Source organism: Crassostrea angulata, chromosome 3 (genome assembly GCF_025612915.1).
Source record: "Crassostrea angulata isolate pt1a10 chromosome 3, ASM2561291v2, whole genome shotgun sequence".
NCBI lineage: Eukaryota > Metazoa > Mollusca > Bivalvia > Ostreida > Ostreidae > Magallana > Magallana angulata.
In genome coordinates, this window is record NC_069113.1 from 54,719,235 (window position 1) to 54,969,076 (window position 249,842).

At 34.4% G+C, this 249,842-nt stretch overlaps 13 protein-coding genes across 22 annotated transcripts; 8 read left to right on the forward strand and 5 right to left on the reverse strand.

Annotated features, from left to right (window-relative positions):
• Nucleotides 1–6,799: 6,799 nt before the first annotated feature.
• Nucleotides 6,800–21,426, forward strand: LOC128178946 (uncharacterized). 4 transcript variants are annotated; one of them, XM_052846382.1, is made up of 6 exons: nt 6,800–6,887; nt 7,087–7,174; nt 13,422–13,598; nt 17,807–17,968; nt 18,114–18,282; nt 18,658–21,426. In XM_052846382.1, exons 4-6 carry the CDS (start codon nt 17,873–17,875, stop codon nt 19,842–19,844), a joined length of 1,452 nt encoding a protein of 483 aa, XP_052702342.1. In that variant the 5' UTR covers nt 6,800–6,887; nt 7,087–7,174; nt 13,422–13,598; nt 17,807–17,872; the 3' UTR covers nt 19,845–21,426. The 4 variants fall into 4 exon arrangements, 2 of the variants coding, with proteins under 2 accessions (XP_052702342.1, XP_052702343.1); XM_052846383.1 differs by lacking the exon at nt 13,422–13,598; XR_008243024.1 differs by lacking the exons at nt 13,422–13,598; nt 17,807–17,968; nt 18,114–18,282; nt 18,658–21,426 and adding an exon at nt 8,254–9,042.
• Nucleotides 21,427–36,163: 14,737 nt separating this feature from the next.
• Nucleotides 36,164–57,452, forward strand: LOC128177038 (protein mono-ADP-ribosyltransferase PARP6-like). Its single transcript, XM_052843552.1, has 23 exons — nt 36,164–36,301; nt 36,984–37,102; nt 37,291–37,383; nt 37,509–37,598; nt 39,302–39,450; nt 39,969–40,054; nt 42,541–42,604; nt 43,964–44,054; nt 45,944–46,004; nt 46,356–46,472; nt 46,767–46,925; nt 48,164–48,431; nt 48,806–48,901; nt 49,037–49,129; nt 49,583–49,708; nt 49,815–49,948; nt 50,682–50,730; nt 50,901–51,013; nt 51,650–51,722; nt 51,903–52,004; nt 52,262–52,319; nt 54,891–54,975; nt 55,220–57,452. The coding sequence occupies exons 2-23, from the start codon at nt 37,021–37,023 to the stop codon at nt 55,308–55,310; spliced, it is 2,280 nt and encodes a 759-aa protein (XP_052699512.1). The 5' UTR covers nt 36,164–36,301; nt 36,984–37,020; the 3' UTR covers nt 55,311–57,452.
• Nucleotides 46,938–183,871, reverse strand: LOC128177037 (focadhesin-like). Of its 3 annotated transcripts, none has more exons than XM_052843550.1 (41): nt 183,787–183,871; nt 183,450–183,524; nt 159,283–159,357; nt 158,220–158,374; nt 155,563–155,664; nt 149,649–149,750; nt 147,585–147,777; nt 147,252–147,458; nt 146,548–146,635; nt 143,859–144,058; nt 138,479–138,739; nt 133,601–133,705; nt 133,027–133,253; nt 128,312–128,438; nt 128,146–128,204; nt 126,460–126,535; nt 125,925–126,059; nt 118,733–118,877; nt 118,085–118,273; nt 116,806–116,927; nt 114,720–114,812; nt 111,274–111,362; nt 107,896–107,937; nt 93,561–93,786; nt 92,619–92,876; nt 89,934–90,001; nt 89,239–89,383; nt 87,368–87,487; nt 85,936–86,058; nt 82,786–82,863; nt 82,164–82,335; nt 81,819–81,899; nt 77,775–77,894; nt 77,551–77,666; nt 75,764–76,003; nt 74,205–74,401; nt 72,232–72,409; nt 69,298–69,525; nt 69,121–69,181; nt 68,945–69,014; nt 46,938–47,032 (listed from the first exon to the last, which is right to left on the reverse strand). In XM_052843550.1, exons 2-41 carry the CDS (start codon nt 183,501–183,503, stop codon nt 46,993–46,995), a joined length of 5,367 nt encoding a protein of 1,788 aa, XP_052699510.1. In that variant the 5' UTR covers nt 183,504–183,524; nt 183,787–183,871; the 3' UTR covers nt 46,938–46,992. The 3 variants fall into 3 exon arrangements, with proteins under 3 accessions (XP_052699510.1, XP_052699509.1, XP_052699511.1); XM_052843549.1 differs by lacking the exon at nt 46,938–47,032 and adding an exon at nt 66,646–67,104; XM_052843551.1 differs by lacking the exons at nt 46,938–47,032; nt 82,786–82,863 and adding an exon at nt 66,646–67,104.
• On the forward strand, nt 58,388–67,038 carry LOC128177040 (probable serine/threonine-protein kinase DDB_G0280133). Of its 2 annotated transcripts, none has more exons than XM_052843555.1 (8): nt 58,388–58,862; nt 60,307–60,361; nt 60,749–60,809; nt 61,623–61,748; nt 61,977–62,185; nt 62,688–63,070; nt 63,828–63,881; nt 64,473–67,038. In XM_052843555.1, the coding sequence occupies exons 1-8, from the start codon at nt 58,530–58,532 to the stop codon at nt 64,527–64,529; spliced, it is 1,278 nt and encodes a 425-aa protein (XP_052699515.1). In that variant the 5' UTR covers nt 58,388–58,529; the 3' UTR covers nt 64,530–67,038. The 2 variants fall into 2 exon arrangements, with proteins under 2 accessions (XP_052699515.1, XP_052699514.1); XM_052843554.1 differs by having other exon boundaries at nt 58,391–58,862; nt 61,977–62,374.
• Nucleotides 104,834–107,572, forward strand: LOC128177039 (uncharacterized). Its single transcript, XM_052843553.1, has 4 exons — nt 104,834–106,146; nt 106,248–106,353; nt 106,512–106,702; nt 106,874–107,572. The coding sequence occupies exons 1-4, from the start codon at nt 104,845–104,847 to the stop codon at nt 107,093–107,095; spliced, it is 1,821 nt and encodes a 606-aa protein (XP_052699513.1). The 5' UTR covers nt 104,834–104,844; the 3' UTR covers nt 107,096–107,572.
• On the forward strand, nt 167,627–174,751 carry LOC128177041 (FMRFamide receptor-like). Its single transcript, XM_052843556.1, has 2 exons — nt 167,627–167,784; nt 172,045–174,751. Exon 2 carries the CDS (start codon nt 172,157–172,159, stop codon nt 173,543–173,545), a length of 1,389 nt encoding a protein of 462 aa, XP_052699516.1. The 5' UTR covers nt 167,627–167,784; nt 172,045–172,156; the 3' UTR covers nt 173,546–174,751.
• Nucleotides 183,872–184,955: 1,084 nt separating the features above from the next.
• On the reverse strand, nt 184,956–185,573 carry LOC128176975 (uncharacterized). Its single transcript, XM_052843482.1, has one exon. It carries the CDS (start codon nt 185,571–185,573, stop codon nt 184,956–184,958), a length of 618 nt encoding a protein of 205 aa, XP_052699442.1.
• Nucleotides 185,574–202,752: 17,179 nt separating this feature from the next.
• LOC128175505 (uncharacterized) lies at nt 202,753–203,281 on the reverse strand. The gene has a single exon (XM_052841163.1). It carries the CDS (start codon nt 203,278–203,280, stop codon nt 202,753–202,755), a length of 528 nt encoding a protein of 175 aa, XP_052697123.1. The 5' UTR covers nt 203,281.
• Nucleotides 203,282–205,071: 1,790 nt separating this feature from the next.
• LOC128178440 (coiled-coil domain-containing protein 124-like) lies at nt 205,072–208,604 on the forward strand. 2 transcript variants are annotated; one of them, XM_052845604.1, is made up of 6 exons: nt 205,072–205,162; nt 206,040–206,084; nt 206,648–206,788; nt 207,007–207,175; nt 207,385–207,502; nt 207,818–208,604. In XM_052845604.1, the coding sequence occupies exons 2-6, from the start codon at nt 206,067–206,069 to the stop codon at nt 208,011–208,013; spliced, it is 642 nt and encodes a 213-aa protein (XP_052701564.1). In that variant the 5' UTR covers nt 205,072–205,162; nt 206,040–206,066; the 3' UTR covers nt 208,014–208,604. The 2 variants fall into 2 exon arrangements, with proteins under 2 accessions (XP_052701564.1, XP_052701562.1); XM_052845602.1 differs by lacking the exon at nt 205,072–205,162 and adding an exon at nt 205,766–205,787.
• Nucleotides 208,605–209,318: 714 nt separating this feature from the next.
• LOC128178438 (46 kDa FK506-binding nuclear protein-like) lies at nt 209,319–219,421 on the reverse strand. Of its 2 annotated transcripts, XM_052845599.1 has the most exons (12): nt 219,273–219,419; nt 218,812–218,904; nt 217,820–217,951; nt 217,590–217,679; nt 217,345–217,413; nt 217,024–217,200; nt 216,542–216,837; nt 216,220–216,312; nt 215,851–215,964; nt 215,116–215,245; nt 214,981–215,029; nt 213,986–214,639 (listed from the first exon to the last, which is right to left on the reverse strand). In XM_052845599.1, the coding sequence occupies exons 1-12, from the start codon at nt 219,313–219,315 to the stop codon at nt 214,561–214,563; spliced, it is 1,365 nt and encodes a 454-aa protein (XP_052701559.1). In that variant the 5' UTR covers nt 219,316–219,419; the 3' UTR covers nt 213,986–214,560. The 2 variants fall into 2 exon arrangements, with proteins under 2 accessions (XP_052701560.1, XP_052701559.1); XM_052845600.1 differs by lacking the exons at nt 213,986–214,639; nt 214,981–215,029; nt 215,116–215,245 and adding exons at nt 209,319–209,851; nt 212,870–212,950 and having other exon boundaries at nt 219,273–219,421.
• Nucleotides 219,422–219,478: 57 nt separating this feature from the next.
• On the forward strand, nt 219,479–224,719 carry LOC128178435 (U3 small nucleolar ribonucleoprotein protein MPP10-like). Its single transcript, XM_052845593.1, has 9 exons — nt 219,479–219,614; nt 219,798–220,554; nt 221,343–221,446; nt 221,538–221,778; nt 222,016–222,157; nt 222,539–222,741; nt 223,392–223,613; nt 223,954–224,184; nt 224,558–224,719. Exons 1-9 carry the CDS (start codon nt 219,532–219,534, stop codon nt 224,708–224,710), a joined length of 2,136 nt encoding a protein of 711 aa, XP_052701553.1. The 5' UTR covers nt 219,479–219,531; the 3' UTR covers nt 224,711–224,719.
• Nucleotides 224,720–227,450: 2,731 nt separating this feature from the next.
• On the reverse strand, nt 227,451–234,691 carry LOC128178437 (TNF receptor-associated factor 3-like). 2 transcript variants are annotated; one of them, XM_052845598.1, is made up of 10 exons: nt 234,590–234,691; nt 233,503–233,780; nt 232,988–233,092; nt 232,469–232,636; nt 231,998–232,078; nt 231,808–231,882; nt 231,031–231,150; nt 230,714–230,827; nt 230,014–230,221; nt 227,451–229,717 (listed from the first exon to the last, which is right to left on the reverse strand). In XM_052845598.1, exons 2-10 carry the CDS (start codon nt 233,746–233,748, stop codon nt 229,146–229,148), a joined length of 1,689 nt encoding a protein of 562 aa, XP_052701558.1. In that variant the 5' UTR covers nt 233,749–233,780; nt 234,590–234,691; the 3' UTR covers nt 227,451–229,145. The 2 variants fall into 2 exon arrangements, with proteins under 2 accessions (XP_052701558.1, XP_052701557.1); XM_052845597.1 differs by lacking the exon at nt 234,590–234,691 and having other exon boundaries at nt 233,503–233,805.
• A 6,879-nt stretch (nt 234,692–241,570) lies between these two features.
• On the forward strand, nt 241,571–246,964 carry LOC128178436 (F-box/WD repeat-containing protein 5-like). Its single transcript, XM_052845596.1, has 7 exons — nt 241,571–241,836; nt 242,242–242,484; nt 242,718–242,895; nt 244,176–244,306; nt 244,714–245,414; nt 245,738–245,926; nt 246,491–246,964. The coding sequence occupies exons 1-7, from the start codon at nt 241,729–241,731 to the stop codon at nt 246,867–246,869; spliced, it is 1,929 nt and encodes a 642-aa protein (XP_052701556.1). The 5' UTR covers nt 241,571–241,728; the 3' UTR covers nt 246,870–246,964.
• Nucleotides 246,965–249,842: the final 2,878 nt, after the last annotated feature.

Below are 249,842 nucleotides of genomic sequence, written 5' to 3' on the forward strand. Positions count from 1 at the left end.
CTTAGGATGATTCCGTTTAAGTTACAGATTTTCTGGCCAATTGGTTTATGAAAAGAAATATTAAAGAATTTTCTATATATTTCTTTGTAGTTATATGTAAAAATTTGACACCTCTAACTTGAATCAACACTGTCTGACAATGCTTCTTGCGAAATTTCAGCTTTTCTGGCCATTTGGTTTTTAAGAGGATTTTTAAAGCTTCTTCTCATTATATTTTTGGTAATAATTTGACACCCCCTCCCCACTGATGATTTAAACGAACGAATCTACACTACCTGAGAATTCTTTCAGCGAAATAACAACTTTTCTGACCAGGGATGGGGTCAATTACAATGCAAAGTAATTAATTTAATTACAATTACTTTCTTAAATTCTTCAATTAAATTACAATTACCATTACAAGAGTTTTTAAATGTAATCAATTAAATTACAATTACTTTGCAGATGTAATTGATTAAATTACAGTTCAGTTCAGTTCTTTATTAACTTTAAGCTATACAGTTTATCAGTACAATAAATATAAACAATATACACGTACAGGTAGGTTAACAGGAGAATGTGGCAGGAGTGTACATATGATATCAACATCTAATTTGCATTAAGTAAATCTTGTCTTTTTTTCAAACTAAAATGAATAAATTTACCCAGATTACATAATTCCTTTACATTTTCAACATTAAAAAGTTGCAAAAGTTTACAATTTGAAGGTTTTTTCCAGTTATAAGGCTTAATGTATTTTTTGCAATAGCCTTCGTATATGGGACATATTAAAATAAAATGAAATTCATCTTCAATAGAATTTGAACATAAAAAACATTTTCTATTGTGTCTTTCAATATTATAAATTTACTAAAACCAGGATTTAACTACAACACATGAACATTAAGGAGGTACCGGTATGTCCATAATGTGTATAAAAAGTTGTCATATTCAAAATACTTTCAGTGGTTTAAAATTTGCTAACTACTCTGATATGTAACAATTTTCAGAAAGAAAAAATATTTATTTGGTTTTATTGCTTATTCTTAAACGAAGGAAGTCACAATATGGAGGTGTCCCATATCACCTTGATATTCAATAAACATTTAAAATTCATATCCCCTATCCCACTCCTATCATTTTTTAGTTAAAGTATTTCCTGCATGCAAAATATGATTTGAAAATGTTCTCCTTTGCATTCATATCCACTTTTTTTTCTTTATGAACACAATACCCAAATACAGGTTAATCTCAGGTAGATTGGAGACTATAATTGTTATCAAAACACAATTCACACCTGTTGTTCTGTACCTAATTATTTAACATGTCAAATGTTTGCAATTAGGGAACACAGCCAGTGGCCATGTTTGGCATCCAAAATGAAGCCATATATATTTAACTTAACTTTAGGTATATTAGACTACTGATTCTGTTTGAAAATTAAACAGTTATTTTTTCAACTTTTAATAAAATAACACTTGGAGAAGAGAAAATTTGACGTAGTGAATTTTCTGTCGTCAGAATTGTACCCATTATTCCTTTTAAATTGCATATGGCTACCAATGTATTCTAAAGGGACCTAGACTTGATTTGAGTTGAAAATTTTATTTTAATTTTTATGAATACAATGGAATGATTCACCAAAATGTGAATGTCAGAAGTCAAGTTACATGCGAGATACAGAGGAAAGGTGCCGTTGTTATGTAAACAAAGTTCAAGTCCTATATTTGTTATAGTCTGTCTAAAGATATTTCTGCCGCATATTTTCTTAAATTATTCGATATTTATAAAAGCTCTTGATTCAGACGATGTTCATTCAATAGTACGAAAAAATCCAAAGATTTCCCTTTTGAAACGCCACCTCTAGCTAGTCAGGTTTGAATACACAGCTAAAAATAGAAAGTCTACGGGGATTTTGCATTGCATCCGCCATAATTAAACCTGAATGATAACGTTGAAAAATCGTGCGAGGTATTCTGTGTGACTTCCGAAATGGAGAAAAGATGTTAACATTCCCCCTTATAAATCTCCGTTGGAAATCTGTTTCCGTTCCTGTGAATTTTTACCAGGGTAAAAAGATAATGGAAATTTTCCTTTTCAACGATTTCAATTGCACTTCTTTCACACGTATGTGTATTTTTATTAAAAATCGTCAAAATGTGCAGCAAAAATATCTCGGGACAGACTATAACAAATAATGTAAAGTAAAGAAATCACAATTTCTTTGACTTAATAACCTTTTACAAAAAAGATAAACAGATCCAATGTGTTCAAAAATGATATTATCAACAACAAAAGCAACTTTAAATTGAAACGTATACAAATACAACACATATGTAAACAATACCAAGATCCAAGCTTTGTTTACAAAACAAAGATTTTTAACCTCTGTAACTCGCTTGTAACTCGATATTTGACTTTCAAATTTTGACAAAGCATTAAAAACATCAATATTGACCATTCTAGACACATTTAAGAGTATTTTAAGAATGTAATGCATTAAAAAGATAAACATTCTGCTAATTCTAAAAAAAATTCTGCATCGATAATAGTAAAATTAAGTATATTTAGATAATTATTCAATAGATATTAACATAAAAAGAACAGTATTTATGAAGTTACTTAATAAGGCCGTAACAAAGTCTTTTTAAAGCGACTGTACAGTTGTTTAACCTACTGGTAATATAGCCCTTACCGAAATATAAGGCCTCTGACAAACGCAAATACGCGGAGAGTTTGCTGCAAATTTGCAGCAAACAGCTGCCCCAAATTTGTGGCAATTTCAGAATTAGTATGCAAATTAGCATCTGGCAAAAGGTTGCCGCAATATCAGAATTCGTATGCAAATTAGCTATTGACAAAGTGCCTCTAATTTGCCGCAAGCTCAGAATTTGTATGCAAATTAGCTTCTGACAAATTGTTTGCCGCAAATTTGCCGCAAGCTTACAGTTAAACATAGCAACTTTAAGATATCACAGCATAAGAACAAGAGGCCAATAGGCCTTAACGGTCACCTGAGTACCATAGCCCACACAAAAACTTGTCGAGGAGTCTAATTTATGCATTTAATTCAGTTTCATTCTGGTGTAGAAAAATTATTTTATTGTAACGATGATCACTTCCCTGCCTGAAATCTTTCAAGAAGGATTATGAAACCTCTAATTCTAATAAAATGATGTATATTAGAGTGCATGCAATGTTATTGAAAAGGTACAAGGCTCTGATAGAAATAAGTTCCCCCATATATGTCTACTGTCGAGCTGGTTTTGTGTGTATATGTTTTCATGGATAAACTAATATATGGTGGCGAGTAAACATGTTTTACCTAATCCCTCACCCAGACAGAAACTCTCCCTATAGGCATTTATACAAAACACGTTAGAATCAAAGCCATCAGATTTATACTCTTCTCCTACTTTTGTATATACACATTTCATAAACAAGACATCACCATCTAGTATTGATACCAAAATCATTTTACATGTACTCATTATCAGTGATGATGGTTAGCCAACTATTAAACGAGTATATTTGTTTATATAAAAAGCTCAGAAACTGTTTTTGTTTCAAACGATAAAAATACATTACTCTTTTGATTATACAACTTCTAAATTACATTTTTTTTAAACATTTTATTGAAACTCTTTTACAAGTTTACAAGGTACAAGAAAAATTAACATATACCATAATATTGTGCAAAAGAGTTATGTACGATAGAGAAAGAAAAAAGAAGAAAAAAGACAGACAGGCAATCACATCATATACATCAAACATAAATCAGCTATGTATATTTTACTTATAGTAATAATTGTAATAGATATTGGTTTCCTAAGTTCTATATAATAGCTAATATATATGCTACCTACAGCAAATCACAAATTGTTTTCCATTCTCTTTCATATTCTAAATACTTGCAGTTTTTTTAATAACATAAATTTCTGAATAAGGAATCGCTCGGCAATTATGATACTTAAACTAAAAATTACATTATACTTAATGTTTAATAACTGAATTATGATGAAGCAAGGGAATATAACTCCTTTATGGATTATGGAATTATAAAGAAGTAAGGGAAAATAACTCCATTAACTTTCACAATTTTGGAGTTATAAAGAAGCAAGGGAAAACAACTCCATTACTTTCACATTTTTTTTTTAACCTTAATAGCTTCATTCTGTCTTTTTTCTAAATATGTGAAGAAACTCATTTCTTTCTTTGAAATTCCTGAGCAGAATGGAATAAAAAGACAAATATATACCCCCTCCCAGCCTTATCCCTTGCCTTACAAGTAGGTGACATTAAATATTAAAGATAACAGCTCAATGTTTTTTTTTCTTCTAAATATGCAGTCAGTGGACGTTTTTTAAACAGTCTATATATTTTAACACTAAATGACCATTTTAGCCACATCCTGCAGTAAGAATCCCTACCCTATACACTATATGAGTGTTTTGGCCTCACCTTAGATTCGAATCCCTACATTGGGAGACATGAAATTTTAAACTTTGATAGATTGCTTCGTTTTCTCTCTTTGTATGCAGTCAGTTTTTATTCAGTGTCAGCAGAAGTGAAGAAGACAATTTTTAAAAACATTAATTGCATTAAATCTATATGACCATTTTGGCCCCGCCCTAGAGTCAGAACCTCTACCTTGGGGGACATGAAATTCATAATTTGGGTAGAGGGCGTCCTGCGTCTACAGAATTATGAATTTAGTTTTCCCTACAGGTGTAAGGGAGTAGAGAAGATAATTTTTAAACATTATATGCATTAACACTATACATCCAATTTGGTCCTGCCCTAGAGTCAAAACCAATACTCCATGGGACATGACATTTACAATTTTAGTAGAAATCTTCATGGTTAACATAATTATGGCTTTTATTCTTACAAATGTGAACGAGTGAAGAAGAAGATTTATAAATATAATATGCATCAACACTATATGGCCATATTTGCCCCCCGCCCCCCCCCCCCCCCCCCCCTTCAGCCTGAACCCCTAACCGAGGGGCAATGGATTTCACAATTTAGGTAGAGGAGTTCGTGGACATCATAACCATGCATTTAGTTTATTCCCACATCTGTGGGAGTAAAGAAGATTTTCTGAAATTTAATACATTTTTACCCTATGGCTATATTGACCCCACCCTAGGGTGGGGTCACAATTCAGATTCTTCTTACCATAGAGATGCTTCATACCAAAAATGGTAACAATTTGCCTTGTAGTTTTCAAGAAGAAGTTAAAAATGTAAAACTGTTAAAGCACAACGCACGTTGACGGACGAAGACCGATTGCATTACTTTACCTAAGAGAGTCAGGTGACCTAAAACAATTAATAAACACCCTGATTTATTATGGTTACTAAAAGATGTACTATGCTTTTAAATCAATTTACAAATAAATTCTACTGGTGATTAATAAACTGGAGATTCAACACTACTAGATTAATTGTTCTCGAACCAATAAGAGGTCTTTTCACTTAATTTTTCTAAAACTGACAATACTGCTTAATAAGGTATACAAAAAACTTGTCTTTTTTGTATACAAAATTATCACTATGGGTGCAGGCAGCAATATCTTTAATTCAGTGAGATACAGAGAAAGACACGATATGGTATAATCTTTGGGTTGCATTATTTACAGACCTTGTAATCTTTCACTGTTGTACGTTTTAGTTTGTAGATTATGTTACTATTAGACATATTCAGGAAACATATATAACATTTCACCATGAAACGCAATAATGTGTAGTTTATTTATACGTAGACATGCGAAGCCTTTCCTTTACGACCTGGTAAAATTTGCAGTTTGTATCATACGATTCTGATGTAACCAATAACTGTGGTAAGGTAAAGAGTCTAGTATTCGGGGCTTCTTATGGATCTTTTAGTTACATTTTCAAACAATGTTTCATACATATATAATTTGGTTTAGATTATATTGAACAAACTCCGATAGACGTATGTGACTTCCTCCATACGACAGATATAAACATGCACATTTCGGGTTTACAATGATTTATTCATTATCATTATGCAACACACATGCTTTAGATGTATTAATTACCATGAACTATAGATTAAAGTCGTAACACATCATGCCATCATCAAATAATTTAATTTTGGTTGTAACACAGCATTTGATTGGATAGAAAAATAAAACGCACTTAATTTGTACAGTAAATTATTAAAAATTTAATTATAAGGAATGAATTTCTACCCACGTTGTAACCTTGGCTTTTTTGGTAATACGCTTCGTGGATTACAAAAGCGTAAACTGCCCCAATCTATGTTAGACATTGAGTTCATTTCTTAAATATAAATAAAAGAATCTAAACCAAGCACATCAGCATAAAACTATGAAGCTATCTGAATAGGAGAAAAACAAAATACATTTAAAAAGAGTTTATTTTTTTTATTAATTAGGCATTGACAATTATCAAAAAGCATGATATATAACACAATACAAATAAAACATTACATCATTATGATACCAATTTAATAAAATAAATAAAAATAGTAATAATTAACAAATGCAGCGCACAATATTTGTTTAATTGCACTCCTAATCTGACAAAGTTGTGAATTATTTGATTCAACTCTGTCCGCGTCTGCCATCTTCTTTTGAAAACTGTAGAGTGTGTCCAATTCATGTGTAGCTTTTATTGTTACCTTTTTAGTTTAAAATTATCTCATTTCTTATTAAAAATGAAGTACACCGAAACCGATGGGAATTTTTTTTCTGACTCATCGACCAGTCTCCTGTAACCTTCAAACAATCTCTGAAATGTTCAAGTCATTTGAGGAAGGCTGATATTGTGTTACATTGTTCAAGCCTGAAGAGACTGCATATGTTTATGACTTTCTAAATGCATTTTCTAAGAAGATTTTGAATTTTACGGAAAGAGGTACCAGTAGAAAAAATATACACGAAATGAATGTACTTTGTTGTATGCAATAGCTCCAAATGAATTTAAAAATTTTGTAATTGCTATGTACATAGGCGGAAAATACATGGATCAACATTTAAGCCGTCACACCCAATGAACATTAAACTAGCCAATCAGGTCTCAGTTCGGTCTTTGATCTAGTTCATTTAAATTGCAGGGAAACATTATGCAGACCATCGTTTACATCTGAATGGAAGTGTCATGCAGGGAATACATTTAAGTGTTAAAACAGCATAAAGTGAAGAGTATGTAGTAAACAGAATCAGTTTTCTTTAAAATACGTTTTTGATGTTTAATGTATTAATGTTTAGATGAATAAGCAATTTTATACATGAAATATATGAAATAACGATAGCAAAAAATTCTGGATTTAATTTCTGTGTATTAGATATTTTGTGATTGAAAAGTTATTGCGAAAAAGGCAAATATAAGATAATTGCAAAAATTACGAGATATAATGTATATATGAAATCTTATGTTCGGAGTTATGAACCTCTTACCGTGGTTTCGAGCAACCTTATTAATGAATGTGTTTCATGTACAAGTAGTTGTTTGGCCAATAGTGTACTTATATAATCTTAATTGAAAAACGGACAGTGTAAACCTTGACATATAAAAATATATAGATTTTTATTTTAAAAGATAAGTTGGTTACATGTAAAATGCAGGGTTTTTTTTTTTTGTTTATAAGTAATAAATGATAAATATAAAATGCAGTCTGAAAACACGCATTACCTTTCTAAATTTTCTTTACTTTACTTTTATTTTTTTTTTCGTTTACCAAATTGCGAGTCGACTGAGATGTTGGTAAATTGCTTTTTAACCAACAGATATATTTCTGCACTCCTGATCTGACGTGATTCTTCTTTATTAAACTTCGTCCGCGCCCGCAAAGTTTCTTGAACCATTTATCTAGAAATGAAGTCATAAGTTATTAAAATGATTTACAGCAAAATCGATTATAAATTTTTACTCATCGACCATCAACCTCCTGTTAACTTTAACCAATCCCTGAAATGTTTACATGCTATTATTCAAGTCATATGAGGTCGGCTGGTATAGTGTTACAATATTAAAGCCTGACGGGAGCTGGTGCAGGTCTGGTATTTAGGCCAAGTATTCTTGAAAGAAATGTTCACAAACTAAATAAACTTTCATGATGAGTTAGCAATGTGAAAACTTTCTTCTGAAGCATTTTTCGATAAATTTTGAATTTTAAAATGACAAAGACGGGAAAAGAACATCATGCGTTCCGATACATTGACATGAAATTTTAAATTCAATTTTATATATCTTTCTTAAACGATTTTATTTGTTTTAACAGAATGGCTGTTTGGAAAATGTCTGAGGCGTTGTATGTGGTAACATGTCAAAAGATAGGAACCCCAGAACTGGTGGCTTCTAGGAGAGATATAGTGGATATCAAGGAACTGTTGGAAAATAAAAAAAATATTTGGGCGAGAACAATGTTCCGTGGAAGTCACAGAGAAGGACTTAGATTATTGGCATATGGATCAGACGAGGACATTATGATATGGCGAACTAAACACCGAGTGATCTGGGACCTTTCTCAGTCTGAGTATTACAACACTGATAGACATACAATAATTCTCGGTAACAGTTCAGAGAGTCCACCAGGATTTACTTTACTTTGGTTATCAGTGCAATGCAACGATAATTTAGTTTGGCCTGCATGTGTAGAAATGAATGGAAGACTCTATTTGTCAAGTTCTAAATGCAGAGAGTTTAGACGTAATTCATTTACTCCTGGCTGTAGAGAACATGGGCCGTGTAGCACTGACACATGCACATTTGGTACAACAAAACTCCCCACAGCTAATTTCAATATTGCTCATTGTTTTGTCAGTGATTTTTGGCCTCCTCTTGAATCCTCGTGGAGAGACCGGCCCCCACTTCATGTTGTCAATGACATTGTCAGAAATGGATGCCATTTTGTAGCAAAGGGACACAAACTAGGAAACCTGGAAGACAAGGAATAGATGATTTCTTTTTATCGGGCAGAATGCAAACTTGTGTACTCAATGAATCACACACAATTCTTAACTTATGGTTTGTAGAAATTTTTCTTAAAGGAAATTTTTACAATGGATTAAGACATGAAGATCAACTAGGAAAAAACGAAATCAAAACAAAATAATGGGGCTTATGCCAAGGTAGGTGAAAAATTAGGATGATGTTTTTAGAATTCCAGTTTAGATTGGAGGGTATAAATACATTTAATGGGTATTGTTTACAATTCTAACCAGAAGAGAAATCTTTTACTTTTTTATTTAGTCATTTTATACTAATCTATGACTAAGTTACGTTTGTCATTAGTAAAACATACTAATTTTTATCTAATATTCTTGTAAGCATCCAAATTTGGAAATGAGTATTTTATGGTTTATGTTTACAGCCTTAATTTTTGTTATCCATGTATAGAGTGAGTAAAATTTGTGAAATTTTTATAAGTTTAGTTGGCAACGATGCAAAGAAGGCAATATTTCATATTTGTAAAATAATACTATCTAGAAGTCTGATTTCAGTATGAAGTCAGTCCGAACATTCTATAAAGATTATTACTGAACAACCACTATTAAACAACCCACGCACGCATATTCAACCTCCAAATTAAAAATCAAGTCATCGTTTAAGACTTGGAACATTCATTTTATGACATGAATAAACATTCTCGTTAAATGCACTAAAATGATTTCCTTAAAAGGAAATGTTAAGAATTTCAAGAAATGTCTTTAAGCCAGTATATTAAACAAGAGGTCCATGGGGCCACATCGATCACCTGAGCAACAATGGGCGTTCAAAAGATATTGTGCCATATGGTCCCTCGGTAGAATAACAAAAAATAAATATTGTCAAGTATTCGAATTTTACACTTAATTTAGCATACACGTAATCTTTGACATTGTACCTTCATGAGATACTATTTTTTACCAGAATAAGAAAATCCTACGCAAGATATAAAACTAAACATTTGGTAGGTATACACTGTTAAGTTGTTAACTTCCAATTCCCTATATATATTCGTTCTGCCCCCCCCCCCCCCTCTTGTAAAGCGATCAAAATATATGAGAGCATATAGGTACATTTTTTTCATCAACTACTTACTAGTTATTGTATTTTTTAAAAAAATATAATAGTTATTGTATTTTATTTAAAAAATACTACAGGTATAGATGTGAAGAAGAAAATTGTACTTCAATGTTCTCAATTCCTCAAATTTAAACATTCAAAATTTTAATTTGTCTTCTCCATTATAATTAAATGACTGTTATTTACCTCGCGTACAAACCAGGATAATTTTCCGCTGTGATATTTTCTTAGGAATAGCATTAATTACTTATCCCCGCAACAGAAATGTGTCAGAACTATGGAAACTGTTTTAAAGATGTCGTTTTTTATTTACTCGTGTCTGAAGACTATCAAAATTGATGTAAATTTCACATTATTTATTGTATAAATAGGGGGCTCCAGAGAGTAGGTATATACAGAATGCCATTCTTTTATTTTGTTTTTACAAGTATTTAACATACTCTAATCCATATAGAATTTCTTATGTTCAACCAAAATTTCAGCGTCAATCGTAGAATTATAAGCAAGATACAGAGCTCACAGTTCGCCTAAGTTTGAGTCATATTTTGTTCACATGAGTTCATTACATTCAGCTTAAGATTTTTAACTTGGTATTTCCTATTCAGCATTTAAAATGGAAAAAAAAGAATTGTCTAAGATTTTCAATTTTTTTATTCACTCAAGACCAGTTTACTGGTATTTGAGGTTCAAAATCAGTTTATACAAATGTACATAAACACAGTCCAGGATCACATGTACAGTAGGAGTAATAATGACGAAAAAAGGTTAAGTTTACAATACGATTAGTTGTTAAAGTTGGTTTCTGGAAGAACAGAGTATGAAGATGTTCTTAATAAATATTGACAAACTTTTTACTTTTTTAATCTTTAGTTTTTAAGATCTGTGTACAAACATAGAATTGTGAGCAAATCTCTGTATCTTGCTTATAATTCGAAGCTTAACACTCAAATATGGTTAGTAAATAGAAATTGTAAACAATTAAACACAAGAAACATGCAATATAACAAATAAGGAACACAATTTATTTTTTCGAAATGAATTATATGTACATGTATACATGTATATACCTACATATTTCCGTCAGCGATATCAAACTCTATTTAAACTGAATAAACTCGAGAAAATGCCGAGCATCTCAACAAAACCTATTGCATTAATCTACCATTACGCAAAAGATACTGCCGAATTACCGATAGAATAAATTGTATTTCAGTATTTTTTTTTATACATAAGATTTTTCTTAATTTGCGCAGGTAAACAGTTAACTGTTTGATTTACCGAAGTCTCTGTTTGATTCGTAAAAATCACGGAATACAGACGATAGTTCCCAGGTTACAAAGCATAAATAATGAAAACGAAACGAAAATCAGAACAAGCTAACACCAACGTCATGTGTGAAAACTGTCAACGCATTGAAATATTTAGCCTCAATTTACTTCACAAAATCGGCACCAATATATTTTGCATGTTTCAAAAATTTCCCTTCGTACGCAAACTGTTGCACAACAAGCAAATTCATTAGTCAGATCGACCCTTTTTCGTATAATGTAATGGCTGCTTTAAACAAAGAACCTCGTTTTAGAAGTATGGGATACGAGTCTTGGTAAAATGAGTATGCAAACACGGGCCGTGGCAAAATAAAAGCCGGGGCAGATCGACAATCGTCAATTCCAAATACGCATTATTTTGCACAATATTTACAGCGAATACAAATATACTGGTCCATCAAATATCCTGAAATTTTAATGAGATTGGCAGATTAATAACTGCCAATCTTTTGTTTTGCCCAGACCAAGTCTTGCCCACCCATTTTACCGGATGCCGAACGCGAAGCTGAAACACGCCTTTCCTTTATTATTATTTTCGTAATAACTCAGATTTGAAACAGAATTAGCACTTAATTTTTGCAATTTATATTTTCCTTCCCATAAGGATAATTTATGCTAAACTACGTTGAATTTGCCTCGGTTGTTCTTGAGAAGAAGATTTTTAAAAATGCACCCCCTTTTTCTACAGTTTTTAAGGTTTTCTCCGATTTGAATACAGATCGGACTTTTATTTCTGCAATTTATATTCACCCTCCCATAAGGATGCTTTGTGCCAAATTTGGTTGAAATTGGATAAGCGGTTTTAGAGAAGAAGTTCAAAATGTAAAAAGTTGACAGACGGACGGACGGACGGACGACGGACAAAATGTGATCAGAATAGCTCACTTGAGCTTTCAGCTCAGGTGAGTTAAAAAGTACGCCTGGGTTCAATTTTCATAATGTTCTTTGTAATTAAATTTTCCTTATTTATAAACGTTCAGTCGGCCTCTCCATTTTCTGCATCGATAATATTTTAAGTTTATTCATAAAAATGAATAAAGGCCTCAATGGATAAAAATATAGAAAAGAACGATATTTAATTTCTTACCACTTTTCAGGGGTGCGTTCAAGGTTATAGCTTTTACGAACGCAGCCCTGTTGAACGACGAGTTTGCCTATCCGCTTCGTATATATTTATAGCCAATTTTTTCATGATAAGTACCAAATTTCAAGATAGCAACCTCAGTAATCACTTTATAATAAACATAAACTCTATCTTTTTTAGTGTTATTTTTTTCATTTTGTAAGTTATTATAAATTTTAACATGTATATTTCCACTTAAAATTACCAAATTATGTCGATGCAATTATCTAAGTTGAATGTTTTAAATTAACTTCAAATCAGAAACATAGCAGCTTACCTAGCGGTCCGTTAAACACACCTATTTATACGACATAGCAGCTAGGCTAGCTGATACGATCTTAGTCTCGTTCAACCAGACGCTCGGCTGTCTCCGTATATCATCGACGAGCAGTGAAATCTGCCGAGCGTCTGGTTGAACGAGACTAATACGATCTTGAACGCAGCTCTTGAAGTCATACGAGGAGTTCCGACTGAGCGTTTGGAATCAAGGTTCACCGATAGACTGGATAGCCTGCCCTTGATTCCAAACGCTGCCGCTATAAGGACACAGACCACAATTATTTTTCCCTTTTATTCCTTTATGCAACAATAAATCATATAAAAAAAAATTCCACCAGCTCAACTGAGTTCAAATACAGCATACCTATAGAATGACACTAGTCCAACAACATATCAAAACTACAGGAAAATAAATTGAGGGGGATTGAGAAATGGCCCCTAAAATAACCCCTACCATGAAAAATCCACTTTCACTTTGGAATATGTGTAAACATTGGCCTCTTTACACCCTTTCTACTGCGCCTTTAAAGATAATTTTTCTGAATTTTTTCCTGCCTGTATTTTTTTCTAACCTTCTTCTTTCCATCCATGCTTTAAAATTTGCCCATTTACCACCCCTGGGCATTTTTGAAATAATACATACATTTTAAGAATGGAACTACTTGCGTAAAATAGTGGTATGTGACCAGGAAATTAAAGTTGATTATACGAGGCGCGCTCGTAATCAGTAACAGCGAACCAGGTTCACCGAGGGGTGTGGTGTGGCTGAGAACATCGATGGTCTGCAATATAACAATTTTCCTAAATCCTGAAAGAATTATAACAGCTGTGAGTTTTTCATTATTTTGTATATTTCTTTTCTAGCATAACTGATCGAATGTGCCTGGTGTCCAGTTTTGATGTTGCATATGTTGCAAATATAATTTATAGTTTGACAAATGAATGAAGACATTTCAGGCAATCATTACTCACAACTGAATTAATAATTTATGGTGTGTACCGGTAAGATTCCGTTGGATTTTATGTAGGGTATTGTCCTTTAAATACTTTTTGGAAAACCCCTGCTAAAAATAGTTTAATGCACTTTCTCTATATTTTTTAGGAGAGCGTACTCTGGCCTCGCCTTGAACTTGTTTAAAATAGGTTTTATTCTTAATAGTGTATGTTACTACATTCTGTTGTTAAAGTGTTCAATGTTTAACGACCACAGTTTTGTATCCAATGACAGCAATGTTCCTTAATGTTTAACCATGGTAGCATTTTGAAGGTGTTATTAATAAAAATATTCAATCAGAGGAATTTTCAAAATTTTGAATGTTGTCTAATTGCACCTTAAATTTTACATTGACATCTAGTGTGTACCGATATCAATACCAATAATGTGGTTTGGCGTTTTTTATTTTTGCATGTTGTATTGAAAACTTGGACAAATTTGAAGTTAAAAAAATAAAAAATAAAAAATTAACATACAAAAAAAGGCCTTAAAATATTGTGTGTATAAGGTAACTCGACCTTACCTTTTAAAATGCACCGGTTATTTTAATTGTTCCCATAAACAAAAGGCCCATGGGCCACATTGCTCACCTGAGGAACAATAGGTATGATAAAATCAGCTTAATGGAGTCATAATAATGTTACAAATTATCTTGACAATGTACAATAATACATGTAGATCCTGTACAAATAAAACCCATTTATCCCCTGGATATTCTTGTGTTTATAATCATTAGTCCCTTTTCTAACAGGATGATTTTACAGCCATTTCACATATTGAGTATTCTAGTTCTCAAAAAGATCCTAAACACTTTTTTATATATGGGATATAACCTTACATCAAACTTTGAACCCCTTGTGAGGCCATCTACCGAAGAATCATCCAGGGGCCAAAGTATAAACAATTGTAAAGAACCATCTGGCCGATTAGTTTCTTAAAAGATTTCTTTTAAAGATTTACTCTATATATTCCTATGTTAAACCTTGACCCTCCTCCCCATTTTGCCCCCCCCCCCCCCTCCTCCCCCAGGCATAGTGATTTTCACAACTTTGAATCTAAACTACCTGATGATGCTTCTACACAAGTTTCAGCTGTCCTGGCTGATTAGTTTCTTAGCAGAAGATTTTTCAAAGATTTACTTTGTATATTCTTATGTAAAATTTTGACCCCCATATTGGCTCCACACTACCCCCGTAGGTCATGATTGAATCTAAACTACCAGAGGATGCTGCCTCTACTCAAGATTTGGCTTTCCTGGCTGATTAGTTTCTGAGAAGAGGATATTTTAAACATTTACTTTATATATTCCTATGTCAAACTTCGACTTCCCATTGTGGCCCAACCCTACACTTAAGGGTCATGTTTTTCACAACTTTCAATCTACACTACCTGACTTCCACACAAGTTTCAGCTTTCCTGGCTGATTAGTTCCAGAGATGTTTTCTAAAACATTTACTCAATATATTACCATGTATTCCTTAGGTAGTGTAGATTTAGATTTGTTATAATCATGAACCCGGGGGTAGAATGGGGCCACAATGGGCTGTCAAATTTTTATATAAGAATATACAAAGTTAATCTTTAAAAATTTCTCAAATTTCTCAAAACCATTATGACAGGAAAGCTGAAACTTGTGTAGAAGCATCCTCAGGTAGTGTATATTCAAGGGTGTGAAAATCATAACCCTTGGGGGTAGGGTGGGGTCACAATGGGGGCGGGCGAATTTTTACATGAGAATATATAGAGTAAATCTTTAAAAATTTCCTTCTCAGAAACCATTACGTTAGGAAAACTGAAACTTGTAAGGAAGCATCTTCGGGTAGTGAAAATTCAAAGTTGTGAAAATCAGTTCGGTGGGGCCACAATGGGGGGTCGACTTTTTACATAGGAATATATAGAGTAAATCTTAAAAAATCTTCTCAAGAACCATTTGGGCAGGGAAGCTGAAACTTGTATGAAGCCATTGTCTTGTAGTGAGATTTCAAGTTTATTGAAATCATGATTCCCGAGGGGGATAGGATGGAGTCACAAGAAGGGGGGGGGAGACAATTTTTTACATAGGAATATATAGAAAAATATCTAAAAAATCTTTTTTCTAAAAAAACATTTGCCTAGAAAAGCTGTAACTTTAGTGAAAGCAACTTCAGATAGTGTAGACCCCCCATCGGGCCCACCCTACCCCCGGGGATCATGATTTTCACAACTTTGAATCTACACTACCTTAAAATGCTTCCACACAAGTTTCAGCTTTCCTGGCTGATTAGATTTTGAAAAGAAGCTTTTTGAAACATTTACTCAATATATTCCAGATTAAAAATTTGACTCCCCATTGTGGTCTTACTCTACCACCGGGGGTCATGATTTTCGCAACTTTGAATCTGCACTACCAGAGGATGCTTCCACAAAAGTTTAAGCTTTTTTCAGAAAGCAATCAGCCAGGAAAGCTGAAACTTGTATGGAAGCATCCTCGGGTAGTGTAGCTTCAAAGTTGTGAAACGTTGGTTTATTTTTTTCTGAATCGATTTATTATTAAAAGGATAGCACAGCGGTGCACTAAAATTGTGTTGGAGTAGGGTAGAGGTCTATTTTTATAGAATTGTGAATCTAAAGTGAGCTTCTCATCGGCGATGGTGTAGCTCATTAACTGTAATTTAATCATTCTGTATTTACCGTAACTTCATTTTTGAGGTAAATATTTTCAAGATCAGTAGAACATTGGTACTGTTTTGTAGCAATGGTATCTTCTCGGGCCTTTCCTGCAAGCTCGGAAAACATATCCGAAATTGTTTTCCGAGGTTGAAGGTAGCTAAGTTAAAGCTGGCTATTTATATTATTTTTAAAAGAACTTAACATTATAAAACTTTAGCTACAGTTACTTCAGAATAATTAAGATGATTAAACGAAATTCACATGGTACAATTTATCTACAGCAGTCCAGTATTCCCAGAATGCCCTACCATGAAAGTCGAACATGCGTATTCCAGCAAAGAAGACTAACGAAGTTGCTAGCGCCCGAGAAGGCTAGCAAAAAAAAAAAAAAACTAACGTAGTTGCTAGCGCTCAAAAGCGTTAGCAATTATTCCTTGATTTGATTTGAACATATTTCATTAAGCAAATATACATTTACATAAATGGATTAGGCAGCAGGCAATGCCTATGTATGCATTCTCCTTATTAGCAATTATTCCTTATTTTAAGATGAAGCGTTTTAAAGACGTTGTTGAGTATAGACGGATTTTAAGCACACCTGGACTGAAAGCGCGAGTGAGCTTTTTCTGTCGTCTGTCCGTCCGTCTGTCCGTAAACTTTTCACATTTTTAACATCTTCTCAAGAACTACTGGATCAATTTCAACCAATCTTGGCACAAAGCACCCTTAGGCCAAGGGGACTCAAATGTCCACGTCCTTTTTCAAAGGAATTATTAAAAAGTTTTGAAAAACGCATAAAAAATCTTCGAAATTGTTGCCTATGCATACATTTTGCAGTATTTTCAAAAAACTATATTAGTTCTTTTCCGATCTATTGATGCTTAGCATGCAAGATTTAACGTCCGAAAAAACTAAAATGAGGCGAACGAAAATGTGAGGAAGCACTTACCAATACCAAATATATTTGAGTAACGTACCGCTATGGGGTGGGGGCATGTTGTTGAGATATTGTAAAGTAATTTAATCTTTCTAGAAATAGTTTGACGAATATTTTTTTTTTTAAATTTTCTTTATTAAAATATATTATGCAATAAAATTAATCATTTGCCACTGATATTTAGGAAAAACTACTTCTTCTCCTCAAGATAAATAACTTTTCAATAAAGTTTAAGGTGCAAAATGATCACCTTCTTACAAGTGATCAGTCATGTACCGTTGGTTTATGTCATTTTCCTTTTTACCTAGCAATACAAATTTTACTAGTTTATTGACTGCAACTTTAATCTAATCGAAATCAGACTTTAAAATCGTTCAGTGTTCATTCATTATACACTGATTGTCTTAAATAAGATAAGCTTTTGTCTATCTAAATTCTGAACGTCTTTTGGAGCAGGGTTAAACAAAGAAAATACCTGAACTGGAAAAAGATTATAGAAGCCTACCGCTTTCCGTTGAAATTATGGAGCATGGAAACAATGAAAAGCAAGAACAGACAGACAAATCAGAAAGGAAATTAGGAAATAAGAGGAAGAGAAAGAGGGTCGAATCATTAAAGGTTCATTTATCTTTTTTACTTTATTTATTTTTCCTTTTCAGTACAAAAATACCTTTAATATTAACAAATACAGGCACTTCTATTCAAGAAATTTGGATTAAGTGTTACATATGTGCAATTAATATTGGTTTTCTTTTCATTACAGAATCAATTCGACTCATCTTTAAGACGTGATAAGGACATAGAGAATAAACTACAGAATCTGAAAAGAAATCAACAGTTAATTCTGGAAAAACTAGATTTGCTTACAAATTCGAATGAAAACAAGAAGCCATCTTTACCAAATCCTTGTCAACTGAAACCCACACTGCCAGGTGTGTAAAATCAATTGAACTGTCCTTATTGTTTCCTATGTGGAGAATAAAACAGCATTAAACAACCCATGCTGCCTGGGTTCATAATAATTAATCATGTAAAGTAAATTTCATCAATTAGTGGTCTATATTTTGAAATTGAATAACCTTTAAACAACTCTATGTGTATTTTATTAAATTAATGGTTTAAATCTTTAATCAGAAAAAGATTGAGCTTTTTATGAATATTTTTCATTCTTAAACAAGAATGTATATTGATTAAATTATGTACAAATCATAGGTTTAAATGCAATTATTTATTGCATATTGTGTCATTGCAAGATTGGTTATCCATATTTGCCATTTAATCAGAGTGCATGCATATTTGATATGTAGGTTCTTCTGTTGACGAATGCATCCATGGAGAGGTTTTACAGGAAAATTTGAAAATGTTGGTTCGAGATATGGACCTGTCCAATGGATTGATCCTTGATGAGATGCTACAAAATGGTTCATTGACGGACAATGAGGCCCAGGAAATAAGGGACCTGCCTAGACCAGACAAATCAAGAAAACTTGCAACGGTGTTAGGCCGAAGCAACAAAACTAAATTTAAGGATTTTCTGAGATTGATTGAAGAGGACGAATTTTATCCTCACATTGCAAACAGTCTAAGTCAATCGTACGAGAAAAAACTGCGAGCACAAGGAAATCACCCTAAATGTATTAAGTGTTTTATAATCAAAACTGTCAAAGTTAAACATATATTGGATCATCTATGCGAAAACCATGTGATAGATTTAGACGAGGTCAGTTATTTGATAAAAGAAGACAGCAGAGATGTTGATAAATTCTGGCGTGATATCTTTAAAAAGATGGAACACCCGGTATTCGGAGAAAGCTGTGTCTCTGTTTTTGCAGACTCCCTTACAGAGCATTATTCTCATATTGCTAAGAGAATTAGAGGCCAACACCACCTGAAGTGTTTTTGTGCGTCCACCATCTTGTCGTACCCCAGCGAGAGCGGTGGAAAAGCGTCCGAAATCAGTACGACATCCTCAATAATTCCAGAATCAATAGAACAGCTGAACAGTCACAAATCAAATGGGAGTGTAGGAAACTCCTCCGACATCAGCACTTCCACTGTGATCCCAGAACCCAAACCAGAGACGCGGGAATGGGTACAGAGACATCAAAGGTTGACTGCAATCGCAGAAACCGAAAAATTAAAATACTATACTTCTATTTCAGACCACATTATCAAATATGATTCGTTTATGACAATCTCTGATAACTATTGGACTTTCGAGAATTTGGACACGTCAAAAAGTTTCATGCCTAGCAAAATTCCGAAAAATACGCATTTTCAAAATAATAATCCATTCAAACATATAATTGTAAACCGAGAGAACACATCACTAGTTGAAAGTTCTTTAATGCCACTAAGTGAACGTCTCCAAGAAGTTCCCAAGATTTTTAACTCACCTGAGCCAAAGGCTCAAGTGAGCTTTTCTGAACACAATGTGGCCGTTGTCTCTCGTCGTCGTCGTCGTTTTAAATCTCCCCGAATTTTTTGGGCTTAAGAAGCACCGCTAGGCAGATTTCAACCAAATTTTGCACAAAGCACAACTAGGTAAAGCAGATTCAAGTTTGTTCAAATGAAGGGCCACGCCCTCTTTAAAGGGGAGATGATTGAGAATTATTGAAAATTTGTTGGTATTTTTCAAAAATATTCTCAAAAACTATTCGGCCTGAAACGCTTAAACTTTTGTGCAGGCATTCAGGTAGTTTAGATTCAAGTTTGTTCAATTCATGGTCCCCGGGGGTAGGGAGGGGCCACAAGAGGAGGATCAAGTTTTACATAGGAATATATAGAGAAAATCTTTAAAGATCTTCTAAAAAAACTATCAGGCCAGAAAAGCTCAAATTAAAATGGGAGCATCCTCAGATAGTGTAGATTCAAGTTTGTTCAAACCATGGTCCCCGGGGGTAGAGTGGGGCCACAATTGGGGGATCAAGTTTTACATAGGAATATATAGAGAAAATCTTTAAAAATCTTCTTCTCAAAAACTATTAGGCCAGGAAAGCTCAAATTAAAGTGGAAGCATCCTCAGGTAGCATAGATTCAAGTTTGTTCAAATCATAGTCCCTGGTGGTATGGTTGGGCCACAATGGGGGAATGGATTTTTACATAGGAATTCATAGAGGAAATCTTTAAAAATCTTCTTCTCAAAAACTATTAAACCAGAAAAGCTCAAATTAAAATAGAAGCATCCTCAGTTAGTGTTGATTCAATTTTGTTCAAATCATGGTCCCCAGGGGTAGGGAGGGGCCACAAGAGGGGGATAAATTTTTACATAGGAATATATAGAGAAAATCTTTACAAATCTTCTACTCAAAAACTATTAGGCCAGGAAAGCTCAAATTAACATCTAAGCATCTTCAGGTAGTGTAGATTCAAGTTTGTTCAATTCATGGTCCCCGGGGGTAGGGAGGGGCCACAAGTGGGGGGATAGATTTTTATACAGGAATATATAGAGAAAATCTTTAAAAATCTTCTTCTCAAAAACTATTGGGCCAAGAAAGCTCAAATTGGCGTGTAACAATCTTCAGATAATGTAGATTCAAGTTTGTTCAAATCATGGTTCCTGGGGGTAGGGCGGGGCCACAATGGGGCATAATTTTTTTATAAATAGAGAAAATCTTTAAAAATCTTCTCAAAACTATTAGGCCAGGAAAGCCCAAATTTGGGTGGAAGCATCCCCAGACGGTATAGATTTAAGTTTGTTTAAATAATAGTCATGGGGTAGGGTGAGGCCACAATGGGGGATGAATTTTTACATAGATATATAGAGGAAATCTTTAAAAATCTTCTTTTTAAAGATTATTTGGCTAGAAAAGCTTAAACTTGTGTAGAAGCATCCTCGGGTATTGTAAATTCAAGTTTGCAAAATCACAGCCCCTAGTGGTAGGACGGGGCCGTGATGGCGGATTGATTTTTTACATAGGAATTTATAGAGAAAATCTTTAAAAATATTCTGGGAAAGTTTTTGGTCCAAAACTCAGTATTTAGTGTGAAAGCACATGTTATGCAGATTTAAGTTTGATGAAACCATGATTCCCTAGAAAAAAGTGGGGCCACGAAATGGGGGGGGGGGGGGTACATAGGAATAGAGAAAAATCTTCTTACAGGTACAACAACAAAAGGGGCTTGGTATTTACAAAAAAAAAGAAGTGGATAAAAATTGGCAGATTTTCAAAATTTTTTTAGCAAGATCTACTATACTTAGTTGTCAATGTGATATTTTGATACTGTAATGCTAATTTGATCAAAAGTAAGGCAGTTGTTGCTCAGGTGAGCGATGTGGCCCCTGGGCCTCTTGTTTTAAAAGGTACAAGAAGACTTGGAACTTTCAAAAGGCCGCGCAGTATGACCTGAGTGCCTGTCAATATTGATGTCGACTTAAGTCATTTATAATCGAAATACTTTCACTGTTTTAAAAAATTTTGATAGTTGATAAAAATAATGTTGAAAAGTAAACAATTATTTAAGGCCAGCGATATTCGATTTAGTACGTTGAGGTTCAGGGTGATAAGTTGGTTTATGCATCTTAGGATATGATGTCCAAAATAGTGGACCTCTATGTATGTATTGTATAATGTATTGCTTAATGTATTGGTAAATCTTGGAATGTATTTTTCATGGAGTATTTTGAAAGAGTTTCATATTTAAACATTTTGTAATACACGAGCTATAATCTAGTAAATGCACTTTGGAAAAAGAGTATTCAAGTTCAATAAGCTACATAAAATGAAGTAAGTATAGCCCTTCAGATCAAATGTTACAAAAAATCAAACCTTTAACTGTAAGGTTTATCAGACGCAGAGTTTAAGATCCCGCATTTTATAAGATTTATATTATAGCAAATTAATTACAGTTCAAAATATTACTTTATAACTTTTCATTTTGATCCTTTCAAAACTGTGTCAACAACATGTGTGTCCTTTTTAGCTGCTGTTGGCTTTGAAAGTTTATGTTAATGTACTTTCACTTCGATGGATTTACCTTGACCGAAAATGGGGTTATGTCTTTTATAATCATGTAATTCTATAAATTAGTGTACTTTAATTTAAGTTTTTTAATGATACGTTACAATGGATAACAATCTTTTTTATATGTTAGTTGTCACTGTAATAAGATAAATCTTCCTAACTACAAAGGAAAGAACATTTTTACGGTTTATTCTGGTATTAGTGATTGTAAAGTAATCGCAAAATTATGAACCTATGTCAAAAACTGCGGATTAAATAGGCAGTATTCAAATACCTGTTATATAATTTACCATTAACTATTTTCACTCAAAAAATATATGAATAAGGATGTATCATAAAATCATCAGTATGTTTCATTCAAATTTAATTCTAGGAGCTTATATTTGTAGCAAGGTCGGCTTAAGACATAGTGTTTTCTGTCAACATAAAATAAAAAATAAAAAAAGGAAAATTACACACTCTTGTGATATCTACACACATCTTAAAATATTGGGTTATTTTTAAATAAAAGATAAATAAATCGTAGTGTAATTAAGATAATTCTGCCAAATTGATTTTTATATTGAATATGAAAAATATAAAACATTAAAAGAATATTAATAAAATGTTGATAATAAACTAAATAAAGACAATAAAAAAAAAAAAATATATATATATATATATATATATATATATATATATATATATATATATATATATATATATATATAAGTAGGGTTCAATAGACGATGACATAGTTAAGGGTTAGAATTAAAATCCTTCAAGCTGTCATTATGAAGTATAGTGTTTCTTTTAAGAAAAATCTATAGGGTTCTTTTACCTACGACCTACCTGGCATATGTCTTGTTTTCAACTTTTACCACGAATTTGTAACTCATAAATTATATCATTATGATCCTAATATTCAGAAGCAAATAGAGGAGTTCTGATAACATAATTTTTATAACAATCTGTCAACCATCCTAAAAATCCATGTAGGGAAAAACAATTTTAAACAGAGCAACAAAGACCTTTACAAAGGTAGAGATGGGATCAGGTGCCTAGGAGGAGTAAACATCCCTAGCTGACCTGTCGCAACCGCCGCGTGGTTATTGTCAAGTTCATGAAAGTTCATGAAAAACGAAACCGTGGTCAGTTCGGTGTTTAAATAATGGCCTAACAAGTATCAAAAACGTCAGTAAGCATGTGTCTTAATGAAACATGGTACTATCTGACAATGTCTTTATAAGACCATAGAACATTATAATCGACGTTCTTGATATTCTTGTTCCAACAACTTGTTTGTTAGTAGCATGCATCGTTCAGAAATTAATGCTCTTTTTGAGAGGCATAAACCCCATAAGCAGGTGGTGATTGTTAATTACGACATAAGTAAGGGAAGTCCAAAATATTCAATAGCGGTGAAATACAGAGGAAAGAAGTCTTTGTTATGTAAATACAACTCGAGTCTTATATTTGTTGTAAGAAATTTTTATTTGTTGTAAGAAATTTCTTTGACAAAATCGTATATAGCAAACACAAGATTCAATGTCTTCATAAATGATTTTATCATCAGAATAAGCAAACATTATATTGATACGTATACCAATACATCAGATATATGTAAACAATATCAGGAATCGAATGTTTTTTACAAAACAAAGAATTCCATTAATTTATCTTGCTTGAACTCAATATTTGACTTTCAAATTTTGTCAAAGCATTAAAAACATCCCCAATACCATTCTAGACATTAACAATGAAATACTACATTTTGAAAAATTAACCTCAAGTCGTGCCCAATAATCTTAAAGTTTCTAAAAATAACCAAATATAAACGAATTTTACATGTATATTGATATGTATTTCTATAAAAAAAATGTTTAGCCACAACATTTATTATTAATGTTACTGATAAATTTAAACATATGATTACTAACAAACTTATTTTTTTTGTAGTACGAAAGGAGGAATAAAAAGGTATATATCTATATCTATATATAAAATAAAAATATATAGCTAGATAGGGATTCGAACCCGGTACCCCTGCAACTCTAGTCCGGAGCTCTACCACTGAGCTACCCAGGCCGATATCCACGGTCCATATAGCCCAAAATACTACATTCCTTCCTCCTTAAATAGTCTTCGATCCCGAAGACTCAACACATGTGCACCTTGTCAGGATTTATGAATAACATTTATGTTGCCTGTACAAGGATGGCCACGGCATCGTCTGTAGTAGGAAAGGAGGAATGAGTATATAAATACAATGAAAACTTATGACTGGACGGACCGGGAATTAAACCTGAGACCCCTTCAACCCTAGTCAGGAGCTCTAGCATTTAGCTACCCAGGCCGATATCCACGGTTCATATAACCCCAACTACTACACTATATTCATATGAAGCAGAATTTATTCAAAGACTTTTTCAGGAGAAAAGAAATTACTTATTCACCCTTCAACTTAACATTTAGGTATATCGACGACGTATCGATATCATCAATTTACAATTGTTAATTCAATTCTTACGTCGACTCGATATATTCCAGTGAACTTAAAATAAAAGATACCACAGAGTTGAAGTCATCTGTTTCATATTTAGATATTTTAGAAGAAAGAGACAATAATGGTAACCTTACAACAAAACTTTATGATAGACGTGATTACTTCAATTTTTCTATCGTCAATTTTTCTCACTTATGTAGCAATATCCTTCATCACCTCGAGTTTGTGTCTCTCAGGTGATTGAATTCGCAATGAACAATTTCTAAAACGAGGCAAGCCATTGAAAAAAAAGTTGATAAAACAAGATCATCAATGAAAAAAGTGAAATAACAAATCGTCATCCATCTCAAAAATCCATAAAACGAAATACAAATTCAAAGCAGAGCAACACGGACCTTCAAAAAGATAGAGGTAGGATCAGGTGCCATGGAGGAGTGAGAATCCTCTGCTGACCGGTCACACCCGCCGTGTGCTCTTTGTCGTAATCAGGAAAAAATCGGAAAAGTCCGTAGACAGTTAGGTGATTAATTATCGTCTAACAATTAGTATGAAAAACTTCAGTCAGCATGCGACCGAGTGTAAGACTGTATTTGTGACAAGGTCGTTGTATCGACCTTAGAACTTACGAAAAGATTACTTCAAACGAGACTGTTGATAGTCTTGTTTTATCAACTTGTTTGTCAGTAGATAGCCTCGCCTTAGAAACTGTTCATACGAAGAGCATGCCCTTGCGTATCGAATTAACTGAGAGACAAAAACACCATATGCAGGTGATGGTATATTGCTAAATAAGAATGGAAAGTTGACTATAGAAAATTGAAGTCATCGCGTTTATCATAAAGTTTGTTGTTGGGTTACCATCAATGTTCATTTCCAGTAAAATATCCAAATATGAAACAGATGACGCAGACTGTGTGGTATCTTTTATTTCAAGTTCACTGGGATATATCGAGTCGACGTAAGAATGGAAATAACAATTGTTAATCGATAATGCGCCGTCGATATAGGGAATGGTTGTATAAAACGTTCAAAAATCGTACGTTTTGATGCTATTTGTTTTGGTAAGATTCTGTGACCTCAAGGTTTCTAATAATTCTTTAGAGTTTTTTAGTATCCACATATGATTCACACCACTTCTGAAGTATATTGGTGTACAGTACTCTCAAAGTTTCTCCTTCACTACTGCGATAATTTTAGTAAGGAGTAAAGAGAGCGGTTTTGTAGAACATCTACTGGAAAATGCTTCATGTATATATCTCTGTTTGTAGGGACTTTTGTTAAGCTTTGGAATCCAGTACAAATAAGGTAAATCAAAGTCATTTTGTGTATTGGGGATATTAAAGATATCCAATACAGATTTATGATTTTGAACTATATCCTGCTTGGAAAGGCTATGGGTGTAAGTAGGATTACCATGTGTACAATCAAAACCTAGTTATTTGAAAATACACTTAATATAATGTGCCTAACAAACAAAGACAATGTTGTTACTAGCCCTATCAGCAGGAACCAGTACATACTGATCGTGCAATCTGTCTAGTTCTTTTCTCACTTCTGCTTTATTGAAAGCAGAAGAATAGATGATTTTCATTTGACCTCTCAGTCGTTTAATACGAGATTTCAATATACATCTGATGCTTTTAACCCCTTCTGACAAGGTATCAATGTTTTTTTTCAGATTTTGCCCATCGCTTGGCGCAATCTTCAACAGAATTCTTGATATGTATAAAATTGCGACGCCATGTGAAGGATCTAGGCTCTCTAAATGTTGGTCCTTTCATAATAAGTGATTTCAGGTCTTCGTTGTTAACTATCATCAGCAATGACGTGTCTGGCAGGACTATAGTTGTAGGATGAAGAAGAACAAGAACACGTTGGAGGATTATCTTTCAGATGTTCGATATTAAGGTTTAATTTGTAGAGTTTGTTTGTAGTTGAAGAGTTTGGAAGCAATGGTGGAAGTATAATTGAATGAAATACAAGGGGTTGACTTTATCTTGAAATATGGTGGAATGCAGGACTGAACTTTTTTGTGATTAAGAATATTGCTTATATTAACGACATCGATTTCGTTGTTGGCATACTACAGTCACAGGGACCAAGCCCGTTTTACTAAAAAGTGTCAGAAAAATTCAAAAAACACTCATGACAAATTCCTTTACCAAGGAATATCTTCAAGGACAGTCACTAAAAGTAAGTTGAATTTAAAAATTAAGGTTATTTACAAGTATAAACATGTTCAGCAAGAATGATGTAAACTCAATGACTTGTTATTCTCTTTAAATTCTTAATTGAAAGCTTAAACATCTACGATGTACTTATGAATTTAATCGTAATGTATGTTTACTCTTAACTGAGAAAAGTAACAAATTATTGAAATACCAAATCCCACAAATTTAGAGAGTGTTCGTAAAAACAGAGCATTAAGAACAATACCAATGGGAAAGGTATACCAAAGAGAGGGTGAAGGAAGTAACGGGCAGAGAAGAAAAGGAGGGAGGAGGAGTCTCTGGAGTTTTTTTTTTTTTATAAATGTTTTCTTCCTGAACTGCATGATCAATAAAATATGTTAACAATTCAATTATATGTATACTCTTTTCTTTTTGCTCAGGTATTTTTTGTCTTATGTTGAAAGAATACAGTGGCCCAACAAAGGACCAATATTGTTCGCTACATTGGCTCAACAATAAGCCAACAAGTTGGTCCGATTAAGGGCCGTTGAGCAAATTACCGTTGGCCCAATGTTAACTGTTTGCAATAGTCCAACCGAACAAAAGTGACGTTTGCCCAATATTAAAAGAATACAGTGGCCAAACAATGGCCCACTATTGTCTGTTACATTGGCCCAACAATAAGTTGGTCCGACTGAGGGCTGATGAGCAAATTGCAGTTGGCCCAATGTTAAATGCATACAGTGGCCCAACATAAGGAACATTGTTGGCCCAACAAAGGTCTAACGACGTCCTGTTATCTGGGCTGATCCTACCTATCCTAATTTTTAGAGGTTCGTGTTTGTTCTGCTCCTGTTTTGTGTTTTACCTTTGGACACTTGATTTTGAATTTGTTCGTTATTACCATATTTAATTGTTTAATACATTCATAATCAGGGATGGGGTCAATTACTCTCAAAAGTAATCGATTAAATAATAATTACTTTGGATTTTAAAAGTAATCGATTACAAACTGATTACATCAATTTTTAGACGTAATCGATTACATAAGATTACTTTTCCTTCTTGTGATGATGATTACTTTTGATTATCTTAGATTACATGTCGGAGTTTTTCCTCATGTTTTGTTAGTTTAAATATTTAATGTGTAATAGAAAAGAAACAAATTTTTTTTAGACAGGAGTATTAAATTGATATCAAGTTATCAACTTTACCAGCTTTTTCATTATCTTTTATCATTATTAGTTTTTTGATGAAGTTTTTGTGTCCATTACTATTTGAGATGTTTATTGTAGTTGCATGATTATCCGTGTTTTAATTCTTAAAAGAAAGGACATTAATGTATTCATCAAATAAGTCACAATTTTTAATAATATAGATGAAGCAAAACACTATTTACATGTATTTGACTGTTTTGATATGTGGAACTAATGGACTACCAATTGGTGTATATTTTTACTACAATTAACACAATGGTTGACCAGGCATGCTTTGATATATTACTGTTGTTATAACAGTACAAAAGCCGACTAAAACACACCTGTTTTATCTATTATACATTAATGATACCTATTCCTTACTGAAACTTTATCTAAGGTAAAAGCTAATTCACCTAAAATATCAAATGAATTTTGATTTTATGGATTTTAATTTTAATATTGTAATCATAAAAGTAATCAAAAAATTAATCATGTTTACAGGTTGTTTTTTGGGAGTTGATTTTAATCAACTCTCCTATGCAGTTACTCTGGCAAACCGAAAGTGAAACAGTGTTTGGACCTAAGCACAAATCATCACCGCTGACAAGACTTAGATCTTGAAAATAACAGATAAATTCGGTGTACTGTATGCTGAACCATTAATTTTCAAGGAAACGTATTTACAAATACCTTGAAATTATTCAGATTTTAAATAGTACGAATAATTTAGTTATTATTTGTAGTCGTATGATAATTGTTTTCCTACGCCAGAGGTCAATTTAGTCTCGTTCAACCAGACGCTCAGCTGTATCCGTAAATCTCAGACGAACAGAGAGTCTCTCTTGGTAGTCGGAGATTAACAGAGACAGCCGAGCGTCTGGTTGAACGAGACTAGAGTTCAATATTGCTTGGATCCAGACATGTGTACAATTTTTAGAAATATTTCGATTACTGATACATAGTTTGATGGAATTAATTCTATCTTAAAATATTACACAACATGATTCATATGTGGTTTTCTCGAAATTCTTGTCGGTAAAGTTCGAGAATTCATATTATAAAAATGTGCGTAATTCAAATACAGATTAGAAACTACTTGCCATGCAAAATAACATATCGTTGATTTTGAAATTAATAATAATCGATAAAATCAACTCCCGTCAGTACTTCAGTACTTTGATTTTTAAAGTAATCGATTAAATTACGATTACTTGCAATCAAAAAATGGATGATTACTGATTAGTCATGATAACATGCAAACTGCAATCACAGCTGATTACGATTACTGATTACGATTACCCCCGCCCCCCGTTCATACTATAGTTTACTCAGTAAACAATCATAGAAAGAATGATTTTCGCGCCTACTTAAATTACATTTTGCCGTACAATTTTCCAATTTTTATAAACACCCTAAAGATATATGAAATTATTATTTAGGTTCTCATAATGATTTGCTAAAATTCGGGGCGGGTGGGTTGATTTTATTTTTTATATTTTTAGGCATCTTTATTTCAGAGTTTCGTTCTTAAAATAACTGCTTTATTTTTTTTATTGTTGATGCAAACACACAACCAATTTGTAACCTTTGAATTCCTTTTTATTTAAACTTAACTGTTAAAATATGTAGACATTTATATTCTAATAATAACAAACTTGATTGGAATCAAAGAATAATCTACATTTCAAGCAGCCATTTATTGTTCTGACTTTTTTGTATATCGATAACTTGGTTAATACCGGTGCCCAAAGAGGGGTTCAAATGTTCTCATAAAAATATATATTATTTAGGCAAAAATTTTTCAAATCTTTTTCTCAAAACCTACAATGCTACAATTTGTGAAATTACAATGCAAGAATTCTTATATAATGTAAATTATAAATTGTTTAAAAAGTAATCCTCGAACTAATACTGGGGCCCCATGAAGGGTTCAAAGATTAACATAAAAAAAGTTTTAAAATCTTCTTCTCAAGAACTACAATGCTACAATTCGTAAAATTACTATGTAAGCATTCTAATAAAGCTTTGTTCTGCCCTTGATTTTTGAATGAAATTTTTTACATGAATTTCTTCTGATATAATTATTTTTTAAAATAAAAAAAACAAGACATTTACCACACCGTTTGTTTAAGGGGTCATCTCAAAGTTTTTAAATTTGTAACAAAGGACCCTATTTAATTTTGCCTAAAATGTCTCAATTTTGCACATTTTTACATTTTTTTTAAATTTCTGTCGTAGGGATTTCTTTTTCTGTTCCACATATTAAAGTTATTGCAAAAAAGCATCAAATGGTCAAATAAAAAAAACCTTTTACCTCCTGGTTCGTCCCAGGGGTCTTATCAAAGTTGTTTTTCGTATGGCCAATTTCCCAGATTTGTCAGATAATGGTTATTTTTTAGTTGACAAAGGCGGAAATGGTGATATTTATATTATTATTTAAATATTCAGACATATTTAAGTAATAGCGAGCGCAGCGAGGCGGTGCGAAGCGCCGCTCGCGTAGCGAGCTCCATAGACAACGTGTACGAACGGAAGAAATTCGAGTTGAAATCTGCACAATGTTCAAAGAAAATTTTATGAGACCACGTGAAAACGTTCTACTATCCCAGTGATCCTTTGCGGTGCATAGCAACATGGTGGAACAGAAAGTGTTTCTACGGAAAATTCTTACCTCTACATCGCATACATCATTTTCATTTAACAATAAAAAAAAAAAAAATCCTTCTAAAAACATTACAGTAAACAACACATAAGCTTACGTAAAAAAACTGAACTTTTGCTGACATATGACGTCATTTCCTTCTCCGAATTTGTCCGACAATTTACGAAAACTGTCGAGCGCAAAAGAATGTTAACTATGACGTCACAAAGATCTCGCGTTTTAATTTCCCGCGATACATTTAGAGGTGGATCAAGCATATAGGAAGTACTCAGTATCAGTGTTAACGGTGACTCTTTGGCTGATTAGTTTTGTTTTCATTATTTTTTTTTTGCTTAGTAAATACACATGCAAGTTCCATGCTAAATTTATTGTCATATTGATCCAATCATATATGCATACGTTAGGTAGGTGACAAAAAATTATTAAGAAAGAAAAGTCTAATCATTATTAGATCTACGTGCAGCCACGTCATTTTGTAATGAATAGATAAATGAAAAGAATTAAACTGTTAAAATATCTACCGGTACATGTATTTGTTATATAGTTGCATATGTGGTCAAATAATATTGGATATCACACACTAAGAAAGGGATGAGGGCACATGTGATTGTCTACAACGCTTATATAGCGTACAAAAATTAAAAAGATTTAAAACAAAATTAATGTCACTGAGGAAAATAATTGAAACACGGGTTACAACAAGGAACAAAATGAGAAATAACAGACAAAATTTATTTTTACTGAATTTAATGATCATTATTAAAAGGTAAAGAAAAGATAAAACATAATTGTATCTACATTAAAAAAAACGGCGTTGTGTTTATCTATGGGGCGCCGTTTTAATATTTTTGAGGTATTTTCTGATATCAGAAAATGATTTTTTGATATCAAGAATTCGAATTTGTGATATCAGAAAATACGATCCATTTTCTGATATCAAAAAATCGATTTTGATTTCGATAAAAATCAACTTTAATTCTTGATATCAAAAAAATCTATTTTGTGATATCAGAAAATCATTTTTTGATATCAAGAATTCGAATTTGTGATATCAAAAAATGATTTTCTGATATCATAAAAAAGGATTTTTTGATATCAAGAATTAATTTTTGATATCAAGAATTATTTTTTGATATCAAAAATTCGAATTATTGATATCAAATATTTATTTTTTGATATCAGAAAATACCTCAAAAATATTAAAACGGCGCCTCATATTTATCAAAATATTTTAATACAATGTAAGTCTGTTTAACATTTTATTAATGCTCAGTGGTAGTTTGTTTAAGTGTATAAGACTAGTAAGGGGCCATTGGAATAAAAGTTTGATAGTTTCGGGTTCCGTGCGGTGGTAAAAGTTTTCGAGACAAAGCCAAAGTTTTTTGGTTAGGGCAAGTCCACGGGTTGCATTTAACAATGAAGACAGGTGTGTAGTTCCTTCTGCGCTCGCCCCAACGGTCACACCGTAAAACATATTAAATAGATATATAACATCACACATTAAGGGTCATTAATATAAAATACATGGTTACTGTCTTGAAATATATGAGTTAAGAAGTCAACCCTCTTCACGTTTTCCACCCGAACCCGAATATAGCTTATACTTAGAGACATTTATGTTTATTCCACAATATAATATCAATTTTACGCATCAAACGAGCTATTTTCAACAAATTTCGCTGAATATCTGCAGTTGAATATATCACGCCATGGCGTCAACCAAGCAAAAAGATGACGCCATAATACAAATGAAACGCTGCGCGAAAGCGTGCGTACTCGTTCTGTACTCGGCCTCGTTAAAAGTATTGTGGAGTTTTTTTTTTTACCTGAAAAAACATATGCAATGAACTGATGTTTAGGTGAGCGATGTGGTCCATGGTACCAGTCCTCTTGTTTCTAAATGTCAATAAAATTTGATTACTTGCATAATTGTGATAGCTTGATTGCGCCCATTAGAAAAGTAGTCGAGGCCACTTCCTCTTGAGGAAGTGTGCCCAGCTGCTACAGATCTTGAAGAGTAACTGGTGTTACATTATTTTTTAGGTTGTTCGACGCCAGAACTTTTGTTCAATTATGAAATTTTGTTCAGCTAAAATCTTTAATTTCTTGTAAATATGATATAATTGATGTTTTTGTAGTGATGTGTATAATTTATGTGTATCGGTGTGTGTCATATATTTGTGATCTATTACTGATAATGAAAAAAAAAAACATGAAGAAAATTAGATAACCATGATTATTAAAACTTAACAACACTGGTTTTGCCGCATATCATTATGACGTCATTGACGTTACGCTGCAGAACGCTGCACTGCCGTAAACAAACTTGTTGATATAAATGCATAGAAATATAATTTTCATGTTGCAAAAGGATTTAAAATTGTCAACATGTTTACTGTCAAATTCTTTGAAAATCTGAAATGCGCTGAAATAAACACAGGTGCTTAAGGACAGGATCGACCCCACCCCCCCCCCCCCCCCCCCCAAATTTATAGACCCCCGGGACTTTATTATTTTTTTTAAATAAATTTTCCTTTTATGACATATTTATGGAACCTGCGGAAATAAATACATTTACTGCAAAGTCATTTACCTCATTTAAAATATGTTTATTTTTAGACCATTTAACAATTTGTAAAAAGATTTATTGCAATTTGATTGAATTAACAGTTTGATTACAAAGCAATATTGCAAAATAATTTTCACAGTGAAACAAGACACACATTCTTAATTACGGGTAGTGTGACTGCGGATTAAGGTTGTTGAAACCTGAAAACAGCAGGAAAAGTATTCCTGGGTGGATTGTTTGCTTACAGGTGATCATTAATTTGAGTTTTGCAGAGGTGAACTGAACTTAATAATATGGCGATTTTTTACTTTTTATATGATACCTGCTTATCCCTATCCTTTTCCTATTTGTGGGAAGAGGTCTTTACTTCAACACCAAGACAAATCTTCATAGAAAACCCCGTTTAATTACAGATTTGCCTTGCAAATGATATAAAGCTATTTCTTTTAACTAAAAAAATCTTAACTTTCCTATTTCCTTCCAATACCGATTCTATGACTAGAATTCTCTTAATCCATATGAATCAGGGTCTTTGTCTTTATTTTGGTTGGGGGTCCAATTTCAAATCAGCCTTTAGGGAAACAAACCGTGTAAAAAATTTAATAAACGAGTTTTCAGCTTTGACCCCCTGAAAATCAATCAAATTAAAAGATCATGATCAACTTCAACGGTCGTATAAAGAAATATTCGCTTGCTTATTGATAAATGTAGTGAAGTTTTTAATGGTAAACAAAGACAAACCTTAAATTACCTTAAATTATTGAGTCACAGAAAGTGGCGTTTTTCCTGTGTAGAATTGTTTACCATTGACGGTTATTTTAATGTGTTACTTTTTGTCCCTCAAGAAATATGCTTGCCTCTAAGGTCACATCTTTTTCAAAATTTTAGAATTCTGGCCTTGGTTTCTTGTAATTATAACCAATGCAGTTGGCTTAAAATCATTATTCTAGGTAAGTTGCATTGTTTGGTGGATTTTAGAAAATAAACTGATTCTCTATTACTTTAACATGCGTTTACAACAACCGATTCAACCATCGTTCCCAACAAGTAACCGGTTGACGGACAATTGTTTTATAAACTTTTCATAAGTATAAATGTACAAGTATTTGTCTATGAAGCCATTATATGTTTTAAGGTTGTTTTTTTATCTGGGCTTTGCTGAAAAAATAGTCCTGCTGTAGGGGGCATATCACCAATGTTACTATAAATAGCTCTACTTCAAAATAAAACCAAAAAACCGAACGGCGTCGAAGTAAAAGTAATCCGCTTTACCTAATAGTCACGAAGAGAGCTACATTTTGTCAAATCTATTGCTTTTTTGCGAATAAATTTGCAATGAATGTTTTAGCTCATCTAAATCGAAGGTTCAATTGAGATTTTATGATCAAATGAAATGTTGTTCGTCGGCCGTCTGTAAACTTTTTTACAATTGTACTTCATCTCTGGAACCAGTGGCTCATATTTAACCAAACTTAAAACAAAGCATCCATATGAAAAGGGAATTCTTGGTCATTAAAGTAAAGGGCAAACTATTTTAAAGGGAGATAATTACGAAACATTAAAAATAGGGTGTGTTTCTTAAACAATCTTCTTCTCAAGAAGCACTGCACCAGAAATGCTCATATATTTACATCATAGCTTGTGTACATAGTAAAGATTTTAAATTGTTAAAATCGCGACCCCCGGACCAATACTGGGACCCAAAGAGGGTTTAAAGTTTAACATTGACAATATAGGGGTCCGGAAATGTTTTAAAACTTTCTTATCAAAAAATACATAATTTGTAAGATTAATATGCAAGCATCCTCAAATAGTGAAGAATTTAGATTGTTAAAATTATGAACCCCGGACCAACACCGAGGCCCCAAGAAAGGTTCAAAATTCAAGAAGGGTTCAAAGTTCAAGATAGAAATATATAGGGAAATTGTTTAAATCTTCTTCTCAAGAACTACCACGCTACCATGACACTTTTGAGATTAATAAGCAAGCATCCTCAGATAGCGTACTTTCTAAATTGTTAAAACTATGAACCCAAGGCCAATACTTGGGCCCAAACAGGGGTTCAAAGTTTAACAAAGAAAGATGTGGGGAAAATGTTTAAAATTCTTTTTCTCAATAACCACAATGCTACAATGTGTGGGATGACTAGTATAATGCAAGGAACTTCAGATAGTGTATACTACATGTAGTATTCTAAATTGTTAAAACCGTGGTTCCGGACCAATACTGGGGCTCCAAGATGGGATCAAACTTCAAAGTTCAACATAGAAATATAAAGGAGAAATCTTTAAAACTCTTCTTCTCCATGTAACTACAATGCTACAACTTGCGTAATTGCTATGCAATGTGTTGAATTATATATTGTGCAATCATTCTCAGATGTGTAGATTCTGAATTGTTAAAACTATGAGCCCAGGCCTCTTGGTTTTGGATTTTTATTTTTTATATTCTATGAATTTTGGTGCCCATTAACATTATAGTAATACAATACACATGAATTTCCGTGGACTGTACTATAACAAATTAAAGCATTGGTAATCGGCTGTACATCGAATGAATGGGGGATCGATTTTTGTAGTACAGCCTCAGGGTCAAATTCGCTATTCAAAGATTGAAATATTACTTGCATAAATTTGTCGAACTCCATTTTGCATATATCGCAGAGGCGTGAATTCGCTATGTGTTTTTAGCTGTAAATTGCGTTAAATCCGTTTTGATATTGTCGGGCTCGAGCTTCAAAAAATATATGTACATTTTATTATTGCACAAAGTTGACAAACCAACCGACGTCAACGGTCAAGTGAAAATGTAAAATTGAATGTTTTGTTGGATCTTAAATGTATCTTAACTATTCTTTAACCTATCGACGTGAACTGTTGACTTTTAGAACTTATTCAACAGGTGGGTGCATGTGGTCATTTTCGAAGGGATGTACATGCAGTGTTCTTAGTGACTTTGCAAACAGTTGATTTTGAACTTCTTTACTGATTTTCCTCCGCTCATTTTCCTATCAGTCTTACTTTCACTTTCGAAAATACCAAATGTGCAATTACAATATGAATATGATCTATCAGGAATTTTATGTTGCTTGATATTAGTTTACATTGAACAGCATATATATTTTAAATGTATCTTAAAGCCGTAATATATATACTATATTATATGAAATGGGGAAGTATATTAAAAATTGTATTTTCATTAAGCAAGGTCAGGGTCTTATATTTTTGACACCTGTCAAAAGATATATAGGCTATTTTTTTATTAAGAGAGTCATGGAAAAACAATAAGATTTTTAGTCTGTGTGGTTTAATTTATCGGTATCTCCATTATTGACTGTATGTATATTATATTTTGTTATATTTCTAAAATAACGATATAGTTGGTATGATGAATGTCATTTGCTAGAAGTGCACAGTGATTTAGAATTTCCCAATTCCTTAAATCAAACTCTTGTACTTGATTATTCAATTTAATGATTCTTAAATCCATAGTATTTTATGATGCCTTTTATAAATGAAAAATCTGTGAGATTATTTTCAAATATTTTCTGTTGTTAAAAAAATTAATTTCTCATTGCCTCTAGAAATAACCAAGAAATGTTGTGAGACTGAACAAAGAATATGACTTTGCGCCAACAGAGATTTGCTGAGGATGTCAACAGTGCTATCGCTGTATGTGAACAGTATGGATGGCCATTCACAGGTTTGTCAGCATTTTTAGACATGTACAATAAAGACAGTCATCAGTAGCAGTCATTTGATCACTTTCTAGATACCTGAATGGAAATAATAGGTCATCTCTTTATTCAGTTTTAGATTTGAATCATTGTAGACCTTGTAACATTGGATCGTTAATGTTGAAGTACATTCTTGATTCTCTTATCCTTGTAGATTTCCACCAGACAGACAATTCACTGACCTTCGCGTACACAAAGAACAACAACAAACAGCTGGTATCCATTTGTATCTCAGATGATTACCCAGGTAAAATATTAAAACTAAATTATTTCACTAAAATGAGAGAGAGAGAGAGAGAGAGAGAGAGAGAGAGAGGCTGGGATAAACTCCTAGGGATACGAAGTTTAAACATATTTGATGATTTATTGTAGAAAACACTTTCATAACAAGACATGACAATGAGGACTTCTCAGAATACAGCAATGAGTCCATAAAGAACATCATCATGGGTCTGAACAGAGGTAATGTGAAGATGCCGGGGCATGTAACTGTACTAGTAAATAAATCTGAACAGAGGTAATGTGAAGATACATGTAACTAATTAGTCAATAAATCTGAACAGAGGTAATGTGAAGATACATGTAACTAATAAGTCAATGAATCTGAACAGAGGTAATGTGAAGATACATGTAACTAATTAGTCAATAAATCTGAACAGAGGTAATGTGAAGATACATGTAACTAATTAGTCAATAAATCTGAACAGAGGTAATGTGAAGATACATGTAACTAATTAGTCAATAAATCTGAACAGAGGTAATGTGAAGATACATGTATTTAATTAGTCAATGAATCTGAACAGAGGTAATGTGGAGATACATGTAACTAATTAGTCAATAAAACTGAACAGAGGTAATGTGGAGATACATGTAACTAATTAGTCAATAAAACTGAACAGAGGTAATGTGGAGATACATGTAACTAATTAGTCAATAAAACTGAACAGAGGTAATGTGGGTTACTTGTAACAAATTAGTCAATGAATCTGAACAGAGGTAAAATAGAGATGCATGTAACAATGCTGTTCAATAATATGTTGTACACAGTAAGGATTTTTTATTGATGTACATAAAACATTGTGAATTAACCAAACCGTCTTCATGATATTAAACATTTTTTTGGAATATGATTTATGATATTTGTAATTCATCAATGTGTCGAGTAGTAAATACTGATAAATATAGTGAACGTTTCAGCGCATGTTTCCAGAATAACTTGGTGACAGACCCATGTACTCTTTCTGTTGATAATTGTTTGTTATACTCAGTATGTCAATCAAATCATCTGCTGGCTTCACAGCCTCAAAGACATGATGTTACATTATTGGATGTGAAGGTCCTAAGTCTAAATACTCTTGAAATTTCTGGTTCAAAAATGTGATTTGATATGGTAAATTGGATTATAGAGTTACAGACAAGTTTGGTAAAGCATTAAGGTGTGCGGTACCGGACACCTCATCGAAAGACAACTCGTCGAATGCGACAACTCATGAAAAGTAAACTAATCGAAAATAAAACTCGCCAACGCAACATGTCAGAGAATGTCAACTCATGGGTGGTGACAACTCATCGATATTATATACTTTGAAATAACAATCCGTGAACATTTCTCAGATTATTTTATTTCATACTTAGTTAAGACATGGCTGAGGGAGGTACGTAGCGATTCACCTTTATTCTGTCTCAGAGGAATAAAAATAAATTGGCATACAGTGGTTTTGTACACCTATGCGATAGGAAAAATGAATAAGAACTAAAAAATCAAAACTTATTGAAAATTTAAACTAAGGAATTGTAAGGGGATTCTAATTCGAAGAGGCCACACAAGAAGGACATTTCTTAAGACAAAAAATTACAATCGTGTCAACTGTCCGGGAATAAATCAGAGATGGCAACTATTTAAATGATCTTGAGGGTAAATAAATAATAAATGTTTATGGAATAAAAATAAAAATCTTATAATTATTGTATTTTTTTTTCACTTTTGATGACTGTCGATGAGTATCGATGTGTTGTCCATGAGTTGTCTATTTCATGACTTGTCCTTTCGATGAGCTGTTAATTCTGTGAGTTGTCGCATCGATGTTTTTTTTTCGATGAGTTGTCTTTCAAAGAGATGTCATAGACCCTAAGGTGTGATATAAGTGGGTGGCTGTGTATTACAGAGCTGAGGGAGGGTAGCATTGACCGATCAGACAGCATGGATACAGACAATTCATGTTACGAAGACTGCCCCGAAACCCTGGACACAGATGAAGATGAGGAAGATGATGATGGAGTAGATTACATGGATGAGTACGACCAAATGAGGGAGGTAGGAATAGGTTACATAGCTAGAGGTAAAGATGTAGTTAAACTTATACATGTAGATACTATTAGAGTACAGAGCTGGAGATAAGGATAGATTACATAGCTAGAGCTGGAGATAAAGATAGATTACGTATCTAGAATAGATTTTATTGATTAATATGACCAGTTTATGGAAGAATAGATAATGTGATACCTGTATAGAGGTAAATCACCAGTTGATAAACTATTTTGTTTTCCCTCGGACTAAAATGTCACACTTTCATTGGTTTTAACATGACATATGACTGATGGATATATCTTTATGTCTGTCTGGAGAGAATTAATATTCAGCAATATAGCCGACACTTTGCCTTCTCATCTTTACATTTCATAATTTTTAATACATGTATAACCTCATCTTAATTTTTGATCTATTATTATAAAGATATAAAGTTGACATTAATACTAATTTTCTTGGTATGTTAATAACTACCGTATCTCTCTTGAATATGTATCACTAATGTTGGGGCATGTTCTGTGCAGGGAGAGGAAGTGGAGATAAACCCTGTACTGCTGAGAGACATGGAGAAGCTGTGGGGCTGTTACGGAGAACATGTGATGGACTACAGGTAGGTTGACCAATAGAAACACTCACGGAACTCTAGCTCCAAGGTCGCCCATCAGCTAATTCTGATTTTGTTTACCAGTACTTCTGCCGTTATGAATACTTTTGATTGTATGCAGTCAATATTGTACACAAATAGAAACATTCCCTGTACTGTCATCTGTCAGTGATGTACACAAATAGAAACACTCCCTGTATTGTCATTGGTGTACACCAATAGAGACATTCTCTGCACTATCAGCTGTCAGTGATGTACACCAATAGAGACACTCCCAGTGCTGTCAGCTGTTAGTGGTGTATACCAATAGAGACATTCACTGTACTGCCAGTGATGTACACCAAAAGAGACATTCCATGTACTGTCAGCTGTTAGTGGTGTACACCAATAGAGACACTCCCAGTGCTGTCAGCTGTTAGTAGTGTACACCAATAGAGACATTCCCTGTATTGTCATCTGTCAGTGGTGTACACATTAAGAGACAGTCCCTGTACTGTCAGCTGTCTGTGATGTACACCAATAGAAACATTCCCTGTACTGTCAGTGATGTACACCAATAGAGACATTCTCTGCACTGTCAGCTGTCGGTGATGTACACCAATAGAGACACTCCCAGTGCTGTCAGCTGTAAGTGGTGTACACCAATAGAGACACTCCCAGTGCTGTCAGCTGTTAGTGGTGTACACCAATAGAGACACTCCCAGTGCTGTCAGCTGTTAGTAGTGTACACCAAAAGAGACACTCCAAGTGCTGTCAGCTGTTAGTAGTGTACACCAAAAGAGACACTCCCAGTGCTGTCAGCTGTTAGTGGTGTAAACCAATAGAGACATTCCCTGTACTGTCAGTGATGTACACCAGTAGAGACACTCCCAGTGCTGTCAGCTGTTAGTGGTGTACACCAATAGAGACACTCCCAGTGCTGTCAGCTGTTAGTGGAGTACACTAAGAGACATTATCTGCACGGTCAACTGTCAGTGGTGTACACCAATAGAGATACTCCCAGTGCTGTCAGCTGATAGTGGTGTACACCACTAGAGACATTCCCTGTACTGCCAGTGATGTACACCAATTGAGACATTCCCTGTGCTGTCAGCTGTTAGTAGTGTACACCAATAGAGACATTCCCTGTACTGTCAGCTGTCAGTGATGTACACCAATAGAGACATTCCCTGTACTGTCAGTGATGTACACCAATAGAAACATTCCTTGTACTGTCAGCTGTCTGTGATGCACACCAATAAAAACATTCCTTGTACTGTCAGCTGTCAGTGATGTACACCAATAGAAACATCCCTTGTACTGTCAGTGGTGTACACCAATAGAAACATTCCTTGTACCGTCAGCTGTCAGTGGTGTACACTTCTAGTTGTAAAGTTCAAGCTCTTTTAATTATTCATAGAAGTATAAAAAGAATTTTGAATATGGAGAGGAATAGGTATATTTTGGCAATAAGTATAAAATTTAAATTTAAAATAAATGCAGTTTGATGTAAACTTTAGTAAACTTTAGTAAAATATCACTGTTTCCAAATGAGGGTAACATTTGGAAATTAGCACCCTTTAGAAAATCATTCATGAAATTGCTTATTTAACAAATGATACACCTCAATCAGCAGCGATTTCTTGAATGAACATTATATAAATAGTGCCTGTTTGGGAGGGTAACAGTTGAAATTGACACCCCGAGAAAAACATTGTCAACCGACGCGAAGCGGAGGTTGACAATGGTTTTCGAGGGGTGTCAATTTCAACTGTTATCCTCCCAAACAGGCACTATTTATTTTGTTATACTGAATGTCTTTTTTTAAAATTTTAAGAAAATTTTACTGTTTTATATAGGAATAACGTGAATTCTACAGCGAACCGTACGCGCATAATTTTCGCGCATGTAACATTTTTTAATGTTACCCGTTGCCAAGTGCGTTGCTAACGCTGAGGGTAATAGTAAATATTATTAACTGCGTCTTAACCAATCAGATTTCAGTATTTAACATGAAAGTATAACAATATATAAATAGTGCCTGTTTGGGAGGGTAACAGTTGAAATTGACACCCCGAGAAAACCATTGTCAACCGACGCGAAGCGGAGGTTGACAATGGTTTTCGAGGGGTGTCAATTTCAACTGTTATCCTCCCAAACAGGCACTATTTATTTTGTTATACTGAATGTCTTTTTTAAAATTTTTAAGAAAATTTTACTGTTTTATATAGGAATAACGTGAATTCTACAGCGAACCGTACGCGCATAATTTTCGCGCATGTAACATTTTTTAATGTTACCCGTTGCCAAGTGCGTTGCTAACGCTGAGGGTAATAGTAAATATTATTAACTGCGTCTTAACCAATCAGATTTCAGTATTTAACATGAAAGTATAACAATCTCAACTTTTACCCTCACTGTCATGATATGATCATAGATTGTTGGCAAGTTCCCTAACTGGCATGCAATATTCATAGACTGTTAGCTAAAGCTGATGTTCTTTTCTTTTTCAGGGCTTTTGAATCTATTGAGGAAGTGGACACTGAAATCAAAATTAACTTGGCTTCTCTTCTCGAGGTATATAGGATTTGAAAAATCTGTGTCGACCTACAAATTAAATCAATATATTTTGGCCTGAACATTGATTAATAATGTCTAATGATGAATCAAGTCATTTTGATAATTTTCATTAGAATACCTCTTCCATTATTAATAATTATGACTGAGTTTGCTTCCTTTTTAATGAATAAAAATACTTCTGATTATTTTTTTTCCATCCTTCGTTATGAATACTTAACTTTAATACTTTATGTTTATTTTTGATTAGGTTTATTTCCTTCTTATGAGTACTTATGATTGTGTTTACTTCTTTCTTATTGACACTTTTGGGTGTGTTTGAATACCTGTGGATGTGCTAATTTCTCCTAACTGATATGTTTGAATTTTTTTACTTCTTCCTTTCTAAATACTTCTGATTTTTCTCATTTACGAAAGTTTCTAATTATGTTTATTCCCTCTATTAATTTTTGTGAAACTTTAAACTTCCTCATTTCTGAATACTTCTTTCACTTGGGTTGACATCCTCCTTAAAAAGTACTTCTGACATTGTTATTTCCCACCATTATGAATACATTCTTCTGACCGGGTACACTTCATCCTTAATGTTAAATTCTGATTTATCTGCAGGTCTGTAGCTCCCGCTTTTAAAAAATATGGATGGATAATCAAGGAGTTACAGTTCCGTCATTTTAAAAAGTTGCAATTTACAGCTCATGAAAACCTCTTTTAGTTTTGGACTGATTAATCCAATTTCCACACAAATTCTTTCGAAATAATTGGTACCATTAAATTCTTTATATTATTTACTAGTGATGTTGTTGCTTAACTTGCCTACGACTCTCTCATAAACATGCTAACCGTCCTCAAAAAAGTTAAATTTAGGTGCAGATCGAGAGCTGCCATTTTTATGTGTCAACAAACTACACTTCTTCACTTTACAGGGCTGGTGATGGTGTTTTTAAGAATATCAGAGGCAAGTAAAGTGACGAAATCTGTAATAAAAATTTTTGGAATCAAATATTTGTTAAAAAAATGTGTCCAGATATGAAATCAATCAGTCCAAAAATAGTGCAAGTTCTTGTGAGCCATGTATTGCAACTTTTCAACACGAACTATGGAACTGTAGCTCTCAGGTCGTCCATCCGAATTTTTTTCAGACCAGGAGCTACAGACCTTCAGCTAATTCTGATTTTGTTTACCAGTACCTCCGCCTTTATGAATGCTTTTGATTGTGCCTTCTTCCTCCAGTAATGAATACTACTGATTGTGTTTGAATACTTCTGATTGTGTTTTCCTCCTCTATGAATATGATTGTAATTTCTCTCTCCTCGGATGACCTTTATGGATACCTCTGATTGAGTTGTTGTTTTGTTGTAGAGGGAGATAGCTGAGGCCTGGAACCTAGATCGCCTGCAGCCATTGGTGATCCGACTCAACTTGTCACTGTCTCAGTACCTGGATGCCCCTAGTAAGTAGTTGATAGGACAAAGGCACTGACAGAACCTAGTTTTGGATAAAGCCACTGTAAGGATGTGCATAGACTGAGAAATAAGTTATCAAGGGTATAGATCTCTTACTTTTCATGCAGAGTCATTATGTTTTAAAATAAATCTATATGAATTTGCTTAAAAGCTGACACAGCATAGATTTATGTCTTATCAATGATGGGAAAACTAACAGAATTAGAAAGCAGGTAAACAAACTCAATGAGAGAGAAAAAAAGAAAACTTATAAACTTTGTTTTAAATTCATTACATGTACCTAGTGGAACATCTTTTATGTAAACTTAATATATAAATATCAAAACGAATTTTTACAGATTACTCATGCCTTGATATATTTACATGCGTGTTAAATGAAGCTGGTTGTACATTTATAACCCACAATAAATGCTGCTTGTTGCACTAACTGCATGTAAAGTATATACAATGTAGGCTATAGATTCTGAAGTATAAAAATATCTATTTAGTTAAGAGAGTTTGTTTATCCAACATCTTGATAATTGGTGAATTTATACCATGGCCCCTTCCAAAGGAGAGGGGGTATACTGTTTAACCCTTTCGTGTCTGTCTATGTGTCTGTCAGTCTGTAAAAACAAATTTTTGTCAAAGATTTCTTAATATCCATTATTAACTGCAGATGCTTTAAATGTTAATGCACTCTTTGTTGAGGCATGCCATATGGTGGGATTGATTTTTTAAAGCGCTAAGCATAGCTGCAGCGCTTTTTTGTCGCCAGATTTCTGATCCTACTTCCACTTTCGATTTCGCATTTCCGAAATACCGCCACCTACTGGCGGATGCTAGAGAAGTCGTACCCTGGAGAAGTCGTACTCGGGAGATCTCATAACTATGCAGTAGGGAAAACTTATCTTCAAGTTAGCCTGCATGCAGATACATTTGTTCTATCAGTATAAAATTGGGAATAAATTCTTTTAATGAATATTATTATTATATATCGGATATGGGTGCTCCAAAAGATATCACATTTATGATGACGATTTATTTCCAATTAAAATTTTTTTTTGGAAAAAATGGGTGTTATATGCATTTGGTTGTGTATTAGGTGTTAAGCAATAATTGGAATAACTTAGCAAAAACACATATGCATCCATCAAGGCGTGAGAATTTGTTACGTCGAAGTTACACGTGTGTTTGAAAAGCACAAGACCAGTCACGAACTTTTCATCTATCCTCCTCCAAAAAAAAACAAGCATAAAAAAATTCAAATGATCTTGCATAATAAAAAAAACTTGGATAGTCAGACACCTTACACATGCTTTTTTACATAGAAGATTATCCCTTGTCGCAGGTGGAAACGGCCCAAATTCGGAGGAAAAATAGGAAATTATTTTCCTTCAGCCCTGTTTTGACTTTTTGACGTGACTTACGGTGAAATACTGTTGTGACATTTGAATCGGCGTCCATGACAACATCCTTTAATTAAACTTGTTGAAACACACTACTTTTTACGTATGATAAGATATGAGCTAGAGACTAAGTTAAATTAAATGATATACCCTAAAATATACCGCAGAAGAGACTGTCTATGATTTAACAATCTCTTCCCGGCTTATCGCTTTCCAGTACTTTCAGTACTTTGATTAACAAATTCCATGTCACTTTCAGTATTTTATTCTAGTTTGTGTTACACGAATGGTATTCATTAAGTATTTATTTGAAGTTTTATATGCATTCAAAGTACGATATTCCACCAAATTTATTGGAATATTTTGACTTGTTCTAGTAGTCAAAGAAATTCAATCTATCATCTGTAATGAGTGCCATGTTAGACTATGATAGTCTGATTATTGAATTGATAAAACAGTCCATCACTGCTGCTTTCTTTCTCCTTCAGGACCCCCTTTAATTCAAGTGCTGCACTCCTCCAAAAGTGGAATAATCAGCCAGTTACAAAAGTAAGTCCATCATTATGTTGTGAGCTACTTACAACAGTAAATTTGCAAACAATTTAAGTTACACATTTAAAAAGAAACTTATTTTAACTGTTAATAAATTGTTGACTGTGATCATAGTGAAGAGATGTGTAAGTGACTGAAATACAGTAAAACATGCTTATTACAAAGTGCCAGAAATGGGCAATTTTGATTCATTATAAGCATTATTCATTATATCTGTCAAGTTTACAACATTTGATAAACTTAAGGGGAATGAATATCACTTAGCAGTAAGCATCAGTTTCTTATAAGTGTGTTCACTTTAAACTTTTTTAATGTAAATAAGTTTTTATGATTTTACCTATGTTGTAGGGTTTTGGCGGATTTTATCAGTGAGCAGTGGGGTCGGTTGAGTAATTCTTTTATTCAGCAGCTGTATGACGAGGCGGAGCAGAAAACGCAAACGGCTAGCTGCACACCACAACCACAGTAAGATTGAATCCAGTCTATGGCGAATCAAACTGTAGACCATGCTGGATCAGCAACTATTTTAATATTTTCATAATTTCAAAATTGAGACTCACAAAAAATTAAATTTTGGTTTTTAATAGTAAATGGTTGATGAGTTCATAGTAAACGTTTGCATCACAAATTTACAGAAAAAGCGAAAAGCATAGTAAGTGCATTTGCAAGTAGATGTACAATATATATAGTATTCATATAGAGAAAGGGTCAATGTATGAAATATAAAAATCATGACTCTACGCGTGTTCTGATTTTTAGCTGTGATGAATCTTCACAAACAGCCCACGACAGGAACATCGCACGGCTGATGGAAATGGGTTTTACTGCTGACCAAGCCTTAAGTGCCCTTGTCCTTAACAATGGAGACCTCCTGTTGTCTGTCAATCACCTGATGGGAGGGCAGAGCACGTCAGACGGGTAAGGACAGGGTTGTACTCGGTTTATAGATACCAGACACATGACAGGGTGCAGAACCAGTGTACAGTTAGATGCAATAGGAGCTTTGATGCAGTAGTGATCCTATACTGTAAAGGGAGACTAGATATGAGGCCTTTCCGTAGCATTGGACAGCTTGCTGTACAAGTTACACACCATAATGTTTACATTCAATGGTTAAAAAAGAGGTAGAATTAAAACCCAAAACAGGTAGCATTGTGTGCAGTCTTATCACATAGAATTTAATTGATAATGCATATAGATATACATGAATATAGAGCCTCCAACTCATTAAAGAATATCATCTAAAATGAAAAAAAGCAACATCAACACACATAATAAAAAAATACGTTAACAATATCAACTCATGTAAGAAAAAAAATTTGCATGCACTTTAATTCAGTAAAAATAGATAAGGTTGCAAAAATTTAACAAATAAGAGAATCAAGAAGAAGATGTAAATCACATATTCTCTTACAGAATCAAAAATGATGTTTACATGCTTATCACAAAACATGCAGTGTTGCCAAAAGAGTATAAAATGGCTTTTTCATGCAAGTCATTTTTTATGGCCAAATTATATATATACGCTGAAGTCATCATCATTATGCCACATGTGGAATAGCAAATTATTCATTTCCTTTGCAAGGATATTGACTTGTTATCACCAGAGTGGCATCTTTCACTGTTCTGTGTTAAGCTTATCTTTGAAATCTCATCATTTTATATCATGCTTAATTAAAAAAAGTTTAGTTTTGCCCCAATTCAAGTTGCATTAATGTCAAACCCAAGTTGGCAAGGAGATTTTTTTCATCACAATTATTGCTTCCAAACAGTGGAGCATATTTTGTTAAAAAGCAGTAGATTTTCTAATGTAGACTTTCATGTAAAGCAGTGGAATTGCATGTACTGTGTATACGCAAATAACTAGATGTACATGTATACGGTTACAGTCAGTAGAAATGAGATTGAGTGACCACTTAAGATTCTGTGATTACCATTGAAAGTACCTGCCAAAGTTGAGCTCGGGATTTTCTTTAAGTTGAGAAAAATTTCAGTTTAGTATCTGATAGATCTTGAATATTATGTAAAAATGATGCATATTTTTTTACCAGTAAACCCCATTGTACACCAGTAAAGTTCTGTGCCTGGCAAAATACATTTATAGGATAGCAAGCAGTTCCTATAACAGTTATTGACGCCTCTCTCTCTCACCACAGGCAAACCACTGCCCAAGCTAGTGATAGTTCACTACCCCCCAAACCGAGTGGTTCAGAGTATCGGCGACAGACCTCTCATCCATCCGGAGCCAAACGCATCAAGAAGATCAGCCGGCTACATTCAGTCGACCCAAAGGACATACCGAAAGATCCCGGTATCATTGATTTGACTAAGGATGGTGACGACTTCACTCTAGTACCAACATCTTTGTGGTTTGGGAAAAAATCCAAGAGAATCCCTAGTCCAAATCTTGGTTTTCTTATACAAGTAAGAGCCATGTTACCGTATATCAGGTTTTTTCCGCGTGTATCCAATTTCCTCTTTGTTTGCGACGATTTTCGAATCGCGGAAAATAAATCAGCATAAATTTGATACAAAATTTTGTTTTTGTAATAGCCTGATAAAGTAAACAGGTAAGTAAAAGTACGGTGAACTATGTTCAGTTTGTTTAGTTAGAGGTACAAATTGCGGGATCAGAGGACAAGGGCCAGATAATAGCTTATCTGAATATGTTATTCATGTAAAACCTTGATAATATGCACAGAAGATAAGTAGGATAGGTGTAATATTACAGGTTACTATTTCCTGCTGCATTGTATTTTACTTGTGTATTGATGTGTGATGCCCTTGGTAATTTATAGGTGTACCAGTATGCCAGACAAAGAATACCCACATTGAACGAGTTCTGTGTAGTTTGTGATGATGCTCATGTCTTTCAAAATGGTGCAATGTTAAAGGTAGGCATTCCCATAACACCTATAAATCACAAAACTAGCATGGTATGTCAAGCTAGTTTGTTATACAGGATGAACAGCTCAGCTTCCTCTTTACATTTTAAACTCGTTGTTGTAACCTTTGACCTTTAATTGTAGCCCTCGGTGTGTTCGCGAGAACTGTGTGTGTTTGCCTTTCAGACACTTGGTGTCATGGCTGATGCTGCAGAATCCGTGGCAACAGGCGCTGAGGTAACTCTTTGTACACCAAAGTCAAAGTGTTGTCAATATAAAGATCAGCATCACAACATGATTATTTTTTTTACAAGGAACATCAGCAAAGCACATTTACAGGAGAGAACATAAATAGGCATTATGCCTGCTGTTCAATCCATTTCAATGTATCTATATACTTGAATAAAATACTTCTTAAATTAAAGCACATTTACACATTTAGTCACAGTGTAGCTTGAGGTCTGTAGCTCACCGTCTGAAAAAATTTGGATGGACGATCTGTAACCTACGGTGCCACCCATTGAAAAAATTGTGTATTTATTGTGCACAAAAACATGTGCTAGTTTTGGACTGATTAACCTTATTCATATGCAAATTCTGTGAAAGCATTAAGTACCATTAAATTTTCCATGCAGTTTACTACTGATACCATCTCTTCCGAGACAAATTGAAATGTTTGTTCTATTACAGGTTGTAGATTTGTTGATAGCAATGACCAGATCTGCATGTGTATCTCCAAGACGAGACACCATTTTCTCCCCCTATCCCACAGTTGTGGATCCAACAAAATCCACAGAGCTGGCTTTAAATCCAAAGGTAATTGGTGACGGACAGTACAATGTACATGAAGAACAGACTTTTTATCCAACTATTCAACCCCTTAATCTAACCTTTTAATGGAATTATTATGTTTATTTTTTAGTCCAAGGATTATGACAAAGTTAGAAAAATTTTGGAGATTATTCCGCCGGTCTCACAGCTGGTGCAGATCGAGCCCTCAAAGATCAAGAGACAGATGGAGGAGAAGAATGTTCTGGCCTATCCCCTCCTACAGTGGTACGCATTCAACCAGTACAGATTTTTAATTAACTTACAATGACAGAGCAATTTCATTAATCAGATTATTAACATTTTCTCTGACTGTCGCAGTGGTACACGTACAATGACAGAGCAACTTTGGCTAATCACATTATAAACATTATCCAGAATCATGTAGCAGGACAGTGACTGTACATGGAATTCGTATATGTAGGGGTTTTTCATTGAAAAGGAAGGATAATTGTATTATTAAACAACTGGAGACATAGACAAAGTAACTTAAAAAAGCACCCCAAAGTACAGTACCGCTGCTATACAATATTTTGATACCGCGAAATATTGAACCTGGGTTCAATATATTATGCAATATTAAGAACCTGGGTCCGATATATTGCTGTGAAATATTGAACCCCCCATAAAATATTGAATCCCGGGTTCAATATATTTTGGACGTGATAATGATGGTACCTTATATTTTACAATTGAAATTCAAGAGACAAAATGGTTGAATATAAAATTTCTGATAATTAGGTAGTCTAGATCAAGAAATACCTGTATTGACAATGTGTGAAATTGATGACATTATGATGAAGAGCTCTTTACTCTGATGATATTATATTGAAGTCATTTGTCTGTAACATTGCACCATATTGATTAGCTTGATACAGAACTCAGTAGACACTCTATATAACTGGACATTAAAGTCCATGGCATGGCCAACTTGTTGAATGTTTTCCTCTCTCTTTTATAGGATCATCTCCAGCAACAGATCACACATAGTCAAGCTTCCCAAAGAGAGGGTGAGATTGATTTTACCAAACAAATAAATCCAAGTTCTGTGTCTCTATATTAAAGATATTACAGGTATATTCTATGGTACAAACTGTCCCCCTCCCCAAGCAAAAAACAACCAAGATGAAATATTGATCTTCAGTGCTTGGTTAACACAATCGTGGCTTATTTTTTGTAGTGCCTGTCATTTATGAATACCTCTCACCAGTACCTTCTGTTACAAAACCCCCCTGCCAAGGAGAAAGTCTTTCAAGATCTCAAGAAAAAACATGGGAGTGAATTTGCATTCCAGTGAGTAGCCTTGAGAATACAATTACTTAGGTTTGTTAGAGACTGACTGTTCAAATAAGTCAGGTCATTAACGTTCTTAGAATGCAAGGTGAAGCCAAACTTTCTCTAGACCTTACCATCCTAAAATATTTAGGTACATAGGCAGTTACAAACTTAATGAACATTTTGGTTTTTTTTTAGTTCCAAAACAATTGTAAATGTTAATACATTGAAGAAAGAATTTAGTAAACAGGAAGATTTGATAAATCAATAATTGTGAAAAATCACAAGAGCACATCTCGCAGATTTCAAATTTTTAAACAGATGAAAACTACAAAAAATTATGATAAAGGTTTGGTGTTAGCGATTTTTAATTTTCACAGTTTAATGCAAAGTGTTTATAATAAGTCACTGAATTAAGTACATGTTCTTGCGTAAAACAAGGAATCTGCAGTAAATAATATTTGATCAAATTATAACCTCACAATACCGTGATAATACATGTATTGCAAGTTGGCTACCCAAGTGAGCTATGTGTCAAATTGGCCTCCTAATTTTTATTTATACACAACTAGTGATGCTACATATTGTGGGCTTATTTGATTCTGTTTGTGGGGTTTGACACTGTTAATTTAACCGAAAGTATTCTCCATTCAGTGGCTCTAGTATTGAAAACTGGCACTCAATAATTCGAGAAGGTTTATTGGTGGGATCAGGAACAAAATTACAGGTAAGAACTTCTTACTTTAGAAAAATGACATCATCTGGTATTATTATTATACACTATTATAGGAATGAATTTATGTAGAATTTTTATGAGTACCTGTATAAACTGTGAAGGACAGTTTTACGCTTTGTGAACTGCACAGATTTTACCCTGGGTAAGACATTACAATCCTCATCCTTGTAGGTAAATGGAGCAGCTTATGGCAATGGAATTTATCTCAGTCCAAACTCTTCCACATCATTTAATTATTCCAGGATGTATAAAAGTGGTAAACAAAAAAATGAGGTGAGTTTATACATGTATATGTACTGCTGTCTTATTTATATTTAATTATCTCTTATTTTTAAAAAAAAATTCTAAATTTAGAGAAGTTGATCATTTTTATTACCGGTATATTTATGTGTATCATCATGGGACTAATATACATTTACATACATGTATTATTCAATCATGTGAAATGATGAGGATCATGTGAAATGATGAGGAGGTTAGGTAATGATGTGTTATATGATTGTGAGAGTTATTAATATTCTGTTTTACAGTCTGCCTCACGCTTTCTGGACCACGGACGGAGCATGACCTGTATAGCATTGTGTGAAGGTCAGTTCATCAATTATTGTCTTTGGTTGTTAGCTCACTGAGACAAAGTCTGGGGTGCTAATGCAATACCATTGGCATTGGCGTTGGATCACACCTGGACCTGGTTAAAGTTTTAGGAGCAGGTCCTGTATCTAAGTTTTCAGTATAGTCAGTCTTATCTTCACCTAGCTTGCCTGGATGGTGCATCTAGATATGGACTTAGCATACTGGTACTTAGATGATGAATCTCAGCAATAAATTTCAGATTCTTGCTGAGGTTAAGGTTTTTCGAGCTGATTAAAGTTTTTGGAGCAGGTGCCTTTTGATGGTGATTTCTAAATTATCAATGGTCCTATCTTTACCAAACTTATTTGGATGATGCATCTTGTGACACCAAATCACTCCACAGGCTTGGATACTGAATCTAAGCCATAGGTTTCCGAGGAGCAGGTCACATCTTTATGTAAATAAATAACTTGAATATTCAAACTAGCAATGCTGATTTTACTTAAGTGAATCACAGTCAGACTTGAACAGTTAATACAACTATTGATGTGTGTCTAGTACACAGTTAATACAACTATTGATGTGTGTCTAGTACACAGTTAATACAACTATTGATGTGTGTCTATTACACAGTTAATACAACTATTGATGTGTGTCTAGTACACAGTTAATACAACTATTGATGTGTGTCTAGTATACAGTTAATACAACTATTGATGTGTGTCTAATACAAAGGTCACAGTTAATACAACTATTGATGTGTATCTAGTTCACAGTTAATACAACTATTGATGTGTGTCTAGTACACAGTTAATACAACTATTGATGTGTGTCTAGTTCACAGTTAATACAACTATTGATGTGTGTCTAGTACACAGTTAATACAACTATTTATGTGTGTCAAGTACACAGTTAATACAACTATTGATGTGTGTCTAGTACACAGTTAATACAACTATTGATGTGTGTCTAGTACAACGGTCACAGTTAATACAACTATTGATGTGTGTCTAGTACACAGTTAATACAACTATTGATGTGTGTCTAGTACACAGTTATTACAACTATTGATGTGTGTCTAGTACAAAGGTCACAGTTAATACAACTATTGATGTGTGTCTAGTACACAGTTAATACAACTATTGATGTGTGTCTAGTACACACTTATTACAACTATTGATGTGTGTCTAGTACAAAGGTCACAGTTAATACAACTATTGATGTGTGTCTAGTACACAGTTAATACAACTATTGATGTGTGTCTAGTACACAATTAATACAACTATTGATGTGTGTCTAGTACACAGTTAATACAACTATTGATGTGTATCTAGTACACAGTTAATACAACTATTGATGTGTGTCTAGTACACAGTTAATACAACTATTGATGTGTGTCTAATACAAAGGTCACAGTTAATACAACTATTGATGTGTGTCTAGTACACAGTTAATACAACTATTGATGTGTGTCTAGTACACAGTTAATACAACTGTGTCTAGTACACAGTTAATACAACTATTGATGTGTGCCTAGTACACAGTTAATACAACTATTGATGTGTGTCTAGTACACAGTTAATACAACTATTGATGTGTGTCTAGTACAAAGGTACTGTTAGATACAGAACTTGATCATGATTATCTGGATGCTGGAGCAAGTAATGAAATATTGTATCATATGTTACCATTAAATTTTTCAGTTTGAATTATTACAAAGATATTTTTCACACTGAATATCTTTTGAAAATTAATGAATTATCGCAAATGAGGTGCTTCATAAAGATTGAATAAGGCTCTGAAATCAAACAAAGAACTATATATGATAAGAGTTAAATTTTGCCCCCATAATTCGCCATTTTTTAAGTGTTTCGGGTACAATAAAATGTTAAATAATTTTTTAGAAGAGTTGATATAGAATATATTTTTCATCTATTTATTTGATTTTTTTTGCACTCACTGGCAGTATATGATGTCAGAAGTGACGCCATTTCTATAATTCAATCAAAATCAGCCAAAAATTGACATTTTTCTTATCTATTTACGAATGGGAAATATAGAGCGCATGCTTGAACAAGGAACATTTTTTTGTCACTTATTAGTCTTGGCTAGATACATCTCTGATTAAAATATTTTATTTGTTCAAGAGTGCGCTCTATGTTTTTGGAAGGAAAAACTGCTTGAAAACAAGCTGTTTTACGCTAAAAATGCAAAAATGGCGGGAAAAGGTTGTCTTTACAATGTCATATTTCTAAATTGTGGGCACTTGAATTAAAATGAATATTATGTAAACACATCACATACTTATCTGTACTAAGAAAACAAAGAATGATAGTAAAATAATGATGTTCATTTTAGGGGGCCATTTTAGGCCCTTATCATATATAGTCCTTTGTGTTAATGTCATATCACATTGGCTCCAATGACACACTGAAATGAACTGTTTTATTGTCATATCACTTGGCTCCACTGATACTTTGATATTGATTGTGTTATTGTCATATCGCATTGGCTTCATTGAAACATTGATATTAATTGTTTTTGTTGTCATATCGCTGGCTCCACTGATACATTTATCTTTCACAGTGATCTCTCACCCATCGCTGAAGAAATCTGGTGCCATTTGGGTGTCCCCTGAATCCGATCATGTGTGTACGCGCTTCTTCTTTGTGTAAGTATGGATTGTTTTTATACAATAGCTGTTTCTGCTCTAAATGTTACCTCTTGTAAATATGAGATCTAAGTTAGCTGTCACATTGCTGTCTAGAGCCAGTAAGATAAAGCTATGTAAAAAACTATTAATAGAGATTTTATATACCAGGTAATAGTGTATGTATGCTTCTCAAGAAGTATAAATAACTGGTCAGTTAAAGTTTGACCTAATAATATATAGTGTTATTTTTTCTTGGTCCTAGGTATGAGGCTGGTCAGTGTGGGGAAGACGTCAATACACAGCATAAGAATAACCTACAGGCAATCCAGGATGCGGTCAACTTCAGGGCATGAAATGGGGTTCAAATTAAATGTGGGGCAGGAAACACATCGTTACATAGAATGCAACGGAATGCTTTTCAGGGTTTAAAGGGGATCATGCAGAGGACATCCATACACAGATTAAAATGCATCAGATTGCTCTTCAGGGCTGGGTCGACTTCAGGGCTCAAGAAGGGGACCGAGAGGAGAAATCTTCACAGTATAGACACCCTCAAAACATTCTCCAGGACCCAGTCAATTTCAGGGCACAAGGAGGGGACCAAAGAGGGTCAGAGAGGATGAATCTTTGTAGAATAAGCCTTTAACTCAGTACGCTTCCTCATGGCCAGGGCCAAACCTCCTGACCTGTTCACTGGGCAAAGCTACAATTTAAGTGGACCAATGAAATCACACTGTCTGTGAAGCTGTTTTGACTTAATTTGAATCAAGCGAACTGATTTACTGCACAGTACCATTTTGTAACTTTTCACAATCCTGAAGACAGTACTTGATATTTTTTATTCATGCCTAATAAGAACAGCTTCCTTATTAACATATACAGTGAATTCCCTTGTTTTACAATGTGGTTAGTCATTTGGATTCAATTGGAGACCTCATTATATAAATATCTGAAATATGTACATGTATATATCATTATATACATAATTACAATTTTTTAAACATGTTTTGTTTTTGATAATTATCATTTAATGTTTTATTAGTTTTTTGATGAAGATGCACACTATTTTTATTCATATTTTCCCGGTATAAGAATTGAAGCACTCTGCTTAAGCACCATAGTGTACACGCATGTAGTTGATGATTTGAACAATCAGAACATTTGGTCATAAATATCATACTTAAGTTACTTTCCTATTGACAAGTTTCTTTTAGAATCTACACTAATTTACATGTATTTGTTAAGTTTGTATAAAGCTTGTGTGGTGGACATTGCACTGGTTTTCTTCCAATTCATTGGGGATTTAATTTTCAGTCAGTTGTCTATGAATGCCACTGTAACTGACCACTGTATATCACTATACTCCACAACTTCGTCTCTCAGTCATTCCACATCCAGCAATCTGTAGGTATATCTCAAGACACAACCCTTCAGCATCTAAAGATACAACTCAAATTCTATCTCCTTTCACATTCATGAATCTTAATCTACTGCTCAGTGTCTCAACACTTTAGCTTTCACCAACCTGGAGATACAACTTATAGTACCAGCCAGACCCAACTTAACAGATAGCAGAACCCCAGGCCTACTTTCTGTGTCCGCTTAAGGTCTGTTTTGAGTCCAGAGCTGACCCCAAGCAGACTTCAGACTGACCCAGAGCAAGCCCAGAGCAGACATAAGATGGAGACCTTGATTTCAAAAGCAGACCCTTAAATCTCTACTGAAAAATGACCAGTTTCTTCATGTGTATTTGGAATTTACAGCAGGCTTACAGGCAGGAAGAAAAAGATGGGTTGATCTGCTTCACACTTCAGTGTGTAAAGTGGATCCCAGTGAAGAGCTGACCCTGAGTAAACCCATAGCAAACCCCGAGCCGACCCAGGGCAGACACAGTTTTAAAAATCAGATTCAGACCAAAACCGGACCTGGGGTCAGCTTTAGGGGTCTGGTTGGTTTTATAGTTGTGTCTGGTCAGTACTGTAGTACACTCAGGTTTCAACATTTTTGTATCTCCAGGTATACTAGTAGTTCCTTAATCATTTTATCATCCACCAGTCTTGATCGAGCTAGTCAACTCAAAATTAAACCACAAACCTCAAACTTTATAAAACTCAAAAAACCTTTAAAAAAATTAAATTTTATTGTTTGATATTCTCAAACTTATGAAACTCCAATTCGTATAATCTGTAAATTCAACAATCATAATTATTATCTTACGTACGATACAGCTCAAGTTTCCACCGAGTAACAAGCATTTTCACTGGAGGCGAATCATCAATATCCACCGACCACAATGAACATCGTGATAATGAATATTCCCTGAGCATTCCCACATCTATTTTACTGTTCCAAGGTTTACTGGCTGTACCGTGGGGCTTCATTATCTGGCGGTTTTATATTGAATGTTAACTTTGATTTTTAAAACTGTTTAATGTAACATTGATTGTACATTTCAATTATTAGAACGATATAAATAAAATATATGTTTTAATGGACTGTATTTTGTCTTCTTTAAAATTATATACATAAAATACATTTGTATATTTATCTTCTGTTTACACATATTTTAAAATTAGAAACTCAAACATGTATATTTTCGTCTACCTTCTAAGTATCTAAGTATGATTCCCTCTACTTCTACGGAAACTATACTCAGTAGTCAATTCATGCCCCGTTTATCGATTCGACGTAACCTACAGCGACCAAAGATAAGTCACGGACTGCACGAAATAATCATGACGATGTCATACTCAAAGTCTCACAGGCGACGATTTGGCTGTTTCTTTTAGCTAACGGTTACTTGCATGTCAGCATAATTATTTTGCATGTTGACATAATTTATCTTGCATGTAGGGGGGGGCAGAAAAATCACAACACATCTAACGCGGGTTATGTATTTTTTCTGCAATGTCGCCACCTTCATATCTCGAATGAATCACCATAAAAAGCATTTTATTGATGAAATGTTTACCTTTATCTGTTAACTCTAGAGTTGTGAATGATATTTTGGATTATTTAATACCGGCAGACATGGATCATCATTTAGGCCTATAATATATAATTAATTCACAATGATAATTCGTCCACCTTTTAAAATAAAAATTGAGTAGAAATTAACAATTGAACGTTAAGCATTAATTGGTAGTCATGTGTCGATTTTATTAATTAAATGAAGTATTCAATGTTTGAATAACTGATAAACATTCTAACAGATAAACGAATTAAAGATATTTCATAAAAACGTTTTTCCTTCTGCCCAAAGCAAGTGTTAAAAAAAATGTATATATATATATATATAAGCCATTAGAGAATTTGCAATGACCAGGTTCCCATATTTTTAAAGGTCAAAACGACAGAAAAGTTCAAAACAATAAGAATTTTTCTTCCTTTATTGAAATAAGAAGATTACTACGAATAACTTTACGTTCAAGTTAACCATATTGTGTGCACTCTTGCTTGCGATCAATCCGGGTACGCACAGACTTCACAGGTGGTTACTTCCGCTACACGTCGCAACAAGAACAACATCGACTGTGTATAGACTACAGACAGACACACGGTGACCACACAACATGTCTGCTAATGGTAGAGGAAACATGAGACCTCAGTCTCGCTCTCCACCATTCCTTATCACTGGTCTAGTGGTAGCGCTGGTTATCCTGGGCGCGAACTACTGGAACATGTCTTCGAACAACGCATCTCTCTCTGCAGAAGTAGCCGACCTGCAAGACCAGATACGAATCTTAGCATCGAAGAAGAACAACTACGAGCGGAAGAGCGACAACGCGATGCTAAGGATAAGGGACATAGAGAAAAATGTTAACTCTAAAGACCAAGAAGTGAAAAGCTTGAAGATTGAACTGAAAGAGTTGGGGTCTGCGAAAGACGCATGCACAAATAAGCTGGTGAGTGGTGCAAATAGGCCCCCAGAAATGACCCAGCTAAGAAACATAAGGGTGTTGTAGGTATTTAGTTAGTCTGTAGACGTTACTCCGCGTCTGAAAGAAAATTGGATGGATGACGGTTTGAGCCGGGAGCTGCTGTTCTTTGCAATCTAGAAAGCACAACAATTTGTGCTAGTTTTATGCAATCTGAATAAATCAGATCCTCGATCCGTTCCTTGTTTTTCTATTGTCGCTTCACCTGTAGCGACAGTAGAAAAACAAGGAGCGGATCGAGGATCTAATTTTAATCAGATTGTAGCTTTAGACTGATTAATTTATTTTCAAATTAATTCTGTACAAAAACTACAAATATTTGATTCTGAAAAATACTTTGTACATTTTACTACAGATATCATCACTTTACTTGGCTCTTCTGTTTTTTTAAACACCATCACCAGTCCTGTAAAGTGCATGAGGTACTGGTAGCGTAGTTTGTTCACATGTAATAATGACAACCCAGTATCTGCACTTGAATTAAACATACTTAATTTTTCAAGGTTGTTTAGCATGTTTAAGAGAATTTAGAAAATCTGAAGCAAAGAAAGCAACAACATCCGGTACATTATCTGAAAAATTAAATGATACTGAAGTTTCCACAGAATATGTATGAAAATAAGGTATATCAGTCCAAAACTAGTGCTAGTTTTTGTGCGCCGTTAATTGCAATTTAACACAATCATTATGTCTTATAAGGAACTATACAGATCATCCATCCAAATTTTTTCGGATCGGGAGCTACAGACCTGCAACAAATTTAGATAGACTGTGGTTTAGCCAGTTCCAAATAGGATAAAATTAATATGACTGCTGTGAAGATATGACTCACAATGTGGATATCATTGTTAAGCTTAACTTTTTAATGAAGTAGAATTATCAGATGGAAAACAAAAACATTAACATGAAGGAACTGATCTTTTAGATACTGAATAAAGTATTATTAAGTTTTATTACCGCGGCATTTATGTGAATTAAATTGATAAACAATGTAAGAAGAGATAAAAATAAATTCGGAATAACATAATTCTCATCTGCTATTTCCGAAGACAAAACTTAAATTTACGTTTTATGTCTGAAATCTGATGTCATGATCTAGACTGAGCATGCAATGTTAAGTTAAACTTTGGCTAATGATTTGAGTAGACAAGCAGGCGGATCCTACTGTGTGTGTTTTAAATAAATTTGTTCTTCAAAAATCAAACTGCACTGTGTTAAATCTGCGTTCGGTCCAACGGTCTTACCGTTTACATATTAGAATTATGCTGAATTCACGAAACAGGTGTCCCATACCTCTAATTAAAAGAGTGTCAAGACAACTGCATTAATTGCGATTACGCAGTAGTTGTCTGAGTGTTTGCAGAATTGATAAAGCCATAAATCCACTGAGGTCATTGTGAATCTTTTTCAGACACAGAATGAAGATAATTTGAATGGTTTACAGCAGGAATTGGCCACATATAAAGGTAAGAGCTTATCTTACGTCAGGTTTAGAGGAAAAAGTGAACTGACCATTTGTCCTTATTAACAAGAAGGATAATATGCTACACAATTCTTACATGACACAAGACTTGTTTATCTTGCATACCATTTGAATTCTGTAAATTAATTCTACATTGTCAAATAGTAATAAAAGTTTTGTTTACGAATTAAGCTGACCTTGACTCTAATATAGTTATAAACCGTAGTGTTTAAATATTTGAGAGATTTGTCAGAAGGGTTACCATTCATTTATATGCCATACAGGTAGTTTTTACCATATTAAGTACGAGATAAAGATGTACAAATTGTATTGCGTTAAATATCATGGTGAGTTAAAATGTTTGATATGTTATATTTCTTCCGTTTTTCAGAAAAGTTGGGAAAGTATGAGTCTGAGGTCAAGAAGGAAGAAAATAGCCCAGATTGTGATAAGTAAGTAAAAAAAGCAATTAGAAATAATACATGATAGTTTGTTAGAGATGAGGATGATTTACATGTAGGAATAGCTAACGTGAAGTTTAAGACTGTCTTGATTTGTTATCACCATTCGTGTTGTCCAATGAAATGTCATTTATTTTTTGGGGGCTATTACTTGAGCATATTATATAATGAAAGCGAGGTACAACTCTCTTGCTGTCAGGCCCAGTTTGATAAGTTTTGATAAGTTACAATACTTTATCATATAAAACAATTACTCCTTTTTTTATATTAATATGATTCCATGAGTGATTTCACTGCGTTCTGGCTATTAGTGATCATTATGGCAACTCTGCCCTCATGCAGCTCTTCATCACCTCTGTAGATAATGGCATGGCCCGAGGCCAATCTCGTATCAATCATAGCAGTTCCGCTGGGCTTGTTATAAGCCACACGAGCAGGCTAGGGGTTGGAATTGGTTGACAGAGGCTATAACAGGGGCATACAGTGAGGAACACTTTATAAACAATGGGAGCTTATCCCCATTGTCACCCCTTTGCTATAACAACCTTTGGAACCATTATTCATTACATTGGCTAAAAAAGCCCAGCAATTATTGTACATTTTTCTATAACACTATCTCATTTTGATGAAGTATATAAGCATGAGTATGAGTATAAACTTCATCTTCCTCATCACTTAAATCTTGAAGTTTTTTCAATGTAGCATACTTTATATTGCTAACCAAAACTTATTGTATATGATCCATCCTTGACAAGTGTTAAAGGAGTAAAACTTATGACTAAATGAATGACATATTTCCCTCAGTATATGTAAAGAGAAGACGAGGGAGCTGTTTGCTCTGATGGAGAAGTTGAACTACCACCAGGCCCTGCTAGGACTCAGTCAGAATGGGGTCGATATTCTGGACTTCAAGGACAAGATTGGGGCCAAGTAAGTAATACAACTTTGTACAACTGTATGGACACTGTATAGAATTATCACTTCATTGTGCAATGCTTATACACGTTCAAATATGTAAGTTTTGCATACCTGTAATATTCAGCTGATTGTTATTTTTCATGAGTTGAATCATAAAACATATAATATTTCACTAATCTGTATGTATTGGTGGTTTTATGACAGTTTGAGTTGTTCTGAGAGCTTTTGATTTCTTTGTAGGGAAGGTAGTCTGAACCAGACTGGTCTCTCTCAAGGTGGCCAACAAAAACAACAACAGCAATCACAACAACAACAAAAAGATCAACAACAACAAGGACCGAGCATGGGATCTGGCACTGTACAGCAACAACAACAACAACAACAACAGGGGCCGGGGGCCCAGCAGAGCCTCCAGAAACCAGCTGTTGGATCTGGCACTGTACAGCCAGGTAGCCCTCAGACTAGCACCAAGAAGCCAGAGAGATTGGCCACAGGGTCTATTATGGATGTTAAGTTAGGCGGCGGTGGTAAACCTCCTGGGTCCCAAGTTGATCAGGGTGGGGTCAGGCAGAATATAGGCAAAGGTTCAAACATAAACAGTTCCACTCAGAGTCCAAAGGATCAGAAAACACCAAAAGGTATATGTATATACCAGCCTTGCTGAGGAAAAGGGTAGTTATTTAAATAGAATTCATTCTAAAGAGCCATAAGTACGTATATCCCAAACCAGATATCTGATGTGAAATTAAGGGGTGTGGAGGGGGTGGATTTACTAATAATGTAGAAATTTGTTGCCATCATTCAATAATATTATTCATCTGCATGCATTTTATCATTTTAACATCATTCTGCGAAAGAAATGCACAGTATTTCATTTGCTTTCGAATTTTATGCTTACTTGGTGAAATGATGATTGCTTTATTAAAGGGTGATGGTTTTTGTTTTTGTTAGTTGATGTCTCCAATCAGGTGGAAGGGAATAAGAATCTATCGGGTGTTATAATGTTTTCCTCAAAGAACAAATCACAGAATGTAGACTTCAAACCTAAAGATGCTTTAGCTGAGGCAGGCGTGAAAAATGTTCTTCCATCTGCAAAAATTAGATTAATGAATACTGGAAGAGGTGTGGTGGAAATGGATGAGAATAAAAGGAATGAAAGTATTGGGAAACAGGAAAAAGGGAAACAGGAAGAAGCCAAGAAAAGGAAGAATGTTGGGACAGGGAATAAGTATGACGATGTCGAAGATGACGATCAGTATGTCGATGAGAAAGACCCTAAAGGACAGCTAGACAGTCCCAAAAAGGAAGTCAAAGGCCAGGAAAAACCCATGGAGGTATAGAGTGCTAAACAAAACACAATTATCCCAAAAAAAGCATGTATGTATATAGGTACATGTACTAACAATTAAGAGACTCCTGTACACAAAACACACCTAAAAAATAACCAGGAAAATGAGCCATTCAAACCACCCTTATACACCAACCCACCATAAGCAGTAACATGGAGGTTCCTGCCCCCAATACATATACATAGTTATAGAACTGTAGAACATCTACATGTAATAACAAAACATTTCTCAAAACATTCATCTCAAAAACATGGGGGTGCAAAAAATTAACAAACAAGTGCTGAAACATACCCATTCCCCATGTTAACAAGAATGAAGGGAGGGGGTGGGGTGGGGGAGTACTGGACCAAGTAGTAACAAATCATGTTCACCACCCCTAGAAACAAGCCTACACAATGCAGAGTACTAGCAAATTTCCCTTAAATATCTCCCATAGTCTGGTTTAAAACATACAAAGGGATCTACAGATTTTCACACCATATTTTACTCTATGAGGCAAAGAAAGCAAATGTTTCAGATCTCACACTCTCCCAGTCAAAAAGCTTACACTTCATTAACAGCTGGTTGAATGGTATATAGCGTTATGTAAGTGGTAGTTGGGTTTCTCAAGCTGCATGTGTCTCTTAGTGCATGGCGTTGTTCTTATTTGTCTATTTACAACAAAGGTTTATACCCTGTAGATTATTTTACAGGTAATTTTGATGTGGACTTCTGTATATGACCTTTAGCTCTGTTCTTTCAGGATCCCGACGCTGATTACCAAGATGAAGAAGATGATCCAGCTCAGAAGTTAGAGGTAAATTAAGTCACATTTACTAGTCACTGGCTAGGAATTGGGTAAATACACAACTAAGGCAAAATAGTTCCTGAATTCCCTTTCGAATTTTGGGCGTTTCTCCCCATGACTGGGACTGAAATTTTTTTTTATTAAATGAGTATCGATTTCTGACTGTCTCAGTTTTGTAATCATACAAGGTCATTTGAATTTCAAGATAGCAAAAAGATGATTATGTCTTGGGGAGAAGATACAAACATTCAACACCTAAACTGTTTGAATAAACATTACCCAAGATTGTTTATTTTATGGATGGTTTAATTAGAAAACCATGTGTGATCATGGTGATACATGTAGTGTTTCCTTATGTGAGTGTGTGTCAGTTTGTATGTACTTTGTAATGGGTAAATAATACTGTTTAAATACCCAGTTTCATTATTCTACCATGTAAATACATGTTATAATAGGAAACTTGGTTTTCATTTTCTTTCTTTTTTTATGGTAATTGGTTCATGATACACAAGTGACATTGGCATTTCAAGTACCTTATTAATATTGTATGCTTTTCTAATTTTTTTTATAATATCATTTCTTATTTAATTTTTGTTTCAGATTAAACACAGAAAATTGGAAAATAAGATTGATAGTCTTCAGGAAAACGGGAATTAAATTATAGAGGAAAAAAGAAAAGAGTAAAGAGGGTCACAACAAATCTGCTCAGTGGATCATCAGTATCAACAATGGGACATGGATATGCATGTAAATGTACCTGTACATGTATATAGATTAATTAAGATGTACTTGAATATCAAGATGGGGGAGGGGGGAGGAGGTTAGGCGCTGGTAATTTTTATACTTGACTAAATTTTAGGAAGGGGTAGGGATGTTAAGGTTACTTTAATAAAACTTGGTATATGTAATTCTAAAAAGGCATGCTCTGAGATTGGCAGATCTTCTAAAATCATGACCATTTTTATGAGGGAAAAAAAAGCCAATTACAGTAGAATTTTGATATCCCGAACACTGATATTTAATTTTTGAGTCCAAACTACTTATTTTTTTAAGTATTTTATCCTGGATATCTCGAAGTTTTTATAACAGTCCCATCTAGTTTGAGATAACAAAGTTTGTCTGTATGTTCACATCACAAAATCTCAGATCCAAATTTCTTCTGCTCATAAATATTGCCGATGAGTTTGTCTGAAGATGTTACACAGGTCATATACTTATTTTTCTAGATCAATTAACCTGGGGATTTAACATTTTTAGCCACTAGCATACTTATAATGAAGGTACATTCCCCCTTGTGTTCAGTCAGCGGGGCTAATGTGGAGTTTGCAATGTCACTGATGTGTGGTTATAACTTTCATGCCTCCTTTTACATCATCACCTCAGAGATCTCATTATTTTATCATATCCATCATTCTAAAGAATGGTGTCAACTTTTTTTGTCATCTACTTACATGAAATAGTATTTATATATTTTTTTTTACAAATCATATTGCATGCAAAGTAAGTGACTGTCTTTTTTATGAGATTATGTATGATTAAATGTCCTCAAATTCAAAGGATGTGATAGAAAAAAAAATTGTACAAATACCTGTTCTGTTTTCTTGGCACATGTACCAAGCTATTGTCAATTTATATCACGTACCCCAATAGTACCAGCACTTCCTGGAACTTACAATAATGTGTGCAGTAAAAGAACTGAATGAATCCTCCATAATCATTTCTTCGCCCTTTTCTTTTATTATAAGTTTCCATTTCCTTTTTGTTACATTCCATTGTCATTTATTCAGGTATTTTCCTTTTTTCTCCCTATTCCATGTGTGATGAGGATGCTTCAAGCATAATATTTGTTTGGTACCGTACTTGTGTTGTACTGCTGTACATGAAGGGTCTATTTATAGGTTTCGAGTTTATCTATTTATAGGTGTCATGTTCGATTTTAGTCTATTACTGTAGATTCCTCTTAATGCCAGGAGTTATATCCATACGAGATAGGAAGAAGCACCTGTTGCGGATTTTGAAATCTCACCAATTTTGTGACAGATATATGAATTGATATGAAATTATGATAAAACTGCTATGATTTTAATTAAATACCAAATGCCAGTTTCTCAGAAATTTGAACTGGCATTAATATTAAAGGAACCTACAGTATTAACAGGGACCAAGGCATACAATGGCCTACATTACATACAACATTGTCATGTTTTGTGTTACAAAAATCCAACAATTATTTTACTTGTGCGTTTGTGAAAGTAATATGTTTGTTATATAATTATATACATTTGGAGTTTGCTTTTGTCGTTGTGTTGTTTTACACAAGAGGGAGTATTCATTGTACAATTCAAATTTGTATGATCATCAGAGGGAGTATTCATTTTGGATGATCTTCAGAGGGAGTATTCATTTTGGATGATCTGCAGAGGGAGTATTCATTGCACTGTACATACATGTATTTGGTGTTTGCGGGAGTGTTCATTGTACTGTACACATTTAGATGATCTATTACAGGACATTTGTTATGTGGTTTTATGAAATCCATATTTTCTATTGCATTTGAATACATTTGTTATTAGTAGCATAGTTACGTCTTGTTTTTTTTTTTTTTTTTTTCTATGAAGTTCTTGCAAGCTTTTGCACTTTTTCAATGTTTAGTTGCTGACAAGGATTATCAATGCAGGGCTACATGTACACTATACATTGTAGTAATTGTTGTTTTATTCCTGCAGTACTGTGATAATCCAATTGTTTAACGTAAGGTTAGGGGTTTTCTATCATCATTACATCCTCTGTGATACATGATATGCATTTGTTGTTGTGAGGTCGTCCAACTTTAGGCCATTCATTGAACAAATATACATGTGTCTATATTTTTTTATGATCAGAAATTGTGTCCATGTGTCTGTAATCTAAATACATGCAAGTAGCATTTTTCAACAACAAAATTACAAATTAAATCATCGATGGGGACTGCATTTGTTGTTGAGTAAATCTCTATTTAATCTGTACATACTTTTGTTTAAGCTTAACACAACACAAACATTACATGGCTTTTTTTTATTTATTATCTTTTTTGTATAGAAGTCTTTTTATAGTTCTTTCTTTCAAGACATGCAACTGTATCACGGTTTTTGATTATTTGAATAAACCAATTTATTAATAGACCTTTGTTGGATGTGTCTTGTTTATTCACTGCATTCTGGTTAGATGTATACATGTACTATCAAGCTGCATCCTAGGGATAAAAGAGGCAGAAAAAAGAGTTCCATTAAAAATTATCTGGGTTTTCAACGAAACTGGTTTCAAAAATTATTTTTCAAAAGTTATTTGATTATGCCCCTTTCTAAGCTCTTCTACAATTGAATAATTATTTTTCAAATTTTCATTGACCTAATGATATAGCAAATAAAATATTGCATTAACATTTTTAAAATGAATAAAATTAACCAAAAATGTGATTAAAATTATATATATGCCAAATATTTTAATATTAGCAATTTAAGTGTTCATGTATTTTCAATAAGATAATATAGGAAATTGCATAATCTAGTATCTTGAAAAATGCCTGGTAAGGTACCTTAATTGTTTGAAAAAAATCTTGTCAAAGAAGTATAAAATAACAAATTCCTGGGAAAAGTTATATAAAATTGAGGAATGCGTTGTCTGACTTTTACTTGGTTTCATAGGAACACAGCTATATGAACTTTTGTACTACCGTATTAATCAACCTGCATCCAAGTGATAAAAGAGACAGAAAAAAATCATTAAAAAAAAAGATATATGATTTTTTCAAAATTTTTCACTGGCAGTAATTGACATCAGAAGAGATACTAATCAGTCAAAATTGACATTTTTCCTTACCTTTTTCCAAATGGAAAATATAGAGCGACACCTTGAACAAGGGAAATTTTTTTTACCAATACTGGTATTACATTGAATTTGATGTACTGTACATCTACCATGAAAATATTTTGCTTGTTCAAGCATGCACTCAATGTTTTTTTAAAGAAAAACTGTTTGAAAACGGGTTTTTATGCTAAAAACATAAATTTATTGGGAAAAGTGGACTTTAAACCTCTAAATCGTGGGCATTTGGATCAAAACTATTATTTTGTAAAAGCATCAGTCAGGTATTTCGATTCAGTACAAAGAAAATCAAGAATTACAGTAAAATGAAGATGTTGCAATTTTAGGGAGCTATTTTACGCCCTTAATTATCATATTTAGTCGTTTCATGGTTTTGTAGTGATGTTTTTGTAAAGAACAAAAATCTGTTGGTCTTAGTAAGTTGAGCTTGTATAATGCAGAGTAATGGTTTACTCAAAGTATTAACGTTATACATGTAGCACAGAACAGCTGATACCATTATTTTTCAGTACAAATTGTCAGATAGAGTGGTCTTTCTTTGAGTTGTTGTGAGGGATATTTCGAGTTTCATTTTCAATCAGTTGACAATTTTGTGTGTGTCCTCAATGAATTGTAAAACAAAAACTTGTCCTTACCATAGGTTCGAAGGTTATACAGTTTAAACAGGTATACATATAATGAATAAATCCCTAATGTCCAACTAAAGTGTTGGAAACATTATATATATACCTGAGGCTCATCCATCCTTATAAAATACATGGAATTGTCAGTTTAAACTTGCATGCCTGACCCATTTGAATAAGAAACTGTCTGAATTATGTCAAACTTTGCTCTTATCTTCAGTTTAACATTGTGTTTGTCTCATTAATGACATTAACTTGCATGTACAAGAAGTTCTTAATTCTAAATGTATTATTTTTTAACAGAAGATCTTGCAAATATCAAAATAAAAATAAGGAACATTTCCAACTATGCTAAATTTTAATATTTTCAAAATTTTAATTCCCAACATTCAATCCTCCATTTCTTTTTCGTCCATTAAATTTGTGGACAGAGAATATGAGGTTCATATCATTACTGTCTTCTGTATAGAGTACATCAGTGTATGGGTTAACAAGGACACCCTGTCCCTGTAAGTTGTCATGATTACAACTCTGTCCATACAGAACTTGTTATAAGCTGATCAGGCCACGGCGATTGCCTCGTACCTCTGTAGAATATCTGTCCATGTTGCCGCTCGTCTGAAATCCGAGGTGTGCTTCAAACCAATCTCAGCAGCTGAGGAAAGAAAATGTCAAACTTCAAATACCAAAAAACGATTCACCATTTTGAATGTGGATGGTTTGCAATTGATGGTTTATAAAAATGACATCAGTTGCTTTACCTGAGAGAGATGGGGATAATTCTGGATGTTTTTTGTGCATCACAGCCAGCCAGTCCATTACCTAGAAGTAAAAATCAATCTATGCAATGGAGCTGCTTTACCCTTTTATAACCTTGTTTATCCCTTGGTTTCACATGACATGAGAGAATCCCCTATCAATAACTACTAAGATCTTACCTTAGGTGAAATTTGACTCCATGGCTCTCCTTCTAGCCCAGAAACGTAGGATGGGAAGAAATCTAGTGGACTCCCAGGGCACCTGCTCAAAGTCAGGTCATGACCCTCAGGAAAAGAAGGACAGGTATTCATAAGGTAGTTAGGGTTAACATTGTACACAAGACCAGATGAGGACGAGGTCCATATACTGATGGCCGCAGCTGCCAATTTGATTGCAAACTCCACAACCTGTCAACACAAATACAGCAAGCCATAGTGGATATAATGATTGGCAGGTGCCAGGTATGTCTCACCTGCTACCATTCAAGACAAGATCTGTTTCTTCAAATACTTTATAATTATAAACTAGTAAGTGCACAATGATCCTGTTTTATTAATATTAAAAAAAAAATTACATGAGAGTGGAACCGTAGTTAATTTACAAATTTCTTTGTCCCCATCAATGTCTAGACTCCGTAGGAATCAACTGGATAAATGAAGCAATACTTAATGGATACCGTCAATCCAGGGTTTTTTTTTGTGTTTCACAAAAAATTTCAAAAATGGGGAAATGTGTAACATATTTAATTTGCGTCGATCCATTATTGCGATTTGAAAAGTTTCTTATAGAAAATAATAATAAAGGATATAATTTCTGCATATTCAATAGTTTGTGATGTAAAAGTGATTGCGAAGTAAACAAAAATAAGATCATCGCAAAATTTACCGGATAAACAGTATAAGGAAACACTGTAAAGCTGGTTCAGAGGTATTGGAATCGAGATCATTCAAACCTAACTTTATGTATTATAAAAAACAAAATTCTAGACCTGCATTCTTAGAGACTTGAAATTGCTAAGAATCACATGAATTAGAAAATTTAATCATCAAGATCTGATGCATTTTAATCTAAATTCAACCCTAAACCTGCTAAATTTTAATGTTGCTGTTATCATCTTTTATAAATGGTTTCATTAAAGACGACATGTTGATTATAAAGAGTAGGACTGTGATAAGCACACAGTACCAATTAATGACTCACTGCAATAGAGGTCACCTAATTCTGGTACCGTTATACGGCAGACTTACATCGGTTAATAACATGATAATTCTTGTGCATTGCAGGTGCTTCATAAAGTCATTCACCCACTGTCTAAACAATTTCCTTTGAATCAGCTGTACAAAAGGTGACAAATGGCCACAGACAAATGTTCATTGAACTTTCACATATATTACTCTACACTTTTCAACTTGATTAATTTGTTATTTTTTCATTCTATGTCAATCATCCGCCTAAAGCTTAATAATGCTTAGTTATGACGTCATGTGGCGTAAGAACACAAAGTGTAATATCAAAAAAATTTATTACGAGTGATAAACTGCGTATTGAGCTAAAAACGTGAATGAATTATATATGTTGTTTCCTTGAACAGAAAACTTTATTAAAACAAGAAACCCAGGGGCCACATTGCTCACCTGAGCAACATTGGCCATAACTCTAATCAGCTAACGGCGGTGTTAGGAATCATGGACAGGCTCTTCAGTCTTAGAAACAAGACTGGATTTGGTATTATAGCTTGATTGTAATCTATTTTCATAAATAACAGTAACATGTTTTCAATTCTTTCTCAAAATGGCCCTTTATTTGAACATATTTGGAAGCCCTTCCCCTAAGGATGCCTTGTGCAAAGTTTGGTTGAAATATTAACGGGGTTATGAAAAAGATATCTAAAACACCAAACCCTATTTTAAGTCTTTTCAAATCATCTTCCCACTGAAGAAAACGGGGCCCTTCTTAATAATATTTAACACATTCATTTCAGGTCTTAAACTGGAATTTTCACTTCAACATTCACACTCAAACTTTGGATGCCTATTAAAAATGTCTTACCAAAGAATTGTAAACATAAAAATCAGAAAAATAACTTTTATCCAAAATCGTGATCATGCCCCTTTAATCATAGGATGTGATTAGAGCCCTGCCCTAACACCAGAACTCTTGACCCAGGGGCCATCAAGTGTCATATCTCAGATCAAATCAGCTTTTTGGTATATGTAGTATTTTAACAATATAGAAAAGATCTTGTTTAAAAAGATTTACAAATTTTTCTCCACAATTCTTATGAAAATATAATGGAAAAATTAAACCCTCCATTGTGTTCCAAACTTTGCCCAAGAATCATTTTTTATACAAATTTGAATCTACACTACACCCCATGATGGGGATGCTTCCACACGAGTTTCAGTTTTTCTGGCCAGATGAATTTGGGGAGGATGATTATTAATGATTTTTCTCTATTTACTGTGGAATCATTTAAATTCAAGGGGGTCAATTTTCTTGAATCTTGGAAATTGCTTATTTGTGGGAACGTAATTTTGTGAATGAACTGGTTTTCAATTTTAGTAAGAAAACTAACGTGATCAAAAATTGTTTTCTTCAAGGATGTCCAAATTCGTGGGGGAAGTTCAACCCTTGAAAACTACGATAATTGAGCAACAATGATTTCTAATGATTCCACAGAATTTGTATCCAAACATTTAACCCCCTCCCCTCATTGTGGCCCCAACCTACTTGTGTGGATCATGATTTGAACAAACTTGAATCTACATTACCAATATTTGCTGAATAGAAACTTTGTCAATAACACACACAAATTTTCAATTATTATATTAAGTTATCTCCCTTTGAAAGAGGATGTGATCATTCATTTTGAAAAATTACATCCCTTTCACCTTAGGGTGCTTTGTGCCAAGTTTGGTTAAAACTGGCCAAGTGGTACTGGAGAAGAAGCGAAAAATTTGAAAAGTTTACCTACAATGGACAGATGGATTGACAGAAACACCCACAGATAGATGCCAGACAAAGAGTGATCAGAAAAGCTTACTTCAGCTTTCAGCTCCGCCTGGTGAGCATAATACAAATGAATTTTTTTTGTGAACTATAAGTTACAGTACCTTCTTTTTGTCCTTGACCTTGTCTGACAGAATGATGGCACCAGTTGCTAAGTTACGGGTGTGGCCCAGTAACTCTAGTAACCACTGCAGCTGATTCAGAACTCCATGTGACTTGGCTGAAGACTGGGAGATGTGCCAGAATGTGTGGTAAAACAAAGCATGGAGTTCCGGTGTGTCACTGTTAAACAGAGAGAACTTTATATTCAGAATATATCATATGGATGATAATTAAATCTTTAGTGTACAGTTTTTTATTAATAGTTTAATACTTTTCCAAAATGAAAAATTATTACATGTCTAGGTTTAGATTAAAGAGTATTTTCAAGGTTTTACCATAGGTCATTGGATATGAAAAAGCCCAATGATTAGCATACACTGTATTAACAATAAATATCTTAATTTATACCAATATGTTTTACTTCTTCTTTTGCCAGAAAACTAAATCAACTATACAGTACATAATTTGAATGATAAAAGAGAAATTAACATACTAAGGTAAATACATGTATTCATTGCATGTTTTATCTATTAGACAGGAAAACCGTTAGATCCCAGCCTATTATAGACTTGAATGTTGTTTTATATATAATAAATAATTTATTAGCCAGACCATGCCCTAACATTAAATAGGATTTTTTATGGGGTAATGAATCTTCATATATCCATTACCATCATGCAATAATGTATAAATATTGTCAATTTCAACTGTTATACTCCCAAACAGGCACTATTTATTTTATTATACTGAATGTCAATTTTATAGAAAACTTAACTGCTTTTCTATAGGAATGACTAGAATTCTACGGCAAACCACACACGCAACATTTACACACATGTAACAATTCGTTATGTCATTGCTATGAGTGTTGCTAACGCTGAGGGTAATAGAGTGGATTATCAACTGCGTCTAAACCAATCAGATTTTAGTATTAAACATGAAAGTAAAATTAGCCTATGTATCATATATACCACCATGGCCATAAATATAAATATATCAGTTCTCAAGCACCGCCACATTAGGTCAAATGCTGCATCATTGGTTAATATCATTGCCGTATTGAAAGGACTATGTGCGGTATTATCAAACATCTGTCCCCCATTTCAACCAATTTTTAAATAGTATCGAATAAAAATCAAATCTTCATACATGTAATTTAAAATCATTGTACAGAGGATGCCTATCACTTTAATCTTGATTTTAGTCACCATTGGTCATTTGCTGTTTATCTATGACGTCACCTAAATGACCTAATTCCTGGAAATTTGCAAACAAATAAAAATATTCTCATTTTTGCTTTATATTTTGCATTCGGAACTATAGAGCGCAGATCTGCTCAAGTAAGATTATAACCTATGTTTTTCTTCAGATAATTATACACATTATACTGAAAAATGGTAGGCCTGCACTTGACGTTCCCAGTCAAAAAACCATCGGAAAACACCCATATTTTGCTACAAAACATCTGATTCAATTTATCAAAATTAGGTTATCTTAATGGCATAATTTCTACATTATAACGTCACTGTGGTGATAACCTTTTACACTCTTATTTTCAATATGATTTTATTAAAAACTAAGTTTCACCTTATTTTTAAAGCTCTTTATAAAACATCGATTTTGGGGCAAAATATTCACAATACAGCACATAGTCCTTTAAAAGGGAAATAACTCAATTTAAACTTTTAAGTCAAAAATATGAAAATGGAGATATTCCCCTTTGCAAATCTTGCAATCAGAGTAAAAATCAGACACCTGCGTGCCTTGAAATTGTCATTCCTTTTTTTTTTTTTTCTTTTTTTTACAAAATCCGCATATCTATCAAGCTTCTTGGTGGTATGTGGTTTAGAACATAACAGGAAGACAGCGAGGAAGATTTAACACAGAAAAATTTTATGTATACATCAAGAAAAACAACCTGTAGTCATAATGCTGTTTTTATTAACAGTTTAACTTAAGATGTTTATACTTTTACCTCCCAGGATTGTTAAGACTCGCATCAACACAGCGATTAAGCAAAGCTATTGGTTGTCTTCCTTGTGTTAACAAATAGCATCTCACAAAACAGGACAAAAAGTAATTATCCTCTACAAAATCGTTGTCCGTGAGGTCTTCAAATACTTCATCCGTTACACTCCCAAGACACTCCGCCAGCAGGTGGAACAATTTGTCCTAAATGAAAGGAAAACTGTTCACAAGAGGATACACAAATTGACAAACAACACTACAAGAGGCTCACAGCCCACATTGCTCACCTGAGGAACAATAAGCATGATAAAATCAGCTTAATGGAGTCATTATGCAAAATATTTGGACAATGTAGTATGATACATGTAGATCCTGAATGAATAAAAATCAATTTTCCACTTGGATGTTCTTATGTTTATAATCAAGTCCCTTTTCTAACAGAATGATTTTATAGTGTATTCACCAGTGTTATAAACTCATCAGAAAACTAGCTAGACACTTGGGGCTAACAGCTAGTATAAGTTGTCAGCCCTGTTAAAATTAAACCAGCCTAGAGAAAACAGATGACATTTATTTATATTTTCATTTGCATGTTAAACATACAAGATACAGGTATTATTTTTGCATGTAAAACATTCCAAAATCTCAGGCTTTTTTTCCTTTGGTTTCCTCATAAACTTTAGTTTTTTCTTTAGTTGTTTTGTTAATGTTCGCTTTTCTTTTTAGGCTACCAACCCTAAATGATTTCGTATCAAGTCTGGGAAATCTACCTCGCCATTCTCACATGTTGCTTCAAAGCATAGTCTATGTCAATTAAACACTTGTCTTGACTGTTGTTAAATGACCATCCAAGGAAGTGATAACATGACTAGGTTTTAATCAGTTAAAAAAATCTTAAAACCCCAATCCTGATATTAAATACACTTTGCTAAAAAAAAAAAAATAACCATGTCCAGTCCGGCGCTTGTACAAACAAATTTGTTTGTCAGCGCCAAAATTTATGCATCTCGGGCGGTCGGGCGGATGGTCATTTCAAACACTGATATCACATTTTGAGCATTGCAGTTCTCAACAAGATCCTAAACAATTGTTTTTATATGTGATATGAACCTACATCAAACTCGGAACCCCTTGTGAGGCCCAGAACTGTCCAGGGGCCAAAGTCTAAACAATTTAAAAGAAACAACAATTTGTAAAAATGTTTGCATTTAAGTTAAACCATATATTATTTATAAGATTAAGGTTTTAAGAATTAAAACATTTTTCTGTGTAAAATTGGATCCCAAATTTAGCCCCACCCTTCTCCTCAAAATTGTGATTTTAACAAATTTGAATCTACCCTACTTAAGGTTGCTTTCACTAAAGTTGCAGCTTTTCTATGATTTTGAGAAGATTTTAAAAGATTTTTTTTCTCTATATATTCCTATGTAAAAATTCAACCCCCTTTGTGGCTCTACCCTATCCCTGGGGGTCATGATTTTCACAACTTTGAAACTACACTAGCTGAGACCTAGAATACTTCCTCATAAGTTTCAGCTCAGGTGAGCTAAAAAGTTAAACACTTACATCTATGCGACATAATGATCTCTGTGTCTTATACACCTCCTTCAAACAGTCCAGTAATACAGACGCCACAGCTGGCGGGGGGTCAGGTACCTTCAATGCCTTCTGTAGTCCATATATTCCATGCAGATACGAGCTCCCAGTCTCACTTTGAAATGAATCCAGAAGAGATTTCAAAGTTGTTGGTGACAGGGAGGCGATAAGCGTGGGTAACTCATCATAGAGTAAGCAACGGCAATGTGCCTGGTCAAAGTGAATAAAAAGTTCAGAGAAAGGCACATTTCTTTGGCTGCAAAGTACATGTACATGCCTTAAGGACATTGGGTGGTCAACCACAGTAACCATCAGATTTGCCTTGTACTTTGACATAATTTTGGCCATAAACTAATACTAACAGTGTATCTAGAAGAGAAAAATTCCAAAAACATTAGCTTTAAAATTTGAGCAGTTTGCTATTTTTGTATACAGATCTCTTTGTTCTTAGGAGGTAAATGTGTAGCTATAAAATGGCCACCACCATCCAACCCTTCAAACATGGATGTATCCTACATTACAACACTGTATTTGAAATGGTTAGGATTGGTTTTAATGATTTTAGCCAGATATTTCTGAATCAAAGCTAATGTAGAGAGATGAAAACTGCACAAGTTATGGGTCCCTCTCCATCAATAACACGTCAGACGGAGCATCAATGTGAAAATACCATCCCAAAAATACCAGGGATGACCAGCATTATCACAAAAGTTATATGTTTTCAATATTTCTATTTGGTAAACCTAGAATGGCAAGATTGAAGATGGGGTCATGTTATTTTAATCATTAATTTAATATAAATGTTATCATCTGTTGAATTCACACTGCCTACCACTCTTGGCCATTTCAGAATCATTTTTATCACTGAGGAATCATTAAACATTAAGCCAATGACCAAGTCCTTGAAATTACAAGGGAAAAAGAAAGCCATATTGTCTGCTCCTATACTCTGTTCCAAGATATCTTCAATTCACATTTGCATAATTACTATTTGTAAATATCAGGGTTAAAACAATTTTTGTTCAAAAGTATGAAAAATTTCCAAGAGTTCTCCATACAAATGCCCCATCTAGCTTATCAGGTTTCATTATACATGGCTGAATAAATGTGATGTCATGGGAATTTTGTATTGCAACTGACACAAATGACAAAGTTGAAAAATTGCTGAGGTATTCCGAGTAACTTCCTAATGGAGAAAAGATTTTAACATTCCACCTTATAAATCTCTGTAAGAAATCAGTTTCATTCCTCTGACTTGTTCCAAGTGAAACATGATAATGTGTGAATGAAATTATCTACCTATGGATATTTTTCTTCATTAATTTCAATTGAATTTCTTTCACAGGTAAGTGTATTTTTATTAAAAATCTCCCAAATAAGCTTCATAAATATCTTGGGACAGACAATAACTAAGATAAGATGCATGAACAGTAAAAATACACAACTGCTAAAATCAACTGCTACAATGCCTTTCCTTCAGATCTGCTTGATAAAGATCAAACTGATCATAATATTATCTTTTAATGTTGCTTTAGTTACAAAAGAATATTCTGATAAAATTTTGTTTCATACCCATCACCCACAAGTTACAAAGACAATGACCTCTATGAATCACCTCTTATAAAACATTTCAAATCTTTTTTAAAAACTTTGAATAAAACTTTCATATGCCTCATTAAGAAATTGGGAATGATCTACAGGTCCGACAGTGTTGCTTCTTAATTTCATAATTTTATGACTTCAAACCATGATCTTACACTGAGAGAGTGTATGAGAGGTGGGACCACCCACGAACTGACTAATACTGCTGCTGTTGTGGATGATGAACTCTGGGTAATCCCAACCTGAAGGCACAACCTCTTCACTTCATCACCTACAAGATTATTATGACATCTACTGAGTCATTGCATAAAAATCAGTCAATTCTATTCTCAGTACACTGCACAGGCCAAGAGAAGACAAGTTTAAGTAAAGCACTTACTGAAGTTGGTCCTCATCAGTGGGGTGAGGATCCCCGCCCAGTTGACCGGGGGCAGGCTTTGTGTCACCTGTAAACTTCTGAGGCAACACTCTACCTGAGGGGCTGGCACTGCTTCAGGACCTGTAACAAGGAGAAACAATGAAGAAACAATCAGAAACAGAGAATTCCAATACATATACTGTGGAATCATCATTGTTTGTGGAGGACCAAAGCTTTCGTGGGTAACCCTTGCCCACGAATTTACATCCCCATAAAAATATTTACAAGTATTTGTTTAATATCTATTAAAATCATCCTGATTACACTTACTATCAACAAAATTACATCCTCACAAACCAGGAAAATTTTGTCTACCCATTGACATTGACATTGACACCCACCAATAAAGATGATTCCACAGTAGTACATGTCAGTTTATTGATACCAGCAGTAGAGAGATTTCAGAATATTGTAATCAGCAACAAAATTGCTGTATATTGTATGTTGCCAGCAACAAAATGTCAGTATATTGTAATCAGCAACAAAATGTCGATCAGTGCATTGTATAGTGTAATTAGCAACAGAATGTCAGTACTTTGTAATCAGCAAAAAATGTCAGTATATTGTATGTTACCAGCAACAAAATGTCAGTATATTGTATGTTGCCAGCAACAAAATGTCAGTTTATTGTAATCAGCAAAATAAATGTCAGTATGTTGCAATCAGCAACAAAATGTTGGTTTATTGTAATCAGCAACAAAATGTCGGTTTATTGTAATCAGCAAAAAAATGTCAGTATATTGTAGTAGCAACATTACAGCAGTACATTGTTTTCAGCAACATTATGACAGTATATTGTAATCAGCAACTGTGCGAACCTTAACCGAAAAAAAACTCCAACATAAGTTGACATTCAAGGGATGTTTAAAACATAAGTGTTTTGCAAAGGAGTTGTCAACATTCTGTGTAAAGAAGGGAGGAAATTCGGGTTAAAAATTCTCGCTATTAAATAGTCAATTTTATTTTTCTTTAACTATATATATGGCTTATTATCTCATACAAATCGACGAAACTGGTACTTGGAAATGAAGTTGTCAATATGAAATGATCATTTTTAACATGAGAAACTATTGAGATTTTGCGTAATTTAATGGAATTTCTGTGTAAAGATAGAGGAAATTCGGGTAAAAGACCACCCCCCCCCCCTATTTAATTGTCAATTTTATTTTCTATATGGTGTAGCACTTGACTCATACAACTGAGCAAAACTACAGCTAAAAAAGAAATTTGCAATATAGGTTGACATTTGAATAGATGTTGAAATCATTGATGATTTGCAAAGGAGTGGTCAATTTTCTATGTAAAGAAAAATTTAGGAAATTCGGGGTAAAATTTCTCTGTTCTAAAATGGTCAATTTTATTTTCCTTTTGCTATAGCTATTTTCTCATATTATTCTACGAAACTATAACAAAGAAAAAAAATTCTTATTATAGGATGATAATAATAAAAGAGGCTCAAAACATTGAGATTTTGTGAAATTTAATGGATTTTCTGTATAAAGATTAAGGAAATTCGGGTTAAAGATTACCATTCATTATAAGGTTAATTTTCTTTTTTATTTGGTATTACACTAGGTTCATATGACTGGGCAAACGTGAAACTGAGAAAAGAAATTTGCAACATAGGTTGACATTTAAAGAGATGTTGAAATCATTAATGTTTTGCAAAGGAGTGGTCAATTTTCTATGTAAAGAAAGAGGAAATTCGGATTAAAATTTCTCTGTTCTCAAATGGTCAATTTTATTTTCCTTTTGCTATAGCTTTTTTCTCATATCATGCTCAGAACTATAACAAAGAAAAGAAATTCTTATTATAGGATGATGATAATGAAAGAGGCTCAAAACATTAATATTTTGCAAAATTGAGTTGAATTTTTTTGTAAAGTCTGAAGAAATTCAGATTTGATTATTTTGAAAACTTTTAATGTTTTTCCTTTTTTCTTTACTGTTTTGAAATATTTTGACCTTACAATTTTAGATCCCTTAAGTAAGTTTGGAAATTTTCTGTCTTAAGATTTTTCTGGTGTATCAAAGTCTAAGAAAAGTTCTTATAATGGTTATTGAACATAAATCATTGTCTATTTTAAGATGTTGACTGGGTGACCTTGGCACCGATATAAGATGGTCGATTTTTATATTTTTTTTTAATTTTGAAAGAGAGTGTTCTAAAATACATGTAAACGAATTTTTATAAAATTCTTAAAATTTGTAGTATGAAAAGACTCCTTCCTTAAGGATCCATGAAATAATATTTGAGTGCAGTATTACCATGATGGTCATGCAGTAGCGTTTGAAGTTTCAATCTCTTACAAAGATATAACAAAATATGTAATTGCCAGTTTTTTGCATGGGGCAAAATTGACACATTATTATGTAAAAAATACTTAAGCACTGCAAAATTCATAAAGGCCAACTGTCAGACAATAAATTTTGCAAGATATAAGATGTTTACGAATGAATTGCGCCTTCATAATATTTTTCATCAGAACAATCCAATACTTTAGCCAATAACAGAGAAGGCGAACTGTCAGACAGTAAATTTTGCAAGAAATAAGATGTTTACGAAAGAATTGCGCCTTCATAATATTTTTTCCACAAAACAATCCAATACTTTAGCCAATAACAGAGAAGTGTTAATCAAGAATTTTCATTAATTTCTACTTAGGGTACCTGTTATAAAATCATCTCTGTAAAGGTTATACTTACATCTCTCCTACCGGAGTCCTACCATAAATAAAAGTGGTTAGTTACATGCAGTGCCATATGAAACCTATGCACATGGATGTGCCTGTTTGATTGGTTACATATTATGTACAGTAAAGCTCAAGAATTGTCTCCATCATGCCATGGACATGGACATGGTGTTAAATCCGCTTCCAAAGTGAACACATCAGTGTGACACATTTTATGTTTATTTCAAATTATTAGAATATTGTGGTTTCATCAATATTCGTTGAATACAATTGTTTTTTATTTCATTTAAGTTGATGAACGAAACTAAATGTTCATTGAAGTGAAATTATTATAACATACTGTATCGACTGAATGATCAGCCACAAATATACATATCCTTGAGTCTGTCATCTGAAGCTTCAATACTAGCATCTATGGCAACACAAGAAATCCACAGATATGCATTTTGTACAGACTCACATTTAACTATTTACAGAAAATACAAGGAAATGTGGAAAGTTCATCTGATTTAAATAATATTTAAATCAGATGAACTTTCCACATTTCCTTGTATTTAGTGAGATATTTCTTAAATAACATATAAATATTTCATATGACACGTACTTTCATTTAATTGTTTTAAGTGACATTTAGTTGTTGATCTGCCACTCAGATAAAATCTCTATGAATTAAATTTGATTATGCAAAATCTATCACCTTTTGTTGGAATACAGTTTCCATTAAAGACTGCTGATATGTTGCAATTAAATTTATTCAATTGTCAATTTTCAATTAGATAACCCCATTTGATAATTTCTTTTCTATTTGTTTAATGTTCTTATCTGAAATTCAAATTCAGCCTTCCTCACCATCATTCGCCTTGTGCTGCTTCATTGACTTAAAGATATCAATTGTCAAGAAGTCAATTGAATTCATTTGCTGAAACTGCATTTAATGGTTTCCTGATCTAGTTTCACTTTGAAACTACGTCTACATGCTACATGTCAATCAATCAGAACCATGTCATGGTAGCTGATGCTCCATATATCACACCATATTGTATCTCTGTAACAATCATATGTGTGTTTTCATTTCCAATGCCTTTCAGAAAATGTGACATCAAGGACCACACCATTTTCTTTCCCCCATGGAACTTATAATGGTCACCAATACCATCTTTATTGTCACCAAATATTCATGCCTCCATCTTCGCTAGCCAAAGGTTTATGATCCACTCAGCTCCCCATCTACAGAGGAGCAGAGTGGATCGAAAACCCTTGACTAGCAAAGATGTCCTGTCTTAAACTGATGTGTAGTGGGATTGACAGTTACCTTTCCTTCCCGCATCAAGGAGAAAATCCACTACAGCTCTAAGGAAGCTGGATTCAGGGAGATAACTCATAGAGGTTGCCACTGAAAAAAACAAAACAAAGCACTATATCTGCTACAGCACTATTAGTTAAACTCATCCCTTCCACCCCACCTCAATCTTTAATTTCTTGGACTAGCTACTGAAAAACTGCTTGATACAATGTTAGAGACTGGATTTTTATTTTTCTTCTGGATTAAACTTTTGTTATCAGTGTGTCTGCAAGATGCCCTGAGGTGATGTTTGCTCTACATATAGTTACTGTGAGTATATTTGGCTTTGGTAGTGAATATATATTGAGCACCTACCACTGGCCCTGCTCTCATTAGCACTGGACGCTGACATGTGATATTGACCCAGCATCCAGGCTGCCGAATTCTGGAGACCAAGGTCATCTCCCATAGATACAACCTGTCGTATGACCTTGACAACCTCATCAACATTTATAGCACTCAAGGATAAGGACATCGTCCCTGAGGTCTACAAAACAAATGCTGCACTGTAAACATTTCTGATCCAGCATGAGACAAAAATATTACTGAAAATATTTAAGGAATTGATCTTATTTCTTCATATGTTATAAAACAAGAAAAACATTTATACCATTGTGCAGTTTATGCTTCATAAACTGTAAACTTTTTCAAAGAAAAATAATTTTTACATGCTTGTGTATATGAAATTATTTTCTAGATCAACTTAAAATTGATTTAGAAGTCTTTATTTTATTAGATATAGTGAGGAGACACAGTATTTTTCATCACACAAATACAGTATTTGTTTAGTACAAACATAAATATCATAGTGAAATCTCAGATATAGAGTTTCTAGTAAAAATTTCAAACAAATCCTTGCAAACTTTCAAAGTTATAATGAATTAAGTTATAACAAATTAACAAGTCTAACAAATTGTTTAATGGATTTAAAACTTACAGGGGTGAGAGGTCTGTGTGAACCAACCAAGGCCAGCAGTCCACTCATAGCCGCTATCTTTTCTTGGTCTGAACTCTCCTGAAAATTATAAACAAAAGGCCCATGGGCCACATCGCTCACTTAAGACACAGTTATCAGTGCTAATTCTTGTAGAGATTTTTTCTACATTTTCTCAATGTATTTAGGTCGGACGACACCTTTCTCAATTTTATATAACTTATTCCAAGAATTTTTTTTTGCTTCCAGTACTTTAACAAGCTTTCTTGCAAAAAATTAAGGTACCTTACCAGGCATTTGTGCAAGATATTAGAGGCGTGCAGATAGTAGAGTATGCGATTTCCTATAATCTTATTGAAAATACTCTTGAAATGCCGATATAAATTTTTGGCATAAACATACTGTATATAACATTTAAACCCTTTGAAAATGATAATAATTTTATTTGGTATATTATCAGGCCATTAAAAATATGGAAAATGTTTATCGTGCTCGAGGAACATGTCGTCTGATCTTAAGTTCTGGGTGTGTAAAATTCGAAAAAAAACTGAGTTTGCTCAACATCGTGAGTAGTTAAAGATTGAAGCACTGGAGTTCTTGAGATGATTAATTATCCAATGTTGGGCACTGTATCCATTTTTGGGACGCATTACTCACAGAGGTAGGATGTGTCTTGCCTCCTACAAACTCCAAATTCTTGAAATCTTTCGGTCCTGTCGGCAAGATCAATAAAAATAACCAAGGACCAATTACTTGAGGTTGGCTGTCAGTCCAAATGACCAGTAGATATGGACAAAGTAACTTGTGAAAATATAACTAAATATCATACAAAAGCAATAGAAATATGATGAAAACCCTGCGTGTTATCACTGAGGAGATCGGAACGCATACGATAAACCTAAAGAAGTTTTACCCATTTTTTTCCCGCTCTCAATAGACTTATCATACATTTTCGGAACACCTCAGTAATTATTACTTCCATTGCTTTCGATAAGTTTGGCAAGTATTTCGTACATATTGATACGGTGCGTTTATAATGCGGCTAACAGATGTAGTCAGACGATAGAATTAAGACTTTCAATCATTTTCCAACCTAGATTTTTGTCAGAAATTATTGGAGAAATTGGAGAACTTGTTTAAAACATAGCGTGAACTGAAGGCCCCCTATAAATCCAAGATGGCGTTGTCTTGTTACGTTTTTTCAATGTACATTGCATACACAGAAACAGGGTTTTTAGTGAATGTTTTTATTGCAATACACAGAAATACACACAAAAATCCCAACGTAGTCATTTATTTTTTCAGGAAATAATAAGAACTCCACTATCTGTCAACCGAGCCCTAGTGACATGAGATGTGCAGAAAGAGAATGAGAAAGAGAGAACAAGGGGAAGTTGATATTGAGAGAGGGAAGGAAATTAAAATAATTAATAAAGTGATAAATAAGAATGAAATTATCAGGTTCCAGAATGTGAAAGTTAGGAGAAATAAGATCAATTACGGTAAAAATGAGAGAAATTAGAAGGTTTGTTTTGAAAATGAAAGTCGAGAATAAAATATGATAATAATATTCAAATATACATGTAGGTTTTTCATCTTTTTATTGAAAATGTTTAGACTCATAGAAAGTCAAAATGATCGACTGACAGTGGAAAAAAGATTTCAAGAACCCTGCAAACTAGTTTCTGATATATATATATATATATATATATATAACAGGGGAACTTCAATGCAACTCTTTGTCATAATTACAAAATTACATAAATTCAAACATCTGTGCAGACAAACACCCTGCTAACATACGTTATTCAATTTGTCTGCACAGCCTTGGAGTGTTGTCAGAACAACGACATCCAAAATAAGCATTCAATACTTAAGCGTTTACAAAATGAGAAGAGGGCATGTCAAAAACATCTTGTTTGTGAGCTTTGCTTGCTCCTTCAGCAATTATTCTTTTGGAAAATGTATTACATAGGATGCTGCAAAGTCATTAATCAAAATATTGACAAAGCATAATTACATAAACGAAAGAATTACAACAGAATAATTCATACTTCTATACACCATTTCAAACATATTTGTCCATATATCAAATTCCACAGAATTCAGTTGAAATCTTACAAGGATGCTGTATGTCAATATTGTATCAAAGGATTGGTAAATATCATCAACACTGGCTTGCATGCAACATGATTTCTAAACTTCATAAAGTTGATCATAAATTCATGAAACTTTTCATGTATCATGTCAGCACAAGAAAATAACGTCAAGCTAGCCAAACTCCACTGGGAAATCAAAACTTAGGTTTCAGTTTTCTCTATTAAATTATTTCGTTTATTTACTCTTGTTTCAAAGGACCAAAAAAGTGTATGATCCGTTGAATCCTGATCAATCCTCTGTCGCTGTTTACATAATTAAGCCCCACTAACACCGTTTCTTTGATTCTGCCTCAACCCTGGGACTCAATGTCTGTGTTACATGCACAGAAAGTGGTCACTAATCATACAATTGGATTTTGTCAAACCCTTGTCATCACACATTAAAAAAGATGAATTACAACTGACTTTTATGTGTGGGGCGGTCTACTTTAGTTTCTCTAACTCCAATAAAATGGAATTAACCTAAGTGGATGTGATTAAAGTTTAACTAAATAACTTTTTGGAATGCTTTTTTTTAAATTTTATATATGTAAATCAATAATAACTTATATTTGCTCCAGCAGCAGCACAACATAAGTATAATCAAAATACCATTATAGCAAATTACTAAGTCAGCATCCCATTTCAGGTGATAAATTACCTGTAAGTTCTGGTACCTGTCACTTAGTGATAACTTACCTGTAAGTTATGACACCTGTCACTTAAGGTGATAACTTACCTGTAAGTTATGGCAACTGTCACTAAAGGTGATAACTTACCTGTAAGTTCTAGTACCTGTCACTAAAGGTGATAACTTACCTGTAAGTTCTGACACCTGTCACTAAAGGTGATAACTTACCTGTAAGTTCTGGCACCTGTCACTAAAGGAGATAACTTACCTGTAAGTTCTGACACCTGTCACTTAGTGATAACTTACCTGTAAGTTCTGGTACCTGTCACTTAGTGATAACTTACCTGTAAGTTCTGACACCTGTCACTTAAGGTGATAACTTACCTGTGAGTTCAGTTTCCTGGTCCAGGTTTGGTGCAGCAGTGCCTGTTGTTCTGTAACAGTGGATAGTCCTGCCTTAGAGAGGTGGTATAACAGTAGGCCTGCTGCTACAGCAATCCCAGAACTCTGTAGCAAAACAACAATTGCACAAATAACAAAAATTACATATGTGCAAATAGTAAATCCTGAACCCCAGAGCAAAGTCCCAAAATTTTCAATACAAACTGTACGTAGAGCAAACTACATTCCCATACCAAAGAGGATTGACATTGGTACAATCTGCAACCCCTGAAATTTGCCACTATGTCTTTACAGCAACTGCAGATATTCGTAGTGAATGTAAAGTCAAGATGTATTATATATTTACTACTAGCTTTAATAACTACCAAATTCCATAAAAAATATACAATTTGTAAGAAAAAAACCAGCAATGAGTTTGAATTACAAGGAAATAATTCAATTATTGCATCACAATAAAAGTGTACAGACAAGCATCAATCAATTTATGTCTCCCTACTTTGGTTAAGGTGGCTTAATACACCTTGAAATAGTTTCTCAATCAGCAGAAAATAACTTGATTGTGATAGACAGCATGATGCATAAGAAGTATATGAATCAAATTGGTGAAAAAATATGCAGTTGTATAAAAATAATTATGATTTTCAAAAGTTTAATTCTGAAAGAAAATATGAACAAAAGCCCCGCAGTAATTCAAACTCATGATCAGCAGATCACTTTAACCACTGAGCTATGACAATATTAAACCAATTTGATTGATACAAACAATTTAATAAACTTTTAAATCGTCATCTTGTAACAGTGTCTTAAAAAGTAAGAGTCTTAGTACCTTAAAGTTTTGAACATGGAGGCAATAAAATTATTGAAGTCTTGTTATCTTCTTGCAAAAAGAGACAAATGGACAGTTGAGCTCCCTGACAAGACCCTAACAAGAATTCTGGAGGGAGGGCAGTATTTACATCCTTTTAATATTTCCATATGGAGTCAGTGAACTAGCTTCAGCAGGTATATTTAGGAGGCTGGTGGTCAACAAAAACAAAAATGTCAGATCTGCCTTAAACTTTGACATGTGATATCTAAATATATAAATAACATTAAGTAAAGAAAACATCTTAATATTTTAGCTTTGAATTCTGGGTATTATCTTATATCATTATACAGAGCTCTTCTACATTAGGAGGTAAATATAACCTAAGAATGGCCAAGACTCTCCAGCCCTCTTAAAGCATGGCTGTTTCCTGCAGGTGATAAATCAACTGTTCTCTAACCTACTCATAAAACTTCACATCTAAGGACACATGTAGCTGTTATAAGGGAATTTCCTGCTCTTGTTTTTCCTTTTCTAACCTATCTCAAGACAACAATGAGGTATAACATACATTAAAAAAAAACATGTTGTGATGCTTCTGATAATCACCTTAGGTGCCTCTGTTTGACTTGCGACTACTTGGCTCACGGTGGACAACACTCTGTCAGATGATATAATGTTGCTGTTGAAGGCAACGCTAGAAATCAGAGCCAAGTCTACAGCCATTATCTACAAAAACCAAAGTGTCAGACATTTATATAACAACTGCACCAAAGGTCACTTTCATCACACATTGAAATATAATATATTAATATAAAAACCATCAGATTTAGCTGTAAATTTTATTTTGATTTCTGAAGCTGTCAACTACTATTTGGTACAGAAAAATGCCATATATTTTGATATAAATTTTATCATTTTCATATGGACAATTCTTTTAAAGAAGACCAATATTGTCTAAAATAGCAGCCACACCCCCCAGCCCCCTTAAGACTAGCTGTTTTGCTGTTCTGCATACGAGATTAAAAAGTGGCCCAGGCCCATGGACCACTTTGGCCACCTGAGTTATGATATTTAAAGGAACTCTTATTTCATTTCTAAATTCTCTAAAATATGCTTAATGTGTCTAAACATTGTAAACCCCAAATGCAGACTTAGTACACCTTTGCTTCAGGGTATCAGAAATTTGAAATCTTTAGATTCAAGCATAACAGTTAATAATATACTTGTTCACCTGTGTATCCAGACTATAAATTTGCACCATTTATATGGTTCATACTCACTAGTAATCTGTCAAGGAACTACATTTTAGAGAAACTTAAAATCAGGATTCATTAAAAAAAAAAAAAAAACATAGATTGGATATCGTTATATTTTTTGTAACATTTCTCTAAAGGCTTTGCCATATGAATTTAAATGATAATTTTTTTAACCAATCATGTGACCCCATTACTGCAGTTATTAATGCTCGCTATGAATGGCCAAAAAAAAAAACAATATATCTATTAATATTCATAAATAAATTTTCTTTTTATGCTTCTGGTTTTTTTTTTTTTGAAATTTCTTTTTCTGGAAAAAAATTAACTGCCTTAAGAACCTAATGACAGCCATCCCCTCCAAATTCTATACAGCTGCTGAATATTTTTTACAAGGTCGTTGTTTCCACTGGTAATTGGCCTAAATGTTTTACAGCTTCTCGTCCAATAAAACATTTCATTTGTTAAAAGTACTGTCTGAAAGGAAGAGCATAGATATGAATGTGTAGAGCTAAAATGGTATCATATGTTCTAGCTGTGTGATTAAACACTGCATTAAGCAGGTTGATATAGACAGCCTACAGCCCAACTGCTCATTCAGTTTCTTCAACAACCATTAATCTATGGTTTGTGACTTGCATTGATTTTTTCATTTTTAAAAATTGCGTAAAACTTTCTGACTTTTTCACTCTACAGGCTGTCATTGTAAAATTCCATTACTAATCAATGGAACTGGATACATTTTGACTAATTATAAAGATGGCTCTAAAATTTAATTTTTTGTTGACTAAGATACTAAGATACTGGAAATATGCACCAGTTGTGTAGTCTTAGCTCAGAAGTCAGACAAATCTTGTTGGTTTCAAGAGCCATGGCTAAGTGGCCAGCAATGAAATAGACAAATAGACAGGCCTACATCATATTACTGTTTGACACAACTATCCAATGTCAAAGCTTTTGTTAAAATGGTTCTACGCCAAACGTCGAGTATTCTTAGGAATTGCATGTTAGCTTGTAACATGAAACAGAGCTTAATGTTTAATCTTTGAATGTTACTGACATCTTTTTAATATTACGTTTTTCAAATGTGAGATCAAAAAGTTGTTATTAGTCATTTAGTACAGTGTTAGCAGTAAATTGAAGCAGACTTTGATCCTTCAGCCAATGCTCTACAGCAATACCAGAGCAATGACATTACTTTAACAACCAATCAGATATCCTCACCTCGTGAGCTTGATCCAATGGTTGAGATGACTGCCAACAAGACTGCAGCTTGTCAAGAACCGAGAGAACGTGGGCCCGAGCTTCCGTCTTGGAATCAGTACACAGGGATGATACAGCAAGACCCAGGCCCAAAAGACACCCACAGCTAAACAAAACAAGAGGCCCATGGGCCAGATTGCTCACATGAGAAACGCTGTCCAACTGAGAAAAGTAACTGACCACGCCTACCCCTGTATAGTGGTTTGTTTCTGATCCCAAAGTTAGCAGTATGGTTCTTCCCACTATCAACTATCTTCCATCTAAATTAGTTTCAATGGTTATAATACATATATACAGAAGATGATGGAAATTCAATTTCAAATTAATAGAGAACCACATATTCCAGACACAATATGTTTAGAAAGTTTTACTCGAGCCTTCATCTCAGGGGAGCCTTAGCTAGAAGTGAAACCAGTGACAAAACATAAAAACTCAATGCTTTTAAAATCTAAACAAATTTTTATGTACAAAAAATGATGCATTGTGTATTTATATGTGGTGTTATCTGGCTCAAAAAGTTTATTAGTAGAACATGTGATTAATATTTCAAGACCATAGATAATACAAATAAGTGGTATCAGATTTAAGTAGTGTGAAGAGTTAATTGTTTGGATTGGTTACCTAGGTAACTGGATTGGGAGCAGTCCCAGTCCTACCTTTCTTCTCTTCCAGTAAAACATGCCTCCTCCAAATTGTCCAGAGCTCTCCAAACCTGTACCGTCTCCTTGGAAATGGAGAAAATGATCAATGTGAACAACACTTATAAAAATAAATATGAAGCATTAATTATATGAAGGGTTCAACTGATTCAAGCTTAAGGTTAACAGTTCTATCTTTTGACATAAAACAATCAACATTTTTTTATATAAACAATGTAAAAAGTTCAACTTTTGATCATGTAGTGTTAAACCATGTTTATTCATTTTACAGCTTTCAATTCATTAATAATGTACACATTCAAACTATTAATACAGTGTGTTCAATCGCCCAGCTACACTGTCACAAAATTATCAAAATTTGATCTACTTTAGTATTATCGTAACACTGGGGTGTATTAATTGACTGTCACACAAACTTAGTATAACAAGTGTATATAACCACTTTTTCGTAATATGGAAAAATATGTTTAATTTTTTTTTCTTCTTATTTTAGCATCAAATATGTGTTGCATTGCATTGGTACAAACAAGTTTTTATGTGCTTTGTACAATAAATCTTTAGGGAAAAATGACAGCACATGAAATTAAAAAATTAGCTTGATCAAGAGACAGTGAACATATTTTGCAGACTGCAGATTTTGAACTCAGTGACAACATAACTCAAGCGGATTAACGCTGATAATTTGGTTTGTATTGTTCATTTGTTGTTGGCAAAAACTCCCCAGCGGACTTGCTAAACATGCAATAAACATTATTAATATTGATAATTGAAAAATAATTAAAGAAGGAACCACAAAAACATGATGGCAAGAAGATAAAGTCAATAACTGTCACTAACTGAATACGTAATTGGGAAGGCAACATTTTTGATATATTAAACTAACATCTGCCAAAGACGTCATCATAAGGAATTACTCATAAAATTGCAACAGGCACAGCTCACAATAATATTCAAACTTTGCTTTTTTTTCCCTGACAAATGGCATTTGTAATTCTATATCCAACGATTAAAAGCAAAAAAGTATTATCGCAAAATTAAGTACTCGCATAAAACAAGGAATTAACTGAACCCATTAAATCTACTAACAAGCAGAAACAAGGTGAATACTGAAACATAGATATATACAAAATTCCTTAAATTTTAATTTCTGAAAATGCATCCGAAAATTCATGCTGTCAACCCAGGGCAGAACTGATGTTTTAGATCCAACTTCAACTAATTATTGATTACACTACATGCCTATATCTATTTCAAAGTTTATATAATTAAAAGATATTTGCCAAAAATTGCCTAATGATATTAAGTTAAATTTATGTATTCAGATTTGCTATTTTTTTTTTTTACAAAAAGTCTCAATGAGCGATATCAGTTACATTAGCACCAAAAGGACGAAATTAAATGATGAAATTTAAAAGTCGAGGGGTTAATTATCAAAAAGAATATTTTAATCAATATAGGAATGACTTTTAATGTACGATATTACCTGACATACTTTTCTTTTGTCATATTCTTAGAATTTTTTGGTGCAAAGATAAGCAAATGAAATGCAAAATGTTATAATCATCATCAAAGAATTTCAAGTAATAGAATAAATATCAGCCATTTTTCCAACTCCCATCACATCACTGGGGTTGATATTTAAGGTTTTAGTAAACAAGTTAAAATCAATAACCATTCTAATGTCTGTCTAAAAATTTGGGTGCAATAACTTTGCTAATGCCTGTCTATTAATTTAGGTGCAATAATCATGCTAATGTAGGTGCAATAATCATGCTACAAAGAGTTAGATGATGTAATGGACTGGTGTTGTTGAAAAATCAAACATGCTCATTAATACCCACAAGGTGCACACAACAATAGCTAACAGACACCTGCTTCGTGGATCTACAATAATCCCATCTAATCTTTGATTAAATGCTTATTCCTTATTGTATGATAATCAATAGCTTTTAATCAAAAATATGTATCCCTCAAATGATAAAATGTTTACTTGATTTTATCCATTTAATTCATGCAAAATTTGATTGCTGATCAATTGTTTATTTAGTTCGGTTGAAGCTACAGCAATATTTCACTAAGTCTTAAGAGATTAACAATTCTACTAGTTGAAATTTTTTCAAAATTACTAAATCCATTGATTTTTTTTTCGATTTATTTCATTAATGCAAAGGAATCCTCAACTACCTGTAAAATCACATAAATATGCATGTGCACATGGTAAACTCAATATTTTATTTATTGACTTTGTTTTGCAAAATAAACAATGTTGTAATAGAATTAACAAATGAATTACTGACATACCAAAAGAATGATTAACCAATGATTACAAATTATTAAACCACTACACTACGCTGTTAGGTGACTTTAGGAAAGAAACTACCGGTATTTATGAAATTACACCTAATTTTATTTTTTATTTCAATAAATAGTAATTCACGACATGGACAAATCCCAAATCTACCTTAATAAATATGTGGTGTGATGAACAAATTTTGATTTAGAGTATAACTTTTAAACTGCTTTAAGATCTTGGGGCCTTTACATTTACATTGCATGGTTTTATAGCACTTAAATTCTTATGCAATCAATAATTAGATATAAATTGTGACAGTCTATTAACTAATTTTCTCTCTGCTAAATTGTTATTTTTCTCTCTGAAATTTAAAGGTACTGGATATATACCCTTGATCCACATGTTTCCAGGAAATGTTCCTCAAACAGTCTTTCCAGAAGTCCACCCAGCCCAAGACCATAGGCAGTCTGCAGGACAGGTGCTTCTGGAGCCTCTGGTTGTCCTGGTAACCATTTTATCAAAATTTCCAAAATTCCAAAAATCCTGTTCACATCCAGATTGATTATAACAGGTGTCAGTTGGGAAAGTGCCAAGACAGCAGAAGCTTGGGCCAGGAAACTAGAGGTCATTCTATCATCCTTTGTCCTCTATTAAAAAAAGCTATGTAATGTTTATGTGAACAACAAATACTTACATGTGCAGAATGCAATACTTTTCCAATAAAAAAGCTTCTATAATAATTAATATTTATTCAAACATCCAAATTTTGATATCTGAAAATCTTAATTTCTTTATTTTTCACTATTCTTAAAAAATGTTGATCTTATCCCATAAAGAAATGATAATTTAAAGTTTGATAAATATTAGTATAGGCCTATGATTTCCAAAACTTGAAATAGTTCTGCAACAAATATTAATTGTTGAAGAGTTGTTGGTGATTATCTATTGTGACTGTAATGAGCCACTATGTATTTATCCTAGTCTAACCATGCCCATGCCCACATTGTCTCTCTTCATTTGGCTTGCATACATATACATCATGTACAATGTATATAACATTCCAAAAAATTTATCAATGAAAAATCTTTGTTTTTCTAAATTACTGTGGAATCATTAAATTTCGTGGTGGCTCATTTTTCGGGGAATTCGTGGGTACTTTTCATCCACGAAATAACATCCTCCACAAGTAGATAAATTAGGGTTATAAAGTAATATTTATTTTGTAGGTAAAAGATAATACACGAAATTACTTCCCAACGAACCTGTAAAATTTAAGCAATCCACAAAAATTGGCCGTGACGAATTTTAATGATTCCACAGTAAACACAAACCTGTTGGCACAGTCCCAGGATGTGTCCCTCAGGTTGAAAGGTTACATCCATCAGTGACATCAGAGTATCCATGACAACCGTTGCCCAGTGCGACTGGCTCTGGAAGTCCTTGACATTATCTATCTGACCTTGAGATTCTTTGTCAAGGTTAGTCCAGTATCTTTGTGAAGCCAGTACCAGCCCACTCAAGGATAGAATGGCATTTCCCTGAACATTTGGACTCTCTCTAAAATGTAAATCCAATCTATAAATGCATTCATAATAGACATGCAAGGCTGTCATCTTGTTATCTACAGAGAACATAAGATGCAAAAACTTTTTTTATTTCTTGCATCACATTGAAATGCAAACATACACATTTAACTGACTCAACAGGCAATCATGTTGCAACAGAGATAATCACTATTGTGTCAGAATTTCTTGTTAGTATTGAGAGGAAAATTTAAACTTCATTTGTCATTAGTTGACATTTTGCACATGACTCAATATTAAATCAAAGTACTGAAGTACTGACGGGAGTTGATTTTATCTATTATCATTTATTCAAAATCAATGATCTGTGATTTTGCATGGCAAGTAGTATCAGTAATCGAAATATTTCTGAGAAATTGTATGGATCCATGCAAGATTGAACTCTGTCTTGTTCAACCAAACGCTTGGCTGTCTTGTTTATCTCCGACAAGCAAGAGAGACTCTGTTTTGTCGGATATTAACGAAGACAGCCAAGCGTCTGGTTGAACGAGACTACATTGAACTCTAGCGTAGGAATACATACGACTTTAAAAAATATCTAAACTGTTTGTACAATTCAAAATCTTACTATTTTCATAGTATTAATAAATAAGATTTCTTGAAAAACAATGCTTCAGAATACATAGCATCAAATTTATCGATTATTTTCAAGAACTAAGTGTTGTCGGCGGTATTGATTTGTTCTAAGGTCCAAACACTGTTTCACTTTCGCTTTGCCCGAGTAAGTGCATAGGAGAGTTGATTAAAATCAACTCCCAAAAATTACATTCAATAGTTTAAATTTTTATTTATCATTCAAAATAAAGAAAAGACTGGCAAAAAAAATCAATCATAATTCATTCTATATTCTGGGTTGTTTTTTTTACCAATTTGAATTTTATCATTTGGAAATATCTGAAAGTCATATTTTGGGACATGGTTACAAGTAAGAAAATACACTCAATTGAAAACACTAAAATTATATGTACTACAACATCAATCCTGCATCTAATTTCAAATATCTTTTGATCGTAAATTATTTCAGTAATTGGTCTGAAATATTTTAGCTGAACTTAGATATCCCTAAATTGTCCGAGGTTGAGGTCTTCATCACTGTTTATGTATCAAGAATCCTATATTTGCTTTGCTCTGTCCAACCTTATTAAAAAGTTGTGATGTACTATCATTAAAACTCAATCAAAAACACATTAAAGAAGGTACAGTCAGTGCATATAGTTCAAGGTTATAGTTCAAAGTTGGCTGGATTTACTGAGCTACTCCATTCAGATTTATTTACTGAGGCTCCTGACCATCAGCTTGTCCAAGGCTGGTAAATAACTGAAGATCAATGTCATTGGTCAATAATTCTAAATATTTGTGTCGTTCTTCAGTTAATGGGATGATTTCCTGAGTGATAACAATGGGTCTTTTCTGCTGGTCAATTCAAACTTTGCCGTGCTTTTGTTTACAAAGTGAAATACCCTGAACAAACAAAACAAACGTCACTTGTATGACAATTCAAAACCTTTTATGGATATAGGATGTTTCAGGTAAAAAAGTTGCTGGTATAGCCAGCTGAACAAGTGAGCAAGTTGGCCTGACTCAATATAATGCAGTACTTGTGGAATATCATGATTTTGGGACTCCATACTTTTTCTGCTTCCTCGTGCCCAGACCATCCCGAATGGATGGGTGAAGCTGATTGGGCATTCTGTTATAGAGACATGAAGATAACAGGAGATTTTATCACCTCAGCTCAACTCTGCTCCGATATCAACACCACAATGGCTATGCCTAAAAACAGCCTAGAACTCAGTCAGCTTTCCTTATTCATGGGCTCCGTGGGAAAGAAAAGTGCTTGGATTTACCTGGCTTCCGTACCATTTCCTGCATACACCACAACTCTTTCTGAATCAACAACACTTCCTGGATACACTACACAACTTAGCCATGTCCTTGGGTTGACATCTACATTTTCTCCGTCTCAGACCCCTTGGTCTTCACCTGCTGTACCTGTATTTCAGTGGCTTGATGGATCAGACCTAACAGAGACATATTGGGATGGGTTGGAACCAAATGGAGATGGACAGTGTGTGGAAATTATAGCTTCACTTCAGGCATGGAATGATTTAAGTTGTTACCCAACACAAAGGAATACTATTTGTCAAGCTCCCAATCATAACCAACCAGAAAACATAACCAATATCTACTCAACAACAGATGACCTTCAACTAGAAACAACCCTTGATCCATATGATAGTTCCACACTTGACATCCCTCAACCAGAAATGTCCAATCCAAATGTCACTCATCCTGTGCATTCAACATCAGCTGACAGCACTACAACATCAGGTCTCCCCTTGTCCAATGTGACAAAGCTCAACAGTACTTGCTCTATGCACATGGTATGTGGTTCCAACAAAACATATTCCACATGGCAGTTAAGTGCCAAAATAACTCAGATGCAAGCTGACCTTACAGTGGTTAAGAGCAAACTTTCGTCAACCAGGAGAACAAAGTCCAGCGCTGAAGACGCACGTACTTCATCCACATCTATGGGTATTTTGGGAGGAATCGTTATAGTGATGATTTATCTGTGCATCTGTTTACTGGACTTTGTGAAAGTGAAAGTACAACCTAAGAAGGTGACACTGCCTCACACATACTGTTGAGAAGCAGAGTGGAGATATTCTCAGCGTAATTGTACCAAGGAATCTGTTGGTCTAATGGACTGACATGTGGTAATAAATGGTGTAACTCAGAAAAATACTCTAATGTTTCCACTTCTATTCTTTTATTTTTTCAGTGGAGCTTGTGATATGAAATTGGAATGGATGGATTTACAGTAAGAGACATGAACAGACATGCTAATTAAATCATATACCACGTTTTAAAATCTTATAAAAAAGATCGCTAAACAAAATGTCATAAAATCATCTAATGAAAACAGATATTTAAGTCAGAGCAAAAAGTAAATCCATGGAATACTTCCAATCTTTGTGAAAATATCTGGCGCTATTTACTGTCTAAAATTTGTTGCTGGTACAAATTTAAAAAAATTTAAGAGCTGGTCTTTATGAACAGTTATATATATATAGATATTGTTTTGATAAATCTGTATACCAAATTTCAATTTCTGCAACCTCTACGAAGAAATTGAACAGAAACTGTTGGTGGACAGAGCGACAGCAGCAAAGAAATATGCCCTTCCTTGTTTAAAGGGGGACATAAAAGTTGCATTGTCTATCAGGAGGGGCTATTGATTTTTTTTCTTCAGGTGGTTGCTAAGAAATTTTTGAAATGTGTGAAACCCCCCAAACCAGGATGTGGTATTGTCTCGGTATTGCTAATCCCTTAACAAAACAAACTTAAAGGTAATTAGAGATTACAAAGCTCACCTAGACAAGGCATTACGCCAATTTGATTATATTATATGAAAATCATAATTAATAGATATTTGGATACTGCAGCAGTGTGGTTGGACACAATATTGTGTATAAATGATACAATACTGTATGAAAATCAAATAAAAATATCATACAATGTTGTATGATACAATGTTTATCAATACACTACTATAAAATACAATATTGTGCTATGAAACTATACAATATTGTGTCATATAATACATCTTATCAAGACATATTGTTTCATATAATATGATATGGTATTGTATCATGTTAAACTAAATATATATATATATGTATATATATATATATATTAGCAAGATAATTTGTCATGACAATGATCATGAAATATTCCTTTCTACTGATATATATATATGATATGGTATTGTATCATGTTATTCATTATCATATTATATTTACATTTTCCTGTGTCATTGCCTGTGATAACACTACATATTGATTTTGTACTATATAACCCATAACTTCAAATGGCGTATAATTGGGGTGCCAGTGGGGTTTGCCTTTTCATATTTCAATATTCAATCATATAATGGCTTAAAATTATATAAATACAAGTAATGAGGAATCATTCTTTAATATTATGAGGTGATAATTTCGGTCGGGGCGTGATCAAATCTATCATAAAGCCTTCGGGCTTTATTGGATTTGATCATGCCACTACCGAAATTATCACCTCATAATACTTAAAAAATGATCCCTTATTCCTAACATATAACATAATACAATCTCATATCATATGACACAATTTTATATCAAATAATCAATATCCTATCACATGACATTACAATTTTGTAAAATATGGCACTATTTTGTATGATAGTACAATATCAAATTATAAATTTTGATATTGTATGTTATATATGATGTATATGTGATATTTAATATAACATTGTATCACAAAATACATTTAGATTTGCTACAACATTGTATCATATGATAAAATACATTATCATTTGATAAAATATCATATATAATAATATTATTAAAAAAAATCATATTATACAATATTATATCATATATTACAATACCATATGAAACAATATCATATCATGATAAACAAAAAAATTGATACAATATCATATCATATACATGTTATATTTTTCAATATCATATTATATCATTAGAGAATATTGTTGCAAATAATACAATAGTGTATCATATTATCAGGGTTGTCTCTAAGACCCGGGAGGCGGGGAATTCCCCTGCCTAAAGTGACGTAATTACCCGGCTATTATTGCATTTCAAACACAATCTAGCTATAAGCTAGACCTTTAGATCCCCTTCTACTTTTTTATTTCTCCCTTCTACTTCAATTTTTAGAGACAACCCTGTATTATACAGAACTATTTATAGGAATCATGTTTTATCATTTAACAACAAACATTTCCATCAAGCAAGTTTGAGTGAGATAGGAGGTTTTTTAAACACTTTTACTAATGGAGATTAGGCTTGTATCTGAAGCTACCTCTGTGATAAATTTATATAGTAAAATCAACCATACAAGTTTGAAAAAGTACTATTATCTATATAAACATGTGACCTGTTTCAAAAAATTAATCCTCCTCCAGCATCTGACCCTTATGGCTCAGATTCAGCATTCAAGCTTGTCAGGTGCAGCAGTATCGTAGGACCCACCAACAATGCAAGTTTGGTGAAGGTAGGACCAGTAGTAACTAAGTAGTAACCAAGATATAAGCATCAAAGCCACCTGCTCCAAAAACTTTAACCCCATCCAACATCCAAAGCCTATGGCTCAGATTCAGCATTCAAGTCTATCAAGTCCAAAAGAAGTCCACATGCATCATTCATGCAAGTGTAGTGAAGACAGGACAAGTAATAGCTTAGATACAGGACCTGCACCAAAAACTTTAAACAGGTCTGGACACTGACGTTGGGGGTATCCCATAGCAAAAGAAAATGGCATTTTTCCATTTTATTTCCATTCAGACAGCATTTTCTGTCCATTTTTCATTTCTAAAACATTTTTTCTACATTTCTCTAGCTTATGATTCTCTAAAACCATTTCCTCACAACCATTTAGAAACCATTTTTTCCCAGAAATTCTTTTTAAATGGTAAATTCACACCATTTATTTTCCATTCACTTGAGCAAATGGGGAGAAAATGCTATTTTGATCATCCTCTTTGCTCAGGTTTGCCATTTTCCTCCCATTTCTTTTCCGAACCATTTTTAATAGAAAAAATGGTTAGCTGTATATACTGCACACTTAAACTTTTGGTTTTCAGCTATCGATCATTTCTTTATACAGCAATGATTCTATATACTCTTCAGAACAAATGATAAAATAAATACATGATTGTACAAATTTATTCAACATTTCTGGTCATTACTGTACAATTCTATATCTATAGTACAGTACATACCGGTATGTTATATTAATCTCTGTCATATCGGTTTGGAGATGGACAAATGTATGTCTTCCCATATACATTTATAATATTATTTACATTCATAATACATGATATGGGAATCATGTCCAGTTGATCTTGGCATTCTACTTGCCACACACACCCAACAGACTGTATCTTCTTAAAGTAATTTACTAAAGCTAAGTTTATAGGTACCTTATTTCTTCTAAAGCATTGGTAAAATGATACCACTGAACAAAATTCCATTGCTCCTCCTAAAGAACAAGTTATAACATTTTGCTGCCTTTTTTGTAATCTTTCATATTCTTTGCTATATACATAAAAACCTTTTCTATACATATCAATTCTATTAAAAACATTTACTTCCTTTTCTGTATTTCCAAATTTGCATGCAATGGTTTGCTCTGTTGGAGTAAGCACTTTCACATATGCACTCCCAATTGGCCTTATCCCATCCTCTATCTCATGCTCATACCTGTGCCGTCCTGTGACACTGTCAGTTAATTCATTGTACAATGAGACAACTTGTTCATCTGCACTTTCTTTCAAAAAAATATTGTACATAATTGGAGGTACCTTTAACATATTTATAATATTTAACAGTTGTGTATCAACCCCTTGCGTACCATGAATATGTTTGATAATAAAACCATTGAGATCTTCAAATATAAAACAATTATTTACAAACAGTGGCCCTGTGTCTCGTACACAATCAACAAGATGAACTAACTGATGCTGGTTTAAAGTTAAATATTGTTCTCCATACAAGTGTTGATACTGTTCTACAAAAAGGAGCAGTGCTTGTTCAACTGATTCTAACTCTTGATTGCTAATTCCCTCTTTTGAAAGAATAAATATTGATCTAGCCAATAAACAAAAATGGACAAAGTAAGGTCTAGAAAGTATTCCCTCAAGAATTGGAATGCCCCAATACAGCAAAAAGTTTCTGTATTCTGAGGATTTCCAGTGAGCTATTTCGTCAATTGACCTGGGTATTCGTGTCACAAAAATTGCAGGCTTTATGGTTTTTAACATATCATTTATTTGACTCCTTAAATGAAAGAATGAAAAATCTTTTGATTTGTTTTTCTTATCAAACCATAGAGTAAGCAATTGTTTAACAGTACCCAAACAAACACCATGCATGTAGTCGATAACACAACTTTTGACAGGATCAAAATATTTTAAGTACATGAACCAAAACTTTCCTTTGTGCCCATTAACTGTACATTTTGATTCATTTTTTAAGATTTTCTCAACAGCAGATTGTACATCTCTGTTGATAGTTTCCCTGCTACGGGGTGGGCCTTTTGGATTTGCCTCATCATAAGGGTATATATGAGAAATTCCCCCTGTTTCATGTTTGTATGTTTCTCCTCTTTGTAAGCAAAACCAACAACTGTATTCTCCATTAAATTGATTGCAATTATACACAAGTGCTCTTGCTGGTAGATCACATGTACATGTTAAAAGAATGCATTTGCATAAAAAACTGTTGCCTTCATTGTCAGAAAATCTATGTCCACTTAATTCTAAATATTGTATTTCATCAAAGAGTGGTTTAAAAAATGACCACATTTGTGGTTTTTTGTTGGAAATCCAAACGCCATAAAGCAATGCATTCTGCCGTCGTTTTCGCTGAGAAATGGGGAGTTCATTGACTAGCATATACACAGGCCAAATGCTTACACTTGAAGATTTGAAAAGAGGTGCACCATCAGTGTTTAATGAAAATGATAAATTGTTTTCATTACTAAGAATTCCATTATTTTCGAAGAATTTTTTATACAAATTGCCATCATATATGTCCCTTAATTTACTATTTACATTGTTTCTGTAATGTTGAAATCTATGCTTTCTGACAGCGTTGCAAAAATCGGGGTTTTTCCAAAGAGATGCTAATTGAGACACTAATTTAATTTGTAAGAAATAAGCCATTGCTCCAGATTGAGTCAAGGTGTTTTGGCATGATGGACATTGCTTACTCTGTTTTTCTACCACTGTATAACAATAATTGCAGTGATATATTATGTTTGGTAAGGCATCACATGTGAATTTCTTAATAAAATTTCTAAAATGGTATAAAGTACCCATCAGTCGGTTGCCATGTGGTAGAATACAAGCCATAAACTTTAGCAAGTAAGATACTGCCTCATCAGGTAGGCGAAATCTTATGATGAAACAACATATGAGCAACACAACTACACCAACCGAGTGACGGGAGTTTTCAAATAAAGGGATTTCACCATCATTGAACACTTTCTCCTCTTCTTCTTTAGAACAGGTTTGCAAAATTTCATCTGAAATTATTTGTCCTATATGTTCTACTTCTATTCCATCATATTCAGCATATGTAGAAGAAATATCATCCTCATTTGCCAACAAATCACTGTCCCTTAACTTTGCCTCTTCATTAAAGGCAGTTAATATTTCATCAAACTGTTCATCAAAAGCACTAGTTGTTTCGGCACAATTCATTGTTTCATCTTGACCATGCTGTTCAACTTGTTGATGCTGTTCATCTTCAACATTACTAGAAATGGTGACATTGACACACTCTTCCACAGATGTAGAGCAATGCAAGCTGTTATACAAATCTTCTGACGTGTCATTGCTACTGTTTAAAGAATCCTCATCTGTAGCATGTGCACTTAAAGTTTCTTTTGGTCCTGATTCAGTCTGATTTTTATTCACTATGTTTACAAGTAGCGAATTGTTTACTGTTCCAAGTACATCTTCACGTTCTGTAAGTTGTGCATCTACACTGCTTAAGCTGCTGTTTACCACTTCAAGTTGTTGCCCACTAGTAGTAGGTGTTAGATTCATCTATGTAAAAAAAATTAATTGTTTCACTTATTAAAACATATCAAGTTTTATATTTTGCTTTACAGTAAATATCAATTTTATAATAATATTGTAAAATAACAAAAATAACAAAAAAAATTTTGAGCCCCCCCCCCCCCCCCCCCGCGCCAATAAAAAAATATAAATGAATGAATGGACAAATGAATAAAATGTTGCCAGTCATGCATGTAATATTATATAATGTGTGATCTTTAAAACAAATCCTTTGTTAAACCAGTTACAACAATACCCCCCCCCCAATTCCTCGTACGGGAAGTTCGGAAAAGGGGGGGGGGGGGGGTTGAGTAATTTTAGCTTTATCTTCTTATCACTCTTGCCAAGCTCCAATGTTCTCACAGCATGCATGCATTCTCAACAGCAATAAATGCGTATTTGTATTAAAACAAAAGTTAAATATGCTATAATATGAATGATTTCTGTCATATTATTAATCAACATATTCTTGTTATACAAAGTTATATGGTCCTACCTTCTGTTTTCTTTTGCGGTATCTTTTTTTTGGTGGGGTCTCCATTGTGCTGTTGTGCATCAGATAAAGTCGACTGCTGCTAATCGGTGCCAGATGCCAAGTTTTATGACGTGGTACTGGCTATCGGATTACTTCCACAGCTCTATACTGACCACTATCGCATCATAGCATCATACGTAGTTATCTTACACACGTTCTCTATACTTCGACCTGGCAGTAACATTGTAAGCAATTTGAAAGATGGTTGAATTATTCCACAAGGAAGATTCACACTTTCTAGTGTTTTTTGATGCCGACGAGACTGTGCAATTATTGCCAAAGCAGAAGATTAACTTTTTGGATCATGATAATGTTACGGTTTTGTTTCCAACATCAAATCTTCTGGAGGATGGCACGGAGGAGATACAAGACATACCATACACTGGACGGGTATTCTTTTCAGGAAGTAAGTAAATATTTATGTATTTCAATTAAAATGAGTAAAGGTTTTTTTCTCGAAAACTTGTAGATGCTAATTTTATAGGCCTATAACGTTATATATTTATCTATGATAACGATATATTTTGAAGAAAATCCAACTGGACTTTTTATGCGTGTACTTGGCCTAAATACTAATTTTCATTATTTATGCGTGTTGTGTTGTAAGCTATGCCCAGTTGTTAATAAATTTATTTTTTCTCAAATGCCCATGCATGCATGCAGAGATGCCTCTATAAAAATTTGAAAAAGAAAAAAGCGCGCGTATTATTGATCGTAGAGGGCGCTCGCCGGAAACGATGTCGGAACACCTTAGGTATTTACCACAAGATCGTTCTGTCGGTAATCCTCGGCAGACTCCATAAGCCTAACTAGGCATGGGATTGAGACATGAGAGGAAATCCAAGCGGTCACAATGTATTTTAAAAACACACTGTTTCCACGAACTCTAATAAAAGGACAAGGCTTTATGCGATATAGCCGTTAGGCATGTAAGGTATTTCAACAACTGCAGTTTAATATACCGGACGGTAGCTAAAAAATCTGTGTCGAGAAAATTCGATCGAGACTCAGAAATTCCCTAGTAAGACCTAATATTATAAACAAATATCGTGCAGACTCGTCGGAAAGATTTTTAATATGTTTAATGTAATGATATCTCGATCTTGTAAATATTTGTTTAATGATCGATGCATTACATGTTTTCTAAGATTGCATCAGCTGTGCATATAATAATCTGCATAAAAATTATTCATACTATACTAATTCCAGCAAAAAATTAATAAAATAGAATTCACAAAGAGTAAGTTAACACAATTTTTAAAGTCATTTGTTGTAAATTGTCACCTTCAATTTACATTTCCATGCAGGACACATGCTGTTTTTTTAAGTTGTTGATTTCATAGCTACCTGGGTGTTCCCTATTTTGACCATCATTTTATGGTATAGGGACAAATTTTTTTACACTGATACAAATGTTAATTGTTAATTTATACAGGCCATCTAAATTATAAAAGTTAAGGTGGTAGGGGACACTTTCATGTTGTATCAAAATAAACAATAAAATAAAGAGTAATTATATATAAAGTAGTTTCTTTCCCAATATTGTCACCTAACAGCGTAGCGCAGTGGGTTGAAGGGTTTCTTATGAATCTTCCATGAGTTGAATCCCGCTGTGGATTTTACAATTTTTATCTTTCCAAATATTTTTAAAATCTATTTTTTGGTTAAATATTGCAAAATTTAAAAACTCTAAACTGGTGAAAGTATTTCAATTATAATGTACCTTAATCCGCATTCAATGAATTTCCTTTCGTTATTTAGATACAAACAAGTATATACAATATTAACAATTTGTGTCGATTCATTAGCAAGTTTTATTAATTTCTTCAACAAATATTTCAGGTGCTTCAAAATGCAGAGGAATGAAAACAAAAGTCAATGAGGGGGATGGCCATGGAAGAGATACAGATTTCTTTACCAGTTTGCAAAACTTGTCAAAGGAAATTAAAAGCTGTGGAAAAAGAGGAGCAAGCATAAAGCTGAAGAAAGCATTGGAGGAAGAGACGCGAGAAATTGCAGCCAAAGGAGGGAAAAAGCAGAAATCCAAAAGCGACACCGTCACTACATCATCAGCAGGTGATAAGAAAACCAAAAGAAAAACAAAACATGAAGCTCCCTGCAGTGAACCAGCAGCAAAGAAATCAAAGTCACAGACAACAAAGGACTTAAAATTAAAAGAAATGATGGCATTTGCAGGAATTAGTCTTGCAAATGATCTACAAACTACTGATTCAAACATGGATTCTGAATCATCTGATGCAGAAACTTCATCAAAGGCAAATGACCAGGCCACAAGTGAAATACAAACCAGGAGCACTCCAAAGAAAACCCCAACAAAATCATTAGAAACATCATCTAAAACAACTGATAAAGCCACAAGTGAAATACAAACCAGGAGCAGTCCCCACAAAACCCCAACAAAATCATCAGGAGCGTCATCTAAAACAATTGTCCAGGCCACAAGCAAAGCACAAACCAGGAGCACTCCAAAAAAACCCTCAACAAAATCATTAGAAACATCATCTAAAACAACTGATAAAGCCACAAGTGAAATACAAACCAGGAGCAGTCCCCAAAAAACCCCAACAAAATCATCAGGAGCATCATCTAAAACAATTGTCCAGGCCACAAGCAAAGCACAAACCAGGAGCACTCCAAAAAAACCCTCAACAAAATCATTAGAAACATCATCTAAAACAACTGACAAAGCCACAAGTGAAATACAAACCAGGAGCAGTCCCCAAAAAACCCCAACAAAATCATCAGGAGCGTCATCTAAAACAATTGTCCAGGCCACAAGCAAAGCTCAAACCAGGAGCACTCCAAAAAAAACCTCAACAAAATCATTAGAAACATCATCTAAAACAACTGATAAAGCCACAAGCGAAGTAAAAACCAGGAGCAGTCCGAGGAAAAAAAAAGCATCATCAGAAACGACATCCAATTTAAATGTAACCAGCAAGGCCACTAACGAGCTTCAGACCAGGAGCAGTCCAAGAAAAACAACATCAACTGAAACATCAGCTAAAAATGCTTCTGCCTTGTTTGACTTTGCAACATCATCAGCCACATCCTCACTTGTTTCTTCAAGCTTAAATCTACTTAATGCTGAAATTGATAATGATCTGGAATCTACAAATGTGGCATACAACAATACTGAGGAGGTATGTACATATTCATTAATCAAGCACTTTGATATGTAATAAATTGTTAAATGTATATTAGAATATTTAAAAAGGAGTCTAAAAAATTGATTTTATTGTAGTTTGGACATTTCTCCCATTCATATTATGAACCAGAGTATGGTTACAATTCAGACTTGGTTCAATCAGAGACTTCAGGGCAACCATATCCTATTCAAAACATTACTGGTAAGTAAAATAATTAGACACACTTGATTTGTTATTTAAAAGAACTTTTAAAAACTTTTTAGTCTACTTGAAGTGATTGTAAATATAGATACTTCATTTATGATATATCAAATATATTTCATTGATTCTATTTCCTTATTAAACTCATCATTTAAAAGGTTACTATCAGCGGCTCGACTCAACACAACAGGGGACAATTCTTGGGTTTTTGAACATGTTATCTGATGAGCTGCATAAGATAACATATGGCCAACCACCAAGTTCAACCAATGATCCATGCAGTTCAAATACTACAACTCTATCAGCTGCACCACTTCTATCAGCTGCATCATCAACAGATGAAAATGAGGTATGTATTTTTAAAAATGTTTAAAAATTTTGAATTTTTATTTAGTTTGAATTACAGTTTACCCTGCTGCATGTGTATATTGCCTTCTCATTGCCAAGAAATTAATTTATGAATCTAGAAATCTTGAAAATATGCTGATATATTAAACTGTATGTATTCCCTGTATTCTAGCGAAAGGTGCCATTGATAATGGACGCGGAATCCCTGTTCAAGGATATCCTGGTTAATCCATCGAAATTGAGAAATGCAGAATCAGCAGCACTTATGGCAAAAAACCCTCCAGCATTTCTATTGAATAAAATTTTGGATCTTGTGTTCCATCCAGATGAATTGAAGTTCTCAAAGGGTGTCAAAGGCCTAAATACCCACAAGATGGAGGCCATAAATGGTTAGTATTCTTTCTTTTACCTTTATCCTTGAGAGACACACTTGTAAATTCTGATGAATTTTACTTAATCTTTTCATACCATTGTCAATCTCTTTCTGAATGTTTATGTCATGCTAAGGAACACGTAATTTAAGAAGAAATTCTGTATTGTATGTTTTTGCTTCATATTATATAATTAATTTTTAATTTATTTTTAATTTTAGAGTACCTGTTTGCGTGGTGTTTAAAAATGAACATGGAAAACGTAACAGCGAAAATGACTACAACAATCATCCAAAACAAAATAGGAAACTTGAGATTTAAGGGACAGAAAAAAACCAAACTAGTGACATCCAAGTAACTGCATGACTGCCATTGCAACAATACATGTATATAGACTAGAAATTCTGTGGAGAGGATCCAACATTTACTCTCATAATTTCATTGCTGTAAAAATGTTTTTTAAATGGATATTAAATGGTTAAAATAAAAACCATTTTCAATACAGTTTTTTTCTCATTTGCATAAATGGTTTTTGAATGGTTCATTTGCATGTTATAATGCCCAAAAAAATGGAGTTTGAATGGACATTTACTGAGGATTTGAATGGAAATGAAATGAAAAATGGTTTTTAAATGGTAATCCTTCCACTTGAAAAATCTTTTAACAAACTGGGGGAAGAAATGGCTCCTGAATGGTTTTAAAATGGCCAGAAAAGAAATGCTTTTTAAATGGTATTTAAATGAATTTCATTTTGATAAGGGATAGCAAGAGCTTCCCCAGACTTTGTCTCAGTGAGCTAAAAATAACAATGGAGAAAACTTACTTTGATGCCCTCTTAATCTTGTCAGTCAGCTGGTCTCTCACCCTGACAAAATAAATTTACAGCCAGGTCAATAGATGTTCACAAACCTATTGCAACTGTCTGTAGATATCTTAGTAAACATAATTATACAAAATAAATATAGACAGTCTAGTGCAAGTAAATGGCTTTTGTAGACAAGCAGATGATTATGTCAGAGAAACAGGGATAAAAATATTGTATATACTTTTTTTTACATGCTATTAAGGATATACCATTTTTACTGTCCCCAGAGACAGTAACTGTTGCCCTTGGTTTTGCCTCAAGAAATAATTGCTGACTCAGGGAACAATAAACTTGCTATTGTCCGAATCGTCAGTAAATAGGTATTTTACTAAACTGAAGAAATTTCTAGTTGTCTAGGACACAGAGTTTATGCTGATAAACAAATTCTGACAAGTTATTGGATGTTGCATTCAACTTAGTGACTCTGATAACACCAAAAAAAGTTCTGAAATCAGATGTGAGGAGAATTGAATGCTGCCATTAGTGAATAGATTTGGTGACTATTCATCATAGGCAAACGTCACAGATGTTATTTCATGTTACACACTGTCTAGATAATTTGAGATAAACTTACATTCAAAAAACACAGGGGTATAATAAAAGGATATGCCATTGAGCAATCATGTTTCAAATTCAGATATAGCTTGTCAGATGGAGAGAAAACATGCTCAAGTACATTTCAAAAGTTCAGTCAGATCATGAATACCATAGACTTTTTTATTTCACACTCAAAGACTTTTCATGCAAATTATCTAATACCAGTAAATGACATTCTGGTGAAAATACGAACAATGTGCAAATGAACGTTTTATTGTATCAAAATAATATTTTCAACTAATTTTTTCATTTTAATAGACATTTTTTAAAAAAGTCAAATACTTTATAGAGACAATGCCATAAATTCAAATACATTTACTCTCTCAAATTCACAAAATCTCTGTTTTCAAAGACACTGCACAATGAAATTCAGATTGGGCAAAAGGAGAGAAAATACATGCATTGTTCTGACCAGTAGTTAAAAAAGACCTGCTTTGACCTAGAAGCTTGGTTTGAGATAACTTATGCAAAGGTACTCTGTTACCTGTAGTGAAGATTTAGAGCCAAATTGGACTGAGAGGAGAGAATATAAGGTTCAGACAAAGGTTTTACAAAACTATCTGTATGAACTTGAAAATAAATCAAGAAACATGCTTATGGCACATCCCTTCCCTAAAAGCACTCTTAAGGTCAGACGACACGTTCCTCAATTTTAGATAACTTTTTCCAGGAATTTGTTAATGGTTTACTACTACTTTGACAAGCTTTCTTGCAAAAAATTAGGGTACCTTACCAGGCATTTCTGCAAAATACTAGAGTATGCAATTTCCTATATAATCTTCTTGAAAATACACTTGAATTGCTGATATAAAAATAAATAAATATACAGCACAGCGAAATTCACTATATTGGAACTCTAACTCGGCCGTGGCAGGGCTTTGAACTCACGACCTCTAGAACTTATACGCTTCTGGCAGTGAGCGGCCACAGTCCTTACCACTCGGCCATCTAGACATATAACCATACTCAAGTAAATTTTAATCATTTTTAAAATAATTACAAAATCAATATTTTTTATTGGCACTCTTTATTACGAGGAGATACAAAAAAGATTCTTGAGGAACGTGTCATCTGACCTTAAGGAGAGATATGAGCCAGACTGGGTCAAGGGGTTGGGGGAATAGAAAATATAGGGTGAACAAATGATGTTGAATGAAAAGACCAACAGGCCATCACTATAGGGCACCACTGAGTGAGTCCTGTTGATAAACAAAGATCATGATGATAGTTAAATAAAAGAACACTCTGTCACAATTACGAGATAGGATGCTAGCTAGACAGACATACGGCTACAAGGAAAATTTATACAGGAATACTAATAAAAAGACAGTGCCACACAAACTTAATCCAAATGGCTCTTAGGATGTGTTTGTCAAGACTACTGCACACCCCTGCGAATGTGTTCGGACTGTTTTCTTTATCGTTGCTAAGTATGTAATAAATCCAGAGGTGCTCGAATGAAAGTTCACGAGACTTCACCGAGATTTGTTCAGTTCCTGTGAAATTTCGAGCGGAAGTATAAGTGTTCTGATAATATTCTCAAATTACGTAAGTACTGGTCGTTTTTATATCATATCCTACTTGGATTCATGTTAAAACATGAAAACCTTTTAATATGTATGTCTTATTTCACCATATAGCGGTTATTTACATAAAACGATAATAATCAGGTCAGAGTTATCGTTCGTGTTCAACCACGTGCAGAGTGGTTGAAAAAATAAACATTGGGTTGCTTAATAAAATCATAGTCATGTTTGATGCTTATGGTGTGCAATACCATGTTTTTCGAAAAATAATGGGTATATGTTTTGCATGAAAAACTTAGTATATCGAGCAATTTTCAGGGAACATTCTGCATAAAATAGTATAGTCTGTTTAACTGTTGATGCTATTACTAGGTCAGGCGCGGATCGAAAATTAATCCTCAGGGGGTATATCTCTACAAGCACGTTAATTGTTGCAACAACAGACAAAAACTATATTATGTATTGTCGCATTTATTTCTAGAACACATTTTATCCACCAATTAATGAAGATAAAGTTTAAAATCAATAAACCTCTAGATTTTATATTTGACTACAAGTACTTAGATTCTATGAAATAAACTATAAACACGAGGCATGATTTTTACTGCGAAACTGAAAGGGTCAAATAAAAACACTTGGTCTAAAATTTAAATGACAATAACATTCGCAGGGGTGTGCAGCTGTGTGTGAATCAGTCAAATAACCCACAAAATATTGTTTAACTTGTGTAAGGATTCAACTGACAAAGTTTACTATCTAATATACCACCTTCTTTGAAAAAATATTAAAAGGAAATGATGAGGCCATTCCAATTTTTTTTTTATATATAGCCTTTGTGGACAGATTGATTTTGAAGAGTGAAATTTTTTTAAAAAACAACTTGCATGTACAGCTGTACCAAAGAAAATTTACATGTACTCATCATCTTTTAAAATACATGTATTTTGAATTTGCTTTGTTTTGCCCTATCTACTAAATATTAGGATATTTATGTATTCATTTTCATTTCAGAAATATTAGGAAGTCAATTCTCAAATCATGATAATAAATATTGTTAAAGAATGAAATGATGAGTGGTTTTTTTCTGATCATTTGGGGGGGGGGGGGGGTTGTTCTCAATAGAAAGATGGTTTTTGACTCTTGGGTGGGTGCAAAACATAGTAAAAACCAGATGACTAGTAAATAATGGTTGATTATATGTTGGAATAGTTACCACAGCCATGCTACTCTCTGTTTTTCTTCTGCATCCTCTATTCCAATGAGGTTTTTCTTCAACTGCAGATCAATTTCTGCTCTTCGTCCCTATGCACATATTGATACAAATAATTTAAATGGGCAATTTATGTCATACCTGTTTTTAAGCTATCACCAAAAATTATCAGCTGTTAGCTTTAACAAAGATGTCTTGACTAAATGAAGATTATTGCTACCCATTTATCTTGGCTGAAAGTTTTTAAAGGCCGGGGCATGGTAATGATTTTGGTCAAAAATTATTTTTTCGATTACAATGTTTACAATGCTTCAGTAAGGCATTTAAAATTTGAGTGTCACTCGTTGAGTTTTAAGCCAGTTTCAGAGCTTAAAATTCTATGCTGTGTAAACAAAGCATTTGTTTACATTTTGAATGTTGAATTGAAAATTCCAGTTATAGACCAAAAATAAATGTGTTAAACATTAGGAACTTTTTATCTATGATTAAAATGATTAAAAAGAGAAATCAGCTTGAAAAATATTTTAACTGGTATATTGAACCTATGTAAACAAAAGCAGGGCACGAGCCTTGTGTACATGACAAAGAATTGTGAGCTCTGCATCTTTTTTATAACTCCATGAATGACTCTCAAATTTTATTTGATCATTAAATAAAATCAGAAAATTAGAATTTGGCAGAATTCGTGACCATGCCCCTTTAATATTTAGAATTTTAATGTAAAAACAAGAAGCCAACAGACGTTGACGGTCACCAGCGGACCTAGATAGACCTGTCTGAGGGAGCCTCCTGTCAGTATTCTAAGCTTCATTTTGGAGTCTATAAACCCTATAATCAGATACCCCTCCGAATGTTCCCCCCACGTTTATTATTTGATGTTTGCAAACATCAATCAACTAGACAACATTGAGATGGTAACCATCTCAAAGGGCCCTGCTTAATTTTCCAGCTGGCATAAAAACAATTCATCCAATCTCATTAACCATTACATTAACCATTACATTAACCATTACATACAAGTATTTTGGTTCAACCTGAGCAACATTAAGCAATTGAGAAATAATCTACGGTCTAAAACTGATTATAAAGATATCTGCTATGACCTTCACATTGAATTGGTTCAAATTATAAAGTCAATGCACACCATCAACCCTGTTATGTAACACTGTTAGTGTAAAATAGGAGCCAAATTGGGCCAAGTGAGAGTATATATATGCTCTAAAAAAGAGAATTTTGTGTGATCCAATATGACCTTACATGTAATACTTGACAAACATTATTCAAGGTCACTGGACACCCTTTAATCGCTTGCACTCTGTGAGTGAAGTATGAGCCAGATTGGACCAAAGGAAGAAAAGATATGCTCCGGACAAGGATTTTTCATATAATTCTGCTTTGACCTTCACATTTGACCTTGAAACTTGGTTGAAGGTCACTGCACACCCTTTACTCAAAAGCCCTGTTTATGTGAAGCATGGGCCAAATAGGGCTAAGGGGAGAGTATATATACTCTGAAACAAAGAATATTTAAGTAACCCAATATGACCTTGACCCTTGACCTACAAACTTCATTCAAAGTCACTGTACATCCTTTGACAATAAGCACTCTGTGTGAAGCATGGGCCAAATAGGGCTAAGGGGAGAGTATATATACTCTGAAACAAAGAATATTTAAGTAACCCAATATGACCTTGACCCTTGACCTACAAACTTCATTCAAAGTCACTGTACATCCTTTGACAATAAGCACTCTGTGAGTGAAGTTTGAGCCAGATTGGAGCAAGGGGAGAGAAGATATGCTCCAGACAAGGATTTTTAATACAATTCTGCTATGACCTTCAGCTTCGACCTAGGATCATGGTTCAAGGTCACTGCACACCTTTTACCCAAAGGCACTCTGTGGGTGAAGTATGAGCCAGATTTGGCTAAAGGGAGAGAAGATACGTTCTGGACAAGAGATCTCGGACGGACAGACGGACGAATGGACAGACTGATCACTATAGGGAGCCCACAGAGCGGTGCCCTAATAAATAGGGGGCCTTTTTAATTTTTGAATATTTGGCCCCACCCATGAGGCCCAAGGGGGGGTAACTGATTATAAATTTCTCAATTTAGATTTTTTTGAGCTTACAGAGCAAAAATAACAATTAGCTTTGTAGTTTTCAAGTTAAATTGTAAAATTGTTAATGGCTGACACACAACAATAATGCACAATAAAGGATGAAGATCAATGGTAAGAGGTAATCTGAGTCACTCAGGTAACCTAAAAATGAACTATCCCTCTTTTATTTATGTGTACTAAACATTTGAAATTGTAAAAGATTTTTTTATTTAAAACAAGAATAGAATTCCCACCGGTAAAGCAGTATCCTAGTATCAAATCTATCGACCAAGGTTGATTTAGGAACTTGACCAAGGTATTAGTGATATAAACATTTGGTATAAATTTAATGAAAATCCGTCAAAATTTGTAGGCATGAGAGCGCTTACAAGGTCAAATTTTGGATAAAACGGAGTCATTATTGTGGTCAAAGTCCCATAACGCCAACAAAAAGTATCGACGAATGCTGATTTTCAATCTTGACCAAGGTAATAGTGGTATAAACATTTGGTATAAATTTAATGAAAATCCGTCAAAATTTGTAGCATGAGAGCGCTTACAAGGTCAATTTTTGGATAAAACGGAGTCATTATTGTGGTCAAAGTCCCATAACGCCAACAAAAAGTATCGACGAATGCTGATTTTCAATCTTGACCAAGGTAATAGTGGTATAAACATTTGGTATTAATTTAATGAAAATCCGTCAAAATTTGTAGGCATGAGAGCGCTTACAAGGTCAATTTTTTTTTAAAAACGGAGTCATTATTGTGGTCAAAGTCCCATAACGCCAACAAAAAGACTAATGCTGATTTTCAAACTTGAGCAAGGTAATAGTGGTATTAACATTTGGTATAAATTTAATGAAAATCCGTCAAAATTTGTAGGCATGAGAGCGCTTACAAGGTCAATTTTTTGATAAAACGGAGTCATTATTGTTGTCAAAGTCCCATAACTCCAACAAAAAGTATCGACCAATGCTGATTTTCGAACTTGACTAAGGTAAGTGGTATAAACATTTGGTATAAATTTAATGAAAATCCGTCAAAATTTGTAGGCACGAGAGTGCTTACAAAAAAGTGTGACGGACAGACACACGGACCCACGGACACATGGATGGACGCCCGCCATTTCTATGTCCCCGCTCCCCGTTGCGGCGGGGACAATAAAATGAACTAGCCCCAATATAAAAAATATTAAGCTTTATAATGTATAATGTTAACTTTTGAAATGTATGACAAATTTTAAACATATTGAGCTAGTATATCGTTTAGTGCTCTCAAGGAAATGCGACATAAAGTAATACTGTAACAGTATATGAAGCTTGGTCCCTCTGATTAAGGGGGCTTACTTCTACAGCTGAGGTAAAAAGTCTATCCATGAAAGAAACCCAGGCTTGGGGCAACTGCTGCATCTTTTGCCAATCAGAGGGTTGGATTATCACCTGCAAACAGCCAATCAGAATGCTAAATAAAACATTCAAAACAAAACAAAACATCAAAACAACAAAAATAGCCATTCTGAGAGCTGGATACCTGATTGGCCAATCGTCACTGGTATTATGATTATAATACTTTCCCTAATATTACTAGGATTTAACTCATCAAAATCAATTTTCAAAGATAATATTTCTAGTTGTCATTGGAGATTTTTCTGCATTTTAGGCCAGCTTTTATTACATTTTGTAGTATTTGTTCGAGCTATGATGTCACAACCTCCCTGCGGATCATTCAAATAGTTGCAACATGGAATCTGACCCACCCAAGCCTTGAATTTTTATCATTATAGTTTCATATAGTTTACAAATGTCCAAAAATAAAAGCGAGATTTTAAAATTTGCGAGATGCACTTCACGAGATTTTACGCAGATATTAGTTCCTCGCGTTTAAATAGGAATCTTGATAATTTGCTAATTTAAATAGATGTGCAAGTAAATTTACTTCAATATAAAATATAACATGACAATAACACAAATAATTTGACAAAATAATCAAACATATAATCATATTTATATGCCATCAACCTCTTTGTGCCTTTTAACTTAAAAATTAACCATTTGGGTAATAATTTTTGGATGACGTATAATGACATTCTAATTTTGTCGGACTATTTGAAATGCCTTAGTTTAGCATTGTAGATTATCAGATTGAAAAGTAAAATTTTAAAATATTCAGCACTCAAATCCCTCGAGTCTATTCTCAATTTATGGTCTTTGAGGCTCATAAATCTTAATTCACAGAGTTAACTTTATGTTGTTATTGACTTAAGGGTCTCTGACATCCTCTGATATTTACTTTTCATGAAAGAACATCATTTTATTGCTACACCTACGTGTCTATCTTTGTGGCATAATGTCTGAAATTACGTCAGAGCTCCAGCCTACTGACAGGGATTTTTGTTTTAAAGAAATAACAATAAAAAATTTCAAAGTTGATTTCACCCCAAAACTGAACTTTTTTCTGTCATTTTCAAGTCAGATGCATGCTAAAATTTTATATCTGCAAGGAATATAATCAAGTTTTGGCTAATATATGGAAAAGTTATCATTTTATTTCTAAACAACTTCACTAATTACATGTATTAATGATGCTTGAAATAAAAAAGCGTGGACAACTTAATTAAAAAATTTACTCATGGGGTTTAAACACTCAAACCATGAGGTTTGTTAAAACAAACAATTCATTTTCTCTATGTATTCAACATAATGAAAAATACATTAAAAATGGAAAATTGAATTATCATTGACATACTTTTGTAGTCATCCATTCAACAGGAAACTATCAAATGCTATAATTAAGGTTTAAACAGGGAAATAAAAAATAAAACAGTAATTTAGATAAAAATCAGGAGCAACATACTTCATAAAAGAATTAACGTTTGGATTTTTTCATGCATACATAGATCTGCAATTATTCTGATGTTTGTGACTATGGAACCATTTTAACTAGCCATACAATATTATTTTAGGAAAGAAAATGTCCTAACAGTTTTGCCTTAAGATTTGAATATTCTCCAATATCATTATATATCAAGGAGTTTGATAGAGTCTAATATGGCCATGATGATTAAGCCCTGTTATTATAATCAGTAGATTTATACGATGCAGTTAAAGAACGTTCAATATCCCTGTTTGCAATCAAATTTTCTAGAACATATTCAATGACCATGAAACTAAAACTGGCTATTGTGATTTTTTTCCATTGTAGAAAAGAGTGAATATTAAACACACAAAATTACAATATTTGAAACATTTTGAGTCTGAAATGAGACAACAATTTCCTATTCATCTTCGCAGTTAAAATAAACAGTTTACCGTACTCATTATTTGATTCACATGGCCTAAAATAAGAGTTAACATTCATAAAAATGTTCTAAAATACATAATATTGAACTATATAACTTATTGTGTAGTCTTGTGACACCATTATTGGTCCTACCTCATGTAGAAGAGTGTTGAACATGTGGTGGAAGTTTTGGCTGTGCGTGATGATGTAGTGTTTCCGTGGTCGACCGTCTCGCCCTACCTCTACAGGGGGTTCATAGCTGAACAAGAGACCCGCTACAGAGAACAAAAACAAATCATTTCGTCAAGTATCAAAATTACAGCAATGGAAATTTGTCTTCTCTTGAAGATTTATCTGTCAGACAGCCAGAAGATAACAGTAGAATACCAGTTGATCTTTTGATTTAAATCAAGCCAAGTATAATTCAAGAGCTCATGACTGCGAATATTTTTACTTTCATGCTGCAGTCATTTGAAGTTTCTTTCTTTTGTATCAGGATTTTACTGAAAAGGCGCTTTGCCCATCATGTTAAATCTTTTTTTAAATAATAAATATGTGATTTTATGACATTTTATTTACTTGGACAAAAAGCTAAAAGAGTGCTTACAATATTATTGTTTATTAGTACTGTTAACTACAGTTAAAATTCAATATCTCAAACACTGATATCTGGAATACTCGGGTATCTCAAAGTTTTTCAACAGCAAATTTTAAGTACCCCAAAGATGCAATTATCATCACGAAAACAAGCAGAAAAAATATTTATTATTTCACATGCAGCTGTTATATTTTGGTTCACAAAAACAACATTTGGAAGTCAAAACCTGCACCTGTTGTTTTTTTTTATCATGATATGATATCATCATATACGGTACATGACTATCTTAATGGCCTGCACTGCTGTCTCGTACAATTAAACAATTTCTACTTCAATCTCCCTTTGCATCATTTTTCCTCAGAGAAAAAAAAAACATCCAAAAAAGCATCTTTTAGATTCTTTAAATTAAAAAAATTAGGAAGAAATATAGGGTGAAAAAACTGCTAGATTTCAGGTGTGAGACAGTTACCAGCTTGAGACAGTTACTAGCTTGGCTACAGGTTTGAGACAGTTTCCAGCTTGACTACAGGTATGAGACAATTACTAGATATGCTACAGGTTTGAGACAGTTACTAGCTTGGCTACAGTTTTGAGACAGTTACTAGCTTGGCTACAGGTTTGAGACAGTTACCAGCTTGACTACAGGTATGAGACAATTACTAGATATGCTACAGGTTTGAGACAGTTACTAGCTTGGCTACAGATTTGAGACAGTTACTAGCTTGGCTACAGTTTTGAGACAGTTACTAGCTTGGCTACAGTTTCGAGACAGTTACTAGCTTGGCTACAGTTTTTAGACAGTTACCAGCTAGACTACAGGTGTAAGACAATTACCTGCTAAGCCAGGTCTGAGACCAGGCTGTTTACATTTGTCATACTGCTGCTGTAGGAACAATGGCAACGTCTCCATGGTCTTACTCTGACTGGGTGCTGTCCCCGACCGTCGTGCGGACCTGTGGTACACTCCCCGGGGCAAGTTCTTGACCTCTGACCCCACTTGTTCCACAAGAAAGTCCCTATATCCTGTATGATACATGGGGCAATATGTTAAAACTCTCCCTATGGTTTTATTTATTGACAATACTCAATGCTTCAGAATACAAGTGGGTAAATTCAGTCTTAAAATAAAGATATAGATATCTTCTGACATAGAATACTGCCGAACTTCCATCTTCTTTTTTTTTTAATTAGCTACTAAAATACGTAAATTCTAAATCATTCATAATGAAAATAGCTAACAACAAATTTATTTACTCATATAAAAATGTAATATCTGAAAAATAAACAAAAATATTATACAAGTTACTTGAAAAACATGAAAGACTGTTAACTCATCAGTACATATTTTAATTTTTGAAAAATTGATGATAGCTCCATGGGATACAGCTACGATTAATGTGCTGAAGTATACACTTAAAATGTAATGCCTTGTCAAAAGAATCTTTAATTGTGCTGTTAGGCCATTTTGCCTAAGTTATTTACCTTCATACACCTGGGGTGGAATAATTCCCAGTAAACGGATGAAGCATACCCCCGGAACCTCTGTTACAACATCCTCAACAGTCAGGTCAGGGTTATCTCCCCTCCCAATAATTGCTTCAGCTTGCCTCACAATGTCCATTTTAATCTTCATAAAAACAAAAGAAAAGATAGAATGAGATCTGATAACTGTTGTCTGCTGCCCCAAATTCTACTACTTTCAAAATTCTTATGTTTTTAAATAGGAGTGACTGAATATGATACATATAATGAATTGTGTCAACAAGTCGAACATTATATTTTGAAATCTATAAGGAGTACAGCATTATCAGCATTTAATTTTTAAGATCTCATAAAAATGATGCATAGTACTTTTTTCTTTGATTTTCACACTGCTTTTCATGAAACATAGAAGGAAATTAATGACACACTCATGCACTTTAGCATGCACCCACATATAAAACAAAGTCAATGATATAGTCATTTTAAATGATACTTATCTAGAATCATCATACATTTGTATAAGTATCATAATTTCATTTGGATAGAAAATCTATAGCTGGGTTTTTCTCTAATTAGATGTAAGTTCATATAAAAAAAATTCAATTTGGTTTTTAGGTATTTTTTTTTTTTTATTCATTTTGTAATATCTTCAGTTTTTCTAACTCATTTTAAATTTTCATGAAAATTACTACTGTAGAAAATATTAATTTTGTGTAAATCTGCTATGAATCTTTTGTTGCAAAATCATCTTTAAGAAAGAAATACATACACCTGTAACAATAATTCTATGAAATGATCATTTATGTACTGAAAAACATAAAAAAATGTAAATGTTATCAAACATCTGCACTCATTTCATTATCATATAAAACTGACTTCATCTCTAAGGACTTGTTTCTCCCACTCACGAACCATACCACGCACAATCCATATCAAAGATCAAACTCTTCAAATCTCATCTTATTTGCAAAAAACATATTTGCTAAAAAAAAATGCTCGATATGATATCTTCATCACCATATGTTGTTGTCATTAAGTTATTAGGTCAAGCAAGTTCTGTGCAACATCCTGAATAATAAACTATCAGCTGCTGCTAGCCATTTCAAATAATCTCCATTTAACTTTCACTTCTTAATTAGACTCATTACACCTTAAGGTGGCCCGACACACCAGTGCATTATTTGATGGATCGATGAAGAATCATTTTTGAGAAATGATTATATAAAAATGACACCTATATTGGCTTCCAATTATTTTATTTGAATATTTTTTGCATTTTTTGATAGAAAACGGAAACATTGTTTTAGCTGCGAACGAGATATCTAAGAGCTAAAAATTTGGTATCAATTAATGCAATAAAATACAATATCTATAAATACATATCAAAGACAGCCATATAAACCTTATGATATTTAAAAAAATTTTAAATATATATTTACAAAAATGAAAAAAAAGAACTGTAGATAATTTTTAAATTTCTGGATAAAAGCTGCAAATAAGCTGTTATTCGCATTAAACAGTTGCCGTACAATCATATTTCATCAAGAAATTGAAACGAAATAGTGAAATTAAAGAAAAATTTTAAAATCTTGAAATGGAACAGATCCCAATTGTAATTAAACTTATCCCGACAAAAATCATATAAAGTTAGAATTATCACAATTTAAAAAAAATTCAGCTTATTTAGCTGTAAAATGGTTTAGTCATTTACTGACTTTATAATTCATACCAATTACTCAGAATAAACTGCAAAATTTTTGAAAAATTTCAATTTTAAAATATTTCTGATCAGGATCAGTTTTTTTCACTCAGGATCGGTACAAATTTGATAAAAAGCAATTTTTCTAAAATTTGGCATTTTCATTTCAATTTCTTTGCAAATTAACATTATTGTACTTTATGTGACTATATGCTATCCTTTAAATTTTAACCACAAATTAAAAAAATATAAAAGAATTACAGTTTTGATTTTCAGAAATATTTTTTTATTAAAAACTGTAATTCTTGACCAAACAATCTTTGACATGTATTCATTCATAATTATATTACACATTAATTGACACCAAGTTTTAAGCTCTAAAGTACCCTGTTTGTCCTCATAACAGTTTTTCCTATTTCACTGAAATATTACAAAAAATTCGTATAAAATAACTGAATGTCAATATTGATCTCTGTTTTGTGGAATAATATTTCAAAAAAGATTCTTTATCAATCCATTAAATAAAATATTGGTGTGTCAAGGAAACTTAAAATAATTTCTCAATTCAGCAGAAAACAACTTGATAATGATAAACATAGGTAATCACAGATTACAAAGCTCACCGAGACGAGACATCACCCTTATGAGACTTCACCTTTATGAGACCACCTTTATCATATTAAATGAAAATCATACTTTATGATCTTGGATATTCATGGATTCTGTTTTGACACAATATCGTATATCATCTATTAAAAAATTGTATGATAATCATATGTTCATATGTTAATCAATACAATTATATAAAATTAAATATTGCATCCTATCATATTTACAACATATATCATAAAATACAAAAAAATAACATAATAAACAATGATGAGATATGATATTGTAACGTATGATATGACATTGTATTGTGTTATACGTTATTGTATTTGATCACATAATACAATATCATAATACATAATACAATATAGTATTATAATACAATATCATATTACATAATACATCAAAACATATGATATTATATTGTATAATATAGTATGATATTGTATGATTCTGTATCATTTTTGATACATAATATGATATTGTATCATATGATACAATATAATTTGATACAACATTGTATCATATCAAATGATACAATATTATGTGATAAAGTAAAATATTATATAACACAATATCATATAATACATATTGTATCATATGATATAATAATATATTTTACAATACCATACAATACAATTTCATGTGATGTGATAATATATCATATTATAAACCAATATCATATTATACAATATTGTATGATACGATATAATATAATATTACAGTATCATATTATACAATTTCATGTGATATAATTCTAAATTACACAAACTAATATCATATTTTACAGTATCGTATGATACAATATTATATAATATACAATATTGTATCATAGGATACAATATTATATTTTGCAATATTTTATGTAATAGTATCATGTGATAAAATAATAAATTAACAATACAATATAATATCATATAATATTGTATCATAATATACAATACTATACTTAACGATATCATGATACAATATCATAACATAAAATATAAAAAAATTGTTATAATATCATATCGTATCATATAACTTTTTATAATATTACATATGATATTATATTGTATCATATTAAACAATATTGTTTCATGCCATACAATACTATATCATAGGAATCATGTTATACCATTTATCAAGAAACACATCTATCTATCGAGCAGGTTTGAGTGAGATAGGAGATTTTTTTAGCATCCTTGATAATGGAGATCAGGCTCTGCATCTGAAGCAACCTATGCGTTTCATTTATAATATAGTTAAATCAACTCTGCAAGCTATCATCTATAAAACATTTGACCTGTTCCAAAAAAACTAAACCTCATCCAGCATCCGAAACCTATGGCTCAGATTCAGCATTTAAGCCTGTCAGGTGCATCAGTATACATAAGATGCATCTCCATGCAAGTTTGGTGAAGTTCAGACCAATAATAACTAAGATATCATCATCAGAGGGCACTAGCAATTAAAACCTTAACCTGCTCCAGCATCCGCAACCTATGGCTCAGATTCAACATCCATGCCTGTCAGGTGCATCTGTATCATAAGACACGCCATCCATTCAAGTTTGGTGAAGTTAGGACCTGTAATAACTAAGATATATTTTTTAGCATCCTTGATAATGGAGATCAAGCTCTGCAACTGAAGCTTCCTCTGTGATTCATTCATATTACAGTTTAATCAACTATGCAAGTTTGAAATAGTACTATTATCTATTAAACATGTGACCTGTTCCAAAAAACTTAACCATATCCAGCATCTGAAACCTATGGCTCAGACTCAGCATTCAAGCCTGTCAGGTGCATCAGTATCAAAAGACGCACCATCCATGGAAGTCTGGTGAAGTTAGGACAAGTAATAACTAAGATATAATCATCAGAGGGCACCTGTTTCAAAAACTTTTACCAGCTCCAAAAACCTTAACCTCCTCCAGCATCCGAAACCTATGGCTCAGATTCAGCATTCAAGCCTGTCTGGTGCATCAGTATCATAAGACGCACCATCCATGGAAGTCTGGTGAAGTTAGGACAAGTAGTAACTAAGATATAATCATCAGAGGGCACCTGCAACAAAAACTTTAACCAGCTCTAAAAACCTTAACCTCCTTCAGCATCTGTAACCTATAGCTCATTTCAGCACCCAAGCCTGCCTGGTGCATCAGTATTATAAGACACACCATCCATGCAAGTTTGGTGAAGTACGGACCAGCAGTAACTTAGATATTGCTATTAAAGGGCACCTGCAACAAAAACTTTAACCTGCTCCAAAAACCTTAACCTCCTCCAGCATCCAAAACCTATAGCTCAGATTCAGCACTCAAGCCTGTCTGGTGCATCAGTATCATAAGACACACCATCCATGCAAGTTTGGTGAAGTACGGACCTGCAGTAACTTAGATATTGCTATCAAAGGGCACCTGCAACAAAAACTTTAACCTCGTCCAACAATCTTAACCTCCTCCAGCATCTAAAATTTAAGACTCAGATTCAGCATCCAAGTCTTTCAAGTCCATAAGTAGGTCCAGATGCATCATCCATACAAGTTTGGTGAAGATAGGACAAGTAATAGCTTAGATACAGGACCTGCAACAAAAACTTTAACCAGGTCCGGACGCCGACGCCGACGCCGACACCGGCGCCGAAGTTGAGGGTATAGCATAAGCTCCCCCTGACTTCGTCTCGGTGAGCTAAAAAGGATGATAGATAAGAAATGTATGAGTCAAATAGGCAAAAAAATTGAAATTTCGGAGAACAAAATTATATTTTCAAAAAATTATTTCAGTAATGTGAACAAAAGCCCAAAGCAGATTCGAACTTGTGTTCTGTGCTTCACTATCCTAACACTTTAGCCACTGAGCTTTGTCGATATTCGACCAAATCGATTGATACATGCAATTTTCAAGACATTTATTATAAATTGCCATCTTGTGACATAGTGTCTTTAAGTTTAAGTCCAGTGTAGTGAGTTACCTTAAGGTGCCCCGCCCATTTTCAGAAAATTTTAAATTAATAAGAATATATGATATGACAAGAGAAAAGCTGTCAATGTGACAGCAAACTGGGTTTTTTTTATTTGAACTGTATCCATAATTCATGCCAACCCTGAATTGATAAACACTACCAACCGTATCGAGTGAAATGGAGTACCCTATATGCAAAATTCTGCCAAAAAATGATAAAGTTCAAAAGCTGATATTTTTTTCAGAAATTATCAGAAATCAAAATCCTAGCACTTTGCACACCTCTGATATATGAAAAATTGATCAGCAAAAGAATAACTTCCTATCTTGGAAACTGTAGGAGGAGTTTTCTGTAAATGAGGGTACCCTATATGCACTATTTTGTCAAAAAATGACTAAGTTCAAAAGCTGGTATTTTTTTCATAAATATTCAGAAATCAAAATCCTAGCAATATGCACACCTCTGATATATGAACAATTGATCAGCAAAAGAATAACTTCCTATCTTGAAAACTGTAGGAGGAGTTTTCTGTAAATGAGGGTACCCTATATGCACTATTTTGTCAAAAAATGACTAAGTTCAAAAACTGGTATTTTTTTCATAAATTATCAGAAATCAAAATCCTAGCAATATGCACACCTCTGATATATGAACAATTGATCAGCAAAAGAATAACTTCCTATCTTAAAAACTGTAGGAGGAGTTTTCCGTAAATGAGGGTACCCTATATGCACTATTTTGTCAAAAAATGACTAAGTTCAAAAGCTGGTGTTTTTTTCATAAATTATCAGAAATCAAAATCCTAGCAATATGCACACCTCTGATATATGAACAAATGATCTGCAAAAGAACAGCTTCCTATCTTGAAAACTGTAGGAGGAAGTTTCCGTACAGTGAGGGTACCCTTTTGGCAGCCCCCTGCCCGCCCGCCCGCCATTTTCACCATTTTAATTACCGGATTTTTCCATTGGAAAACCCGGTTAAAAATCATATTGACACCATTAGTGTCCAGTGACACCCTATTTTTCTGCGATGTTATTCCATTGGTTTTCCCAGAAATCTCACACAATATCATTTGCTGATTTTTAATAAGTGTGGGTTACCATAATATATTTACACCAATACACTGTTAGCAGCTAATTAACTCTATTTAAGGAAAGAACTATCAATTAATATAAGTTTCTAGTACAATTAGTGCCAAGATCAAAAAGTGGCCGCAGACATTATTCTCTCTTACACCATAAATGTCATCAGTAAATTATCAGATCAGAAATACCTATTTTATCACACAGTGACCCTGATGATGAACGCGTAACTTCAAACTTTATTGTCCTTACCTTATGTGGAATGTTTAGACACTGACCTTACCTTGTCTGGGATATTTAGAAACTGACCTTACCTTGTCTGGGATGTTTAGACATTGACCTTACCTTGTCTGGGATGTTAAGACATTGACCTTACCTTGTCTGGGATGTTTAGACATTGACCTTACCTTGTCTGGGATGTTAAGACATTGACCTTACCTTGTCTGGGATGTTTAGACATTGACCTTACCATGTCTGGGATGTTTGGACATTGACCTTACCATGTCTGGGATGTTTAGACATTGACCTTACCATGTCTGGGATGTTTGGACATTGACCTTACCATGTCTGGGATGTTTGGACATTGACCTTACCATGTCTGGGATGTTTGGACATTGACTTTACATTGTATATTGTAAATTAACATTGATATAACCTTATAAGTTTGTTTGACATTGACTTAACCTTGTCTGGGATTTTATTACATTAAGTCTTCCTTCTCCTGAATGATTTGACATGACTTTACCTTTTCTGGGATATTCTGACATTGAACTGACCTTGTTGATAATGATTTGACATTAACTCAGCCTTGTTTAGGATATTTTGAAATGACGTTTGTTTGACATCAACCTTACCTTGTCTGGGATGTGAGACAACTTGAATCTGGAGGTGGGGAACTGAGACAGGGCCCTGAAAGCTGCCATACTGACCACGTGGTGATCACTGTGAACCAACAACCACAGGGATGCCACCGCATACTGATTTAACTTCTGGTGGTGAAAAAAAAATGTATCAGTAGTGAATCTTAAAATTAATGCTCGAAATAATCAGATCACAAAATTTTCAAATTATTTGATTAAATTTGAAACCACCAACAGATATTCTCTATACAGCCTTGTGTCATATTAACAGCCATTTCACTAATAACAAATATATCTATAGACCAACAAAATACAGTCACGCTTATAATGAAATTATAAGAGTGTTTTACTGTATTCTGAGACAACTAGGTTCTGGTGACAAAAAGAAGCCTAGAAAAATAAGCTCTGAATTTGATGGCAACTCATTGTGCGCTTTGTCAGTCTGAGTGAGTGATGTCTGGAGACTTCCCTCCTAGCTGTGTGCAATTTCTGCTCCAACTTCCTGTGCTGATCTATCGGCTCAAATTACCTCAAATTCCTCGGTTTTCACTTCCAATTCTGGTAGTAAAGAAAACAGCTGACAAATTCTTTCTTGCACTATTGATCTGTACAAGAGAAAACAAACACAGCAATAATATTAATGCATGACAAAATAAAATCAAGATCAGGGCATCTAAGGCTAATTTGAAATGTAAACCGTGGTGTCACTTTCATTGAGTCTCTGCAATCCATGAGAGTCCTGCATGAAGACAGACAAATACGGCAGAAAGGGATATAATTTAATGGCTCAATCCTTTCATTATCCGACATAGATCAATACGTTGTCCAGAAAATGACCCCGCTCTTCATTCATTGTTGTCGCTTTGACTCGATGGGACATAACTGAAGATGTGAACATTGCTATTCTTCTGCCCCTGAGTCAATAAGCAATTTCTATCTTACAGTGGAAATCATTGAATGATAAGATATTGTGAGATTGTGAGATGTTGGAATAGTGCTGTGACATCAGAGCCTGGAGTCAGAATCCCATCTTACACTCAATCAAAATACCAGCAAGATTAGCATATCTAGTGTGTAATCGGCAGGAATCATTCATGGTTTAATTGTGAAGAAAAATTGGGACAATGAGATCTGCCGTTCACAGAAAACAAACACGGACATCAAATATCATGCTACAGATATCAATGGCAATATAAATTATACACGCATAATTTGATTTAGGTTGAGATGACTCTATTTGTCCACACATTATCAAAATATGACGCGTGTCCAAATCCTATTAGTCCATTTGAAGTTACATTCAATTTGTGACTCTGCTCGGGTCATCATGGGAAAAAAACATGATACTAAAAATTATTTTTGGACACAATTATACAATATTTGTCCATGTTTATGCATAAAGATCAAGATGAGTATAAAATTGTAGGGAAAATTACTAAAGTATACAGTTAAACTTCAATATCTTGAACACTGACATCTCAAATACAATGGATATGTCAAAGGGATTTGTAAGCCCCAACCACTTATTTTTTAAGTATTTTACCTTCAACATCTCGAAAACCCAGATACCTCGAAGTTTTTAAACAGTCCCATCTAGTTCAAGATAACAAAGTTTGACTGTATTTTTACCGGTATTTCAAAATGTTGAAATTGATTATAACATGTTGATATTACATGCACAATAAATAAAAAAAAATGTTCGGGCAATTTGGTTACACCTATACTTTAATGATTATATATAACCATCTATAGTACAATTAAACAGTTTCAAAATTAGCTATTATCAGCTTTAAAACATAGAATTAAAATGTATAAAAAAAATAATTCAAATTCGGTTGCTCAAAGTAATTTGAGATTCTAATGACTTATTCTTTACGATTTAAAAGCTGTACCAAATATATAGCTGCTTTTTAATTTAGGTTAAGAAAATTCTGTCTCATAAGTTGGCACAAGTGGCCATAAACATTGTGACATTTGAAATCAGTCATTATATAGAATATACATGTAGCTCAAACACCTGTTGACATTTCACTAACCGGAAAACAGCTGCATTGGTATTAATATCAGCTTCAAATCGTGAGAAGCAGATTAGAAAATTTAAATGATCAGTTAACATTTTAATATTATTTCATTTGTTTGCATTTCCATGAATTCTATGACGCAGGTGTTTTTGTACACAACTGGAATTTCCACTATCATCATATGATATACACACCTGGGATCATTGGCAAGTTTGGATCCCACTACAGACCAGGTGGACACAATGTCTATCACCTAGAAATGAAAACGAGTCATATGTCATTCAAACCATTAAATTCATGTATCTTGATTCAAAATCTTGACTTTCCATCTAAATTTTACTTTCATGAAATGTTAATTACTTCTGCTTTACACAAATGATACAATCCCTCCAATGCAAGGGAGGCAACTGGTGAATCCACTTCGGATGTGGAACTCTCCAGCAAGTCTGACAAGGGAGATAACACATCACTGCCATGCTGCTCTCCCCTGAAATTGAAATACAGATATGATAATTACTGAAAATAAGCAACAAAACAATCTTTTTTCTAGTGTATTGTCTTTATTTGAATAGTATGATCAATAATAAAACAAAACGATCAAACTAATATATAGCTTTTTAGCTGTATGAAAACAAGGCAACGCTGTTTCTAAGATTCAGCCTGTTCATAGTTTTCCCCAGCTCCGAAGAACTCATCCAAAGATGATGACATCAAATGACATGTCCTGTTTGGTCCTAGTTGCTGTGACATTGTGATAACACGCAGATGATTTGTTGACCCCAGGGACATTGGATTCAGTCTGGTCTCGATAAACAAAGATAATTGGGGCCAAGATTTATCAGCAGATTTCTGAGTATTGAAATTTGAAGAAATGTGCATTGACCAAAAGCACCGCCTTGTGAAAAAGTTGCAATCTTGGGGTCAATAAACTTGCTATCATCCTCATGGCCAGTAAATAGGTATATGCTGTAATAATAACAAGGAAGAATGGACATTTAATAAATTTGTACTTGTACAGACCAGTCACCTCCGACATGTTGCTGCACAAAGCATATAGTGTAGAGTATCATAGAGAAATTTTTCAATAAGTTGTTCTTAAAGACTGACCAATACAAATTTTAAAGAATTTGGAAAAAAATAATGAAATTTTGAAAGCCATGGAGTCATGCAAATGAATATGTCCAAACTGTCATATTCACTAGAAAAATCAGAATATATAAAATGAGATTTGAACATTTAATTTTTTACAGAGGGAATTGACACATTAGTTGTTTCAATCTTTTTGGGTTTAAGTGCTGGTATTAGTATTACATTTATAAGTTTGTGTAAAAATGAGTCTATTCATTTTTTGAATTTCCTGACTCTACTGTTAATCATTCATTCATTCATTCTTTATTTCCCTCCGAAGAGGATTATGAAAAATTATATAAATTTTCAAAAGTTCACAATAATCGTGTAGTGCAAACAATAAAGAGGATACAGGAAGAGCTGATCATATGTACATAAGGTGAAAAGAGGAACAATGGGTGAATAAATAAATGAAAATCAAATAATATATATATATAAAAAAATTGTTATGTAACAGCCACATTGTTTATTTAGATAAGAAGTGTTGCTTTGTTGTATAGAGCTGCGGTGTTGTGCACTTGTTTGAAGTTAAGCATTCGAAAGGAAATATATTCAAAGCACACACAATTGGGTGAGTGTTTGTCGACCGAGGAGAACTAGGTGTGTCATGGTTCTACACATGGTACCTGTACAGGTGTGTCATGGTTCTACACATGGTACCTCTACAGGTGTAACATGGACCTACACATGGTACCTGTACAGGTGTGTCATGGACCTACACATGGTACCTGTACAGGTGTGTCATGGTTCTACACATGTACCTGTACAGGTGTGTCATGGTTCTACACATGGTACCTGTACAGGTGTGTCATGGTTCTACACATGGTACCTCTACAGGTGTGTCATAGTTCTACACATGGTACCTGTACAGATGTGTCATGGTTCTACACATGTACCTGTACAGGTGTGTCATGGTTCTACACATGGTACCTGTCCAGGTGTGTCATGGTTCTACACATGGTACCTGTACAGGTGTGTCATGGTTCTACACATGGTACCTGTACAGCTGTGTCATGGTTCTACACATGGTACCTGTACAGATGTGTCATGGTTCTACACATGTACCTGTACATGTGTGTCATTATCTACACATGGTACCTGTACAGGTATGTCATTTTTCTACACATGGTTCCTGTACATGTGTGTCATTATTCTCCACATGGTACCTTTACATGTGTGTCAAGGCTCTATACATTTACCTCTACAGGTGTGTCATGTTTCTACACATGGTATCTGTACAGGTATGTCATTATTCTACTCGTGGTACCTGAACAGCTGTGTCATTATTCTACACATGGTACCTGTACAGGTGTGTCATGGTTCTACACACAATGACATTGCATATGCTGAGGTATAATGCATTAGTACAGCACATCAACAAGTAGTATTATAGCATGCTTCCACATGTTGCCTGTTCTCTAGAAGATGCTTATCATTATAGTAACTTCACTTTCATTGTATCTAAGTGTTTCGTTTCATTTTGATATCCACAAAATATATTTAAAAAAAAAAATCTGTTAGAGTTAAACTATTAACTCTTTAAGGTATTTGCAATTTTTCATTTTGTCAAATTGGTATAGAAATTACCACATTAGCTAAATAATGCTTAACATATTTGCCATAAGAAAAAGATACTATGACTGGTTCTATTAAAACGTTATTTTGTTTTGTGTGATTTATCCCTCTAATGGTGGATTAAATTTGCCAGTGTTTATTAAATGACTGGGCCTGGTGCCTCTGACATGTGTCATTAGTCTCCGGGATTGGTATTGGTTATTGACAATTTCCTCTACAGAGGTTAACACCCTCCCTAGGATAGATTCCACAGGGGCACAGAAAGGTCTCATCAGTCAAAGTACTTTCTCTCATCAAAGTAACAATAACAACCATTCAGAAACTAACACAAAATTACTGTATTTAGGTAGTAGAAAACAGTGCAGTAAGGCAGGTGACAGAGGCAATAAAATGGCTGATTCTTCTTTGATGAAGATGAACCTTAAAGACTCCAATGTTCCTGTTTAACAGCTTGCAGTGTGTATCAATGAATTCATTAGGGCAACAAAATAGAGACAGAAACAACACAGCTATTAAGCAGATTGCACATCTTGACAAAATCCTAACCCATGCTCCCTCGGATAGCTCCAGGTCCCCAGCTGGAGAGGAGCAATGTTTCGTATTGACCCGTCTATACGGTATATGACTAGATCTCCTATCAAGTTTTATCCCATACTCTTCAACTTCTTTGTTTGCAAAACATACAAGTATCATTATATTGCAGTAAGGTACTGCATAATTCACACATATATGCTGCATTAGCCACACATAGGTACTTCATAAATCACAGAAAGGTACTAAATGTAAATGATTCCACAATATACATGTAGTATATTTTTATCTATAATTCAAATTAACATGTTAACTCGTTGTATTTGACTATTTATACATAGGGTGAAATTAAGATAATGTAAATATTTCATTGCATTCTGTAAACCTTTTCTGAAGAGTTCTCTTTTTTTGAATGAAAAAAAAAAAGTTACCTAGCCCACCAGATGGCATTTCTATGTTATCATAGTACTAAATAACTTCTTTTTAATTTAATTCACACACACACACACCTTGACCTACACTTAATTGACCTCCATCATGTCATATATAAGATGACTTTTTATTACAATATTATCTTAATATTTCAATGAACATGTTACAAACTTTACAACCAACTGTTAAAATATGAGCAACTTATTCACATAACCTTCATCCAGGTCACACAAAGAGGTGAACAGCCTGGCTGGGTGAAAAGTCCACCTGTAGTCAGAGCCTGGCTGGGTGAACAGAAGTTCACCTATAGTCAGAGACTGGCTGGGTGAACAGAAGTCCACCTGTAGTCAGAGACCAAGCCTGGCTGGGTGAACAGAAGTCCAACTGTAGTCAGAGCCTGGCTGGGTGAACAGAAGTCCACCTGTAGTCAGAGCCTAACTGGGTGAACAGAAGTCCACCTGTAGTCAGAGCCTGGCTGGGTGAACAGAAGTCCACCTGTAGTTAGAGCCTGGCTGGGTGAACAGAAGTCCACCTGTAGTCAGAGACCAAGCCTGGCTGGGTGAACAGAAGTCCACCTGTAGTCATAGCCTGGCTGGGTGAACAGAAGTCCACCTGTAGTCAGAGCCTGGCTGGGTGAACAGAAGTCCACCTGTAGTTAGAGCCTGGCTGGGTGAACAGAAGTCCACCTGTAGTCAGAGACCAAGCCTGGCTGGCGACATTTCTTCTGACTCTATTCATGATAGATCTTAATCTCCTATGATCACCTATTGACTGATAAGTTAGAGTTTTTTAAACTAAAGAAACTGAGATTTCTTTATTTATAAGTAAAAGATATTTTTCAAAGATAAAGTTAATGAAACAGCTATATATTAGTTAAGCAATTAAAAAGAAAACTCTATGGTCCAGGTTCAAATCCCAATTAACACAACCATATGATAAAATAAAATACATTTTAATAAGTACAAAAAAAACTTGATTATAATATTAATTTGCTTTCCAAAGATGACGTTTCACAATTACGAGGGGTATTCAAAACGTTTGTGGACAATCACGTTTTTGTCATTTCAAATGGGTTGATATATACAAATTGTATACTAAAATGTTTGTCATAAAATTCCAAATCAAACTAAAGTGATTTTGAATGTTTTCCTTCAAATTAAAGTAAAATTTACTGCATTAAAAGTTGCAGAATATATGCCAAGCTTAGGGTAAAAATTGTCTAAACTTTGTGATGTTTTAGATATGAATATTTAAAGTACATGTATTTATAGAACATGCCAAATCTTCATGATATTTAAGTGTGAAGTAGTTGGTACTGTGTCATTATCATATCATATTTGACAAACATTTTAAACGAGGAGGATTTAATTAGCTAGCTTTACATTATCATGAACCTCCTCCAGGTTTACCTGATCAGACAGACGTCTCTGATGGCCTTGACCTTGGCTAGCTTCACTTCATCCACACCCTCCTTGGTCAAGACCGCGGGGGCTGGTTCAGAGATCGCCTGAAGTAAGTACGGGAAACATCGGTCCTGGATCTTCCAGAGGTCAGCCAACAAGTGTATGGACAACGCCTTTAATCGAGGGGTGGATCCAAACGTTTGTATAGTTCTCAGGACAGGAGGGATACAGAACTGCTCAAAGAAAGCATGGCTTTACATGAACTCTATAAGACCAGGTTGTACAGTAAAAGAGTTTGACACAATATCAAAGCTACCGGTAACTTATCACACTCAACAGGATCTAAGGATTGCTACACCATCAAAAATACTAAATATCAACTCAGGTTTGGTCTCATCCTTAGGCATGCTATATTAAATATACAGAATACTGTGGTGTCCATTATTTCACTTATGATATGCTATGCTACATAGCAAATCTATGCTTCAAACTATGCCATGTTTGCAGTCTTGAAGGCCATCCACAATAAGAAAATGCTTCATACTGATCTTAAATTACGCTCTTCATACTAAGAATTTACCTTATGCTGTGCTATGCTTGGAATAGCCTTCATGATGCTCAGTTTGACCTCAGGTTTGAGGCGCTTGTTCAGCTGATAGATATACAGGGGCAAAAAGTAGTTTGCCTATAATCAATAAAATCAATATATAAGTATAAAAAGTACTCATTAAGCACAGAAAAATAGTCATTAAAAGGTCAAATTTAGAAATACAGTGTTCATTAATATGGAAAAATATATTCTCTACAAAATATTTTCAGACATTGAAACTGTATTATTGGCAAAAAGTCCAGCTTGTCTGGAACTTATGACTTTCAGATCCCAGATTGATGTTAAACAACAGCAATGTTAAACAAAACACTATTTAGTGTGGGTCTATTTGATTGTTTTCTTCCAAAGAAATTGCATCACAAAATGAAACTGTCCTATTCCTCCATAAAAATGAATGAGTTTGGGATTGGTGAACAATGACCGAAGCAAATGAGTTTATGTCAATTGAAAGGATTCAATGAAGTCAAAGTATTCAGTTGGGATTACATACATCTCTACTTAAATTTGACAGCCAGCCAATTTAATACTGTGATCTTCATCTGTTTTCATGCTTTAATTTCCAGGCAATATGATAGTAACCATTAATTTACAGGACATAGAAGAAACAATATCAGGTCGACTACAGAATATTAAATGGACATCTGAAATCTTTACCAAGTTACAGGTTCCACCTAAAGAAAGCATAAATTAGCATCGATATGTTATAACATTTGAGATCACACAATCTACAGGTGCCACTTATAGAAAGTATAATTCTTGCATTGATAGAACCTCTGAGAGATCATATAATGTATACAAAACAAGTATCTCAACCAAAACAACATGGAGTACCAGGATCAATTTTTATTGAGCAATCAAGTTTCAACATCAAGAGCAGAGGACTGTTTTATATGGATTGATCCAAGATGAAAAGATTCTTAGATATATATTGGACCATTATTCTAGCAAATTTTACATCTGAACCATAAAATGGAAGAGGAAATTAGACCTTGTATGATACAAAGACCGTCAACCATCTCCTGTTCTGTCAGTTCCCTCTCGGAACGACAGGAAGAGTAGATCTGGAGACGAAGGTTCCGTGAATGGTCATCACATGTCAGGTCAGATCAGACATCTCCTTATCACAGAATCTTTGTCCATTAAATACTAGGTTGTGATTTTTGGGATATAAACAAGAGGGCAACATTAATGCTTCATCACCCCATTTAATCAAAATCTGGGCAAATTTCCCCCTTAATTATTATAGTTTAAGTAATACTTTTTGCTATTCCAGACATATGATTATGGTTTTAGATTGGAAAAATAAGAGTCTTATAACTTCCTTCACTTAATGACGTGCACACATATTTGTTTTGTTGTCTACAGTTATGCAACAAGCAATTTTCTCATTGGCAAACAGGACAGGTTGCTGACATTCTGTGCACCTGTGTAGACACATGTGAAGTGAATCACGCATGTATCTGTCTCACACAGCACCTGTAAGGTAACAGACAGTGTACACCTGTGTACACAATTTTTACAGGTAACAGTATACAAATAATAACTGGGGTTGAGGGCAACATTGATTTTATTAGCCCCTGAGGGACGAAATATTGCCCGACACGAAGCTTATCAAGCAAAGATTTTAGTTTGAAACCATAGCTGAACAAATTGAGAAACGCAAAATTCCATTGAACGATCGAGTTTTAGTCAAATGTAGAAAAAGTCAAATGTTATTTTGACCTCCTCACAGGCAGGGGAATTATACCATTGTTGCTGTTTTTGAGGTCAATATGATGATTCAGCTACCCAAGAAGTACAGTATTCACTGGGTCGAAGGTGAGGCAAACATATTACTTTGAGGGTAGATAAAACATTGTATTGATAAAAAAAAAAAAGCAAATTTTTTTTGGATTCAACAACTAATACAGTAAAACACGTTTAATACGGACACGGATATAGCGAATTCTCGGATATAGCAGAGTTTTCTGCATTCCTGGTAAAATTCTAAACAAATTTTTGCAATGAATAATAATGAAAATTAACACTTTTATAACAGTTTTAAAATTTTGCACTACCATTTAACATAATATAGTTTGAATGAATTTATTTTCATATAAATTTTTTAATTCACAGTCCAATTATTAAAGGTATCAAAAGAATCTATTTTCATATTAAGGATGACGTTTACTCAGAATGAAAAAAAATTCCACTGATGATAATAAAAAACAAACTGTTGTGTGTTATAGACCTTACATGGAAGTGTTATTCTTCACTTTCCAAAAAAAAGGTCAATGACCTACTTTTTGAGTTAATGGCCATTGAATATTTTTTGAAAATTTAAGAAAAATCCATAACAAAATTACACTATGATTGAGATTTTCTTAATTGTGAAAATAATACAAATTGCTTAACTCTTTAACAAATGAAATACAGTTTATGAATGGTAGTGACATTAAATGGATACAAAGCAGTAAGTTTTCATTCACAATTTTTATAGATATTCTAGTCCAAATTTCCTCTATCAGTTTTTAAATTACTACCCATTTTTGATTCAATATAACAAAAAACTGAATGATGATAACGCTAAAACATTTATAATATAAAACTAAGTATATTGACCTTTCTCTGCTGGCATAAAATTTATATGAGGTCAATGATCAAAATGTTGAGATATGGTGTCTTTAATCATTTTTGAGCATTTTTCAATATTTTTGTAGTGTGTGCCATACGATTATCTAAATGAAAAAGCACGATAAAACCAACAGAAAATATGCAAAATTATGTTGACTACCACATAAAATCTTAACTTTAAAAATTATAGTACTACCAAAAATATTTCAGTGGAAAACAAAATCTTGAAAATTTAATCCAAATTTCCTCTGTTTTGCTAAAAGTCAAACTTTGTCAGAGCCTAATTCCATAATTAAGTAAACATATCGATTGTTATGTCAATAATAATTCATTTCATAAATACTTTTTGTATCTAAAACAAATTTTACTCATGAAATTGAACTTTTTAACAATCCAGATTTGAGAACTCAAACCCTGAGTAAACAACGTCCTTAAGCCTCAATTAACAAAAATTATAGTCTCAATGAGTTTCCTATATTATGAATTCGTTATACGGATATAACGAATTACAGATATAATGAGGTAATTCTATTGGACCCTAGGACTTCACTATAACAGAGTTTTACTGAACAGTGATATCAAACTGAGTGTTATCTAGAGAAGAAAACTTCATCACCTTTTAATTTGAATCCATAGCAGAACAAATCAAGAAATGCAAAATTTCATTGGAAGAAATGAATTATGATAACCAATCATAGTATTTTTGTAACTCCCAATCTATTTTCAGTCCAATGTAGAAAAAAATCAAATGTTATGTTGACCTCCTAAATCACATGCAGGTGATTAAAACGTTTTATTTTTTCTAGATCGTTAAATATCAGCCAATCAGAGGTTAGGAATTAATTAATCATATCATAAAACTTTATGGGGTTTTTTTAATTGTTGGATATCAGCCAATCAGAGGCTAGAAATTATCCAGTCATATGACAAAAATCAATGTTCACACTTGTCATGTGAGGCACTCGGGACTCACCAAGTCAAATACGTTTCTTGTGTTGGAATAGTTTATGACTGTATGCATTATTGGAAATAAAATACTTCTACAATTAAGATTTAATAAATTTCCACTCAAAGATCAAACAAGTCCAATAAAAATTGGTAACCCCCCACCTGTTTATTGAAAACAGAGTAGGGAGTGATATTTTTTGTATACTTATGGGAAATATGATATAATCTTATTCATGACTGTATGCTGACATGGTAATTGTCAATTGAATTAAAATAATTATTTCTTCAAAATATTTCTGGGAGTCAAAATGTTATCAATTATTTGTTATTTTTTTTAAATCCCCCTGTTTTGTTATTGTAATAAAGCAGGTATTGTTTTACTTTAATCATGAAAAGGAAAATCATTAACCGTGATAAAAATCATCATAAAAAATAGATTAGTTTTGACAAAGTTTATCATGCTTAACTTCCGTAACTTAACAGGGTATCAAATCGTATTTTAAAAAATGTAGTCATTGACAAAAAAATAAATGGAATTATGAATACTTAACTTTTTGGTTAGACCATAATGTGGTGCAAAAATAAGTGCCACAGTAGACAAATAAGTGGACAGACAGACATACAAAATTACTGTGACTAAAAGGTAATAGAAAGCAGCGAGTTTTGCAAGCCTATACTACATATGATTAGATAATTCATCAAAAATATTTACCAAGTAATGCAGTGAAAAAGGATTCAATTTCTAGCTAATCTTTCCATCTTTGACAATTATACCATGTCCTTTGAGAAATGGCCAAATTTCTACGACTGCTTTCAGACGATATGGTTATTACAGCCTGATTTAAGTGGAATCTAAGGCAAGTGCTTTATTTGTGATTTATTACATCTCTACAAAATGTTCAAAAAAAGACACAAGCAACAACTAAGAGACAAGTAAACATAGAGAGACTCATGATATTTTTCTCCTGATTCTGCACTCACACCAATTAAAATCCCAACTTCAAAAAATTTAGCAATTTTTGAACAGTATAAAATATGTCATTTTGCTGGCTTAAAAAATGTGGGGAAAATTTATTTTGGAGAAAAAGAGTTGCATGTTCACAATAATGGAATCAGTATCTTTTATTGGGATTTAGGTGCAATATTTAGACATTTCTTAGCAAGCTACTGCCAAACTGCAAATGAAAAACTAAAATGAGCACCCTGTTAAAGAATTGGTATTGAATGGTATTACACAAAACTCAAGAGAGTAATCACTTTAAGATTAATATTATTATCAACTTGCACCTGTTGAGGATCAGCTTTGGAGATGCTCTGTAATGCCCTCAGTGATTGGTCTGACCAAGGTTGTCCTGGTGATGTTATAAATAGTGCTGATGCAATCATTGTTATTTCAACTGGAACAATCTTAAGCCTGGGTAGGGAGTTGATCAAGTTCTCTAACCACTGGGTAGCCAGCTGCTCATCCTCTCCAAGAGCCCGGGCCAGGAGGGAGTAGTTATTATTTCTGTATGACAACCAGGAAAGGTGACTGTGTGGAGGGTAATCCTACAACAAACAGATTAATATATGATTTAATATTCTTCTGATGTTTCTAACTTCCCTCCTTTTTTGGAGTTTCGTAACCAAATTCACAAACAGTATGAACATGAATTATGGATTTTCTCTGATATCCTTGTGACAGTCAAAGGCGAAATTAACATGGGTATTTGCCAATTACCATGTGGTAACTGATAGTGAAGCATGTAAGCACTGTTTAACTATCAGCACAACGAGACACAAGGGAATCCTACCACTCTATCTAAATCTAGCCGCAACATGCAACGGGACGCTGTCTCTTTGAAGTCAGAAAATTGACGATTTCAAAAACTGGCAATATCAGATAATTGTTTGCACATTCTCAATTTATCAGGATGTAGAAAAGAACTTTGGTTCTCAAAAGTAAACAATTGTTGCAACACCATCCTAGAACTGTTAATAAGAATGGATAACTGAATAAAACTGAATCATAAATCTTAAATAGTTACAATAATATTATAGATATGCACAATAAGGCTATTCATAAAATTTCATAGGCAACAGAGTTGATATGAAACTTTATGTATAAATATCAATTTCAGCAATCACTCCATCCTTCTCACATTCTTTGCTTTCTAATGTAGCAAATGAGCAGCAAATGAATTCCCAAGGAAAGATCATTAGGCTAACAGAGGCTAATGTTTCCCCAAGTGTTTCTTTAAATGCTGTTGACAGATTAAGCTCATTTTCAAAGGATGTCAGCATTCAGTGCAAATTAGGAAAAGGATTTTTAGTGTAATGTGAACTTCAACAAAAATGCTCACTCCAGTCCTATTTACCAGATGCTATCCCATTCTAACCAGTTGCAATTTTAATGGAAGTCAGTCACCAAGTCTGACTCTCAAATTGTATTTGATCATTAGAAATGCATTTCTAAAGCATTGTAAATAATGAAAACATAAAAATAGAATTTGACCCAAATCGTGACCATGCACCTTTAAATAAGGTCGGACAATGTTCCAGGTAGGAGAATCAGTCAAATAATTAGAGCAGCCTACTATTGGTCAGTCCAAATTCTGTGGAGCATGTCACTTGTTGAAGTTAGAATAAATATTTGTGTTCATGCCTGTGAACACTAGATACCATCTCAGACATACATGTAATCAAACACATTGTTAAATATAAATATCATCTCTCTGTAGACAATCTTGCCAAAAGTTTAATTGAGTTTATGTTCAGGACAATGTCACTGGTAGCCAAACTTGCCAAATGTTCAGGACAATGTCACTGGTAACCAAACTTGCCAAATGTTCAGGACAGTGTCACTGGTAGCCAAACATTGCAAATGTTCAGGACAATGTCACTGGTAGCCAAACTTGGCAAATGTTCAGGACAATGTCACTGGTGGCCAAACTTGCCAAATGTTCAGGACAGTGTCACTAGTGGCCAAACTTGCCAAATGTTCAGGACAATGTCACTGGTAGCCAAACTTGCCAAATGTTCAGGACAGTGTCACTGGTAGCCAAACTTGCCAAATGTTCAGGACAATGTCACTGGTAGCCAAACTTGCCAAATGTTCAGGACAATGTCACTGGTAACCAAACTTGCCAAATGTTCAGGACAATGTCACTGGTAGCCAAACTTGCGAAATGTTCAGGACAATGTCACTGGTGGCCAAACTTGCCAAATGTTCAGAACAATGTCACTGGTAGTCAAACATTGCAAATGTTCAGGACAATGTCACTGGTGGCCAAACTTGCCAAATGTTCAGGACAATGTCACTGGTGGCCAAACTTGCCAAATGTTCAGGACAGTGTCACTGGTAGCCAAACATTGCAAATGTTCAGGACAATGTCACTGGTAGCCAAACTTGCCAAATGTTCAGGACAGTGTCACTAGTGGCCAAACTTGGCAAATGTTCAGGACAATGTCACTGGTAGCCAAACTTGCCAAATGTTCAGGACAGTGTCACTGGTAGCCAAACTTGCCAAATGTTCAGGACAATGTCACTGGTAGCCAAACTTGCCAAATGTTCAGGACAATGTCACTGGTAACCAAACTTGCCAAATGTTCAGGACAATGTCACTGGTAGCCAAACTTGCCAAATGTTCAGGACAATGTCACTGGTAGCCAAACTTGCCAAATGTTCAGGACAATGTCACTGGTAGCCAAACATTGCAAATGTTCAGGACAATGTCACTGGTGGCCAAACTTGCCAAATGTTCAGGACAATGTCACTGGTGGCCAAACTTGCCAAATGTTCAGGACAGTGTCACTGGTAGCCAAACATTGCAAATGTTCAGGACAATGTCACTGGTGGCCAAACTTGCCAAATGTTCAGGACAATGTCACTGGTGGCCAAACTTGCCAAATGTTCAGGACAGTGTCACTGGTAGCCAAACATTGCAAATGTTCAGGACAGTGTCACTGGTAGCCAAACATTGCAAATGTTCAGGACAATGTCACTGGTGGCCAAACTTGCCAAATGTTCAAGACAATGTCACTGGTAGCCAAACTTGCCAAATGTTCAGGACAATGTCACTGGTAGCCAAACTTGCCAAATGTTCAGGACAATGTCACTGGTAGCCAAACTTGCCAAATGTTCAGGACAATGTCACTGGTAGCCAAACATTGCAAATGTTGAGGACAATGTCACTGGTGGCCAAACTTGGCAAATGTTCAGGACAATGTCACTGGTGGCCAAACTTGCCAAATGTTCAGGACAATGTCACTGGTAGCCAAACATTGCAAATGTTGAGGACAGTGTCACTGGTAGCCAAACTTGCCAAATGTTCAGGACAATGTCACTGGTGGCCAACATTGCCAAATGTTCAGGACAGTGTCACTAGTGGCCAAACTTGGCAAATGTTCAGGACAATGTCACTGGTAGCCAAACTTGCCAAATGTTCAGGACAATGTCACTGGTGGCCAAACTTGCCAAATGTTCAGGACAGTGTCACTAGTGGCCAAACTTGGCAAATGTTCAGGACAATGTCACTGGTAGCCAAACTTGTCAAATGTTCAGGACAATGTCACTGGTGGCCAAACTTGCCAAATGTTCAGGACAATGTCACTGGTGGCCAAACTTGCCAAATGTTCAGGACAGTGTCACTGGTGGCCAAACTTGGCAAATGTTCAGGACAATGTCACTAGTGGCCAAACTTGGCAAATGTTCAGGACAGTGTCACTAGTGGCCAAACTTGCCAAATGTTCAGGACAATGTCACTGGTGGCCAAACTTGCCAAATGTTCAGGACAATGTCACTGGTGGCCAAACTTGCCAAATGTTCAGGACAGTGTCACTAGTGGCCAAACTTGGCAAATGTTCAGGACAGTGTCACTAGTGGCCAAACTTGGCAAATGTTCAGGACAATGTCACTGGTGGCCAAACTTGCCAAATGTTCAGGACAATGTCACTGGTAGCCAAACTTGGCAAATGTTCAGGACAATGTCACTGATGGCCAAACATTGCAAATGTTCAGGACAATGTCACTGGTAGCCAAACTTGCCAAATGTTCAGGACAATGTCACTGGTAGCCAAACTTGCCAAATGTTCAGGACAATGTCACTGGTAGCCAAACTTGCCAAATGTTCAGGACAATGTCACTGGTGGCCAAACTTGCCAAATGTTCAGGACAATGTCACTGGTGGCCAAACTTGCCAAATGTTCAGGACAATGTCACTGGTGGCCAAACTTGGCAAATGTTCAGGACAATGTCACTGGTGGCCAAACTTGCCAAATGTTCAGGACAATGTCACTGGTGGCCAAACTTGGCAAATGTTCAGGACAGTGTCACTGGTGGCCAAACTTGGCAAATGTTCAGGACAATGTCACTGGTAGCCAAACTTGGCAAATGTTCAGGACAGTGTCACTGGTGGCCAAACATTGCAAATGTTCAGGACAATGTCACTAGTGGCCAAACTTGCCAAATGTTCAAGACAATGTCACTGGTGGCCAAACTTGCCAAATGTTCAGAATGTCTGACCACCTCAGTGGTTGTTAAACTTGGCCATCTAAAAGTACTATTTTTAAAAGTAGTAGTGAGGCTCTGTCATCAATGATGTCATCTCTCTCACTGGTCATTAAGTATAGTCAAATATTTTCTCATTCATAGTTATACATAGTTAAATGGTCTCTCATTGGTAGTTAAACATAGTTGAATGTCCTATCATTAATAGTTAAACACAGTTAAATGTATTCTCGTTGGCAGCTATACATAATAAAATGTTCTTTCACTACAAGCTATACCAAGTCGAATGTTCTATCATTGATAGTTAAACATATTTTTAATGTTTTCTCATTGGTAGTTATATACATAGTCAATTGTTCTCTCATCGGTAGTTATACATAGTCAATTGTTCTCTCATCGGTAGTTAAACTTAGTCAAATTTCTCTCATTGGTAGTTAAACTTAGTCAATTGTTCTCTCATCGGTAGTTAAACATAGTCAATTGTTCTCTCATCGGTAGTTAAACTTAGTCAATTGTTCTCTCATTGGTAGTTAAACATAGTCAATTGTTCTCTCATTGGTAGTTAAACTTAGTCAATTGTTCTCTCATTGGTAGTTAAACTTAGTCAATTGTTCTCTCATTGGTAGTTAAACTTAGTCAATTTTCTCTTGACGATCTGAATAACACATATTGTAAACCAACTTTTATTCACGTGAAAGAAATTTTCCTGAGGTCAGCTAACCAGTATATTATTTTTTAAATGAAATACATCTCATTCGCTAAAATAAGTTGCTGCAAACCAGTTTATTTCCAGTAAAATGCAAACATTAAGTTGTCGTAAATAAAAGTTCATTATCAGTAGTCAAATGTTCTCTCAGTCCTAGTCAAGACAGCCCAATATAGAAAGCATCATTGGTCACTAAAACAATTAAGATCTTATCAATTAGTTCCCAGGTTAGCCTAAGTGGTAGTTAAAGTCAGTCAAATCTCGGAACTATATCACTCTGGGCACCTCACAGGTTGTCAAACTGATCCATTTTGCCAGGGACCATCTCAATTGCAGTTACAGTTAATTCTAATGCTCTGGGGAGTATGAAGCCTATCAATGAAACTTCTATCATTTACAGATATTTTATGACTGATATAACTCTACACATTATAGCATTCATAAGATAAAATCATTATTAGCAGGAGCCTCACCTGTGCCTTCATAAGACCTGGTTTTTCTAGTTTTTTCTCGATTATCTTCAGGATTTTTGCTGATAAAGAGACAGCAGGATTCGGACTGCCAGTGTCAGCATCTGCAGAAGGCAGGGACAGAATCTGGAGAATCGGCAACACAAGGGAGTCTACCTCCAAACCACACAGATTCTCAGGGACGCTGTCCAGAATTTTCATGACTGTAAATAATACCGGTAGTATACATCAAGTACATCAAAACTTGCAATTTGAAAAAATATTGTCCACACACTGGACCCAGTTTAGTGAGTACATCACATGGTTCAACATCAGTTGAAAAATATGGTGCAAAGTGAAGCAACAGAATTTTGGAGTTCAAGACAATATGAAATAATGATTCTGAACTCAAATACATGTATTAACCAGAAAAAATTTTGTGTATGGAAAATTTTGCAAATATAAAGCAATTGTTAAAACTTTTTAATTTACAATTTTTTGCTACTTTAAAGATTTTTATGGAAGAGAAGAACTGAGTGATATCATATCTGTGTATTTTATTTTTTCATCATATTCAAAATGAATGCAAAACATTAAAAAAATAAACCATAGGTACGGCATATAAAAATTAAAATCACAATTATTCTAGACTTAATCATTTTTTCTTAATATTTACACTTGAAAATTTATCACAATCTTTTAATTCAAAAAAAGTTCACGAGACTTCACCGTGAATTGTTCAGTTCTTGTGAAATTTCAAGCAGAAATATGTGTTTGGATAATATTCTCAAAATATGTAAGTACTGGTCGGTTTTCATATCGTATCCTTCTTTAATTTATGTTAGAACGTGAAAATCTATTAAGATATATGTCTTATTTCATCATCTAGCGAATATTCAAACTAAACAATGATATTCAGAACAGAATCATTATTCGTGTTCAATCACTCCACACATGGTTAAAAATATAAACATTGGGTTGCTAAATAAAATCATAGCTATGTTTGATGCTTGTATTGGGCAATACCATGCTTTATAAAAAGGAATGGGTGTCTGTTTTGTATAAAAACTTTAAGTATATCAAGCCATTTTTAAGGAACATTCCGCATAAAATAGTATAGTATATAAATAGTGCCTGTTTGGGAGGGTAACAGTTGAAATTGACACCCCGAGAAAACCATTGTCAACCGACGCGAAGCGGAGGTTGACAATGGTTTTCGAGGGGTGTCAATTTCAACTGTTATCCTCCCAAACAGGCACTATTTATTTTGTTATACTGAATGTCTTAATTTTTTAGAAAATTTTACTGCTTTTATATAGGAATAACGTGAATTCTACAGCGAACCGTACGCGCATAATTTTCGCGCATGTAACATTTTTTAATGTTACCCGTTGCTAAGTGCGTTACTAACGCTGAGGGTAATAGAAAATATTATTAACTGCGTCTTAACCAATCAGATTTCAGTATTTGACATGAAAGTATAACAATCTGTTTTACTACTGACACTATTACTAGGTCAGGTGCAGCCCAAAAATTAATCCTTAGGGGAATTGCTACTAAGCATGTTAATTGATGCAACAGCAGGAAAAACCTATATATTCTATTGGTACATTAAATATATTTCTAGAACTCATCTTTATCCACATAAAGATTTATATTTGACTACAAGTACATGTACCTAGATTCTAGGAAATAGACTATAAATACAAGGCATCATTTTTACTGGGAAACTGAAAGGGTCAAATAAAACCACGTGGTCTAATTTTAAGCGACAATAACATTCACATGAGTGATGGAGAGTCCCAAATAAGCTGTATCTCACATTTCTTTGATCTACATTTTTTTCTCCACTGGAGATTCTGACAAATTGCTCATGTTATTCATTATGAATAAAACCCAACTGTTTTATTCATGGGCTGTTTGTAATTGGACTTTCATTGTTGATATAAAAAAAGCAATTTCCACTCATATTTGAGAGAAATATAGATAAAAATTTATCTGTCTTCAGAAAAGAACAGTTTTATAATTTTTTTCTAATTGTTGTTAAGGATGGCGGACCTAATTCATATCTACAAGAATTTTTTTATTCAAATTTTTATATAATGTTAATCACTTAATGGTGAGTGAAAATTAATCTAAAAATTACATGATCATCGACTTCCTTATTTTACTGGGGGCGTTTCATATTTTGGGCACAAAAATCGTCAGATATAATAGAAAGTAATGGGAAATTTCTAGGGTGTGGTATAAAAACTGATATTTCAAAAATCCTGCAATAGATATATAACATTAGAGCTCCACCTCGGCCGGAGCCGGGGCTTGAACTCATGATCTTAGGAACCCACTCTCCAAGCATTGAGCAGCCACTGCTCTAACCACTCGGCCACCTAATCATATACATATATACAAATAAAATTTTTATAAATAATAATAATTTTATTGGAAATCTTTATTACGGGGAGATTAAAAAAAGGATGCTTGAGGAACGTGTCGTCTGACCTTAATTTCTGTGTAAAATCAGGAGAAACAACCTAAACGAATTTTAAAATCTCACCATTATTTTCTGAGAGTTGAAAACAATTATATGTAATAAGGAGAAATGGTCTACATTCATGATTTTATATTCTCGCGATTTGATATAAAGCAGCAGGATGTCAGAATTCAGTGCTCGCGTGATATAAGGAATTTACAGTAGTAGGTTGATCTGTTTTACCAGTGGCTAGTAGATGGACGGTCTCCTCCCCCTCAGTTCTGAGTAGCAGAGCTCCCAGGGAAATCAGGTTCTCCCCTGACTGAAGGGCCTACAGAAATAGAGACAGAGAATCATCATCAAAGATCCAGGTAAATATCTCAACCCAACAGGAAAACTACAGTATCTCATTATATCATAGACAGAATCATCAAAGACACAGGTAAATATCTCAACCCAACAGGAAAATTATCTCATTACATCATAAACAGAATCATCAAAGACACAGTTAATATCTCAACCCAACAGGAAAACTATCTCATTATATCATAGACAGAATCATCAAAGATCCAGGTAAATATCTCAACCTCAGAGGTAAATATCTCAACCCACAGGAAAACAATCTCGTTATATCATAGACAGAATCATCAAAGACACAGTTAATATCTCAACCCCAGAGGTAAATATCTCAACCCACGGGAAAACTATCTCAGTTAATTTCATCCTATAACCACAGGTAATATCATCTTAATATCAAGATACAGGAACAAATCATCCAAGGGACATCATTAGAGATATAGGAACAAACTTTATTATTATAATGACAGAATATTTTCCTCACAAATTCAGGTACAAGTACATATTTGTTATAACTAGGCATCGTACACCAAATATATATGCATAAAGAATATTCAAGTACTAAGTATTGTGATAAAAAACGAACTTACAGATGGGATTTTTTCTGCAGCCCTTAAAAGGTATTTGGTTACCATGGATATATCTAATAATTGAGCCTGAAATTCCCAGCAAAGGTCCAGCAAGAATGTCAGAAGTTTCCTGAGAATTTTCTCTGTTTCTTGAACTCGAACCAAACACACGTCTACGACTGCCAGTAATAACATGGCCGTGCTTCCTAGAGAGTTCACATCTTTTACCTGCATCACATAGAAAAAGAGTAAATGTTTATAAACTCATCAAAGTACTAAACATCTGTACATCTTATTTAAATCAATTAAAAAAGTAAAAGAATATAGGACTGGAGCAAAATTATTAATTGATACCTGAAGACAAGGCAAAATATTGGCCAAAAATCCTGTTATTTTCCTTAACATGATACTGTCTGATTGGCTGGCTAGGGCAAGTAACTCCCTTTGTAGGCAGACTTTCATTGGCTGATACTGAGGACTCTCTAGTGGCTCCACAAAAACAAACTTCAAGAATGGCTCAAGGATCTCTACCGAAATTCCTTGGATCCTTTGGAAAATTATACCAAAATGATGCAAATTCAAAAAAAAGAGGCCCATGGGCTACATTTCTCACCAGAATACCTAATTCAGGTAAATTGCTAACTAACATTATTTAAAGAGGATTAAAAAATACAATGTCTTAAATGCAGAAAGATTATAAAATATTGGTGTAAAACAAACAAATTGATAAACCTACTCTATCTAGATTGTTATCTGAAATTTCTGCAAAAAGTATCAAATTATAAACAACATACACTGACAATGTTTTTGTTCAATTCCTGGCATAAACTTTGAAGCTGAAGTTCCTAGTAACAAATAAATAGTGTTGGTTCTCTATACACACATATCAGAGACAGTCATCAATGTTTTAGAAGTCAAACTCACAAAAAAGAGCTTAAATACTTTTAAAGTCGATAAACTTCATTTAACATTGTGCTTTAATGGTCAAACTACATACAAAGTAGGATCTCTGAGCTCTTTGACAGGTTACCAGATAAATGGCTGCCTTCATCAAGTTTTCACTTCCGGTATTCAAACTTTATGTGTTATTTCGAAAGTTACGTTAATGCTTAAAGCCAAATTTCATTCAATTCCGTCGTCATGAGTTGTTCAATCAAATAAAGATTTAAAAGTAAACTAGTCCCTTGGCTCTATGTAGATCAGAAAAAGTAATACGACATAGAAAGAGATGGGTAGTTTGCACTTATTGGCCCCTGTTAATACACTTAGTCTAGTACATTCTGAACTGACTCATTAAAAACCATTTCAACTTGCCTTAACATTGCCATCTCCACAAAATTAAACACAACTTCATTTGAAAATAAAGCTTGACTTTGCCATCAAACAAACTATCATCCAATCACAAAAGAAAATAATTACATAAAAAGCAACAGTTTATTGCTGATGTAAATGTTCGTGACTGTAAACATGGATAACGATATCGGATCCAAAGTCTTGAACCTTTGACTGATGCCCACGTAGATCAAATTAGAGGCAAGGAATGCCCTGTGGTCTATTTACCTATAATAACTGTTAAGCAAGTTTAGCTCTGAAGTTTTTGTATTACGGCGGGGCTTTGTTATCTTTATCTCATTCAGCCTGAATTTCTATTGAGTACTAAAAATTAACATACATTCTTTGCATGGTATCATTCTTTAAAAAAAAAAATGGTTTACTTGGATTCTAACCTCATAATAATTTAGACTGTAATTTAGAACTTCTTAATAAAAACAACTTTAATGGTTTTGTTGTTAAATAATAGCTATGATGGCGTACAAAACTATTCAATAATATTTTGTATGACATCACAAACAAGTTCATTTACCAACATTTCCAACCAGGAAGCTGAAAATTATCATTTCCTTTGTCCTGACTGAAAGGAGCATTGGCCTCAAAAATCATCCATCTTAAACACTTAAAACTTGCCGTAGTCAATGCAAGCAGCCATTTTATTCTAACTGAAAAGTACCTATGCAGAGCATGAAAATGACATTTCTGTGGTTAAATTATGAAAAGCATACAGATTTTTAATACATATGACATGATATTGCTAGAAGTAAATCATAGTGTTTATTTATCTACATGTAATTTTTTCCGTAACAAATCTTACACTGCACTCACTGATTTTCAGAGGATTCATACGATGATCAATTTCCAGGGGAATAAGAATTAAAGCTATATTACCCTTTTTCACACAATCCAAAAATTCCTACTGTGACATTTTTTTTATGTTACTCTGTACAAAAGCATTAAAAAGAAGTTAGAAATTCTTTATTTCCATTTTTCTCCAACATTCAAACTTCTTATTATGATTATGGCAAAGGTTAAACATCATAGATTTCATATCTAAACAAGTTATTTAATGAGTTAGAGGTTTACCTTTCATCTTTCATACTGCAGATTTTGGTCACTTGGTTGCCTAGCAATGTCCAGGAATCAGGTCGATTGGTCAAAATAGTGATGAAGGGGTGAGGGGGAGACCTGTCAATAGATTTAATGGTTTGTAAGTTAGAAAGAAGTCTACAGTAAAAACAACTCGTACGTGGTGTAGTTTGGCCCATCAAAATCATTTGGTAAACATAAAATTCACCCAGATGCAGTTTTGTTCATTGAGAAAAAACAAGTTAAACAAATTTGAATTTGCCCAGATTTGAACTTGCCCACTGACAATAAAAATAGAGTCTAGAAATAAAGTGGGAGAGAAATTTTGTTCCTGCAGGCAGTATAAATGCTGGTCATAAATATCATAATTTCTTGAAAATTTGGTGTTATGGTGAACACTTTAGGAGGCCGACTTCAGTTTTTTTTGGGAGTTGATTTTAATCAACTCTCCTATGTAGTTACTCTGGCAAACCAAAAGTGAAACACTGTTTGGACCTAAGCACAAATCACCACCGCTGACAAGACTTAGTTCTTGAAAATAATAGAAAAATTCAACGTAATGTATGCTGAAACATTGTTTTTCAAGGAAACTTATCTATAAACACTTTGAATATAGTCAGATTTTATATAATACAAACAAGTTAGATATTTTTGTAGTCTCATGTATTCCTACGCCAGAGTTTAATATAGTCTCGTTCAACCAAACGCTCTGCTGTCTCCGTAAATCTCAGACAAACAAAGAGGCTCTCTTGCTTGTCGGATTTTAACGGAGACAACCGAACATCTGGTTGAACGAGACGAGAGTTTGATATCAATAGTGCTTGGATCCACACCATTTTTAGAATTGTTTCAATTACTAATACATAGTTTAAAATCCATCTTTAAATATTACACAACATGATTCATATGAGATTTCTCGAAATTCTTGTCAGGAAAGTCTAAATATCCATAATATAAAAAAGTGCGTAATTTAAATACAGACTAGAAACTAATTTCCATGCAAGACAAGTTGATTTTAAAATAAGTGATAATGGATAAAATCAACTCCTGTCAATACTTCAGTTCTTTGATTCCACATGTTTTTGCGCGTTCAAGTAAAATGCAGTGTATTTATATCTTTTATGATTTTTTCCAATATTATTTATAAATTGAACACAATAAACAAAATACAGATAAAAATTATTTGATTTTTTTAAGAAAATCTAGTTTTTCAACAATTTTCCCTTGTATAGTATGTGAGCTTCACCATTGTATTTTTATAACATTGTATTTTTATAACATTATGATAAAAATTAATGAAGCTTTGTAAAAATTCATAATAAAAAAAATTGCATAGAAGAAAAAGTAAAAATTGTATGACTTTGAAATTTTATACACTGAATACTATATTCGCAGAGTAATTTTTCTGAATTTTTTTTATTAAATCCATCATACCAATCTACATTCGTAATACTCCAAATTTATAGCAATATTTGGTGCATTTTTCTATATTTTGAGATGACCTGCACAAAAAAACTAGATGGTAGAATTTAGTATTTTATACATATCAGGTAGAAAATGATATTACTAATCACATATCACAACTTGAGGAAAATGACTTTAATGGTATTTTTTTAAATTAGCTTTTGAAGCTTTAAAGTGTGGGAAATGACAATATCCTATATATAAATAGTAAATATGCCTGCATTTTGAGATACCCCCCCCCCAAAAAAAAACCAAAACAGATGGTAGATATTCTTGAAACTTTGCAAATACACTATAGCTGTTGTAAATTACATATAGTTAAAAAATAAAGAGTTTTGCTATTGAAGAAAAAACCAAATCAGTCTGAGATCCTTAAAAATCTGAATTATTGTAAAATATTTACAATAAATTCTTGAACTTCTTGTTTTGTCTGCAAAAGTGATTTGTTTTTCAAAATCCCTGTTTTATCTTAAGGTTAAGTTTAAAGAATAGCCATTGTAACAGTTACAACTATAAACTTTGACTTTCGTTATCAAAATGAAAGTCATATATTAACATTTGAGCATCCTGTCTATGTCATGGCGTTTGAACACCGTAGCTTTCCATATAATTTGCAAACTATATATATATGGAACAGGCTTGGGGCGAATTACATTGTAAAGTAATGCATTACATTACCATTACTTCATGAATTTGGGCATTAAATTACCATTACCATTACTTGATTTTTTGAAGTAATGCATTACATTACCATTACATGAGTAAAGTAATGCATTACCATTACCATTACTTTTTTTTTTAAAGTAAAGCTAATAAAGTGTTCTTGCAAATGTTTCAAATATACAACACTCTTTAACATATCTACAGCTTCATGCTCAGTATCAGGTTCAAATTCAATGAATAAACAAGAGTCATTCTTTATTTGCTCAATATATAATCATATTGTGGCAATATGAACAACATATTATATAAGTAAAATGATATTTATAGACATTTGGCATGATTCAATATCAGATATGAAATAGAGACACAGGATAACATTTGCGTAACAAAAAACAATTTATGAAATAATGTTGCGGTTTATAAAAGCTAAATATAGATATATCCCCAGATGAAACAAATCTTTATGATTTTGGACACTTAATTTTATTAATTTATAAACTTATGATTTTTCCGAGTTATATTTCTTAATATATTTTAATCGTATTTCTTTTTCGGAGGACACTTTAAGACAAAAGATTGCTGTTGCACTTTATGATCGAAGTTTCAGAGTGTTCATCTTTTAAATGCATCCATCTTCCGGGCTATACTAAATAAATGTTTTGCAGGAGCAGTCAGAGCTTTGACTGGAAATACTGTTTGACGATCTTTATCTTAGGATAAATTAAGTGCAATAATAGTTTAAATACATAAATCTTGTATTTTCTATCAGTCCAAACTAATGTACAGTGTAATTAATATACAAGAGAGAGAGAGAGAGAGAGAGAGAGAGAATAAGTAAGATTATTTTCAAATGGGTTATAATATTGGAAGTGATATTGATTTTCATCATGGATGGACAGTGCATTCATTTTGCTTTTAAAGGTGCATGTCTGTCTCCTATTCTATTGTGACATAGCGAAGGGAAGGGGATTGGGGTGTTTAGCACTTCTTATAACAATAGATTGTTTTGATACTTAGATTATCCTGGGGGCATAGTGTGTTGTTGACACATTTCTTATTGAAGTGCAAACTAATTGGAGTAAATTGTTTAAATGATTAAAAACTCTTAATAACAACAATCTCAAAAATGTTATGAAATTGTGCTGTTATCTTTAGTAATAAAAACAATTCAAAAAACAACACTCTTAAAAATGTTATGAAATTGTGCTGTTATCTTTAGTAATAAAAACAATTCAAAAATGAATTTTAAAAAACCTTTTTCAATAAAACACGTACAATTAAAACATTTTTTTCTTAATTAGAATTATTTCTTTCTTCTTTAAAAATAAATTTAATCAAATTCAATTTCAACTATTCATTTATTCATCACATTTTTTTAAAGTGAACATGCATAAATATGCATAGTAATGCAAAGTAATGCCATGTAATGCCAGCATTACACTAGATTTTGGAAAGTAATGCATTACATTAGCATTACTTGTAATGCTAAAATTGTGGCATTACACATTACTAGCATTACTTTAAAAATATGTAATGCATTGCAATGCATTACCATTACATTTAGCATTACCCCAAGCCTGATATGGAATGTAAATATTCACAGATAAAATCATTGTTTAAATTTTAATATTTACATTTACCGAGTATGATTCCTCGCGTTATGTATTTTTTCTGCAATGTCGCCACCTTCATATACTGCATGAATAACCAAAGATAGTATTTTATTGTTTAAATGAAACATTCTCTGGGGGATGCAAAAAAACATATTGATTATCATTTTATTATTTAATAGTGAGTTCAGCTCGCCTGCGCACAGCGCTGGCGAGTGAAGTGAGCTTTAAGAACCAGTGTCACTGTGCGCGGGAAAAGGAACGAGCTAACCCTACAGTTCATCAAGCAAAAATTTTTGTCTACGTCCCATAATGCTCTCTAATGTTTTCACCCGTGGTGCTATGCCAAACATGGCCGACTTTCAACTCGTAATTTACGGCGTCTTAAAGTTTGAAGACATGTTTTGAGTACCGCATATACTTTGGCGAGGCTCAAAAGATTTGTTACATGCTTCCATACCTTCGTATTGAGTAAACAAACGTGAACAAAGATGAACAAAGTCATGGATGACGTCACAGTGCACTCGCGCTATATTTCCCGCGATTTTAGAGGTTGATCAAACATCTGTAATGCGTGTACTAGCTATTTCAGTATAGACTGCGATACCAGCCTCATTGACGTATGATTTGTTTTTCTTTTTTTTTTTAATATAGATATTACATAAATATACACTAGCAAGAGCCATACTTTATTGTCATATTGATCCATTTTTAAGCTAATTGTGCATGTGTGTACAGTAAGTTTATGAGTAAAGAGGAAATAAACAATAGGACATTTTGAACTAAATAAAAAGGAAAAAAATGAAAAAATAAACCGTTGAAAAATTTATGTTGATATTGCATATAGTCAGACCATTCAATTTAAAACTAAGTGGGAAATTACACACCTATAAACAGGGACCCCCCTCTCTCTCTCTCTCTCTCTCTCTCTCTCTCTCTCTCTCTCTCTCTCTCTCTCTGGATGAGGGTTGCGCTGTTTGTATCATAACCATTAAAATTAGTACTTTTGGCATACTTATTATAGAACAATACTCTCTCAAAAATTCACCGAGTATGATTCCTAATACATGTTATGTATTTTTTCTGCAATGTCGCCACCTTCATATACTGCATGAATAACCAAAGAAAGTATTTCATTGTTTAAATGAAACATTCTCTAGGGGATGCAAAACAACAGTTTGATTATTAAATGGGTTGTAAATTTTCCTTTCAGAAATGTGTATAAGGTTATTGAAAAAGTAATCATAAATATTCATAAATTGATCACTATATAAGAAGCCTCAAACGGTTTGTTTAGTCAATTAAAAATAAAAAAGTAAAATCTTCGTTAATTTTTTGAACATCGCTGTTTCAACAAGAATAAAAATATCTTGAACTAGTTTCCACAAAAAATCAATTTACACAGAGCAATTAATACCTTATTATCAACAGACATAACAACATTCAACAATCCAGTGATCACAGAGAGTTTCGGCCTCAGGGGCAAGGCTTTCAAAGCCATTGTGTAGGAGCTCTCCTCTCTCTCTCTCTCTCTCTCTCTCTCCCTCTCTCTCTCTCTCTCTCTCTCTCTCTCTCTCATTTAAGTTGTTAATTTTGACATTTAACACACAATCAATCAAAAACCAGTGTCTCTGATGACTGAATTTTAAGATTTCATTAGGTCCATCCATCTGAGGTACAACATATAAATCATCACTGCCATTACCACCCGGTGTAGAACATCATCAAGCACAAAGAAGTCTAACATATGGAAGTGACACCAAAAACATTATTACAACTGTATTTAGACTATTAGAGGTTAAAATAAAATGCTATCAGAACGCATCTAAAATTACCATTCAATGACGCATATTAGCATCAATGGGACAATTCGAATTTGATGCGACTAATATTTTAATTTCCCCAGCTGATGCTTTTGTAAGGGTAATTCTCAATTTTCAATAGTGGTAATATCAATGTATTACGCTGCTTCATTGTGTAACTTCTGAGCTTACATCATTATTTTAGACATAGCTTCCTTCATTTGCTTGATAAAGCAATACCTTCTACTAATTGAATTGTTTTTGTTTGTCCATTTAGACTATACAGGAAGTGGTTGTTTTCTGGAATAGACAGCACTCACCAGTCCTATTTATGTTTAGTGTGAATCTGCCATCATGGACTAAGATACTGACCTCAGGGTGTAGGGGTTCATGTACCCATCCTTAGTGCCAGCCATCACTGCCGCTTGCCAGAGGAGCAACTCTGTGGTACCCTGTACAATGCCACATAAGTTCCTGTCACAACAAAAAAATTCAAGATTAGGTAGAAAGTTAAAACAAGATGCCCAATGTTTCTAAAAATCAAAATAAATCTTTGATGAAAAAAAACTGTTGATGAAAGAAAATCAATATGTAAATGGTACATAGATGCTATGAATCACACTTTTTGTTTATTTTACTAGAAATTCTAAATAAGGTTTAAATTTTCTAAACAGTCTGCATAATTTTTCAGTAGTTAAAGTTCTATGTACTGTGACATTAAAAAGAAGTTCTGGCTTCTTAATTGAATCCAAAGATATCAAAAATTGTGATATTGATCTTACTCCTAAACTTATCTATTGACAATGAATGTGACAGAGAGCTATATATCATGAGAGTATAAATTTGCATTACAATGTAAAATCAAATCATTAAATCCTATTGAAAAAAAAAACAAAAACAATGAATTGAAACTAAGACATCATTGAGTGGTACCATTTCAAAGGGCCCTTTGAGAAGGAGCAGAACGATAAAAAAAAATGGAGGACACTACTTTGGCCTTAACCTTTAACTTACAAATTTAGTTTAAGATCAATGTATCTTCCTAACACAACATGCACTTCATGGGTAAGAAAACATGGTCTGGACAAGGATTTTACACAGAGGGCTGCTATGAACTTGACATTTGACTTAAAATTTGATTCACAGTCATTGCATATCCCTTACACACAGGCAGTCTTTAGGTGGAGTCTGAGCCTGAGTGCAGGGGCCAATGGGAGAGTAGGAGAAAACATGTTACCTGGACATGGGCCAATGGGAGAGTAGGAGAAAACATGTTACCTGGACATGGGCCAATGGGAGAGTAGGAGAAAGCATGTTACCCTAACATGGGCCAATGGGAGAGTAGGAGAAAACATGTTACCTGGACATGGGCCAATGGGAGAGTAGGAGAAAACATGTTACCTGGACATGGGCCAATGGGAGAGTAGGAGAAAACATGTTACCCTGACATGGGCCAATGGGAGAGTAGGAGAAAACATGTTACCCTGACATGGGCCGATGGGAGATTAGGAGAAAACATGTTACCCTGACGTGGATTTTTAAAAGAGGTCTGCTACGACTTTGACCCAGAAACTTGATTCATGATCACTTTACCTCCCTTCTCCATAGATAGTTTTTTACGGTAAAGTCTGAATAAGATTGGGCAAATTAATTATAATAAAAAAACTGGATTTCAGAGAGAACTGCTATGACCGTCACATCTTACTTACAAATGAATTTCAAGGTCATTGCAAAGCCTTAAAAAATAAACACTCTTTTTTTAAAGAATGGGATAGGTATAGTTCAGGAAGGATGGTACTGACAAGATTTTATTTACAGAGGTTTGATATGACCTCAATCTTGAACTTTGACCTTTCAAGGTCACAGCAAAATCTTTATCTAAAGACATTGCTGATGAAAAAAGAGCCAGACTGGAGAAAGGGGGAGTATATATGGTCCAGACAAAAATTTTAACATAAGTCTGCTACAACCCTAACCTTACACCAAGAAGTGTGGTTCAAGGTCAGTGCACATTCATCACCCAAAGGTATACTGTGGTTGGAGTATGAGCCACATTGGGTCAAGAGAAATATAAAATGCCTAGGACAAGTGATGTTTGACAGACAGATGAACATACAGATGGATGAATGAACAAATACATTGATAACTTTATAGCACATGAAGAGCTGGGCCATATTAAAACAACATTATCACATTATTTATCAGAAAAAAAAGTAGTTAACAAAGTTATCCAAATTGAATGCCATGCAGTATAGAGCACTGGTTAATCACAGGAAACAGCTTTTCAGCAATGCAGATCATCTCTGCCTGAATTTGAGAGACACGTCTCTGTAATTACAAGATCTTTTACTTCATGTTTGATAAATCTAATTTCTCTACCATATAAGCCCATGGCTTTAACAAGCATTTACTGGCTCCTACATTCATGCTTTACTGATGAATGAATTACTTTTGAAAGAAATTTACATCCTTGGATCTCATCAAGGTCCAGTGTGAATTATAAAGAGCAACAGACACAATTATCTTAATCCACGTAAAATCAATAGGATTGATTTTTACATTCGGTGGTATTTCTGTTGTTAAAATCACTGGTTCAATCTATCTTAAGACACCAAAAAAAGGACTCTCAAGACGGATAATCACTTTATAGGATGTCTAGAATTAAATTTGTCAGACAATATACAGGAAAGGGTTCCACCACTCCATGGAGATATTTTATTCAACCTGGATAAGTCTTCAGTTTTATACTCAAAAGAGAGATTCCAAGAGATATGTTGATGACTGTTATTCATTAGATATCGGTTTTCCTACTAAATAGTTTGGACACTAAATGAAACATATCATAAGATGCACTAATTTATAATCATTTACAAAAATCACAAAAGTTAAACTTTAAGAAAATCCATTTTGTTGGTAGTTCATTAGGTCTGATAAAGACGGTTCTACTAATGGAGATAAAGGGGACATATCAAGGACGTGATACCTAGCAATTACAGAGTCCATGACACTCTGAATCCACCAAGACTTACTTTGCAGTTGGTACTTGATTGAGGAACAACTCCTGGACAGCGGTGAACTCGGCCAGTCCCTCTCTCACCAGCTCCACCATTACACCGCATGCTGCCTTGGCAACCACTGTGTCTGCGACACCACATTTCTCTTCCAAAAGTTTGCATGCCACACTCTATAGAAATACACAATCTAATTTTTGCCACTTAAAATATTGTGCAAAAGAAGCCAATCATAATAAATATTTATGCTTTCATTAGTTTACAGTGATATGTTGAAGAAAAAAATTGTAATAAATTGCGCTTGTGCATTTTAATTTAGGTGGAATGCTACACCAAACTTTTATTAAATACATTAAAGTATCATTTCAGAAACATGATTCTGCTGTTCAAAGAAGGATATATGCCCTTCATTTTTTTATACCAATTTTTTGGTATTTTTTAAAAATAAATTAACAAATTTGATTTGGCTGCAAGTAACACACTGTACAGTTTAAAAATTAGTGCAAAAAAATGCATGTTATCAATATCTAATAGACCATGTCCATGAATGTCTTTAAGACATACTTTTTTTTAATGAAAAATTATTTATGAAAATAAAGCACATCATTTGTTCATATTTTTCGGCCCTTTGGATGAAATCTTTTGAAGAAACTTAATATCTCTAAAAGAAGAAATATAAAACAATCCTTTTCTTAAAAGAAATTGAGTCAAATTGGAGAAATTTTTAAAATACTGCTATATTTCAAAACTGAACCACAACCGATCAAAATTGAACTTATTCCTACACAAACAATAGAAAATTTAAACATATAACTATCCTTAAAAAATTTTTGGTGTATATATAGAATTCTACATTAAGGTTTTTAAAAGGAGAAGGGCTAAAAGTAAATGGGCCCAAGTTGGATGTAAGCTGTGTAACTCCACTGCTATTCACTTGGTGACTCTACATGTCATTGGAGTTGTTTAGTGTAAAGATAATCTATGAAGGTATTTGTATCAATTATTAAATGCATGCAAAATTGAGCATTATAACATTAATGATCTCCAGTTGTGGCTGTTGTATTGCTGATACAACACTTACCTTAGGTGACGAGACAGTTAACTTGTTCTCTGCAGTTAAGCTCTTTCTTACTTCCTCATTCAGTTTGTTTAGTGCCTAAAAAACATTGAAATTTTCATTCAGAATAATTAACATTATATAAATAGTGCTTGTTTGGAAGGGTTAGAGTTATACCGAATGCCTTAATTCTAAAGAAAACTTTACGGAATAATGCCAATTCTATGGCGAACCATATGCGCATAATTTATGTGCATGTAACAATTCGTTGTGTTACCCATTGCCATGCGTGTTGCTAACACAGAGGGTAAGAGAACAGATTATCAACTGAGTCTAAACCAATCAGATTTAGGCAATTAACATGAAAGTATAATAAATCAGAATTATCAGATGACTATATTATATACAAATCACTTTTAGCGCAACCATTTCAGTTTGTTGGGACCAAATTTTGAGAATTCTAAAATTCCACAGGTTTATGGGGCGTAATATCATTAGGTAGGTAAATGCTAATAGGAGTAAACAAACAAATTTCTATCCTTTAATTCCATTTCATTTTAAGTAAACTGTTAATGCATAAGGACATTTGCAACCATGACTCGAATCAAACGAAATCCACATGTCAAGCAGCCATTTAATATTTAAACATTTTGAATTATTGGTATACTGAGCCCGATTTTTTCCACACATTTTTTTTTCCCAAAGAAAAATTTCATCAGGGCAGGCCATTTTCAGAGAGACAGAGATAAGAATCTAAAAATAATTTTTATGTGGCCTGCCATCCACCTACTTTTTGTGTTATTTTACCTCCAGTCTGTCACTTGCAATTTAACTGCGTAATGTAGACACAACAGTCATAGCTGCAAGTTTTGCATTTTACTTCTGATTCTCATGTACTTAAATTTCTGGACTTACATATTGCATACCAATTTTAGCAAGAGACATCTCTCTACCTATTGATAATCATTAAAAATCATTTCATGAATTTTAGCAACATTCATAATTAAGCCTTCAAGTACAGCAACTCTCACTTTCATAAAAATATTGATGGGTACTTCATCCAAAACTGTCCCTTGCTGCCATATATACTATAAAGGAACCAAGTGAATAGACATCAAACCAGCACAGTCACACAGCAATACAAATCATCCTTTTTCTAAAAATGTGGGTCAGAATAGGAAAGAAAACTGCCAAATCTTAAAAACATCAAACTTTTTGGGCTAATTACTTCATCCCCAACAGAAACAGTCTTGAATTGTACTCCCCTTTGAGCAGAATTAATTTATGTTGTTACAGAACAGAATCAAAGCAAAAACAGCTTCATTTCTTCAAATGTCCATATTTTCTTCACACATGATTATTCCTCAATATTTTACATATCTTTATGGCAAATCTAATTAACTTATTATGCAAAGCCAGAAAATTAACACACAGAATAAAAAAATATCTAAAGAAGATACAGAAAAACTAACAAAGAAAACTTTGACTGTTGGAAATGCTGGGCTTGTTATTTAAAAAAAAAATTGAGAAATGGAAGGCTGCACGTAGTACATGTAAATAGTTTTCATGATTATTAACCATGCCGGGCATATGTTGAAATAATTTTGCAGTAAGCACTGTCTATTTAGGGTAAAAGCAAGTTTATTGAATGCACTTTAACATAGGAAAATTACTTAGAAGCATAATGAATAGAAATATTGAATAGTACAGATCTGTACAACAATTAAATTGCTATTGTCATTAAAAAAGATCAGGCATGATTAATGCCACTTTGAATTAAATCCACCTACTGATACATTGGAATTACATACTAATGAAACTTCGTCTATCGTCTGATATTGAGTAATAATTATTTACAAGTCTCATCAGTCTAGACAACGGCTATTATAGAACAAAATAGCTAAGAAGTGAGATAAACAAAAAAATAAGGAAAATAAATGTGCAGACAGAAAGTCACATACAAGGAAACAACATTAACATGTATACAAAAGAGGGCAAAGCATGGACACAGAGATAAATGTGACTATGTAGACAATCGGATTGAAATACGTAAACCAAATATTCTGGAATTATATCACTTAAGCACTTTGAAAGACCAACAACAGCGTAGCACCATAAGAATGAGAAAATGCACCACAACCCAAAAGACAAAGCAGACATCATAAATAGGCAGTACAAATCAGTTTTGACCAAAGAAGATACATCCCCCAACCCAATACTAACACTGTAATCCATCAATGCCTCAACATCCACATAGATGAAGGGGAGGGTAACAGGTTACTGCACAAGGTTATAATCCAAACAAGGCATGTGGATTCAATCTCATCACTGCAAGAATATTGAAAGACTTGGCTAGTCACATAGCACCATTCACGTGGATATGAACTTGGTTGGTACGTTATCAAATCCTGTGAAGCCTGAAGGGCTTCTCAGAAGATTTGATCATGTAACAACCAAGTTCATATCCGGATGAACTTTTTAAAATTGCTTTTTATTACTAATATTTACGTTTGAGAATGGTAAATTGTTCAGAATTATCAATATAACAGTGTTTTTAAGTTTACAATATTGCAACCTTCAAGCGATAAGCACGTGCTGTTATCATTGTGACGTCATGAAATTGTTCACACAGAATTGAGCATTTTTGCTATTCTATAGCTAGGGTTCATATATGGAAGCATATTTACAGATGTATATACTGGATTGATGTGCTGTGACATTGATCTGTCTGCGTCTGTCTAATGCCAACTTATGTCAACTTCATGAACATTCAAGTTGCAAAGAAAGGAAGAGATCAGAGACAGTAAATGTTTGACCACTTGCACCCAATAGTGCTCTCCCTGGCTCCCGGTAAACTAAATGCTCATCTTCTGCATGGTTAACTGCCCTTAATAATGATTTCACTGTTGCAGGTTCTAAGGAAATCTTTAAGGTAGATCCTACCATAAGTTGATCATTACGCAAACACAATGCAGTAAAAACATGCTTTTAATGATCTGATGCATCTAAGATTTGGTCAAGGCGTTCTAATTTCCCTGATAATATAATAAAACTGCATTGTAGCATTATCCAATGATTAATAGCCTTATGTACAAGTAAATATTTCTGAAGGTTGATTATGGTTATAATAAGGTTTTATTTACGTTTTAAAAGCTGAATAAAAAATAAAGTACCTTGTTTAATAGTATCTTTCATGATTTCTACTTATTATATATTAACCTTATCAGTAAAGGCAGATGCAGAATAAAATGCGTGCCAGGGAAGAACAAGAAGTTTTTAATTAGTTATAAGTGTAATTGGCTAAATCAATTAAGTTTGTGATACAATTTAAAATGAAAGGGAATATAACTGACTTTGCTCAGAAGCTTGAATTCATTATTAATAATGCTTTTGAAGGCCATTTCAAAAGTTTTCAAAGGAAGGTGTATGTTCATTGTTATTACCTGGACAAATGATTAATGGTTCTCTATTGTCAGTATATAGCTGTATGAATACTAGCATTGCAGATTTCTTGGAAAATAGGGGAGAAAATACTCAGAAGATGTAAAACTTATCTGCTAGTGAAACATGGTCAATGTTTGTGTTGCAATGATACCAACTTTTCTCATTCAGTTTAAAGATTCATGAAATACCACAGCGACTTTGACAACATCTCTCTCTCTCTCTCTCTCTCTCTCTCTCTCTCTCTCTCTCTCTCTCTCTCTCTCTCTCCTGCATCTAGGATCTTTTATCTCAATTGCTGTATCCAACAAAAAACATCAAATTTAGAATTAAAGATGAGCTTTACTCAGATCACTTACACATAAATATCACAGCCTATGGACCCAATTTATAATGAAAAACTCTTCAAACTTATTTAAACCAAGGTCCTTTAAGGTCCTCAAAGCTTCACTGGACCAAACCAATATCCCAATGAGAATCAGCCATAGACTAATTCAAATTCTCATACTGACCCACTGCTATCTAAAGCAGTTTTTCTGTCCCAACAATTCACTATGTATTAATCAATAAATGCAATTATTCAAGTTTATTGTATTATATACAGAATGGAAAACTCCTAAAACTCATTTAAACCAAGGTCCTCAAAGCTTCAATGAACCAAACCTATATCCCTATTAGAATCAGCCATTGACTAATTCAGATTCTCAAACTGACCAACTGCTATTTATAGCAGCTTTTTTGTCCCAATAATTCACTATATCGTAATCAAACTCTTCAAACGCATTTAAACCAAGGTCCTCAAAGCTTCAATGGACCAAACTAATATCCCTATTAGAATCAGACATTGACTATTTCAGATTCTCATACTGACCCACTGCTATCTATAGCAGTTTTTCTGTCCCAACAATTCACTTTATAATAATCAATAAATACAATAATTCAAGTTTATTGCATACAGAATGTCTCTGAATATAAATGGGACAGGATTCTGAGATGCACATTAACACCAGATCTCTTAATTTATCTCTGATAATCATGTAGGAGACTAAATTTAGTGGAAGTTGATATTTGATGACATCAGCAGGTGCTTGGACCAGGGAATGAATGGAGTGGCCACTTCCAATGACCCTGGGTGCCTGGGTTTAGATTCTTTAACCAAATCACAGTGTTAATTGACAGATTTGTTTCAAGAAAATCAAAATAGATAAATACTGAGCAAAATTGTATTTGATAAAATTATTCTTCCATCAACTTCTACAACAAAGGACGACTATCACTGTATATAACATACAGTAAATTGTATTGTCTGTAGATATTAAGTAGAAATTGTTAGCATGGCATGAATTGGCTGTAAAAACCTTGACATTTGTAAGATTCCCCAGATTAAATTTGAATCTCTCTAGACTAAGTAGTATAAATTAATGAAACTATTTAACGAGGCCGGGTCTAATTAGTTCTGCCCTAGATTTTTTAATGAAATTTTTTACCTGAATTTCTACTGATATAATTATTATTTTAAGATTAAAAAATAAGACATTTACCACACCGTTTGTTTAGGGGGTCATCTCAAAGTTTGTTAATCTTTAACATAGGACCCTATGGGATTTCGCTTGAAATGTATCAATTTTGCACATTTTTTTAAACTTCTGCCCTAGGGATTTCTTTTTCTGTTCTACATATTAAAGTTACTGCTAAAAGGCATCAAATGGTCAAATAAAAAAAACCTTTTACCACCTGGTTTGTTCCAGGGGTCTTATCAAGGTTGATTTTTGTATGCCAAATTTCCCAGATTTGTCAGATAATGGCTATTTTTTATTTGAGAAACGCGGAAAAGGTGATCTTTATAGTATTATTAAAGCATTCAGACATATTTAAGTAATAAAAAAATATATAACATCACATATTAAGGGTCATTAATATAAATTACATGGTTACTGTCTTGAAATATATGAATTAAGCTATATTTAGGCGGGTTAAGAAAACTTGACAGAGGGTTAGGCCTGCTGAACCCTCTTCACGTTTTCGACCCGAGCCCAAATATAGCTTATACTTCGATACAGTTATGTTTATTCCACAATATAACATTAATTTTACGCATTAAACGAGCCATTTTCAACAAATTTCGCTGAATATCTGCAGTTGAAACTATCGCGCCATGGCGTCAACCAAGCAAAAAGATGACGTCACAATACAAATGAAACGCTGCGCGAAAGCGTGCGTACTCGTTCTGTACTCGGCCTCGTTAATAGGACTCTGATACCTTGGCTATACACCAGGGATAGGGTAATTGAAAAAGTATTTGTAATTGAGCTAAGTACATTTTTCAAAGTAACTTGAAGTAATGTGTTATTGAGTCTGCCTTTAATTACAAGCAATGAAAAGAATTAATACATTCCAAAATATCAAATACTTCAAATACTTTTCAATTACATTTCAATTACTTTTTTCCAAGTTAAAAGTTTAAAAAGGTGTCTTATAATGATGCATATTTTGTATACGCTTGTACGTAGTGTTTTTACAATTATGCTTAATATGTTTAAACAGTCTGTCACACTGCCCAAGACATCAGGTAAAGGTCTAATTTTGCTCAGGTGTGAATCCTGTCATACCCATGAACAAAGATATTTTATAACAATGGATGGATTTTACATTCATGAAAATCATGTTTGTTTTTTTTTAAATTTAAAGTTAAGTCAATAAATGATGATTTAAAAGTGTTTAATTACATTTTCAAATAATTTACCCAACCCTGCAATACACAGACTTAAATGAAAGTTGCATGCAAAAAGAAAGACAGCATTCAAATTGCATATGCTTCACATACACAATAGGGTGGTTGCTTTCTCAAACATAATTGGGGAGTTTATAACAGAGTTTGTTCTGTGCATGTTAGGATAAAGATTGCTGGGTTTAAGCCCATACATGAACAGCTAGCAAGTTTTGATTTAACAATTGAGCATTAAAATCACCAAAAATGTTGCATTAGCACGATGAACAATAAATAATATAATAAGCCTCAACCCTTAAATTACTATGTCAACATGGACAAAAGAAAAGGCCTCAACCCTTACATTACCAAGTCAACATTAATAAAATGATAGGTCTCAACCTTACATTACCAAGTTAACATTAAAAAATAATAGACTTTAACCCTTAGATTTCGAAATCATTGATAAAATAATAGGTCTAATATCAACCCTTACAATTGACTCAGTCAACATAGATTAAAAAATAGGCCTTAACCCTTTACATAACCAAGTTTACATAAATACAATGATTGGCCTTTACCCTTAAATACCAAGTCAACATCAATAAAATAATAGACTTAAACCCTTTACATTACCGAGTCAATATAGACAAAATAATAGACTTCAACCCTTACATTACCGAGTCAATATAGACAAAATAATAGACTTCAACCCTTACATTACCAAGTCAACATAATTAAAAAAAAGACTTCAACCCTTACATTACCAAGTCAACATATATAAGATAATAGACTTCAACCCTTACATTACCAAATCAACATTAATAAAATAATAGGCCTCAACCCTTATATTACCAAGTCAACATAAATAAAATAATAGGCCTCAACCCTTACATTACAAAGTCAACATAAATAAAATAATAGGCCTCAACCCTTACATTACCAAGTCAACATAAATAGACTTCAATCCTTATATTACAAAATCATAGATAAAATAATAGGTCTAATGTCAACCCTTACATTTCCAAGTCAACACAAATATAATTGACTTCAACCCTTACATTACAAAATCAAAGATAAAATAAAAGGGCTTTTCTCAACCCTTTGATTACCAAGTCCAAATAAATACAATAGGCCTAACCCTTTCATTACCAAGTTAACATCAATAAAATAGGAGATTCAACCCTTACATTACAAAATCAATAAAATAAAATAAACTTTAATCCTTACAATACCAAGTCAACATACATAAAATAATAGACTTCAACCCTTATTTTACCAAGTCAACATAAATAAGATAATAGACTTTAACCCTTATATACATGTAACCATGTCAACATGAATAAAATAATAGGCCCAAATCCTTAGATAACCAAGTCAACATAGTTTTATTATAGAACTCAACCCTTTACATTACAAATTCAAGATAAAGAAGCAGATAACATTTAAACAACAGTAAAATAAATTAAACTTTTTTTTATAAAATTGTATGTATATCATTTCTGCATAATGCTTAATCAACACTTTAGAACAAAGTTATTTTTCATTCAAATTAAATATACAATGACGTGTTCACTTATGAAAGAGAATATTGATAGCTTATCAAGAAAATATTTGTCAAACTACCAGAATATGATTTGATATTGAAGAAATAAATGTCAAACTGCTTGTTCAAATTACATGTAATTCAAATCTCACCGCAACGTGTACTTCTATTTGTTATTCAATCGTATAGTATCTGTCCTACTCAACACACCACACACGAACAATTCAAACGTAAGCCCACATCACTAACGATAAACTTTACAATGCCAGTACATTAACCTGCATGCACCAATGACGGGTATTTTCTTGCGAGGGTATTTCTTATTGTATGGCACTATAAAAAATAATGGAGGGAAAAGTTAGGGAGGGGCTATATTCCCCCATATTTTAGCCAGACGACTTTGGCTATGGTATCTATAGTCTGTAGTTATATCATATTGTTTCCATCTATGGTCTACCTCTTACTAAGGCATGTACAAATTAAAATTGTCGCAGACGTGCACATGCAGTATAAGGCCAATAAGTTTTTTAATAGCTCGAAAAATCAGTGATGTACAAATTGCAGGGGAAAAGATAAACAGATCTGCACACGTTTGTAAACAGAAAAGCCTACCTGCCAATCAATAGCGAGACTATAAGAGGTCGCTTTACATAGCTTCGCTGCGAAGTCACGGTTGTAACAGTCGCGGAAAGCGCGCCAACCACTGATTACACGTGTGTGAAAAACAATCTCTATTGGACAGGGAAATACTATAACTAGAGACGTATCTAGTCAACTTATTATTTCTATTTAAGTACTGAGACAGTGAGCTTATGTAACGAGAACCTCTCCGGTAAGTTGTATAGTTGTGTGATTTTTTTTTCATTGCAAACTCTATTTTTTCGTGCCCATCAGTCTTTTGCAATATTTTCGACTTTAAAAAAAATAATCAAATAAATTGCAATCGTATTCTATCTTATTTCAATTAATGGCCCACAAGTAGACAGTTGTTAAGGAAACTTTTAAAAGAGACAACGGGAATGCGACTGTTCATTTTAAACATTTTGCCACCAGTTACAGAAAGCTGAATCTAATCTTATTGTACTGTCTTCAAATTATGAAGTTTCGATAATCATTTGTTGTGTTGTAGAATTTGAATTAATTTCCTTGGTGTTAATGTATTAATTTACAATATATCAATTTAAAATTATTGCATATACGCTAACCCCCAAAAAAAATATAAAATGTGCCACTTTTTATTGATTTACTGATCGTTTGCTTTTTTCAAATTTCTAGTTTTATGCCAATTTCATATTTAATTCATTTTTCATATTTAATTAGGGGCTTCATTTAAAATAAAAATGACAATGCCTTATTTCTTTAGAAGTGGTTGAATCGTTGCGTATACTGGGAACACAGCTGGGGGCTTTTTTTTAACAGTACCGGGATCTATCATGTTTTGAACCCTTGGAGATTTATTTCACCATCGAAATCCAAAACTAAACGATACAATATTGAATAGAACATCCCTGTATCAACAAAGAGGGACACGCATCCGCTAATCTCCTGTGCATGTCGCATTACTATTATTCATAATTGTGTTCAGTGACTGCGGGAGTCCTCATTTCAGTTTGCGATAAAACGCCCCACACATTTCAAAAATTATTGCGTCAACGTGCAATAAATCCAGTTACGTAAATATCACCGACAGAGCAGAGAAAATATAAATGAATGCATTGTCTGATCAGCACAGGGAAGTTCTTAGCATCAATTAGTAGCGATAAGTAAGCTTTGTTGGTTCTGGAAGCGGGTTACTGTTCCCCTAATGATTAGCGTGTCAGTGGGAGATAGTTTTTTTTCTCTATCTGAAGTTGATTAACAATAATGTGCTTACTGAATAATTTAATAAATCACATCCATTTAACGGATATATTCTGTAACATATCTAGTGCAAAGACGTTTATTTTTACTTTATTTTTTTTCATAAATAAAGGTGAATCTTCATTTCGGTTAAAGTGTATCGATTCTTTGTTTTACGTCATCATCTATTGCTTTATATTTTACCCAGTAGTTTTAAACCAAATAATTTCATTTTTCCCATTTTTTTTTACGTTTTTGTGATTAAAAAATTTATACATTTATATAGCGCAAGTCAGTATTTCATAATTCCTGAAAAACCGTGTCCTAAGTAACATAGTACTTGAAAATAGACCAACAACAAGCAACAGTTTATATCCAATATAACAGTAATATTTTGCTAATTATTTTTTATATTTAGGACTGGGGGGGGGGGGGGGGGGTCCAAAGAATTGAGAAACATGAAACTTTTATTATTTATCATGGCCTTATATGACAAAGCTATAATAGCGTAAGGTTTAATTTGTAGATGTAATTTACATATAAATTTTCAAAAGTCATATTGTGTTTATTAACATTCAAACAGTTCACTTAAAACTGTCGATTTGACAATATATGGATGTTGGTATGCTAACATATTTGAAAAATTTGAATTTGTAACTTGGATCAACAATGCCTACATGTTGCATCCAATGAAGTTGTTGCAAATCAGCTACACAATTACATGAAGAGGCAAGCGCCCTTTCTCATTATTTCACCTTACACTTGTGTTCGAACGGAAAGTATCTTTTTTCAAAAAATAAACGTACAAAGAGATTTAGAATACTAGTATACGTATCTGCTTTGTAGGTAGTGTTAAATGATTCTATTCTTTTTAGATAGACCGGTATCAAACAGTACGCTGTAAGAGTATATTCAGGCACGTAGCATCGTTTTTGAAAGTGGGGGGGGGGGGGGCAGACCCATCCAAAAAATCTTGACAAGCCAAAAAAAAAAAAAAAAAGGAAATTTAAAGTTTCCAAAAATCTTCAAAATCCTAATCCGTGGGAGGGGAGGGGGGGGGGGGTAGACTAAACTATACTTCCAAAAAAAAATTCTTCCCTACCAAAATTATTTTCCCTCCAAATCATGAAATTCCTAATCCGTGGGGGGAGGGGGGTGTAACTTCAATTTGACTCCTCATTTCCTTATTTTCATATCAATTTTTTACTTACTTCCAAAAAAGTTGGGGGGCTAACTCCAGGATAATTCAAAAAATTTGTTTTTGCGAAAAAAAGTGGGGGGCCAGGCCCTCCCTGGCCCCCCTGATGCTACGTGCCTGATATTTACGGAGAATAAATATACAAAGGGTACATCCGACAAATTCCAACTAATATACTTTTTAATGTGCTCTATTCGAATATAAAGGTATACTTTGGCCTTTACTAATCTTTAAGGAGATCGGGCGGCCGGTCAACAACTTAACCGTCAGAGCTACCACAAGTTTATAGACATGATTTTTGCTTTTCTTTTTTTTTTTTTCTTTTTTTTTTTTTTGCTATGAACTATTAATTCCAAATATTTTAGCTTTACAATTTGAATCTTAAGGCTGCTTCTGTCATTGCAGCCTTCTGCTTCTGCTGTGAAATCATAATCACGTGACACGTATAGACATCTCGACAGCCCACTTCTTGATATTCTGATTGGTTCACATCAATCAGCTTCTCACAAAATCAGTTGCAATCAAGGCCGTTCAATAATATATATTTGAGAGGCAAGTAAAAATGTTTCAAAATTTAAAAACAAACTAAAGACTTTTCTTTGCAAATGTCCAAATTTCTAAACTTCGAGGAGGGAAAGGGGTGTTAGGATTATTTCTTCAGTACCAAAACTTCTATAAATTATTTCGAAAACGTCCTGAAAAGGTATGGGAGATATGTGTGAATTTTAATTACTGTAATGACAAATTATTCTTCAAAATGCATTTTCCCTCTTCTCTGGAAAAGTGGCGGAAAATTTCAAACCTATTTTTCCAAATCAATCTTAAAACCCAAATGCTACGTAATATCTCTGAAACAAACAAAAAAGTATTAATAAATGCCAATCTGTACAAAACATGATGGGCTCTGTCTAAATATTCCCTGCATCAGAGATAATGGTTTAACCATAGTCTCAAACCAAACGACTTGATGCCAAGACAAGAGTTTGAACATGGCGATTGCCCGCACCTCGTGTGTATTGGTGATCAATGCCTCTACACAGAGTAGCGACAGATGACCGACTAATTCTGGCTTAATTAGCCATGAAATTTCTCATCTTCTCTTTTCGTTATGCCATATGTCTTGTTTGAATGGCGGCGGCGAGGAACGCAGCACGTTTACCCTGTTCGCTAATGGTTGGTTTTTTTTTCCTTCTTGTCCTTTTCCATACGAACGCTTGGGTTATAGGTACTTTAGAATCAATTTCATAAAGTCTTCCAATTTTTTCATCATGTAATATCAAATAAGATACGTAATATATAGAGTGTGGTTTGTTAGACCAATAAGTAACGTATGCGTATGAATTCCAAATCAAAACGGATGTGGATTTTGTTTAAAAAAAAAAAAAAGAAGAAGCTTGACTGACTGGTAGCAATCAACCCCCGTCCGGTGACTGCACGAACTTCTTATTGTTGAACGTCTCAGCAATCTTACTAATCGCGCCGTCATTTCCTATTGGCTTTAATATAGGCTGTCGCAAAATGCGACAAAGGAACCAAACTAAAGACACTTGGTTTGTGTCTTCACGGATCAGATACAATCTCAGCTACTGCCGTTCAGATTAAACAATATACGATAGACACATACGTACACGGTTTTATAAAGAGAAACTGTCAAAAAGTCTTCTAATAAAGTTGACGTCAACCAAACAAAGCTACTTGCAGGGCGCATTGGAAATAAACGAAGATGACAATTTCACTCCTTTTGAAAAGAAAGACTCTTAAAAGTATTTATCACTGAACTAAATAAATGTACTTAGAGAATTTCGAACTTTAACACGGGCATAAAATTTCACATTTTTATGGTAAATTCTAAGTTTCTTTTTTATCGAGGGCAGGTATAAATGGGTCTATATATCAGCAATTTACAACAGAATTCGCTTGATACCTAAACACATGTGCGACTTTAATAATGTTCATGTAGTCATTGGCTGTGATTGTTTTCATTTTTGGTCAATTCTTCACGACATATAAAATGTCTATTACATCTTCATCAAAACCCTTTGTTGCCTTTTTCAGCTTGCTGAATCTTCTCAACCACCGGTAAAGATCTACCTCTGAAGCACGCCTTCACTAATCTTCAACATACCGACGAATCTACCACAATGACCTTCACATCTGCGTCGCTCTGATGGACGAAACAGGAACGTTTGGACAGAACAGCCACGTGATGGAGTACAAGGATATGAATCCGATGGAGAACATTACAATCCTGTACACCACAATGCCTGGTGTTAGCACGGGGAATCCCCCGCCGCCGGGAATTGCCGACTACGTAAAGCTAGCGGTGATGGGGTACGTCGCCCTCGTCATCATCTGTCTTGGGATGGTCGGTAACGGGCTGTCCATGGTGGTACTGACCAGGAAATCCATGCACACATCGACCAATTGCTACCTCCTTGCTCTCGCCATCTGGGACACCGCGGTGATTCTCTGTACCTTACTTCTGATGACGCTGCCCACTTTGTCGTCTTGGTTTAAAGATAACGTGATGCCGTACGTTGTGGTAATTGGGTATCCTCTGGCTCTGACTGCTCAAATGTCCACTCTGTGGCTAACAGTTTCCTTCACTGTGGAACGTTACATAGCTGTCTGCCACCCACTGCAAGCCGTTCGGATGTGCACGGTTGCGCGCGCACGCGTCGTCATAGTAGCAGTATCGGTTGTGTCTATTCTTTTTAACGCGAGTCGCTGGTTTGAATATCGCTTGAAATTTGATCAGTCAAGCAATAACCGGTCAACATTATCTTTCGAGCCCACCGAATTTGGAAAAAACGACGACTACAAGCAGGTTTATTTCCTCTGGCTTTATCTCCTCGTAATGTTCATAGTGCCCTTGACATCACTGACGGTGCTCAACATTTTTCTGATCCTAGCTGTCCGACAATCACAGATTCAGCGAAAAGACATGAATGTCAGGCAGTCACGTGAGAATAACGTGACAATGATGCTCGTCTCCATCATCATCGTGTTTATCATATGCCAAATTCCCGCGCTAATATACAATATGGCGTGGGCCATTGACATAAACACTGTTGAGAAATCCACTGGTTGGAAAATTCTTTCCACATTCCGAAATTTCATGGTGACATTAAACAGCTGTGTCAACTTCATTTTGTACTGTGCGCTGGGGCAGCGCTTCCGTCACACGTGCATTCGATCGTTCTGTCGTTGTATGATGATGACAGAAAATGGCCGCTCCTTCCGGTACGTAAACTCCGCCATGATGGCGTCATCGTCTGTGAATACCTATGCCAAGTACCGGTTGGTGCGCGCTAAGAGGGGGATCCTCACGTACCGGATGAAGAACTTGTCCCCGTCCACCGGACTGTGTCGGCGGTACACGATACAGACGTCCATGACCTTCTCAAAAGGCGGCACCAAGTCATCCATGACTGACGGGCACGAGACGCCGCCGCAGCGCTCCAGGGACTGCTCTCACGCGACCAACAGCACCAAGAGCACCTCCTCCAAAGAATCCCTCCACAACGAGCTGTCTGACACACAGAAAACATTATAGCTCCGAGGGCGACAAGGACAACAAATTAAGAAAGACGCAAAAAATTGATTTCGATACACATAAAAAATTTTGTATTATTGATGCCCAAAAATCAAGGTTGCTATTTAATATACACGTAAAACGTTTCAATTAGGATACTTCAGTTGGCAATGACTCAATATTCCCCAAAAAGTGATGGTTAATTACAGTGGTGAATCTAGTGATAGTAACAGGAAGAAACTTTATTTAACGGGGAAAGCCCTCATGCTCTCAGCTATGGTCAAAAACGGATTACTCGGACGCTGCATTAAACAACAGAACACACCTAGTTCTAAAACGAATAGCAAAGTTTACAAATAGGTTTGGACTGACTATTTATGTTTGCCATATCGCCAATATTGGGTACTACAATAAACAAGTATACTATATATATATATGACTGTGATAAGAACGATCTATCTTGAGAATCAAACATAACAGACTGTCGGCTAGAACCGTCAAAAGCAGGCACCCAACAAACTCGGAGACGTTCCCTCGATGACGTCATGCCGTACCCACGGAATGGCGATCGATACCTATAGTGTACGTGTGTTTGTTGTCCGTGGCCAGAATATGAAAGTTCGTCATAATTTTACAAGAAATCTAGCAAACGCTTTAAACCTGTTAAAATCAGAAAACACAATGTAATTGTTATTTAAATGTACCACTACTAAAAGCTCGTCGGGTTCTCACTTAATTTACTTAACAAGCTTTGGATGGATTTTAGGACAGACCTTATTGTACATTCGATAGTTCAAATGGCTCAAATGGGCAGAAACATCGGATTATATGAATAGAATACCGTGTTGTGTCTGGATTTGCATTTCAAGTACACAGAAAACATGCGCAGATTCTTTGATCGTGGATCAATTCTACGGACGCGTCTATTTGATGTGAGTAGATATTCCGGTTATAATGGACGACAAGATGGCCTCCCAATAAACTGTCCGCGTCTTGTTTACGGACTAGATCAGTAATAAGAGATAACAACAATCTCTGCATCAGCACTCTGTGTCCACTCCTCGTACGTATGTCATCCGGAAACTTTACAGGACCTGCCGGAAATTACTCGGTACCAAACAAAAATTGATCGTCGTATGTTCATACAACGTAACATTGATTGGAAATTGTTTTTGTTACTTTGTTTAAATATGTAATTTTTCAACAACAACAAAATAAAACTATTTTTCTTTATTTTTTCTGTGATTCTTCTTTTCACGTGACTGAGCATATAATGTTTGGATTGTTGCCATGGTGACAGACTGACAATTACTTTTGGCAATAAATAGAGTCTATTATAGATTATCGATTAAGTGATAATTACGAAAAAGATTTTCAGTCTTACATTATTGACAAAAATATTTATCAGGTCAAAATCAAAAACACGATAGTGTAAGTCTATAAGGAAAAAAATGTCATTGTAATTTTTTGTAGGGGCGTAAAGACGGTAATTAATCGACTGCCCCCCCCCCCCCCCCCCCCACTTTTTCTCACAGAAACTAATTTTTTTTAAATTTACATATTAAAAAAATTAACATGGAGTTGGCCCCCCCCCCCCCCTCTTTTTTTGGAGGATGTAAAAAATTGATATGAAAAAAAGGAAATTAGGATTGAAATTTAAGTTATATACTATGCCAGAACCCCCCCCCCCCCCCCCCCCCGGATTAGGATTTTGAAGATTTTGGGAAAGTCTTATTTCCTTTTGTTTTTTTGCTTGTCAAGATTTTTTGGAAGAGTCTGCCACCCCCCCCCCCCACCCCCACACTTTCAACAACGATGCTACGTGCCTGACAGTACAAGCACAGCTGTAGTTGATCAAACACACAAAAATTATACCCAAAACTAGTGTTACCGGTATATTCTCTAACATATACATGTAAATGCCGTCAAATGGTAAAATGTGGGTTTTTGTGATTCCCAGTGGTCTTGGTATGACAATTCTACAATTATCATATTAAAATAGCTTACTTTTACATCAATCATAACCTCTAATTGCATCAGATTTTTCACGTTAGCTTGCTTATACAATTATTTCAGAAGTGGTAGCCTTCAAAATCGGATATACCAGCCACACTACCAGGCTTCTTATTCCAATTGGAATCCACCCAACTCCACCTATAGACCAATCCACGCTTTACAAAAGTTGTGTCCCTTGGACGCCATCTTTGGGAAAAAATAGATTTCTCACAGTAGCCTTTGTAGTTTAAAAGTTTATAACTTTGTCATTTGACATTTAAAATCCGTTTCCGTTAACGTTGTATATTTTGATTGCCCCAAAATGGGGCAACACACATATCGAAGGACTAAATGAAATTCCAAAAGATTTCATCACAGGACGACCAAATACTTGGTTGCGTAAAGAAGGAAAAATTTGTTGGGTTTTCCCTTTTGACCTTTTGGTTGACCCCGCAAAGGGAAACAACCTTTGGATTGGAGAATTAATTTTGGACATTGGCTTATAAACGCTTATGGTACATGTGCATGACTAAACATGAAAATTTTCTAATCTTGAACTTCAGTAAATTTCTTGTATATCGTAATTTTACATAAATCCTCCATATTTTTCCAATGCATATTTCATGAAAATATGAAAATATGAACCACTGGTTACATCGTGACTAAATTTAGAATTGTGTGTATTAGGTTTCTTTTATATAATTACTATATAATATAATATTCAATTAATAAAAAGTATGTTGACATTTGACAACAGCCAAAAAATTACAGTCTATTACAGTCTATTACATATCTAGCTTATCAAGATTGAAGACTATACATGTACCATCTGCCTTTAGTTTGTTGAACAAATTCGGAAGTAACGTCTGTCGCTTTCCGGAATGAAAATTGGAATGCCCAAAGGATTCCCCCGCGCGCCTCTATTTTGCGACCTTAATTTTTATTTCCGATTTATTTCTTAACATTGTACAGGAAACATAGTGGGAAATCCACCACCAGTCCTGTTTACGCATACTGTGGCAAATGGGGAATTGTCCGTGTGTCTCCTACGAAAGAAGAAAAATGCAGAGGAACAATAGTCACAAATAGATCTATCTGCATACAATCAATAAAAATAAAGGCTGTCAGATGTTTATAAGGCAAGAATAGTTGGGTCAAGCCAGTCCTACTAGCTGGTATTTTCTTGGGGGAGGTTTCAACCCTGATTTTACTACCGTTATATCTTCATAAACCATCCAGTTTCTTTGGTAATAAAAAACTGTAAATGGAATATTAACACTAACTTCAAAACAGTGAAGAAAAATTATCAGATTAAGAAAGTTAATATCTCAGAAATACGTAATGTCAAAGTAGGATATGTATACATGGGAGAAAAGAAAAGAGTTATTTAGAGAATTGTTGTGCGTTTATTCGCAGCTAAACAATTAAAGAACAAACAAGGAAATATAAGCGATAGCGGCCTCTTTGTAAGACAAATTATAGGCTAGCTATATCAATAATGCAAAGCGGCAATCACACAGCACTTCTTAGTCTGATAACATTAGTTTTGTAATCTTACAAACAAACACAGCTTTTTAAATTATTAACAAAGCCAGTCAAAAAATATCCTGTTTAAGGTGGTATGGGGCATCTGCCAGTATTAATTCGGATTAAAGTATATCATAATTAAAATACTTTCATCGGTTAATAATTTAAATTTCGCAATATATAATCACAGTATACGTTTTAAAAATGTTTGGAAAATATAAAAATTTTAAATCCCCAGCAGGATTCGAACTCATGACTTACAGATTCGTAGTGATCCCTCTGATCAAATCATCATGCTGTTAGGAAACTTATTCATAAGAATTTACTTGATGTTATTGTTTATTTCGATAGATAATATATCTCAACATATAGGTGTTCCATACCACCTAAAGGACTGTAGCGTGCCGTATACGTACACGATCGTCTTAAAAGAAACTAAAAATGCTGGGCTTTTTTCGGCATGGACTATCTATATTGTTTCGACATTTATAGTTTCTTTCTGATTTTCTGATAATTAATTATTTATGAAATGTCTTACTTTTCGCATGAATTTCAGATTCCTCTACTGTCCCCTATATAATAACCGACACACCGTGAGCCCCTACTAATATCAGGAAGTATCCCTCTGGGGCCACCCCAGAAGTGTGAGACTCCTCTTTGATGTGCGGTGAATAATTGATGGCGGATTTAAACTCACCGTTAAGGATTTACAAGGAATTCACGGGAGGAAGCAGAAAGATGATGTTGAATACTCTCATACATTATTGATAGTATAATAACTGCTAGGGTGACGGCTATAAAGCTCTGGTAATGGAACGCAGACACCGGGCCCTTCACCCCACAGGAAGTGATGGCACAGCTCCTCTGATTGCTGTCATATAAATTATCACAGTTTATTCTTTAGATGAGAAATGTACAGTCTATTTCTGTGGACCCGTGGGTTCAATATCAATCATTTATTCGGGTACACTAAATCTAGATGACTGACAGCTGCAAACAAAGCACCATTTAAATAAAGTCTGACACGCTTGTACTTAAACAGTTGAAAAATAATTTCTGAGATTTTTAGGGATTTTCATGTAATCTGCATCACATCCTTCTGTAAGGAATAATCAATTATGATTGAAACTGCTGAGGCTTTTTGTTTATTTTTTTTTACCCATAACCTCCACCCTCTAAAACATACAATAAAGAAATCAGATTGCAGTAATCCACATAGCAGCCTTTTCATCTTACTGACTGCCATTCCTAGCAAGAACTGAGAATGTCTTCAGAGTACAATGCACTAAGATGACAGAAAATATGCAACCATGTTCTTCTAGTCATCTGGGAATTCTAAATGATTACAAATGGCTTCTCATGAAACAGAAAACATATTTAAACAACAACAGATTCTTCTGAAGCCCATTAATAAAATTGGTGTCGCTTCAACATGGAAGGAGACAGAGAATCGGCAGCTAGAAGTCAGTGAAACTGAAGCCCCTCTTGGAGGCTTCCTGGACCAATCAATGTCAGTTAACACGCTCCCTCCACAAACCACGGTGACAGAACGGGGCAGCACAATCAGAGCCAACCATTGTGATACAGCTTTTAACCCCCCCCCCCCCCCCCCCATCCATTGAAAAATATAATGATAATCAAAGGCCGGAACGGCCACAAAGGCGTCGAACAGACATTTTCTTTTATATAGAATGATATCAATACCTTGAATTTCTGTTAATTTAATAGTGACTTCGTATTTCAAATAATTTTAGACATAGAATAGAGAAGTATATGAATTATGTTTTGTGCTGCTTTAAAAACAAAAATAAGTTTATTTTCTTATAAAATAGGTATTGGTGCTTTTACAATTCAATAACTCATTATGGTTACAAAATTCGAAGAAATTTCAAAGTTCAAAAATAAATTATTTTTTTTTAAACAATTTTCACAAGTTCATGATTTGAATACATTAACAGTATGTTCCTATTATAATAAAAAAACATACTTTTATTCATTTCAATTCCCGTTTGAAACAAGATTCCCTATGGTACGGTTGTTTACAAACAAATCCACAACACGTGCTATCTAAAATGCTCGACCAGACCAACTACATTATCGTGTTTATTTTTAGCAACAAAATCACTAGATACGTTTATCGCTTACATTTCTTTTGGAGACCGTGCCCGATAACAAATAAATTTACATCGCAAAATTTATTTCTATCGGGCACGCTCTCCAATTAAAATGTAAGCGATAAACTAAAATAATATTTAGTGAATTTTTACACATGATTGTATTCATCCGCCATTTCTTGATTAAGCAAATTTATACTTATGCAATGAGTTGTCAATAACCAGGTAGGCAAAGTTGGTTTTTTTGTACACAATTTAGTTTCATAAATGGAATAAAAATCTTGTAATACGTTTAATACTTTAAGGAACTTATTTCTTATGCACATTTAAAAGGCGGTGCAGAGCATGAATTTGGACGATTGCCAATCCAGACGATCGCTAGAAGGCTGTCGAGCATTAGCTCGACGCCTTAAAAACTGTATAAAATCGTTCAATTCAAACAGATTAGCAACTTTTTATCTATAAGCGAAGACTGTTCTGGAGATAAACTGGTTTTTGCGACAACTATTTTTCACGTCTACACTTTATCCACATTCGTTTTCATATTACATTCATACAGTAAGGACTAGTTCGCAGTAAGTAATATTTGCAAAGAAGAGGCCCTCGCCGATCTCGCGAATATTTCTTGCACGCAAATAAAAGTTGGTTTACAGGTTACCAGTATTTGAGCAAGATGTATCTATATATAGATTCTGTACAACTTACCAGGTAAAATACTCTAAACCAACCTTGCATAAAAATTTACAAGATTCATGAGAATCTCATCATGGCAAACAAGGTTTTAAATGTCTCTCTCTTTGCTGAAAAATGCTCTGTTGCAAAAAAAAAGAGTTCTTGTGTTGAAATAGGTGATGCATATGGCTATAACAATTTCAGTTTCAATGTAAATGAAAATGTTCCAATATTGTACATCCATAAAAAGGTTTGATTATTAATTATTAAACCTTGACTGGAACAGGCATGCTAACAGGTAAATCTTTATACACTTGTAACGGGATGAGAGAAATAATGACGAACCAGACAGGGATACGAACCCGGGCCCCCTGAATCTCTAGTCCGGTGCTCTACCAACTGAGCTATCTGGCGCCGGTATTCGAACCGGTCTGACCGTCACATTCCTCCCCCCTTAAATGATCATCGCCCTCGAAGATCACCCCAGTCTTTTCCCCTGGCAGGAGTTCACCTGTCAGTTCCAGGAGTTGGTCACAGCACCAAATGTAACAGGATGAGAGAAAAAATGACGAACCAGACCAGGATTCGAACCCAGGCCCCCTGAATCTCTAGTCAGGTGCTCTACCAACTGAGCTATCTGGCGCCGGTATTCGAACCGGTCTGACCGTCACAAAAACCACTTTATTATGCGATTTACAAAAGATAATCTGGTTTGCGATGAGTAATTTTCACGATCAAGATGTACGGTAGATAATCAGGACAATAACGTACTAGCAACATTTTTTGAGATTCACGGCAAGAAATATGCATGATGACGAGCTCTCACAAATCTATCAAAATTTGTTTACATGTGAATGATGGTTGTATTTGAATGACGAATCGGTGAATCTTAAAGGAAAACAATCTTTCTACAAGGTTGCATTAAATAATTTCAGACTGTAGGGAAGGAGCAACTTTGTTGATTATTTGTACTTCAACAATTATTGCCATGTACAGAAGCTATACTTGATTCTCTTGATAATTGTGGCTATAGGAGCTTCTGTTATGAAGATGCCTCTGATGAATATAATCAACCATATTTGTGGCAGTAGAGGACTGTCCAGTGGTAACATTAATTGTCACAGTAATAGCACTGCATTGAAATAGCTGCCATAGTGAGAGAATGTCTTTATCACAACAAGAGACAGGATTGGATATTGGGGGGGAGCTCTTCTTTGTGGAATCAGAGACATCTGATCAATCTAATGCCATCCTTAATTGTTCAGCAGTAGCCACTGGCCACTTCTCTCTCTATGTACATTGTTCAGTCTATTTCTAAATTTCTTCTTGGCAATTAATTTTTATGACTGATGAAAAGGAAACTTTAAGAAAGGGGCCAAAATCAGCTATTTGCTTTTTTGGCAATTAATTTTCATGATTGGTGAAAGGAAAACTTTAAGATAGACTAATTAATCAGCTATTTCCTTCTCTTTTTTTTTTTTTTTACAAATAAGGGCATAAAGCTACAAATATTTCATTGTTTCATTCCTCCCGGAGAGATCAGGTGCTTCCTCTACAGCTTTACAGCAGTGAAAGGAACTTAATGAATAAGCTGTGTATTGGTCAACAAAAGCTTCAATAATGTATGCTGTACAGTTTCTTTGTGTAGACCATTATACTGTTTTCATTCCTCTAAATTTTTGTCTTCAATCTTAATTTAATTCTTAATTCATGAGATTTCCCTCAGAGTCTGCATGATTTGTAAGGCAGTGAATGCTGAAAAATGTTAATGTATTATACCGGGTATTATTTCAGAAGATTTCAAGCTTTATATCTTATCATCCTTTAAAGTAATTGACACGAATGAAAAAAAAAAAAAAAAAAAAGATTTTTCTGTCCATTTTATCGATCTTTATGTATTTCTTTGTCAACCGAAAACAGAAAGCAGATTTACAGACATCAGGCCCGGGGCCATAAATCTAAGACGAGCTCACTTTTGATCTCAGTCTCACTTTTCCACCATATGTTCCTTTTGTAAAAGTGAGACTTAGATCAAAAGTAAGCTCATCTAAGTTTTATGGCCCCGGGGCCAGGTATCCAAATTTGTCACAAAACAGAGTTCTCCTTCTGTAAGAAGTATTGAATTTTCTGATAAATGATTGGAACTCTTTGAATTTGAGTTTATGATCAATAAGTCACTTCTTTAACAGTATCAGGAATTCCTTCATACACATTAATTTAAGAAGTATAACTGCTCTGCTATGTGAGGTTATGTCCATTGTTTCTAGCAGATTCTGCAATCAATAGAAAGAAGCCATCAACAGACAGTAGATCAGCCATTGTTTCTGCCTTGTACAAGTCAAACTTCACTTTTGATTGTGGGTCTGGTGTTGTCTGAATAGAATGGAAATGGCAATCAATCTATAAACAAGAGATTGACTGCTCTCTAGGGGGGCTTGCATAAAGCTTTGTATGGTGTGACAGTCACAACATCACTCAATGACATTTGTTTCTATTATTTATCACAAACACAGCTAGATGTGTTGGGCCCTCACACCAATTGTTGGCACTGGGACCACAACCCTTAACACTTGGAAAATTAGCAATGTTTGGAGGGAAACATTAAAAAAATATTTTTATTTTTTTTTGGGGGGGGGGGGTCCCTATTTTATTGTTATAAGAGATGATGAAATGTATTCATAGTATGGAGAAAATATGGAATATATACATTAATATGCTGTGGCAATAAAAGTAACTAGTTCTTGAAAGAGACAGAAACATTGAATTTAACCTTTTGGCTTCAGAAATTCCAAAATCATCCTCATACATAATTACATATATGTGCTATGCGCAGACTGAAATTATTTGTAAAGCATGTCATCCTTAATCATGTTAAAAATCTAGAATTATTTACACATTAGTTAAACTCTTCTAAAATTAACATTAGAGAACAGATACAAATCAGTCACAAGGAGGACAGTTGGACAGATGGACAATTAACACAGAACTTTGTTGCAGCTTGAGAGTTCATTCATTGTCAGGCAGGGATCAATTTCTTTCATGAGAAAGATCTTCTGATGTGAAAGAGAAACTTCGCTCTTCTGATGTGATCAACATGGTCAATAATAATCTGAATATCTATACTCGTATTACAGTATCAGTTATAGCCCGTCCCAGGTTACTGCTTCCCTCACTTTTTGAGGAATTCTATCGAAAATTCACATGCCTTTCAAAGAAGTACAATTGAAATCAATGTAAGGGGAGAAAATCATGATCAAGATTTCTGCTTTGACACTTCATCTATTTTTACAAACTTTTAAGAGAAATTAACAAGAACAAAAATAAACTTCTTATTGAGATTTATGATGGGAAATTTTTCCTTCTTTTCTCAATTTGAAATTACTTTGGACACCTAACACAAGTTTTCAACGTTATGATCTGGTACTTTCGTGTCTGCTGCAGTGTAAAAATCTATTTTTGGTTGTGTATTACAATTAAATGAAACCTGAAGAGGTAGAGAGGTTGTTTCAAAACAGATTATCAAGACTTGTTTTATTCTAGTCTCAATAAACATAGTTTGGACAACTATGGTCAAAATATTAAGCAAACGTGCAGACATTTGGGACATAGTTTCTTACTTGTCGCTGAACAGCCACATTGTTGAACTCCAACCTTCTCTTTAAATCTTCCATTATTTAGAATTTGGTGCATTCCTAAACATTAAGAATTCATATATTAAATACTAAATGTTAAATACATGTACTTATAGATAAATGACATACGTTTCCTTCTTGCTGAAGATGACAAGAACTTGTACAATGAAAATTTAGACAAAATGAAAGTTACAGCTCGAGAGTATCAGCAGTGCAAGTTACTACAGTGAAGGTTAAATCTTACGTTTAAGAATTCATTTAAAAGCCTTTAATGATTTTTTAAAGAGTTTTCACATTAACGTAAAGGCTATTTTTTTTTTACCTTATCAAAAATAATCCAGATCGTAAATCGATTCGATGTGTACATGCAGGGAAAACGCGCGACTGCTACTTTCACTTTCCCAATTTACAGCTGTATATCGATCCCGATATTTATAACAAAATTTTAATAGTCTTCTTTATTCAAATCTTACAAAAATGACAAGCAAATGATTATATAATTGCCGAAAAGCCCAGAATGCATATAGAGAAGCCAGAAGTTTATTTCAAACCATGAACAATACAAAAATGTATCACGACATCAGGCACGTAGCATCAGGGGAAGGGGGGGGGGGGGGAGGCAGCATAGAATTTTCTTAGTTTACATATTAAAGATTGTTGAATTAACATGGAGTTGGCCCCGCAGTTTATCGGATCATGTAAAAAATGGAATTAACAATAAGGAAATAAACCGTGAAATTGAAGTAAAAAATGTACTTGCCACTCCCCCCACTCTATTTATAAAGGCAAACAAATTTAATTTGGGTGACTGGGTATGAGTCCGGGCAGGTATGTATCCGTAAGCACCTGTCCTATGCGAGTCTCGGATGTGTCCCGATCCAGAGATCTGTCCTGTACACAGATAGATCTCAATAGAAATAATATAATATGAAAACAATATAATTAATTTAATTAAATGTAATTCCCCTATTAACCAGTATACTAGACACCATGTACTTAGTACAACCAGGGTAACTTTATAAACTTTCACTGCACCGCTTCTGCTTTGATCTTCCTACTTGGAGCTTCCACTGTAAACTGTCGAGCCAAGCAGCGCATTCACCCGAACTACCCTCGGGAGCTATCATTATATATAACGATAAAGTTCGGTTTACGTAATTGCTTGATACATTCCGAACCCGACTCTTCCGAGCCCGACCTTTAATTGTCACATTACCCACGCCTCTATTCCTGACATGCGTCCTCGCAGGATAAAACAATTAAAAGCTGATGACAAAGAATTTAATGAGGAGAAAACATGAAATATGGAAGCAATGATAAAATGATAGATGCATTGTTTGATTAGACGTATCCAAACCAAATGAAACTTTAACTAAAGTTCACCCTTCCAGTCTTTAAAACATACAACAAATAACATAAGGTCAAGATGAATCTTGAATTAAAGACTATCTGTCTGAACAGTTCTGTACAAAGTTTCAAAAATCAACATTCTTATATATTGTAAAACTCCTCTCTCTCCACGATATTCTCTACGCTTCTGCCGTTCTCATGATACTTGGTTATGGTAACCTCCTTTACTCGCTTCCGGTATCCAGCTGTTTGGGTACTCTTGTCTGCCATACCACTTACAACAGTATCTGTCTGTGTCTCAACGGTCACGACACCTGGAATAGGATGCACTTCCGTCCTGCAGATGAATTTTCTGGGAGACTGTACAGGGCTGGGCATAGTGCGTTTCCTGTAGATACGTCCAGTCATCAGGTCATTTGTTTCAGTTTGAGGTTTCTCGTCTCTTGGAGTCTCCTCCAACCGTACCTCTGGATCTTCATCCCAGTCACTTTCACTGTCAGTATCATTCGTCGGTGAGCTGCTAGGACTTGGAATGTCTTTCTCAGACTCCTTGGACAGATCGATCTCTGAATGTTTCAATCCCATGTGTTTTGCCAAATATTCCTTCTTCTTAAAGGACACACGACATTTTTCACAAACCAACATGCTGCCGGCACACTTTATAACATGAGCTGTCCAGGCATCTTTCCCTGCAACTTCTTTGAAGCACACTGGACATATCTCTTTAGACTTCTTGGGGGTCACCTTAGTATTTACCATTGTCAATCTGAAAAATATGTAAAATGAACTAACCTTATACAAATGGTTTCAATTTTTTTAATGCAACAAGTAAAAACAAAACAATAGCAGGACCACTGGTCCTATGATGGATATACATGCTCTGTGATCAAGAATTTATGAAATGTAATTTTGAAATTCAGGTTCTAGTCCTGCACATAATCTTGTAACCAGGTTGGAGAACGCCTTTCGCGTCTTGGTCGGCTCTCAGCAACCAACTCGTCTGTGACTTCAACATTTTAATAGGAAGAGCCAAAGTCATCATCCTGCTCTTCCACATTTAGTTCAACATTTGGAGAGTCACTTGACTCTGGCTCGATATCCTCGCCTCTGAGTACTTGAGCTTTACAGGTTTTCATCCTGTCACAATGAACCATTTGTTCCTTTCCATTGCGTCCACAGTTGACCTTGTATAGGACTTCGGAGATCTTTGCCAGGACCTGGAATGGTCCTCGCCAATACGATGTCAACTTTGGCGAACAACCAGTTTTCCTTTGGGGAAAGTACACATAAACTGAGTCCCCACTTTTGAATTGTTCATAAGACATCTTCATGTCGTGATAGTGTTTTTGTCGTAGAATCGCTCCCTCCGAATGTCGTCTCACCAAGTGATGAGCCCTTTCCATCCGATCAAGCAGAACCCAGACCCAGTCATGATTTGGTACCTGTTTCCAAGATGAGGGCAAATCACACACGATATCTAATGGGGTGGTAGACTCCCTACCCAGCATAAGCATTTTTGGTGTGAATCCTGTTGATTCATGCTGGGACGCTCTATATGCCATCATTACAAAAGGTATGCATTCATCCCAGTCCCGATGATTATCGTCCACATAGTTACTTAGCATGGTAGCTAAAGTGTTGTTGAACCTTTATACCATACCATCAAACTGAGGATGGTATGGTGTGGTTCTTGTTTTTCGGATTTGCAAATGGTGGCACACCTCCCTGAATAAGAGACTCATATACTGGCGGCCTTGGTCGGAGTGTATTGAGACAGGGACTCCAAACCTACAGATTACTTCTTCTCCAATTAGTCTTGCTACAGTTTGAGCCTCCATGTTCGGCATTGGGAAGGCCTCTGTCCATTTGGTGAAGTAGTCTGACACCACCAGTATGTAGCGATACCCTTTACCTGTGACTGCAACATAACTCCGGACATCGCTTTGCAACCCTGGCCAGTAATAAGCTTGCCTAATCTTGTTCAATGTCTTGGTCACCCCAAGATGACCAGAGGTCTTGGAATCGTGCATCTGCTGCAAGATAAATCTTCGCTGTGAGAGCGGCATAACAATTTGGTATGTCATATTGTTGCTTTCTTCAACTTCCCATATACGACAAAGCAATTCATCCCTCAGGACCAATCTACTCCATTGAGCCCACAATGACTTGACCATGTAACTTTCAGCAGTGACTTCGCTGTAGTCTGGACGCTTGCCATCCTCCATCCAATCTTTCAAAAGTCTTATATCCCGACTCTCATCTTGCATTTCTACAAGTGTTTTCGATTCAGCAGTGCTCGTGTTTTTGACCTCATGCTTTAATGTCCTGGCATAGTCCTCAGGCACATCTGCTTTCTCCCAATCATCAAAATATCCGCAATGGTTACAAGGATCTCTACTTAGCCTATCTGCATTTCCATGTTATCGCCCCGCTCGATGCTCGATTTCCATATCATATGGCAAAATCACCTCTAGCCATCGAGCCAATTGCCCCTCTGGATCCTTAAACCTAAGCAACCATCGGAGGGAACTGTGATCCGTCCTAACAAAAAACTTGCGTCCATACAAGAAATGCCTGAAATGTTTTATAAACGTCACTACTTCCTAGTCACACAATACCTTCTCTCCGTCTTGCTGAGAACCTTACTGGCATAAGCTACTACCCTCTCTTGTCCATTTTGGATCTGTGACAAGGCTGCACCGATCGCATTTTGGCTCGTATCGGTATCAAGGATGAATGGTTTACTGAAATCGGGATAAGTGAGGATAGGTGCTGAGGTAAGCTTTGCCTTCAATGCATCAAATGCTACCTGGCATTCATTATTCCATTTGAAAGCAACTGATGCTCTGGCCACTACTTCCTAACGGCTTCAACCTTTCCGGATTCGTCTCAACCCCTTTTTCAGATATAACATGCCCCAGATATTTGACTTGTTTTGAAAACACTGTACATTTCCTGGCCTTTAGCTTCAAACCAGCTGCTCTTAGCTTCTTAAAGACCAGTTCTAGGTTGTGTAACATTTCTTCAAATGTTTTTCCATACACAATGACATCATCAAAATAGATGAGGCATACTTGCCATTGTAAGCCTGACAACACCGTCTCCATCAGACGTTCGAATGTTGCCGGGGCATTGCAGAGCCCAAACGGCATCACATTGAACTCAAACAAACCTTGCCGGGTCACGAGGGCTGTCTTAGGCTTGTCATTTTGGGTCCAGCTCAACTTGCCAGTACCCTGCGTTCAGATCGAGAGTACTGAACCACTTGGCACCATTCAACTGATTGAGTGACTCATCGATGCGGGGTAAGGGATAGCAGCTTTCATCGTCACACTATTTAACCGCCTATAGTCTACACAGAACCTTTTGGATCCGTCCTTCTTTTGTACCAAGACGATTGCTGACGACCAAGCGCTCGATGAAGGCTCAATGATACCCCTTTTTAGCATGTCAGAAACGTGTTCGTCGACTTCTTTCTGCATATGAAAGGGCAGACGTCTTGGTGCCTGTTTGATAACTGGTTGGTTTTCGGTATCGATCTTGTGCCGAACCACTGAGGTTCGACCGGCATCCTCATCAGTGTCAGAGAACAAATCTGAGTACCGGATAAGCAGGTCTCTGGCTTTGCCCTTATCGTGGTTTCCAAGAACTTTGGTGCTGCTATAAAACAGCTCTTGTAAATGCTTTAGTATTTCCTTGCTATAATTTGCAGCACCTATAGATCATTGTACTGCTTCCACCTCACTAACCGGAGACAACTTACCGACCACTGTTCCTGGCTGAAAAGTCCTGTTAGTTGCTGACATATTCATAAGGCGGAGTGGCACTCTTTTCTGGCGTCGAACCAAAGACCTAGCCAACATAGCAGAATCTGATTTTATCAGTTTTTCAGATGGCTCTATAAGTCCAAGTTTCACCGGGAACCCTCCATCCGGTCCTGCACAGATCTTGCCCTCGGCCAATATTTCAGACCTGGGAGGTATGACAACCCTGTTTATCAGTGCAATCTTGTATTCTTGTGCCGTGCCTTCTAACTGAATAAGGTGTTCTATGCCCGATATAGCAACTTTTTGTGTACGCATGTTTATAAACGCCTTATGCTTCACAAGGAAATCCAAACCAAGGATTTCATCTACAGATATATCAGCCACAATCATTTCCTGTAGTATAGATGTTCCATTCAGCGCAAAGCTGATAGATGTTTTACCGTATAGCGCCAAGTGTCATTTCCTTGTATATTTCCATAGCATACCTTTGATAACAAGGAAACGGTGGCACCTGTATCAATGAGTAACTATACATCCATTATTTTGGCAGTGACATAGACTCCCGACTCCTTGATAGAATGGATGGTTCTTGAGTGCTCTTCTCCTGTCTTGTATTCATTGCCTTGAGCCCGATCACATGGCTTATGCTCTGTCATACTCATCTTCTTAACTCTTTGGTCTGGCTGATGGGCCTGGTTAGACGAGTTCAAGGGACAATCTCTTTTCAAATGCTTGTCAGATCCGCACCTGTAACACTTTCTTGTACTATTTGCATAAGTATTCCTGGTTTCATCTTTGGTATGCCCTGTATCACGTCCCTTCTTTTGCATTTGAAACTTCCATTGTTTCATATTCTTCATTTCCTTTTGAAGATATTGCATATTTTTCTCCATCGTTTCTATGAATTTATCTATCTTTAAACCATGACCAGACCCAGCCTCTTGATCCACGCTTCTCACACTCTCAGTGCGACGGCTCTCAGCTCTGTAAAACGCTTCAAGCTCAACGGCTCTCTGTATAGCGTCATTTAGAGTGTTAGGTCTGGCCTGCTTTATCTTCAGACGCATCTCCGCGTTATGCAGTCCATCTAAAAACTGTTCTGTGGCCAGGACCTCACGAACGTCGTCCGGAGCTGTAGGATAGGCTAGGTTCACCAGCCTCCTTATCTCCTGACCCATCTCCGGTAAGCTCTCCGATGGTCTCTGTCTCCTTTCTCTAAGCTGAGTCCGATATAGCTCTGTCTGGTTTAATGGCGCAAACCTATCCTGCAAAGCCTTGACCAGTTTTGCATAGTTTTGCCTCTCATCCCTTGGCTGATTACCCAGCAGACCTTGAGCTAACCCTCTAAGAGACGAAGCTAAATACAACCCCTTCTCCGTCTCAGTCCATTCATTTAACAGACACACAGACTCAGAATGAGATAAATAGTCATTCCACACGCCTGAACTGTCATAAGTAGCAGGTTTAACAAAATTCCTTGATTTTGCTCTCGTCTGATTTTGGCCGTTTGCATCTGTCCTTGTGCTGTGTTCTGCCGTCCGGTTACATCCCTGTGACCTACATTACTAAGTGCCTTATCTGGTCTACCTGTAAACGGTGTACTCGTCCGTGTTACTCGTCTTGGCATCGAGATGCCAAACACATTTTCCTGCAGACCTAAAAATTGCATGGACTCATCTATCTCTCTAGTGAGATTTTCCATTTGACGTTCTATATATGTTATGTCAGCCCGTAGACCAGACATTGTGATTGAAGCATATAATAAACAAATCAATTAGACCTAACCCAAATCCCGCAGCTGCCGCCAATTTATGTAACTTGTTTGGGTCCGTAGATTTGGATAGATCCGTAATCAAGACAATTATTGTATATTTATATATATGTAACAGTATAAAAAAAACCGATCAAGCAATAATTACTAAAATGATTTAGGTATTGTAAACAAGAACGAGTCAGTGTATACAGATATTTAGTCTTAGGATTATCTATCCTTAATTTATAAAGGCAAACAAATTTAATTTGGGCGACTGGGTATATGTCCGGGCAGGTATGTATCCGTAGGCACCTGTCCTATGCGAGAACGGGTCTCGAATGTGTCCCGATCCAGAGATTTGTCCTGTACACAGATAGATCTCAATAGAAATTGTGAAAATAATATAATTAATTTAATTAAATGTAATTCCCCTATTAAACAGTATACTAGACACCGTATACTTAATACAACCAGGGTAACTTTATTCATTCTTTCTTTATTTCCTCCCATAGGAGATTGTGGCATGGAATTTTACAAAGAACAATATACAAACATCATTACACACACACACACACACACACACAAGAAAAGAAAAACTATATTACCCTATTGCCACTTGGCATCAAAGAAAAAAAAATGACAAAGAAAACAAAAACAGAAACATATATACATGGGGATGTCCATTTGAGTATGACTTGATGTAACCTACAGCTATAACAATGTGCATAGTGTAGAAAAGTATCTTGACTATTGTACAGGTATTTTACGTCGTGTTTTGAATAGAACACAGGTATCGGTTGTACCATGCTGCGGTGTCCCTCAAGAAGCGGAAGTTGAGGATGTGCAAGGTGCGTAAATCAAAGTTAGTTGTAATGTTGGAGACAAGTCTCGACCCGAGCAAAAAGAGGTAGAGGTCACGTGTACAGAGACCACGGAGTTCAGCACTAAGAGAGATGTCGTAGTTTTCGATAACTGTATCCCACCAAGCTTCTCGAAATGCAGACGTCCCTGGACAAACGGTGGAGATGTACTAAAAGACGTTGGTAAAATGGTTGCTGCACATAAGACAAATTTCCGGTGAAATTTCAGGAAGTGTCCATAATTTAACAATAAATTTACAGAGTTCTATTTCGAAAACATTGGATGGGATTTTCCATATAGCAGAAGGTGGTCTTCCTGCGTTTATCTTACTGAAAAGGTAAAAATCTGGGTCAGAAAACATCCGATGGCGTCTTGAGTCAATATGAGAGTTCGTTACTGCTTCTTTTACGGATTTTTTCCATAGAAGTTTCGGGGGAAAATAGCCAACTTGAAGATAAACTGTGAGGTATTGAAGGAGATTATACTTAAGCATGAGAGAAATGATGTCGTGAACAAAGCCAAGTTGTTTGCGTTCGGGGGATTGTAGTTAGGAAAACAGTCGATGTAGAAATATCTGTTTGGTAAGGGTTTTAGTGTCTAGATCACATAATCGACCGAAAAAAAGAAGTTTTCTTTTATCAATTTCGGATGATATGGGAAGAAGTCCGAAGAGAGATTCACAAATGTCCGATCTCGTTGTTTTTGGAAGGCCCATAGCGTTTTTGCATATGAAGTGTTGGAGCGTGCTGAGTGCTTGGAGATCTCGTTGCCGAAGGTCGCACCAGAGTTCGCATCCGTAGAGAATAGATGGAAGGACAACTTTTTTATACAGTCGGGATAAAGTGTCGGGATTAAGATGATCCCGTATTTTAATACCGAAATACGCTTGTCTCCCTTTTCTACGTCCGTTTTTCGATTTTTTCGGTATGGACCAGTTTAGATTGCAGGAGGATTCCTAGGTGATTGTATGATTCCGATAATTCGACAGATTCATTTCCGAGAAGCCATGAGAGATTCGACAGGTTTCGAATTGATGAAGAGGAGAATCTAAGAACGCTTGATTTATCTGCATTGAATTTGAATCTCCAATTTGTGGAGTACTTATATGCGGTGGTAAGGATGTTTTGGATGGCTACAGGCGTCAAGGCGATGCAAGATATATCGTCTGCAAGCGTGGGGTTGGAGCTAACGATGTTGTAGATTCCCGTATTTGAACATTGACTTTGAATTTCTTGGAGAAGGTCATTGATGAACACAAGATAGAGAAAAGTTGAGAGTATGCCTCCTTGTCGAACTCCTTGTGAGACAGGGAACCAAACAGAGTTAGTGTAGTTCACCACGACAGAGCAAGATGTACCAGTATGGCAGTCGTCAATTAGAGTCCATAACCGTCCAGAAACTCCAAGACGATGAAGCTTGTACAATGTTGTGGAAAATGGTTTCTTGTAGGTTAAAAGAGGCAGTGAGACAGCCGAGTTTGGGTTGAAATCCCTGTTGCTGGGCGTTAGGAAAGTCGGATGAGGATAGAACATGGGTTTTGATCCTGGTAAGTAAAATATTTTCAAACAGTTTTAAAAGGCAAGGGAGTAAAGCTATCGGTCTATAGCTATCTGGGAATTTCTTTGGCTTATTACCTCCTTTGTGTATGGGAACAATAATGTCCCTTTTCCAAGAATATGCTTCATGCTTCAAGAATTAGACATTTATTGACCCCCCCCCCCCCTTTTTTTCTCTCTTTCAACAGACAGAATTTTATTTGAAATAAATCATTTATAAAGTATATAAGCACAGTTATATTTACAAATGATGTTTCCAAATAAATGTTTGAAAATATATAGTCCCAACCGACCGTAAGCGTGTGGGAATATAGAACAAGCGGTACATAGGCCACGTTGTTCACCTAAGAATATGCCATCCATCTCTTTCTAAAATATTGAGAGAAAAATGCGCGTAATATAAAAAATAATGACAATTATAAAAAGAAGTCTATTTTTGGACATTGTATTTTAAGGTCAAAGATGCATTAATTCTCTGGAATATTATTAACATAGGCTTCAACATACAGAGTATCAAAGTTAAAAAAGTTATATATTGAGTTAGAAGCACGATACAGAGTTTTTAATTCGTTGTTTTGTAAACAAAACTCGAGTCTTGTTATCGTTTACATATCTCTTCTGTTGGTATGAGTTTCCGTCAAATGTTTCTGTCTTCTGTTGATAATGCTATTATATATTATTATATAGGAGGATGTGCAGCCATCTTGTACACTTGGGGGTCAAAATATAACACATATTGAACTGGTTTGTTTCTGTCTAAAACTGACCAAAACAATTGTTCTAACATAAAAAGGCAATAAATAGGAGTTTTACTTATTATTTAGTCTGCAAATTGCGCATATAAGAACAGAGCAATGCCTTTTTAAAGCTGCTTTGTCTAATTTCATATCACTGCTGTAATCAGGGTTAATCTAGATTTTTAGATGATGAGTCTAGGCACACGGTGTTGTTAATGTACATGTTGATCTATCTGACCCTATATGTTCTTCGTGACAGCCCTTTAGAGTACACGCGACGCTCGATGCCTGTCCTTACAGTGTTCCTTTTAATTGCTTTTCTCTGCCTTCTTGAGCTTCTCTTTCATAGTTCTCTCATCACACTTAATTGCATCCGGAGCTTTTCTAGAGGTCTGTCTGGATGGTACACTAGCTAGCTGATCTTGTATTTTGCGTTGTAATTATCCTTGATTTGATGAAGTCCTTTGTGTTTTTATCCTTGATTTGATGAAGTCCTTTGTGTTTTTATCCTTGATTTGATGAAGTCCTTAGTGTTTTTATCCTTTATTTGATGAAGTCCTTTGTGTTTTTAATTGGCGTGTGGTGTCCAACCTTGGTCGGAAATCCTATCAAGCCTAACTGTTAGTGTTTGCAAAGTAAACACCTCTCTCTCTCTCTCTCTCTCTCTCTCTCTCTCTCTCTCTCTCTCTCTCTCTCTCTCTCTCTCTCTCTCTGAAATCTTATTTTTGAGGTAGTACAAAACAGATCAGCTAAAAAGATTTCGTGGTTTAGTTTTTCTGAAATTTTGATCTTTTGTTGATAAAATCTATTGATATATAACATTTGAAGAAGAAAAATCCGATCGCCCTGACAAATTTTGCAACAACTTCTAACAAACCTTTTATTCATAAAAATTTCCTTTCAGTGGAGTGTAAAATGAAATAGTCATTGTTAGAATTTGCCTTGCGAATAAGTTAATTTTTAAGATATTACAAAGTGTATAATGCTATTTATACAGGATACCTTTTTGTTACTTACATGCAGTCATTGAAATAAATTCTAGCTGGTAACTTAAGATTATTTCTTACGTAATATAAGGTAAGAATAACACCTTTAAATCATCTTTGAAGACGAAAATTTGCAACACTTAACTGTCTCTAAATGGAAATTGTATAGTTCAAATCTAAATAAAATTTAGCAGTATGATTGCAATAGTTAAATAACGAAAAGGTCTACACACAGGTGATGGTTGTTTTCAAATGTCAAGTCTTTACCACGAACGGACACAAGTTGCACAATTCTAAATGATAAAAGGCTAAATTGCACAGAGATCAATGAACACCATTCTAATTTAGGTTCCTATGCTGAACCTTATTTTTTCCGCCTTGGGTATAATTTATGGATATGATTTTTACTATAGTACATTAAAATTTTAGTGTCAGTCGTTCAGTTATAAGCGAGATACAGAGCTCCAAGTACTCTGCTATGTAAAGAAAACTCGGGTGATTTTTTTGTTTACATTTTAAATATTCCATGTTTAGACCTAAAATGAATGTGATACGCACTATATAGAAACTGTTTATTTATATATTCAAATGAGTCAGGAATTAGACATCAGCTTTAAAAAGAACTTAAACCGGTAGAACCATTTTAACAAGAGCTTGGACTTTGGGTAGTTGGTGTCAAACTGCAATGTGACGTATGTCTGTCTATTTCATTGTAGGCCACTCAGTCATGGCTCTTTGAAATCAACAAGATTTGTCTGGCTTTTGAGCTAAGACTACTCAATCGGTGTATATTACACCTGAAGCCAGCGTCATTTTAACTTGTTTTGACGCAAGAAATAGATAGTTACGTCCTACTGAAAGTCCAAGGCCTAGTCAAAATGGTTCTATATGTTCAATGTAAACATAAACAAGGCGCAAGCCTTGTTTACATAGCTAACAATTTAGAGTTTGTATCTTGTTTGTAATCCATATGCTTTAATTTTATGAATGAGACCCTTATGCCAGACCCTGTCGAAAGCTTTTGAAAGATCTCTAATAATCATACAGCAGTAATTACCATCATCGATATTTTTCACAATAGAATGATATGTTTCTAAAAATTGGTAAGCAGTAGAATGTTTCGGGGAGAAAAAAAACCAGCCCGTTATTCATAAAATAAGTTGTTGGTGTATAAAAATTTGTAAAGATGTTTAAACAAATTCTCTCAAAAATTTTACGAATCCAACTCAGTAAAACTGGTCTGTAGTTTGATGTGATTTGTTAAGTAGTAGACATAAGGCTTTTGAAATACTTAATTTGCAGGATTTAAGCATTTTGTGACTTATATCGTCAGTACCTACTGCCTAATTAACATGTATTAAAGATAAAATATCAAAAAAGTCATGTTCTTGAATGACAAGATTTGAAAAATTGTCTGCGTACCTGAGTTGTAAAACAGGTAAATACTTATTGTTTTTCTCTAAATTAGTAAAGTACGTATTTAAAAGTTCAATCTAGTCAATGTCTGAAAATGCAAAATTATCAGTGCCATTATTGTGTTTGTAATGCGTAGGTTGTATTTCATTGTAGATTTGGTGTGAAAAACATCTTTTAATATAACTTCCAATAAAGCCTCTGAGTGTTTTTACTTGCACCCCTCAGATAGGAATAAATGTTATCATAATAGTTTGAAATTATATATTTTTAGGTCACCGGAGTGGTCACCTGAGTAAGCTCAGGTGACCTATTGCTATCCGTTTTCGTCCGTCGTCGTGCGTCGTCCGTCGTGCGTTAACAACTTTACATTTTTATCTTATTCTTAAAAACTACAAGGCTATATCGTTACCATTTTTATGTGAGGCATCTCTATGGTAAGAGGTATTTAAATTGTGAAATTCGTGGCTCTACCACCCCGGGGCACCACAAGTGGGGCTAAATATGCAAAAAAAAAAAGGCCAAATTTTCAAAAATCTTCTTCTCTACTCCCACACATGTGAGGAAAAAACTGGTTGCATGGTTATAATGTCCATGAAGCCTTCTACCAAAATTGTGAAATTCTTGGCCCCTGGGTCAGGGGTTTTGGCTCTAGAGTGTGGTCAATATGGCCATATAGTAAAAATGTATTAAATCTTAGAAAATCTTCTTCTCTACTCCCATTAATATTTGTTAAATACTAAATGCATGATTATGATGTCCATGAAGCCCTCTACCAAATTTGTGAAATTCATGACCCCTGTGTCAGGGGTTCAGGCTCTAGGATGGGGCCAATATGTATAGTAAAAATGTATTAAATCTTCAAAAATCTTCTTCTTTACTCCCTAATATGTAGGCAAAAAACAAAAAACTAATACATGGTTATGATGTCCACTAACTCCTCTACCTAAATTTGTTAAATTCATGGCCCCTGGGACAGGGGTTCAGGACATGGCGAGGGGGGGGGCAATATGGCAATATAGTATTAATACATATAATGTTTTAAAATTTCCTTCTCTATTCTCACATATGACTTCATAATTATGTTTACCAGTAAGTCCTCTTCTAAAATTTTAAATTTCATGTCCCCTGGAGTATGAATTTTGACCCTAGGGCAGGACCAAAATGGATGTATAGGTGTTAATGCCTCTAATGTTAAAAAATTATCTTCTTTACTCCCACACACCTGAAAGGAAAACTGAATGCATGATTTTGTAGACCAGATCTTTAAAGCAATATGAGCTGCAATTTTCAAGTTGAAATTATAAAAAAAGAAAATGTTATTTTCTACTAAAATGACAAAAAATGTCATGGTTTTAAAATTTCTGTTAGCTATGTTTTTGTGGGAAAAGCCATTAAGAAGTTTTAATTAGAGCAAAATTGAATTATTGTCGTCCTGTACAAAAATTGATCAGCTATATATTCCTTATAAGAGAAATCTTTCTCCTGACAAAAATTAATGATTTTTACAAATCTTATCTATCATAAAGCCTAAGTTACAGGCAGGCTTATCATACCAGCATGTTTTTGAAGCAAAATAAAGTTCTAAAAAATGCAGCTCATATTGCTTTAAGTTTTTCGCCAAAATTATAGGTTTCACAGTTCTTTTTGAAAGATTTCAGGCAGGGAGGTGGTCGTCATTACAAATTTATAATTTGTCTACTCCATAATGAAACCCAATTAAATGAATATATAAGACTCCTCGACAAGTTTGTGTATGGGTTATATGCTTCTCAGGTGACCGTTAAGGCCATTGTTTCATGTTTCTAAAGAACACCAATCTGAATCCCTGCTAGACTTCTGAGCCTTTTTTTCTCAATCTTTTTCGGATTCGTATAGTTTTGCGTAAGAGTGAATTTAGTTACACTGGCTATATTTCTATTTCAAATATTTTGTTCCTTGGTAATATTTTCACAACGAAGAAAATCTCATATATAATGAAAAGTTAATTTTGGGGGATTTCTAACTCTTTGTTGGCTTAGTTTCTTGAACGTACAACCAAAAGTTTAGATGCACGTTTTTCATTCCCATACGTGGAATACTTTGCATTCTGGTTAAACGCCGACCTTAAAACTCGGGTAGATTGCAATTTGTTATTTGTACCTTATCAAAAAATGTGTGAAAAAAGGGGGAAACACCTTACAGTTTTTGATTAATGGATATCATATTTGATTAGTTATTTTAACCCAGAAGCTGAGTGTCTCGACATCATTACCGACACCAATGGGGGAAATCTGAACGAATAAACCACATCAGAGACATGCACTTCTTATAATATTAGTAATCAACGACCACGAATTAATCATACATTAACGAGAGAGAGAGAGAGAGAGAGAGAGAGAGAGAGAGAGAGAGAGAGAGAGAGAGAGAGAGAGAGAGAGAGAGAGATCTCAAATCTAAGAAACTAATTAATTATAAAAAATGAATTTGCCCGAATTAAAGACAAACGATAACGACATCGCCCTAATATCTGTTTTTTGTCTGTGAGTGTGAGCAGTGTTGACACCTGCCAGATGCAACACTGGTAATCTACGGGAATTGACAATCCGCGAGGAACTGCAAGTATAGACCAGACACTTCACTTCATATGAGAGAGACAGAACATGCACGTATACATGTATTGTACAGTTGTTGACTAGGTATTGTTTGATTTATAGAAAGATTTGTTGTCCGAGGCCAAAGGTCGAGATTGATCTTTTACATTTCTCTCTGAAAATCGGAATAAATTATTATTGTTAGCCAGAATCTCCGGCATGTTAACCCCTTCCAGTATAATTTCATTTTCAAACGTTTCGCAGCACCTCGGCTCTCAGCTCCGCAGATTTTGGACAAATATTAGTTGACTGATGAATTTCATTATATTTTCATTAGAATGCAGTGCAATGTCACACTTTTTGGAATATTTAAAAAATCGCTAAACATCATATGCTTGAATTTTCGCATCTGCAGATGACGGAATGTGATGTAAAATGTCATTGTTTTCATCCCTTTACTTTGCTATTTTCATCTTCTAATTGTCTACTTAAACAAAGTTTTTATGAGAATTTAGTGCATTGTACATTGCTTCACTGTCGGGTGTCCTCAGTGCCATACATCATAACTTTAAAAAATACACCTTCTTTCCTGATTCGCACCTATGGAACGCCATAGCTGCCTTACATGTATGTGGTCATTTCATGTGAAGATGGTGCTTTATTATATGATGCTGTGGTCATTTCATGTGAAGATGGAGCTTTATTATATGATGCTGTGGTCATTTCATGTGAAGATGGTGCTTTATTATATGATGCTGTGGTCATTTCATGTGAAGATGGTGCTTTATTATATGATGCTGTGGTCATTTCATGTGAAGATGGTGCTTTATTATATTATGCTGTGGTCATTTCATGTGAAGATGGTGCTTTATTATATTATGCTGTGGTCATTTCATGTGAAGATGGTGCTTTATTATATTATGCTGTGGTTATTTCATGTGAAGATGGTGCTTTATTATATTATGCTGTGGTTATTTCATGTGAAGATGGTGCTTTATTATATTATGCTGTGGTCATTCCATGTGAAGATGGTGCTTTATTATATTATGCTGTGGTCATTCCATGTGAAGATGGTGCTTTATTATATTATGCTGTGGTCATTTCATGTGAAGATGGTGCTTTATTATATTATGCTGTGGTCATTTCATGTGAAGATGGTGCTTTATTATATTATGCTGTGGTCATTTAATAAGAAGATGGTGCTTTATTATATTATGCTGTGGTCATTTCATGTGAAGATGGTGCTTTATTATATTATGCTGTGGTCATTTCATGTGAAGATGGTGCTTTATTATATTATGCTGTGGTCATTTCATAAGAAGATGGTGCTTTATTATATTATGCTGTGGTCATTTCATGTGAAGATGGTGCTTTATTATATTATGCTGTGGTCATTCCATGTGAAGATGGTGCTTTATTATATTATGCTGTGGTCATTTCATGTGAAGATGGTGCTTTATTATATTATGCTGTGGTCATTTCATGTGAAGATGGTGCTTTATTATATTATGCTGTGGTCATTTCATGTGAAGATGGTGCTTTATTATATTATGCTGTGGTCATTTCATGTGAAGATGGTGCTTTATTATATTATGCTGTGGTCATTTCATGTGAAGATGGTGCTTTATTATATTATGCTGTGGTCATTTCATGTGAAGATGGTGCTTTATTATATTATGCTGTGGTCATTTAATAAGAAGATGGTGCTTTATTATATTATGCTGTGGTCATTTCATGTGAAGATGGTGCTTTATTATATTATGCTGTGGTCATTTCATGTGAAGATGGTGCTTTATTATATTATGCTGTGGTCATTTCATAAGAAGATGGTGCTTTATTATATTATGCTGTGGTCATTTCATGTGAAGATGGTGCTTTATTATATTATGCTGTGGTCATTTCATGTGAAGATGGTGCTTTATTATATTATGCTGTGGTCATTTCATGTGAAGATGGTGCTTTATTATATTATGCTGTGGTCATTTCATGTGAAGATGGTGCTTTATTATATTATGCTGTGGTCATTTCATGTGAAGATGGTGCTTTATTATATTATGCTGTGGTCATTTCATGTGAAGATGGTGCTTTATTATATTATGCTGTGGTCATTTCATGTGAAGATGGTGCTTTATTATATTATGCTGTGGTCATTTCATGTGAAGATGGTGCTTTATTATATTATGCTGTGGTCATTTCATGTGAAGATGGTGCTTTATTATATTATGCTGTGGTCATTTCATGTGAAGATGGTGCTTTATTATATTATGCTGTGGTCATTTCATCAGAAGATGGTGCTTTATTATATTATGCTGTGGTCATTTCATCAGAAGATGGTGCTTTATTATATTATGCTGTGGTCATTTCATGTGAAGATGGTGCTTTATTATATTATGCTGTGGTCATTTCATGTGAAGATGGTGCTTTATTATATTATGCTGTGGTCATTTCATGTGAAGATGGTGCTTTATTATATTATGCTGTGGTCATTTCATGTGAAGATGGTGCTTTATTATATTATGCTGTGGTCATTTCATGTGAAGATGGTGCTTTATTATATTATGCTGTGGTCATTTCATGTGAAGATGGTGCTTTATTATATTATGCTGTGGTTATTTCATGTGAAGATGGTGCTTTATTATATGAAGATGGTGCTTTATTATATGAAGATGGTGCTTTATTATATGATGGTGCTTTTTAATGTGAAGGTGGTCACCCAGAACTTTGTTTTTGAAGACTGAATTAAACATTTATTATCTCGAGAATTTGAAACCAAAACAAAAATTGATACTATTAAAATCAATTTAACCCTATTGCCAATTCCTCTTTTTTAGCATAATAGGTATTAATACGAGATGATTTCAACTCAATTTCAATTTTAATTTCTTTTTAGGTATTTTTAAAATACGAGGTGAACTGTACGACTTGATCTCAACTGAATTGACAAATACGATTAATAGAATAGTACAATACATGTATTTTGTCAGTATTTTTTGACATTTTACTTATGCCTTTACCATTCATAAAAGGACCTTCTTTGAGCTATATTATATACATGTAGTGTAGTAGACCTTTCCCTGTGACTTTCCCTTACTTTTTCTTCAAGTCTAATCCTATCACCTAGGGCATCAATCTGTTTAAAATCAGATCCTCGATCCGCTCCTTATTTTTTTTTTTAATAATGTATTGTTTTGAAACTACTCAGAATGTGAACTCTTCCTCCAACTCGGCACTTAGGTTAGAGAGGAACGGTCATCAATGACGAGGACCGGCTGGGCGGTGACAATAACAAAATTAAGAGCGGATCAAAGACCTGATTTTAATCAGGTTGCTAGGGAATTTACGCCTTATCGGATAACCTGTTCTTTGCTTAAACACAAGTAATTAATATTTTCAATTTTTTGCTCTTCAAAGTTCAGGATAACGTTACTAGGCTTTAACTCTTGTAATATTCCGTCATTAAATAGTTGTCACTTAATAGATGTAAGTTCGGTTGAGGTAAAGTCGTATACAGATCATATTAACATTAAAACTAATTATGCTAGAAAAAAGAGGAACTAGCAATGTTGTATCAAATGGATTTTGATTACATCAATTTTTTGTTTTACTTTCAAAATTTCGAGGTATGGAATGGTAAACCCAGAATTCAAAAATAAGAGGAGTTCCGAGTGACCACCTTCACATTAAAACGCGCCATCATATAAAAAGCACAATCTTCACATAAAAAAGCACCTTCACTTAAAAAAGCACAATCACATAAAAAGCACCATATTCATATAATAAAACACCATCTTCATATAATAAAGCATCATCCTCATATAACAAAGCACCATCTTCACATGAAATAGCCACAGCATAATAAAATAAAGCACCATCTTCACATGAAATGACCTTATAAGGCAGCTATGGCGTTCCATACGCACCGCTTCTCACATGGTCGGTCAGTATCGATCTGCGGGAGACACACGTTATCTTTTCTTTCAAAAATTAAACGTCCTTTTTTTTATAATTATGCATGTCGTAGAACTTTTAGTACATTTTAAGTATTGTGGGTTGAAATATCCAATTTGTACAGAAAAATTATGTGGTATACATGACGACACGCCCACAGCATCAAACTTATAATGACGAAACTCAAGAGATATATTCCACATTTAAACTGGCGTAACCCGTTGTAATCTGTAACATGACAGCAAAATCTTGTGTTTAATTAGTTTTATTTCTCTTTATACATTTTGTCATAAGTATACAAAAAGATAAAAACTATTTCACTATAAAGATTAAAGCTTTCAAGTTCACTCCAACAATATCTTCTTTATTTCTTCTGCGTAGCGATTGTGTAGTCGCTTGTGTAAATGAACACCGTCAAAGAGCTCCTCCTTGTCGCATTCCTCGAGTCCATTCAAACTCCGGACCGCAACGAGTTCGTCATCCTGGAAGTATTTCTGTAAGCACAAGTTGATAATTGTCCGTTGGATTTCGTATCCCTCCACAGACATCCCCCTGGGTCGGTATCTCTTGAATAGTCGTCCCACGGTCACGTGTTCAAGGTCGGGGATATCTCGGAACGTATTCACGAGGCGGGCGATATCTTTAACGATTTGAAAGGGGTCACTCTGGAAACTGATGTCATTTTCTCCGATCTGAACGTATATTTTGCTGGGTTTGGTTTGAATCATTCTCTGTGTTGTGTTATGGAGTAGAATTTGTCTCGATGTTCCACCACTGAGCCCGAAATAATGCACGGATGAATCCGTCATCTCCAGGACGGGATGGTTTGAAATCCGGGCAATGAAGCTGTGTCCGAAGAGAGCGAAGGTCATGGCTATCTAGGACATGAAGATAGATGCAAACAGATCGAGGACACATTTAATTTCACTCTCAAATAAAGCCCCTATCATTTGATATTTGATTTATATAGCTTGGTGATAATTATTCATTATTGAGTACTAATCAAGTCAACTAATTACCGGCCCCTTTTTTGTTTTAATAATGAGCAATTATCATTTTTAAATGTGTTATAATAAGGATCATTAAATAATTACACACACACTTCATTTTCCTCAATACTTTTATATCTAAAAACTTAAAGCATTTCATTTCTCTATAATTCAATTAAACAAATTTTATAATATATTTACTTTTCAGAGACTTCTTCGGGAAGGAATTTTCCACACTCTCATTTTTTGGGGGGGAATTTCTTCGAATACTTTTTAAAGTACTACGCTTTTTATCATATTTCAGTTCATCTTCGCAACGTCAAGGTTTTGTGATTACGGAACTCCTCACAAAGTGTTCCGTAAAGTGGAGTTTCGTAATCACAAAACCTTGACGATGATTTCATTTAAATTAAAGATACTATAATTTATGCTTTATAATATAAAATGTATTATATCGTATTTTACAGAAAGGAACCTAAGCATAGAATTCATACAATTAAAACGAGTAACTCTGATTTTTATAGTGTTTAATTATATTGGTTGTACAATGTCTGTTAATTACTCCTATAAAATAACAATATCACCCCATTTTATAATTTTTACAGAGCAGACCCGACTGTTCGGGAGTGTGGGCCTAGTTGTTGACATAATCACAGAGGATGATGCGGCCTGGTATTATATTTGTAGAGAGTAAATATACAGGACATCAAAGACTATACAGTGAGTGCTTTACCTGAACAACAAACATATATATATATATGATTATACTGCCTACGGGTAAGATGACACCTTTATTTTCAATGATTGCCATTCAATCAATAGGTTTACTTTGTTCCCAACTCCAGCTCGGTGCCTACGGACCGCGTTGCTCACGAAGAAGTAATGCCTTAATATATATATCAAAGTTGATAAATCGACCAATCTCTGAACATTAACATACTGCACACACGTATCTAGAGTGATATGTTTCTCTTTTCAAATAATATGATAAAGACATCTCACAGTGTTATTTGGTCACCAACCTGGATTTTTACAGGACGTTCAGTCACACATTTAATTTGATTTCGAATGCACTGAATGATATATTCTATGATTATTTTATAACACCACTTCTTGACTTTGTATTTTGGAGAGGGTTTATATAGGCTTTGCCTGTTGCCTAATCCATTTGATTACTCAAAAAGATATGTTTAAATTTAAGAAATGCACTGACTAGAATATATTATAGCGCGTTACTCCTAGTTAAATTGTCCGTTCTTCGGCATTTTAGATAAACGCCTCATCATCCAAAAAGATAATTGCAAATAAATGAAAATTTCACCAACTTACATGTAATATCTATAGAGCTCTATGTACAAGTCAAGCGATTTGAACTGGTATGAAAAATACATTTTCATACACACATGTATAACTGTTATAGGAAACTAACGTGTTATGCTATAAATGTCCTCGGATTCAAAATTTAGACGCTATTTTCCAATTTCAACAATTTTTCCTTAATTTTTCAATAATCGGCCAATGAGCACACCAGCTAAATACATGATCAACAAATCCTTCAACTTTTATATTTCATATAACTTTTTCATATATGAGAGAGAGAGAGAGAGAGAGAGAGAGAGAGAGACAGAGAGAGAGAGAGCATTCGAATAATATTAAGAACGATTTGATTAAACCTAAGTACAGTGAGAGTTACTTCCGGTTGTGAAAAGCCTGTGAAAGAAAAAGTACAACAAAAACATAAACAAGATCCTGAAGAAAAAAACTGGTACCGAACAATTTTAACTGAATTTTTTACCGGAGAAATTTAATTTTTGAGATCTTTTTGGACAGGTTATTGTCAAGTTTGTTTTACAAGCTATGCCTGGCCACTTCTTTATACAAATATGTCCTCTTTATGGTCTAAGAATTAAAAGAAATACAAGTCCACTGTCATGTGTCTGTTTGTATAATTTTGACTGTAAACGTAAAATTCAAAATTTTGCGTAGGAATTTATAGAAGATCGTTATAGCCCCAACATAGTTTCACTTTAATCACATTTTAGTTTTCCATTTCCCCTCTCTCTCTCTCTCTGAATTAGACCCTATCAACAAGCAGTTAAACGTGTGGCAAGATTGATATACATACCCACTCTATATATAAATACAAAAGTATATAATATACATACACATGTATGTATCACTTTTGTAACCCACAATATATTGATAGAATTGAAGAAGCCTGTGGATTTTCATGAGGTGAAATATGTGTTTAAACGAGATGAAAGAAATAATATTGGACCAGACCAGGATTCAAACCCAGGTCCCCTGAATCCTCTAGTCAGGTGGTCTGCCACATGAGCTATCAGGGCCTGCAAAAGAACTGATCTGACTGTCTTATATAATTTGGTGGGGTAAATACAGATCCTTTGTACCCAATTTTGTGTTAACGGTATAGTAAATAGTTGCTCCATACATACATGTATAAATGTTTTTACAAAGAGCAGCAAGAATGTTATTTAAACCTGAATGATGGAAAGGTTCTATATTTACACATTGAATATAGAAGAGGGAGGGATATTCTTAACTTACATTCATTTTTTTAGATTAAGTCTAATATTTTATGAAGACTAAACATAAGGATTGTTGTTTTTTTTTAATTACAGAAAACTGATAAAAGCAGACAAAACCAAATGCCAAAGAAGTTTAAGGTAACAACACATTTATCAGTTCTAAAAAATACCAGAGAGACTAGTTCCTTAGCCAACAAGTATCAGATTACAATTAAAACTCTATAATGAATTGTATCATTAATTTATAATGATAAATAATTAATGATAATGCATGGATTCTAGCCCTGATACTGGGAGAACAATACTACTGGTATTTGAAAGTGTACACTAGCTGATTACTGAAATATTTGCTTCTGTTTTCATTTTGCCTGGACCCTTTTACTCTCTTTGCTATGAGGCAACTTTAAAACTGGATGAATTCTTATTTCTTGAATTATCTCTCTTTTAACAAGGGGTGAAAACATTTGCAAATATAGAAGTGTGAAAAACATGGGGCAAAAGTAACATTGAAAACAGAATACTTCTGGCCACTGTGTAAAGGGAATGGTACTGTGTTTTATTTTGATGTTGACTGTGTTTATTCCTGGTTAATGTAGAAAAGATGATGCTATTGACATCAAGTGTGTTTATTCCTGGTTGATGAAGAGAAAATGATGCTTTTGAGTTTTGATATCAACTTTGTTTATTTCTGGTCCACAAAGGGAGAGAACAGCAAGGCGGCGGAGGCACGCTCCAGGAAGGCGGCAGCCCAGGCTGAGGTGGCGCAGAAGAAACAGCAGGCCATTGAAGATGAGTACTGGCGAGACGATGACAAGCATGTGGCCAAAAAACAGCAGCGAAAGGTAACACATCCCAGTGTAGCACCTCTCCCACTAGGTCCACCCTGAACATACCACTCTGTATCATTGTGTGCCAGTTGAAGCTTTGTATCACACACTCTATCACACTAGGTATACTCTGAACAAACCACAGTCAAGTACACATGTACTATCAATGTTAGGTGAACCTCTGGGACACTAAGTCACTTGAAGTCAGGATGGCATACTGGTATTCATTTCAGGAAGACAAAGAGAAGAAGCGACAAGAGCAGCTAGAGAGGAAGAAGGAACTACAGAAACTTCACGATGAGGAGATGGCAGCCATTAAGAAGGCTGGACCTGTACCTCAGGCAAAGGTCACAAGGGCTGAAATAGATAAACACATAGAGAGGGAGCGCAAAGAGAAAGAAGGTACAGATCATGTGGTCAAGGTCACAAACTTTTTTAGGGGGTCATTTTGTATACTTGTATGCACAGCTAGTTCTTGATATTAGTTTCTTTTGTTGCCATGCATTTATTTATTTTGTATATACCAGTAGTTTGTGCTTTTTGATTCACAAAAGAAATTGATTTTTATGGTCCAGTATGAGTACTGATCTAGGTAATTTTTTATGAACCAGAAGCTGCCAAGAAAGAACAGAAGGAGCTTGAGGAGCCCCCAATTGAGGAGAACATTAACAGACTACAGATTGAGGGCGAGGAGGCCAGGAGTGTGACACAGGCGCTGTCTGTCCTTAGGTGGGCTGTCTCAAATCATGTATTTCTTAAAAATGATGGCAAATGGTTTCATATCTTTAAACACATGAAATGACACATAAATCTTTGCTAGCCCAGGGTTATGTTCTGCTCCTATACGCTCCTCTTCTGGAGAGGAGCAGATAGTAAAACCTTGGCTAGCAAGGATGGACATGACATGAAGACACGTGTAAAGAAAACCTTGCCAACAACTTTGCTATAATTCAACATTGCGCTACTGCTATACATTATGTATTTCATGCGACTACCATTTACTAACCGTAACTTATGCATTGAAGATATAGTATGCTATTACAGTAACCAGGCTGAAGAAGTAGACCAGCACCCAGAGAAAAGAATGAAGGCTGCGTACAAGAAATACGAGGAGACCAACCTCCCGATCCTTAAACAGGAGAACCCCAACATGAAACTCTCACAGCTCAAACAGATGCTATGGAAGGACTGGCAGAAATCCCCGGAAAACCCCCTCAACCAGAGGTTAGCAGCCTCCTGATGGGGTCTTAAAGACAAATGGAAAATGGCAGTTTGGAGTGCAGGATCTGGTAACCCAATGACAATGCTGGTGGATTTGGTGTAGTGCCAAGTATTAAGACATTGTTGCTATTTGTATGTTTGTTTCTGTTTATTTCATTTATATCCTTGCTTGATTACAAATCTTTGACAGTAAAGGAGATTAATTTTTCAAATGGTGCTCTTAGCCCTCCTTTAATTTACAGAGAAAGTTGTCCTCTCTTATTTACTAGGAATTGAATAGTTCGAACATGAGAATTTTGAAGACAAACATGAAGTCTGAGGTTGTATGTTTAAGTGATATTCAATTAAAAGTATTAATAACTGCAGATTAAAATCTATAGGGTATTTTAATGTGAAATTTATAACAGTAGACTAGTAAGGAATTGATGTTTTGAAAATTGTATTGTTTATATGTGTATGTAAACGTGCTGCAGTTTTGTTCTTTTTCCATTCTCAAAATGTACTGGCGTACATCAATGATAAAATGGTCCTTGTTATGTACATGTATGTAAAAACTTGTGTGATACAAATTTTAATTTATTACTAAACATACAATAAAGTGGCATCTGGATTTTGTTCTTTTTTCTTGCCAAGTCTACATAGAAATTGTGATAACCAAGGTACATCTTTAAGTTAATCTTTCACTTCATCAGAGACGTCATGAAAGTACATGTACCCATGATGATTATTGGTGGGAAATGTTGTTGTATGTTTGGATGGGAAATTCAATATTGTTATTTTCATTTCTGAAATCTTAAAAGCCATTTTCAATCAAACTTGGAAATGGATCTATTCTGAAAAGGAATTCAAAGGATGATGTAAAATACAGCCCAGTAAATGAACAAAAAATAAAATTTCGGAATTTTTGCTTCTTTTTTTTTTGGTACCGTATTTAATGTTTGATATATGTGCCCTCCCTGGATACTTTTTTTTATCCAGGTTAAAACAACAACATGAAAGACGTGTGTCCGTACTGATGGTAGGGATACACTTTGTACATTCAAATCCCTTAGACTTTTAGCTCTACACTTGAAAGCCTTTAAAATATACTGAGCGCAATTATGTACAATTTTCTCCTTCAGCATATTTTATCAAATTCTATAACTGTATGAAGGAGAAAAATGTATGTCACTGCGCTAATGAGTAATACCCCCTTTTAGATGTATTACAGAAAAGTATGTTTGCTACATAAGGCTAGGTTCAGTGAAAATGGATATCCACTGTGTTCATGAAATGTAAAACAGGAAGGGAATGAAATTGACTTGAGTAGAAGTAAGGGTGACTTCATTATATGCTTATTTACTGTAACTGTCTGTAACATCACATATTTAGCTCTATGTTACACTTATCATATAAAGATCTTTATCTGTTGACAAATTCTTAAAGACAATGTTTATTAAATGGCACAGATAATAAATGCAAAAAACAAAATGAAACAAATGTTAGAAAAAAAGGTTTTCTTTTCACATTATCATCATCTCTGGAATCTTTTAAGTCATCTTCATTCGACTTGGAAAAGTAACCTTTCTGAAAGGGAATTCTTCTCTCAAACATGAAATAACAGTGTATGACAATGTGTCATTTCCTGAATCAGCTGCCAGTTGTCCTCATCTACTGCCTGGCTGTCAGTTACTGTCAAACTCAGCCATGCTGTCAATCACTGTCGCTGTCAAACTTGACCGAGTTCACACTAGTGTCAATAGAACCCCCTCTATACTGGCCCTTTTTCTTTTTTCCCTTTTCACGCTTGAATGATTTCCCCTGGGTATGCTTCAAATCCCTGTGGGCCTTCTCGCCCCAAGAACCAGCCGCTCCTTTCTGTAAAATTACCATGTAGATCTTAATTAGGTATCCAATGTCGGACACTCAAATTTTAGTTAAACATGCATCCATACAAATCTTAATCTATTAAAATATCAAATGCATGCAATTGCAAACTTGAAAGTTTAATAGTTTCATGATCAATAAACATGTACCACTTGTTAAAAAATCAACAACACATCAAAAGATGTACGAGTGAAATCATCTAGTTCCATGTAAGCAACCATGATCTATCATATAAATAACCTTGACCTTTCAATGTGCTTTGCCTACAATACTGACCTTGATTAAATTTAAAGTATCTGGCTTGAATACTGTGGATTTTTTAATTTTAATTAGTAATTGAACAAGAGGCCCATGGGCCACATCGCTCACCTGAGGAACAATAGGTATGGTAAAATCAGCTTAATGGAGTCATAATACAAACTATCTGGACAATGTACAATAATACATGTAGATCCTGTATAAATAAAATCCATTTTCCCCTGGATATTCTTATGTTAATAATCATTGGTCCCTTTTCTAACAGGATGATTTTATAGTCATATCATATGTTGAGTATTGCAGTTCTCAAAAAGATCCTTAACAATAGTTTATATATGGGATATAAACGTACATCAACCTCTGAACCTTCTCGTGAGGCCAAAGAATTGTCCTGGGGCCAGTCATAACAATTATAAAGAATCATCTGGCTGATTAGTTTCTGAGAAGATTTTTAAAGATTTACCCTATATATTCCTTTGTTAAACTTTGACCCCCATTGTGGCCCCACCCTACCCCTGGGGATCATGATTTTCACAACTTTGAATCTACACTACCTGAGGATGCTTTCACACAAGTTTCAGCTTTCCTGACTGATTAGTTTCTGAGAGGAAGATTTTTAAAGATTAACTCTGTTTATTCCTATGTAAAACATCGACCTCCCATTGTGGCCCAAACCTACCCCCAGGGTTATGATTTTCACAAATTTGAATTTACACTACCTGAGGATGCTTCTACACAAGTTTCAGCTTTCCTGGCTAATTAGTTTCTGAGAAGAAGATTTTTAAAGATTTACTCTATATAATCATATGTTAAAATTCGACCCCCATTGTGACCCCACCCTACCCCCAGGGGTTATTATTTTCACAACTTTGAATCTACACTACCTGAGGATGCTTCCACACAAGTTTCAGCTTTCATGGCCGATTAGTTTCTGAGAAGAAGATTTTTAAAGATTTACTCTATATATTCCTATGTTAAACTTCAATCTCCCATTGTGGCCCCACCCTACCCCCGGGGGTCATGATTTTTTACAAATTTGAATCTACATTACCTGATGATGCTTTCACACAAGTTTTAGCTTTCCTGGCTGATTAGTTTCTGAGAAGAAGATTTTTAAAGATTTACTCTATATATTCATTTGTTAAACTTCGACCCCCCATTGTGGCCCCACCCTCAGGTGAGCTAAAAAGGTTAAGTTTACAATACGTTGGTTTCTGGAAGAACAGACTTTGAAAATTTTCTTAATAAATATTGACAAATTTTTTACTTTTTTAATCTTTAGTTTTTAAGACATGTGTACAAACATAGAATTGTGAGCAAATCTTTGTATCTTGCTTATAATTCGAAGCTTAACACTCAAATTTGGTTAGTAAATAGAAACTGTAAACAATTAAACACAAGAAACATGCACTACATGTATAACAAATAAAGAACACAATTTATTTTTTCGAAATTATTCATATATATATTACATGTATATACCTACATATTTCCGTCAGCGATATCAAACTCTATTTAAACTGAATAAACTCGAGAAAATGCCGAGCATCTCAACAAAACCTATTGCATTAATCTGCCATTACGCAAAAGATAATGCCGAATTACCGATAGAATAAATTGTATTTCAGTAGGCACCTACCCCTACATCAGATTTTGCTTAATTTGCGCAGGTAAACAGTTAACTGTTTGATTTAACGAATTCTCTGTTTGATTTAATACGTAAAAATCACGAAATACAGACGATAGTTTCCAGGTAACAAAGCATAAATAATGAAAACGAAACGAAAATTAGAACAAGCTAGCACCAACGTCATGTGTGAAAACTGTCAACGCATTGAAATATCTAGCCTCAATTTATTTCACAAAATCGGCACCAATATATTTTGCATGTTTCAAAATTTCCCTTCATACGCGAACTGTTGCACAACAAGCAAATTCATCATAGTCAGATCGAACCTTTTTCGTATAATGTCATGGCTGCTTTAAACAAAGAACCTCGTTTTAGAAGTATGGAATACGAGTCTTGGTAAAATGGGTATGCAAACCCGGGCCGTGGCAAAATAAAAGCCGGGGCAGATCGGCAATCGTCAATTCCAAATACGCATTATTTTGCAGCAATATTTACAGCGAATACAAATATACTAGTCCATCAAATATCCTGAAATTTTAATGAGATTGGCAGATTAATAACTGCTAATATTTTGTTTTACCCAGGCCAAGTCTTGTCTACCCATTTTATTGTATGCCGAACCCGAACCTATTAAACTGATTGAAACACGCCTTTCCTTTATTATTATTTTCGTAATAACTCAGATTTGAAACAGAATTACCACTTAATTTTTGCAATTTATATTTTCCTTCCCATAAGGATAATTTATGCTGAACTACGTTGAATTTGCCTCGGTAGTTCTTGAGAAGAAGATTTTTAAAAATGCACCCCCCTTTTTCTACAATTTCAAGGTTTTCTCCGCTTTGAATACAGATTGGACTTTTATTTCTGCAATTTATATTCGCCCTCCCATAAGGATGCTTTGTGCCAAATTTGGTTGAAATTGGATAAGTGGTTTTAGAGAAGAAGTTTAAAATGTAAAAAGTTTACAGACGGACAGACGGACAGACGGACAGACGGACGGACGGACAGACGGACAGACGGACAGACGGACGACGGACAAAAGGTGATCAGAAAAGCTCACTTGAGCTTTCAGCTCAGGTGAGCTAAAAAGCCAAGAAATACCATTGGTATGTATATACCTTTGCCTCAAATGAATTATCTGACAATTTCCTGTTGATTAAAATCTCGTCTGACTTCACTCTCCTGAATGGAACATTCCCCTGCCAAAAAAAAAGATAAAATCAAATCTGAGAAGTTGTTTACCATTTGCTTCATAGGGTATTGATCACATCAACAGCTTCCAAAGCTTCATGTGTTATGTAAAGCATATCAGCTAATACTGATAAGGCCAAGACCCTAACTAGTTTGAAAACTTCAAATGCTTTAAACTTGTTTAGTACAAAATACAGATAATGTGAACTCACAAATTTAGGGAAGTTTTGTGTTATACAAAGAAAATAAAAATCAGATGAAGATATGTCAATATAAACAGTAAAATGCTCAATGGCCAGTTCATATTTTTTGTAAAAGCACCAATATTTCGCCCCGTTTTATTTTAGCCCCCTCCTCCACATTATCGGCATGCAAATTTAAGACTGGACAAATTCAAAACAAATTTTGAATGACTATGTTATTTAGAAACTACATTTTATCCGACTGTTTCTGGCTGAATTGAAGACAGGACAAAAAGGTTTTGCAGTGTAAAAGGGCCAAAAAAATGAGAGGGCAATTATTTTTTTACATAACCCACTAATGCGCAATTAAATATGCCATAGTTTTCCCTTTAATATAAATTATGTATACATAATTTCTTTAAAGATGTGAAATGTATAAATAAGAATACAGTTTTATACCACCTAGTATAAAGATCATAATTATTGAAAATGTCCATGTTTAAGAACTGGTACCAACAATGTTTCAGTAATACAGTTATGGGATATGAACAAATTGTTTAAAATTTACAACCAGTCTTACATACTTAAGTAAAGCCAAGTGTCCTTGACCTCATAAACTTGAACTATTCCCAATAATATTATATACTCTATCCCTATTCAATTTTGCTTTTTTCCCACTTTCCCCCCCAAAATACTAATTATGTTTTAAATGATTATATATCTCTCTTTAGTTTTACAGCTTTTCAAAACTTTGATAGAAATTTATTTAATGCATGCACTTTGTACATCCAACAATGGAGAAGTTTTAGTTATCTGATCATAACTCCAAATATTTAACTAATAACCGCTACACAACAAAAATATTGTTAAAAATTGACATGTTTTATTTTCATAAAAAAAAACATGAATGATCATAGTACATGTACATAAATGTGACATTTTAAGCAAAGATAAACAAGAATTTTAACAAGGAAATTCATGATTTGAAGAACCAGTTGACTATAACAGTATAAGAGCATACATGTACAATACACAGTTCATCAATATTTTGTAACAAATGCATATCAACATCACATGTACATAGTATAAGACACATTTAACATTAAATCAGTAACAGAATTAATCATGATATTTGTCATGCCATAACTGGTCTCGCAATAAAACACTTCCAAAACGTCCTACACATTAGAACATTAAAATCATAATGACAATGAACACGATTCTGGTTGACTTTATACACACACAGCAGATCTCCTTTATCCCACACAGTCTTGCAACAGGTCCATTCCAACACTGTGGCCCTCTCACACAGTATGATCATCCAATGTCCATCAAGTTATAAACAATCAGTCCTACAATGAACGACTGGATCAGATGTTTCCTACAACCTCACAGTCCCCCCCTCCCTCCAATGGCATTGTAAATTTCCTGTAGATCTAGCTGACCGCCTTCAGTTCCACATCAAACACCAGGGTAGAGTTGGCAGGTATGTGTCCCACTTTCACATTTCCGTATCTGTGTGGAATAAGAATTTATTATAAATTCAATATCAAATTTACTCAGCATTTCTACATCAAAAAACATTCCCCCCCCCTAGTCACTTAAATAGTTTTAGTTTAGTTTATTAAACACAACACATACATGTATTTGCAAATCAAATTAAACAGATATTTAAGTGAGATTTACACATTGGCTGGTACAGACCATATTATCATCTACTGGATGTTGGTTATGGAAGGTGGTTTTGAAATTTTTCTAAAGATTAAATTTACCATGATTGATAAACATTATCTTACCAAAAATTATTAACATTTCATTATTCCAAGTAGAGAGGCTATTTAATATTCAATACTCACGCTTGTTGAGCAGGAATGGTCAGCCTTCTTTTTCCTCCTACTTTCATTCCTACAAAAGAGAAGTAAATGTTCATTGTATGCAGCCGTTTCTCTACACAAATCGACTATTGACTGTTACTGAAGGCGTACTCTAACCTTGCACGCCGGTGTCCCATCCTTTGATAACTTCGTTCTTTCCCAATCGGAACCGGAAAGGTTTCCCTTGCATACAGGAATCAAACTGTTTTCCATTATTCGCAAGCTTTCCCACATAATACACACTCACCTATCAAATGAATTTGATGTACATGTCAACTTCAATACAGTCTTACTATCACACATGGGCTTGATTTTATTCTCAGGCCACCGTAAACTGATAAGATGATGTTGGATAGTAGGACTTTTCTTCCAATTATCATTTTACAATCACAATTTGGGAGGATAGGGTGGTACTTAATGTACAATAATTAATACATCACTTAATATACATTACACAGTTACAACTAATCTACAGTTTTCAGTGAAAAAAATTTTCTTTTTATTGTAGTTTCACTTATTGTAGTTTCTACGCAGAGCTGTATGATTTACCAACTTCTTCAGGCAATTTAATGTCACATAAGTAAAAATCTAATTTCACATCAAAGACTGAAATGAACTCGGTAGAAAATCCAGCAGCCTGCAGGTGTCTGGAGGAACCGTTCCTGACTTATTTTTATCAACAACACACTTTTTAAAAATTTCTTCTGAATTATCAAATATTTTGATTGAGAGCAAATACTGGTATGTATAATACCAAGGACAAAAATAGAATTCATTGCAAAAAAAAAAAGAAAAGAAATCAACAACAACAACAAAATGAAGATCATTTCTTCAGTGAACAATATTACTCACCATTTTCCCTGATTTGGCCTCTGGTCCGTGACCAGCCTTTGTTTCTTCCATAACAACCCCGCCGGCCATGACGCGTTTGGATGGGGTGGTGGACTCTGGTTTAGGGGTGGAGGCCTGAAATAGAAATAAATTGGTCTGATTTCACACCACTCTGAATGAGTATCACAAACCCTTTCCCTGACAAGCTAAGCATAATAGATGGACTGTTGGAGAATCTTGTGAAAGACATTAATGAGTTTCATTGTTATAATTAATTGCAAATACAATAGAGATTTTTCTTTCTGACTTTTAACAATAACAAAGATACATGTAAGCTAGAGTGTTCAGTGAGGCCTATTTAGGTTGAGGGTTGATCAGTTTTATCTGTACCTCATTAACTGAGTCGTCCCCCTTGTTTTTGTTCTTCTTCTTTTTTTTCTTCTTTTTTCCTTCAGTGTTTGGTGTTTCAGCATTTTGTGGAGTCTGAAATTTTAACATAACAATCTCCAATAATTAAAACAGAGGGAAACTTTTATCAATACCTTTCAAGAGGATTAAGGTCTTAACCTGGCTTGGAAACATCTTAAATAGAGCATACTTCGAGGCTCAAGGACATTTTGATCATTTATAGATATCAATTTGTGCAGATCTAAACTATTCTTGACTCCTCATAAAATTTACCCTTTCATGTTTTTTGGATATTTATACAAACCTTCCCTCCTCCGGGAGTTTGCTGGCCCTTGCCTGGAGTTTGCTGCCCTTTGCCTGGAGTTTGCTGCCCTTTGCCTGGAGTTTGTTTCCCTTTGCCAGGGGTCTGCTCACCGCCTTTAGCAACCTGTTGCTTACCCTTGGCATTGGGTGTGTTCTTATTCTGGGCTGGACTGTTGTTGGCTGCCCTCTTTTTATCTAGTGACTTGTCAGCTTTTTTATTTGGAGTCTTTTTCTTCACGACTTCCTCCTCTTCTTCTTCCTCGCTGTCTTCTTCATCATCTTCTGAATCATCCTCAACTGTAATCATGTGACAAAAACAATCACGTTTGACATCACAATAAATTTTACACCTAATATTTATACAAATTGACAGGGTCATGATTTATTTTTCAAGATTTTCTCATTCATATGACCTAATTTGTCAGGACAGACAGACAATGGGATTACAATAGGACTCCTAGCTGTACCCTAGTTATGTCTTACACATATCGTCACTATCTTCCTCATCCTCAGATGCTTCATCCAGGAAATCAAGGGCAGACATGTCTTCTTCATAGTCCTCATCATCTTCATCATCATCCTCATCACTGTCCAAATCAGCCAGTTTCACTTTCTTGCTTAATTTTCCAGAGTCTTTCAATTTGCGTTTTGTTCCTTTTGCTAGAAGGTATAAATATATATTTGAAAATCACCATAAAACCTTACAATATCAAAAGATTTAGTTGTACTGCAAACAGCTCATACAATTCTATCAATATTATTGCTTTTCAACTATTATCTCATTAAACTTTAAGATGTTTATACATTTAACAAGGGCAGATGAGTCCTCATCATCTTCAGAATCATCCTCTGAGTCGCCAACAAGTTCTGGAGCTGAAATCACAAGAAATTCAAATTTGCCATTAATTAAAATTACTCATTGCATTTGAAAAGTACATAAACTTTGTTTAACCTCATCAATAAAAGTTTCATCAGATAAGTAATAATAATGTAAGAATGAAATGATTGTCAATACAACGAAGAGGAAAACCAATCTAACAATTTCTGACCTTCATCTGAGTCGTCATACATTCCTTCCATATCCATGTCCATGTCTTCTGGCTGGTCCTCCACAAGGTAACCAGTCAAGTGGACCACACCTGTGCCACAGACAATACAGAGTGTAAACTTAAAGACAAACAACTACGCAAAAATGTCCATACACCCATAAAATTCCTCTTGGATACTGTAAATTCCATATTTTATGCAAGTACTCAATTCTTGAAATCTTTTCAATTACCATTTCCAAGCAAAAAGAAGGTGACCTCTTCTCCTTCAGTAAACATTAGATCCAGTGGCTGCTGAAGAACGTTTCCGTATCCAAGGGAACAGAGGAGGAACTCTGCCTTATCCACACAGACCATAACACCCACTGAAACAAGAAACATGTTACTTAAAGATCGAGCTCCCAATCAAACAGAAACATTCAGCTCTCAATTAAACAGAAGTAGACTTCTAAATAGATCAAGCTCTCAATCAACAAGGAATTCATTGATAATACTATTATTATTATTTAATTATTTAAAAATACTCTAAGATGTTCATGCAGCATACTTTTCATATTCAGAACTTCTTCACAGTGCAAACTATATTTATAAACTAATATGAAAAATTGTCGAAGATAACTCCTTTAAAGAACATCCTCTAACTTGCCATGTCAATGATGTTTGAAGAATGTGACTTAAATCTACAGTATTACAGAAATGAATGTAGTCCCAGATTATAATGTTGAAAAATAGAGCAAGGTTTTCCAAGAAATTCTGAGTGGATTAAAGATTTAAGATTTTACAATCATAAATCTGCATAAGAGATCTGTTTTTGTTCTGGCCAATGACATACAATTTCTCTCAACTCTGGGAAAACGAGACATTAATTTTCAATGAAAAAATTCCTGGATTTGTTACTTATTTGGATTTCAACAGTATTTCACCAACAGATATGTGCATTATTACAAAATCATCAAAGAGTGATGGAGATAAGAACCTTGCACAGGATATTCACGAAATTCTACTAGGAAAATGTTAAAGTCATTAAAGATAATATACATGTGCCGAGTGTTGCGCAAGTACGGCTATGTTTAAGCTATGTGCAGTTATCCCACAAATGGTTCTAACATTGACAACAAATCAAGATAGAACAGTTTTTGAAGAGAAGCGAATGAAGGCTTTGCTTCTCCGTTTCCCAGCATAAAGTGGTGCTACATAGATAGATATACATTTTCTTTAATTATACCTTCAGAGACTGGTGGCTCCAGGGCAGCCATGGAGATGTGGAACGACCTCTCCACAGTCTGTGTGTAACGTTTCCCTCCATCTAAAGTCACGCCTAAAGAAAATATAAGTGCATATACTGGTACATAAAAATTTACACGAGGTATGCCGATTATCTTATTGAGTATAATAATATTCGTTAATAGAATTTCGATTACAAAGATTCACATGCAACATTAATAGATAAGTTCAGATTCAAACAAACTCAAAATACATTTTAACTGAACTCGTGTCTTAGAAACATTCACATCTCTATACAGCAGCTGCGTTGGACCACGTGGTAGCCAGCTGATAATATTTAATTTTATCTTTCCTAAGTCCCTGAGCAAGGATCAAGTTCAATTTTACATGGAAGTGTTCAACAAAGAAATGTTTCTGCAATTATAATCAAATCATTCGGTTTGAATAAAACGATAGCCTTACCCCAAAACATCTTTTGATTTTCTATCTCTTTCAGAACAACCATGCTTTAATGACAGTTTACGGTAAGGCGTAATATGACTTGCTAATCAAATTCATTATTTCAAGGCCGATGCCATAATACAATAGAAACTACGTGAAAAATAACCAGAGATTACTTATAAAACGTAAAAGTAATGTTTTATTCCATAAATAAAAAACATAAATATTTTACGACATCCTCTCATTTTGTCTTCTGCGGTAATTAGTTGTACCATTCAAGATGGCTGCGCACATTGAAAACCTCATGTCCAAAGTTTTGCTCGACTTTTCCGAATGTTCCAGCAAACCTGAAGAATTTCTTAAGTATGCATCATTCCTTCCAATTACTTATTTTACTTTAAATTGACGATAATTTAAAAAATGCTGTCCAATGCTATAAATAACTTATCAATATGCACATGTATCTTTTTCTGGTGATAATATTACAGTGTTGGAATCACAACCTTAAAGAAATACATTTTTATGACTCGATTTATATTTCTACAGTGTTCAGCAGCAGTATTTCCCCAAATTCAAGCGCATAACTAAATCAGTTTATGATACAAGTCAGTCAGAAGACTTAATTGGACAGCCTTTGAGTGAATCAGCATTGCCAGAACTGATTGTTGAAAATTTTGATGATGAACAAATATGGCAGCAAATTGAACTTCAGAATGATGGTGTGATTGAAAGTTTGTTAACACAAATCAGCAGTGTTGTTACAGCCAAAGATAATCTGAGGCTGAGAACTAAACAGTCAGGTGCAGTCGGTCCTAGTGATAAAAAAGTTAAATTTCAGAAGAAGATCTTGGAAAATGATGACAGTGATGAGACAGATGATACTGACATTGAAGTAGAAAAAATTAAAAGTCGACTGGGAGACGATGAAATAGAAGAGAATGTAGACAGTGATGACAGTGGAAAAAATGTTTTTAAGGGAAATAATGTGCTAGACATCGAAAGTGATGATGACAGTGAAATTGACTTTAAATTTCCCTCCTTAAAACCACCACCTCAAGACGAAGAGGGTTCAGATAGTGATGATGAGAATGTGATTAAGAAAGAGATGACTAGATCTAAAGGAAAGGGGTCGAAGAAGAAGCAAGCGCCGAGTGTGGTGGATGATAAATTCTTCAAGTTAGCAGACATGGAGGCATTTTTAGAACAAGAGGATGCAAGAGAAGAGAAGAGGATGAGAGGAGAAGAGAGCGAGTCAGATGAAGAGGATGTTGACATGTTTATGGACATTCCATCAGATGAGGAGGTAGGGGATTCTTTGTCCTTACATGACAGTTGTTATTCTAGCCAACTTATCAACACCTTCTACTTGCTTTATTCTTTAAAAAAAATCTATTGCTACACATGATTTCTTATGGGATTTATCTAGGTTTTTGGGGAAACTACCTGTCTAGAGGATTTTGAAAAAATCGGCTGGAGATCACTGCTCTTGGAAATTGAATTTGAGCATGTACTTGACGATTTAGAGTGCATGAAATGCTAAAAAATCAAATGCTTACAAAATTTACATAATTATTTAACTTTGTTTAATGTAGCTGAGCCATAGTGCAATAAAGAGAAAAATATATTTGAATTTCTTTCATTGTTTGGGGCATTGTTTACTCATCAAAATGGAAAAATGGTATATTCAGGGGGAATTTTCTCTTCGGGGTAAAAATACTGAATATCGGTATTGAATATGCCTAGATTAATCTCTTTTGTTATAATTCAAATCTAGACATATATAAATAATCACTAATTTTTATGGAAGTTGGTACCGTTTATAAATGTAGAGTTTTACAGAGTGTGTGTCACATGCTGTACTTTAATTGGTTTGGTTTTTGCCTGTCATGTCTTCCCGAATCACTGATTGGTTTTCAGACCTTGTATATCAATATTGACTTGATATCAATCAGTTTAGACATGGAGCGCCGACCATGAGAAGTTGCTGTGGACCCTCCAACTAAAACCATTGTCTCCACTTTCCAGTTTCTCTCTGAGAAATCATCATTATTTTGTAACCCTGGGTCAAATGTGGAGCTTTTTTCTTGACAGGGAGGAGAAAGTGGGAGAAAGTTGAGGTATGAAGACTTCTTTGACCCCCCAGAAGATGAAGGTAAATCCAGAAAACAGAAGAAAAAAGTGAAACACCAGAAAAGGTAAATTTTATTTTAATATGTAATATTTATTCATATGTTCATGAGACATGAGCAAATCATGATTTTATTGTTTGAATTTCCTTTCTTCCAGTTCAAGTAATGAAGAAGAGGATGATAAGAAAATGTTTGATGAAGAAGTAATGGAGGAAGATGAAGGTGTGGAAGATGATGACAGTGTAGATGAGGACTCTGAAGTTGGAGAAGAAGAGGGTAGAGCCACTAGCGGGAGTAGGCGGGATCTGCTCGAGTCTGATAGTGAGGGGGAGGATCCAGATGTGGTGTTGGGTAGAAAACCTCAAGAGAAATCAACGTTTGAGAAACAGCAAGAAAAGGTAGGGTCAGAAATGTACATGTCATAGATTTAACAGTCAGTGCTGAGATATTTCAAAACAGCTTTTGAGGAAATACTTACAGTAAGGCTGAGTTGTCTTGAGTTCAATGCTAACTGCCAGTAGTTGGATCATTATCCTGTGAAGAAAAGACTGATTTATGTAGTCTATGAATGTGCACTGGTTCTGTTGAAATTTTAAATTCTGAAATAAATGAGTGAAATGCTTGACATTTGACAGCTGAGAGAAAAGATCTCCAAAATGGAGGAGGCAAATCTAAGTGAGAAACCATGGCAGCTCTCTGGTGAAATCGGAGCAACAGATCGCCCTGAAAACAGTCTATTGGAGGAGCACCTGATGTACGACCAGACGGTGAAACTCGGTAAATGTTTAACTATAATATTAATATCAGGGGAATAGAGCTTGCTAGATATTTACATCGTAAATGTTCTTTTTGAAAGTGAAAAGATAACTACCTGTAATATTGTTTATGTTTTCCCATCACTGAGCAAGTGAGTGAAGAAGTATTGATATATTTATTTTTTGGAATTGTTTTTCAATTTCTAAAGCCAAAGAAATCATTCACTTTTCAATACCTAAACGGTTCATTATTCTGAATGTTTTTTCTGTGATTTTGTCTGTTACTATCAATATTTTACGGTTTCTGTCCTCTATATCCAGTTATCATGGATGTACGCTATGTTTCTTTTCTGTGATCTTGTATACAACAATGTATTGATATTTTACGGTGTCTGACCTCTAGCACCGGTGATCACGGAGGAGACAACGCAGAGCCTGGAGTCCATCATCAGACAGAGAATCAAAGACCGCGCCTACGACGATGTGGAGAGGAAGGTCAAGCCCAAGGACAATCCGTACGAGTACAAGAAGAGGATAGTGCTGGACCAGGAGAAGAGCAAGATCAGCCTGGGGGAAGTCTACGAACAGGAGTACCTCAAAAAGCAGGTTAGTGATAGGTCTTCAAATAAGAGTACCTAAAAAAAACAGGTTAGTTATAGGTCTTCAAACTTATATGAGTACCTCAAAAAGCAAGTAAGTGATAAGTCTTCAAATACAAGTACCTTAAAAAGCAGGTTAGTGATAGGTCTTAAAATACGAGTACCTCAAAAATCAGGTTAGTGATAGGTCTTCAAATACGAGTACATGTACTTAAAAAGCAGGTTAGCATTAGGTCTTCAAATATGAATACCAAAAAAAATGTATATAGCAGATCTATGACAGGGGTACCTCAATAAACAGGTCAAAGATATGTTTACCAACAGGGTAACTTAAAAAACACAGGTCAGTGAAAGATCTTCAAACAGGAGTACCTCAAAAAGCAGGCAAGTGAGAGGTCTTCAAATACAAGGAAAAAAAACAAGTTAATAGCAGATCTACAAACAGGGGTACCTAACATGCAGGTTAATAGTGATGTAAAGGTCCTCAATTGATGATTAAATAGGTCATTGATAGGTCCCTATCCAAAACAGGTCAGTGGTAGATCCCCAAGTCATTAAAAAACAGGTGAATAGAAGGTCCTCAATTAAACTGAGAACAAAATCAAGTCAGTGATAGGGTGAATGGTTTTGACTTAGATTCTATTCTCTGTTGTCTAGAAGGAAGAGGAGGAGGAGAAAACAGACCCTCAACATGAGGAAATCAAGAAGATGATGCAGTCCCTCTTCATCAAATTGGATGCACTGTCCAACTTCCAGTACACGCCCAAACCTGCTGCCCCTGAAGTAAAGATAGTGACCAACCTACCGTCAATCATGATGGAGGAGGTGGCCCCGGTAACCCATGGCGATGGCACGCTGCTGGCTCCTGAGGAGGTCAAGGTAAGGAGAGGGAGATAGATGATGGCGTATAGGTTCTGACCAATCTCATATACTCTCAGACTTGTATGACTGCTAAGATACTTGTGGTAAAAGGAATACTGATGTTGGTATACTACTCAAGTTTATCATTATATGCAATTAGGATTAGAATGAAAAGGAAAGATATTTTTTTTTAGGTCATCTTTTGTAGAGTCTACATATATGTATGAGTACTAATTGATAAGACTTTATGTCAGCTGTCAAATACTCTATGTGGTACTATCAAGATAAAACATATACATGTAACAGAAAGTGAATTTTGTATTAACATACTTGTATTTATACTGCTATGGTTTTCTAGGATAAAAGAAGAGGTGAACTGAAAGGTAAAACAGAGCAGACAGAGACAGACAAGAAATCACAGAGACGGATGAAGAAGGCCGAGAAGAGGAAGAGGATTCGGGAGAAGAAGAAGAGGCAGGCACTGGTGGAGAAGTTGAACCCAGGCCTGGGGAACAAGTACAGCAAGGAGAGGGCGCTGAAGGAGCTGGAGAAGAGCAGCAAGTCAGGGTCAGGGGTCACCATGCTCAAGGTCAGGGTCATTCTCAGAGTTCAGATTGTGGAATCATTAGAATTCAGGATGGATCAAATTTAATGATTCAACAAATAACGGCTCTTATGAAATTTAACGATTTCACACTATTCTGCAAGAAATATTTTGTATCTAAAGTTTTGCTCAAGAACCAAATGGACATAAACTATAAACAAGAATGAGAAAAATTCACTGAGTTGGCCCATGGTCAGAGAGAATATATGAGACTGGCCATCAGTTTCTAAAGATAAACTCACTGATGCTGTCTTTACACTAGCTTTTCAATACATTTGTCTATATATATTTAATGTACAAAGACTCAGTTCATAGTGCCAGCTTGAATTTGCTCCTATTTGTTACTTGTATGTTTCAGGATGAGAAGAACTCGACCAAACAAAAGCTCAGCTCCTCCAAGTCATTCTTTACACAGCTCCAGGAGGACGCCCAATCACAGATCAAGAAAAGAAAGACTGACGCCACAACCCAAAAATCTGTACAAAAGTCGGCCAAATTATATAAATTATGATAAAACTCCTGTCTGTGTTCTATTGTTCTACAACAGCTGTCATTGTGATATAAATATTGTAAATTCCTTATTTTACCTGAGTACTTAATTCCGCGATTCAATGGTATCTTCTATCTTTCCATCAAATCGCGATTGCCGAAATTTTATCATAGTTTCATATAGTTTACATATGTCTGAAAATTAAAAGCGAGATTTTAAAATTCGCGAGACAGGCTTCTTGCGATTTTATGCGGATATTAATTCCTCGCGTTTAATTGGGAGTTTACAGTACCTCACAAACGGCCTCTATGGAGGTTTCACTGGAAGATTATAAATTACATGTAGATTGACCCTCATAGTCATAAAGCTGTATATCTGTAACAGAGACTATTACCCTTTACAGAGAATACAAGCAAAGAACTTTAGGAATTTGGATTTTCTTTTCTGTACTTAAAGTACACAAGAGTTTCACCTTTAACCCTCAAAAATCAATAGTTATCTCCTCTTTTGAGGATATCTGTGATATGACATCAACATGCACAATTTTTGGGTTTCGAGATGCATGTATTACTAAATCTTGAAATATTTTCCTTTTATGTCTAGAGGGGGATATCTAGGAGGGATATCTGTGTACCAAATTTGATGTGTCAAGCAAAAAATTTTAAACTTAGCAGTCAGAATCTTTCTTTGGTGATATCTTTCTATAATTTGATATTTTCCTCTGGTGATGGTATCTTTCTCACAGGATGAAGCTCTGCCATTCAGTCAACTGAAAGGTGACTGAAAGGTAACTGAAGTGTGGCTGAATGGTTTAGACCATTCAGTTAACATTAAGTTGACTGAATGGCAGAGCTTTATTCTGTGTCTATTTCCAGATGATTTTACACTGGCACTTTAAATCAGTATAGGGTCATTGTACTCTCTCAGGGGTACCAGTATACCAAGTTCTATGTTTATCATGCAAAGAGATTTAAAGGTCTTGATTAGAAAACACAATGTCTACCTGTCAGTGTTCATATTACTGGTAGTTTAACCCTTGCCTTTTGACCTCAATATGGGTCATCTATTCCTTATAGGGTACCCAAGTACCAAGTTCAATTTACATTGCATTGCTGAAAAGTCAAAGGGTTCTAATGATATTTATTGTACAACATTAGCATACTGGTCAATTATCAAGTACAGTAAAACTCGGTTATAGCAAATTCCTAGGGACTAATGGATTTACTTTGTTATATCCGTAATTCGTTATATCCGTATAACGAATTCTTAGTAATAACAATAGGGAATTCACTATGTATATGTTTACTTTCACAAGACTATATTTTTTGCTAATTGATGCTTAAACTAAAAATACATTCCATTGATACCTTTTATAATCGTTTGTGAATTGAAAAATTTATATGAAAATGAAATCATTTGAACTATTTTAATTGGTAGTGCAAACTTTTTAAATTGTAAAGAAATTTGTTATAAAAGCGAATATAGTTAATTCATGATATACATGTTTTCTTTCCCAAGAATATAATGTTTGCAAACTCAGGCTTAAAATAAAATACATCAATTTGATACCTTTAATAAAAATTAAATAAATTACATTAAAATAAATTTATTCAAACTATTATGTTTAATGCTAGTGCAAACTTTTTTAAACTGTTGAGAAATTTGTTATAAAAGTGTTAAATTTCGTTATTATTCACCGCTACGGGACTCGATATCAGTTCGCTGTATCCGTAAATTCGTTAGATCCGAATTCGTTATAACCGTAAAATTTTGCAAAGTTTTGTTTAGAATTTTAACAGGGACTCAAAAAAACTTCGCTATATCGGAAAATTCGCTGTATCTGTTCGTAACTAAACGAGTTTTACTGTACATGTAGTTTTTCCTTAATCTTGACCCCATGACCTCAGACTCAATGAGACTCATCTACTCCTTAAGGGGATACTGATGTATTACATTAGATTTCTGTTCAGTAAAGTGTTCTTGAGACATCAGTTTTGTAACAATTTGCCACTGGTTGATCAAAATACCAAATGTTATGCAAGACATTAATTATCATCCCAAACCATGGCCAATATGGACGATCCTCTACCATCTTGCCTTTGTTGCACGAGATGAAAATATTTCATAGTTCATTAAAGTGTTGGCCAATGTGAGTAAAGCATAGTCAGAGGTTGACCTTTGATGCGACCTTTGATCATCTAAAAGCAGTTTATGTAACATACTCCAATATATTATTGATGCAACAATGGCAGCACCAGGGAAAATCAGCTTCTGTAGATTCCTTATTTTACGTGAGTACTTATTTCCGCGATTCAACGGTTTTCCATCAAATCGCGAAAACATAAATTCGCGAATGTCGAAATTTTATCATAGTTTCATGTAGTTTACATATGTTCGAAAATTAAAAGCGAGATTTTAAAATTCGTGAGGCGGGCTTCTCGCGATTTTACGCGGATATTAATTCCTCCCGTTTAATTAGGAATTTACAATATGCTCTTGGCTTTTTTTATTGGTTAAGGTGATGTCATGCATTAGGCGTGAATATTAAAGATTTCGATGATTTAGGTTTTCAAGCAGCCACAGCTAGAAGAAAGCTATGCAGACAACGCACCATGGCTTAAAACAAAATGTTTCTTTTTTTTTTAAACATGAGCATAAAATATGTTGTTTCAAGTACTGGTACATATCTTTATTGAATATATTTACATGTAATGTACAATTGAAATTATTTTTAATATAGGTTGCTGTTTTTAATCCTGTATGTACATGTATACAATATAGAACTCAAGTGTGTTAAACATTACATAGACACTAAATACATGTACATGTACCTGCCTTGTGCTACATAAACTTGCAGACTTTTAAACTGTGGAGCACTAGTTCTTGTCCTGTGTCTGCACAGCATTAGGTCTGTCTGTTAGTCGCATCAAATGTTAGTTTGAATAGGACAGTTAACCAGGGTTGTCTCTAAAAATTGATGTAGAAGGGAGAAATAAAAAAGTAGAAGGGGATCTGGAGGTCTAGCTTGTGTTTGAAATGAAAAAATAGCCGGGTAATTACGTCACTTTAGGCGCGGGAATTTCCTGCCTCCCGGGTCTTGGAGACAACCCTGGTTAACTATTGTTGCACATCACAGCCAATATGTACAATCCAGTGCATGTGAAGTCGAATTGACAGTAACGTGTACTGGTACTGTACCAGTTATCAGTGTGAAGTCGAATTGACAGTAACGTGTACTGGTACTGTACCAGTTATCAGTGTGAAGTCGAATTGACAGTAACGTGTACTGGTACTGTACCAGTTATCAGTGTGAAGTCGAATTGACAGTAACGTGTACTGGTACTGTACCAGTTATCGGCTAAGACCATGCAGTTATCGGCTAAACTGAGGTTTCGGGTTTATAGCACGGGACAATCCAAGATTTTTTAATTCAGTCGTCTTTTTCGAATAAAGAAAAGTAAGTTTGATTGAAAACGTTTTTGAATATGTTTTAAACATGAGCTTAAACGATCATTGTTTACCACTGATTTTACATCTTTGCACTTTCAGCAGTAGGGGAAGTGACATAATAAGTCAAAAATAGAATATTACCTCTTTGTTATACCTTATTATATCCCTTCTTTGATTTGGCATATAATATCAATACATATAACATGTATAAACAAAAGGAATTCATTAATTTCCGAGAGATTCGTAGCGCAGTTGAACGCCTGATTGCACAATTATGTATTGAATACGTGTACGATTTGGTAAATTACCATATGATAATCAAAGAGTAATTAATTGAGTTTTGTTTATAATGTATCACAACCCCGACTACTTTAGTCTGACCCCACAAGGGACATAATTCAAATTTCATTTAGCAGAGTATAAAATCAACATGTACAGGGATTTTACTATTTATTATCACGAAGCCGATAACTGGTACAGTAGGTCGTAAAAACTCGGCAAATTCAAGGCCTGATAAAATTCACAAAACAAGATGTTTGCAGTTCTAAACAATGATATAAACCAACAGATTGATAAATAAGGAGATCATTATTTAAAAAATGGCAAGTTTTATCCAAAAATATCAAGAAATAAGAAAATACGAAAAGAAAACATTAAATTTTAGCCGATAACTGGTACAGTGCCAGTAATCAGGGATTGACATTTGATGTGACCTTTGGTTATCCAGTTGCAGTTAACACAAGTAGACTTGTGTTAATTGTTTATTGCTGATGCAGTCACAGTGTACAGTGCACGGGTATATATATATAAATATAAAACTTGAGCTACATGTACATTTCATTAGGGTAAATACTAGGCAAAAAGGAACTTTATTATATTATGCAGCCATGGATCAGAGAGAGCTAAGCAGACTCTGGGCTGTGGCTTGAGACAGTGGCAGTAAGCATTAAGAAATCAATTTATAAATAAATTAAGGCCATATCCATCTGTTGAAGATTATAATTGATTAAATTGGATTAAGTCCTGTAGTGTCTACCATCACTTTAACAAAAAGACAGTCATCTTTTATGTAATTATCTGAAGATTCTAGGATAGAGTGACTGACAAACAGGGGACATCCAGAGGCAATGTTCATCTCAGCAAGTGGTCGCTTAAAGCTTGAACTGTCTGGGTCCGGTCTAAAAGAATCTGACAAATGTCTCCTGTTTCCATTCTGGTCCAGAATCATGAATGTCACTTTCTGTCTGAAAGGCCACGACAGGAGTGCATCGTACTCCCCCTGCATCACAACAAAAAATATAGAAAAGTGTGTGCCTTTTCCCATCCCATCACCATTCAGATAAGCCCGTGAACACATTTTGTATCCGTAACGACTGGTAAAAAACGGAGAGCTATAGATGGAAACAGCTGTTCCAGACACCGCATCCTGTTTCCGTCGTCGGTAGTTTGTGATTTTCCAGATTAACACACCTTCATAGTTTAAGGTCTCTAGAATCTGGAATCGGATATCGAGCTCCGAGAGGCGAGCTTCCTGAAGACCTAGTTGTCTGGTCTGTTGCTGTAGGTCGGCAAAAGGGTCTGTAATGCAATACACAGTGAAGTGAGCAAAACTTTAAGAAGTGGGCTATTGTTAAAAAATAACTGATCATTTGAACCTCAAAAAACAGCAAAGCTTATACAAGCAATAAGCCCATGGGCCACATTGCTCACCTTCGCAACCATTTCAAATTCTAGCTGACCTTTGGTAAACATCAAAAGGAGAGAAACTTACTTAACCTCACTTTCATATCTATACAATGTATGTGTACATGCAGATATAAAAAGTGTAGTTTTTTGACTGAGTCTGTTATAGGATCTGACAGGTGTCACAGTACCTGGGATTTCGACAGTGCCAACTGCTGTGGCCCCTCCCCCTGATTCCTCTGCTGCTATTAGTCTGTCCAGGCGGTCCTTAAGTTTCCTAACATTTTCCCGTGCTATGTTCAGATCGCTGGTCATTCTCTGCTGTACCTCTGGTTTGGAGACTTCCTCCAACTGTTTTTCCACACGAATAATTCTTTCTGTCAAGTCTACCATGTCAATCTGAATAAGCCAAAGGTAAACAATGATTTCATCACCTAAATAATTGTCAAGTTTACCAAAACTATGGTTTCAAAGTTGTTAGGTTTTACAGATTATTGTTTCAGTCTTGTCTTTCTTTTTACAGCAATAACATTTGTGTCACAACCTCAGGCACTTGTATATTACTAATATAATACAAATTTACCTCAACAGTTAAATACCGGTAATACGGTAAATTACATTTGTGTCACAATCTTAGGAACTCCCAGACTTGTATATTTCTATCATAAAAATATACCTCAATAGTTATATAACTATTAACATTTTGTGTTACTTTTTTATACTACAGGATGCATGTATATTATAGAAACAAGTGCCTGAGGTCTAAACTTTGACTACTCTTGTACATGTATTTCAAATTTGATCTTTCTTTCTTTCAAAACTATGACTCTTTTTTTTCTTTTACTTTTCCTTATGACCTTGAAGTTGTAAAAGTCATACATCTGAACTTACTTTTCTTTTCCGATCCTGACGCCTGACGTCATCTAGCATGTTCTTTATATCCTGTATCTCTTTCTTTATGTCATTAACCTTTTGTCGAGCATCTTGTCTATGGACACTTAATTCCTATGTTATGAAATTTATAATTATCCTTTGTCCTCTTATGTACATGCATGCATTCATAGATAAATATGCAGTATCCAGCACATGTGCAGATAATAATCATGCACTAATTCACAACCATCTAAAAAAATCTATGATCAAATATATTAAAGCTTAAATCAATGGAGAAAATTATAACAGAGAGAACAAGAAAGAAGCGTTGTAACCTGGACTTCTTTCCTAATGTCTATCCTGTAGAGGTCAACGTCAGCCATTTTGAGTGTGGCCTGCTGTATATGTTCCTCAGTGTTCTGTCTCTCGTGAAGCTCCAACTCTTCTGCTGGTCCCTATAATGTCAATCACATCAGTGTCTGAATAAAGCCAGCCTCCCTCCTACATATACCCTTCCATCTATACCATTACAACTTAAATAAACCTTATATCGACAACACATGAATTTATTACCTCAATGTGTAGCACTGAGTATAGCTGTAGGTTTGTAGCTCCCGGTCTGAAAAAATTTGGATGGACGATGTGGGAGCCACAGTGCCTCCCATAGTAAAAAAAACTGCAATTTATCGTGCTAGTTTTGGACTGATTAACCTTACTTACACACAGATTCTGTAGGAAAAATTACCTGTAGTACCGTTAAATTCCTCATGCAATTTACTACTGGTATCATCTCTTTACTTAATTAGGTTACCAGTAATCAATCCAAAACTTGCGCAAATATTTGTATGTCATAAATTGCAGTTTTTTACTATGGGTGGCACTGTAGCTCTCAGGTCGACCATCCAAATTTTTTCAGACCAGGAGCTACAGACCTGCAGCTACCCTGGTAAAAAAAATCCTTCAAAAGGAGAGTAACTCTTCAACTTTCGAGGTGCAAAATTATTTTGGCACCATTAATAAATGATAGTGGTAGGTTTCTGATCAGTCAATTCCATTTGTTTTTAAAAGGAATGAAAATGGTAGCTCCTCAATAGAAACATGCATCTATTTACCTGAAATGTACAGCCCACAGAGGCGAATTTACAGACTACAGGTCGCTTAGGACAGCTCTCTTGATGAGTGGACATCTGTTAAAAGATTTCAGAGACCAACACTCATATCAGTAATGTCAACATTATAAGAAACATGTCATACATGTACAGAACAAAATGTTCAAGCACGTAGTATATCCTAAATTTTTACCTCATTTCTTGGAACTGGATCAATGCCACAACCAAATGGACAAGGAATGGGAATTTTATTGCAGGTTTCATTTTTATGTGTCTACAAAATATATATGTACTGACTACTGAGTATGATTAGCTTTATGAACATTCAAAACAATCCTTGTCAAAAAGTTTGTATAAAAAATACTTGAGATAAAAATGTCAATTTCATAAATGTAACCCAAACATGCAATGTATGATTGTGTGAAACCTACCAGGTACTAGCTACAAGCATCACTCAATCTGTGTCCAAGTTTTAATGAAAAGTATGAACCCTTTCACATCTCTCTCTCTCTCTCTCTCTCTCTCTCTCTCTCCATGGTAAATTAAAATCATAAATGTACAACACTAGAGATATGGTATTAATTTTCCCAATGCTGAACTGATCGATAGTGCAAGTTACTGGTATATGATGAGGCAAGCCAATCTTCCCCCCTGATAAACCTACCTCGAGTGATAACTTGGGCACCTGTTCTCCACAGAACTGACAGTTGACGGGAGTGTACTGACAGGTCTGTCGGTGGTCCGTCAGACTTCCCCGCAGGACCGGTTCCTGACACCCCCAATCTTTGTAGGGACAAGGGAGAGGTTCAAACCAACACTCAGTCAAGTGTTTCTGAAACCAGCAAGTTTACTATTCTAATGCAATATTTTAAACTGTTTTCTTTTGAATTTGTCCAAGGCAACATTAAATTTTATAACAATGTTGCACCCATATTTCTATAGGATTAAGCATGTAACAAATTTAAAATATGTCCTTTGGTCAATGCTAAGATAATGTTGATTTGTACTATCGGTTTATTTTGGGGCATATTATTGAATAAACACTAGACATACAAAATACAATGAAAACATGTACGGTATGATATGCTACCTGTTCATCAATTAAAAGCTATGAAACACTAAATTTGCATGAAGATTTTAAATCATTATATATTTCCGATAAGATAATGACTAGATTCCTGACCTCCAGCTCTTTCCATTTGAGGGTTTTCTGGCATCCTCTGGATTTATTGGAACAGTAAACAGGAAGCTGTCGAATCTCTCTTCGTGCACTGGCATCTCTAAGAATCTACAAAACAGGTATTTTGAGGTCAAAGGAAAAAGATTTTACATAAAGATATATGCTATAACCTTGACCTAGAAACATTGTTGAAGGTCAGTGTATAACCAACAAACACTCTCAAGAAAGTATATAAACCAAATATAAACCAAATAAGACCCAAGGTGATCAAGATAAATGCCATTTTCCAAACAAAGAGTTTTACACTGATGTATTTTTTGATACCCTGGTGTGTCGGAATAAAAAAGAAGACAATGTGCATTCAAAAAGCATACGGCAATGGGCAATATAAAAAAATATACATAAACAGCCATTAGTAAAAAAGAAATAAATAACCATATAAACAGGTTTAATAAAATAGCAATGGCATATAAATTTCATATATCAATGGGCACAAAATGGGTAGAACCCCTTGATACCTGGTCTGCCTGCAGCATCTCACAGAATTCCTCCTGGTAGGGGCAAGGTCGAGGTTGTCCGTCCTGGAGATAGGTGTCCACACATGGCTGACAGAGACGGTGACCGCACTGGGTCTGAACGGCGTCCTGTAGAACATTGTTACACAGAACACACACGTACTTGGAGTCAACTCCTACAAACTCTGGGTGTCCAGGGGGGGTCTGGGACGACAAACTGCTCGGGGGAGTGATCTGAGGGGTCAACATCAATGTGTATATGACAACCAATCCTGCAATTACTAGAATAAAAAGTACATAATTCATTTTATGAATAAATGCACAGTTATTCAATATTCTCTGTAGAGAAGTGGTCAGGCATATAGCGTTAATCCATGAATGGGGGATATGCCGACCACATCTCTTGACTCAGAGGAATTACCAGTAGTTTCTGTATACAGCTACATATAGGGCTATTTTTGACCCATGTATTTCGTTCCTCAATCTCCATCTCCATCAGTCTTGAATTAACCAACAAAACCAATTAAATGCCCAGTCTTTGATTTGTAACAACAAGGGCAAAAAAGGGGAAGAAAAAAACGGGGGGGGGGGGGGGGGGGGGCATCTCCCTGTATACAGTATTCAGCTGCAGCATGAACTATTAATTTCATATTCATGATTTATTTCATAAATATAACATTAGCCATCAATCTTACAGGATAATACAATTTTCGTTGTTGAAAAAATGGATCGCAACATAAAACTTTTTAACTTTCGTAATACTCACTTGTGCCCCCTGGGCCTTTGAGTGGTGAATAAACAATTAATGTTCTACAGTAAGGTAAGTAAATAAAGCTATAAAGGTAAAGCTACTTAGCTAAATATAGTGATTATACTGTATCAGTGCTTAAATACCTTAAATACCTGTGAATAGATTTGCTAGAACAATCTGATTGACTCCGATAATAACACATATGATGAAAAAAAACATGGTAAAAAGTGCTTTGCCAAAGTGTAGTGGTTTTGATAGGTTACATGGTAAACAACACTTTAATTTAAGCTACTAGATCATTCATACAATATCGAAAACACAAAAGAAAATTACATTTACCTTTGATTATTCCCCCCGCTTTTTATAGTCCACGCGTGAAGGGATTTTCCAAAACTATATTTATCTGTATGGTACGGAAGGCCGTTGGTGTCACTTTAAAAATATTTTATCTTGCGGCAGCCCGATAATTAGGTGGCGGCCGCCACTTATACGTATATCTGGTCACCGCTAGGTAATTTTCTGGCAACAGGAAGTCAGATATATTATGTGGCGATCGCCAGATATTATGTAGTGGCCACCAGATAAAAATATGACGGCCGCCAGATAAAATATTTTTCCTACCTGGCACCAACAGGCTTCCGTAGGATGGGACTGATAATATCCCGATAAATAAAATATCCTTAAGAATTGATTGCGCATACTATAGACCTATATTTTAACAGGGAATTTAAGAAAGGAGATTTGTGTTGGAAAGGAGATAATATATTTACAATTACTTTAATAAATTGATGGTGATATATCCTGATAATAAAATATAGAGAATTATTTTTTTTTTAAAGTTTAACAAGACAGATAAAAAGTCAAGGGATTGATATTCAGGTCGACAGCGATTCCCTGTGTACTTTAAAATGATGAGTATGGTTTATGCAATTATACACAGTAGGCCTAGTGGTTACACCGGCATGGATTATATGGCTGTATTAATAAATATACATGCCATCTGGACAAAAGGCTGATCATATTGGTCCCTCCTTTCGATCTAAAGATATATGTATTTGTTAAATGTCCAAAAGTCAACCAACAATAGGTCACTTTACTTTTTTCTCCACATTTCACCAGTTTCTCAATACTGGAAACGTTGAATTTAAGGTCAGATGACACGTTCCTCAATTTTAGATAACTTTTTCCAGGAATTTGTTAATGGTTTACTACTACTTTGACAAGCTTTCTTGCAAAAAATTAGGGTTCCTTACCAGGCATTTCTGCAAAATACTAGAGTATGCAATTTCCTATATAATCTTCTTGAAAATACACTTGGATTGCTGATATAAAAATAAATACATCTACATCACAGCGAAATTCATTATATTAGAACTATATGTATCTTCGCCGGGGCGGGCTTTGAACTCACGACCTTAAAAACCTATACGCTTCTGGCAGTGAGCGGCCGCGGCCACGGTTCTAACCACTCGACCATCTAGACACATAACCAAATCCAAGTAAATTTTGATCATTTTTAAAGTAATTATAAAATTAATATTTTTATTGGAACTCTTTATTACGTGGAGATACAAAAAAGGTTCTCGAGGAACGTGTCGTCTGACCTTAAATGAAATCATTTTAAGTTTTTAGCTCACCTGAGCTGAAAGCTCAAGTGAGCTTTTCTGATCACCTTTTGTCCGTCTCGTCTGTCCGTCCGTCTGTAAACTTTTAAAGTTTTAAACTTTTTCTCTAAAACCACTTCGCCAATTTGAACCAAATTTGGCACAAAGCATCCCTATAGAAAGGTGATTATAAATTGAAGAAACGAAAGACCGATCTCTATTTAAAACGGAGAAAACCTCGAAACTGTAGAAAAAGGGGGTGCATTCTAAAAAATCTTCTTCTCAAGAACTATTGAGTAAAATTCAACGTAATTTTGCAAAAATAATCCTTATGGAAAGGAAAACATAAATTGCAAAAATTATTGGCGAACTCTGTTTCAATTTTGAGTAATTAACGAAAATAAAGATAAAGAGATAATCGCTGTCAATCAGTTTATAACTTCGGTTCGGTATTCCATATCGAAAACAAAAGTTCATTATGTAAGGCAGTTGACGCATGGCAAACGGGTCAAACTGACAATGACGTATTTGCTTGTTATGCAACAGTTTACATGCGAAGGGATACTTGAAACGTGCTAAATATATTTGTGCCAATTTCGTGAAGTCAATTGAGATTCAATCTTTCGATGCGTTAACCTTTTCACTCATGACCGTGGTTTTACGTTGTTATGAATTTCGTTTATGCTTTTTAATTTGAGAGGAAATATTGCCTGTATTTTGGGATTTTTATGTATCGAATCAAATATAGACTTCGGTAAATCAGACAGTTAAAATTGTTTACCTGCGCAAAATGAGCAAAATCTGATGCATTAACAACATACTATTATAAATACTATACATTTTATTGGTAATTCGGTACGATCTCTACGTTATGGTTGATTATAATGCAACGTGTTTTGTTAAGATGCTCTGCATTTTCAGTCTAAACGGAGATTGTTTTTGCTGCTAGAAATATATAGGTATATGTATATTATCAAAAATAAATTGTGCCCTTTCTTTGTTTTAGTGCATGTTTCTTCTGTTTTAATTGTTTATTTACAATTTTCTCTTTACTAATCATTTTCAGCTGAGTCAAGTTTCGAATTATAAGCAAGATACGGAGCTTTGCCCCCAGAACTGAGGCCATGCTTTTGTTCATTCTGAATAGGAAATACCAAGTTTAAAAATCTTAAGTTGAATGTAATTTACTCTTGTGAACAAAAAAATGACTCAAACCAAGCAGAATTGTGAGTTCTGTATCTTGCAATTGCTTATAATTCTACGATTGACGCTGAAATTTTGATTTATCACTAGAAATGTCTCACTAAACGTTAAATACTTGTACAGAAAAATTAAAAGGATGATATAACAACTTTTTGGGGCCCCCTTCTTATGCGATGAATGTACACCAACTTTGATGGTTTTTCAGACACAATTAAATTAAAACGACCTCTTTAAAGCAGTTTAAAACATTACTGTTACGGGGATAAATCTATTATCGCTATTATTCAGAAAAAACTACAGCGGAAAATCATCTTGCTTTGTAGCCATTTTAAACGTTGATCTTTAATAAAGATGAAAATGAAGTGTGGGCCTTAGTAAAATAGAGCGATATGCCTGTCAATACATTGCAGTCTGAGGCTCATTGATGGGGGGGGGGGGGGGGGGGTAGACCTTATCAGAAATCTTGACAAGCAAAAAAAAATGATTTTGAGTATGGCTATGTCTAACTTTGCAAAAAAAAAGTGTGGGGGGGGGGGGGGAACCCCTACCCCTACACCCAGTTCCGACGCCTATGCATTGATTATACATGAATTAGCTCTTAAAGTAAATCCACACTCCTGTGACGTCATACATTTTACATAAACCATGAATTCATTGAAATTCTTGCAAGTAGATTTGTAATTTCTATGTTATCATAGGTGCACATCAAAAACTCAAATTATTGTTTACTTGGAGATATTTAATAAGCGTTTTTCATCCTTATATTCGACATAATTCAATAATGACAAAGGGAAATAACTCTTTTCTACTTTTCTCTAAGTAATATATCTAAATGCTATAATTTTTCTAATGTAAACAATTTTTTCTTTTTTTAAAAATTAATTTTAGTTTTCTGGCATAGTAAGCAATAAAATTTAAATAGACAAACAAGTATCCAACCACCTATATATAATTTTTAAACCAAAAAAGTGTGATTTTCAGATGATAATATCAGCCTTTGGTTTTTATTACCTTACATCTTAAATAGTATGGATACATATATATTTTATTTAATTTTTGATGAAGTTCAAGTCCAATAAGTTAAAAAAAAGTTAGGTTTTTAACTTTGAACCCATGATTTTATATGTACGGAGTTACCTTAAAGGTCATATGAAACGATTTTTAACACTATGATTTTCTTTCATGAATATAAAGCTTGATATAAACAAATGTTAAAATACATGATGTAAGATTTTTTTGCCTTTGCATTACTGAGAAATAACCGTGAAAACTGAAGACCTGAAAAAATTCTTGCCCGCTTATCGTTCTTGATTTTGTGGATTTATGACGTCACAAAGACCCACCGATGTAAACAATGCATTAAAACTAGTGTAATTTTACAGTAGTTTATCGATTAAATTTTAGTAATTTTTGCATATATGAACGTGTCTTTCTTGTCAAATGAGATCATTTGATTTCGTAGTAGCCTACAGATGACTTAGTTTTAATTGGTCGTTAATGAATACATCTAATATCAGCTTCTCACAAAAGTAAAATCATGATGAAGATCCCGTACTGGAGTGAAAATTTAACGAAAGAAATGCTCCAACCTTTACAGCTGATTAATGAATTATCCTTATCCTTTTGAAATAGGAACATCATTTTCTTCTTCGGTACCTATAATGATTGAGCTACATTTAAAGGGAATTAAAGCATTTAAATTGATTTGATTTATTTTGTCACATAAAAAAGTATATAAGGCAGGCCAATGAAAATGTTTGAGGCATTGTGTACATAGTTTGTATTTAAGAGCTGCTATAAAATGCCACAAAATTATTCTTAAATTTTATATCGAAATAATATAAATTTCTGACTTATTGATATATATATATACATGTAGCAATATCTTTAGAAAATACTTTGTGTACACGTGTATTAACGTTTTATTAAATTAGATCGCGGAAATATGGCATTTACGGATTTAGAAATGTATCGGTAAAATAAATCGGTTGTTTGATAAAAATAGTTGTGAACGAATGTGAAGATAATCAACAGATTTTATTAAGAACAAGCATCAATAATGATAAAAAAAACCCCGAAAGAAAACATTGCGGAAGAAAGTGAGATAAAAGGGATCTGTGAGTAAACACCGCACATACACGTTTTAAAATCAAAACACCGCACATTCAAGTACACGTTTCAAAAACAAAACATTTGAAGAAATTTCTCTTAGACTAAAAATAATTAAATGGTAACATATTTGTGAATTTGAAAGTGAAACAAACAATATAATCGTGAAGCGAATGAGGCACAATGAGGCATACAAGTTGTTTAGAAAACAAATCTTAATGAATTGCATGAACGTGCAAATGGGAAAAAACGATCAGACTTATTTTTGAATTTGTCAATTTCATTAAAAAGATCAAAATAAAACATATGAATATGCTTATATTAAAATTATATTATACATGCATGTGGATCTATGAAGAAAATCATTTATTCTCCCTGCAGTCTCGAAACTGAATATCATTATGTACACGATATTACATGTAAATAAAAACGCACACGATTTCATTTCTTGAGAGAAAAAATACTGACGTGGTTGATTATTGTATAATTATACAAGTTTTTGTATAAAATAATATTTTTTTTCTTTAAAAATGCTGCAAAATGACATGGATATTTATCCCCGAGTACCCAAACTCCGTCACCATAACCGGAAAACAGTCCGCGTTTCTCTGCAAATTATTTTTTGCGGTTTTTATCATTTGCAATCACTAAATATAACATGAAATGTTATAATTTATAAAATTATTAACAAAAATATTCTTAATATTATTCAAATAAGCCCTCTGAAAACGACGTTTATCACACGTGCTATCATAACTTATGAACCTAACTCCGTCACCCACATGATCTATGATACGCCAGGGAATGAAGACACATTAACAATTTAGTTTAAACTCAACTTGTATCTAGACCAAGTTATAATAAGTAAAATCGGTGTAAACAATTTAAATTGTATATCATTTCATCAAAGTGAAATGATCGCCAGAATAAAAAAAAATTGGTCCTTGTAACAACAATCACAACGACCTTTTCAGAATGTATGGATGTCATTTGATTTCTGTCCTTATATGTTTCAAATATATCATATCAAGAATGAATATATCAATGATTATGTTATTTATTTATTACATTTTTAATAAATGTAGCATATTCTATAATTACCGTATATATCTGTAACCCTGTATAAGGCAAAAATTACGGCATGAGCGATTTGACGTTATCATCAGTGTAGTGCATAAACGCTATTGCGGACTGAAAAAAATGTATCAATAACCGTAATAAAAAATAAATTACATGTGAAATGTTTCATCTTGACCTCTCTTAAAATGACTGACCACAGTAAATAATCGAATAGGCCCGCATGTCAGAAATATCGTTATTTTAGTGCACCCGTAAAAAGGTGTTAGCTGATTTCACGCAATTATTGTTGCATAAAATGAACAGGGTGTAATTTTGTTATGTTTGAACACATTCTTAAATTTAACCGTTGTAAATTGTTGACATTTGATTGAAGATTTTTGACATGCAAAAAATGACGTCATAATCGCACTTGATTTCAAACGGCGAGGAGTTTCCCGAAAGTGACGGAGTTAGGGTAGTGACGGAGTTAGGGTGCTATGCGATATATACACAACATAGCTTTATAAGGCGATTGGGTCTTACTGACGTCATAAGCAAGGGAGGTAAGCCGCGTAAGTCAATGTTCCTTTTCCCGATTAAGTCATTTTGATCGACTGTGGCGCTCACATTTTGCATAAAATATCCAAAAAACAATGTCAGTCTTATCAAATAGGCACTTATGATCTCATTCCCGTATATAACTCAATATGGTCAGGATATCGTTTCATATGACCTTTAACATATTACATCACAACATTTTTCATTCGAGTGTATTCATCGATCAAGTGAGCAAGGTTATAAAACGTAGCACGAGTTCACGCCTGGTAAACAACAATCGTTTATATTGTGGAAGACCAATTAAATATTTGAATGTTTTTAATTTGAGCACCTTGAGGTACAATTTTCCTCTTTCACATATAGGAATCTTTTTTAATAAAATACTATAACTAGCTAGTACAATGTAGTTGAAGATGAATATGTACCTATGTGCATATTATCATATATAATTTGATCGTTTTATAAAGTGAGGGGGCAGAACTAAAATAAAGAGAATTGGAAGTTAAGAGTGTACCCATACCTAAATTTTGTTTTCTATCTTGCATAGGATCTTATTTTTGGTAAAAGTGGTATTTCATAAGGGTATAATGTCATAGAATAAGTGGAGGAAAATAAGTGTAAAATTTGGATACAGGTTATTTTATGGTATTCTTTTTTTGTTTTTCTACCGAGGGACCATACGGCACAATGTCCTTTGAACATCCATATAAAGTTATTGTTGCTCAGGTGAGCGATGTGGCCCCATGGGCCTCTTTTCGACGTCTACTATTTACTCGGATCACCTCGGCGTTTTATTTCAAATGTCGAGGCAGTCGTCCGGATTACTTCGGAAGTATGTTTTGACATTTCGAAAAACAACAATTTTTTGCTGCAATGTTTATTATTGAATGCAATAAGAAGACGAGGAGGACTGGCTAACGTTAATAAAGGAAAATCGGGGAAGAAATGGCTAACGCGTTGGCGCTCTTCCAACAGCTTCCAGATTCCATTCTTCTTCACGTTTTCTCATTTCTGGACGGAGCTTCCTTGGTCAGGACATCCTCTGTCTGTCAGGTACACCTCCTCATAAATTAACCATTTAAATTTAAACCTCAGTTAATTGAAGATTTTAAAAATAAATCATCTTTGTTAGTTTCAAACGTAGATTAACGATAATTTATATAATTGATTTCTATATGAGTCGGATAATTCTTAAGAGTCATTAAGGTATATATAGTCAGATAAATGTACAATAGAGTTAAATATGTCACCGGGTTGAATATATATTTTCTGATTGTCAGCGTATTGGGTCTTAACAGTTAGGCAGTGGTTAATGAGCACCAATACCTTGCACCGGACGCAGCATGGTGTGTCAGAGGCCCTGGGCTCGAGTCCTGGTTTAGACCTGACTATACATCTCTTAGGATATATATTGTGGCTAATAACCAAATAAAGTAGCATTTATATATCAATGCACAGCAATGGTACGATGTGGCATATGATGAGGTCCTGTGGCGAAACCTCGTGCATCAGAAAATACAGAAACACGCTCCTCTCCCCACAGACAAACACAGCTGGAGGGAAGAGTACAAACGACTCGCCTATCATATCCCATCATACCTTTCCCAGGATGTGGCTGGACATGATGATGAAATTTACTTCCTGACATTCTCTCCCAGTGGAAAGTTCCTTGCCTCTGTAGGGAAAGATGGAACATGCAGAGTATGACTGATTTCTCACATCTCCATATTAAGAGTCAGGCATTCACTCAGACTTATATGAATTATTTGTCATGATCATTTTGAAGAAACTGCATTTTCTGTAAAATATTGTTAATTTTCTAACTCTGCAGACTCAAAATTTTGCAGTTGGAAAGGTATATCGAGTTAAATTATTTTCTGATGACATCTGATCTAAGAAAATCATTGATTGATATCTCTAAGTTCCAATTTCAGGTTTGGAATTATGGCAGTACAATAACCCTTCAAAATACTGTGGGTCCATTCTTCAACCCCCCACTAAAGACACGGTTTTGTGAATTTAACGAATCAGAGACGTTACTAATGGTTACAGGACTTACACAGTTATTTGATTTTGAGGGGAGCATTTTCGTTGCAGTGTTTTCTGTACCAGGTAGGTAATCAAAATATTCTTCCAAGCCCTTATGTAACAGTACATTTATAATGTAATAGAAATAATCAAAGTATTGAAAGTACTTCATATCAGTTTGTGTGGTCATATTTTGTTGGGATAAGATTGCATGACAAACAGTGTACTCTGTAAATATATAAGGTATACATCTACGTATCGTATTTTAGGACAATTTTTGGAGTTTTAAGATTTTAAAATGACCTGGATCCTCACTTAGAAATTTAAACTTTTTTAAATTTACATTTTTAAGGCCTCGAGCTAATGTTAACGATCAACTGGATTGGCAATCATCCAAAAATTCATGCTCTGCACCGCCTTTTAAATGCGCATAAGAAATACTTAAGTATTAAACGTATTGCAAGATTTTTTTCATTTATTCAACTAAATTGTGTACAAAAAATCAAACTTTGCCTCCCTGGTTATTGACAACTCATTTTTAGTTTATCGCTTACATTTTAATTGGAGACCTTGCCCGATAGAAATAACATTTTAGATGTAAATTCATTTGTTATCGGGCACGGTCTCCAAAATAAATGTAAGCGATAAGCGTATCTAGTAATTTTATTGCAAAAAATAAACTTGATAATGCAGTTGGTTTGGTCGAGCATTTTAGATAGCACGTGTTGTGGATTTGTTTGTAAACAACCATACCATAGGAAATCTTGTTTCAAACGGGAATTGAAATAAATAAATGTATGTTTTATTATTATAATTAGGGACACACTGTTAATGTATTTAAATTATGAACCTGTGAAAGTTGTTCAAAGACTGTTTGAAGCAGAAAGAAAAAAAATATTTTTGAACTTTGAAATTTCTTCATTTTTTGCAATTATGATGAGTTATTGTATTATAAAAGCACCACTACCTATTTTATTAATAAGAAAATATACTGATTTTTGTTTTTAATGCAGCAGAAAACATAATTCATATACTTTTCTATTCTAAGTATAATATTATTTGATATGACTATATTAGTAAAGAGATTCAAATTATTGATATATCATTCTATATAAAAGAAAAAAATGTTAGCTCGACGCCTTTGTGGCCGTTCCGGCCTTTGATTTTATTTTAAGCTACCTTAAGTAAGCCTCTTACCTAAACAAAATTATTCCTCAAAGCCTATCCTCCACAGTAATTAGCATTAATATGACATTAGCTTGTTCTGTCTTGATAAAATTTTGTGATTATTTGATATATTTATAGAAAGATGACAATGTCTCTAGAAATTCTGTGCATTAATAGCCAATTAATCATTTTTGCAGATTTCATGTTACAATATGCTGTCAAGGGAGAGTACCCAAATTTCAGAGGGGCTTGGCTGAATGACACACATTTTCTTGTCGCAAAACGATTCTATCAGGATAGAGAATACTTCAAGCTGGAGGCACATGAGGTGGGTGAATTTAACCAGTATTCAGGCAGAATCAGACTTACTCCTATATTTATCATTGTTGTTTTCTGGCATGGCCAGATTATAAGAACAACAAAGAGATGGGGTTTATAATCCTTATTTTTACTTGTAAATTAAGGGTCAATATCTGATGAATAAATTGTCAGATTATTGATTTAAAAATTATATATCTTTTTCATAATTAACATAATCTGCATAACTGTAAAGTCGCATGTAAAGTAGCACTTTTGTATAATATTGTTGGAAAAGCTGGGTGAAAAATGCTGAAAAACTAGTTTTCTACGTGTATGTACATGTATTGCACACATGCAAAAAATGAAATTTTTAATCAAGATTTTTTGTATAGCAATTCATTTTAGTAATTAACTTTTTAAAATCCTTATTTTCAGGTTAAATTAAAATCAAAAAGTAAAAACAGAAACTTAGAAGAGCTGTTCATGAAGAGCAGAAATAAAGGAAAGGATGTTTTGGTGTCTTGTCCATTTCCTTCAAGGAATGACTTTATTCGAGTGATCGATCCCAGGAAGTGGGGGGATCTACAGCAGTATTACCCTAACCTAGATGATGTTGAAATGGAACCTTCAGGTAGTGACAACAGTCAGCCAGGGGGAGGACAAACAAAGCAACAACAGAGTAAATTTGACACAGACTCCTCAGACAATGAAGAAGTTGACTTTGGCGGAGAGAATTCAAAAGGTTCTGATTATCGATTTGATGAAGACTCCAGTGGTGAAGACAGCTGTGTAAGTGATGAATCTGAATATGATATGGAGGATGCCTATTTGGATGACTATACATTGTATAATAAAATGGTTCAAAGGGCCAGGGAAATGGAAAACCGGAGGCAGCAGGCAAGGAAACATGTTCCACCAATGAAGGACGAGAGCTCCCAGCCCTACCCTCAGGTTCTTAGGCAGATTCAGTCACAGGGAGGGAGGATTATCACAATGGTCCGTAACTCCAACCGTGGAGAGAAGTGTGGGATTGCTTTCTATTCTGTGAAGGACGATGAGGAAGCATCTGCAAAACCGTTCAAAGTTCTCAAAGTGGATGCTGGGATCCTGGGTCTGAGAGTGAGCCATGATCAGAGGTAAATAGCAGAAATATAGCCATGGTATGAGGAACTTACCAAAAACATAGCCATGATCAGAGGTACATAGAGAAATTGTGTGAAATTATAGCCATTATCAGTGGCACATATCCCTTTAGCAGTATTCATGTACATGTATTAGGGTGAAATTATAGAAGCAAGCTAGCAAGAAAATTCAGATCATGGGTCAGGAATGGGCCACAATTTTACATAGATTATACACGAATTTAGACCTGTATTTGTTTTGTAATAATATATTGACTCGAGGTCAGGTATTGTTGTTCAGGTGAGCGATGTTGCCCATTGGTTTTTGTGTGTTACAGGTACCTGGTTTACTCCTGTCGTTACCTGACAGAGGACGATGACTGGGGCTTTGAGAGGGAGATTCTCACCGTCGTGTATGACCTGATTCTAGATCAGTGTCAGGAAAATGTTTACCTGGGTGGTTACGCGACTTCCACAGACCATCTAAGCTACATCTTTCCTGACCTTAGCCAAGATTTTGTAGCTACGTAAGTCTTGAATTTAAATGGTTCTCTGAATTCGTTATCTCTCAAAAACTGTTCTTTTTATTCTTCAAAAAATTATTTCAATGTATCGGTACTGCATTTTTGGAGAGAAAAAATTAAATACCAGTATTTGAAGTATCAGAATGATGAGGTTTGAATAATGGTTCACATTTTGAGGTCCTAAATCTTTACATATATCTCATTAAGAACATCAAGCATACACTTGACGTGTAACCTGAATAAACTTCATTCTGACTGCTGAGTTTATAAACTCTTCTCAGCTAATTATGTCTTGTGTGGATTTCTTATGAAAAAAGCATTTACATGAGAATTTACATTATTACAATTTTCTCAGCTGAATTACATGTAAATTATATTTTAAATATAACTAAAGCAGATAATGTTAGTGATTCAAAGGTATCTTTGTGGACATTTCTAGCTCCTAAATACCTGTATCAGTAGGTTTAGTTGTAATGTTATTCATCATGACTAATTAACAAGACAAATCTCTCTATCCATTCATTCATTCCTCAGTCTATCTTGAATTATCTGGTTTTTGTGATCTAGGGGTGACGAGATCACAGAAGGTCACCTGTGGGACAGACATTATGGAGTAAAGCTGGAGACCAGCATCCTACACAGAAACTGTGGACAGCAGAGTAGCGGACTCAACGCGGTGGCCTTCCACCCCTATGACCAGGAAACCCTCGTCACCGCGGGAGACGATAGACTACTGAAAGTGTGGAGGTCCATAAACAGACAGGCTCAGATAGCGAGGGGGGAATACCTCAGTGAAATCGTGGGTAGGGGATTGATGGGGGTCGTTGAATGTGGTGATTTGCCTGAAGGAGATGAGAGTTCATGTGATAAGAGTACCCACTCAAAGAAGTGTTCAAAGCCTCGTAAACTACTCTCTTTTTTCAAGAAAAAAGCATTAAAGAAGTGAACGTGTCTATGATTTCTAACACTGTGATATATATTTACACATTGTAATAATAAGTATTCTTCTAGTTTTATAGAATAAAACAAGTGCACAATACGTTTATGTGTTTCTTAATTAATTGGATGATGAAATTTTTCTTAAATGCAATTCCAATTGTGTAGGATAGCTTCATATACAAAGTGATTTTTTTCTTGCCAGTATTTACAGTTTTGAATAACAACAGACGGAAACTCAAACAGTATCAAGGAAGCACAAGCTTACAATGCAATACCTGTACATTTGTATTAACAAACAAATAATTCATAAAATAAATGTAAAGTTCGATTGTATCAATCTCTTTAATATTTCTCGTTTACGGTATTATTGTACAAACCAAGATCACAAAAAGCAGCACTTTTTGGTGGTGCGAGTTTCAACAACCAGCTGTCTCGCGGACAGGTTTTCTGGCAGAGAAGCAATTGTGAGTCTGGTCTTGGATTTTGTAAAGTTCTTATATTACGCTTAAATCTTTTGCGTTCCACTGTTAAAAATCAAGTTTTTGAAAGGAAAATGAAAAAAATTTAAGATATTTGTTTTAGCTTGAACCTGCCGAACGGTAAAATAATACCTATATATGTGTAAATACAAAACCTGTCCACATGCATGGAAATTAATTTTTAAGGCGTCGTATTTAACACAAACAACAAATGCGCACGTATTGAAAAATATTCAATGCAATTTTATTTAGAGGTACTGACCATTTAAATCCTCATACAGTTGACACAATTGTGTACAATTAGCCGTTCGATATCTTTAAGAAATTTAATATTTTTATATTGATTTTGAATTAAAAATGTAACATAAAGTAGAATACATATATTATACTACATGTATGTTACTCAAGTGCTGGTCTAGAGCAAAGGGGGGGGGGGGGTTGAAATGTAATACCCCACCCCCTCCATCCCACAGAGGTTAAAATGTAAAGGTGATGATCTTCAGTGACTACTTCTGATCATCAAGCAACCGCCTGGGTGTAATATAAATATACGAGTCATGAATGTATAAAGAAAAAATGAATTTTCGGCTTCGATTTGCAGGACTAAGGGGTACCTTTTGATTGTGATAAAGATGCTAACAGGTTTATATTTTTAAACAACGTGTTCCAGAAATGCAGGCTATAACAGCATTAACATTTTGTAAGAAAATTCAAAAGACTTTTACGACCAAAATTAAGCGGTTTCATTGCTAGAAATACGCATATTCTAGAAACAGTGCAAAGGAGTTTTGACCAACCTTATGTTCCCCTTATTCACTGTCTGCTAGCTTAAGATTTATTCTACTTTTTATTTATCATAACAATTTATATTTTATCATGCCAAATGTTACAGCAATGCCCAAAAAAGGGCACATTATAAATAGTGGAATAATTGAGACAATGTTTACAAATATTTTAGAAATATTTTTTTATTGACACAAACACAATTACAATGATAGGCAAAGAAAGACCCAATAAATGCATAAACAGGTATCGTTTTTATTACATATCAGTATAAAAGATATATTATTATTTTCACATTCACACGAGAGGAAAATAGTTCTGACAGTTAAGATAGTGCCCTTTTTTGTATGATGTACATATATTGATAAATGAGAGAGTTATTTTCAACACTGTTGAACATTTAATCGAACTTAGCTTTAAGGATATCTGACATTTTTGAAAAAATTATTTCTAGTATGAAAACATATACACAGTCTATATATGGTATGGACCTAAAATGGCCCCCTAAAAGGAATGTCATTATTTTACTGTAATTCTTTGTTTTCTTTGTACAGATATATATGTGATGTTTAAACTTAATGTTCATTTTGATTCAAGTGCCCACAATTTAGATATACGGCATTGTAAAGACGACCTTTTCCCGCCATTTTTGCATTTTAGCATAAAAAAAGCTTGTTTTCAAGCAGTTTTTCTTTCAGGAAACATAGAGCGCATGCTTGAACCAACAAAATATTTTAATCAGAGATGTGTCTAGCCAAGTCTAATAAGTGACAAAAAATTTGTCCTGGTTCAAGCATGCGCTCTATATTTCCAATTCGTAAAAAGATAAGAAAAATGTCAATTTTCGACTAATTTTGATTGAATTATAGAAAAAGCGTCACTTCTGATGTCATATACTGCAAGTGAGTGCAAATAAATCAAACAAATATGTGAAAAATATATTTTACATCAACTCTTCTATATTATAACATAACATTTTATTGTACCCGAAACACTTTAAAAAATGGTGAATTAGGGGGCCAAATTCAACTCTTATCATATATAGTTCTTTCTTTCAAAGACTGTCCTAAATAAATATATTTAGAACAGCTGAATAAAAAATGAAATTCATCTTCAACTGATCCAGTTTTACAATAACTGCAGTCTTTCATGCATTGGAGTGAAAATGAGCATGAAAATACGCTATGGACAAAACAAAAAATATATCATGAGGCATAAAATTGGATACATTGTACCAGGTTACAAATATGCATTGAAAAGAGCAAGCGATATCATGCTAAAACTTTGAACATATATGCCTAAAGATGTACAAACTGCTACATCTTTGACAAATTGACCATCTCAAAGAATCAAGTTTAAGGACAGGAATTAAGAATGGAAAGAACTGTAGTTTGGTCTTATAAATTGACTTAGTTAATAAAAACTATTTCAAATAGCTAAAGGAATTCATTACATCGTATTATTATAATAATTAATATCAGAATTTTTCTATTTCACAATACGACGACCATGTGTTACAACGCACTTTGAAAAATTACACACTTTGAAAACAATTGTCAAAGTGCGTTAATTTTGGGACCAAGTCAACGCACTTTGAATTTTTTTTTTCAAAGTGCGTTGCTATCGTCAATATTAATGCACTTCGAAAAAAAATGTTCAGGGTTTAGTGAAAATAGTTGATAGTAATGATCGTTTTAACCTTGTTTAGCTTAATGTGA

Excerpts from the sequence above, each read along its gene's own strand:
- LOC128178946 (XM_052846382.1), top strand. The coding sequence starts at position 17,873 with ATGGAGCATGGAAACAATGAAAAGCAAGAACAGACAGACAAATCAGAA. Across the intron at positions 17,969-18,113 it reads AGAGGGTCGAATCATTAAAG|AATCAATTCGACTCATCTTT; the intron begins GTTCATTTATCT and ends TTTTCATTACAG. Across the intron at positions 18,283-18,657 it reads ACTGAAACCCACACTGCCAG|GTTCTTCTGTTGACGAATGC; the intron begins GTGTGTAAAATC and ends TTTGATATGTAG.
- LOC128177038 (XM_052843552.1), top strand. The coding sequence starts at position 37,021 with ATGACTTTGCGCCAACAGAGATTTGCTGAGGATGTCAACAGTGCTATC. Across the intron at positions 49,949-50,681 it reads GCCTATCCCCTCCTACAGTG|GATCATCTCCAGCAACAGAT; the intron begins GTACGCATTCAA and ends TCTCTTTTATAG. Across the intron at positions 51,723-51,902 it reads GATCAGGAACAAAATTACAG|GTAAATGGAGCAGCTTATGG; the intron begins GTAAGAACTTCT and ends TCATCCTTGTAG.
- LOC128177040 (XM_052843554.1), top strand. The coding sequence starts at position 58,530 with ATGTCTGCTAATGGTAGAGGAAACATGAGACCTCAGTCTCGCTCTCCA. Across the intron at positions 60,362-60,748 it reads GGAATTGGCCACATATAAAG|AAAAGTTGGGAAAGTATGAG; the intron begins GTAAGAGCTTAT and ends TCCGTTTTTCAG. Across the intron at positions 63,882-64,472 it reads ATCCAGCTCAGAAGTTAGAG|ATTAAACACAGAAAATTGGA; the intron begins GTAAATTAAGTC and ends TTTTTGTTTCAG.
- LOC128177039 (XM_052843553.1), top strand. The coding sequence starts at position 104,845 with ATGAAAACAAAAGTCAATGAGGGGGATGGCCATGGAAGAGATACAGAT. Across the intron at positions 106,147-106,247 it reads CATACAACAATACTGAGGAG|TTTGGACATTTCTCCCATTC; the intron begins GTATGTACATAT and ends ATTTTATTGTAG. Across the intron at positions 106,354-106,511 it reads TCCTATTCAAAACATTACTG|GTTACTATCAGCGGCTCGAC; the intron begins GTAAGTAAAATA and ends ATCATTTAAAAG.
- LOC128177041 (XM_052843556.1), top strand. The coding sequence starts at position 172,157 with ATGGACGAAACAGGAACGTTTGGACAGAACAGCCACGTGATGGAGTAC.
- LOC128177037 (XM_052843549.1), bottom strand. The coding sequence starts at position 183,503 with ATGGAAGATTTAAAGAGAAGGTTGGAGTTCAACAATGTGGCTGTTCAG. Across the intron at positions 114,813-116,805 it reads TCAACACTCTTCTACATGAG|GTGATAATCCAACCCTCTGA; the intron begins GTAGGACCAATA and ends GGCTGTTTGCAG. Across the intron at positions 90,002-92,618 it reads TGGAAACATGTGGATCAAGG|GAGACGGTACAGGTTTGGAG; the intron begins GTATATATCCAG and ends TCCATTTCCAAG.
- LOC128176975 (XM_052843482.1), bottom strand. The coding sequence starts at position 185,573 with ATGGTAAATACTAAGGTGACCCCCAAGAAGTCTAAAGAGATATGTCCA.
- LOC128175505 (XM_052841163.1), bottom strand. The coding sequence starts at position 203,280 with ATGACCTTCGCTCTCTTCGGACACAGCTTCATTGCCCGGATTTCAAAC.
- LOC128178440 (XM_052845604.1), top strand. Across the intron at positions 207,176-207,384 it reads GGAGCGCAAAGAGAAAGAAG|AAGCTGCCAAGAAAGAACAG; the intron begins GTACAGATCATG and ends TTTATGAACCAG. Across the intron at positions 207,503-207,817 it reads CAGGCGCTGTCTGTCCTTAG|TAACCAGGCTGAAGAAGTAG; the intron begins GTGGGCTGTCTC and ends ATGCTATTACAG.
- LOC128178438 (XM_052845599.1), bottom strand. The coding sequence starts at position 219,315 with ATGGTTGTTCTGAAAGAGATAGAAAATCAAAAGATGTTTTGGG. Across the intron at positions 216,313-216,541 it reads AAACTCCCGGAGGAGGGAAG|ACTCCACAAAATGCTGAAAC; the intron begins GTTTGTATAAAT and ends TTAAAATTTCAG. Across the intron at positions 215,965-216,219 it reads GGGACGACTCAGTTAATGAG|GCCTCCACCCCTAAACCAGA; the intron begins GTACAGATAAAA and ends TTTCTATTTCAG.
- LOC128178435 (XM_052845593.1), top strand. The coding sequence starts at position 219,532 with ATGGCTGCGCACATTGAAAACCTCATGTCCAAAGTTTTGCTCGACTTT. Across the intron at positions 221,779-222,015 it reads TTGAGAAACAGCAAGAAAAG|CTGAGAGAAAAGATCTCCAA; the intron begins GTAGGGTCAGAA and ends GACATTTGACAG. Across the intron at positions 222,158-222,538 it reads CGACCAGACGGTGAAACTCG|CACCGGTGATCACGGAGGAG; the intron begins GTAAATGTTTAA and ends TCTGACCTCTAG.
- LOC128178437 (XM_052845597.1), bottom strand. The coding sequence starts at position 233,805 with ATGAATTATGTACTTTTTATTCTAGTAATTGCAGGATTGGTTGTCATA. Across the intron at positions 232,637-232,987 it reads TCAAATGGAAAGAGCTGGAG|AAACACTTGACTGAGTGTTG; the intron begins GTCAGGAATCTA and ends TGCTGGTTTCAG. Across the intron at positions 231,883-231,997 it reads ATCCAGTTCCAAGAAATGAG|ATGTCCACTCATCAAGAGAG; the intron begins GTAAAAATTTAG and ends ATCTTTTAACAG.
- LOC128178436 (XM_052845596.1), top strand. The coding sequence starts at position 241,729 with ATGGCTAACGCGTTGGCGCTCTTCCAACAGCTTCCAGATTCCATTCTT. Across the intron at positions 241,837-242,241 it reads GGACATCCTCTGTCTGTCAG|CAATGGTACGATGTGGCATA; the intron begins GTACACCTCCTC and ends ATCAATGCACAG. Across the intron at positions 242,896-244,175 it reads TGCAGTGTTTTCTGTACCAG|ATTTCATGTTACAATATGCT; the intron begins GTAGGTAATCAA and ends TCATTTTTGCAG.